This window comes from Lates calcarifer, linkage group LG7_2 (assembly GCF_001640805.2).
Source record: "Lates calcarifer isolate ASB-BC8 linkage group LG7_2, TLL_Latcal_v3, whole genome shotgun sequence".
Classification (NCBI taxonomy): Eukaryota; Metazoa; Chordata; class Actinopteri; family Centropomidae; genus Lates; species Lates calcarifer.
Window position 1 is genome coordinate 9,242,598 of NC_066854.1, and position 215,597 is coordinate 9,458,194.

The following is a 215,597-nucleotide window of genomic DNA, read 5'->3' on the forward strand; positions in this document are numbered from 1 at the left end:
GCGTCGGGTGACTTGCATGTAATGGTTGGAGATTGGTTTGTGTCACCTGGAGTGAATGTATGTTAAATTTGAGGTGCTTAGAGACACCTTGGATACCTGTTTAATCAAGACCCTTTGGATTTGTGGTTAATCCTTCCCTGAGAGACACATTCAAAGAATCCTGGGATTTTATCAGGCTAAGCCACCATGTTTTTTTTGTTGGAAAATCTGCTTGTCCTTCCTTCAGGCTCATATTTGAAGACTTATTTTTCTCCTTCCTTGAATGATTAAAACATACAGTGTTTGGTGGGTGTGAGACCAGGAAAGAAACAACAAACCTTGCTGCTAAAATCTAAACCTCTCCCATTTAGCAGTTTCGGCAAATTGCCTCATCAAACGGCAAATAAGATCTTTGCCCCTGGCATCTGAATACCCCACTGAGATTTTTTTTATTTTCTTTTTTTTTTTGGAGGGAAGGGAGTAAAACGCATGCCACATCAGCCCTGCTCCAAATTCCTCCAGATGTGCATGTTCATCTTCGGGAGAAGTGCTTTCCTCACAGGGCTTCAAAAGCAGGAGTTATTTTTTTGAGAGAAAGAGAGAGAGAGACAGGGAGACTGAAATACTCCATGGGTAATTACAGAAAGGTCAGGAGCCATGTTAAGCTTGTTTTCACATCAGCATGTTCGGCTCAGCGTGCGCAGACAGCATTCAAAATCAGGCATGGGGCTGTTTGGGGGTTTGTGGTGATTCATGCGTTGTGAGTAAATAACGTTTGATCAGCGGGTAGATTAGGTGAACTGGAAGAGGGCAGGGCTGTTACAAAATTTTAAGTGTTATCTGACATCCTGCCAAACTTTTCATTTTTTTATGTTTTATAACAGACAGGAACAAGGTGCCAAAATTATTACTTAAGCCAACTGAGATGTAGGCTAATGAGTAAATGATAAGGTATGATATCACTGACTGTAATCATGCTTGACATAATAGTTCTACTGTACAAAGCAACACTGAGACAAGTGTGTGAGCTGAAAGTGAAGTCTTTATTTTATTTGTCAAAAATGGAATCAAATAGTCGCGTCTTTCCAATCCCTTTGTAACACGTTTTTTTAATTATGCAGCAAAGTTCTTGCAGATGTGTCATGTATAGAAAAAGATGGGTCAAGTGCAGACTGGAAGTCGATACAGCTATTGGCAGAGGCAGCAGCGCCGCTCCCGATGTATCGACCGGTGATGCTGTACGGGGGATTCAGCAGAATGTTTGACTGTAAATCCATACGCATCTATCCACAAACTCCATTCGACCCACCCCCACCCCCACTCCAACCCACTCCGTCTTTCACCATCAACACAACATTACAGCTCTACCTGCTCAACATCAGCTGAGTATCTGGTGAGGCAGGGCTGACCAGTGAACATGTATGTTTGTGGTCTTAATCAGTTTTTTCCTTTTTTTTGTTATTGTTATTGTTTGTTGCTGTACTAAAAATAGAACTTCCAGTTCTCACAGCCTGACAAAAGTCTGACACCAGTGTTAGTCACTTGCCTTAAAGGAGAACAATTTAATTATAGCTTTGAAACACGGTCTGCATTACTGCTGTTTCCTGTAGCCATAATGTGCTTTTTTTTAAAAAAGGGAAAAAACACAGTTAAAATAGCCAGTTTTATCTTGCACATTTGGGAAATATATCTTTACTAAGGTTGTCGAATCAGTGAATTGCACACTTTGGAATCAGCCTATATTCATTCTACTACTACTGCTGATAATACTGACATCAGAACCAGGCGTACCGATGTGGGGTTTAGGAATTTGAAGGCTGCTGGCATTAGAAATATTTTTGATGCATTAAAAATTAAGATGAGTTTCTTATTTCTGAAATGTTTTATTTTTTTTAACATTCTGGTGTTCCTGGTCAACAACTCTTGGGCTTTACTGTGTTTTGTTCTTAATTACAGCTGAATATATTAGTGTAACAAGGCCATTTTCTGTTTCTGTTGCACGGTTACGGATGTTCCTTTGATGCACCGCCCCCAAGCTAGTCCTGCTCGCTGCGCGTTGTAGTCACCCCGCCCCCGCCCCGCTACGTCAGGTGGTGAGTATGTGGCTGAGACAGGTGTGTAACAAAAACGCCAGTTATCTCTCGAGAAAAGTAGAAAAAAGGAGTAAAATAATTTTTGTGTAACATTTTCCAGACGTGAAATGGCTGAAGTTTGCACTATTGCCAAAGAGGGAAAACTTCGAAACTACCGAGTAGCTGCTGCCGAGTAGCATCGCCTGCTTCCGTCTGGACGCTGGATATTGTGTCTTTCCAAGGAGGAGGTAGGACGCAAATCACATGACATTTAACCGAGTTAAAGTATAGTTTATTTGTACTTACATTTTCTGAGAGCTCAGGTTACTTTTTTATAGGCCTAAGACTAACAGAAAGGCAGATATTTTAAAGTAGACTAGTTAGTAAACTAGACTAACTAGACTTTTGTTGGCCAGCTGTTGGACTTTTTCCGTCATCAAGAAGTGCAACCCGTTTCTGTTTGCTAGCTCCAGTATTCTCTGCTCTGGTGTCTGAGTTCTGTCTACAGCGAACTGTATATATAACCATATATTGCAGGAACGTGCACAACTAAAGCGTAAGCTACCGACGTTATGGCAGGTTAACATCATAGATATATACACATAGATTACAGCATTGGTTGTTGTCATATTGGTTGGGGAGGGGTGTGTGTCTGTGGAGGCAGGAGGAATTTGTAACCGAGTTTCAAGCGTTTTGGTTAGTTACAGATACCAGGCATGTATTTATAGTACAGGATGTTTGGCTAAATTAAAAATGCAGGTTTTCATACCAAAATACTACTTTATGTACATAGTAATGGTAACAGTTAGTTTTTAAATAAACGCTGATTTACATGTTAAGTTACATATAAAAAAAAATCTAAAACTATTTCCTTCTTGAATGGAGTGAAGTAGAATCTAGTTAAGCTGCAGATTGTTGTGCTGTTGAAGTGTTTTACATTACGGAGAGACATTTCTGTTGTTTGACCTACTCATATTAATTTGAATGTGGTGGACACAATAATAGGAACACCTGTCAACATAATGCAATATAATTTACCAGGACCACAAACTACAGCCTCCAGAATGATTACACATTTGACTCAATACTAGAACACTCTATAACACAGTTTCAGCAAAAACTGAATATTATAGCCTTTATTGCAGGACTGCTGTATTACACTCCATTAGTTTAAGCTATTTGTTCCTACAACTGGCAATTCAATATGTTTTTAATTCTACATGTATTTAGGTATTTACTACTTGAGTATTTGTCCGGCCATATTCTAGGTTTTCCTCTCATCTTGTTTCCTGCTGTTGATAAGTCAGTGGTTGTGTATGTTTTGTGTGGGCTGGAGGCCCTACTGCTCTTTACAGAGTCTTCTACTACTGGTTTTCTTTATTGAACCTTGTGAATCTAGTGGCATACATTTGCTAAAGAAAGATTACATGTTTCATGTTACATGAGCATTTAGCTGCATGTCCAAGTAAAAATTGTGTGTGTGTGAATGTGAAGCCACTGCTGACCGTCACTTTTACGGCTTAAAATGAGTATGTTGTCCATGAGTACGTTCATAGCAGGTCAAAACATAACTAATTAGTAGTTTTGAACCGGGACATCAGTGTTTTGGATCAAGTAGCTTGTGAAAAACAGGTTGTGACCAATTGAGAAGGCTATGCATGTTAACTTAATGTGTCCGTGTGTAAAGAACTCTGATCTTGGCCAAAAAGAAGTTGATCAGGAAATCTCTCACTCTTGGTGTTTGGTCCTTGTCTCCTCAAAATACAGAATAGCTATAATTATCTTATTTGCTGCATGCCTTTGAATCCGCCACATTTGACTTGATTTACTGTATGTCCGCCCTACTGTATCAGTGTGCTATGATAAATTGGTGTATATATATTTTTCCTCACATCTTGTTCAGTGTATTGCAAAGAATCTCATTCTCTTACTGTGAATGAATCTGCTTGGACAGCAGCATGGGAAATGTGTTAATGGATATGTTGCTTTCCTGACATATTCTCTTTTGTTGTTTCAAAATAAGAAAGGAGGTGAAAAAAAGTACAGTTATAATTCTGGACAACTTAACGTCCAGAGAGAGCCAACTGTGTTTCAACCTCATATTTATCTTGTGATGTGTGAAGTAAGAGTTGTAAACACAAGTGAAAAATCTGAGAGAATACGAAACCACCTCTGATAAAGACTACGCTACAAGGAAGAAGCTGATTTCTGTTCTTTCATTCTTAATTGTTTTTAAAGCGCTGCCATCTCTCATGCTCAGTCAGCCAAAAGCATATTGTCTGTCTCTCAAAAAATGTATTTTTTTAAATATATCTGCCTACATAAACATTTACATATAAAAGCCTGGCCTAAATCTTGTTTGAGGGACCTTGCTTTCTGTTATTCAGCAAATGCTATGCCTGCTTTCGAAGCCTTTTAAGCATCTGGCAAGCCTCTATTTTACCCATGTCTCTCTCTCTCTCTCTCTCTCTCTCTCTCTCTCTCTGTCTCTGTCTCTCTCACTCTCTCACTCTCACTGTGTTGCTCTGCAGTACGGTTTTGACGATTGAGCTTATAACACGTCCCACAACTAGGTCAAAAATCATCCCCAAAATATTCACACTAAAACACACGATTTGGTGACGAGGTGAGACAAACAACGATTCTTTTAAGTGATTGCGTGCGGGTCCTGTGTTTTAAGATGCCACAATTAATGCCACCGTGGCTTGTTACCATGGCAGCCAGTTCATCTCTGCTGAATCAGTGTCTTACTTTTTTTTCCCTCCTTCTACTTGGAGCAGATATTCAGCAAGAGTCAGTGAGCAGCCCTGATCTCACGGTAATTGGCAGGAAATCATATGAAAAGAAGTGCTCCTTAGTTCCATAAGCCATTTATGATAAATGGGAGCTAGAGAGCCAGAGACAAGCGGGTAACACAAGTAGATGCTTGTCTGTATTTGATAGCTCGTCATAGAAAATGCCCACAATGCACCAAGAGAGACTGCTGTTAGGGTTAATTTTGCAGACTGACTTACAATTATAAATATGTAAGTATGGACTTATAATGAACGTCGGAGACGAATTGAAGAAGGATTAAGGGTTTTACTTTTACATTGTTTGTTACAAGCAATCACGAGTGAGGAGTGCAAGGGTCAAAATCACACTGTTCAGAGTTAAAACATGAAAAATGCTGTGGTTCATCCCCCACGTTTTTATCAAGGCCCAAATCGTTGGCGAGTTTATGACCTGTCAGCAGCCAGCGTCTATGCACTGTGAGTGTTTTCCTTGTAAAGCTCACAGATTTGGAGAGGTGATCTGTGATCCCTGACAAGATCCTGTCCAACATGATATTTTGTTTCCTGTCTGAGGATTTTGATGGTCCTGACAGCCTCAGTGCTCGGGTCGAGCGTTCTCTGAAGAATTGCATATGAATGATTACATCTCCAACGTTGATGTATGAAGTCATGACCTGAGGGTTGTAGGACTACTTTTTTTTGGTGATATATCAATTTTGAAGTAATTGTTTAAAAATAAATGAAGAGATTTTATGAGTAAGAAAAAAATGTCTTTGATAAAAGTGAAGATGGTTAACAACTTACACCAATACTTTGACACACTGAAGTGTTCATTTCCAATTTAATTTGTCAAATGTTAATTTCTAGCCATTTCATAGGCAGTTGAGTAAAATTGTTAATAAATATTTAATTTTGTAACATGGACAGTGCAGAAGGACAGTAAAGCAGAGTAGCACCTCAGGTGGAACCTTTGGCATCGGAGCTGTGTTGCCTCAGGGAGAAACTTCTGCCCACACCTCAGATGTAATCTGGAAGACGAACAGAGTGCTCTGTGTTGTCATTGCTGCTGAACTCTATCTGTATCTGGCAGGTTAGTAAAAACTGATAATACCTACCTTTTGAAAAAACAAGTTTCATTTGTACGCCACTTTTGTAAGAGTTTGTCTATTATATTTTATCGTTAATTTGGAAGTGTTTCCAAGTTTGGAAACTCAGGCTGCAGGTTTACACTGCAGGTGGGCCAGCTGCTGCACCACAGTGATGGGGGTTTTGCATATCCGAATGTTGTCTTGCAGGACTGTCACTAGGTTTCTTTACTTTGCACAGTCATTATTTAGGCTACTTCATGATTCATAGTTGCAGAGAAACAGTTACATGATTTAGATTTAGTGCCTTGGGTACAATCTGAAGAGTATGAAGCTTGTTTACATGACATCTAATTGATTTATGAGTGTAAGAATATGAATGTTGTGAATTTAGAGTTGGTTAGGACACATAACAAATGGGTGCAAGCCCTGAGCCGCTGGTCCCCAGTTTGGTCCCCCAGTTCTAATTATTTGTGCTTCAATTTTAGAACAAGTGCCTTTGATTTCAAACTTGTTTGAAAAAACAGAGTTGCACATTAGTTTATTTTCATTCATTTTTTGTAGTTTAAAGGTGAAGATGTTACTATTTGAGGTGTAGCCAATTTGTTTTGCACTTAAAATGTTTTGTATTTCTCTGAGTGACATTCAGGTCAATTTTAAGCTCTCAAGTCCAGTCTAGTTTTACACAAGTAAATGTAGCTGAGTTGAGTATTGCTGAAAGTACTTGTTCTCATTTCTGTTGAACTTTGCCTATATCTTGTAGGAGTTAAATTTTTGTTGCTGTGTGATCCCTCCTGTGACCCATAACACCACAACTAAAACAGAGGAGTGAAAGGCTGGAGTAACCTTTAAAAGCAACTCAATTAATCACATGTATGATCAGAGTAGGAATAGCCAACACATTTGACCCATTGTTCATGCTTTGAAAATATATCTCCGGTAGCAGTTAACATTTAAAGTTAATTATAATCTGATATATGCATATTATGAAAATTAGGGTTAAATAGTAGGGAATTGGCTGAATTGAAAACACAATAAGAAAAAAGTGAAGGACGTTTACTTTCATTTTTCACTTCACACAAATCCAAGTGTTTTATTTGATTAAGATGTGAACATTTAAAACTTTTTAAGACTGTGGAAAGAATTAGGTAATAATTTATATTTAAGAGTGGCTATAGCCCCTAGTTGAGGACTCTTTGGGCCTCAGATTAATTTGTGGCTCAATTATTAGAACTTGTTAAATTGGAGTTATACTTCTGTATGTAGTATGTTTCTTTGTTTCATGTGGACTTATTCTGAACTCGACTTGTTGTCTTGGCTACATCCCTGCTTGTGCCTCAGGTGTGATACTTACTCATACGATCATAGCAATTGAAAGGATTTGAGTTAAAATAGATACCAAATTACATTCTGGGTGAATGACTGCTCCATACTTTAGATGCAGCTCACTCGTGTGTCATACTTCCTGTTTTTTGGGGCCCTGTGTCATTTCGTGACAACTCTGTCCACCCATCCTCCTTCTTCCCTCCAAGATCAGAGCCCTCGTTTTGAGAGGCTTGACAGATCTGGGCCCCTGGTGAGTGATCAGAGCTCTTCGATCAGGCTTGATCGAAGGTGGTAGGTGGTAATTTAGCCTTGGGGGTCTTAAGTAATTACTCCTAAAATAATACAAAGGTCTATGAGAGTTTTCTAGTAACTAACTTTAGTTTGAATTCCTATCATGGCAGTTATTTCTTCATTTACTCTTATAACTATTAGCTGTACCTCCTACAGGCTTAAACGGAGCTTTAGTGTATGAACATCCAATTAAACCTCATCAAACAACATCATTCTGCAAAATCAATCGGCTTTTAACAAGTCGGGTTGAATGTAAATACCAAAATGCAATAAAAGACCTGTAAATAAATGCTGTTAACTCTAGCCCTGGACATGCCACCCAGGGTTTTGTTGTTTTATGATATGCATAATAATACCAATCCTGCTCACAGAAACATATGTACGCACACTGTGGATCACTGGGACAGTTTAATGGTCTCTCCAGCTCATGACAATATACGGCAACCCTTCCCTCCCTCCCTCCTTCCCTCTTTCTTTCATGATGGCATTTATGTGACCAGTTTAGAGCCTGAAGCCTGTAATGGAGTTGTAATCACTGGGTCTGGGAAATGACAGCTACATATGTATCTGTCATATGTAGTCTCAACTTTTTTTTTTTTACTGCATACTGCTTTGTGAGTGTATTACTGTGCGGCACTGTTGCTGTGTTCCCAAGACGAAATGGAAAGATTGAATTCTTTCATCTTGTCACTCTTCCACAGGGAAAGATTAGACGGCCAGTTGGTTTAAAGCAGAATTTTAAATGGGCCTCTTTGAATGGAAGATGGGAAATACTCATACAAATGCGTGGTGCATTTATGTTTTATTTATTTCTATATATATGATATTCAAACAAGCCCGTTTTTTTGTTTTAGAGGGAAACAACTCACCCACTCATTTCCATTTGTATCTATTGTAACTTTAATTTGTGCTCTGTAGTGCCAACAAATACATCACTGATGCATGCAATGGTTTTCATTTTGCCATTTATGCCACAAACGTGGTATTATTAAAGTGGTAAATCTCAATCAGAGCTCATTGTGTTTACTTAGCCTCCAGGTATGTAGTATGTAAAGCCTTGGATCTTTTTAGGTTTCAGCAATCTCATGAAATTAGGAGCTTTACTCAGAAGGCATTCAGTCATTTCCTCTTGGTCATCTAGTATATGACAGTAGAAAAGCAGGTTGTTCCCTGTTTGAATGGTTTCTGGGCTTATATCCAAGGTTTTTAATCCTCATTTCATTGTGCACTCAGTCTACCACAACTAATGCGGGCGTGCTGTGCTGTGGCCACTCTTTCAGTTTTCATGTGAACTGTGTGGTACAGCTAGTTAGGCAGCTGAAGCCTTGTTGTAGACACCATATACCTGCTATTTGATATATGTAAACTGTAGATTATTTTAATCCACTTACAATATTAGTTTAAAAAAACAAAAAACATTTCAGATTCAGATAGATGTATGTTTTATTTTACTACATAGTTGATAATATATGATGATTTTCTTTTTATAGCAAGCTGATTCTTCATTATTTCACATGAATGAGCACTGAAAGAAATGGTGAATAGGACAAAAAAAATGCTGGACTAGCACCCTTAACAAAGAAACAAGAAGAAAGACAACAAAGGGCTACTGAGTGGTTTCAGGCAAAGAAAGGAAAAATATTAGAATAAATAGAAACCACCAGCAATTGAATCTCCAAAAGACTAGGCCATCGTGACAAATTACACAGACATAAAAACTCAACCAGAGACACAAAACCTGGAGACAAACTGCAGGACAATTAGGTGAACAAAAATACTTCAGATAAAAAATGTATCTTTAAAAGGTTTTCTGTTATCTTTTATAACAATTACAGAAAGAATTCAGTTCCAGACACCAGGTCTGAACAGCGAGCGCATCAACACTTGTCATAATATTCCATGTAATCTTGTCCTTGGAAGGCTGCAGTGTCCTTAGTGATATAGATATTTAATGAATGTGATTAAGGAGAAGTTACAAGGTAGGAGAAAAATATTGACATTCCAGACACCACCCATGGCTATATCACAATAATTGGCAGAATAAATGAATATGTCTGAATAATCAAGTGGAAAGGTTATTCTCAAAAAATACTGTGGCATGCTGCTGAATACCAGATTGGCACCATAAATAAAGATACTGAATGGAACTCTGTATTCCATAGTAATTATAGTTCTTATAATTTGTTTTCTGAAGTTCAAGTTGAACACAAGTGAGAAAGGGTTAGGTAATATTTCACTGTTATGTCAAAGGCCTTACCTAATGTGGCCATGTGATTCAGTACCATGGACAGTGACATGAAACCTTAATTCAGAACGTGGACAGTAACACACTATCCTTGATGCGGGAGGATGAGATGTGTCAATCCTTCAGAGACATTTGCAACACACAGTTTTTGAATCAGAACCATGGACAGCTGCAAAGCAATATTCAGCTTCAGGACCATGAATTCTGACATAATCCAAACAAAACTGAGTACAGAGACAGAGAGTTCTCCCTTCAGCACTATGGACAGTTACAAAAATCTTTTACATGAGAATTCAGAACAGTGGACACTGACATGTAATTCTCAAACCCATGCAGTGAAATCATATCTTTCAGTCAGCACCATAGACAACACCAGCTCTTGAAGCTGAACCAGGCCCAGTGACAACAATCCCTGATTCAGCACTGCTGAAAGTGACACACAGTCTTTGATGCAGACATGCAATCTTTGATCCAGAACCAGGCATAGTGTCATAGCTGACTGAGTTGGGGTTGACTGTGATGTTGCTGTGTTATTCTCGGGGATTGTGTCTCAGGAAGTGTCGAGTTTTCATCCGATTTCTTTGACAGAAATACTGTATTTTCTGTGGAAAAACTTCAGTAACTTCCTTTGCAATGAACACTACAGACTGACGTCAGGATCAACACTGTATATTGTTTATAAGGTAACTGTGGGTTTAATGTCTTATTAATTTGAAATTCATAAACATTGACAATGAGACATTTGATGCAGCACCATGGACAGTTGCACACAATTCTTGCATTGTTTTTGGTCACATCTTGGATTCATTTTGCATCTCTCCTGGTACGCGTTTGGTTGAATTCAATTAAACCCCCCATAGTGAAAGAATAAGAGCCACCAAGAGACCCGAGCTGCTGATGAGAGATATGCTTCATTTAGCTGTATTCAAAAACACCCACATTTCCTCTGTGGGAACGCAGAGTATCAGAAAGACTGATAGCAGTGAGGACATTCAGAAGGGATTTGATCCCCAGCCAGACAAGTTCAACTACTGATACAAAGCCTCCTTTGAATTCTTGAAAGAGAGTAATTGAAAAATTCTACTTTTTCTTTGTTGTTTATACCGTGCATTTAAGCAGGCAAGTAAGACTAAAGCTAAGATTAAGTGAACTTTCTCATTAACTGTGATGCCTGGGGAGTAGCTGTAGTACTTCCTAATTGAGACAGTCTGAGAGTGGGGGAGAATATATTGAGAGGGGCCTGCTGGGGTTTGATTCCAGGCAAGTAAAGCCGCATCTGGGGGCGAGTTTCCTAAGTAAAGTATTACAGCGCCAGGAGATTCTGCACACAGGACTGAGGGTTGGAAAGAGTGCTAAAATGATCTCATGAAATTAAAGTACTGTCTGTAGAAAGCTTTACCAAGATGGGATTAAGGGGAATTTAGGGATGTAAACATCTACTTAGATAAATTCAGTATTTACTGAGAGCCTGTCATATGTTTATGCAGGACTCATAGTGCCAGCTATGATGCTTAAAAGTTAAATTACTGACTTCAATACACATAAAGTAGTGGGAGTAAATGTGGTGATCCTACCCTTGAGCTCTACAGTGACCTTGTAGCACAATGTGGGATTAACAACATGTGAATGTGGTCCTCCATTGTTTTGTGCATCCACTCAACTAGGCCCCATGCTGTGCAAAGCCTGTCCTTCAGCTACAGACAGCAGAGCACAGCAGGATAACACAGACAACAAAGGCAAAATCCAGACAATTATCAATTTATGAATTTATTATACACCACAGGTTGAAATTATAGCTGCCTTGCAAAAAGGCTAAAATGATCAGCCAAAGATTAAATCCTTGAACTCCCACAATGTACCACTATTTCTATTTTTCCTTCCCTGATAATCCAAATAAAGGATGCAGAGAGAATTTAATAATTACACTGAATAATAATTTCCAGTCACTTTTCTTCATTGCATTTAAATCTGCTAACAGTTATCGCTAGTCAGTTTAATTACACCTACATCCTTATTCCCCACCACCCTCTATTAAGCTCCAAATGACAGAACTCAAAGATTCACAGATAAAGTAGGTCTTAAAATCCCTCAGCCAAAAGCCACAGTGACCTTGGGATTTCAGTAATGGTAATTTAATTTAAAATCAGTGTCTAATTGAGGCGTCACTCTAGGCGGGTGTTCATGGCTTACTTTAACGCCTCGAAGTGTCCCCGAGTGTGTGAATAATGTAAGTTCATCAGTAAATCTTTTTGTTCTCTCCGAGTGATCCACTGCCAAACCCCAAAGTTTGACATAGGCTAAAAAGCCCAAAAATTCTGATCTGAATCTTTTCCTACAGCTGCACAAGTTCTTCATCTTTAACCATTTGAAGAAAATCTGAGCAACAACTACAGTAATATGCCACAGAACTTTTCTTCATGTTCCTTATTATATAAAGATGCTGAATTCTCTGTGGCAAAGGATTAGACATGCCTGCCTTGCACCATCCATGCAAATCCTAACAGGAGACTGTAGATCAGAGCGCAGGCAATACAAATAATTAATACTCAGGGGCACTGGAGTTCTGGTGCTGAAGGAATGCTGAAATAAAAAAAAAAGGAAAAAATGATGAGGGCAAAGGAGATGGAGGGAGCGCAGACTAAAGCTGGGTTTGACACCTGTCAAATTATTGACTTTGAGTACGTGTTTGATCCGTGCACACGGCTGCACGCCTGCATGGGTGTTTGTGTGTGTGAGCGTGTGACTTTCCAAGCGCATCTCCTTGCGCTCCTCGGACATAAATCAATGCGACGAGCTGTAGTGTTCACCTTGAGGCTGATGCAGAGCTGTGCAGAGGCAGCGCATTACAGGTGAGGTGTCAATCAGCAGGAAGCATCAGCTCCAACCTCAGGTGTCATGTGGACAAGAAGACTTTTAAACATGATAGACAACACCCCGCTTCACACACACACTCAGATGTCTTCATGCAGCAAACTCCTCCTGCTTTTGTCGTATTTGTTTTCTTTTGTTTGTGCCCTTTACTCTCGTTATTGCTGTGATTGCACAGTATTGCCTTATGTTGCTCTGCTCTGTGGTATAGCCACACCGCAGGCGCCTTTGTTGGTGTCACCCCTCTGATGACCTAATGTGGGCAGTGTGAGAGCAGTCAGCTGTATCTATATGGTGCTGTCCGTAGCTACAGAACTGTGAACATGTTGTGTCACTGCTCCGATTCCCATTGCTTTGAGTTAACACTATGAGAGATTATTAAGTAGTATTCATTAGACACCCTTTAATTCTAAAGAATGTTTATACCTGTAGCTTTCCAAATACTCCTGGTTTTTAAAAACCATTATTTTGTATGTGATCAGTTTCCCTCCTGTTTTGATCTTGCCAGGCTCTGCAGCTGTGCAGGTAAAAATACAAAAATGAATAAATAAATTAAATCAATGCAAAGCAATGCAACAAGGAAGTGCATAAACCTATTAGCTGGTGATTTCAGGTTTGACAAACATTGTACCATGGACTATTATATTTTATGGACCTTGTTTTCATTTGGTCCAGATTCACTGCATTACTCGGGAATAGTTGATTAATTGATGGGCTGAAACTGTATATTTAATCAGTGTTGTGTATTAAGAGTAATGTGTTTCATGAGCATGTCTGTGTTTTACATTCAGATTTGTAGACATGTTTGTAGATAACAATTAAAGAACGTATGGCCATTAAATGGGTACTTCAGCAATTTAATAGTGTTCTCATTAACGTGGGGGATTTGTGAGAGACAGATTTTAAAATATATAGAATTTCCATCTCTGGTATGGGTTAACTTCAGCAAACACTTGATCCTTACATTTCCCATATTCAACTCTGCCAATTATCTGCTCACTTCTTTAAAACCCCATCTCAAGTCCTTGTGATGAGTAAATCAAATGTCATGTAAAATCAGAGGAATGCCCCATGCTTGCTCATGGTGGGATTTGTTGGGTCTCTCTCTGTAAATACCTATTTTAAAGAGTATGATCTAGACCTGCTCTATATGAAAAGTGCCTTGAGATCACTGTTGTTGTGATATGGCACTATATAAATAAAATTGAATTTGAATTGAATTTAATTTAATTTATCAAAACTGTGGAAGCAAGCAGCTGTAGTAATTTGAATATTTGAGTGGACTGGATAACTACCTGCAAAGGGTAATCATTATTTCATGAATAAAGTAAAATAACACTGCATCAATGGGATGTAAATATTTTACTTTGAAAACCCTCAGAATCTTTCCATAGGCACTTTCAAGTGGTTTGATTTAAAAAAAAAAACTTGATTTTATTCTATTTATCTATTTCTTTTCGGGCTTAGAAAATTAGATAGAGAATTGTCCAGTGTTCAAAAACTATTTTCAAGTTACTCAGCGTTGGAATTAAAAATTTTAAACATTTTAATTCAACTTAAGCTTGACCGTGCAGCAGCTGTGTGGTAAAAGCTTGTAGGAGTAAAGACGTACTTAAGTATAGAATATCTCAGCTGCTGCAGTAAGAGAGGAGTATGTTTTCTAAAACAGACCGTTGAATCACACAGAAGCTGCAGTTACAGCCTGCTGATGGGAATTTCTGATGTTCAACGTTGAGAAGAAACACAGCGTAAACACACCACTTCAGAGCCCAAAAGGCATGAATTTAACATGTTACCCAGCGCTACACAGACATGCATCATGATTCCACTCTCTCATCTGTCTTCAGTCTTTCAGTGAAGACCTGTACACTGCTAGAGCGATAAATCATCACGACGGTGGGTGAAATGTCAACTTAAATGGCATTTCACCTTTGACCTGTTGTCGGTGGGAAGTGCATATGGGTACGTGAATGAAGATGGATTGTGCGCTGGGCGCAATGATGTTATTGTCAGGTAGCAGCTAAATGGAGAAAGATGTCCATGAGAAAGATGTCCAAAATAAAGGACTGAAGCTGTGGATTAGAGTGATTCAAGTGTTCATAATTAAATATTTAAGAAGTACAAGGGATTATATCATCTGCAGTGTTAATATGTATGCAGATGCCTAACCGAATGGCTAAGTTTAATAAGCGTCCATAGAGCTATAATGTGTGATCACAGTTTGGATTACACAGAATCATGTTTCCAGTGAAAATGGTAATTAGAGGGAATGTGATATAGCAATTTTATAACAAATCTTTAAATAAAAATGATCATGGGAGAAAGAAAAACAAATAAATATTAGTGTCAGTATACTGCAATAATTTGCCCATTTAACTCATGCTCTATAGATCTATAAAATGAAGTAATGACACTTTGGGGCTCAGTTTGAGTAATCCAATTGCATTGATTTCAGCACTACTTTCTTCTGGTCGTCTTTCAGTACCACTGCACTAATCACTCATTTGTAAAAGATTTCATTTTGAAAGTAATCGCACTAGACTTAAGCATAATGGATGATGGATGGTAAAAAAAAAAAAAAAAATCAATGGCAGCACAGAGGAGCAGAGTGTGATGACAACATGAGGGGCCTATAAAAGGACCTTTTAATAGGGACTGTACCAACAGTCTTAGCGCTGATGCAGGAGTACAAGTAAGCTACACGTCGGTGCACGCGCACACATACACGTGGGTGTACGTTCATAATCGTGATTTATTCATGAACTTTTACAGTGGTAGAAATGCTCCATTTTCTAATACATCTATTATTTAAAGATTGGACCCTGTGGACATAGCTCAACAGATTGTGGTGTAAAAAATGAATGCAAAACCAAACTGGAAGCATGCATATGAATGTGCATGGGATCTCCTTTGTGTGTGTATGTGTGAATGTGTGCGTCCTGTTTCCTGTTTCTTACAAACCAGTGCTTGCAAACTTTAGGCTTTTTGGCTTCTCTATAATAGATGACAATCACAACAGTTGCCTTGAAACTCACCTGTTCCTCTGAGATAGAGTTACTGTAGGGCTCCTCCAACATTGAACAGAATGTGTTTTGGAGGAAACTTTCTTGCAGCACAATTTCTGTTCACTTAGAGATCTCTTGGAGATTTGAAGCCGTATAAGATTGTAAAAACAATTTTGTACACATACCTAAATATATAAGTGCAGGAACGAGGACTGCTTCTCTGTCTCTCAGAGAGGTGAAGAGAAAACTCCTTTTTCATATTTAATATACATGGAAATACGTACTGCGCATCCAGCATGCATGTAGGGTGGGAAATATGGTAACCAGTATCTGGTAATAAGGCCTCACAAGATGAGAATACTGATGCCAACAAAAGCACACAAGCTCCTGGATGTTTCAGTCTCAAGCAGCCCAACTTACCAAAACAGAAAAAATAGAATAAAGAGAATATCTATGGGTGTCTAGAACATTTCTTCTTCTTCTCTATGCTATTTTCAATTTCAAGCTGCTCTAGTGAAATTTTGCATACTGGCAGCTCTAGGAAGAGGTAAGTGCTTGAAAAATGGACTTTGAAATCCAAAAACTCAATATGACATTCATTGTGACATCAGTTACCAGCACAAAGAGACTTTCCTCACCAGAAAAACAACAGCACCAGTTATTTGCTCAGATGGTTGAAATGACCTCTATTTGTGTTTTCCTGAGAAGTGACTTCTTTTGAGCTGTGCAAATGATTGTCTGTCAAAGCTGGAAGTCGCCTGATGTTATTGTGATGTAAAACCTCAGGGTGGATGCCTGAGCGCTCAAAGAGTCTGACTTTGACATCAGAGACTGCTGCTTCCTAACAACAGTCGACAGTGACCCCATGTACACTTAGCACACTGCATCAGATTTATATCAGATGTTTTAAAAGTATTAATGCATCCAAAAAGCATATGAAATGGATCGAAATCTGATTGCTGAGTTGCATTTAGCCAGATATTGCAAAGGTGTAAATGCATCCCTCTCTCTAGGATACATACATAATCTTTATTTCTCCCAAGTGTGACTGTGTCAGTAAGTGGTCTGTGGCAACAGCCACTCGCATAGTGCATTTTGTTTTTACCAAAGTGGGCATTATCTGATTTTGTCCTCTTCTTTTAATAGTTTTAATGGCACCCAACTGGACACCCATTTTTATCATTTATTATCACTATGTCTTGGATCTTTAAGATCTTTATAAATCTTATACATTTTATTTTTGGAAATTCTCTAAGTTGCATTCAGATACTCTCCTGGTAACAGCTAATAGAAATTAGCTGTCATTCTCCCAAAACAGAAGTCATTTTTCTGGTGTTTTTGGCAAGTGAACCCTCCTGAAGTCCAGCCCCCTGAATGTAGACTGGCCAATTACAGCTTAGCGTCGTCCAGCTCCTACCAGGGTCCAACAGTTAAACAACTGTGGTAAACCCTCAAGCAGTACTGGATTTTGAGCTAGTCATAGTTAGACATTGTGCCTTGTGTGCAGAAATACTTTACACCCAGAGGTTTGAAGGAGATATATGTTTACTTCCCCTTTCCAAAACTAAAATCATATCAAGCACATCATTCGCTAACAAGCACTTCTATGCTATGCAAGTGACTGAAGGTATACTGAATGTATACATGTGCTGCTTTTGCTTTTTAATGATTTGAAGACTGAATCCTTAATTTCATAGTTCTCTATCTTGCTTGCCAGGAGATTTGGTGGTTCTCCTTTACATTGTGATCTGTAGACTTTTGTACCTTTTGTCTTTTTAACATTTTTTTGCTGCTGAGTCAGTGTGACATCCAAGACATATCCCTCAGACCCATACTGTAGACGGTCAGTTGCCAGTTTCAGGTGCATCACCAACACCATTTGGACTGAAATCAGGCATACCCTGATTTGCTTTTTGCTTGGTAACACCAAAATGGGGTGCAATCGGATTAGTGATGTTGCCAGTGCAGACTAATTTATTAGACTTTAACTGGATACAGGGCACTTGAAATAATGAGTGAAAATGGGACCATTTAAAACAGAACCACTGGTTTCCTTTAACCATAACTGCAATCGTTTCACAGCCTTAATGGTTTGAGTTGCATAAGACAATCCTTATTCACAGAGTTGGAAAATAAGAAGAAACTCATGAATCAGTTTTTCAAAAGTCACGTTGGTCATCATGCCGTTTTTTGTCCTTAAGGTTTATAAGGCAAAAGATGTAGACTCAGAACATTTCAGAGCTTTTTAGGAGTGTGATTTCCCTTCTTAAATTTTCATCCGTCACTTTCTGTATGCAACAGAAATTTCCTGCTAGAGCTCATAGCCGACCTTTTTCATTTGGTCAAATAGGGTGAAACATAGCCGGGGTTACTTAAGGTTTGGGCTGACGAGACAGGATTTATTTTTTCTTTTTACTGAAAAATCCATTCTTGTGCAGCTTTCAGTGTAATTGAAATCCTTTTTTAAGTTAAATCATTCAGTGTTTTAGATTCAGGACTGTAGATTTTTTGCAACTAGGCCGAGCCAATTAAAGGATGTAATAGCCAGGGAGGAAATTCAGCCATTAATTTCTGTCTGTTCTTAAAAGTCCTCACGATTTGGCATGTAAGACTTTCTGTGTGTGTGTGTGTGTGTGTGTGTGTGTGTGTGTGTGTGTGTGTAAGTGTGTAAGTGTAAGTGTAAGGGGGGTGGAGGTGTAGAGGGTGGGGGTTGCCATCTATTCACTGTAATCTAGATCTAAAAGTGTGTCCAAGAGTTTGTTTTTTTTTTTTCCCACTTTCCATCTCTATTAGAGGTGAGAGCCTTCCAGGGAGCAGGTCGCCGAAGGAGGCACCTCATTAACCTTTGTGACACTCATTACAATGTGTGACTCCCCATGTCACCAGACAGTGAGGGGATTCTAGGGGAAGTCTCACAAGCGCACAGACACACACAGCACACACTCAATTATCTGTCTGTCTCCATTTGTCTGTTTCACTTGTGATGCCTTAGAATTTCACATTCCTCTGTGCCTTCTTTAGCCTCACTTTTTCTGTTTCCAGTGTATGCACTTACATGGATAGTGTACGCAATCATCTCAAATGAGGTTGTGTTCCATGATAAGAGAACTGCCACAGTTCATTGTGCTCTCACTATGATTCATGTAGGTCATGAACCATTGTCCTAGAAAATTCTTTTATCTCCCAAATAGTAAGGCAGAAAGGCAAAACAGATTGTCAGCGTTCAGTTCATGCTTTTGAAATTTTTTTTAGCCTATTTCCTGCAGGGCTGTGAAAAAGCTTAATTAGTCTCAGGTCTTGGGATCATGAAGCTGAAACAAAAACACATGTTAAGGTTTCTTTTTCCTCCCATTCACGGGACACAGAGGTTAGTCTGATTTTAACTGTAGTAGTAGTAAGTAGTAGTAGTAACTCAAACCGACCAAAAAGGCAGATATAATCTTGTTTTTTTGAATTACTTATAAGCCTCGTAGCTGCATTTTCTGTGAACTAAAAGGTGTGGGATTCATTTTTCGCTTAATCTTAATACAGAGAATTACAATAATCAAGATATTCTCAAAGAATGTATGACCCTCACAAGATTAGTGTGAGAGATGTGACTTAGTTTGAGACAGCATGATTGGCAACTTGTCTTTTCAAATGAAAAGTCCCTGTAACAGTCATTCAAAAAAAATTAAATATATACCTAATGTAATAACAACCCAGTAATAACATTAACAATATCATTAACTGCACATATGAATATTGGAGACATGTTTCTTGCTCTAAGTAGGTGTAGAACAACGGCTTTCTGTGATTTATTTTCATTTAGCAGCAGAGAATTGTGGGTCGCCCAGCACTTGATTTCTGAGAGACTAGATATTAGAAAGGCACGCTGGAGTGTTATCTGTATCTATATATGTGAATGTTATACTTTGAGATAATATATACAAGTGGAAGCATGTATACAAAACAAATGGAGACCAAGGATGGAGCCTTGGGGAGTACCACAGGTCAGAGAGGCCAGCAAAGATGAGGCAACACTAATGATTACGGAGAACGTTATGTTGGACAAGTATGATTTAAACCAGTCCAAGGCTGCATTTCTTACACCAGCCCATTTCTCTGAGCAGATCCATCAAAAGTGCATGATAAGCAGTATTACACCCTGAGCTAAATTTAAAAAAATTAAACAATCAACAGCGGTTGACCACTGGTTACTTTGATAGAGCTGTTTCAGTGCTATGAAGTTAAAGAAAACCTGGTATAAATTTCTAAAATATATACTGGCTACTCATAAAAGAGATCAAATATGAGGAAAAACTCAAAAAGGTTTCAAATCAAAGGGGTTAAAGGCGAGGTTTCTTGCAAAGTGGGTGGATTACTGCATGTTTGAGGCAAGAGGGAACACAGCCATTAGAAACAGAGATGTTTACAATGGTAAAAATAGTGGGGCCAACAGTAAATATGATAAAGACAACTTTTTTTTTTAGTTGTTGCTTACAAAATAAATGTCAAATGAAATCTTTTGATCCAGCTGTACCACTGAAATCCGAGCTTGGTAGCAAGCCTATTGAAGGCTGTGGGCAGCCCACTGCTGGTTCCTGAGAAATGTAAGCAGAGTTTCACTGAATAATATTGCAAACATGTCTTATGTGTGGACATCTTAGCCTTTAAATCATCAGTCTACCTTGTATACAGCTCAAGAATAGAAATGTAACATTGCTTAAAACTGCTGGGGGTAAACACACTTGTTGTAAATCCTCTCATAATCCCATGTGTAATTTGGAAACTCTTGCAAGCTAATTTGTGGGATATAGAAATAGTGCTGAGGAAATGAGCCCTACACTACAGTCTTGTTAGAGACGTCAATCAAAATGTCACATCCCTAAGTGCAGGTGGAACCATCAATATTTCACACTACATGCACAGGAAGAGTGGAGAGAGGAAATATTCAGGGTTTTTTTTTTTTTTTTCCAGCACGTTTCTTTGAAGCTTACTCGTTGAGATCTTTTTGTTGTGTGTGTCATCTCTTCAGAGCATCTTGTGGTTAGATGGTTAGATGGGGCAGAACAGTGGGGAATAGGCCTAAATGTAATAGAAAAGTAGAATAGAGGAAGTAATGTAATGGCTCAGAGCCAGAACCATTTGACAGTTGTATTATTCAAATTAAAATAGCAGGAGGCTACTCTAAAAAATCCCACATGCGGGGGCCCTGACATTTGAACTCATCCAACTTTGAGCTTAATGAATGTCTGTGCTGCCATTATTTTTGTTGTTATTGTTGTTGTTGTTGTTACAGTGAAGGACAGAGAGATGCAAGATGGCATGAAAAATGAGCAGGGACAGGTTGAAACTTGGATTTTACTTAATGCTTGCAAACAATCGGAGCTTAACTGGAGTTCAGGGAAGGGTAAAGTACTTGAGTGTGACCAGTCTGAATGAGTCTGAAACATTTTACATAGTCGATGACAAATATGGAGCTTTAACAGCAAGGGCAGGAGAGACAGACAGTGTTCTCAATCTGGCCTAAATGTCTTTAAATTATTTCCTCCCTGCTTAAAACATGTTATGGTACTGATAAGAATTCAGAGGGACTCATACAAGGGACAGCAGGTCAGGTAAAATAAATTCAGACCTTTTACATGCAACAAGCTTGACATTTCCTCCTTGTTAATATTCCTTTGAGATGAACTCCCGCCCCTTGCACGTCCAGCGCTCTCCTTTCTATATCTTTGGAAAGCTTTCGTTTGAAGAGGCTCCACTCTATAATAATGCCCCCCTTGGAGAAAAGCAGCTTCTGAGTGAAGGGGCATTTTACTCCGGTAATTCATTACGACCTGTTTGATCAAGCCATGGAGGGCAAATATTCCATGACTTTACCCAACGGTGAAGAACAGTTTTAAGAGTAGCTTTTTCAAATCTCCACCAGTTCAAAAGGCAGTGTGGGAGGATTTTTTAATCAGGGAGCGTGTACACGGGGAACATATTAACATAACATAAGTTGTAATTAAGACTAAAAATGCAGTGAGAACCCTACTGGAGCATTGTATCTGCTTTTTTGTTAATTTGAATGTGTTTCATAATTTCCTTTTGGCTTCTTAATGTATGCACATCACATCACATGATAAAACATTTATCTACTGTATGTGTGCTCTAAATCAACACAGTGGACAGCTTTATTTTGGCAATTATATTTATTTTTTCATACACTGACGATGGAAAACAGGGAGGGTGGCAGTGTGTTGATACAACAATGAAAGCTTTTTGTGCAGGTCAATCTGAGGCCATTTGTGAAGCTGTGAAATAAATCACAGAGGCGGGAGATCATTACGTTGTTGCACTCAACTCACGGGGCCAAATGTTTGGCTTGAGATTAAATTTGACTCTAGTGAGACATTTCCAAAGAAACCCCCTCAAGATAAGTAACAAGAGAGGTAGAGAACAATGGATCACTTCTTTGACACATAGTGTACATCCCAGCCAATCAGAATCGCTGCTGTATGTTTGTGTGTGTGGGCTTGCGTGGCTGTACAGTACAGTACTGCATACTGTACAAATGTAGGTGGATTTCACATTGTATACACCCATGTGCATACGCATTGTGTGTGTGTGTGTGTGTGTGTGTGTGTGTGTGTGTGTGTGTGTGTGTACGAGCTACTATATTTAGAGTGTTTATTTTGTCTGCGAGCATCTGTCAGAAGCTCTGAAGGAGCATCGCAGCTGAAGCCTGCCTGTTCCCTGCTTTGCTGGCCACTCTGTTGACCACATGTGCACACTCAAAAACACACACACAGGCCGCTTCCCTTTCTCTTATTCCTCTATCACCCCCAGTCCTTCCTTTCCCCCTCTCTCCCCCTTTTGTTTTAGCATAAAGCCTTCATGTGTCTAATTTTTTTTCTCGGCATGCGGGCTCCATGTGTCAGGCTGATGTGGAGTCAGCTCGAGCTGGGAACCGCGGGACCGTGAGCCTCTTTTCCCTTCACATTTGTTCCAGTACCCATCATTGCCGCTGCCTCTGGCTCTACCCTGGCTGATCGGCAACGCACTGCGGCCAGGGCCACCTTACCTAACCTCACACCAACCGCTCCTCTCTAGCCTAGCTGTGCTATACGGCACAGTGGCAGAGTCCAACACAGCTCACTGCACTTCCAGGTAATTTGCCTGTGTGGGCTGTTAAGTGTGTGTGCATTATGCAATGTATTATCATATTGCTGTGCGAGGTAATGTTTCATAAAGTGCAGAGGAGCATGATATCCTGTGCACCTACCCTTGCAGCATCAAATAGGTGCTTGCATGTGTTTGTGTCTGACTCTGTGTTTGCGCATACAGGAGAGAAAACAGTGTAGTCTCTGGTGCTTTGCTGCAGGAGCAAAGGTCAATAATTCACCCAAGTATTACAGAATATCATAAATTGTTTGGTTTTCAGAGAATCAGACACGTCTGTGTGGTGTTGTTTTTACACCTTTCTGCTGCGTGATTCTTATTGTGTTGAATGAGAGGTTAGAGGAAAAAAACGGTATGTATATTTACCTTGTCTATGCATGAAAGCACACGTGTAGGCGAGACAGAGATGTAGTGAGCTGTTGTTTCATCTGCCAATATTGTGTTTATTCTGTGTGTCATAGCCAGAGGGAAAAATTAATAAATAAATAAATGAAAATAAGCAAACTTTCTGTACGCCGTGTATTTATCTCACTGCATTGGAAAGCCAGTGTAAGTCTTGGCGAAGGTTTGATCTATTTGCTGGGACTGCATTCAAGCTGAATGTATGAGACTCCAGCTGAGCGTGATAATTCCCTAGATGCTCCCTGTGAACTGGGCCCACACAGATCTGCCATCATAATAACGACCAACTGAAGGATGGAAGTGATTGAATTTCCAATTTTTTTTTTCCATCCCTAGTACGTATGTCTGTCTGCCCGCCAGGAGAATCAGGCCTCCTCGCTTCACTACACAGGGGATACAATCGCTCAATGATTGCGTGATGCATTCCTCTGTGCAGAGCGATGGATGATGCATACCGCTTGGACAACTCTCAAAGAGATAACTGTGCGGGGAGATAAAGGTAAAGTAGTGGTTAAATCTCCAGCTTCTCAAACCACATGCCGCCCTGCTGGCCTCATATCAAAACCAATCTTCCTTTGTTTGTCTTCTACACTCTGTGTCCCTCTCGGCTTTCTGCTACACTCAAGAAAAAATGATCACGCTCCATAAAGAAACGTGTAATAAAACTGTCAGTTTTGTGCATTATTAAAGCGTATCATTGCTTTTGCCTGCTTTTTGGCAGCTTGGAGCGATTTGAGTACACAGGTCAATAGTTAAAACATGCCATAGAGTCTGAGTTCGATTAGATGATGGTCAGTCATGCTAAATGGCGTGCTTTAGCCAGTGTGGCGCGCAACCAAGGGCAGGGCTATTTCAAGGGGAGCCAATAGATTCTGTTGTGACAGACAAGTTGATGTCTGAAACGTAACAGCAACCACTTCAGTCAGTAAACTGAGACACTGTCTCCCAGTGCAGTCAGATGGAACGACATCGAATCTGCTGTAGATTTATCCATCCCTGTGCACAGTGGGGTTCGGCTGATATTGGCTTTTGATGGACGATATTGATATTTTTAGACTGAAGATGCTGGAAGATGATATTCAGTATCATAAAATCTGAGCATTCTTGCCAAAAAGCTACATTGCTGAATGTAATACAGGAGGAGAGGGGGGAAATACACACTGAAACAGAGCAGGTTTGCCAGAAGTAGTAAATCTCAGTGCAGCAGAGGATCAGGCAAACCGCTGTGAAATGTCTCTGTTGTGCACGAGCACTAAGTTTTTGCTGTACTTTCTGCTTCATGCGAGATGTACAATACAATTTTTACGCATCATACTCAAAGACACTTTACTTTGCTGATTACTGGCCTGCTGAGCGTCCTTTTGTAGTCCACTTTTTTGTTCTTATTAAGACCAAAAACCCTACATGGATTCAGTATTTCCCCAGAGAACCTTTTCTCGGCAGAGGGCAAAAGGCTGAAAGAGCCTTTAGAACATTATGTGACAACAAAACTCACCACTAAAATCCATATTAATGAAAGTCTTTCGGGGTCAGCAGCTCATAAAGGCAAGGTGACCAGCAATCACCTATTCAGTGATAAGTGGAAATCTGGCAGACATTAGGCCTTTAAATAGAGAATTCTCTCACAGAAACACCACTGAAAAAATTTGAGCGTAGAAAAATAATTTACACTTCAATGACCTTCAATAATAAATGACAAAGAATATGAACCTGATGAAAAGAGAAATTTGTGTCAGTCCACATCAGTCCACATACAATGGTGGCAGTGGACTGGCGCTGAGGTGCCATCATTAGGTCTGACCACATCAGTCTGTGAAGGTTTTTCTTTTGCTGGACATGTGAATAGAAATGAGCAGAATAAAGTATTTTTGTAATGATGGTGAATTGGACTAAAACACATAACAAGAATAGTTTCAGTCTTCACAAGAAACCTTTATGTTGCCTTAGAAGAACCAGGATATAAAAATAAGAGGGCTAGTGCCAGAAAAGGTAGAAATGACTAACTCAGCGTAGGCACAAATATTAGGCAATTGTGCTAACTAAAACCCCAAGCAAGGCAAATAATGAGGCTGATAAAGTGGCCTAACAATCCAATAATAATCCCTTTAGACTCAAATTAAGAGTTATTTGTGTTAATCTGAAACATCTGTACGTGGATTATTGTTCCTTCACTGTACCTCTTCAAGAAAATTCAACAGCAAGAATTCAACTACAAAGGGTGAGCAGAATCTTTGTGAAATTTTCTGGAGAGCAAAAAGTAAAAATGGAGAAGCTTGGTTACCTAGAGGCAATTTCTCACACATGTTCAAGAATAGAACCTAATGAGCTGCCTGACCCTGAGTAGGCTCTACCTCTGATGGTAGCGGTTATGCCTCTCTACCTGGAGGTTAGAGAGAAGAATCCACATAGTACAGTTAGCACTCACCTCGGTCTTGATTCCACATTTTCAGTGAGTTCACAGCAATGCATAGTTGCAGTGCTTCAAGGAGGTGGATGAAAGTAAAAAATGAGAATGGCTGTTGCCTGGAGAAAGTGTTAAGAACATAGAAACACAGTCTATGAAGTGTTATTTTTATGTATTTTTTCAGCCAAATAAAGTTTGTGAAAGAGAGTTTCATGCAAAAGATACCATTAATGCTCCCAGTTTTGAAATATATATATTCAAAATGAGTGTATGTCAAAGCAAATATGACACCCATAAACTGTTTTGTGAAATACTCTTTGGGTCAGTGATCAAAAATAACCTCCCAGTAACATTGTATTCCACACAGATCATCTGTGCTTTTTCTTATATCTTGTATTCTATGCTGCATTTTGACATTCCCTGCAGGCTATGGTGGCCTTGTTCGTTTTTTGACTGTGATCCACAGACTCACATTTTGAGCTGTGCCGCTGCCCACAGGAGCTCTATGCCAAACCACTGGGCCAATGACCATTGCCTGGGCACACGTCCAACAAGGCATCCCAGAGAAATAAGCAGTCTCCATAGTCGCTGTGTTGGAGCAGAATGTAAGGACACAGCTACATTATTTTCCAGACACTCATTGGGAATGCAGATTTAATTTCTACTGATTTAATTTTGTATTGAGAGGGGAGTGATTTGAAAAAAGACAAACACAAAATATAATATCCAATAAGCCCCCTTCAGGCATGTCTGTTTCAAGTCCCCATGAGTAATAAAGATGGTAAGATGGTTGATGCCCAGATATTGTAACCAGCCTTTTAGCTTAAACACATCTTCATTATACGATGTAGAAACAGCCTGGGCTCTGGAAAAAACGGATTATGTGTTGTTGTGTTTACAAATCATGTAATAACTAATTTCCTCCAACTCGGTTGAAGTTGGTTGGGCAGTATAATAATAGTAATTTGGACATTAAAGAGATAACACCAAATGAGATCAAAACAGAACAAAGAACAATGGTCACCAGCCGCACTCGGAGTGTGGACATTCTGCTTCCCATTCAGCCTTTCAAATTTTGGGCTAATTTATACAGTTATCACAATGCAGAGATATTTCAATGAATGGGTGAAAACCTTCCAATTTTCACCAGCAGCTTGCACTGCTAGCAGCTAGCACTGCTGGTGATGATAGATGAAATGTGACAGTATCATGATTCATCGTCTTGGTATCTTGGATACCTGTACCAAATTTCATGGCAATCCGACCTATAGTTGTTGAGATATTTCAGTCTGGATCAGAGTGGTGGACGGACTGACTGGCAGATTGACATTTCCTTCCCTAGTACGAACTAAAAATACAAAGAGCTCTATATCTGTCATCTTTCTTTCTACTAAGGCTACTTTAATACATTGGTTGTTACTTTTTCGGAGAGCATATATTTTGCATTTCAAGGCGTCCTTCTCATGGTGCGAAAAAATTTTAGAGAGCAGTTTGTTGTGTCTGAGTCTCTCTCTGTGCAAAAATCAATCAGTACACCTCCACAGCTGTAGTCACTTTAGGAATAAGAGTAGCAGTGCTTGAAAGGGTTTGTAGTTGAGTTAAGAGCAATGGTTTTTCTGCCCCATCTGGCCTCCACAACTGTGGTTAACGGGTGCTATCAGGAGCAAAGAAACAGAAACAGTGTTTTAGAACCTTCCCAAAAAGGACATTTGTTTATGGGCCAATAGGATTTTAAAAAAGAGTCCAATCTTAAACCTCCTCTTTAGCCATTCCCCAGTACTGCCAGGGACTGGACTTAGTAATTGAAATGAAGTGCCAGACAGAATGAGTCATAGACTGTCAATTAGATAAACTGTCAAAGCATTTGCTCAGTGGGTTCCCAGTCTACACTTATTATCAAATCACCTCAGGTTTGCGTGGTGTCATTTTCCACACAAATCATCTTGACAGAGCAGATAATTGAGATAACTAGGATTAGTATTCATACAGCACTTTGCCACCATGGTATAAGACTATAGTACATATTAACACCTACAGTATGCAGATAATTACTGACAGGTCCTTCAGAGGAGATTCAGTGTGCACTGACACCATGGACACACACCTTTCAGTCCATCTGTCTGTCTGAGTGCCTGTCTGGTCTAGTTACAAATCACTGCAGCGCTTAAAACTGTAGGGTCAACAGTATCCCGTGGAAGACAAGGACATAGATTATGACAGAGATTTGGCAACAGCTGCCCTCTTGGATTAACAAAAATAAAAAAAATAGATTCATGGGCCATTATCCAACAAACACCAAGCTACTATTTTTTCCAGATAATGGGTGCTTCTTTTCACTTTTTGCCAGTTATTTTTAGCATTGTTAAATCTGAGTCGGCAGCAAGTTTCTCAGACATAACTTACTGTGAATCAATCTGACGCTGATTTCTAAAAATGAAGGAATTTTCTGCAGCATATGCAGGTTGTGGCAGCTGTTGAGAAAAAAGGTAGACTGAGCTGTAAATGTTTAGTCTGTTGATGCTGTGCAGCTTAACTCTTTATGAGTGTGTCATCAGGATAGCAGTAATCGTTCACTGTATAGGTGATATAATGTCCTTGGGGTGGTTTTCCTGCATAACGCCTAAGCATCTCGATGATAATCTTTTTTTGTATGCATTCACTACCTGTTTAAAATTCAGTTTCACTGGCAAATATAGAAGGTGAAACACTGTATTAAAGGTCTTTCAACGTTTGCGTCCTGACACACATGTCCTTTGTGCATCATTGCCTCTCTTAAATCCAAATTCAGATTTTTTTTACCCCCTCCTCTGCTGGATAAAACCACCGGTTCCATCTCGTTTCTTTATTTGGTATCATATTAATTTCAGCAAGACCTGCAAATCCACTCTGCCATTGCATAATTCATGGAGCCCCTCTGACAAAATTCCCTTTCATGTGGGCAATGCGCCCTGAACGAAAATCCTTGGAAACCCGGATAAGCCCAAATGGCTTATACCTGATGGCAATGCACAGCTGTGCTCAGGTAAACTGTCATTCCGTCTCGCAAAATAAGGTCAGGAGTGAACAGTGTGCTACTTGATGTCATGAGCTACTAGAGAGCAAGTGACACTCAAAAGGTTTTTTGCCAAAAAAAAGAGAGGGGGTTGTTAACTGTTAACTCATAAAATTATTTTTCTCAGGAGCACCTTTTCTTTTAGGCAGAGATTGGTGATATGATGTTGCTTCTAAGCTGAATAAGATACTTTTACGTTGTAATATTTCCGATTTAAATCTCTTGAGATGTATGAAATGAAACTCTTGTGGTGAACTGCTTCACTAGTGAGCAGAATTTTATCTGATGGATTGAGTGGATCCCTGCCAGAGAAGTCATTTAAGTTATCCGTTGTGGCAGTATTATTAACCACACGCTGGGTTAGAAAAAAAATTAATAAAAGGGAAATCAAGGACTGTTGTTATTAAAATGACAGCCAAGGCATTAGATAAAAATGCTTTTGTAAAATTCATTTTTATACTAAATTTATACATTTATATTTTTACATTGTTTTTAATCTAGTTCCAAATGTTTCTCAGAACTCCTTGGCATCATAATCATGAAGTATGCATCCACATAAGGAAGCTCTATAATTAGCGTTAGTGTGAGCTGTTCTGTATCATCTGTGATGATAGAATGCAGATGTACAGTAATGTATGCAGTTAACCTCAGTATGTCTCATGTTACTACATTTGCCAGAGATTTCAGTAGCATTTTCCAAATATGGCTGGCTGGTGATATGCAGGGCAGAAATTGCTGCAGGTTATTTGTCTTTGTGAAGCAGCAATGTCAAAGTGAAAGTTTTTCTAGTCAGGTAAAAAAAAAAAAAAAAAAGTAGTTCTATTTAAATTGAAATTCTACATTTCCAGTCAGGTGTGAGTTCTGGTAAATTAGATTCATTTATTGTGAAGTGAATGATTAAACCCTGTCACTGCTGTGGGTCTTAAGTGGATGTGCTGCATTATCAGGTATTGTCCCTCATAACATACTTTAAACTGTCATGTTTGCAATCCATAAAGGAGCTATTTATAAGTTTTTGCTCTCACTCCACTCCCAACGTTAGCATAAACAACTGATTACTTACCAGTCAGAGAAAGCTTTGCAAGTTCAGCATCAAACTTCATTCCTTTACTCACCTAGAGCTGTGTCGAGGAGTAGAAAGCAGCGGCAATGTTTTGTCTCTAGTTCTGTCACTTTTTTCCTTTTACTGAAGTTAGCAGCTAGCACTGGCTAGTCCCGGCCTGTCTCTTCACTCTCCGATAGTGAATCACTACACATCCAGACTACCTTGGAGAAGTAGCACTGCTCAGAGGGTGTATTATAATCATGTTTAATGTAAACGCAGTGATGGCTGAAGCTCTGGTAAAAAAAAAAGCCCCTTTTAAAGTGTATTGTGCCTTGCTTTACTTGATATTCTGATTGGTTGGCTTGTAGATGTGTATCGTGTTTATCAGGAACATAGTAGCAGTTTTCGTTCCTTCTCAAACAACTCTCTGACTTAACTATGGCGCATTCTTTCTTAAGTTTCTTACGTAGCCAAACATAATAGCAACTGTTGAGTGAAGCTGTTTATCATTTCTTTTCATTACCAAGGTTTATTCAGCTGGGGGAAAAAAAACTAATAAACTGATACAAGCCCTTAATATTGTGTTATACCTCTAAGTGTTCAACTCTCTCCTAATAATTGAAATACTGCATCTGTGTTAAGGCTATATTGTTAGTGTGTGTTTACATGGCTGTTACGGGGCATACAGGTTTGACCAAACTGCTGCCACCAACAGCCACGTGTCTCATTAGCTGGAAATACTAGCAGTCAGCCCTTTTCCACTCACCCTCTGATCTGATGCCTGGGACAATTACATGCCTCCCTCACTTTCCCCTCTTTTGCACTCTCACTTTATGTCTCTTGCTCTTTACATCCCTCTCCCCTAGCGTCAGCTATTTCAGCACAACCTCTGATTTGGGCCAGAATGTTTCCTGCCAAATAGCCAATCCCAAAGTGCTGTCTGCTGGATTAATACCTGAGCTCGCTAATTTATAATTGCTCTATTGTGGCATCTGTGTACTGAGCGGATGCTGATAGGTTGGCTTTCTCTCTGTGTCTATCTCTCTCTCAGTGTCTAATCATGATGCCCTTCTCTCCACACCTTCAGACTTTCTTTTTCTATCTTTTTTTCCCCCTGAAGAAACAATAAATAACTCACTGTAGATTCACTGCAGCACCTACCAAGACAAAGATAAGAGAGCAGCAGCAGAGTTTGATCAGGCTTTCATTTCTTTCTCAAAGTCTGTCTTAGCAACACATATCTGTAGTTTACTTATTTCTGTAATAGGACTTGAGGGAGGATGACTTTTTCTTTGAGCAGCGGCTGAAAAAAATCAAATAAATCTGCTCAAGTCCCATCAGAATGCAGGGCATCTATAAAAGGCATTTATCTCATGGGGCAGGCAAAATTCAAAGTTAAATTAGGGAATATGACATTTATTTGAAGAAGAAAACGGCAGGAATTTGTATTCTGCTTCATTGCCATTCCCACCACTCTCTAACAACAAGTCTTAAGTGATTCAGTATTAATAAAAGGCATTTAAATGGAATTGGGGTGAACCAGTGTGGCTGTTCTCTTATGACAAGGTACATGAAGGGGCAGAGTGGCACTAAAGCTGAGACTCTTAACCTGTTGGAGTCTGGATTATTTATTCATGAGGCACTAGGTTAAAAAAAACTCAATTTTATTCATTTTATGTGGTGATTCCATTTTTAATTAATGTTAATGATGGACAAAAATGGCAGATGGCGTTATGAATTCAAATTTAGGGCAATAAAAGTTTAAGCTATAGGTATATATTGTTCTTAAGATCTTATGTGATTTACATATCGCCAAATAGACCAAAGAGATGCTGAACCCATTTGCCATGTAGTTTTTTTTGATTTTTTTTTATTTTTTCTGCACAGGGTGTTTATTTGCTTCAAAGAACTGCATGTGCTGTACAGCGCTTTAGGTTGTTTATGCTCTGAAACTCGAAGGCTGAGTAAATCCTACAGAAATGTTCCAGAGGACATAAAACGGAACAATAAACACATCACAGACACAGCTGTTTACACACACAGCAACATATGGAAGTGACATATAGAGGCGCATAATGTCAGGGACCAACACTAGAGAGTGGTCTGAGAAACCAGTGTGGTTATCACAGCCACCATAGTCAATAAAAGTGCCTATATATATAACTTCAAAGCTGCATTTATAACAACTGTATCATAAAAGATGACACTCATGTTGCGTTTCATGTGAGAAGCCAAGACTTTGCATGTGCAGCACGCTCATGGTGCTGCAGCAGTTGCGATTATGCTCTGAAAAAAACTTTGCTTGGTTATGAATTAAGGATGCAAATGCAAACATGGCCACACTGGTGGACAAGGCCCTGAGCAGCTGCCCTCTTCTCCTACACCTAATGCTGAGAGGAATCAGTGCTGTGTCAGCACAACAAAGGAGAGGATGGGAAGTAAGCAGATCACATGTTGCAGTGTCACATGGTGGCAGGGCCTGTTGCAGAGTGCTGTTAATGTTGGATGACAAAAGCAGCTTAGTGATATTAAAACCTTGAGAATATAAAAGAGGCCAGTGGCAAAGATTTTTTTGTTAAAAATGCACTGCAGAGGGAGTCACGAATTCAGGCTCAGCAAAATAGAAACCCTTTTTCGAACAAGCTGTGAGAGGACTCGAGAGCCTCCAAGGATGACTCAAATTGCTACCAAGTGTTTTTCTTTCACCTCCGCCTACACAAGCCACATAAGGAAGGAAATAATCGCCCAAAGTGTATGTAATTTACTTTCATCACGCATAAAAGTGTCCATAACCCCAGATTTAGGACAATATTTCTGACATTTCAGAGTTATCTCTTGACTCAGGCTTGCTTGGAGCTTGCTCAGACGGGATATTTAATAATGTCAGGCCAAGTTTAAACTTGCTACACCTTTATTTACCTTCAAGTGCTAAAATAATTTTTGAAGACTATAGTGAATAGTATACACGTGATGCAGTAGAGTTGAAAGGGTGGCACAGATGAGTCATAGTAAAATAGATACTGTATGACTTCTGAACTTGCCTCAGAATCATCACATTTTTAATTTTTCTTCAGTTTTAGTCATAGTTGTCTGCACACGCATGCACAAGTTACAAACAGGAAGTGCTAAAAGCTAATTTGGCATACTTTTAATGGTGCCAGTTTGCCAAAATGTAAACAAATATAGGCTAAAACAATGGAGCTTGTTGTCACAATATTATGAGGCTGGGTCCACAATGTCAGCCTTTGAAAAAACCCTGTTATAAGTAACAGTCAAATAGATAAAATCTTGTAAAGGGATTTTCAGGATTCAGTACAAAGCTCTTAAAATTAAATCTACACCTATTCTATGCTAGTCCTTGCAGGTGCCCCAAAATGACAACCCCAAAGGTGTAATGGTTTCCCACCATTGAAGGGGACTTAAACGTAGCTGCATTTGGAATTAAAATTACTTGGGACTTCTGTGTTTTTGACTACAACCCTGCTCATTATCTGACTTTTGAATAAAGAAGTCCTTTAAACTCAGAAATATTCAAACTCTTATTTCCCACCTCCTCTTGAAAAGTGTGAAGTTGCGGGCCAACGATGACTGCTGCGATTTAGCAGTGTCGTGGCACACACCTGCAGGCAGTAGCACTTGCTCCTTCTATCACACCCCCTTTGTCTCTCTCACAGACACATACCTCATGCAAACAATATTGCTGCCAGTGCAGAAAGCAGTTCCTTTTGTTCAAATTACAAAGAGACAGAGATAAAAGAAGAAAAAAAACTCCCACACACAACTCTGCTCTTATAATAAACAAACCAAGAGGCTAGTGTGAGTACTCGCGTTCACTTTTGGTGTCCTTTTCCTTTCAATTTCCCTCACACTGTTTCATTATCATCTCTGTGACAAAATTAGAATAAAAATCTCCTTTTGTGAAAATCAATGACTTTAAAATATCAAAGCAAAGAGTTAGAGTTAGACGTAATATTTACTTTTCCTAACTTCGTACAGCTGTTAAATGTGGGAGTTTGGGTCATTTTTCTATAAATTCAACAAGTGGATAAACTTGAAATTTTGGCACATTGGATTTTCTAGGTATGATTCATGCTTACAGGAGTCTCCTAATATTAAAAAGCAGGACAAATACAGGAAAGCACAATTCTCATCATCAATGGCAAAAATCCTTCAAAAGAATGTGCTGTATCCCTCACGGTCACAGGAACAAGATGTCACAGTGTTTGATGAATAATACAAGTATTGGGTCATCAAAAAGAAAGCAACAGTGTTTCAATTAGGAAAAACTAACTAAGCCTCAGTTGTAGACAGTCAGTGCCAATAAACTCGGCCTTCAGTCACTTAAGAGCACTCAATATGTTGTAGGGGAGAACAGACGTACTGCTTTGAAGGCTACAAGACAAACATAAACAGGGGACACTTTTCTCCAGGGTTTTCTTATTGCAACAGACAAGAAAATGCAGCTGTTTTAAAATGAAAATATCCACAGTGCTATGATAGCATCTCTAGGTTTCTTAGGGGGAGTTGTTCTTCTGTATTCAAGTCAAAGGTTTTAAGATAAAGGATGTCATATGCTGTACAGATTGTAAAAACCATTGAGAAATCTGTGCTTTTGAGCTGAAAAGAACCAAGGCTCTTTTTGAATGGCCCATCTCGAAGTCGTCAGTTTCACCAAACTCAACCCCAACTTGCAACTTTACATGCCCATAGAGAAACAACAAAAACTACAACTGCTACAACTGTGGGTGGTTGCAGATGATGGCATTAAATACACCTATGTATTACGAAACAAAGTACTTGTAGATCATAATGGCATCCATTATTATTGTGGTCACAAAATCAAAGAAGCTTGAATTTTTATACTTCAGCTTTTCCTCACCTCTAAGGCCATATTGAGACCAATATTAGCAATACACCAAACACCTGTAGCACTTAATTTATTTCAGTGAGACTGCTATGTTGGTACAGCGCTGAGAAAGTATGAAATAGATAGGGTTGACCCTGGTTTAACTTTTGCCACAATGCAATACACCGTTGTCTGACAATGCACTGCATTGGGCAATGGAATACAAGTTCCTGTTAGTTCACTTGAATGCACTGGTAACCTTTGGATTATTGAACTTGGGATAATTGAACTGAGAGACAATTTGTTAATGGTAAGCCTGATTCAATACCTTTGTTTTTATCAACCTGTATTTATGTACATTATCAAGTTGTGCCTAAAAAAAGTAAAGCAGAAATTAGAAATAATGCAAAACCTTTTCTACTTGGCTGAGGTGGAAAAGGTTAATGGTGCAGGACTGCATAATTAGTGCCATCTTCTGTTTATTGTGAATAACCAGCTTCTAATGTTTTCCTAACAGTCTTTCTTTTGCAAATTTTCTGAAAATTCAGTTAAAATTAGCATTACATATAGTGGGAAACTTGACTTTGCTATAATGAATTGTTCTGTTCTTGCGCCTGATAAACCTTCCAACTCATGGTTGTCTTCCTCAGTGCGGCCTTCCTGGATCATATTTCGTCATTTAATCTGTACTTGAAGCAACACACACACCAATGCAGCCCCTTTTGTTTTTATGCAGTGCTATTTTCAGTCTGAACTCCAGTTACTAGATACCAGAGAGTACATTTTGCTTCTTAGATTCCATCATTCAGCCACTTCAGAGAATACAATAAATTAAATGAATGTGATTATTATGGCATTTGTGCTCTGGGCAACCATAGAAATTAGTTTTGACAAATTTGATTTTGGCTTTATGATGCTTTTATTCCTTAATCACAGTTCTGGCTCGGCGATGAGGGGATATTTCTTGATTGAGGTTCAATGAAGCATATGAGGCCAAGTGTGCACACATGCAGATAATATTCCAGGCGAAGAGTCCTTCCTCATAGAGACGTCTAACAGCTATTGACAGGGGCAGACCAGTCAAACTTAGGGGCCAGCCATCTGAAACATGCTGAAAAGGTCAGTGGTTTGATACATAAACACCAATAGGAGGCTCTCAGCTGGAGCTAGAGAGCCTGGAGGTTTGGAGTGTAGGGCTGCTGATGTGCACTTGAAGTGAAGCATTTAACCCGCAGGTGCCGTGCCAGAGTTGACCCTGCCCTTAGATGTCCATGTGGACTTGAATATATTTAGAGGATTTGCATCTCTGCATGGGAGTGTGAGCTTACTTGTGGTGTCAATGAATTCCAGGTAGAAGAACCCCTCAGGAGCTTGCTCACAGTTTTCAGAGTTTAAGCAATAATTACCCTTTCCAGATCAAACAATACTGTGTATTACCGGGCTCACCCTGCAACCTGCTGAATACAAATATGTACCATACTGTATGCAGCATAATCTAGGATGAGCCGTCTATTCAGGTCATTACTGCATAATCCTTATTAGATAAATGTAATCTTTATTTAACCAGGACACATGATTGAGAATACATGTATTTGCTAAGACAGCTTTGGCGTGCCGTTGCAGAGAGGAGGGAAGGACAAACACAGTCTCCCCTCTGGGAGCTGCCCAGTACAACCACAGTCTTGCACTGAGCAGCTCCACTGGTGTAGCTCCGGGGTTGTGCATTCTCAAGCAGTGCTTGTTTACTACACCAACACCCCCCACCCCCACCCCCCGCATTGAATCCAGATTCTCCCTGCTGGTCAAAAGCAAGTGCCTGCAGGTCAGGACTCTGCACGTATCAGCTCTACCTGGAAGGGACTTACTTGTTGATCTTTGTCCTGATTTATAAATCTAGATGTAACTGCTGCTTGCCAGAAAGTAATGGATTATAAAGGAGGGAAATAGAATTGAACCTGCAACTGCAGATCACACAAACATAAGGATGCATAATGTACGCATACCTTCACATTAACACAGAGGTGATAAATGGGTGGAACGCCCACGGGGAGCCTGTTGAAGCAAATTAGCTTTATACATAAGTCTATCAGCAGTCAACACTAATATGCAGCCGTACAATTGGATCATTGGTGCAATTATCTCAGCAACTGTCAGCTGTGTTTTGTGTTCAGAGCAGTCACTTTGCTCCAGACTGAAAGGCTGTGTGTCTCAATTAAGATGCACAAAACATGCAAGGTAATGGTACCACCAGCTGCATGGCATCACACAGCTTCCAGTGGGTGAATATTACCTTTAATGAATTCCCACTTTGCTTCCAATATCAACTATCCTTTTGAAGAAAATATCTTCTTGTAAAATGAGAGTAAAAGAAAAAAAATGATATTAGTTTTGAGTGATATTAGATAGCATACCTCCTGACTGACAATAATAACACCTTCCTCTATATTTTGTAGATACTGAAAAATGATTGTCAGTCCCAGAATTATTATGGTGCATAGACTTTTGGTTTTATTTATGGTCACAGAGATTCCTACTTTTTCTTTTTATGCTGGCAAAACACATTGCAGATGAACAACATTTTTCACACATTAAAATGAAGGTGGTAGAAAGAACAAAGATAATTTCAGTGTTTCTCGTGTATGCTGTGAAGACAGATGAGGAGAGTGGAATTACAGCCTGTTGTTCACTTCAAAACCAAGAGAGATCAGCTAAGGATACTCAGTACACACAGCACAAAAACAAAAAAATGTTTCAAGAATGAAACAAAACGAGTCTGGAGCCATGTTAGAAGCTCTGTGAGGCTGTACTGCAGTGCTTTGAGCCAAATGCTAACAACAGCATGCTAACATGCTCACAGTGACAATGTTTACATGTAGTCAGGGTTTGAACTTCTCTCTCAAGATGTCTTTTTTTATTCTTTGCAAATACTCTTTCTGGCACCTTTGTTGTGCACAACCAAGTGCTACACTGTGACTGTCCTCCAGGAGAACCTGTCTGTTATTTCCATATTTAAAAGGACAGTTCAGGAATTCTTCTGTAGTGTTTGGATCCGTTTCAAGTTATTTCACAAATGTTTTTCTTTCTTTCTGTCTTTATTTTATTCTTCTTTTATTTTTTAATAACCCTAACCCAAATGAGCTAATAAGTTCCCTCAAGTGTAGGCTTACTACACTGTGGGCCATAGAAAATGGGGGGAAGAGAAAACCCCATAAACAAGTTCCCACAATAGCTCATCTGGTATTAAGTGAGTACAGAGCTGGGGAACATCTTTTTCAGGTTCCCAATTTAGTCTATATAGAGCTTGGGAACATAGGATCCAGGGAAAGCGCATACAGTATGTAGAACTAGGGAATACAGGACCCTGGAAACGTAGGACCCTTTGTCATGTTCCCATTATGGGCCATATAAATATGAGGAACATAGGACCCAGGGAACATAGGAATGCATCCATCTAATAGTTTTTGAGGCATTTCATTGGAAACCAATATTATCAACACCATGTACATTCAAATGATTATTGAATTCATGAACCAAGATGATGTTTCCTTTAAACTATGAAAACTAATTAGTAAAAGATTGAAAGCTGAAACTGAAACAGTAAATCAAGACCTACCCTCCTTCCTTATGTTTCTTTGTTTTGACTCCTCTCCACAGAGGACCTTGTATCACCAAAATCTCAAGTCTAAGCTTTGACATGCAAAACCTCCCATCTCTGAACTTGTTGACAGTAATTAGTAATGGATGCTCTTTTGTGTTTGCCTCTGTAATCTTCACTATTCAAGTCTTCATTTCATCCCTGTTCCACGGGCGAGATGAGCATCAGCATGCCTGCTGTGCCACAGCAGGGTTTCCACTGATGAGAAGGTCCTTGCCAATCGATTACCCAGCTTTTACTCTAAGGCTTAACCGCCAGAGGCACCCAGCTATCACCACTGCCATTACCAAACTTTTTAATTGTGATTTTTCTCTTAGTTTTACCCTTAACTAGCTACAAAATCCCCCCCAGCCCCTCACCCAAAAAAATGTCCACTTCAAATATTTCCTACATCTCATGGCTGGCAGTTACATTTAATCCCTTTCCCCCTGCTTTTCTTAGATATGTTGGCAGTAAAAATTAAGGTTGATGATTAGCCTTTTCAGTTTGTTTTGATTTTGGCAAACTGGTTGATTCAACATTGATCAATCTGCTGAGGCAGACATCAACATCAGTGAGTCATTCAATTAATCACAAAAGTAAAAGTGCCATCTGCAATTCATGAAATCTAAAAACAAGGCTATGAAGCATCAAAACTAAAAAAAAAAAAAAAAAAAAACCCACAAAAGTAGGATCACCAGGAAAACCAGTGTGTGTTTTGACTGGAAAAATGTTGTCTTTGTGAAAGCTGCTGTCATAGCTGAGAATTGGTAATGGCTCCTGGGGTGAAAGAAGTAAATAAATAAATAAGCACTAAAGCAAAAGTTTGAGATGAAAAACATTTATGTTTGTTGGATAATATCCCCTGGATTTCTCCTTTTCTGACTGTTTTTGTTAATTTAAGAAGGCAGCTGTTGCCAAATCTCTTATCACCCTGCTATATTTCAGGACACCCCCTGGATATTGTTGACCCTACAGTTTTAAAGCACTGCAGCATTTTTAACTCTCCTCTTTTATTGCAGTATTTTCAAGTGTTTCTCTCCAGTATTACCCCAATATATATTCACTGAAAGAAATATTTGTGCTTGTGTCGGCTCTGCCTTATCCTAACCCAGTGAATGCCTTTCCATGTCATCCAGAGCTCAGTTAGATTTAATTCCCCTCATCTAATCAGGGACTGATGTACACCTGAGATTCAAGGTGAATGCAATTAACTGTAATTAATTAGGTGGTAGGATAGGAAAATCAACAGTAGTTTAGGTCCTGAAGATTAAATTGAAGGTCACTGGATTAAAAACAGTCTCTATCCACACACTAAAATCTATTCATAACTGAATCAAGTATAGGTTTAACTGAGATTCACCTTTCATGAAACAGTAAGGGTGACTTAGTGTTCCTCTTGTCTCTTTCTGCATGCTTTAGTGTGTGCCAAAATGACTCAGAAACCACATAAGTGGAATGTCCTTGATTCCAAGGTTCTTGTGTACAGCTTTCCTTTTTGTATGCCTACATACACTCCCACTCCTTATCTTGACTTTCAAACCACCAACTGCAGTCAGGGGGTGCATGCGGTTCCACATTAGCACATTGTCCTCCTTTGATGTCTACCCTCCAGTGAGCCCCCCAGTCATGAAATTTGTTACGTCGAAGAAGTGAGTCCTTCTGTTCCTCAGTGAGGGATCAGCTAAAGTTCGCAATGAGTGACCCTGACAAAAAGGGAGTGTTGGTTTGGGGAAACTTAACGTAATCTTAAAAAGTGTTAGTGTTTAGTGTTTTAAATTGTTTACATCCACACTACATAGATTGTAGTCTTCTTCATCGCTTTTATGGGTGCATTACTATGTTTCTTTGTGCTTTACCACTGCCGGCTGGTCATCAGTGGAATAGCAAGAAATAATGGCAGGGTCAGTATATGTGTTTAGAGAAAGATTGCAATTTGGGTTACATGTTAGTGAACCTTTTGTCATTATTGTTACAAAACTAAATACAGGGTTAAGGTTAGCAAATGATTGTGATCATTGTGTTGGCATTAACTGTTAAAACCAGTAAATGAACAGAAGTCGCCTGTGTAAAATCCAGTGTTTTGTTGAACTGATGAAAGAAAAGCTTTAGAAGTAGATTTTTCCTCAAGGCCTGTCTCTAAGATGGGGCCTAAAAATGATGTACCATCGCAGGTTTGCCTTAATGGTGCTATATGAAAAGTTTTAGCTATTAGCTACTGTTACAGAGCCAATGTTAGCATAAACAACTATTTACTTACAAAGAGCTTCAGCTTCCATTTGAAAGACGAGGTTGGAAAATGCTCTCTGGTACTACTTCTTCATTTTCTCTTGTTGGACTGAGGTCAGACTGGACACTACACTGACTCACTATCACAAAGCAGACTGGTGAGATGGAACAGGCCAGGGCTAGCTGGTTAGTATGCTAACTTCAGTAGAAGAAAAGACGTGACAGAAGCAATGCTGACATTGCTGGCGACAGCTCTTGGCAAATAAAGAGTTGTATATCTGTGAGTCTGATCATGATCATCACATGATACCAATTTGACAGCGCCAAGGTTGAAGAAGTAGCCTGTCAAAAGGGAAGAGAGCTGTATGTATACAAGTATGCTGTGGCGTGGGCCTTTAACACGTGTGCTATCCAAACTGTCAGTCATGAATCACGAACACCTACAACCCCTACAGCAATCTGTTCAGCTCACACCTCATGGCAGTTCTTGAAGTCTGACCTTGATCTGTGCCTCTTGAAATAACTTTATCATTTACAGTTACAGTTACAGCTAGCTATCATGCAACTTCAAAAAAAAAAAGAAGAATGAAATGGATAGTGGAAACTCAAATGAAATTCTGACTGTGAATTCTCTGTAGCTTCATATTGTTCTCTCGCTTTTGAAATTGTGTTAACATGACAACCCAGTCTCAGCAGTGCAGCTCAATCAAAAGAGCGTAAAAGTGAGAAAAAGACAAAAAGTAAGCCAGGATAGAGAGAGAGAGAAAATGGAAAGAGTCACAGAGATAAAGTGGAAAAGGAAAAAAGAGAGAGAGGGGGGTGGGGAGATGCTAGAGAGTGGCAAGAAAACTGCAGTCCCACTCCGGGGACTGTTTGGAGTCTGAAGTAGCTCAGTCTCTTTGAACACGAGCCAACAGGAATCTGTGCAGCAAAAGTGATTCCTTTTTAAAATGAAGGGGAGATTCCTTCTCACCTTTTTGTCTCAACCTTGTGCACTTGTGGTTTAAATGTTCTTTAAAAGCCTTTTTCTGAGAGCAGAGTGATCTCTTAAAACACCATTTAACTTGGATTAATTGTAACAGTGTCTCAGCAGTGTCACTGGGGACTGCTGAGCCACTTTGAAGCTTTTAAAACCACTGTAATCATAAACACCTGTATGCTGGCAAGGTATCTTTTTTTAAAGCCTTTACAAATATGCCTCTTTTTTTGACAATAAATTAACCATAGAGGCAGCCACCTTCAGATGCAACAGTGGGATGGAAATAAAACTTTTTTACTGATGATATGACAACTGGGAATACACCAGAATGACAGTGATCCTCCTTTGAAAAACATATAAATCAGATTTATCTGTGCTGTCGTCAAAACCAACAGAAAAATGTGCCTTCACAGGCACATTTCTGCCCTTTATGCCAGTAAAATCTCTGCAGGAATCCAAATATATTAGAAAACAGGGCAGTGGTTGCAGCCTATAAATAGAGCAGTATGGGGCTTTGTGTTATAGCGTCTTCTTTTGATTTGACACTAGCTGTGGAAGCTGTTTGATGTGAGCGGAGACGCTGTCTGTATCCTCACAAATTAGGACACATATATTTGCAGGAATGGATGTGTCATTACGCCACAATGGCTCTGTTTGATTTGATCAGATTTAATTAGATGTGACGTGTATTTGCCATACTCTGTATGTCTTTGCCTTGTGCAAGAACATGTCACAGTTAACTGCTATTAAATATGCAAACCTGTCTTTTTTTGGCATTTAGTGCTGTAGAAACCATTGGAAGAATGATTACTGTCTAGATTTGTGGTAAAGCAAGATGAATGAATTTAATGGCTTAATTAATCACATGATCAATCAAGTATGTTGCTCGGCAAAACTGATTACTGTTAAATCTGGATGGCAAAACAGAATAGGTAATGCTCTTTCCTCGTAGTGTGTGGTCATCAGAAAGAATCAGCCAGAGAGACTGGTCTGTCTCATTGTATTCTTACCAGTCTAGAAGAAAATTCAACATCAAACATGATTCCTTTACTCGACAAGAGCTGTCTTCAGCAGTGGAAAGCAACACCAGCATTAACCCTTGTTTTGCTTCTGTTTCTGTCACTTCTTTTCTTCTACTGAAGTTATCATCTCATAATATCACTTTGAAATAAGTGAGATGTCACCTTCAGCCCTAAGAGATTGTGATGGTATTCACAATTTCTTTATATTTCATAGACTGAACAATTTAGATGATTAATTGAAAAAATAACCAAACACCACAATTAAGAATTATTCGATAAATTAATATTTGTTTTTCACATCACACTTGTGTAAGCTGCATACACGACCATGATTGGCTTTTCAGCTAGCTGTGTCACAAAATCTTTTCATATGTACACGTTGATGAAAGTCAAAACAGTTGTCCACAAGTGTGATGGAGTTTGTTAATAAGCACTAAACACAAAGTACAGATGTGGCTGATAGGAATGTCATTCATTTTGCAGATATTTGCAGACATAAGCCGAGGAAGCTATGAACCCTGTTAAAGACAGGTGATAACAGCTCACAGTTACCGTTTGATAGTAAGGCCACATGCTTAAGTTTCTCAGGTGCACAGCAGTCACAAATAGATACTGTCAGAGCAAGTTTGAGAATTGCTGATATATCACAGCCCTCAGCACAGTCTGAGTGGACTGAACCTGAGTCGACCAAAAGCACTAAAATCAGACTATGCAGTGAAAGCTACTTGACTTATGGCTTTGACTTAGGCCTCATCTGCAGCAAGAACTCAAAATGTGTTGAATGTGGCTGTGGTACCAAGTGATCTCTAGACAAAACACCAAAGATATCGTATACATCTAGTGATGTGAGTTAAATGAAAAACAAAATCACTGCAGATGTTATATATGTAATTTTTGAACAGGCTGAAATAAATGCATTTAACCACATGGCATACACACCTTTGTCTACATCTGTCTTAACTGGAGGTGTATAATGTCTCATACAGAGGATGGGATCTTAAAGAAATATATATAAACTGCAGACATGCCTGTAGTTTTTCCCTTTTCTGTAATTTAACCTAAAATAAGGTGTAAAAAAATCTGTCTTTTTTGTGTGTGGGTAGACAATATCATGGCAACAACCCTGGAAGAGTCAGTGAGGGTGGAAGAGGATAAAGGTGAAGAGGGACAGAATGGACATTGATTAGAGATTGATTATCTATTGTGCTCTTATGCAAATGTGTCTTGTCAACAGCAGTGCTTCTGTATTGGACAGGATTTCTGTCAGCTGTAGCTGTTTGTCAGCAGTCATTGTACTTTCCTCATTAGCCTTCTTTCTTTCACTTATTATTTTGTTGCTGTAGCTTTGATGCGGTATCACAAGTCAACATGACTACAAGCAAGTCATTCTGCCCAAGGATTACCAATGTAAGCTGTCACGCTCAGCTACACCGCAGATGTGCTTTTGCTTTGCTAAACCTTTTATAATTGCATTTTTTATTTATGGAATTTCTGACTATTACTGAATAGTAAATGGATCATGGTTGTAGCTCAGTATATACCCTGTGTATGCATGCAGTTTTTTGAAATGATCAACTGGGAAGCAGAGAAATTACATGTTCTGAATCTGCTCTGCTTGTGTGATTTATCTTGTGGAGGAAATGAGGCATACCTTGGCCGTGTATCCTCTATGTGCCTAGATTTGTAATAATCTAAGATTGGTTTTCCTTTCTTCAAAGACCTGATCAGTGAACCAGACAGCTGGACGTAATGACCATAATGCATTTGGTCTGACAATAGTCTATAAACAGCACTCCAAATAGTAATCCAGAGGTATAGAGCCTTAAAAACACTGTCACTTTTCATCCATTTGAAGTAGCAAAGGAACAGTTGGGGCGCAAATGGCTGAGCCCGCAGATTAGAAACACTAAATTTGGATTTTAGAATCATTTTACTCTGTGCTAATTAGTTCTACTGTTGGGCGTCTGGGAAGCAGTTGTCTGCAGAAATAATGTGAAAAATGTAGGAAATGACTTCCAACAATAGCACAAGATGAAAAGTTAAGGTATCACCAAAGTTATTACAGTTCATCAGGAGTGTAGGTTTGGTTTCAGAAATGGGCGACACATGATGTTAAAAAAAAAAAAAAAAGCTTTATATAAAACAAATCATGATTGGTTGAAAGGTTATTGTTAACCTTAAATACATATGCAACCCTGGTGTATATCTTTACTCCAAAGAAGCAATTTCCATTACTGGAACTCAACGACCCATAACTGAACTTGTCCTGAACTTGTTGTACTTGTTGCTTTAAGTGCACAGTAGCAGCTGAGGGCTTTACAATAACAGAACAGTGTTAAGAAATTTTAGTTGGCAAGTCAACCTGAAACAACAAAAGTGAGGAGGGTATTCAGAGTAATCTATTCAAAAGGTGTTGAGATATTTTAGTCTGGATCTGGTGGACCAGCTGGCCTACTGATAAAATGGTCAGCTGTCCACTGAAGCCCTTCCATTATCATCTAGCCATGCAATGCTACATTTTATACTTATGATTCTTGTGTGCCTCCTGTGCTTCTAGTATGTTTGTCAAGTGTTTTTTCAGTGTCAAGCAAAGGCTTGGTTGTGGACACTTTTATTTTGTTGGGTCAAAACTCTGTTATCATCCTGAATGGTTACCAGGCTCCTCTTCTCTGAAAAGATCAGTAATTTTACTTGAGATGACAAACACCTCTTCGATCCTCTACTCTTGCATAATTACTACTTTTTGGATCCATCAAGCCAAGAGTTTCGATTTCTCTAACAGTAGTATCTTTGAGCTCTCTCTTTTTTTCTTGTGTGAGAGTTCTCAGTCAGTTTTGTTTGTGTCTGCCTGTGCAGATTGAGTTTACCATGAAAGCCTCACTGTTCACAGGTAATGACAGGCTTCTTGGAGAGTTAATGTGCCAATAATGGGTATTTTAAGAAATTATTTCTACAGCCAAATCAATTAGCACCTCAGTCTGCAATTCAATGCAGCTTTTAGCCAATTTCAGCTTATTGTCCCTACCACATAAATCTGCTATCATAATCAAGAAAAGTTGACCTTAGCCCAACCTTAAAGAAGCTAATTGTATATGACCTGAACAATCAAATCAAACAAAGATTGACTAGTTTACTCAGAAACGGGTGGAACTAACCAAGGTGCGGTATGTAAGTGCACAGTTGTTCTATTCACCTTTGGCCATAACTTCAGAAGCCACTCTTGTTAGCTTATTTCTTTCCCCACTGGTTACAAATGGAAGCTTATGTGTATGTGTTCAAATGGTGTGGTTGGTGTAGCCCACTACAGGTGTAGCCCCAACGTAGCCCACCACAATGACCTTTCATTCAACATCCAACAATACCAGTGAGACTACTATTTTTACTATAGAGTCTACCACTGTTAATCTAAGAGCTTGTTAACAGCAGTGTGCCCTGCAGGTCAGCTTGATGAGCAAATATTAGTGAGGTATTCAAGAGTGCACCATGTCACAGTCAGATATAATGAGCAACACTGCCCGCAGAGCTTTGTCTCTCTGTCATGGCATGCAGATATATTTAGCATATTAATAACTTATGGATAACAGACACGGTTAGCATGTTAATAGGATGCTGTTAATATTTATCTGTGAGCTTAAAGGAGTTGCTTTATATACGCAAGCAGATTTTTTTTTTTTTTTTTTTAGCATGGAGTGAAACTAGCTCATGAGTCAGTCAAGTGCACATACATTGATGTTTAGCAGGCTTCAAGTTGTCCACAAGGGGAAGCAGTTTGACCATTGTCACACATGCCAGCCAGTGAAACCAGAACTTGCAGGTTCTTTTCTAGAAGTAATTAAATCTCTTACAGAAACACACTCACATGTGTAACCATGCTAATAACAAAAATCCCAGCCTTGGATCAGAGCCTTTCACAATAGTTTTTTGAGTGGGTTGCATCATATGTCTAGACAAGGATGGTAGTTTTTTGATAAACAGTCTAATATTATTGTTTATTCAATATTTTTTGTGTTTTTTACAGCCAAGCACAACATTTCACGAACATTTCCCATAAGCCCTTGACCAATGTGGGTTAAATATTGAGGCTTGACAAAAGAGACAAGTCCATGGGCAGGTTAGGGACCACAGAGACTTCAGGCATTGGTATAATGACTGCAGAACAGAGAGGCATTTTTAGACTGCAGAGTACAGCTAAAAACCTGAGCTGGAAAAATAACTGTAGAGTGTCAATTTGGATCAAGTTAAAGTACCTGCACTGCCATGGCAGTAAATTTTCAACCAACCAGCTGGAGTTTTTGTATGCTAACAGATTAAAGGGAGTTTAAGTTAAAAATACAAATGTCCTCTGTACTTCTTATAGTGGATGCCAAGTGGTCTTCAAATATTGAAAGCAAATCCCAGGTAACACTGTTTTTCAGAAAGACCAATGAAAGAAAATGCTAAATGAGACATTGCACTGTGTTACAGAACCTAAAGCAACACACTTCAGCTCTCTGTAATAGCAGAAATTTAGACTTCTTAGAGTAAAGCTGGTGGTTTTCTTACCAAGCACAGGTTGGGCTGGAACTGCAGGTCTAAAATTCATGGCACTGAATGAGAATTAGTTGTACCTTGTTTCCATTGCTTCACATTAATGATCCTGTGTCCTTGTCATGCTAACATAACTTCAGCTTATACTAATTGATTTTTGATTCAGTCAGGTAAGAGAAATAGCTGTAGTATTTATTCTTAGACTAAAAAAAATCTTTGCTTGATATTAAATGTCATGGTGGTCATGAGCTGCATTCCTTGAAGGTTGAATTACAAAAGAAATCAAAAGCACAATGACCATTTGTATTACAGCAGAAGGATTTGCACATGCCTTTCATAGATCCTTTTATCTTTATTTTTTTTTATTTAAAAGTGAAAGACTTCATGAGAATATAGATCCAGTAGACACTAACTGACCTCAGCCTTGATTGGAGTTTCAGTAACAATAAAATAATAAGAAAAATGTTGTAAATAAATAATTATATTAATAAATAATTTGGAAAATGTTTTTAAAATGACTCAAAAATGGAATTCATTACTTACAATGCTGGCCTGAGGCAGTGCTACAAGGTTGGCATGCATCCACTTCTAAGTGGCCAAAGGAAGCCACAGTTTGGCACTTTATAGTAACTGAAGTGTTCCACTGGAGTACTCATCTGCTGCATTCTGACGGTGGTCAAGGTGATGTTTCACTCGAGTGTTGTGGCTTTTCAGCAGGTGTGTCATGTTCCTAGCCGTCACATGATCTAGTCTTGGAATTCACTGTCACCGCCACATTCATTATTTTTTTCTTTCCTGCTGCCAAAACGATAATGAGTATTATTTCTCCTGAGGCTTTGCACATAAGACACGAGAGATAAAATGTTACTCAACCTTACCCCTTTTCTTTAGCTTACACCAATGTTCATTCTCATTTTCTATCAGACTATATATTTTTCTGATGTATTGTAATCATTTTAGGTGTGCATAAGTCAGTCAGTCAGTTGTTTTCCTGTGAGTAGTTAGATAGCTGCATGCACCATGTATGAATGAATTTTGTATTTTTTATAGTGATAGCATAAACATACATATAGAACATTCAAAGTCCCCCTCCATTCAAAAAATGTGCTTAGCATATTGTTATTATTGTTTGACACTGAATAGAGTGATTGTTTGACACTAGAAGTCTGTTTTCATTTTCATCTGCTAGAGGTGCAAAGTGCATCTGTGCTTACTTGAAGTCTCCAGTCCAGCTATACACTGAAGATGGACTTTTCAGTGAAGTGGGAGACATCTTGTGCCCATGTAAATGTACTAAATTAATGGGGTGAAGAGGCTCTTACTTGGGGTCCACTTCATAATGTTGTGTCAGGTTTTCACAGCCAGTCGTGAAATCTGAACAGAAAAACCCTGAGGATGCATTTTTAACTGTTGATCAAATCCCCTTAAGTAACTGGCAGAGTTACAACAAACTAATAAGATATCAATCCCTCTTGAAAAGATTAAAATATATATTACCCTTTGTATCACTATTGTGTTACAAGTTTGGTTTTGTCCTTTCCATTGTTTGCTAAAACACAGACATAAAGTTCTACAGTATCATAACTCAGAAACTATAGCCACCCTCAATGGCAGGGTGAATTGTTTAGATAATAGAGGTAAGACCACAAGAGCATCTGAGGGGGTATGACGATACCAACATTTCGACAGCTCAATCACTCAAAAAAAATTAACATTTCTCAGACAGCACAAATTGAAACATCAGGTGTGCGGCCTCCTGCGAAAACAAAGAAACCAGCTACAGCATCGCTGGAGCAATGTCATTTGTTTATACAGAGACTCTCAGCAAGCTAAAGGTCATGTGTTTTTGAATCAACATTATAAAACGGATTTATGGGCTCGGGTGAAGTTATCCACAGCGAACCATGGTTTTTCACATCAGCAGAATACACTGGAGTTAGTTCCTACTGACAATAAAAGCCTGTGCAAGTCACTTATAGGGCAAGCTAAGCAAACACCATCAGTTTCTATTTATAATTTTTTTGTTTGTTTGTTTGTTTGTCCTGGCTACCATGACATTTATATTAATGTTACATGCAGCACCACATTTACTCTTTCTGGATCTCAGGATGTGTATTGCATGTCAGTGGTTTTTCCTGCCGCGTTTGTACACTGACTGCATGTCGTATTCTAAGGTTAAACACTGTGTTGGATCAGTCTCCTTGCAGTCTCCTCTCACTGTTCTTAAGACAAAATATAAATGGAAAATACTGCAAAACCATGAGTCTTAACAATGCCATGATTGTCATAGAGTGTGTCCATGCATCCATATTGATTATTTCATTTATTTACTTATCTCTGATAGGTTGGGTTACTTATCTCTGATAGGTTGTGATAGATTTTTCCCCCCCACTTTACTGGTGACAAAAATGTTGGAGACCATGGGGAAGCTGCAATTGTCAATGTCCTTTTAATATTAGTTTTTCAAAGGTGCTTTGTGTATGTTTTTGAAATTGCTACAAGGCTAATGTTAGCATTAATAGCTGTTTATTTATCAGTCTAGTGAAATGTTCCAAGTTCAGCATCAAACTATGTTAATTTACTTGCCAAGTAAATATAAGCTGTCTCCAGTCGATGTTACCTCTTTTTGCTCTTATTTCTGTCAGTTCTTTTCTTCCACTGAAAGCGTGCTAACCAGCTAGCCCCAACCCATTCCATGTCATAATACCACTTTGTAATAGTGAGTCACTGTAGCATCCTCAGTCCAACATGAGAGGATGAAGAGGTAGCACTGCCCAGAGGGTGTATGGCAAACTCTTGTCTTGTAAATGCAACTATGGCTGAAGTTAGCATCACATATATTTTCTTTGGCAGCTCTATAATTTGATAAATTGACAAAATGGTGAACAAAGTTACAATTGAGTTAATTAAGTTAATTTTCAGGATGAAGATACTCCTGAAGTTTTCCGTTTGTCTCTACTAGATTTTGAAAGAAGACTGAAAAAATTGCATCCAAGTCCAGAGTCCTGTGAAACAGAAATCTTTTTTTGACAAGTTCAGTTTATACACACTTGCAGTTTACCACCCTAAGGGCTGGATAAGCAGGCCCACAAGGTCAGCAGTTCAAATCCCTGGAGCAGTTGTAAAAAAAATCTGCAGAAAGAGAAAGTGAGTTAGTGAGTGAGTAATTCTCACCTCCCCAGTGGTCTCACTAAGTGCTTTCTGTCAGCGCTTAAGCCCCAAATGTTTTGAGATTAGCCCCGAACAGCTTTTGATCAGGGAGTTTAAATAAGTTTTACATGATTCTCACAATTTCACCTCTCACTGTCCCTGTCCCTTTATGCCTATGGAGCTTCGCACTGCGCAAAATTGCTGGTAAAGTTAGAATCAGCAGCCTAGTTATGGCAGCTTTATAATCAGCTTTGAGTGCGTCAGAGAACATATCATGGCTCTAATGGTTTATGTGTCAGCATGTGTGTGTTGTAGAGTCATCTTTTGCTATATCTGAGGGAAGATGATCTATGTAATTTTAATCAGACGCTGCAGGAAGCGAGATGAAGTCAGTTATCAGTAGCTTAGCACAGTAGAAGCAGTGGGAAACAAAAAGCCTCAGTCATCAGAAGTGGAAAAATGTTACTTCAAACTCATTTACTCATGTCTTCTGTCTTTATGTAAAACAGGTTATTAGTGATAATCAGTGGTAAGGAAAAACAATATTATACAGTGCTATTTTGGCCCTATGGAGAAATCATTAGCCCTTAATATTCCTAATAAACCAGTAGTTGTGACATTTATTGGCTATGCTTTTAGTCACATAGCCTCAAACCTCTTTAAACCAGTTAGGAATTGAGTTAATTCTGGTCTGTAGCCACATTTATAATCAAATTTACAAGATTAAAATCCTGTGATAGTATAGTCTGAAGTCACTGACAGCCATGTAGTCCTAAACACACTGCACAATACACATCATGTTATACAGCCTCAAATTCAAAGTTTATTTAAATGTCCAATATACAATAATCAGATTTTCTGTAGCGTGGATGTGGACATCAGCTGTTTCAGGTGTTGATGAAATTAGACAAACTTGGACTGTGCTAATGCTAGCCAGTAGATGGTGATTTTTGGATTGAAAGGCACCTTAGCACTTCAGCCTGAATGAAGCTCCTTGATGACTAAGAGGACAGTAGATAAATCTGTTGCTCAGTAGGAAGCAGTAACTCAGATTAGGACCAAGAAAAGATCATTAATTTCAAGATTAAAAATGTTAATCTTGACAAGAACATCATCTAAACTCACCAGTATTAGAATATTTATAGTATGTATATCACTCCATATAACATTACCGGCATGTGTGCAGTATAATGTGAAACCCATTTCATATGTACTCATTAGTTCTTTCAGTCTCACAGGCACTCCTGGACATTATATTGAATCTGCACATTAAGCATATGTTAGGGCTGAGCAAAGTATAATTTCAGACATGAAATATCGATCCTTATCTGTTTTTGGACGTTTGATGACTTATAGTGTCATTTCTGTCAGTAAGAGCGGGAGAACATCCATCAATATTTTGTGCATGCATTTTTTTATGAAGGAGGGCAGGGCAGGACCAAGATTATTCAAAGTCATGAAACATTCATGTCATATGCTTATTTTTTTTATAAGATTCATTACTATGTGGAGTACATGACATTTGCTCATGAGCTTTTTGACTTCATTTTGACAGCAAAACATTGAAGACAAATGTCACGTATAATCTGTATAATGGCATACGCCTTAAAGCTCACATACGAGTGATGCTGTGCAATTTAAATGGTGTTCTATTTTACATGTCAAATGTACATGAATGTAGAAGTTAGTTACTTTGGAGGACAAATGAAGGTTAAAGAAGAAGCAGGACTATCTTTCTATTTTCTTACCAGCAGTGGAATGTTACTTCAAAGACAAGATTATTATTTTTCGCTTGCTTGCAGCTATATTCTGTTTGTTACATCCCCAAAAGGACATTCCCGTCACTGAATTATATAACAAATCTTTGTTGTCATCGTCATCATCATCATGGCAGGCCGCCACTGCCCCAGAGAAAACTTTGAAACCTCTGAAATTTAGTCAGACATATTCTGGGTTAGAGCTCCACAAATAGATCTTTTTTTTGCATGGGCTGGAGGAGAGAGCTATGGGCAAATTGCTTAGGTTAATGACTTTGTGAATTATTCATGTTCAGGTCTAAGTGAAATGGGGGAGTCTGAGTAATCTGGCCGACAGTGGTAGTCACGGTACATTTTTTGCACTCGCAACTGAAAAACTCCGCTACCTGATGTGAAATGGAAACCTAGGTAATATTGCAGTTTTCTTCTCCTTTTTGTTATATGGCACTTCCCTTTTAGACATTTTCATGTTGTTGTTTTTTCAGTATTGAGTCCAAAAGGGATTTAATATGGCTTTTGACCCTGACTACAAAGTGATCTAACTTAATCACAAATATAAAGTACAAAATTGGTTCTTTAGTGTTCATTGCTAGTGATTATACACATCTAAATCATCACTGATGCTGGAAATTGGTTAGACATCACATAATTAGCTAAATGGAAATTTCCTGTATGTGGTCAGTGGGTTTGAAATTATTGTAGGATAAATACACCTGTATCCCCTCAGCTGCTGAAGGTGCATCTACTAACTATGGACTTTGTTGGAGTACAAACAAGCTGTATTTTATATTTGTAATTAATATAGATTAATTTGTAGAGATCTGAACATCAAAGGGTCTTATGCTTCTGATCAGTGTCAACCTATGTTAACTTTTGTTTTGCTTCTATTTCTATCACTTCCTTCTGCTGAAGTTAGTTGTTTGAGAATCATAACTGACACGTGTTAAAGGCCCACACCACTGCATATTTGTTTACAGTTCTCTTCCCTGTGACAGGCTTCTGTTTTAATTGTGGAGCTGTTAGTGTATGTGCCACTTAAGAACAATATAAAACGGCGAATGCTGAAATGGTATGGGTCTTAAAGGTGCTATATATATATAAGTTTTTCTGTAATCACATAGCCTATTTTAGCATAGCAACAGCTGCTTACTTAACAGTCTAGATTGTTGCAAGTTCAGCATCAAACTTCATTGTTTTACTCACCAAGAGCTGTCTCCAGCAGTGGAAGACAATGTCAGTGTTGACTCTTGTGTTGCTTCTATTTCTGTCACTTGCCCTGGTCTGTCCCATCTCATGCCACCACTTTGTGATCATGAGACCACTGTAGCATCCAGTCTGCCCTCAGTCCAACATAAATGAATGAAGAAGTGGCGCTGCCCAGAGAGTGTATTCTAACCTCTTGTCCTCTAAACAGAATGATGGCTGAAGCTCTTGGTAACTAAAGAGCAGTTCATTCTAACGTTTGTACATATAGCACCTTTAAAGCTAACTATATCAGCTGCTATATGTTGGTCATATAAAAATAGTTCCCACTTCTATATAATTAGAAGTGTTAAATAACATCCAGTTTATAATCCACTCAGACTTTGAGTGGTGCAGATGAAGGGGTACTTGAGCTCAGCTGACAGGGTTGTGAGGGTACGTCAGACATAAAAGCTCAGGAACCACCACTATAAAGCATCGTTACACTGTGTAACTTCAAAAATGAGCCAGACGGTGTTGGTTCTCAGTGAAATTTTTGGTTTCATCTGACTGACTGTGAAGTGGCTTTAATAGCTCATTTTCAGTGGAGTTCCCCTTTTCTTAGAATGCCTTGTTTGATGAGAACAAGAGGAGTTGATTTCCTGAAATATGAGTATAATTAGTTTTGTAGGGGTTTTTGGTTGCTGCTGAATTTCAGTTGAATATAAAGCAGGATTCCTACTGTATTTATTCATCATACACAATGGTACCAACACTGAAATTAAAGTTTCTGTTAGAACTGCTTTACTAGCTGATTTTTATCCAAAAATAAAACAGGCAAGTGCATAAATTGCATCACTTGATGATTTTTTCTTTTGAACCTTCCAAAGATCAAACATATATATCCCATTACTTGTAGATTTACCTCAACAGGAGGATTTTGCATCATTTTTGAGTGCATCCCCCCACTCCCAAAACCAACCACCCACACTCCACACACACTCACACTTGATCATCCGCTCTGGCACAAATCACCTTTTCCTAAGAGATTGCCTCCTCCCTTGTGCAGTTTTAACTTCAATGGGGTTAGAAACACAATTACCTCATCTTCCCTTGAAATATAATCTGGGACTGTAAAGAAAAATGAAGAGAGAGAGGGAGGTAGAGAGACAGAGATGGTGGTGGCGGTGGTGGTTGGTGGTGGAGGGGAGCAAGCAGAAATGAGGGCAGGTGTAAGGGAGATAAGGAACGTTAGCTGTGCTCATAAGATGATGATTCAGAAAAGGAACGGTGGGGAACAGAGTTCAAATGGGCTGAGCTTTCAAACAGCGCCTTAATCATTCCCACCGTGTATAGCCTCTTATGGTTTGCCAAAACCTCTGCAGGAGGAAAGGATGATTCCTGCATATAAAACTGGGGAATAGAGATCAGAATGGAGTTATATCACTGCAGGAAGACATCATGCAGACCTCACTATACAACATGTAGAAACACTTAACAGTACAAATATGCCATGCAGTACTGTGTGCAGGTGCAGTCTGAACATATTGTCAACAAAAGAATCATTTGGCATTACAGATGCAAAGACGTGAATAAAAACATGATGTCAGCTATTAGAGGGAATTAAAAAACCTGTCCAAAAGCCACTGATGCCTCCCTCTCTCTCAAAACTGCAGTGCTTTTAAAGCTTTAATTGCATAATGCTGTAAAAGGTTTAGCAAATATGTCAGTTTCATAATAAATGTCAAAGAATGAAAATAAAAAAGAAAGTAAAGGGGAAAAAACATGTACAGGACTACACACTGTACTCACTGTCCTGTGTGATTCATGCCACAGATCAAACACACATACAAAAGGGACAGGTATGATAGGCGGTTATTTAAATATATTCCACGCTTATTTTAACATCAATACATCATTCCTATCAGTGGCTGCTTACCTGCGACTGAGTCATTCTTTTCAGTTCACCAACTGCATTGTTCCAGCTCACATTAGCTGGTCCAATTTGGCTTCTTATCAAGGACAGTTCTCTTTCTTCCTCCCTATACAAATAGCACAACCAGGGATGGGGAGGGGATGCAGAGCAACATTTGCAATTGTCTGCACTGGGAGTTATGTTTTGGAGTAACAAAATACTGTTTAGATTTTGTATGTTTACTGCTGTAAAAAAGCCCTGTTTCTGGGAAATGAGTCTTATTTTTTGAAAAATAATCTTGTTAAGCCTGATTTGCATTAGAAAAATAACCTCATTTTAAGAAAATGTATCTAACCTTTTCTTAATAAGCTAGACTTAACCAGAAACAAGCTACAACAATGGCTTGCATAATGCATAATCAAAGAAACCAGTTTTTGTTTCAGTCAGACTACTTGCACAACTTAATAATCTTATGAAATGACACCAACTAAAGCTTGTTCATGTGTTTTTATTCATTGTCAGTGAGTGTGAGTGCTCAGCAGTCATTATGTTAGAGAACAAAGGCTGCTGCTTCGCACGTCACATTATTACTATTAAGAGGATGGGAATATACAAATGACTGTGCTGAGCAAAACTGCATGCCTCACAAATGTGTGACAAAAACAGAAAAATAGTTGAAGATGACACTTGAGTGACGACAGAGCAAGGTGGTCTTGTTCTCAGTGGTGGTCTCAGTGTTGTGAAATACTTTGAATGAAGTAGCTATGTTGCAGTTTTTTTTTTTCGTGTTTTAATGATAGGAATCCTCTCTATAATGTTGTCAGACACTTTTATTAAGGATCTGAGCTGTCAGTGGTAAAAACAAGCTCTTTAGATTTTTGGAATTCCATGTTTCCATGAAAAGTAAGGACCAAGTCAGAAATCCAGAGTTATTCTTTAAGTTAAATGAGTGTGAACGCTCTGAACCTGCTTGTCTTTGACATTAGCTACACACATCCCAGCTCGCATTACTGACAGAGCTGAAGTGTGTTCAGGTTCACTGCCAGAAAATCAGTCTATGTGGGAAAGACTGTCTTCACAAGAAAAATGACATACATACTCATCTTTAAGCCATTTTACTGACAAATGAATTTTTGAAATTGTCACCAAAACACATTAGATGAAGTAATGTAGGCACTCAGATTTGAAATGTATACTTTGTATCTCTAGAGAGAACTTGTGCATTTTCTCCATCACTACAGTTTTCGAGTGAGCACTGGTGGCCATATTTGGGACTAAAGTTTTATACGCATCTTGGGCTTCAACTTGTTCAATTTTAGGAAGCTGCTGTTTTGAACAAACACTGCTGCTGTTTCCATGAATGTAAAACAGATTACTCATGTACTGAAGGTTTTTGTTTTTTTCCTTGGCAACCGTTGCCCTTTAGGAGATGAGAGATGTTTCCCACCGCTTTTAGAAAGTGGATGTACTGTACTTTCTCTATTTCTATAGAGAGCAGCAAGACAGGCATTTGAAGCATATTTTTCCTTTATTAATTGACCAGAGCCATGTTCCTATGCTCTTTTGAGAGATGGTGTTTACAGAGAAGTAGCAGAAACATAAAAAAAGGCTGATTCACCTCAGCCTGTAGTAGTAGAAAGTTGAAACTAATATAATTCTGACCTACAAGCTGAAAAAACGATAGCTCCATGTCCAAAGTTAAGCGGTGAAAATGTTCTCTGCTTCGTGTTTGGTATCTCCTCTACAGCTCAGGCTCTCTCGACAGCATCTTCTCCCAAGCTGCGAAAGTTTTATTTTTTCTTTCCAAGCACAGTTCTTATCTGCCAAGGGACCTTCACCCAGTTTTGTACAGACGTAGACTGCTCAACCCAGTTTACTTTACACGTTTAACTGGCTGCCCTGATTTCATATAACCTGGAGATATTAAATTGCAGCTTAGTGCCTGAGGACGGCACGCTTGAAAACAACACTAGTGTTTGCTTCTTAAAGAGTGCTAAGTGGATTAAAACCAACATATGGACTTACTTTACGTCCCTCACATGGATCAGATACTTGGCTAAGAGCATAATAAATGAACAGCAGGGACGGGGAAAGCTGCAAACCGTGTCCCACTCGACACACTCTAGAACACAAGATCAAGGCTCGCTCAATTAGGAATAATTTTCCATGGAGATTTATGCTAATCCAGTGCCATTGCTGCATTACGAGCTAGACTGCTGTACATATATAATACATGTTTGTCTATAGGAGAGACCATCTTCAAAGCATCATGTGTGTGACAGGCGACATGTTGCAGTCCCCCTCCACTGACGTCTACCAGTCGGTCTCTCTCTCGACACTGTTTCAAAATGACTCACACAGCTGGAGACTAAAAATAGCCCATAAGTCTCCTTCCTTGGCTTGCAATCTCTCCCTCTTATCTCTTTACCCCCTCTCTGCTTCTGTTTCTGTTTCTCTATCTGTTCTCCTCTTTTCATTTGTCTTGCACTGTTCCTGCTCTCCCTCTTTCTCTCTCTGTCTCTGCATTTTCCACACAAATACCCCAAACTGGTGAATTAGAGTATGAATCATCAGTGTCCTCTGGAAAAAGCAAAAAATAACACAGGAGGGAGGGAGGAGGGAAAAAAGGGAAAGGATGATGTAGCACAGCTGGGAAATGATGAACTCGGAATATAGGTCATAGCGAGATGATGTTATCAAAGCTTAAATCAGACAAAGGGAAATGATATGGCTTCGTTCCATGTTTATTATTATGCAGACGTAACCTACTTTGCCAGCCGACTGTGCCATGATATGATGCTGTTATTTTTATTATCAATTTAAAAAAATTCAAATCAATCCAAATGAAAATTGTTCTGCCAAAATTGCACTCCACACTACAAAATACACTCAGTCACTTTGCTTTACTCTCATTCACTTGCATAGATTCTCACCTGAGAGCTGCTCAGTACAACCCTGGGCTTGTACTGACAGTCACTGAGCTGGTCCACTGGAGGGTTAAGTTCTAAACTCAAAAGCACCTTGAAAGTAGCTGATGACAGGGGGCAGAGACCATGCTCAAGACTTTGTGTCAACACACCAGATTGTTAGTGTAACTGTCTGACAACATTATGGAGAGGATTCCTACAGAGACAGACCTTTTTATTAAAGAATAAGATCCTTTTTGTTTAACCTGAAACATCACTATATATTCCCACCAGACTCCACTGACAAAAACACTCATTTTAATTTGTAGAACATGGGAGCTGCTGGAATACCGCTGCCTTGATCGGTTAGTTTGTTTGTGTTATTTTGTGGTACTTTTATTTATGTAAAGGACCTGAATACTATCTCTACTGCTGAAAGTCACACAATAACACAAAAAAACTAAAATATCAAGGCAGTGATGCTCCTTTTCTCTGTGAGATAAAATGTGTGAGTCTGGTGGCAATATCCTGGAGTTTACACACCTGTTGAATGTGTACCATACACGTATTTTAAGGGTAACAATGAGAACCAAGAGGGGATTAATTGTGCCTTATGGAACTATCTTAACAAGATTAATGACAGAATCGCTTATTTGTTTGGAATCTCAAAAATTTTATGCTTATCTGACAATAACATCTGTTGTCTTTGTGTTATATTACCTTTGTCTGTCAGGGGCAGTTTGGTAATCCTAGAATTTGTACTATAATTTAGTAACTTTGTTTGACATATGATCAATAATATCTGGCTATAGTGTTGTTGTGAAATGGCAGAGAGGTGATTTGGAACCAGCATGATTGCTACTTGTCCACTAACCATGTCAATAATTTATTACTGGAAACTGACCTTGGATCTGCCATAAATGATCCAGTCATATGTCTGCTGGCATCTCGTGAGGCATCCTCTGTTGTCGCTCACAGTTTCTTTTAAACTTGGATATCCTACATGGAATATCCTAATTATCCTGTTACCTGTATAAATACACTGTAAATAGGACACATATTGTGTCCTGTAGCTTATTTAATAGATAGTGGTCCAGAGTCAGAGACCATTGGAGTGAACTTGTTAACCTATGGATGTGCTGTGAATCACAGCACAGACCTTCGGGCAGCCTCGCTGCAATACACATACATAAAAAAGTCAATTTTTGGCACTCCGCAGTTCAAAAATCTATTTTGAAAATGGCGTTTGTTGTCAGTGCCCTTGAGCTGTTTTCCCTTCATTTTCTGGTATTTTTTGAGGGAAAATTCTGCGATAACATAATTTCAAAACCATAAAGTTATTTAGTTATACAGTCTTATCAACACTTATAACACTTATACTGCATGTGGTTTACAAAATGATTAACTATATGTCATATTAGCATTAATATTCATGAAGGATGTATAGTTTTCTATATTTTACTTTGATCATATACAAATCACAGATATAATGTAGAAATGAAAGTAAAGAACCAATAGTTACAGTGACAAGCTTTACAACATTTTTCCCTTACATTGAAAATGTAAAAATTGTAACAGAAATGTGATAAAGACTACAGAAATACCTTTTCCAACTTCTGTTGAACATTCCCCATCTCAGTATCCATAAGGTGTACCCTAATTCAGGGTCTCTGCAACAAGCCTTCCTTTAGCACCGTGCCTGCACAGCACTGTGCTGTACATGCTGTACCTGTTTCAGTATTGCCTACAGGTGGGTTAAGATCTGCCATGTATTCATTTAGCAGTATACCAGCTATATAATGTTCAGAATCCATCCAGCAGCCCCACCAACTCCTAGCAAGGAACATTTTTTTCATTAGTAAAAATCAACAGCTCCGTCCTAATAGACTTTCATCTGTGAATCCAAGTACTCTGCATTCTCAAAAACATTAGCAAGTGGTGCTTGGCAAGAAGAGCGAGTGGGAATACCATTTAGTGAACCTTGTTTACTTTCATGGGTTTGATACTAGCAGTGTTAATTTTGAGAGCTTATAGCTGCTAATAACAGGCACAGCTCCATATGACTCAGTGCTGGCACCTGTACCGCTTGTGTGGTAACACAGAAACTGCACCATGATATTAAACCCACCCGCTCTGCTGTGTATAGGAGCAGTTTGTCTGTCAATTGAAGCAGTTTGTAATCACTAATTACTTACAGAGTAACTTCACGCCCTGTTTTAGCTTGAACCCACCCCTTTCACATATTCAGAAAAGGCACTTGACTCAGTCTTACTCTCCGCTCCTCTGTCTCTAATGTGATCAAACTGACACGTTTCAGCCATTTTCACTTATTTTCAAATATTTGCCAAGATATAACATTTGATAGTCATCAAGAAATTATATGTATGTATGTTTTTAATGTCCACACAGGCCAGGAACAACTCACAATGTTTCATTTGTGCAACATGAGATAAGATTGCTGTTTCGAACCTGGGACTTTGTTTCCACTGTTTTTGGATGTAAATGACAAAAATCTATGGAATTGGTGCAGTATTGACCAAGAATGGTGTACCCAGCCACCAGGGACAGCTGCTGCAAGGTAATGGAAGTAGCTATTGTCCACTTCAGGTCCTTCATTTTGAAACTGACAGGCTCAGATTGTTATCATAAATGTTTGATTTACCAGACTCCACTGACAAAATCAGTAATTTTACTGAGCAGAACACAGGAGCTGCTGGAATATCACTACCTCAGCCAGTTTGTTTGTCTTATTGTGTGGTACTTTTAGATCTGAATACTTGTTCCACCACTGAAAGTCACACCTCAGTCCCTAGTACATACATTATTGGGGGTGTGGGTTGAACATGATCTTGCCCCATAATTTTGGAGAGCAATGTTTCAGTTTATCTTGTAGATATATCACACAGTGGATGCAGTTTGGAGAATAGATTTGCACTAAAAAGGGAAAAAAAAGTCATGTTGAAATAATCACCACAAAAAATGATCAGTAAATAGTAAATTAGATGTATTGTCACTTCATTACACTAACACTGAAAGCAAATGTTGTTGACTCTGCTTTGGATTCATCAATATTCTTGCAGTTTTCTGGGGTCAGGTCTGTGTTTGAGAGGGCTCCCTCTAAAATGTAATTAGCCATAGAAGTGTCAGGCACAGAATGCAAAGAAAGTTTGCTGAGGTAGCTGCACAGAATCAGTTCAAAGACTGAAAATAACAGTTTTCTGGAAACAAAAAGTACCCAAACTGAGCATTACATTTCTTTTCATTATTTGACGCTATGTAGTGACATAGGAAATTTTCTTCATATGACTCATCTCTCTTTTCCTGCAGTGGTCTGTTACTTGTTGAAGTTGTTTGTTTCTTACCGTACCCAAGCTTTTCCTTTTTGTGTCTCCTAGTATATTGTGATACAGCTTTTCACTTCATCAGATTTATTATTTTTCCTCAGGCAGAGGTGAATTGCAACCATGTAAAATGTTTTACTATCTACTTACTTACTATATTTCAGCATCACTGAATTTTCTTTTCTTTCCTGAGCTTGTTAATAGCTCCACCCTTGAAAAATTTCTACCACAGTGTGCATTAGGCTCTCCTTCACTCACAAAATACGATTAGTAGGCAGTCCCAGTCGCTGACTGCGTAATTACAGTAGCTGCTGCTTTAGTAAGTCAGACATTAATTTCACACAGATTGCAAGTGCACATTGCATGAAAGGCACTGCGAAATATCCACTGCACCTTTCATGTATTGTATGTAAACCTGGTCCTGAGTGATGTTATTATCACAGTATGGTGATAATTGTTATTATTTATCTCACGTTTGTATGTGAAGAGAGTCTATAAATGTGAGGCTTTCATTGTTATTCACCATTATCAAACTAATGAGTATAAAGGTCATGCTGATAACATGGGGAGATAACTTTGTGTCTGTTTTATGACTGTTTTAAGGTTGGTGTACTCTTTTGCTGATGACTCTGAGACCAGTTCAAGTTTTTGCTTTGAACACCACTTAGACTGCCTAAACAGAGCTCCCTTCAAAGTTATACACAGGAATAAGAGAGAGTAAGAATGCTCACTAACTAGCTCCCTTGTTGCTGCAACAGTTGGAGTAGCAATCAATAAAGCATGGACAGCCCTGCTCTGGGAATTTTCAGCATGGTTGGAGTACATCTTTGACCAATCAGATGGCTTGGATGACAGTACCTGTTGCGTAAATTATCGAAAGGCCCAGGGACAGCCGAGTCCGCCACCATATGTTCAATCGATAGATGGATGTGTGTGGTAGATTTGTGTGGGAATTCTCGCAGACTGCACCTCATATCTAAACCCTGACTGCCTCACAGGATACAGCGTCTGTTCTTCGCCGAGGTACAGACTCCGAGCCACTTCCTATCCATTTTTGATTGCTGCTGTGCCTGTCAGTCATGAGGTTTAGAGGGAAACCATCACGGGCATGTTATCCATCCCAAAGACAGTTTGACTTGACAGACTCACTGTGAAAGCCTGCAGGAGCAGCTCAGCTCACCGAAGCAGTGGAATCATCAGGGTATGTCAGGTGAAGGTAAAGACTAAGAGAGTTACATTGCCAGAATGGTCTTGAGGGAAATTTCATCACATGTCTTTTGTGAAATTAACTTCCACCAGTTTTTAGCCACGCTAGCAGCATGGCTCTGGAGTTGGTCCAGACTGAAATATTTAATAACTAACAGATGGATCCAAAGTTCAAAAAGTGTGCACAGACATTTATGGTGCACATAGGATGAATCCTAAGGACTTCAGTCAGTGCCCTTTGCACGAGCTGCATTTTGACCATTTGACTATTGAATATTGGCTTTTAGTAAAGTGTCTCAACAACTATTGGCTGAATTGCCATTAAATTAGGTACATACATTAATGGTGCCCAGATGCTGAAGCCCAATGACTATGGTGATCCAGTGACTTCTCATGTAGTGCCACTGGCAAGTCAAAGCCTTCACTTACATTGTGACTTACTGATGACTGTGGTGATCCCCCATCTTTCCATCATAGGACATTTGTGTGGACATTCGTGGCTCCCAGATGATGTGTCCTGATTGACTTTGGTGATTTCCTCACTTTTAGCCCAACTATGAGATTCACATTTGTGTTTAAGAGTGAACTGTCTGAATAACTATTGCGAGGATTGTGATGAAATTTGGTGCAGAAATTCATGTTCTCCTCAAGATTAATTATAACTTTGGTGACCCCTCAACTTTTATATAATAGTTGTAAAACTGTTAACATTCCCATCAGCCTCTGCTGCACATTGTGTTTAGTGCAAATGGTAAGCATGTTAACAGGCTAAACGGGCTATGATTTTATTTATTTATTTTTACTAAGCAACTCAGCTGTTTTGAATGTTGATCACCAGCAGTTTGAACTGTAAACCAGATGCATTGTCATCATTGATTTTCCCTTAATTTACCCACAATTACATTCAGACTGTGGCTGTGTCCACTGACACTAAGAGCATGTTTTTCACAAAAGAATTCATTCATGCTTTACCAACATTTGAAGTAACAGCCAATAACGTGTGCATCTGTCAAAGCAAGAGCATGATTTTTGTTTTTTTCTTTTTACCAGGCAGGAGCAGGTTCATTTTAAATGTCATGGACATGTATCAGTGTCTTAAGGGTAATAGAAGCTTGGGAAAGCATGGGATGAAGCACACACCAACCAGACAGCATGCACAGTACACTTAAAATCTGTCTATCACCGCCCACACACACACACACACACACACACACACACACAGAGTGTTGCTGTGTTACCATTTCTCATTCCTTTTATATCTCACTGTTCTCTCTTTTCAGCTTCCAAGAGCAGGGTGCGGGGAGTCATTTGCTAATTGGTTTTGCAGAGGAAACGTATTCGCTCACCTCTTTCTCCTCAATACCCCAGGGCTCTCTTCCTCTTAGATGATTCCCCTTTCTCTTGCTCCTGCCAACTCAGCCGAGCGTTCACCAGGGCTTGTTATTCTTCTGCGCAGGGTAAAGCTGTGGAGCTGCAGGGGCTTCAAAAACACTTCTCCCAGACCAGGAATCCATAAAATGTTTAAGGGAGGGACTCTGTTGCTTTACACTTTTCTTACACAGACAGTAAATTGTATGACTTCGACCAACTTCTTCCACAGAAGGGTTCAATAAATAAATGTAATGTCACAGTCGTTTAGAATATTGGGGCAGAAAAACTCCACATCAGCAGTATTTCACAGAGGATTACTGCAAGTGCTTTTTTCTGAAATCCTCCCCATGTTTGGTTTTCTAATTAATTAGTTCAGGAGGTCTTGCAGCAGGCATGAGCATGTGCAGTGGGAACACAGAAGTAGAATACTCTCAAATCCACTGAATCACCCCCAGTGAGAACTGAGTTTATATTTGTACATGGCACTACATGATCCAGTTTTCTGATTTTTATTAGATTTTATTTCAAGAGGAAGAATATAAGAAAAGCAGACTTTTGCGCTCCAAATTAAGGAAAACCAATTATATCGGTACAGATTTTGGATTCTATTTTGAGAGTGCTGTCACAAAAACCCGTGGGGTCATAGGTCTTGGTGGCATAGTGTTAATGACACTTTCCATATACTGAAATTGCAAAATTGCAGCCAGGGACATTTGTTGTTCATTGTCCTCCATGTTTGCTATCTCTTTTTGCAGTTGACTGTCAATAAAAAGGCAAAAATGCCAGAAAAAATTGCTAGGTCATGCATAGCACTACTCATGGTGAATCCAAGCACACCTGGTATGTTCATTCATAGCGGTGCATTGCATTAGACTATGAGGGATGGATAAGAATGGAATACAAATCCACTATTATCCCCTCATTCTGTTACAGTATTCATCTTGCACATTTTAAACTAGTAGTGACGCATAAAGAAAACCTCTCTCCAAATGATGAAGAAAGTTCAGGTCGCTGTCCTTCATGTAGGAATATATTATTGCTGTCTGAGAGGTTCAGAGAAGCAACATCCTTACACGCTGCACATAATGACTATATCTACACCCAAAGACTTCATTTAGACTTTATGTTGTAGGTGTAAATGCTTTTAACAAGTATTAAAGAACGAGAGCTTGTGAAGATGATTAAACATTTGTTTAGGTTGCAGTCTATAAAGAATCTGTGTTTCTCTGTGACTCTCTTGGGCATACTGGGGCTTAATATTAGAGTTATAACATTATAAAAAGTGATGATGATGGTAGGAGAGCAGTTGACTGAAAATGTACATTTATTGTACATCACACGGACTCATGTGGCTGTATGGACGTGTAAAATATCAGACGAGCAGTAAGTGTGATTTAATGCAAACTGATGAATGCATGTACTACTCTCACATTGACAGTGGTCTTATTATAGCAGGTAAAGGATTGCCAAAGCAGCCAAGTAAAGATACATCTTTAGCTTTCTCACAAAAGTTTAAAAGTATGACATTCTCTCAGCTTACACAACCTTTTAATTTAACTGTGTTAACATGCTGTCTTCTGTGGATATGTCTTGAGCCTCAGCAAGCTGTTTTCCCCTCTTTCATCATGTAAGAAATGAAACAAACCACAGATGGGCACATCTGCTCAGGGGTATTTAGGAGCTTGCGAAAAAAAAAGTGTGAAAAAAAACAGTGCGAAAAGTCATGAAAACTTCAAAAACATCCCTCCTTTGCATGAGGGGATTGAGGTGCATTAAGGATGAGAAAATGCCTGAAAAATGTTTGTTCTCTCTTCAGATACCCTTTAGTCAAGCCTCAAGCATTTCTTAGAGTCAGAAGTTGTACATTTAGATACAAGCTCTCATGTATTAATGAGAGAGATTGTGGGTCAATTAGCAAACCGAGTGACCAGCCATTCATTGACATAAATAAGATAATTAGCTTGCCTGAAAGTCAGTCAATCAATTAGCAAGCCAATTATTTCTTCATGCTGCAGTCCTGAACTTTGTTGTACTTGGAAACTTTTTGCATGTTTTTATACCCTGAAAATGTGTATAATTAAGTTATAAACTTCACAAAGTGCATGCATGTTTATCGTCTTATCATGTGATTACTTCGTACAAGAGGGACATGACAGTTAAACATCATAATGTTTCCAGCTTTCTGTGGAGGAGCACTCACTTGCTGTTTGTCTTTGAACTGAAGAGACTCCATACCTGACATCATAGTTTTATTTCAGCAAATACAGAGCTTCAGTGGTGATGGGACACTCAAAACATGCATTTTTCTTAAATAATTATGGTAAGTGTGGGTTTAAACCTACTGAAAATGTTGTTGCTTTTATTAGGAATTTAAAAAAGCAGGAAAGAGTAGACACACTCGCTGTCACCTTCTTGACAAGTTCACAGATAAACTCTCAAGTTTCACCCATGTGACTGCCACTGTCTGGTTGGTCCCTGGGTGACAGAGACGAAGTCGTGTCCTCAGGGTTATGTGTGCATCTTAGAGCAGAGTTGAAACTCCATAGGCAGTGTTTTGTCTGCTGTCATGCTGAGCTTTATTTACACCCTAAGCTCCTTTGACTTTTGGGACTTCTCTGCTGTCTCACTACTCATCACATCTCTCTAATACTGAGAGAAGCTATGCAAGCAAATTCTTACTATATTCTAAAATATATGCATCCAACCTGGGCCTGCAAATAAAAGGCAGGCTTGTACTAACCACTGCATCCAAGTTCAGAGTCTAGTGCCTATGCCATGATACCAACACTGAATACCCAGGACAGAGCCTATAGGTCATATGGAAGGCTTACTACCTATGAATATCAGGTCTGGTTGACTGTGACCTTCAAGAAAAAACAGCAATCATAGTGATTGCCCTTTACCACCATACCAACCTTTTGATGGGCAAACAATTGAAATGGCCCACTGAGACGCTGCCTTGATCAATGTCCTTGTACGGTTGCTAAGCGGAGACCAGGGAAGAGCCACTTTCCCTCAAAACCCCCCCTGAAAAGGGGTTGAGGGGTAGGCTAATGCAGGCCAGTTGACCTCTGATAGGTGGTGGGAATATATAGAATATAAAGTGTTTCTAGCTCTCCCCAAAGGGCTTTACTCACAAGCAGGGTGAGGAGCATGATAATTGTTTAAATATCTGGATAACTATACATACATTTATACATAGGAGAAGTTACAGAAATTGATATGTAACAAATGAAAGAAGAGAGTTTGAGAGAGAAGCTCAAACCATTCTTTCCACACACACACCACTGCGTGAAGTGGGTGTAAATGCCGGATAGTCGGCCTTGGACGGTCCCAAAAATTCTGACAGGTTTCAGACAGTGTTTGACTATCTAACAACCACTTCTGATTAAGTAAACTGGCGCCTGAATGAATCCTGCTTTCACATAGATATTAAAGTAACTTGAGAGGGACTTGGTTGATGCGTTTGAAAGGTCCTTTCAAACTTGTGACTTTATCAGCTAACTCATTGACCTCACCCTGACCCACTCGGAGTTATATCTTCTTCAGATGCTCTAGCATTTCTCATCAGCCCCTGACATTGAGGCCTTAACCACTTGCTGCGTGGCAACTTGCAGACCATGCCACAGCAAAAAACTTCCAGACCAAGATGCTAATGATGGTTGTGCTGTTTTGCCACGCTTGCCAAACCCCTTGAAGCTGCCAGCATGGTAATGCAGAATGTCTCTGCAGCAACTCTGACAACCAATGTGAAGTCAGCTCACAGCAACAATGGAAGCTTCTTTCCAGCAGCGTAGCTATCACCACTGTCAGTTGAAGACAAGATCCCATTACCTCCCTCATCTCTCTCTTTATTCTCTCTCTTTTCTTCGGAAGGGGGTAAGCAAAGATAGACGTGAACAGATGGTCCAGCCTCACCAGAACGGTGGCCAGTCTTCAGCTAGCTGTCTTCCAGACGGACCTCACACAGAGTTCAGCTTGAGCAAAGTGACCTCAGCGTTGCTTTCGCTGGCTGATCTCAGAGCTAAGCCGTAGTGTGATCAAACCCCAAGCAGAGGAAGGCGTGCCTGGTGGGAATCCGCTTCAGAGCATGAGAAACACTTTGAATGGATAAATTTATCTTAGGTTGTTTTTAAACCCATGTCATTTAGGCCAGTTGAATGAGACTCTGGTTTTTGTTTGTCTCTCTTGCGATTTGTCGGGGCCAATTTGAATAAAGCAGTCATAGTGAGGTTCAGACCAAAAAGAAACACACTGAGGCCCTTCAGAGGAAGTGGTCTCTGTCCTACCACAGATCAATTCTGATGTGGTTTGTTTGTGGTGGGAATGTGATCTAACCTCAATCTGACCCAACTACAAGGTGTTCTCTGCAAGTTTGAGCTTAAACAGCTCCCATAGTCAGGTTTGCTTTGCATACTGGGATGTGGATGAGTGAACTCAACAGTCAGAGGCTGGTTGGAGAATGAGTTGAGGTCTGACTTTGACTAGCAATGAAAAAGACTGCCAGGATAACCAAGCCAAGGGGAAAATGTTGTTAACATAGTTAAAAGCGCCACGATTTAAAGATGCTCTTTAAATTTGCTCTTTAAATTTGCTGAATAAAAGTAGATGCAATGGTTAGGGCACGCTCCATTTATTTAGAAGCACTACTGATGGATTCATCCAGGATTGGCTGGCTTAGGGTGTGTTCTGCAAATTTACAGTGTGTACCCAGAAGAATGAGAGGTTAAACCAGCAGAGGCCTTTAGATGGTAACTTCAAAAGAGATCAAACATTTGCTGATAGTTGAGCAGTCTATAAGAATGTGAATGTATTTAAGAATATGAATGTATTTGAGATATAACTTTGATATTAATTATTCAGGATTAGTTATTATGGTTTGTTGAAACTCTGCAAATCAAGCTATTTCATCGGCTATGCTGAACAGAGACATTTTGGTTGTAAAGTGCCAAAAGCTGTACATTTAAAATGTATTTTCCCCCTTTTTAAATATTTGATGATATTCTATAAATGTTACATAGCAGTTAGTGTCACTCTGCACACATTTGTGTAACAGCTCTGTAGCTGAGAGGTTGGCCTTTTTCCTCATACTTACATACTGAGTGACTCGGTGGAATAGACACGTCTGTGTCTGCACCTAAGTTAGTGAATCTCAATAGCATCAGCATCTGAAGAGGCGCGTTATTTTTTTCTTGGTGATAGATGATAGTTGTTATGTCGGCTAAAATGATTAAAACATGATGTTTTAATCACATGAATATAACATGGTAAGCATACTTAAAGTTCTATTCAGTGTTTCACTTGAGCAGAGCTCGGTAACACCTTTGATTACCAGCGTTGTCAAAATGCATGTGCCAGTTACCAGACATGGCAGCCCAGATGTCGCACTGTCTATACAATGAAAACAACCCAGTACACTGCTGTGTAGACGATGGGAGCAGCTGTGCATTTAATTTATTGCATTATCTCAGGATCAAAATTTAATTGCCTCACTATCTTAAGATAACAAATGGTTTTTCCACGCCTAGTGCACCTGTGAGTGTATATAAAGTTTAAGGTTGAACTCTCAAAAGCGGAGATCATAATTGAGTAGTATGTGCATTTAATTGGGGTACTAAAGGCAGAAATTACAAGCATCGTCAGTACTTATTCTAATCTACATATTCTATATATGTTAATAATAAAGCTTGTACAGGATATTTTAGAAATAACAGTAGAGTGGGTTTCAATTCAGTTTTCAATGAAATTGCATAACATAAACTTACTCTCACTTACTTGACTTATTTTTTTGAATGATTATGAAAGCTCATAGTTCAGGGGGGCTGATACTGCAACAGAAATGATTAATTAAATCCACCAGTACGTCCATCATTTTATTTTGACACTCAGATCTCTTGTGAGGCTTAGTATCTCACTCTTTTGATGTGGTAGTGACCAAACAGATTGATGATTTTGTGTTGGAGGGAAGAATAACTTTCCTGTCTCTAAGACAGTCCCAGTGTTAGTGTTACAGGGTTAGTACTGTGGGTAAACAGATTGATTGGAGTAACCCAAGCTGTTTCTCCCTCCTTATGTGTGTCCTGGGGCCCCTACCAACTGCTGCCTGACTCATTATTTAATAAAAAACTGTTTTCACCACACTTACCGTCTCAGCCTGCGTCTCTGCCACAAAGCAAAAGGCGAGCAGAACAGGCTAATGTCATATCATGGGATGGCATATAAAGATGTTGTATGAATACAATGCCACTTTTAAGGACATTTCGTGTGGCATGTGTATGCCTGTGTCATTAAGCACCATCTAGTCCCTACAGACTTCCATTGTGAATAGATGGCATACCACCAGAATTTAACGACAGCACAGTGGGGCTTCATGATTATGGCCAAAAGTGTAGACGTCAGACTTTTTTTTGTGTGGGTGGGTTAATAATAACACACTTGCAGGAGAGGCCTAGGGCTAGCTTCCCTGTCATCAGCAACAGAGCCACCATCGCCAGATTGTGTGTTGTTAAAAAAACACTGATATTTTGGTCTGACTTTTAGACTTTTGGTGTCGTCATCTGTCCATCTATGATTTTACAGAAACTTATGACGCTTGTAGGAGCTTTTATTACACTTAACATAATGAGCTGCCAGCCTGTCTCCTCTGCTCCTGAGGCAAGGAGAGAACTGCGACCAGTAAATGAATGCGACTCTCGCACTGAACTGAAATTAAATGAGCTGCACATAGATTAGATAAATATTTTTTTCATTGTTAAAATTTTTTGTCTTTGTCTTGAAGTGTGATTACATTGATAATTTCAGTCTTTGGAGGCTGGATCGATACTTGCTGTACTTGTTGACTTGCTGTGAAATGTTGCTGTTTTGGAGATGATGCTGGACAAGGATCTTGGCTTTCATGCATTCATCCTGCTGCAGTTTGTGGTGTTTGTTTTTTCTGGTGGTTGAACAAGTTGGTTGTGTTGTGTTGCAGTGCTAAACACAAGCCTCATGCACTCTCTGCAAATGATTTATTCTTGGTTAACGTCACTCACGCTGAATCTGAAAAACGTATGTCAGTTGACAACGACAGTTCTGGAATGAGAATATGATGTTCTCATATCACTCTGTGTCCTTAACAACTCTGTGTGAACATGGTGTAAATGTATATATGTTATAACTGCTCATCTTTAAAAGCCCAAACTGAAAATATCCCAAATTTAAAACAAAACAAAGTGAAACAACTGCAACCTGGTGGCACTTAAATAATCACATGCAAATTAACTCAGTAAATGTAGAGGTGTATTTGGATTTATTTTTATAATAATATCTAGAACATTCAGAACTGGGATCTTTGCTGTTTGTGAGTGGATTCTCTGATGGAGCCTGATGAAGCTCATTTTCTCCTACTACTCAGTAGTTCTATCAGTAGTTATATCAGAAATCTATTCAACACCAACAACTGTCCAGAACTCATTTTTTCTCCTTCTCCCCAGCTGTGGCTGGTGATTACTTTAATTTGTGCACTGTGATATGAAAAAGTGAAATATGCCAAATTTTGTTCTGAACATACTCTGTGATCAAAAACACTGCAAAAGTCACCACTGTGCCCAAATTTAACACAAACTACATGTTTATGTACTTATTTGCAACTACATCACTGCATCAGTAAAGTCAAGATGTTATTGTGTCTCTCTGTATGACCCTGTGTCTGCCTCTCTGAGGTGGGGTTGTTTTTTACTGTTGGTGTCTGAGCGTCAGTGGCTGGTTCAGTGTGGAGATGTCACTGATTGTGTTTCCACCGAATGTGAGTATGCAACACAAAGAAAATGCAGCAGGGAACAGCCATATTACGTTGGATATCATCATCATTAACAAGACTAAAGAGTCTGTAGCAATGAAAACAAATGTACTCACGTTGAGAAAAACCTGGTCAGTAGTCCATGTTAAGTTCATGTTCCTGTATGTGGCCTCCTCCTGTTCCAGCTCATATTCACAGTTCTTTACTTTAAAATGAAGAAAAACTGAAAGTTGGCAGTCATCAATAACTTTTTAGCACCGAGGAAAGCTTTCACCTCCATATTGTGCTGCACTCCTGCTAATTTAAGACTGGTTTTTATTCATAGTTCATCTCCTAAAATTAGACCAACTGAATTGTCAGTGCAGGGTGCGTGTGCAGGGTGCGTGTGCAGCGACGTTGGCTGGATGTTAGTTTAGGAGGCACTTTATTTAATATGCAGCACAGTTTTCAATGAGCAGAGCACGTCAACATCACAGACGATCATGTTCATTTAATTGTGGGAATATAAATTCATGGTTGCGATTAATATTCAATTTATAGCACAGCCTGTTGAAACAACACATTAAGGTGAGATGATCAGATGATTATGATCATAATGAGGTTAGGATTAGGGGTTAGGGTCTCTAACCAGCTGATGTGAAGCTGCGCTATGTAATTTTTTATGTATTCATGAAAAAAGGCTAAACTGAAAACAGTTTGCCATTTGTGTTAGCCTGTTAGCTTTTTAATCTATAGAAAACAAGTTGACATGCCATGATCGCTTGGGGATATTTTTTTTATTATTTTTTTATTTATTTAGTAATGGAAAAACGTATTGGAAAATAGTCAAAGTATTGTTTAAGGGTAAACATGCATGTGGTGCAACACAACAGTTTGCATTGTCCACCACCTTCCAGTACTTTGCACCAGATAAAATCCACCCGTTATTTTCATGATTCTCATTGTTTGAGGCACAAAAGCAACTTTTCATGTTGATCTACATGATGAGCTCTCAGTCATTGTTGTTTGTTTTCTGCGCTCCTCCTGCACAAACATCTCACTGATGGCGTTGCTATAGCAGTGTCAGAATTGGCTAAATTTTAATAATCCTATAGCTTTTTATGATACGTCTGTCCGTACTTACGTTTGTACAAACATATATCTCAGTAACACCTTGACTTCAAAATTGGTGCAAACATTTACCTGGACTCAGAGCTGAACTACTTAGACTCCAGTGGTCAAAGGTCAAGTTCGCTGTGACCTCACAAATATGTTTTTGGCCATAACTCAAGAATTTACACATGTTTAATTACAACTGGACTGGTTGGTGGAGGCATACAACCATGAGGTGGTAATTCTGGCATCATATAGAGGCTTTGTGATTTTTCTACAATCCATATAGAGTAGCCAAAAAGGGTCCTTGAGTGATTGTTGTTGAAGTTCCATAATTCCATAAGTGATGCAAATTCTCTGTGTTCCCTAATCCAGCTTTAACTCTCCAGTTGGACCCCAGTCAGGCATTGCCTGTATTAAGGTGGTGGAGAAACTCCAGCTTGTAGGATGAATAAACAAACTGTTCTTTCTCTTTGTTTGGTAAAAGCATTCAGCACTATGGAAATGAACATGTCAGGACTCTTGACCTCAGCTTGGCCTTAAACTTAACTCAGAGGAGTTTTCTCTGCATGTACGCACATGTGCTCAAACCTCTGTGGACTATATCTACACATAATCGCACACACACAGCCACTCTCTTCCAGCCAATTTAACTCACACAAAGCTGAATTAACTAGTAATCCCTGTTTTCTCCCTGGGGCTGTCTTCACTTTACACTTGTCTCAGTGAATTATTGGAGGCACTGCCTTCTCTTTCCAGGGCTCCATTTACATCAGAGTGCTGAAAACATTGCCCATTCAGCCTCTGCTGACATATTTGTATTTTTACCTTATTTGAAGCTTCAATAGACGTAAATTATCTTCACTCCCCTTCTCCAAAACCAAATGGTTTGATGCAACATGTTAAGGATACATTAGATGTAGATGTAGTAATTTTGCAACCATGGCAACAAAGATAAGTGGGTATGCTTGAAGGTAAGGAGAATATGGCTGATTTCTGCTTGAAAATAGGTTTCTAAATTGTCCTCTTCCATTACAGGGAATAAGAGAGGGGACCTTTCTCCTAGAGTAATTGTAACCTAAGAAATGTAACATAATAGGATAAATGTAGAACGAGTCCTTCACTCAGCTGTCATATGCATGAAGGATGCAAGGACAGACAGGCTTGTTATCAATCTGTGTCATCTTCTCATACATTATGTCAAGTTTTCTCTCAGTTCAGTGGCTCTCCAGTCAATCAGTGGGCGAGGGAGCATGAGCCGTGCCCGGAGGCTGTGCTGTATCTGTGCATCCACACACTTTAGACTGCACGAGCCACAGCTCGCCTGCTGTCACTGCCGACAAATAGTTTACAACTGCATCTCCATCTTGGGGGTTTGGATTTTTTTCTTCTGCGATCCTGTTATTAATCACAACCTCATGCTGAATATGCTAAAGCAATGTAAGCAATTTGTAGATTAAGTTAAAAATGAATGTAGCCATCTACTTTAGCTTTGCATGTAAAAGCCCTGTAATGCATTGTGCTTAGTCTGAGCTTTTGTGCAGCAAGTATGCAAAATGGTAGGAACCTACAGGGAACTTTGAGGTTTCAGGGCAGTGCTAATTGTGGCTTTTAGGTTTTGTCTTCTTATTTACAGGCTCACTGAAATGTCAGTTTTATTTCAGTTATTTCAGAATTTAGTTGCCTAAAATGCATTTGCTGTAGTAAAATAATACTCCAGTCTTTTAGTAAACTTTCCATTTCCTTTTAGAGAGTTTGTCTTTTGCTTTAATTTAGTTGCTTTGAATAAAATACTTTTATATCTGAGTGGATGACATGACTGCAACGTGTGGGCAGAAAGCGTTTGACATGTTACTGAAGTCTTGAAATGCATCTGCATCAGTGACAGCATGGCCTCACCCTGCTTTGAACTATTTGCTGACTCATGTTAAGTAGGTTCAGAAAAACACTCAAATTGCTCAGCATAAAAAAAACAATTTACTTATACTATAAGAAAAGTACTGTGAATTATTGCACTACATTTAAACAATTCATACTGGCAAATTGATGCATAACATAAAAAGAAAACATTTCAGATACTTAGAGAAGTGATGGAGCAAATTAATCCTATGATCTCAGTAGTTATATAATCTTGGCACTGTTTTCATAAAAGTTAGAACTGATCTCCTCAGATTTTTAATTATCACTGATTAGTCTGTTGTCATTGTTTTCTTTCTTTTTTCCCTTCTTAAATCAGTGAAAACATCACTTGCCTTTAAGAGCTTGTTTCACATATGGAAAAAAATTTGAAAAATGATCCTGGGGAAAAAAAAAGTCTTGCTTGCTTTTCAGGGCTTTCTGTATATTTACCTTACACTGAAGCTTAACAACTAAAATCACAAGGTAAGACATTATTTTTTAATTGTTGTCCATGCAGTCCACCATGTGACAAGTGAAAACACTTCCTGCACTATATCACAACTGATGTAACCACATCAGGCTCTTAACAGTTGTCTCTCCACGTCTGAGGGGACTGTAATGACTGTAGCTCCGCCGATGAAGCCCGTGCTAGTAGAATGTAATTAGAGTGAACACAGATCTCATTCGCGGTGGCAAGGGTTGACCACTTTGCACGACTGATCAGATTTTCCGGACTGTTGGAAACCCTCGCCTCGCGCAGACAAATCTCATTGGTTTGTTTTCAGTGCGGGGCGTTTGCGGTGACAGTGCTGTCACATTAGGACAAACCTTTTGGGTTTAAAAAGGAAACAGTAGCTGAAACCACTTTTTTTGTTTATGGAGCATTTGCATTTAAATGTAAAATGTTTTGACATATACAAATAAAAGCGCACAATATAAATTAAGATTAACAACTATGAAAGTGGCTTTTCGTGTTAGGTCAGTGTCTGTGAATGACTGCTGGACATGTTTTTTTTCTTCCTCTGCTCAATGAAAAATATTCATGACTGCTGACAAGTCCCTGTGTGTGGGCTCTGCTTCTCACAGTTTTCACCATGGAAACCACAGATGGCAGAATTAGAATGACAATGGCTGATATTATAATCCAAATGGTCCTTGTTGTTGTGGATAGGAAAGCATGATGATGATGTGCACTCCTGCATGATGATGTTGCCTGCTCCGATGAAACCCATATGAACCACTTGACTCCATGCCCTGGTTGAATTCCCACCTTAATTTGCCTTTTCTTTTCTTTTTTTTTTATAACCACCCCCACCCCCCACCCCCCCAACAATCCTTCACAAGCAGTCTATTCCCACCTCAGGAGCAGCTGCAGCAGAGGCAGTTAACATTTCAAGAAGTGAGTTTGTGATTAAAATGTCACCCGGTCAAACCTGGTTTGCAAAATCCAGCTGAGGGTTAGTAAAGGAGACATACTGTGCCCCTCCGCTCAACAGTTACTGTCAAGGTTCGGACCCATAGCGCAAGACTGTAGCTCTACTATATGAATCTGTAACAATGTGTAACACTCCCTTCCCACACAACTGCTCCCACCGGGTTATTGCTGTCACTCTAAATACTGGAAAACCCAAGGGAATCATGAGCATGTGTGATTCAGTTAGGATCACACACACAATAGATGTTTTTTGCATCTCTGTTGTGAATTAAATTCAAAATTACGACATTACTTACATAAACTAAGATTGTGTTATTGCAATGAAAAATGTTTTTAGATATGGAGTACTTTACGTGAGGACAAATTCAGGACATCCCAATACAAGTAAGAGTTCTTAATTCTGAATCCTATGTATGTAAAAGTACAAAAGTAATGTAAAATCTTAAAAAATCTTAATATGAGAAGTAACCAGTAGCTGAAACTGTCAAGTAAATGTAGTGGTGTGAAAGGTACAATATATAGTATATGTATATTTTCTAATTGCTACATATAGGTTGGTTCCTTTTTATGACATAGCTGTTGTGAAAATTCATAAAGTCCAACTCTACAGTTGTACCCCCAAAATGCACCTTCCAGATATTCAAAAGTCAGGTCATAAATACAATGTTCTCCAGACTGTACTGTGCGTTTGATCTTGCTCATCAACTATTAAATAAAAGTCAGCGTTGAGGTGAATTTGCTGAAGACAAGTCAAGATTTTTTTCTGTTTCCCAAGTACAAATGTCCGCTATAAAAGTGACTTTTGAAAAGTTCTTCTGAACTTGTAACTGGTCATCCATGACTTCTGAGGGATAAATACTGTATGAGGTGACAGATGGGCCAAACTACTAATCTAATCCTGTGGGGATATAATGGCTATAAAAAAAATTTAAAGATTTGATGGACTTGACAGGGGAAGATGGTTTCTTTGATGCACAAGAGGTAGCAGTAGTTGGTTGTATTTGGGGGTGTACAGCTAGATGTGGCAAAGATTGAGCTGTTGTCAAACTACAGACATGACCAAGTTTTTTATACCAGATTCAAAGGTCAGATAGAAATTTTAGCTACAAACAATACCTCTAGAGGTTGGTTTGGTGACGTTATGAGATGCTGGGATCATTGTTAAGATGTGTAGTATTAAACCAAGCAGCTAGAGGTTTTAGGGCAAAATCAGGCTGCTTCTGAAAGGAGGTTCAACCTGGCTCATAGTTGGATCTTCCAGGAGGACAATGAGGACCTTCAAAGCCACACAAACATAATTTATTGACCATAAAGTCAGGCTGTTGCAATGGACATCCCAGTTTCCTTACCTAGACCTCATGCGAGAGTCGAGAGCTCTGGAGAATCTGTAGAGATCCTTTGCAGGGTGATCTCTCACCTTGCCAAACTCAAGGAGCCTCAGCACTGTTGTTTTTGGCATTTGTCCTCCCAAACTCAATGGTGTCACACCAAACTACATTTGTGCTGCATTTGATACTTAAGATCGGATCGTCAAAAAGCTCACTTTTCCTCATATTTTCTGTCCACACTCCAAAGGGAGAGCAACATATTCAGACTGCATCCCTTTCATAAACATCTCTTTATGCAGGTGAAAATGTTGATCCAAGATTGAAGGCTAGGGTGCAAATGTATTCACCTGAGTCTTGCTTTCACAGTCCAGCTGTGTTGACAGAAAACCTCTGACCAGCACGACTTGTTCATTCTGTAGCCCTTTTCCAGTGTCTTGACCTGCCATGCTGTGTTGTGCCATGCTGGGAGAAACACATTAACAGGTTGTGGAAATGTACTGAGAGAAAAGTGCAGATTGTAATTCTTGAAAACACAAAATTCTATGACTTGAAGCTTTGACAGTATTAGGATTTTCTCTAGCCAGTTCCTTGACCACTGTGATTATCTGGCTTCACAGTGTCGACCTCTGGACTTGATTCATTTATTTACTGTATTTGCACATGCTCATTCATAATTCTTACACAGTTTCAACTGAAGACACCATTTACAGTTAGAGTGTGCTTTCAACAATCTGTATTCATTATTTTCCAACGACATATTTATGAACAAGAGCAATGTGTAAAACCTGATACATGAAACGTTTTTAACATTTAACAAGTTGGAAAAATAACTATATATGTTAAAATTTGGCTTTATAGATGGCATTAGCAATTGCAGCGATTAGCAGTATTAGTAGTAGCATCCTGGATTTGCCAAATTATCAATGTATTTTAAGTGAAAATATCTGAAAAAATTGAAAAATGAATTATTGCAAAGTTATTAACTAAATTTAAAATATATGTGTGTATGGGTGAGAGAGGGCAGAGCCTCTGTCACTACTTTTGACATGACCTTTTCCAGTATGTTTCCTTTGAAAGTCTGTTGTATTGTTGCATAATCTGTAAGTGCACCAGCCATTATTAGGCCTGTCATTTCTGATCATACAGTAGTAATGTATCAGTTTCAGTTTTGCTCAATATAGAAGGATGTCTTCTGACTTCTTGACTTGTGATGTGACCAGTCACCTCAGTGCTGGGCTGTGATTTTCCAGAACCAAAAGTATATGGGAGAGGGCACTGTCAGCCTTTCTTTTTTTTTTTTTTTTTTTTTTTTTTTTTTTTTTTTTTTTTTTAGTGATGTTCAAGCCCCATCTCAAAAGTTCCTGAAGCCTCAGAAAGAAAAACTTTTCCCCTGGAACTTAGTTCAGACCCTGCTGTACTAGCATGGAAAGCAAAACACAGGGAAGGGGAAGTGTGTCCCTCTAAAGGTCCCTGAAGTTCCTGCACTGAATCATACACTTTTTGGCTACCATTTGTAAGAGTCGGGCCACCTCAGATGGTCTAGCTCTGAAAACTGTGGTTGATCGTAGAGACTTTTTTGGGCCTGATGTACTTCAGCGGAGTGTTAGAGATGGCTCAGTAATGTTGAGTTAAATACAACATATTTTGCAGTAAGATATTGCATTATTTACAATGCCAAAATGTAATCTACCAAAGGATTGAGAAAACGATCAGTAGGTCTGTACTGGCATCAGATTACAGGCACCCTCTCAAATGATTCAACTGTCTTTATCATTTTAAATATTAAATAGGAGGTGTCCCTTGTTTTGTGTCCCTCGTGGCTGTGAAGTTGTTCAGTGTTGTAACAGGTAAACGTGGGAAAGGGCACAGCTTGCCATCGAGCACCCACTCCAGCTTGAATAGATTTAAACAAAGGATTTAAACAGCCAGTGCTATCTTCAAGCCACCTCAAGGTTGTGCCACATACCCTGTCAGTGCCACATACTGGTTCTTTACACAACATGACCCACTGCGCCACTGCTGCATAATACATCACCTCCTTGACACCAAATGGCAGAGACACCATTGCGGCTTACATCTTCCGACTTGTGAAAGACACGTCTTTGAAGCTCCACTGCGTGTTAACTCCACAGAGTGTCAGGAGCATTGCGACCTGACATTGCCTCTGGGAAAAAAAAAAGAATATAGGACTTTGAATGCACAGCAGCACTTGGAGAGCCATACTGTCTGTCTAAAGATAAATTTGCTGCTGGGATGGAGCGAGGGGAGAAAAAAAAGGCTGGGTTTATCTCAAACGTAGTGTTGTACGGTATGACAGGTAAATAATGATTCGTTGTTATCAGGACGAGGCCAAAAAAGGCCCCTGTTTTCTCCCAACCTGACAATTTAGTGTCCTTGTCATGTGCTACAAAGACTAGAGTTACAAAATCAGGCCGCTCTCATTTCTGTGACTGCTGTCACTAGGGAGCAAATAGGATGCCTTTCCTACAGCGTGAAACAGGCACAAGGGGGAACATATGATACTGCATGATAAAGTATAAGTGTTTCCTGTCAGTTTAAAATCTTTTAATGTGATAGACTAATTTACCAAAAATACTCTCGAAAGGTGAAGTAAGTAGTATGCGTGATCAAGATTAGATTATTTGTATTTAAACGTCTCGCACTCATCAGCCACTGCCTGCCAAGTTAACTGCTTCTGTCGTCTCAGTCTCAGTGAAATGCTTGACTAGACTTGACAGCAATTATGTGCTCATTTGACAAAAACTTTTAATCAAATGTGCTATTGATTTGAGGTCAGCCTTAAATTAGGGGCAGGATTAAACAAAGAGAGTTTGGTTCCAGAGCCATAGACTTCAAATTGCAATCAGGCTGCTTTTTCGGTGCTTTAACACACACACTCACACACAGACACATAAAGAAACATTTGCAGCATATGCACCTTTATGATCGATAATAAAATTGTTATTTTTGTGTCTCACAGTCTAGGCTGAATTGTGAGAGAACATGTAATTAAACTGCGGCTGAATCTTGTCCAATATTCAGCAGTAAAAGCTCTGACTAAATGACAGAACAAAAGAAGATAGAGACTGTATCACACAAAACATTGTCATTAAGGCTTCTAAGTGTCGTTCCCTTTAGTGACAGATTAATACCATTCTCCCCCCCCCAAAAAAAAAAAAAAGTGGCAGCAAATTAAATGTTCAAACAAAAAGAATAGAATGAAATCAGTGACATAACATCAATGCCTTCCCAGCAGCCGTTTGGCATACCTCAGTGTGTTACTTCTATAAATGGATGCTCCCAGCTAAGTGTGCTGTGTACTGCTATCTCAAAGTGTATTTACAGTGTCAAAGAATGTTTGAACTGTAATAAATAAGGCACCTTAGTTCTCGGCTCTTTTTCACTAGTTTGCTCTTCTTTAGTTGAAACGATAACTGAGAATTAACATTTCCAAAAAAGTATGTAGTATTGGAGGAAAAAATTCAATTAAGAGTTTTAAATGAATTCACAAAAGTGGAAGAAAAAGTTGCATAAGATAGAACTGGTCCCTTTAATGTGGGATCAGATCAAAAACAACATTGTGTTACAGCAATGCAAGAGGCTTGCTGTCACATGGAAAGAAATGTGTTGTTTGAATATGATCTTAAAGAGGAGCTTTACTGATTTTACACATCAGAGTCTGTTTATGGGTCTTGAGGAGCACTACCTCTACTACTACCACTGCTACTGCTACTACTACTACTAGTCCATGTGTGTAAACGTACTTAGGCCCAAAGACTACAAGTTTGAAACGTTTGGTGTTTGAAAGAAGTGAGTTTACCAGACCTCTGTATCCTGCTCCTCATCCTCAGTTAGCATCAGAATCTCTGATTGAATTACTGATGGTCATGGATAATACTGGATTTTGATTAGAAAGAAGAATGCATGGATTCTGACAATGTTATAGGATTGCAATGCTGCTCTTAAAGACCAAGTCACACCAAGATTGAAAAGGGTGAAAATGTTTGTTTGTTGAGTGGAGTCTCTTGCTAAGGGTAAAGTAAATCTACTCAAATCATTTGTGTTGAGTTTGACTTTGGTGAATTTTGACACACAAATTATTGTTGTTGGTCAGTAGCAAACCTTCTTGACAGCTAGCTTATTTATTATTTATTTTGTGGGATGTATTGTGTTTATTTGACTTGACCTTTATTATACCAGGATGATCTCTGTCTTTGAGTTCTGACTAAAATGGCAGCACATTAAGTTGGTGTGTATCCTATTTTGAAGCAAATGTAGAGTTGCCTGTAAAACACAGATAGCTCAGGACAGGCTGTACATAGTTTGCTCACTGGATGTGACTTGAAGTCAAGTTTCAAGTGACAATAGACTTGATCCTCGTCTCAACAGCGTTGACAACTCTTCTTGCGCCTCATTCAGTCCTGTTTTTCCTGCAGTCAAAACCAGACTCACCAAAAACTATGAGTCTGACGAGGGAGAACAACAGCGCTAATCTGAACAGATTTCCTGTCCGCTGTGTCGGAACTCAGTACTGTTTGGCGTGTATGCTTCAAATACAGTGGATTTCAATAGCAGTCAGGCAACAAGGCGACAGACCGACTATTAAGCTCTCGCACGCACACACACACACACACACACACACACACACACAGAAAATCAATTACCTGCTGTTGCCTAAAACAGAGCTTGAGTAAGCAGAAGTGTAAAAATGTAAAGGTAATTAGCAAAAGGCGTTAAGTCGATCTGGGGCCTGGTGAGAGTGTTTGTGTGTGCATTTGTGCGTATAGTATTTGTGTGGCTGTGTGTGAGTGTATGTGCATTAGCTATGGCAAACCACAGCCAAGGGTACCATTGTCTCTTACATTCTCTGCCCCTAGCAAATGTTATTGCCTGCCCCCTGCAGCTATACAGCAAGGAGGACCTATAGAATAGCCATTAAGGGAGCAGAAAAGCTTCCTGTGTTAATTACATGGCCAAAATTATGTGGACACCAAAGGAAAAGGGGACGAGAACATTCACTCTTGGTAGGCATTAATATGATGCTATAACAGCCTCCATTCTTCTTGGAAGACGTTCCACAAAATGTTGGTGCCTGGCTGCAGGGATTTGCTTTCACTCATCCCCAGGAGCGTCATGTTTTAGAAACACTTTTTTGTTGTTGTCCACAATTTTCTTGTTCCCAAACATGGCACTGAAATGCAAATGTTATGTAATCTCCTCAGAGGATGGAAACACACTAATTGGCACTTTTTGTCAGTTTATTGGAAACTCAGCTCTATCGTGGCACAGAAACGTACATTGTGTCTGTGGCATACACTGCATGGCCAAAAGTATGTGGACACTAGGATATATTTATGTGATTGAGTGATTGCTGGACATGTCATTCTAAAACCTTGGGCATTAGGTGGTGTCTATAGGAAGTCGTCTAGTTTCAGGCTTTCAGTCATATTTTGAAACCTGGTTGCTGGGATTTGGTTCCTGCCAGCCACAAGAGCATTAGTGAGGTTAGCCATTGATGTTAGTTGACAAGGCATGACTCACAGTTGTTTTGCAATTTTCCCTTTTTTTTGTGCCCAAACATGGCACTGACATGCAGAAAACACAAAATGATTCACCATTTTTGAAACAGGAACAAAGCTGCATCCTCCAGATTTGAGCAAAATAATGCCTCTATGATGGCAGTGGTGTAAAGTAACAGTTCCACCAAATAGACTTTTTTTCTTTCTACATCTCACATGGTTTAATTTAAAAAAATGATCAAATATTACAAAAATCAAAGGGCAGAGAAAACGTCCAAAAACTGAAAACAGATCAGAACTCGTCCCTGTGTATAATAAAACTGTATATGGGCTAGTTCAAACTATCTCCACCTCCAGCAGCTACAACACTGACATACATCACATATAATAATATATCAGACAAAGCACTTTTTCTTTAATACTTAACTAAATTTTTGCTGCTAATACGTTTACTTAGGCATTGGTACACTATTAACGGAGGACTTTTACTTAAGTAAAGGATCTGAATACTCCTTCCCCCACTGTGTGATGGGGCATGGAACGGGCCTTGTCAACCATTTATGATATACGGTCTAGACGTGTGGACTTGGACAAACGAAACCAGCTTATTCATGAAAGTGACTAGGAAACCCCCAATCTAGTGTGGTTATGGAGGAGTTACAGTAACACTACATAATCAAATGTATGTGGATACCTGAACATTCCACATTTAAGTAATTGCTGACTGTCATTGCAAAACTTTGAGCATTAATCTGTCACCGTAACAGCAACTGTTTGGTATTTTTTTCAACCCAAAAATGGTACTATAATCTATCTATCTATCTATCGCTCTGCTCATATACTATATTCTTGTTATCCGTTTGTCTGCCTGTCCGTCTCTCTCAGTCTTTTCCTCTCACTCTCAGCGCTCAAGGTGAGTTCAGCCCTTCACAGCCCAGTGGGCTGGTAACATTCCCCCATTAGGATGGTTAGCTATGCACATGCATTCTAACACACACACTCACACACACACATCCTCACACATGTATACACACACTCACAACGGCATAGAAGAAAAGGGAAGGCGAGGCAAGCGCCAGGCAGAATGCAGGCAGGCCAGCCAAGGTTTTCCGGTACACGGGTCTCATCCCGCCACATGTCACCCTCAATTGTGGTTAACGCCGCCGTGATCAGAGGCTCCCCGACACTCCTCTGTTGCTTCAGCACCCAAAGGCGAAGGAGGGGCAGGGAGCTAGGAGTGGAAGAGAAGGAATGTGGTGGATAGTGCAAGGGGAAAAAAAAAAAAAAAACAGGAGGAAGGAGAGGAAAAGGACAGAGGAGAATGTGGGGTCAGAGGCGAGCTACATTGAAGGAGAGTAGGCAACAGGAGGAGAAAATGAGGAGCGGAACAAAAAGTGGCGTCGGCTGGAGAGGGGAGGGGGAGGAGTGACGGAGGCGACAAGAAGGCTGCGGGTGAATAAGGAAGGAGGCGGGAGAGTGTGTGGTGTGTGGGGGTTGAGTTGAAAAAGAGGAGGAAAAAGGGAAGGTGAAAAGAGATTGGCGGAGGAGTGTGTGTGTGTGTGTGAGAGAGAGAGAGAGAGAGAGAGAGAGAGAGGAGGGGTGTGTTTGACAGAGCGGAGATGCGTTGAAGGGAACATCAGCGCTGGTGCCCAATCCGCTGTTATTTCTGCTCCACTCTCCTGTCATTAGCCAGCATCACTGCTGCGGCAATTATCTTCACAACAGTGTGTGTGCGTGTTTGTGTTATGTGTGTGCGTACGTGTGTGTGTGTGTGTGTGTGTGTAAATTAATTAGGAGGGAGAAAATGAGGGATGGAGGGAAGGAGAAGAGGGAAGAGCGATCATTCTCCTCATCAAGCAGTGACAAAATACCAACACACACACACAGCCCCTGTGGAGATGGTGTGTGTGTGTGTGTACTGTATATGTTCAGATCAGTCAAGCTGCTAATTATTTGATAAGTCCGTTTACTACATGTTTCTCTTTTTTGTGGGAGTGTGTGTGTGTGTGTCTCTCTCTACAGCTCCATGCCTCATGCTGGAATCAGTCACGCAATCATATGTGTGAGTAGGTGTGTTTCGCACTTCGTATGTGACTTTTTGTGACTCAATCTGAATGTGTGTGTGTGAGTGTGTGTTGTCAGACCCAGTCAAGAAGTCTCCCTCAGTCTGTACTCATTCCTCTTACTGTTTCTGTAAGTATGTAGTAAGTGTGTAGCCACTCCTTCCCTCCCCCCTGATTTTTCTCTTCCTACATGTGATAACTCCCCATCAGCGTAGGTGTGTGTTTAGGTAATGCTAGACTAAGCCGAGCAGTTTTGTTGCCCCAGCGTATCCTGGTGATTCACCTTTTCTCCTCCAGGTTTTCACCTGGTCACTGGAGCGATGCTCTGATACGACCTGACACCTGTCTGCTTGGATGGCCAGCAACAGGCCTCACACATACACACACACACACACACACACACCCCTACACATACACATACACACTATGCATCCATGCATAAACACACATTCACGCCAGAGCCCTGAATTGCACACAGACAGATGAAGGTGAATTCACGCTCTTGCACAAGCTTGAAGATAAAGGTAGATAAATGTACACACATAAGAACATATGCGTGCGCACATACACACAAATGAAAGACACACGTTCCTTTGCTTCCCCTCTCATCCATAACTTCACAACACGCACAAAATCCTGACATTATTGCGCTCACAGTGCCTCGAAAGCTGACAAAACCCTCCTGTGTTCTGTAAAAGAGCCGCACCGTGATGTGTGTAAATATGTCAGAGTTTATCTAGCGCTGTTTTCATAAGGCAACAAGGCACAGTGATTCACAGCCAGCCGACTGCATTCATGCAACGCCGCTCTGCGTGCTGTAAAAAAAGTGTTTGAATTGTATATATGCAGATATCTCTGCCAAGCCAAACTGAGGAGTTGTCTTGCTGAACTTTATGGTGTTTTAAATACTTTGAGTCACAAATATTCACAACCACCAAATATGTTTTCACCTTTTGCTATTAAATAAACTGATAAGGCGGCAAAAGCTTTGATTCCATATGTTTTCATTTAGGCAGTTAATTGTGTTCAGTTACAAGAGGGAGAACGGTGAGAACAACTTAAAGTTTTCTATGAGTCTGCAGACAGTGGTGTGAGTAGCTCCATAGCGAACGTTAGAACAGCTGTTTGCTCAAAGAAATGGTGCAAGTTCAGCATCAAACTCCATTTCTGAACTGTGATGTGAGAAACCAGCAACCAATGTTCACTCTTGTTTTGTGTCTATTTCTTCTTCATGTTGGTGATAATGTTCGCTTGAGCCATCGTTGCATTTACAGTTTCATTCATTGACTTCCTAACTATTACCGAGTAACTACAAACCTAAGAGGTTAGAATACACATGAATGCTACAGTGACTCACTATCACCTCTTGAATCACCAAGTGGTATTACAAAACCAGCTGGTTAGCATGCTAACTTCAGTAGATATCTATGCTACACATTACATTGAGGTCTTTGACATAACGTCAAAACTGTTATTTATTCACAATCTGTTGATAGTTGTAGTTCATTTTTGAACATATAGCACCTTTAAGCTAAATGCTAATGTCATTATGTCAATGCAAATATACTGATGTTTAGCAGGTTTAATGTTTACCGTGTTCACCACCTTTGTTTAGAATGCTAGCATGCTGACATTCCCTAATTAGCACTAAAAACAAAGGGCAGCTGAGGTGAGGAATTACATAAATTTTCAGGTTGTTGAATTATTTCACTAAAAGACAAAAAATTCTACTTCATAGTGGTGCTACAGGAGAAGTCAGGGAATGAAAAAAGTCAGTAGGATTCATCCTCTGATAATGATAAATATTTCTACAAAATTTCCCAGCAGTTGCTTAAGTAAATGTTGAGATATCTCCGTTTCAAAGCAGACCAAGACCAACATTGCCATCCCTAGAGCTATACCGCTAGCATGGGTAACCAAATTTGTTACTGACTGAAGTGTTTCCTGCAACCTTATTGGCTTGTGTCTTTCACTTTCTTTCTTTCAAGAGTCAATACAGTGAGAAGAAATGCAAGTGAGCAATAAAAACAAGTGCAGGATGTGTAACTGCACTCATCTTTTTTTACTGCACTATCCTCTCAAGCTGGCTTTATTATCATCACTGAGGACAATAGCAGCAAGTATAGTCACAACCAGGTAATGAGTCATTGCTGTGATACTTTAAATAGCACTGTCAAAGTGAATTTGTTGGCGTTAGACAATTCAGAATGTAGGCCATGTCAATATGACTCTGTGTTCTCAGCTTTTATCATTTTCACAGGCTCTGTCAGATAAATTGTGGTATTTTTTTTTAAAAAAAAAAGGTGGATGAAATAAAAACGCCTTACGTAAAATAAGTGACTGAAATGATATTTTTTCTAGTGTGATCTCTCTTGCACCCAGCGTCTATCTGAAGTCATTCCACACAGCTGAAGTTCCTCTTCAAAGCATGTGGGTGTTTGGGAATGTGTTGGAAGGCCAGGCTGCAGAGCACAGGCTACACATTTGATGACTGCATCATTACAAAGTCTGTATGTGCGCGTTTGTTGGCATATTATAATCTGTAACAACCTAATGTTCTATTTTATGATTGAACTGCTTCATGAAGGGGTATAAATCAGCAAGTCATCAAAGATTCAGGACACAAGGCTTCATGTGAATGCATGACTGCAAAAGTTATGGTACAAATTCTATCTCCTTAGCAAAGTTGGAGTGAAACTATTTGTCATTAACTACACTCACATTCTCAGACTTTCACATCAGTGGATAAATGCTGTTTATGCCATTCACACTACCAAATGTGAATGATGTCTGTAGAGCATTAACAAAGCAGAACCTTGTCTCCTACAAAGTATGTTTACAAGTACATTTTAGAGAAAACATTTTTGCTGTTTGGATTAAGTTCACGCATTAACTTGCGTGATTTCCATCTGTACTGATGCAAGTTGGGCCAATGTCAAACAAGATGTCTGCTGCGGATGCAGATGTTGAATCCGCTATTGCTATTGGTACAGTGCTTGCAGATGTTTTTCTGTTGCTGTACCACATCATGTTTTGTTGCTCTGATTGGTTATAGGTCTGTCCCAATGATTGTATGTTAAGATGAGGCGACCTTAGCTGTCAGTCATGCTGTCACACTTGGCTTGTAACTGTTGATAACGTCCCTTGGTAATCAAAAATGAACTGAGCATTTGTTGTATTCTTTTCAATCTAAACTGTTTAGACAGTGGGTCAAATCCTTGAATCCTCTAAAAGTGATGTTTGAAGTAAGAAGCACATATTGTAACACATTTGACACTGAAGGTTTTCCCTCACATCTCTCGCAAGGCGCATTTGCATTTGTACATTAATGTTATTTTCAGGAGTCAGAGTTGCAAGACAGTAGTGTGAAAGAGCTGATAACAGTCTACCAACTTGTCAATGGATTTGTCACATCCACAAAGAAGTTAAGCATCAGCAACTCACATTCATTTTCTGATATGACAGTAGTATTAGATTGTTGTTCAAAGCTTTAATTATGTTGTTTTTTATGATATTATAGGCTTTGTCATGTTTATTTTTATAGCATTATTAGCATTTGTTTTGCTATTTCTGTGCACTACACCTCTATAGCAGTAGTTTGCTGGATGCAGTCATTGAAGGAAAGTGCTGCTCCACCCCCCTTATGTCCAGTCTCCATGTATTAACATAGGATTTTCCTTATTTGGGTTGGAGTAACAGTGTAACAGCAGATGTCTTAGTCTATCCCCAGTGAATTATTTTCTCTCATATTCACTGAATTGCCACATGATGACTCCAATTGTATGATTCAAAGATCTGGCAGTGGTTTCAGTGGTTAGAGGCAGTTTGAACACACAAGGCATCAAACACTGTGAATAGACTCGCTAATCTGTGGTCTGGGCGCCGTTTGCCCAGCAATTCGCATGCACCCGTAAGCAAAGGAGCTCTGACAGTGTGATAGCTCACAAACCATCCTGCCACCAGTGCAGACAACAATGAATTCAGGGAGGCAGCCCCAAAGATAAATTCAGTTGATAATGTGGTTAATGAGCAGATAGGAAGACACCCAAAATGAGGGCTTGACAAGGCTGGATCCAGGCTATTGCAACAACACAGCAAGAATATAACAAGTTATGCCTCCTAACATGAGTATGTCTGCGCTCTTCCTTTATCCTGAACTAAGTTTTACCTTCCATTCTTGGAGTGTTTGCTTTAGCATGCCCAGGGTGCCACATCAGGGGCCAAAAAAGTAATACTTCATTATTTTACCATCTCCCGCGGATATAACAACTGTGGATGTACTACTTTTAACAACAGGGGCTCCATGGCAACAAGGTACTAATGATGCACTGTTGCTCTATCCCCTGATTCACATTGTTTGGGTTGTCATTGTGGGCTCCTTTCAGCTTGGGAGAGTGTGAGGAATGATGAGGCACTCATCAGTCACACAGGAAACACAAGCACCAGGCTACAAAGTTCCTATCTAGGGCTTTTTTAAAAAAAAACATTTTTCAAATAATAAGCTGTAACAGTGCAGGGCGCAAGTGCAATGTTTTCTGTCTTCTGTGTTGGAGTCACTATACTTTAAAGTATTGTGAGTTCTGTTGTCGGTGGGTAGACTCCCCATCATAAAAGGCCCGTAAGCAACCCTCTGAAACTCTGGCCACTCTGGTGTCAAAGGTGGACTGGCCTATCTGGAGTTGCAGTCAACCTGTCCACCAAGGGTGAGTCCAACATCACCCCGAAATGTCCCCTGATGTTTAGAAGTGCTGATGTAGACTCGAAGCCGCCCCACTCAGGTGTCTGTCAGTGAGCAGGGGGGGGGGGGGGTCGCAAGCTCCTCACATCTAATGAGTCCACCTTTCTCGACCCGCCCTGCCATCTTTACTCTCATTCATTCCAACTTTCACGCTGAGCTGACAGCGACTGGCTGCCTTTGGAGTGCAAACTGCAGATGAGTTGACCTAACACAGAGACCAAAAATGTAAAAATGAGGCTGGAAAATGAAGTCACAACTGTCCCTTGTGGGCGAATGTGATCAAATGTCACAAATTAAATGATGTGGTTGCACTGGAACTGACAGAGCAATGTACATGTAGCATGTCAACATATACCGCCATAATGTTTTAACATACAGTAACTGGCATTCTCCTGTATTATCCTGCCTTCAGGTGTTGTTGTAAATATCAGACTTGTGAGTTGAATTCACATGAAAGTTGTGGGCAGTGGGGTAAATGTACAGCATATTGGGATTTTGTGTGCATACCCATCATCAGCATTAACAGCTGTTTACTTCGAGCTGTCTCTAGTGATGGAAAGCAATGGCAATTTAAACTTTTGTTTTGCCTCTCTTCCTATCACTTTTCTGATGAAGTTAGCATGCTAACCAGCTAGCCCCGGATCTGTCTTGTCTCATAATGCCATTTTGAGGCGATAGTGAGTCACTGTAGGATCCAGTCTGTCCTCAGTTCAACATGAAAGGATGTAGATGCAGTGCAACCCAATGGGTGTACTCAAACGTCTTGTCTTGTAAATGTAACGACTGCTGAAGATCTTGGCAAGTAAATTGCTGTTAATGTCAACTTCGGCAATGTGGCAACAGCAAAAACTGACCAATAGCACCTTTAGTATTTAACAATTAAACAGTGAGTAAAAAGAGTTTGTCACAAACCTTTAATTATTAGTTTAGCTTTTGATTAGATCGATTTTGTAGTGTATATGGAGTGCTTATTATTGTACACTGATTAAGTGTGCAGTAGCTAATTATGACTTGAGATGTACTTGAAAGTACTTGAAATGAGTTATGAATTACATAATACATTGAGGGCCCATGGAGGTCCATTCACTCCAACTGTATTTATCTCAGTACCTGTAAATAATACTGACTCCATTCAAATATCTGAATGCTCAGTAATACACATGGATCAACTGTCCATAAGTGTGTCACAGTTCAAGGTATTGTGAGTTATGTAATTCATTCCAGTCTGTGGATGCCCATTAAATAATATAGTATTTATAACTCCTCACTCATATACTGTACAAACCTCATTCATATTCGAAAATCCACAGCACTGAACACTGATGAACATTAAATATGCTCATTGTAACATATACAGTTTGAATAATATTTATAATGTATTAAAGCCAAACCCTGAATTGTTCAAAGTAGTTTTCTAATGATTATAAAGTCAACCAAAAATAAAACCAATCAGCATCAGTGTGCACAGTGATCACATACATTTTCTTCAGGAGATGAAGAAAGGTTTTAGCCTTAACTCACACCAACAACTGCTTTTGTACCAAACCTGTGACTGGCTGCCAGTCCCTGTTGACTGATCCCACTCATTAAGTATCTCACTCAGACATGCAGTGATGTTTTGAAAGTGGCTGCTGCCAGGGCTAATCAGAGGCATGAAGGAGGAGGTTAGCAAATTTCAATGCCAGCATCCAAAAATATTGGAAATGTTTCTTGTTACTTAAGTTTCTAATGCCAGAACGGCTGAAAAGAATTCTCTATCTTTTAACCCAACAGCAAATGTACCATCTCCTACAACTTCTTTTTCTTTGCCAGATATTTAGAATATAAAAAGACATTTCTATTCACTGCTCATGGTCACTGGCAAAACGACTTTACTTCAGAGAAAATCATTTCATATGATGTCACATTTTTATATCATGCATTTTAAAAACAACCTTGAATGTGTGAAATAACTCTGAACATTGTGTCTTTTTATTTTTGGCATGTTTTTTGAGTTAAAGTTAGAGTTAGTTAGAGTATCACAAAGTAATACCAATGAAATTCCTCTAATTTTTGCTTTGTTTCTGGCAAATACTGGATACTTTTATCTCTCCGGGCCTCAAAAAAGAATTCAAATGAAATATCTAAGAAGAAGTAAAGTAGATACTGCCTCTTTTTAAGTGGTCACAGGCCTAAAAGTTACAAGGTTTTGTATATTGATGAGGAATAACAGACATTTCTTTGCATACTTTTACTGTCAGAGCTGGCTCTGGCGCCTGTGTGTGGCGCATGCATAGGTTGAGTTTACACCGGCCCTAAGAGCACAATCAGGTGCTCATAATTCTTACAATCCCCAAATCCTAACACATCAATCAATCCATCATTCTAACAGAATCCGTTCCTGATAGCAATCTGACCCCAATCTGGTGCCAGATCTGCAGAGGATTGCAGTTTCCCTTCTCCATTCCACTGGCCTCCATGGTGCCAGGCAGGATCAATCAAGCCCTGCTGAGGCATTTGAGAGGAAGTGAAGTTGTGCTTGACCCTGTAGGTTTGCCTGCCAGACGATGATAGTAAGCAGAGCGGACAGGTTCAGCCTGCCTCCACTCTCCTGACGACCAACCTGGACTAGACTGGACAGCCAGGGGAATAGAGATGAGCAGTGGGATGACGGCTGTATGTGAGTGTGTGTGTGGAGATATGTATGCAAGTGCGCTCTCTGGTGAGAGTATGCACTTGTATTTGCATGTGTGCATGTATTTTGTTGGTGAAGTGGCTGCCATATGTGTGAGAGGGGTTATGAACTTGAGTGATGCAGTGGGGGCTGTGGCTCAGAGAGATAGTGTCTACTTGTGTCTGTGTGAGTGTGAGTGTGAGTGTGTGGCAGTACCTGTCAGTGTGCTACAGTATCTCACATATTTTTAAGTTTTTAGAGCCATACCACCACAAAATACTAAAGCCTATGAATTCAAAACTCCACAAGGAAAACATCATTTTAAGGATTTAAACTTAAAGCCACTGAAAAACAAAACACTCCAGTTGTTTTGCTTTTTGTTATGAACATCCTCGAGTTGATTTGATTGATTTGCTCATTAAATAGATATTATAGACAGATTATGAAGGCAGACTGCTGTTCTTTGATATCGAAAAATAAATGCTATTAACCCGGGTTACACTAGAACTACCAAGAGACAGAAAATACCTTTAGATGAGCCAACATCTATGCTGCATTATTTGCAGGAAAAAAGAAAAATTCTTTGACAGCAATGCAGTGTAGATGTCTGTTGAATGCGAGAGACGTTTGTTAGGATCAAAATATTTTTTTTCTCTTTCTGAAAAACTGAGAGATATCAGCCATATTTGTCATATATCATATCTCATATATGTCGTGAAGACTTAGAGGGAATTAAATATAAGGTAGTAAGTGTATTTTTTGGTGAAATGGAACAGGAGCTCAGGGAGAGGAAGTGAGGACTCCCACAAATCCTATCAATAAAAAACGGGACTAGACTCACAACAGGAAGGGACAGAGCAGACTGTTCTTACTGAGGAGACTCAGTGTGTGCGACAGGCTCCTGCAGGTTATCTATCAGCGTGTAGTAGCCGGTGCTCTGTTGTTCACAGCGATGGCATCAAGTCTTGGAGGTGGTGATCGGGCTGGAACTGGACAGTGTGGAGGGAAGGGTGCAGATGAATTAGTGTGTTGTGGCTCCAAACATTTTTTGTGAGGTCACAGTGGAGGTTTGTGTCAGACGTAATGAAATTCACTGAAGGTAGAAGATGTGTAGAGGAGCAAATCTAAATGTGTAAAAGAACACATGGAAACCATAATTAGAATTGATAAATAAATATAGTTTTTATATTTGTGTTACACAAATAGTAAACCCACATGGAAACAGCACACAATGATACCAAATATAAATACATGACTTCTGGCAGGTGTTCTAAAGAAAAATCCAAACACTGCTGCATTTAATACACTGCACTGTACATGATTCTTAAACAAAAGAAACACAACAGAAACATAGTATAAATGCTACCTACACTGATCTAAGTTGAGATACTCCTTCCAACAAATTAATCTTGTTTTAGTTCAATTGAATAAACACTGTCTTAGATCATGTTATAAAGGATATATATATATATAATATATATATACACACACATACATATAGATAGGTAGATTTCATTTTCTGATTCACGCCTCTCATAACTGAAGAAGCCTATCCTCATCAGTATATAATGTCCAGGGATAAGACGCAATACCTCTGAGAATAAAATTCAATATTGATTAAATTATATGTTGGATGGTACTTTGTTCAACCGTCTACTCATAGACACAGCATGTGCTGTACTTCACATGGTTTTAGCTACAAATTACGAGGACAATTCCAAGAAAGGCCTTTGCAATTTGGCAGTAATCATAAGGGAAATGGAGAAAATGTTACCATTGCGGCTTGTTACATTTGAGTTTTTAATAAAATAAAAAGGACATGATGACAACTAGGACATGATGCAGTAAGAAAGAGAAAAATAGCTCACAGAAAGACATCAATATCCATCTAAGAGACAAATAAAAATTCTTAATTGGGACACTCTAAGTTTATGAGGAAAGTCTTCAACAATAACAGCAAAATAAACCCTTACCCATTTTACATAGCACATATATGTTACATTTAGATTGTGTTAAAGATTAAAACTTTTTTGCCTCCTCACATTTCAGACTATGAGGTGTCAACAGTTCCACCAGCTCCCCTCAAACTTCCCAAAGGATTTAATTTCAGTAGCTGTTGTTTTTATTTCCCTTCTTTCTTCTCCCATTAATCACCTCAGCACCCATTAGGTTTATCTGATGACCCTGGACCGTGGAAGGGCCTAGCCCTTAGGTTGGAAACCACAGAACTGTATATAAAGAAGTTAACACCAGCTCTACTGACCGGCTACACATTGTATCAATATTAACAATCCAATAATGTCATACAGTATATAATGACAACAGTCATATTACATACTGTGTCTTCTTCTCATTATGACAAACCTGCATAAATAAAAAAAAAAGTACTTAACCTTTTTCCTCCTCTAACCTCCTGGTACATTGTGTACATCTTCATACACATAATCACTTTGCTTCTCTCACACAGTGGTAGTTCAAATGACACAACGTGCTGCCTCTGTTATAATAGGGAAATAACAGACACTGCACAAGCAGGTGGAAACTGCCATCCAGAACAAACAGAGCATTGATTTCCAGTCATTGTTCCTGTACACAGCCACCGTTTGCTGTGGGAGGGAGAGTGGTGGGTGGAAAGGGAGGGTCTCCGTGGAATTACATTATTGAAAAGCAGTAATTGGCTAGGTATTATAGAATTTGTCCCTTTCATCTCCAGCGAGTCGTCGATGCGATACACTGAGTGAGATATGAGTTTAATCTCAGGCTTTATTGTGGTTGGATTGATGAAACTAATTAAAGAAGATGAGGCTTGATGGTCATGTGCTGTCACAATACACCCAGCAACATAACCTCATGTTTCTGCACTTTGATTTCTGTTTTTTAAATCCCTAAAATCCCAAAATGCCCTCTTCCTCTCACTCTAGAACTATGACATTAGCTGTTAAAGTTTATAGGCGAGGGGCCCATAAAACCGGCTGCACCTGTGCGCTAAGCCAGCTCAGCCAGGGGCCCCTTTGTAGTGAAGTTTATTGGAGAGAGGCCGTAAAGAGTTGCCATCCAAAATGAGATACCCACCACTTTAAAAATATTGACACCTCATCCTTACAAAATGATTGCTGACATGAAAGCTCAGGATGTAGTGCCATCCAGCATGTGAGTGTGTGTGTGTGAGAGAGACAGATTACAAGCCCTGACTGTAGCCAACATCACAGTGCAAATTAGCATTAATAACACTATTTGATTCCAAATAAAAGGAGCAAACAAATGCGTACAAGCACACCTGGCTTCACAAATTCAGTCAACAGATGGGTAAGCTGCAGGCCAGTTATTGTGGAGGAAAAAAATGCTAATGAGCATTCACTGTAGGGCACAATCACAGAAAAACAGGGGGAATGGGCTCATATTTTTGGCCAGCGTTTTGTCCAAGGTGACAGTGACAGCCAGAAATGGGGCGGCAGTAAGCGGGACACAACAATGTTTGAGTCTTGCCGTTTGCCTGTTGGCCAGCTCCTGGCTGGTCCGCCGCTCTCGTCTGCCATGAATAAAACTCCTGGCTAACATGTGCAAATATGGAAAATCTCCACTTGTAGCCTGTTCCTTTTGAGGGCCAATTAAGCAACCAAATGCCATAACATGATCTTAATCCTGGACTTGCAGTCTGGTGAAAAATTTCATGGCCAGTTTACTGCCACTCATCTTTTTTGATGGGGTAAAGCAAGGACAGCGCATTCCTGTACCAGAAAAAGAAAGGAGCAGGGGAAAGTTAAGACCTGTGCAATTTCATGCAAATAAGGAAACGGCAATTTGCAAAATGTCATTCAGCATTTTGGAATTTTTGGGGTGGTTGCAGTATACTGTTCCAATAGGAGAGTCAAATAGCCTTGATAACAAGAACAGAGGAAGCAGAGGCAAATAAGTATTTCGGTACTTTCTCAGGTCCAGGCCTTGTAGAAGCACACATGTCCCTGAGAGCCAAAAGAGAAATATGCACTCAGCATGTTGCCCACATTTGCTTCAGGAAAAAGGGCCTATCAAATGGCATATTTAACGGCTTCCATTCAGTGTGACATTTTTTAGTCGCAGCCTTTTTCTGCAGCTCTCTCTCCCTCCCTGTGGTCACCTCTGCATTTGAGCCCTTTTTTGTGTTGCATTAATGGAACGGGACTGACATATACACATTGTACTTCTCTAAAAGTGTTGGGTTTTGGGAGGGTGGAGGGAGGGGGGTTGACCTTTTAAATGCGTGAAAATACTTGCCAGATGGAAATTAAAACGTGTGTGTGTGAGTGTGCATGTGCAGTGTGTGTGAAAAGCCTACATTTATCTTACAGCTACTGTTATACTTTCACTATCACGCCCTGATTTTTGGCTTTGGCTTTTTTGTTCATTTTTAAATAGAAGCTATAGCAATACAGTCATACATAAGGCATTATATGCTCTGTATTCAGATCTCCTTTAGTATATCAACAGTATAGAATAATGTATCAAAGATCATCAGCCTTTTCCTTTAAATTAAGGTGTTCTGAAGGAGGGACTGTAAAGGGGATTCATTTTATTTATTGTTTTTCCTTCTTTCTCATCCTAGATTTAGATTTTTTTTTTTCCCCTCATCCTTACACAGTTACACAATACATTGCTACATTGCACAGCATTGCAGTTTGCTTTTGTTTGTTTAAAATATTAATAATGCTGGAGAGAGATTTGTTTAGTTCTTTTAATATGATAAAATCCATTAAAATTTAAGACCCATCCTCCCTCCCCACCCCAATAATTTTCATACAGTCCCTAAGCTTTTATGGATAGAGAGAAACATATCTTTTGTACTGATGAGTCAACAAGGAATTTTAACATGCTAACATGCTACTGTAAATGAACCTGAAATTCATTTAAAATGAGAAACACATTACATTAATCCCACATTTATGTCAATCTGGCATTTAGGAAAGATACCATTATTAACAAGTGCCACCTGAGAAATAATTTAAAGCACTGAATTAAAACAAATTATGGTACTGTTTAAGATTATACTAAATCACTTAAATGCATGGTTGAGAGAATGATGATGCATCTGCAAAGTGCAACCCCACTGGACATACTGTAGTGCATTTAAACTGAAATAACTCTGGTAATGATGACGTGTCTTATGGGCCCAGTGCTATGCAGACAACGCTGTTGTGCATTCAGAAGGAGTGAGCAGGTAGTCTTGACCTTAGATGATTTGGGGAAAAAGGCGTATCAGCTCAGCAGAGCCGATTTCAGGTTGGATTGGCAGTGTTATGGCAGGGTGATAATGCTGCTGGATCAGACTCACTCACTCTGAGGATGCTGGTGCTCTCTGTGTTAATTAGGCCTCTCTCTGCTGCTCTGTGTCTGACAGCAGCATTCAGCAGCAAGGTCTGTAAATCTGAAAACAACTCTCTGTCTCCTCCTGTCATCCCCACACATCACTCTCTTCCTCACTGCTTTGTTCTCTACATTTGATTGCTTTCTTTTATTACAGTGATTACCAACCAGGGGTACTTGCACACATGGGTGTATTTCGAAGTTGCCAGGGGATACGTGGAAGAGTAGCTCAGCTAAATTGAAAACATAGAAGTAAACACCTGAACACTGCATGTTGTGATTGAAAGTGGAATTGAAAATGAAAATGAAATCTTGTTAGCAAGCTAGTAGTAAAGTCTAAAAGGGTAGCTAGAAGTATTGCAAATGGCAGACAGATTAGTGAGCTAAAAGTCATCAATAAACAGGTCAGCTAAAAGAAATGGATAAACATTTGGGATATCTAAGTAATGACTTAACAGTTGAAACAGTTTGCCAAACAGATCAGCTAAATAGTTGAAATAGTTAGCATTGAATGCATTGTTCAAATGGTTGAAAATGTAGTAGTTAGTTAAATGGTTGGGTTAGATAGATCAGTTTAAGGGATACATTTAAATAGCTAAGGTTTAAATAGCTAAGTAATGGATAAACAGTTACAGTACGGCAGATGGTTGAAATAGATAAATGGAGAGCTAGCTAAAAACAATTGATGAACAAATGGGATAGCTAAGTAATGGATAAGCAGTTGAAATATTTCACTAAAAGGAACACATAGGCTAAAAAGCTGAAATATAAAGGTATTGGATAAATGGTTGAAAATGTTAGCTAACAGTAAGGGGTACATTTTTCAAATAGCTTGCCAAAAGTAGCTAAATTGATGGATTAGATAGCTAACAGTAATTTTATGGGATACATTTAAAAAGCTAAGGTTTAAATAGATAATAAAAAGTATGTATTGTTTAAATGGTTGAAACAAACAAAAGTAAAATAACATCCAGTTTGTAATCAAATTCAAATTAAGACATTTGGAACATGGCAGGTGGTGTCTTCTGTGGGGGTACATTAGACAAAAAAGGGAGTGAATAACTGCTCTGTTTATACTACCTTGCTGTTGACATTTTAGACTGTTGACATTTTCATGTAGAGATTATATAGAGATATATTGAGACTCTACAGCCTTCCAGTCCTCACTGCACACTTCTGGCCATCTTTGTCTTTTCACGCTCTCTTACAGGTGAAGTATTATTGATGACTTGGGAACATTTCACCCTTTTCTTTACATCTCCTCTTCCTATTGTGATTGAAACCAGATTAAATTGAGGAGATCCATATGAGATCATAGCTTTCACTTGGATTTACGTTTGTCAGTGTCTTTCACCGAAGGCGTAAAGGCTCCCTTTAGGATACTCAGGATTTAGCACCTTGGTTTTCATTTGCTACCTTCTTGGCCGGGTCTTACCTTGAAAAAGAGATTGTCTTCCTCTCTACGGCACTGGTTGAATAAATGGCTTAACTGACTTCTAACTCTGTCGCTTTCACACCCTTTCATTTTTCTGTCTCTATCTCTGCCGCACTTTCTCTCCGTCAGCAGAAAGTGATGCGGGTATCAAATTGCAGAGCAATAACATTCTTATAGCACTTTGGTCAGACTCGCAGTTATTAGAAAATCAGGAAAGCAGAATCCTCAAGCTCATGGAAGCTGTGCACTCACTACAGAGCTTTCCTAGCTTACACACATACTGTGGACATACGTCATACACAGCAGTCTTAAATACATACTCCCAGATGCCACACATGTGCTTGTAAATGCATATACAAGAGAGAGACACAAAACAAATTGGATGAATAATGAATCGATGATAATAAAAATTCAGCTCTATTTGCAAGTAGACCCCGCCAGGACCTCTGACTGGCTGCTTCTGAATTATAAATGTCTGAGTGACAGATGAATACTGGGAGGAGATTAATGTCTGTCACTATTCTTGTGTGTCTGACACAGGCACGCACAGCCATGCATAAATATGATTTCCAAACTTCCTCGCCATAATCTCTAAAAGTGCAGCTTAAATACGAGCATACAGCACAGATACAGTTGCTTTAATTTAACCGAGACTACACACCATGTCCGCAAATGCACACACACACAGACGGACCCACACGTACTAGTGTCAACAGCAGGTTTCAGTGACTCTTTGAACCTCACAAGGTATTCACTGTTGTGGTGGAGAATAATGACTGACTGGTTGGAGCCTGATCTGCGTCAGACAGAGTAGGAGATTCTGAACTGTGCTGCAGGCAATTACTTTGTTTTAGAGGAAAAGAGGGAGGGAGGGGAAGAGAGAGAGAGAGAGAGAGAGAGAGAGAGCGCCATAGAGCCATAGAGGGAGTGCAGCAGGGGGAGAGGCAGAAGCAGAAGAGGGAGGGATTTGCAAGGCTGGGGGAAGGGCTGCTGTGAGTTAACAGTGACACCTGGTGGTAAAGCACATTACTGTGTATAGAAGCCTATTCACTAAAGAAAATGGAAGAGAATTTTTCTGTTCTCACTCCCTCACTCCTGTCTGTCTGGCATACTGTAGTCAACCCCCCCCCTTTTGTTCTTCTTATTCTGTATTCCATCACTGGCGGCAGAGAAGTCCATGTTCTGAATTCGCCCACGGACTCATTGACTATATTGATTTCTAACCTCTAAGCCTTTAACCTTAAAGGTGCTACATGGAGTGTTTGATGGATCAATATCTCACTCTCTCATTAATTACAACCTACATCTTATTAACAGATTTTAGACAAAACTGACCCAACACAGGGAGGTTATCGAAGACTGATTTACAATGGTTTTGTTTATGCTAAATAATTACATTATTATGGCTGTTAAGCCCAGTGTTGTAACTTAGAGAGTACTGTATGGGTCTCTGAAATTTGTTTAGCAATAATAACTAATTTCAGTAAAAACTCAATCACTTTGACATTTCAGGGTTTATATTTGATTGGGTCTTATCAGGACCTGGCACACTGGTATGGAGTTGAGAGGAAGTATTAGTGTCTGCCAAAAGAAGCCTCTGGGAACCTCCAAAGTTTTAAAATTTACATGTTGTGTATTTTTACTAACATTAGCCACTGCGAATCAGAGCCTACCTAAGAAATAAGCTGCATTTTGTTCAGAGTTAAGCTAACGTTAAGCTAGCTGTTGATGGTCAGTAACTTTTAACTGCCGATTGACTGCGTGTTACATCACAATTTCTTGTTTTGAATTTCTACATGTTAGAAAAATATGAATATATAATGATTAAATAATTACATTTTTAAAGTAGCCTGTCCAACACTGGTGAAGACATATCAAGTACCTTTCTTTGCAAATCCTGAACCTAACCCCCAACCTCATGAAGGATGGAGGTGTGAATTTCCTGGAAAACAGTCTACACTCTTAAGCCCTTTTCATACATGGTAATGGTTTTCCATCATTCATACATATACATAAAAGTTTCTTATAGTTCATTCAAACATAACAGGACTTTTTTATAGGAAAAAAGCCACAATACTCATTCTATACAGTTTTTGGCACCTGGTAGATGAGACATTAATTACAGATGAAGCCTTAATTAATAACTGTTAAGAGGGTAAGGGATTCTTCTCACAGTGAATCCCTCCTAATTCATTTCTCTCATGAGTTTCATAATTTTTAGAAAGCAAATTCTGCTACCAGTTCTATAAAGTCTAAAGCTGGTTGAGCAAGAATAACACAACACTGAGGCTTCTTTTATTGTAACTGAAAAGGTGTTGTGACTGTATTATTTTTTGTCCATAGAAGGTGATAACAAAGTGATAATCTGTGATATGAACTTGTTATGCAGAGTCAGTCACACCTTTAATGTTTATCTCTACGTATTTAGCATTTTGCTGCTGTAGCTTTTACATTTAATCTGACAGAATTCAACAAAGACTTGAAAGTATTTCTGAAAGATTGCTAGGTCCAACCCCATAAGATTGCCCTTGCAACTTTTATGTAAGAGTTCCTTTAGCACGCATTCGGACAAGTAAATTACCATCGCATTTTTGTAACAATGTGCATGTCTAAAAGGGGCTTTAAATTTGTAAACCATAACTATTGAGGCGTGTACTTTTGTTGCATTCCTGTAAAAAAAAAAACTAATTCAAAGGATAAAGGTGAAAAGAAAGTGTCATAACATGGTATTTCAGCTGGAAGCTAAAACAAAAGACAGAAACTGAATAACTAAAGACTGCTTCATGATTGAAGGATGGTGCAATTTGTTGAAATCACCAGTGGCTCATTTACATTATATTTAATAGTTTTCTATGCTAAATGTAGTTTCTAAGCTTTGATAGGAATAACAAGCAACATTTCTTACTCCATATATGTCTCAGCTGCTCAAACAGAAAGGAAGTTTGGCTACAGCTCCCAAAATTTGTTACATTAAATAAATTATCCCTCCAGGCCAGCAGACCTCAAGATGGACTACAGTCTTAAGATTTTAAGACAGAATACAAGATTAATTTTCTGCTGTGCATTAATGATACTGCCAACTCCTACTGTAAGAATGTCTTTTAGTCTCTAAATACTCTTGTAAATGCTTTCAATCATTGATGAACTACCTTAGATTTGATATAGACATACAGCTGCAGCTTATACTTTCCCTTATTTTTCTTGCCGGAAACTTGATAATGATGAGTCCCCTTTGTAAGATAGATCCTGCATTATATTCATAGTTAAACACACCTGCCCAACCCAAGTGTAGTTTTGTTCAGCTGGCCATTCAGCCTCTCCACTGGAGGTGTCTGGAGTTAATTGCCATGTTAAAGGGCACCCACACAGAGGTTGTTAAAAGACAAGAGTGCATTTCTCATTCACTTTCCTCGCCTGGATTTACCCAAATAGTCGGCCTTGAGGATTTGAAGTTACAGTCCACCACCCACAAGCTTGCATCTCCAATCTTATACCGTTCCAAGAATTTGAAACAGTCGTGCCTGATGCATTTTGTCAGACATTTACCGGCTCCGACGCTGGACACGCCACTTTTAAGACAAATATTCAGAGAATGTATTCAATTACTAAATCACCTTGGTCTGGTTGCCAGGCAACATTAGTGCAAGAACCGCTGCTTCCATTTTCTTTCAGCCTCTCTGGTGATTTGTCTTGTGTTGTTTATGTACATTAGTCTGAGAGAAAAGGAGGGGGGGTAGAAGAAAAAACATGTTAGAATGGATTTACAATGGGACAGACATGATGGCAAAGACACAAACACTGCTCTGCTGTAATGCATGCAGCCGCCCACATAACAGCACACACACAGACACACTTTGACTTGAGATTTTCGATTTTGTGTGCTGTTGTTCTGTTTTTTTTTTTTTGTTGTTTTTTTTTCTTCCTCCACTTCTCCTACTTGTTAATTACGTTCACGGTGTCCTTGGCTTCCCTGTTGAGCACTTTGTGATGTTCTGCAAAATGTTCCTCATGAATAAATTCGACATTGTCTCTCTTACACACAGAGAAATTCAGTATACGTGATGGAGTGTAGACACAAGCTGTTTTACGGTAAATGTTATTGTCAAATGCATTTGGACACAGATGGAAGAGAGGTATCTGTTTCCTACCATTGATCTGTTTTCCACCAGTGAATGTGTGTGTTCACGCGCGCGCACACAAGTAAACAACATTTAACTCACATTTATAATCAGTTCATACATAATAAATCGTGTTCCTCCTCGTGCAGATATTCAAAGGCGTGTACTTCAGTGTATGCGTGTGTGCATAAAATGCGTAGGTGGTTCTGTGTATGTGTGCGCACGTGTGAAGGAGACGGACACACTCTATCATCCTCAGCTTCATCTGTCACCACAGGACAGCCGACAAACACACACGTAGAGACGCCCATCCAAAGGTTAACGAGCACACAGCGCTATGTGTGTTTTGCTACGTGTGTGTGGCGGCGGCGTGTGATGTATGTGTTGTTTCCCGTGCCAGGCTCCATCACGTTTCTGTCACGCTTGAAGTGGTAAACGAGTGAATTGTTGTTATCCCAGACACATGGGAATTTGTCTTTCCTTTCAGATTCAGAATAACTTTATTTGCCAAGAAGAAATAAATGGGCCGGGGTTTGTCTTGGGGACACTGATGCAGCAACATTTCGACAGATAAGATTACAGTGACAGTTTGTGTTGTTACACATGGTAGCAGACTATCTTAACACATGGTTCTGAGATCACATTTTTGACAGCTTGGATGTATTGTGTGTTTATTTTAACTCTGGTTTGTCTTGGTCTCAAGCCCTTTTGGAACTTATCCCTTGTCTCCATGTGGTCTACTTTTGTTTGTGTCTTCAAAGGCAATACAGTTTTTATAACAAATTTTTGGAATTCTATATCAAAATTGAAGAATACAAAGAGATCTCTAGTTAAAGCTTTGTAAATAAAGCACTGTATACTCTGAGTTTGCACTGCTATGTACTGTTTCCAGGAAACAGCCATAGCCAGCTGTAGATGATTTGTTCTGTGGATTGTCCACAACAACAATGACTCTTTTTCTGGAGAGAATTGTTGCTGTATAATTTTCTATTTCTATAATTTTCTGACACAAACTATACTAAAACCTCCATTGTAAAACAGTGAAATTGGTGAAACTTTAGAGATTAATGTCTATAATGTCCAGATGCAGTCTATAACAGATTGAATCTAACTTATCTAAATGTCCAGATACCATAGGGGAGAAGTGAGAACATTTACATTTTTATTTATTTATTGGTAATTTGGAAGAAGCAGCTCTTTAAATTTATTGAAGGGGAAGAAAGTTCCCCTCTGCAAAGCAATTAAGTCCTAATGGACACCAATACAACAACTTAATTTTTTAGATCTAAACCCAAAGACGATGCCAGTGGCAGACTGACAATAAAAATGTACAGACAGCTTTGATGGTGCAGGTCTCGTCAACAGCATGGTTACTTTGTTCCCAGTGATTTCACTGAAGAGACTGTGGATCTGTATGCAGCATCTTACCTGGTGCTGGGAAGAAAAGCATGTGGGTTCAAGCTTGGTTTATACTTCTGCATGGGATCTACTGCAGCCTACACAAGTGGCCCACACCATTGTGAGCATTCATACCTGTACGCTGATGTGTCTGCGTTGCTCTGTATTAGCTGGGTTTCTGTGCCACTGTGTTGAGTTTCTTCATGTACTTCAAACAGTGGAAGATCATGTTGGAGTTAGAGCTGACAAATGTTGAGCAACAGTTATTTTTACAGAAATTATTGCAACACAGAAAGGAGAGCAGACGTCAGAGGAGATGGTGTGTACTATCAACTGAACTGATTTAGGCTTCTCTGAGCCAACTAAGCATAGTGTAGTATAAATCAGGCATTAAGATCATAATGCCTCCAGAGTTTGGAGACACACTGATATTCAAGGAGCTACACCCTACATTTATTTGGTTAGTGTGTCTGGGAGCAGATGTTTCAAGCCAAAAGTGCGAGAGTTGGCAACAATGTCATAATGAAGGAGATGGCATCAGTCACATCCTGTTGGAGCTTAGCTCTGGTGCACTCTAACCCAATTTAACCTGTAATTACAATCTGAGGAGCAGTTCAAAGCAGTTGGAAAATATGCTTTCTTTCTTAGAGTTAGATAAGATTCATGTCTGTAAGGTTGAATGTGATGCTACCACCAGGATAAGATGTGGAAATAATGCTGAGGCTTAGGAATCCTTATTAATTTTCCCACATGGATACATTTGCTGCAAAAGTCCTGTGCTCAAAGAAATCCGGCTGCTGTGTTGAGTTCTTAAAATCAAAGCACACAACAGCATCCATGAACTTCGACAATCATTTTTGTCTTTGTTTGTAAAAATTACAGCCCATAAGGTCAGCTGCATTATACAGTACGGCCCCCATTGACGGAGGAGCATACAGTTCAATTAGAAAAAGGTTATAGCCGAGCCGGAGATTCTCTAACAGCATAATTATTAGAGAGGGGGACAAATGTCAGAGCCCTCATTAAGTCCCTTTGGTGCCAGTGTGTCCAGTGTATAAAGCCAAATGACCTCCCTTCTAAGTAGGAGGGCACTGATGTCATCCCCTCTATGGCAGCACTTAACCTATTCATAGCCATAAAATTTGACTGAGGTCAACAAGTGTGAAGAGCATTTCCACAGCAGTGATGGGAGGACTAGACATTACATACAGTGCAAGAAGGCTTCAGTTGTACACCTTCTCTTATTGATGAGTGAGCTCAGCAGTTTGCCTCAAACCTTTGATCTTCAGCATGAACATCAGTCTTAGTACTTCTACACCGTAAAATATGTCCTGTTGTTTCAACTTAAACATGTGACTGTCCTGTAAAAAAAAAAAATTAATTATGACACAGGACCTTCCATGTTTGAACCCAGTGGTTATTGTTGTTTCTTTAACACGCAATTTTAGCCAAAACCATGATGTTTTCCTAAACACAACCTGGTAGTTTTTATGCCTAAACCTAAACAAACAGATGTTTAACCATGTGTTTATTATTGTTATCATGATGAAGCTCCAGAATAATTGCTGTTGGCACGCTTCTATGATTGGCACAGTCCTGTGGGTCGTATCTAAGGGGTAGGAACATACGACCCATATGGTTGTTTGGATTGGAGGACTTGTTGGACTGAAAGGGCTGCCGTTAAATCATAGGGGAAGTCCAAAAGTACAAATGATTCTTCTAACACCACCGAATGTGAATTCACTACTAACCCTCATCATGCTTCTTATGAAAAGAAACAACCATGTCTTATGTATTAAGGACACAGCAAGTTTCCGTCACACCTGTTTTCCTCACACAGTGCATGCTGGGAAGTCCTCTAATACACTAGTTTTGTTTCATGAAAATTGTATTTAATAAGTAGACTGAATTGTCAGTTAAAAATGAACCAAACTTATATTAAATACCTTTAAACTAAAATATGTTTTTGTGATGCTTAAATAGATACAAATAGTAGCTTTGAATTCCACCCCTAATCTCTACAGGGATTCAATTTAGGAGCATGTTCACATTTTTGCTAAAAAAAATAAAAAAGGCTTCTACACACGTCGCCCCCATTGTTGTGTATGTGTTTTGTTTGCGATGGTCTGCCTTTGGACCTCAAACTGCGACAAGTGCAGCCAGTGTGTGGGAGGCCTACTGCATCTGCTCTAAGGTAAAATAAATATGTTGGAGTTGAAGTCTGTCTAGTGATTTCAAAAGGTTACAAAGCTTTGAAACAGTTAACTAGCGCTAAAGGTTGTAAATTACTACTTGCCAACAATTTAGCTGCGTAATGCACAGCTTAAACTGTGTCCCTGATCCAACAATCCTGTGCTGAGTGAAGCAGAATGTGCAGTACAAGCACCTTAATTTTCTGGTAAATGTACTAAAAGGCAGTTGTTAACAGCAGGTGGTCTGCTGATGAGTACTTTAGCAATGGAAAGATAAATTAATATAATTGTGAATTAGTGAATGACAGCAATTTGTCCACCAGGTCACTTTAGAATCAAATATGAGCGTGTTTCCTGGTCAAAAGATTAAAAGATTAATTGACTTTAGGTTTTTGACTCTGCAGTGCTCACAATCTACACGATTATCTAGCTAACGGATCAAACCTATCACTGGTTGTGTAGCACTGTCGAAAAGTGAATTTTCTTTTTGCTGCTCTCTCTGTGCACTGTGTGTGTGTGTGTGTGTGTGTGTGTGTGTGTCCTCTACACCTACACAGAGGTGTCCTTAAACAAGGCAGGGAACAAAAGCAGCTTTTCTTAGCTGGCAGAAGATGTAAGCTAAATATATACTGCAGTGTTTTTCTCACCAGCAGTAATGACTGAAGAGCTGAACTCTGCTCAGTGCTTAATGCTGTTTTTAGAGCTGGATTTGAGTGTTTTGAGTTGCCACTAGAAAGTCCCTCTCTGCCTCAAACTGTTGGAAGACTTTCAAGTGTTTTTCATATGTTTTGTTTAGACTGATGAGTTATGAATGAGGTGTGTGGATTGAGATTTGAAATTCATGTTTTTTTGATCACTGTTCTCCACTCAAGATATGCTTTTTTGTCAGATGACAATGTTTTGTAGGAGATGTTACTGTGGTTTTGAGTGTTACATAACATTGTGTTTGGATTTAATAGTTGACACTGCTGCATACTTTGCCTGCATTTCTGTATCGTGTGTCTTGACTGGTGCCTGATCTGAGCTGACATGCAAAAATAAGATTTTTTTCCTCACACCATTTGGTGAATTGTTTAGTTTTTTTTATCCATACAGTAAAGAAAATCTAAATTCAGTCCTTTCTTTTCTGTCCTCTACTGTGATTTGTCTAGTGTAGCAGCTCTTTATTGCATTATTATTATTACACTTTAAAAATTTCACTATATATATATGAGTTAACAGCTCTCTGCAAGACCATTTGTGAGGGAAGACCTTCTACTTTATAACACCACTGTACAATTGAAAGTGGACTGATTGTTTCTGTAGTTGAACAAGTCCCACATGGTGATATATCTTCTGTCACATTTGCCAAGGTAATCTTTCATTCAAATTATATCAGTCCTTCAGTATTTGGACCAAGAAGCTTGTAAAAAAAAAATGTCTTTAGTATCAGGATGGACTCGGTATTGGCAGATACCCAATACTAAAAAACTTGGGACATCCCTATAAATTAAGATATTAAACATGGGAAACATTATAGCTGCTAAACATTGTAAACATACTGTATTAGCATGATGACATTAGCATTATCACCACTGTACCACTCAAGTACAACCTCACACAGTACATACAAAGAAAGCTTTCAGCTGCATTTTCCAGGCATTGTCCATCTCACACATCTGATGAGACAGATACAGTCCAGTTGTTTCAGATGGCCATGTGATGGCTTGCATTTTCCTGGCGCTGTACACCCGAAAAACACAATCCAAAGTTTATTTTTATGCTCCAAGTCTATTTTCCTGCATTTTTCATAGACAGTGATTGTGTGTTGGGCTCTGAGAGCTTCCAAAACACAGGTGAGCTACAAGCGTAGGTCAGTACTGTGCTTGCATTCGTCCTGTGTAGACATACACAGAGCTTCTAACATGGCTGTACACTCGATTTTTGATTATCTCCACCTCTGAGTTTTAGGAAGACTGTTTTCATGCAGTATCTTCACTGCAGGTTTGTAGTTTCCCCAAACAGCAACAATAATAAGCAACAATCAATGAGACTTAAGTCCTTATGTAACTTTCCCACGGGATGCAGCAGATGACGCCTCCCATTCGTCAGGTCTCGCCTGCATCACGTCCCTCAGGAGCCACCTGGTTAAAGTCTAATATTAGTTCAAGTGCAGTTTCTTTTTTCATGTCAATTCAAACTTGTGAGCGCTAGTAAGAAATCCTGCCTCAAACCTCTTCTCACTGTCGGAAAAGAAATATGCTCCAGCACCAGGTTCTGATCCTGGAGATGGATTGTAGTTCCTCATAGGTTCGGATTTGCGGAGGCTAAAGTATATTGAATTTGTAGCCAACAATACAGCTTGGGAAAATCTGCTTTTGCATGGCAATCAATATAGATAGGCCTTGCATTTCCAGTCAATAGCACAAGAAAGAGAGTGGTAGAAAATTAAAAAAAAAGAGAGAGACTGAGTCAAGATCACTGTGCTGTTCCATTTGTGAGACCAGGCTTCTAATTTCACTATGTTTTGCTTGGTGGATTAAATATTCTATTATAGAAACCTTTTTTTTTAAAGCTGCCCCGATCGAATTGCTCAAGGAGAAAGAGAGAAAATGGGGAGATAGCGAGCGAGCCAGAAGGAGGGAGGGTGAGAGAGGAGAAATGTTTCAAAAAGATGAAAAAAATTAATTCCTGGGGTTTATTCAACTCATATCACTCCATCCTATCTGGGCTTATACTTGGGCTTCAGAAAGAAAGTAGAGGGAGTGAGAGGAGGCAGACAAAGGACAAGGATAAAGATGGGATCAGATGGAGGTGAGAAGGGAGGGAGGGAGGAAGGAGGGCAGGCAGCAAGCGGCTGAATTGGGGGAAGCTTATCGGCGTGACGCACACACCCGGGCCGCCATCCTCTACCTCTTCTCATGTCTCAGAGATGAAAGCTCATATAGGCCAACGGCTGTGCAGAGGTCAGCGACCCCGTCTCAGCCGCGCTCGTCCATTGCATCATCCAAACCCCCTGTCGGGCTTGATGCTCTTCAGGTTCTGAGCTGTTTTTCTCTAGAATCCACCCAAGCAGGCAATCAGATTCCTGTAAAGCTGATGTTATAATTTCATCGCTGTCTGGTTTTGAAAATGAGGGAGGCATAGTTTGAAGAAGTCACGTACAAACACAACATTCAATTTTACTCTCATTAGAGAGCAAGGAAGTAATCTGTGTCAAGTCTTGTGGGTGAAATTTTAAATCGCAGAAGCAATTCCACCTTAGTAGTTGATTCCATTGGTACTGACATCTCAAAACCTTTTTTTAGGAATTGGAAGACAGAAAATGTGCCATATTTTATTGATACTCATGCATTGTTGACATGTTTAGATTCATTATGTATTGTGTAGTTTGCTCCCAGGTCATGAAATATTTTCAGTACGTAGAAGAATGTCAGCTGTGAAATACTGTGAAAATTGAAAATTTGAAAAAATAAGGTCAGTACATTTGAGCTCAAGCCAAAAGCTAAGCTCTGAGGATAGCACTAACAAGGACCATCAATATAACTTGGTGAGAAACAGTCAGAAGAAGAAGGTTAGTCAAAAAAGTCCCTGAATTTCTGTCTGATCCATCAGATGAGCTGGGTTCTCTTTTGACTTTTCTTAATTTGCTCATGACCTCAGATATCATAGATTGGGTGTTGACAAAATATGTACCTGTCCAAAAGATTATTTTAAAAAAGAACAGATTTTCAAAAATGCTTGAAGTGAGCAATGATAAGCATCGCTGTCCCTGCGGCGCATCAAGTGACAGCTGTGACACTCTTTTCACCAGAATTATTAGGTTAAATCATTATTTTCTGCATGGTCGTTTAATCTCTCACAGTGTGTCAACTTTAAAGGAGTAGTTAGATGAGAAGATTGATACCACATTCATGTGTCTCCTGGCTAAATATAAGGCTAAAACCAGCAGGAAGTTAACACAGTTTAGTATATCTGGAAACAGGGATGCAGCTAGCATGGTTCTGTCTGAAGATAACAAAATCTACCTACCAGCACTCATAAAGCTTACTTTGTCCAAAGGTAACAAAATCTGCCATCCAGTTATACTTAAGCTCTTAAATTTATGGTAAACTAAGCTAACTGGCTGCTGGTGGAGAGCAGTATCAATATACTTGTCTAACGTTGAGCAAGAAAGCTAATAATCATATTTCCCAAAACGTCAAACCATTCCTTTAATCTCTCTAGCCCTACAGATCTGATGCGTGCTAGTCATTACAAATTCATGCTGTGCAGGCAAACCTTGTTGAAACCCACTGCATTTTAAATTCTAGAACAGATTCCAAAGTTTCCAAAGATATCAAATATGTTGTTGAATTTAGTGAACATGTGCACAAGGTACAATAAATCTACAGCTTTCATGAGTAGAAACTTAATTTTGTCACACCCTCTATCCTAGTAGAGACTTTCAAACCCCTTAACCCCATTTGTAACCCTCTTTTATGAAATGTAATTTCAAGACAGAATAATCTTTGTAATATCACGTGACTTAAGTTTTCAGATTCACAGTGGGTTCTCTCTGAACCCATTCCAGTACCAAATAATATCTACAGCCTTTTCTATGGGGTGTTACTGCCACAGAGACAAAAGCGTAAACAGCTCAACTTATTGTTCCAGAAGTTGCATGATTATTAATTTTAATGGCTTTAGTATTTGTTTAGTATTGGTATCTCAGCAGGAGGTGTTATAGTTAGCACCACATTACAGTCAAACTCATAAACATGGTTGTGTTTACAGGCACAACATCACATCTGAAGGCAGAACACATGCTTCCCGTGCCCCCCGGCTCATAGTTTCTGCAGCTTCCCATGATCAAAGACCACAATGAGGATGGCAGGAATGGAGACAGGGAGGAAGGGATGGAGGGAGATGACAGATGGAGAGATGGGTGTGAGCTTGAATTAAGCACATGATTAGACTTTTTAAATGTGGGTGGTGGATGCATGAGAGAATATTTTTAGCTACTACTGAAGCAAGAGTATTGAGTACAATTAGTATTCTCACCAATGTGCTAGCCAAAGTATAGTCACAACAAGGAGAGGGGCTGCATAAGCATACGCATATAACTGAGGGATGCCACAGTTGCCACAGCCATGTTTTTCATGCCTTGTTAAAGGGCAACATGACAGTGGCTATGGTAAAAAAGAACATGTCCAGTTTCCTGCTATTATTATTATTATTATCGGATGAACTGATCCAAGTTCTCAGAGGAATGAATCGCGTTGACTTTGATGATGATCACTTAAAGGTTCTATAAGTTTTTGCTACATAGTCGACGTTAGCATTAACAGCTGTTGACTTATCAACATAGAAGAACTGTTGCGTTCTCAGCATCAGACTTCTCTCCTTTACTAACTGAAAGCTGTCTCCAGTGGTGGGAAGCAACACCAGTGTTAAATCTTGTTAAGTCTTCTTCTACTGAAGTTAGCATGCTAACCAGTTAGCCTTGGCCTATCTCGTAACACCATTTTATGATAGTGAGCCATTATTCAGTCTGCCCTCAGTCCAATGTGAGAAGATTATAGTTAAGTAAACAGCTGTTAATGCAAATGTTGGCTATCTAACTTTTAATCTATCACCATTAATCATATAATCATCAAATACCTGCAAAATTAATGAGATTTCCACCAGATTGCTTGAATGGTTATTTTTGCCCATTGTCACAATAGAGAGGCAGATAATGAGGTAGTCAGTTTCCTGGCTGAAGTTGTTAGTCCTGAAGTAGCCAATTTCCTATTGATGCTGTTTTGATTTTCTATTCACAATGAATGAATGGTCCCCAATCAATTAGTAGACTTAAAGTAATGAAATAATCGAAATTCCTTTTCCAGGTCAAAAAAAATAAAAGCACTGCCACAGCAGTAGGCAGCTGTCAGTGTTTTTTTTTTTTCTTTTTTACTGGCTGACCAGCATAACAAAATGTGCCTTATCACCACTGCACTGAGACACTCAAGGGATGTTGGGCAATAGAAATGCGTTGTGCGACCGCTCGTTTTCTGCAATATAAATAGAAATCATCCTCATAGGAAGGGTTGGGGAGGTGAGCTCTATTGTATCTTGCTAAGAGAGAAAGTGTTCTGTCTCAGTGGACTGACTGCTGTTTGATTCCACCACATAAAACCGACTTAGCGTGCAGGACAATAGCAAAAGTGTCAAGACAGCCCATACGCTGCCAGCCAGAGACTTGCCAATGAACGACCTGTATTTTACCCTTAAAAAGCAATTATAGGAGTTTGATGTACCTTGGTGACTAATTTCTCTCCCTTATAGGCACTGAAAGGCCTGGGGGGGGGTTGGCACAATCATGCCACTGTACAATGAGATGGAAAAGAGAGAGAACTCATTGGGGGATGGAGAGAAGGGGAAAGAGGAGGATGTGGGGAGGAGAAACAAGGGGCCTGGACATACTGAGCATTAATATTTTCTATCCTCAGCCTCCATTTGTGTCTCTCACCCCATTTTTCTCAAAACCAAAAAACACCAGGGACATGTGAGCAAGACAGAAGTAGAAGGGGGGGTGGGTACATGCATGTATGCCTCCTATGGTGAACCATTATGTCTACATTAGATGCTGTCTAATGGTCTTCTTACCAAGCTGAACCATTGAAAAGACATTCTGAATAACAGGCACCTTCTTTTCAAGGTTGTTCTCTTTTCACATGGGAAACATTTTAACTCTCTGAAAGGCACAGGTTATTCAGCAAGGCAGGAACATTAGCTGAGTGAATGTAGCATCCTCTGAATAACACCGCTGAAACATGATTTCCACTGTATAAATCATTCCAGCAGCTTCCTGTGAGCACTGGTGGAAAGACAGCAAGTGCAGAGAAAATGGGTCCAGGTACAGGTCAGATACATCATGGGGGGTTCTGCCACAGCTAACCCTGCAGACTGTTGTATTGTACTTTATTACAGTGACAGCATGACAAGGAGGTGTATAGGTGTGAGGAGAATAGACACATCAGGGACATGAAGTGTTTTAGCCTCCAGCTCATGGTCCTTTTTTTTTTTTTTTTTTTTTTTTTTTTACAAAATGTATTTTCAAAAGACTGATAATGGGAAACAAGTTAATAGGAGTGCTGGTGAGTGGGAGCCTTGTGGTAGCTCAACTAGACCCTCATCCTGTAAAATCACAAATTAAACCTTCGTCACAGAGCAGGGAATTCATATTTGACCCAAAGCAACATGCTAAAAAATGCTAACATGCTGAAAGCTGCTTCAGTCATACAGAGAGGTTTATCCATGTCATTCAATGCCTTATAGTTGCTATAATCATTATGTTTATAATAATAATGGATCACATTACTGCTTGTATATGAGAGGGATCGTTCATAGTGACAAACCCAGAGAACTGTCACCAACTCTGCAGCTCCCTTCAGCTCCATGGAGCTTTATAGCACCTTTCAGTTCATCATATTGGTTTTACACCCTGCAACTTTACTGTTTCGTTTCACTCTCACAGTTTTCAGAGTTGTCCTCAAAAGCAGCAGGCACCTGTTTTCAGCAAGGATGCTTTGGTAAAACCACTGCATGCTACCTTCCCAGCAAACAGACAGAAGTCGTGGGACATTTCACAGCTAAAAAGCTGATATTGATATTGATATTGGACTTAAATTCATCAAGTGGACATGCTCACCGTCTTTACAACTTGTTTTCACAGGCTTCTGAGTGGGAAAAAATCAGTTATATCAGGTTAAAATGTTTTACTAAACAGTGGCCACTGTGGCCACACATGACATTAAAATAATGCTTAATGTTAAACTCTTCAGCAGTCAGCTAAAATACCAAGGTATTAGCACAAGTTGAGAAGAGTAAGTTTGCTTTTGTTAACATATGCAAACATTAGCCACCATATGCTACTGGTCACACCAGACCAAGCAAGACTGCAGCAGCAAAAACCCTCAGAGTATTGAATTGAACGTCAGTACGTTTTGTTGCTTATGAATCCAACTTTGTACATGTAAGTTCAACCATATGTTATTTCTTAGTTAATGTCACTTAAACAAACACCAGGTCAGATAACCACTAACTGCTGCTGTATGGCTTTAAAACCTGAGAAATAATATAGAATTCTAATTAAAGAAAATAGGGCTGTTATCACATATAAAACTGTTTTTCAAAGATGAATTACGTGAGAACATTTGGCAAATTAATCTTGACTGTATTGCACACCATTGAAACTTATAATTTCTCCTCCTCCTCATTTCTAGTCTCGCCCTTGGTCAATTCCCCAAATATGTTTTCTCACAGAGCTACAGTCGGCTGCTATTATAATGAGTCCAATTCCCACAGAAAGGTAAAATTGGTTCACTTTAGGTCCATGCTGAAGGGCAAGAAAACAAATGAAAGAAGGTTCATTTACATGAAGGCCAGGTCAGGTGAGTAAATGAATTGATCCCATTAGATGGTTAAGATGTTAAGCCCTTGGCCTAATGGAAATCTTAATTATCACTAATTGCCCCAAAGGAGGGCCTGCACAGGTTGTGACAAGTAGAATTAACAAGCAGCAGCAGAATCCAATGTGGGAAAGGACAAAAAACACACACCCTCACACAGAACAGTCAGGAACAGAGGCTTTTTGTTCTGACCTCCAGAGGGTTAATTTGCTTCAGGCTGCAGGAGAGACATCATTGCAAGGTTAGAGGTGTCCATTGGTCTCCCAAGTTCAGAGTGCAGAGAACTCTAGAATAATTTAAAATCCAGATGCACTTCGCCAATTTTTCCTCACTGTGGCATTTAGCCAGTGCCTCTCCCCTCCGAACCCTTAACTGTATGCATCGGGGAAGGATTTAAAATAGCTATAACTAAGCTGATAATTCATATGTAACATTTTTTTGTCCTTGACTAGCTTTGTAATTGTGCATCAGCATGAATTTCAGGCCTATTCGGGAAATGTACTAATTAATTGGAAATGGCATAAAGTAAACAACATCACACAGAGGGAAAAAAGAGGGAGAGGATAGGGAAAAAATATTGAGGCTGGCTTCAGTTCTTTGCCAGACGGTTAAAAGGTTCAAAAGCAGACACATTACTCAGTGAATAAAAGAAAGTCCCCTCAAAAGCACAAGCAAATGTTTGTGTAGGTAGATGTACAAAATGCCTGCAAACAATCATACATTGTTTATTGGCAGGACATTATATCCAGCAGCTGCACTATTGTGAGTAATTAACATAAAAACCTTAATTTAAAAAAAACATAGCTCAATTAATGATCCAGTGTACATATTTTGTAGAACTGCGAATCTGCAACAGATTATGTTCTCCTCTGGGCATTAAATAGCTAAATAAATACACCCTGGCATCTGTCAATCATTTGAAGGATCCTGAAACAGCTTTAAAGGGTTATGACTGCCTCCGCTAATACTCGATTTAAAAATGTCAGTGGCATGAAAACTGGGGGGAACGGGGACGTGCGGGCAAAAGGATTGTAGCATATGATGATGTGCTAAATTCTGTAAACCACAGAAATGACACTGCTCAGTCAAATGTTTTTTAGCTGTGACAGTAAGCTGGGATTTGGACAGAAAACCTGAAAAAAAATGTGATGAATAGAGGCGGGATCTGTGGGTTCATGTGAGGAAACTAAAGTCAGTCAGATTACAGAAAATTAAAACTGCTTTTCTTTTTGTTCAGAAAATAAACCAGATGCATTTACTGTAGCTTCGCTTGTTATCAAAGATGACCTTCATGAGCTGTTTTGAAGTCTAATAATAGGTTTTTTTTAATTTACCATATATCTGCTAATAAAGTGGCAGCACACTTTTACTGAATCCTGATTGGTGCACAGTACTTTTCAAATTCTGCCTTTAAACCACTACGACGAGCAAAAATGACACAGTACAGACAGAAATAAGTGAAACTGTTCTAACTGTAGCAGAAAATATTGTACTCATGTAGGACCACACTGCTCATTGTGAGAAGCTATTTATGGGGGCATTTAGCAGCTATTTCTTCTACATTCCAGCGTAGTTAAGCAATATCTCAACTAGGCACAGCCTCTTAATGTTGATACAAATCATCAGTTGAGGAGCCCCTGAACCTTTTTTCGCTGCATAGCTGCACACAATGCAACACAGGAAACATGGTGGACTGTGATTTTTTGGTTTCAGTTTTAGAGACAGAGGAAATGGAAAAGAAGGGCAGAGGCGGGGCTGATGTTAGGGCAGCGCAATATCCGCCTTTTGTCCTAACCTGTGTGTCTTACCACTCTGGTGCTAAATGCTTGCGAGATTGGCTAACCTCCTCTTAAATTAAAGTAGACTCTGGTACATTTCCTGCATCAGTGTCCACTATGATCATCATTTATAGCTCTTTTAGACCACAGAGTTCCAGAAACTTTGGAATTAGAGGGGAAAGAAAACTCTTGTGCGCTTCTGTTTGTTTTTCTACCACATCTGAAGAACCATTAAGACTGAGAAATGATAGTGGTGATTGAAATGTAATTTTCACACAGGTAGAGTCTGTTGTTCTTTGTATGAACTGTGGCATGCCTCGGCTGGCACAATGAAACTGTGCTTAAAAAGTTTTTATTTTGTGTGTTCAGTCACCATGTTGTCTGATTGCTGCTCACTCTCTCCTGTTCTATTGCTAGATTTCTCAACCACCACTCCCTCTCTCTCTCTCTCTCTCTCTCTCTTTCTTTTTAACTAGTAAGAAAGCAACAGCATAGCCTACTTTGGTTTTAATTTCACTAAACAGCAAAAAATGTTCACCTCATTTACTGATATTGATGCTAGTGGCATCCGTACTCCTAATGTGTTAAAGAGACAATACACAACTAGAATAGCTTTTTTACCAATCTGCACGGTTCAGCCTGTACTACCCCAGAGATTTTGGCACCTGGAGCTAAATTTATTCATCACTTGGAAGTGGCAAAGGTGACTCGACTTGGATGTGAAAGTTAAAGTTGAAGATATGCAGAAGTAGACTGATTGAATCATAAGGTGACATAATGTAACACAATGTGGTGTTAGTAAAATCTGAAAATGTCAGGTCATGCTAACATGAAGTCAGTTTATGCTGATGTATTTCAGCTTATGCTAACAAAAACACACAAGACTGGCATCTGTGGCCCTTTAAGAAAGAGTGTCCTCACTGTTGAAGGATGAAATCAGTTTGTTTTTGTCCCAGAATTGAGCTCAATTGTGAGCCCAACAATGAAATAAAACCTCTTTTGTGAGTAAAAGGCCACTCAAACAGTGTTACTCACCAAAGTCCCAGCTCTGCCAGTGAAGAATGTCTAGATTTAATTTGACGTCATATCTTGCTTTGCTGCAGCTCTCTGTCCTTTCTAACTGCGTCTCAGCTGAAGACATTCACCTCCATTTCTGGGACAAGACTGATGTTGGGCTGTTGCCCTGCTAATAAAACTTCTATTGCTTCTGGGAAGGGAAATTTAACTGAGGAATCATGTTCATTAGCACAAACAGGGAGACGAGCTGTTTGTGAAATAAATGCAGCTGATTAGACGGCAAAGAAAAATGAGAAGACGGAGACAGGACAAAGTGAAAGAGGAGGGGAGAAATGGATGGAGGGGAGTGAAGTAGAGTGAATCGAGAAAGATAACCGTATCAAAACTGAGTGAGAGGAAGAAACACAAATAGAGGGAGACAAATAAATGGCAAGAGAACTAATGCAGCATAAAAAGCCAATTTCCTAAACCTCTGAAACCCCCTCCTGGGTGGAAACAATTATTGTGTACGGGGAGACAGTTCTGATTAAACAAGCGAACGCCTTGACAGTGGAGATAAACTTTAGAGAGGATGGGCTGACAGAGAGTCGTGTTCGCTGCAGAATATGATAGCTAATTCGCCGTCGCTGATCAACGCCTGCAGTGAGAGGCGCAACATGGTAAATGACAGTTCCGAGGCAGATGCACCAAAACACAACCCACACTCACAAAGAAAAACATCTACACACAACCGCGGGTTGCAGCTCAAAGAAGTCAAGACTGAACTTTACATGACTTTCCCTCTTATCGAGGATCACTCTGATTGCCAGTTTCTCAAAGAAATAAAAATTACGTTAATTGTATTTATTTGAGAGTTATGAAAGGCAGCATGGAATATCTTACACAAAACTAATTTCAAGAATAGAATGAGTCTTTAAATGAAATTACACTGGATGGTTTCAGAGTGCTGCGCATTTGCTGAATAGCATCATCAGATTGGAAAACAAGGGACAGATATGACAGAGTTTCAGAAATTGTCAGCTGAATTAATGAATTAAAAGTGAATAAATCCTTGTGAGACCAAGAGGAAAATGGTCAACAACAAACTGCGACGTCAAACTGACAGCAGGGGGCCACTTTGGCATCTGCTGAAAGCCGTGGATTGTCATTAAATAAATAATGTCTGGCTGGATTGCTTTACTCTTTGAAAAACGCTTCTGTGAAATTGGTATGCTTCTCCAAGGGAATCATAAGCAGATAATAATTGCCACAAAACCGTGCAGGAGTTTCAAATGGCAACGGGTTCTTTTTCCACGAAAAATTAGTCATTCGCTGTTTGAGTTCAGCCAGTTCAACGTGACCCAGAATACTCTTTACCCCCCAAAGCTCACACTTCTTTTACAACTCACCTTTTCTCTGACTTCAATGAATAATCTACCTATTTTGGATGTCTGCAGAGTTAGTAGACAGTGCAAAGAGTTCATTTCCTAAATGGAAATCAATATGGGGGAAAGAAACTTTATTACATAGGATCTTGAAATCTCTGTTTTTCAAAGATTCTGGCACCTGTTATCCTAACAAGTACTGTAAGTTCTTTGATCAGGACTAGACATTTGTATGCGTTGCATATATATATATATATATATATACACACACACACACACACTAAATGATGTATAAGTCAAGTATTTTTTCTCTTTAGTTCGTTTAGTTTTTCTTTAGCAGCTAAATGCTCCTCTGTGTTCACCATTTGGCTAGGTGCTAACTTTGTCTGTCAGATATTTTTGTACTGGGCAGATGGCATACAGTGGACTTTGAGAGACTTCACTGAAAACGGCTGCTGTTACAGCTAAAAATGTCACAAAGGAGAGCCAGTAAATAATTTTCTGTGGGTTAGTCATTATGAGCGACCCCTTTTTACATTACAGCTTGTCATTTTGTCCACAGTTAAAATATTTCTTACATCAGTTTTGGATCCAATTTTGACACATTTCTGCATTTTAACGTTCCAAAAAATCCTGGAAAAAAAATCTTTTAAGGACCAGATGTGTACGATTTACTGGCATCTAGTGGTGAGGCTATAGATTGCAACCAACTGAATACCTTTCACAACTCCCTTTCCAAGCATATAGGAGAATCTTTGGTGGCCTTCACATTATATAAAGACTCTCTAGAGTCAGTGCTTGGTCTTTCTGTTTTGGGCTACCACAGAAATGGCAGGGCTCCATGACTCAGGAGGCTCATTCTAAGCTCAAGGAAACAACAATTCTTAGCTACAGTTGATTATACACCAATGAAAACATAATTATGAATCTAATTCCATTTCTGCCAATAGATCCTAATAAGTCCTACACACTGGTCCTTTAATGCTAACCACATGCTTTATCAGTAGGCATAAATACAAGATTATGTGATCTTGATGTATCAATGATATCAATGATAGTATGATAGTATGAGTATGCAGTCTCAGTTTACCTTATTTATACTGAATCTTGTTATGCATTCAAAAAATCCTTAATGTATTTCCAAAATGAAGATAAACTGATGTAAGAAACATTGCTGTGTATCACAGTTGTCAGTAATACATCTTAATGAGACCCATGATCCTGTACTTTGAGGAACATTATCAGCAACACTATTACATGTAGCCTGAAGCAGGGTGGTGACACCAGTTGCTATGATACACATCCTTTTTTCTTCCCTCTATCAAAGCTGGTCTTGCACTTTCTCTTTGGTCTTTCCTGGTCCCTCGCATTCTATAGATAGATTTCAGTCTCTTGTTTTGGTCCTGTTCCAGATATTCCTCTTGTTTCCAGTGTAGCCTATTCACCCTCCTTGTTTACAGATTTAAAATGACAAGATAAGTGTGGAGGATGGGGAAGAGGCAAGCAGATGCTGGCATTTCAGTTCTGTAAATGGCAGTTTATGAGGAACAACAGAGGAAGGGGGCAACCATTTCTGGAGCAGGATCGTAGCCTTTGGCTCTGAACTCATTACCACTCAAATCAAAAGATTGTGTAGAAGGAGTGCACTGCTGTCACTAAAATCTCCACCCCACTCTCCTTATAAAACAGAACTTTTCTTTCCGCCACGTCATTTGCCCCCCAACCACACCACCACCACCTTCCTCCCCTTCCCTTTCCCTCCTCTGAAGATGACAGGCAGCCAGACTTCACACGGCCGCTGCAAACTGGGTCAATAACAAACAGACTGAGAAGAGTGAGAGGAGAAAGAGGGGAGCGAGCAGCTCGTTGCTGCTCTAGTTTTAAGACGTGAATAATAAGACGTAACAAAAGGGTAATCTATCATATGTCGTTTGTTTTAATGGTTGCTCTCTGTCTCTTGCAGTGTGTGGGTGGACACACATTAGGGCTAGACTGAAAATATGGTCTTTAGCTTCTGCAGTCATGCCGTGGCTCCCTCTGCTGTCTGTTAAGGCAATGTCACATCACATTGTTAGTAATTGGCAGCAATGCATTAAACAAAATTAGCATGTGTATTTGGATGTTCTAAGACAGAGTAACACTCAAAATAACCGGAAGCCATAGATGTAGCTTTGGTTTCGGAGTGGGGGGGTCACTGTCTCCAGGTGTTCCTGAATACTATGTACATTCCTGTATAATTAGTGCACTAACTCTATAATCATATTTAGTTTATTTGACAGAAACCATTTGAAGTGAGGTATTTGTACCTCTAGGGATGTTTCTGCAGTTTGTTGTGATTCTGATTTGTTTTAAAAATAAAAATATATATACTGTATTTCCAGATACTGAGGCAGATATAATACCTAAACACTACGTGTTCCAATTGCCATGTTGTTGTTTGAAAACTCCAGGGTTTGCATTTTAGACTGGATGGGCAGAAACTGAAACTTTTGGAAGTCATAGCACATCCTTGTCTGATTGGTCATGTGTCCTACCCCGTTACCCGTTTCAGCCTCAATTACCAGAGGTGAATGCAACATGGATAACGACTTAGAAGCATTGTTAGTGTCTTTGCTAGTGGCTGATTGTGCAGCTAAATTCTGTGAAATTTTGTTGGTAGTACTTTCTGTGACTAAGCAACCACCAGAGTAGTCAATCAACTTCCTATTTACACTGGCACGTACATTCCTAGCCAGAGCTAAAACTGTTGTCTGGGTGGAGATTGTTTTAAGGTACAGTAACTTTACTGCACTGTATCTGTTGAGCCTGGTTCCACACTATAATGTTTATTGCAACAGAAGTTATTTTCCTTTTTCTAGTGAAACTCCCATAATTCCATCCTCTAGATCCCCCAAAGCAGCAGTTTGTGAATATGTGACGGCGGTGTGTTCAAGCTAAAATGTTGGTGTCAAGTTGCTCTTTAACTTCACTTGCAGTGAGCTCTCTGCAGCACTTGAAGGCGACTCAGATAAGCCGTAACGCGTTGTTCAGCTGGACAGTAAGAGAACACTATTAGAATAGAACATGCTGCTGTGGATGAGAGAACTTCCTGTTCTCTATCTTGTGGCCTATCTGCAGCTTCAAGTCTCCTGACACATTTCTACCAACCCTAAATAATTCCATTTCAAGAACTTTTTAATTTCTACTCCATTTCAAACACTGGCTCCTTCTCTTTTCTGTTCAAAGCCAGAATCCAGCTCTTTACTGTGCTGCATTAATTCAGCTCCTAGCACTGCAAGTCACTGAGTGTATAACCGTTGAATCAGTCACATTTTGGTGCACCTGCAAATCCCTATTGTGCTTTTTTGTCTTTAAAAATTAAAACAACAAAAGGTCAAACCTGCATGAGAGAGCAGGTTATGTCGTCCTAATAAATGCAGAAGACGCCCACGCGGTTTAATGAATGTCCCGAGCCAAAGTGCTGCCTCACAAATCTGTCATTTTAGAAGTGCGAGTGAAGAGGTTGTGTGGGAGTCTTTTGATGTTTACTGTTGTCTGCCTTGACTCTCTGTACTCAAATACCAGCCAAAAAATTCAATTCCAGGTGCACATAAGATTTCAGCTTTCAGAGTCTGCTTCACTGCAGCCCAGTGACTCTGCACTGACTATTGCTGCTATAGAGAAAAAAGGACCAAAAAAGCTATTCTGTTCCTGGAGAGAACTTGAGAACTTGAAAGATCTTCAGAGAGGTTGGTGGGAGATAAAGTGGCGATTTTTCTCTTTCATAAAGAGCTCGCAGCAAGGTCAAGCATCAACAATAGCTTCTACTTCATCCAAGGACCAGTCTCCCATGACCTTTGACTTGCATTAGCCTCTTGTGTTTTCACCACATGGATGGCAGGTGTTCAACAGGGCCACGATGACGTCTGGTTCCAGTTGTTCAATCTTCTTTGCCTTCGCATTTTCCCTGAAACGAAAGTCGCTTGGTTTTTAACTGCAAATGGATTTCAGGTCACTTCATCCACCTGCAGCTGTCTGCAGATATAAACTCAAAATGTAACACGTAGCTCATGGGATGTCACCTCAGTGTGATGAGTTGTCACAACAAAGCAAAGATTTTCTGTCAGTGCTGCTGTTTTCCCTTATTTTTTAAATCATGCCAAATTATTTTGGTTCCATCATTGTCCAGCAAACCTCATTGATTTCTGAAACATGTTTGTTTTTTGATTTCTCGGAAGAGGACGTTTGATTTCCCACCTACTTTTTACTTCTTACTGTTCGCTCCTGCCACAAGAGACTGACGTTCCCTCCTCTTTTTTTTGTGTCATAAACATCCTTTGTGCCATAAATCAATTTTTTTATAAATCAGGGACTGTAATTCAGTGTGTGCTGGCAGCATCAAAACTCTGTTTCTTTTTAGCATCATAACTCAGTTGAATCAGAACACCTTATAGGAGTTTATTCATCCTATAAGAAAAACAAGGTGTTCATTTGAGATGAGTATCGCTTCACCTTTGAAGGTGGACAAGATTAGGTGGTGCAGGAAGAAGTAGCTTTCACAGTCTGTACAGGAAATCACAGAAATATTTGCATCCCGTCAGATTAAAATTCCAATTGCATCTCTTCAGCTTGTACTCAGTCTCCAGACTGTTATAATTCTGTTCTTCTATAATGTTCGGTAACTTCTTAAAATGACATATATCCATGATAATCAAGGCAGTGTTTAGGGTATTCTTAAACTTCCATATTACTGTATTATGTTTAATATTTTTTTAATCAATTCTCATGAGAAGCATACCATTTTATTGGTTTGCTGACCATAAATGGGCCGCACTGTGAAGATAAGGAAATTCATAACATGAATCAATAGTCAAAATACACATCGGAGAGGAAAAACAGAGATACAAGACAATAATTTCCGGCATTGATTTGTCAGATATTAAGAAAGTCTGGTCTTAAGATGTAGGGCTTAAACAGAAGATAAAGGGATTCTATTAAACCCTGAAACACTATTTTTATGTGTTTTTTAAAAAATCCCTTACACATACAGACAAATATAACAAGTCAAGAATAGTTGTAAGAGAGTGAAAACAGTAAAGTAGCCTGGAGTTCAAAGGAGTTAAAGCCAGCATACATATATAATCAGAAAATGTGTACGTTTCACTGCCATAATAAGAACTCAGTGTGTTTCTGAGAATTCAGCTGTGCTGTTATCCAGCAGGACAGACTATTACAATATTAATCCATAACCACAGGGACTTGTCTCGCAGTCCCGACTGACTCCGGACTCTGCAGCCAAGCTCGGCCATTAAACACTGTTCCAGACCGCTGCTCACAAGTCTGCTCACGTTGAGCCCAACAGCAGATTGCCCTGCCTGCTCTAACGCAGCACCACTATTGGCTCATGGCACATTGGGTATGGCTGAGGCATCATCGGCTTCCTGAAAACATTAAGGTCTTTTCGACCGCTCAGACGGCCCGCTATAGACCCCTTTGTGCCTGGAAGAAAGAGAATGGGGAAGGGTTTAAAAAAAGGGAGGAAGAGGAGGGGAAGAGACTGACACATCGATGGAGGAAGAACTGGTGCTCACATAATACTCACTGATAGACATATAGTGTGAGCCAGAGAGCTGTTTTTGGTGGACTTTGGGATTCATATGCACCAGGCGTCTCAGGTTTTATTCACACCCAGGAACAGAAAATCACATCTTTAACCTCTTATGACCCAGAACAAATAGTTTTTTGAAACAGAGAATAGATGCGATCTAGGTTGCATTAGGCTAAAAATCAACTTGTCTTTTCCTGTACACACGCAAGCCCCAGAATAAGATCTTGTTCCTGCTGTGACCTAAAATCCTATTTCATTGCTGCACAGCTCTGGCAACAACTTAATCTTTTCTAAACTCAGATGTATTGGGACTCTATTCAACAGAGACACAGCACTCCAGAACTGATGGCTTGTGATTTAAGTGTTGAATCGTGACCGGTTTCAAAATAAAGCTACAAAACAACTCTGTATGCCCACAGATTGCTGATACTCTTTGTTTCAAAGTTAACATTGATATTTATGGCTTTAAACTTTTGCCTTTAAATCTATGAAGAGAGAGATTCGTTTTTTTTTTTTAATGTTCATGACTCTGAATTACCTGGAAGAGTTGTCAGGTTGCTTGGCAGGGCAGAAGAAATGTACCTTCCTTGCTATTAGCCCGTCCTGCCAAAACCCAGACGTGCTGGCTCTGAGCTGTTAGATATTACCTCCAACTCATCCATCACCAGCGTAGTTGAAACACGTTTAACCAGATTTTTCACCGAGAACAAATAGAGGATAATAAATTTCCCTGTTTTTCTTCTGCTCTCAGCCCATTAACTTCATGCAGAGCTCAATATGAGAGTCTCTGTTTTTCTAATTTTGTGAGCACAGTTAATCAAAAATGCTTATTATCTCAGGTAGCATTTCTCAGACTAAACAAAGCACTCTGAAACATCTCTGTCCTTTTTGTGTAAAAGTAATTTCCTATTTCTATTCAATCACGCACATCTAAAAGCCTTTTTTATTCCTATTTCATAATTAGCTGCTGGAACCAGTGTTGAAAGTGTTGCTCTAAAATAATTATGTAATTCTAAATCACAGCAGATAGAGACACTATTGATAATTTGCATGAGTGAATTGGCAGCATAAGGCTGGTTGGGGATTTGCTTACAATGCTGCCCTTGTTTCACCCCATTTAGAATATGAGCAGTGTTAATGAAACTAAAAGTGTGACTGTGGCTCAGCAGTGGAGCAACTACTATTATAAAGAGGCTGTGAGTGTCATGATTCCCATTTTAATTTTCACTTTTCAACATTTTAATCGACTGAAGCTCGGAAGTGGTTAAGCAGGAAAGAACTGGATGTGCTTTCTTATTTTCAAAGGCAGCATGAGCATGGAAGTGTTCAGTACATGTATGAATGACTCTTTTACATCTTTAACAAATCCAAATTTCTTGCATATATGCATAGTTTGTCATCAATAATATCTTGCTGTGGAAAATAAAGTTTTATCTGATTCTGATTCTGATTTTTGGTCAGGCCAATTTCATAGCTTTTAGCAGTGGAGCTCCCAGGAGAGTTTCAGTGGTGACTGAAAACACTATTGTCAGTCGAGCATTGATATACGATATATTACTGACACTATGTTACTGGTTAAAAAAAATCCTCAGCTGGGCTGAGGTATGATCACATTATTCTGAAAACTTTTACATGTTGTGAAATGCACTTATTAGCGTTGTTGCAGAGAGTCTGTATGCTTCATATGAAGATCCTGCCAACTTAGCTCAGCATAAAGACTGGAAACATGGGGAAGTTGCTAGCCTGGCTCTGACCAAAGGTAACAGCATCCACCTGCCGGTACCTTAGTTTAACATTTTAGTATGGTGACATTTTCTGATCAGCATTGCGAATGTAGTCTGTTTTGCAGGCATGTGGTGCTAAGTCAAAGCACTGGACAAATTATGTCATGGCAAGCCATCCAATAGCTGATGATACATTTCAGTCTGGACCAAAGTGTTGGACTAGACCAACAGACTATGAATCAGTGACTGTGAATCCTGAACTGAATTAAATTATTTAAATATGTCTCTTTGTAACTTCAACCTCAGCATGATCAGATTTAAAAAATGCTTGGTTTGATACACACACTGCAACTGCCATATTGTTAAAGCCTCAAATCTCCAGACCAGCTTTGAAAATCATGGTGGGAGAAAATAGGCAACACTCACTCACCCATGCACACCATGAGAGAGTGGCATGAGAAAAGCACTTAACCCCAACAGCTCTAGTAGAGTAGGATTTGGAGTTAGTGCAGGTGAGTATCTATAAAGCTGTGACTCACTGGCACTTGCCTCCTCAGGCTGGTCACCAAAATAAAAATCTGCACAACTTCCCTGATTACAAGTGGAAATTGGGACAGAGGTTTGTTTTTTCCTTTACTGGTTTAAACCAGTTGCGGGTTTCGGCTTTGTCTAGGTGTTTTTAGCTTGTGAACTAATTTCAATATCACAAAATGATGTGTGAATTGTTTTCTGATTTATAGCAATTAGAAGACCATTACAGTAATATAAATGTGTGTGTGTACGATGGTCTCAGAGTCTCTAAAACTCTTAAATAGAGGATAAAGTGATATACATAACATCCATTTTTTAGACTTTGCTCTTATCTTTGCTTTTCTTGTGAAATATTGGATAATTTTACCTCATTAGGCCTCAAATAGTTATTTAATTGAAACCATCTGAGAAGTTTACAGGGGTGTAAGTGCTAATGCATCATAGACATCTGAAACATCACAAGGGGGGTCACAAGCATCAAACACAGATATCAGATGCAATAACATGAAATCTTTTCGATATTATTGTTTCACATAATGCATAGTGAGTTCTATTATACATATATGTATAAAAGAGGTTAGAAATGTATGTAGTCACTGAATAATTTCTCACATTGAGAGAAACAGAGACAAAAAACAAGCTCTTTGATTCGGAGATGTACTAAGACCAGCACTGCGAGCCCCAAGAGGCCTGGCTCTTTGATACTTTCTCTGAGGTTGAGTAAACAAAGATTTATTGAAAGAGCATAATTCACATCCCACACATTATACACACACACAGATTCACACAGAGAAAGACTTGGCAAATGTCGTGCTCTCCTCGACTGTAGCAAAAAAGAAATAAGTTCTGCGACGGGCACCTGGTGGAAGGATTATTCTGATTCTCCGTCCGTCCGTCTCCATTTCCTCCAAACATTTCTTTACCACCTGGCGTCGATCCAAATGGCTCAGTGACGCCGCTGAGGTGTCCGTGGCTCTGCCCGAGGGAAAATATCTATTATCCCCCCTCCTTGTTTTTCTTGCCTGGCGGAGGAATAACCGCTCAACGATTCAGGGCTTTCACCTCTACTCTGATAAAGGTTATCTTGGCAATTTAGTGCTGGCGATATCGCATTATGGAGAGAGTTATGAGGCGGAAATCAAATTTTGCTTCCAGTGACTCTGAGGAGAGGGAGGATGAAAGGTGTATGGGACTGCACAGTAATGATATGGTAGAAATTGTGTGTGTTTGTGCATGCGAGGACGTGTGAGAGTGTGTATGTGGGAGCGCGTCAGCGTCTGTTTGCATGTCTGCTATTTTATACAGTCTCCCAGGGACGTTAAACCTGCAATTTCACTATAGTGGAAAGTGCTTTTTACAAAATTGCTTCATCCCATCGCAGGTCCATATTGTATATGAAAGTTAGCTCAATAGATAGTTCCAGCCAAGCAACTTGATGGACATTTTGAATCTTGCTAATATGTTTCTGCTAATATGAACTGCTAGCTGGCCTTTGCAGGTTGCTATATGCCAACTGTTGTGGCAGCTAGAGAGCTTGTTAGTTTTCTTTTCCTGAATGCTTTATCTTGGATATACAAACAATAATGCAGAGGTTTTCAAACCTTAAGAGTTTTCCGACTGTGAGTGAGCCATTAGGTATCAGATGCAATTTGCATCAAAAACTGCGCTGTTTTCAAAGTCATAACTTCAAATCTGGTCAAATCTGAACACACAGACACGATACACATTTTTGGATTGGATGTGACTTATACTCTCTGGGGATATCATTATCTGCAATATCCATTATGAATAAACATTGGCAAATCTGCTTAAAACGCATGGAATAAAGACGCTCCTTATAACTCAGAACTTATCTCTAAGTTTAAAGGTATAAAAGCTTGCCAGTTTTTGCTATTGCTACATAGTCAACATTAGTTTAAGCAACTGTTTACTTACCAGTGAAGAAGAAACACTACAAGTTCAACAACAAACTTCATTCCTTTACTCACCAAGAGCGATAATGAGCGCGATAATGTTAATGTCTGCCCAGAGAGCATCCTCTAACCTCATCTTTTGAATATAGTGGCCGAAAGCTCTTGGTAAGAAAACAGCTGTTAATGCTAATATTGACTATATGGCGAAAGCAAACGTACATATAGCACCTTTAAGTTTTCTTCTGCATCAAATATTCATAGACACAATACAAACAGAAACTAGTAACAGCTAATTTGCCACACTTTTAATGGTGCCAATTTGCCAGAATGAAAATAAATTTACTGTCTTGTAAAATACCCAATATTATACTTCATCCTCAAACACTGGCATTGGAATGGGGGTTACACTGTCAGACTTTTAATGCCCCTGTCTAAATGGATCAAGAAAGCAACATTAATTTACTCAACCACTGTACCACCTGCTGCCCGTGCAATACTGCAGGATGAAAAAAAAAAATGAACTCCATTTCGATATACTTCTCTGAAACTGCAGCATGAAAGCCCACACTGTACAGATAGCATTCACCAAGTGAAGCTGATAACTCAGTGTGTGGAGTGACACCTCCTTCCCTTGTAAAAGAACAGGAAATTAGAGAAACACATTACTATCAGGGCAACCGAGAGAACCTACAAAGCACACCATCACTTCACACCTCCTGCATTTGTCAGATGCATTATCATATTATTATATTCACAGTTTACCCTACTCCCTGGAGAGCACAGAAAATATGCCGTTGCAAGGCTCATTCTGCCAAAAAGGTTGCCATGACAATGATATTTCACTCTTTTTTCCCTTTAGTTTCAGTATATTTGACTGCACTCCTTCATGTGTAGTTATTAATATTACTATTGTAACATTTTTGCCAAAGGAAATAATTTAATCTGCTGCTGTAAATTTTCTGCAACTGTCTTTCAGTTTATAAAACAGATTTATAGAGAAAGCATGCAGCCTTTTGCAACTCTGAGGTAGTTGCTGGAAACTTGGATTCCCACAGCAAACTGGTTGTGTGATGGTGTTCCTCTTACTCTTGGGGACACAAATATATTTTTAGCAAAGCTGGGCAGCATTTTTATATCATGCTGAACTCACACAGTCTGAAGTACTTTGAGGACATCATGTAAAAGGGATGTAGGACAAAACTGGTTCCACTGTCTCATGGTCTTAAAACATATTCAGGTCACACAAATGAATGAATTTCTTTATTGTGTGTTGTCAAGAGATGACCCCTTTTTGATGTTCATCTTATTATACTTTCTCCTTGTACTTCAAAGTGCTGCAACATTCAGAAAACAAATTGAAACTCCAGTGCAAGTACTCCAGTGATTTGTCAGAATATCCTTATTTTTAGTCCTTAATTTGGGTCATATTCCAGTGTCATGAAATTAATTTGTGTGTGGTAACTGTACACTTTAACAGTTTACATGCAGTTTGTGAAATGCAACTAAATTATTTAAATGAAAAGAAAAATACACCACCTACATATCAGCTCTAAGTAATCAACAATGAAATGTGTCTGAAGGTGCAATAACATGCTCAAGACTTCTGCTAACTGGTAATATTTCACAATTAGCAGCTGGTTGCTTTTAGCTACAGTAGTAACAGTTGTACTTGGTGTTTAATTAGAAAATGTTGGCATGGTAACACATGAAACAAACTGCATAGTAAACATTATACCTGCTAAACAGCAGCATTTTGCATTGCCACTGTGTCACTGTTAGCAAGTTGACGTTTTGAGCATTTAGCTCAAAGCACTGCTGAGGCTAAGTGTATCCTCACAGAGCTGCTAGCATAGCTGTAGACCCTTAGTCTTGTTAAAATGTAAGAAAACTACATGTTGTTGACCTCATGATCCACCTCATATGTAATAGTCACACACACATCAGCTTCCCAGACACTCCAAATGTCAGCACACACACGTTTCAGGTGTCGGTGAAAGAAAAAAAACAAGCTTCGTCTCTCAGCGAGTTCACTTCTTCGCCTTTAACCCACTAGTCCAGCAGCTCTTATTGTGATAGATGACTTGAAGTAGTGAGACACACACATATATACAAAGACTCATTTAATATATCACAACAGTGACCCCAGCTGGACAGCCAAAAACCTGAGATATGTTGAAGTCTGGCTTCCTGACGCTCCCCTGCACCTCCCACAGCGGTCACACCTCTATCCCTTTTCATCACTTCACCAAGAGAGAGAGAAAAAAAGCTTAAGTTAAACCCCATCCAGAGGCTTTTAGCTCTGGCCCTACACCACAGAATCGCTGGATGAGGGATTGGATAGAGTATTTCAATGTCTGGACTGTCTGTGGCTGGTTTTATTCTCACTCTGGCACTTAGTTTGCTCTTTCCTCCAGTACAGCAGGTCCTGTTGAGTTTGTTCCCATTTCAGTCATTCATAAGAATAATATCCTAAGTCCTGAGATGTGTTGGGCAAAGATTTAAGCTTTTTCTTGCCCTACATCATCGCTATTCACACATATTTTCATACAAGCAATAAATAAACTACATAGTCACTGACCTGGTGCTGGCACTCACACGGTGAATGCAGCTGCGTCAGTTGAACGCCCTTGAAGTTTCCACACCCTCTTTGCTCATGCTAATCAGTGACATTCCTTAGAGCGTGGAAGCCTCCTTTCAAAGCAGAATACATTTTTATACACTGCAGTTTTTCCTGAAGAATGATATGGCTAGAAAAAAAGATGTGAGGAATGTATTTTTTGAGACTGGGAGTACCTTAGCTGACCTCCCGTCCACAGCAGCTTAATGAGCTCAATCCATATCACTGTCAACAGCACAAGAGGTGAGCACTGGGCAGTGCAGAGGTCAGAGCGACCAAATAATCGATGGGAGAGAAATGAGGCATGTACGCTAATCAATATGTGTGTGCTGTTTGTTTTATTTAAAAGTACAACAGTACTGTTCCAAACAGGAACAGTATGCTCCATTATCCTCCCAGAATATGAAACTGCAGGACACATAAGACGTCTGCAAGCCAGAGTTGCCTTTGCTTAACTTACTGTAATGATGCTGTGCTGATGCTACATGTATATTACAGTGTTCTTACAGGAAATAAACAAAACACCAACAACCAACTTGTATGTATGTTGTGCCATGTCAATAGGAAGAATAAGAAATTATCAGAAGAAAGTATTTATATCAAAATGCAAAACAGTTGCAGACAGCCAGGAATAGTATCCACGGGGTAACAAGCTAATAGCTAACAAGTGCTATGTCTACTGTGACTCGGGTACATGAAAGAATCATAGATCTGAAGCTGCAGGGTAGTCTTGTCTGTATTCTGCTGTATGTTTGGCGTGTGTGGAGTTTAGTTTGGTAGCATATAAAAGCCAAGTGGGTGAGGGAAGGTGAAAGTTTTTGTCAGTGTCTGACTTTAAAGTGCAGCAGAGAATATTTATTTCCTGGAGGCAGTACATATCAGTGTAAACCTGATACATGTCGAACTCAGAAAAAGCACCAGCCGGAAAGATTTGTTCATTCATTTTTGGACAGCACTAACGAAAACACACCCACATTATAACTGCTCTATGCTCTATAATCTGCTCTATAATCAACACTTAATAGAGATGCTACCATGATATTTAGATGAATGAATATAGCTGTCATACAGTGTAGTAGCTGTATTATGTGTAGCAGGTTTTTATCCCTCTTTTTTTTTCTTCATCAGTCAGTTACACTTTCTGTTGTTGCTTCCTGAGGTCACTCCTCACTGAGTGGCTGTATTTTTACCTCTTTGTCATGAGTCCCATAAATATATCATAAATATAAAAAAAATAAATAAATAAATAAAATGAAGATTCAGCCCCCTATCCGCACTTCAGTCATTTTTCTACTGTCCCTAACCAGATTGAAGAGGTATTACTGGGTATTTGTGGCAGGGAAAATACACCAGTCCTGGACTGCTCTCTAAAAAATAAGTAAATGTTCATCTTAAAAGTCGTTTAATATAGTTTATGATATTGAAATGAAATTTTCCAGCAGATGGAGAGAGTTTTATTTAATAATGAGACAATATTGAAATGTACCAGAGCCAAATTAAATACATTTCCACATATTGGAAATGTTTTTAATTTAAATATAAAAGGCAGCATATTAAATTACTTTTCAAGATGGAACATTTCTGCAGTGTTTTCAGTCAGTCAATAGCCAGGTTCTCACCACCCAGACAAAAGAACGGCTAGCCCAGCCTCACTCAGTACCCATAGCACGACTCGTAGCACCAACAGCAACTATTCTGTGATTCCCTTTTCTCCTCTCCAATTCTGCCCCAACCGGGCATGCTATAAGCATCCACTGAGACGCTTCAGCATAGCCTCTGTGTACTTGCATGTATTCTCTGTATTGTAATGAAAAGGAGAGGCGGCAGAGAAGTCAACAAAGAGTCAGTAGTCAAAGCTGTGAACTCCATGGGGTCATGCTATTCATATTAGCATACAGAGTGGAATACAGAACAAAAACTAATGTATATGGGGAATGTTGTGTCTATGTACAGAAGTGGGAAGTTGTTGTGGAGAGGGACTATTTCACACTTTATTGATTATGTGCTCAAAGTTACAAGTGGTATTTATTCGCTAAAGTAAACTGGCTATGTTGTCAAATGTGACAGTCCCATTTCCGTAGATTTTAATTCAGACATGTGAAGTAATAACAGAGAAAATTCCAATTCATGTTATGTGGGTCATTTCTCCAGAGTCGGCTAAAACACCCTCTTGAACCAAGTCAGTCAGACATTGTTCTGTGGCTGCAGACAACAGTCGTTTTTAAAATCAACCAGTCAGCTCTGACTTTAAACTCAAGCACTTCCAGACAATCAATAGCAGAAGAAATGTTGAATTAAGAGTCCAGAAAAAGCAGAAAGTTAAAAGCCAAACACAAGTAGTTACAGAAGTTGTTAATCAACTTACACCATCTTGCAGCCCTTCTTCACTACAGCATTTAATATACCAGAAGAATCACATAGAGAAGAATCACATGTGCTAAAAGATAACTTTCCCCTTTTGGACTCTATGGTACAACTGCCTTTTCAGAAGCTGACAAAGTCAAAGCAGCAAGTTTGTGTAGCTGCTGCTGTTTTATCATGATAGAGATTCAACATCATACAACCGACGCCTGAACATTTAAGCAGCTTTGCCCACACTTGCTTATTATGAAGCAAGTGTGGGCAAAGCTGCACGCTTTTCTGGCATAATCAAATCTACTGATAGCAGTGATTATAGCACATTCAAATAAACTTGTGTGCTTGTGTGACTGGGCCCTAACTGTAAGCAGGGAATCATTTGTCCCCACCAGTTCCCCTATCCATTTTTCCTGATAGAAGCTGTCTTCTCTTTGATGCTTTTCTGACTTTATTTTAAGTTAATTCACCGTATACTAACACCAGTTATCCAATTATTGCTTTGCAACCGAAGGGCACAGCAGGTCTGTCAAGCGTGTTATGGGCATAGGGCTGTAGTAAAAGCTACGCTCTGCATTTTAAGAGTTTGGAGGGTGGTGTCTTTGTTTGTCTTTCTGTGACCAAAAACACAAGAGGAATGGATTAAATAGTCTGTTTATCTGTCCTAATTTAACCTGGAAATGCTATCATGTTTAGCTAACTAGCAAATTACACACTGTAGTAGGTTACTTCCAAATACACGGATCACATCATCAACCAACTACATAATTTTCTAGGGCTACAGATTACTGTTAAAAAAAAGGTCCTGTTCATGGCACATAGACTGTATGGTATTTCCCCACTGTGTGGAAGACAGTCCTGTATGCTATCAGAGGTTAGGTTAACATTAGCAGGTCCGCCCTGCTCTTTGAGGAGGTTACACTCCAGCATCCACAGCCAAACACATTATCTGTGATAGATAGTCATGTTTCCTAAACACATCAGTTAGTGCCCTCTTCTAACATTACAAGTGAAAACATAATACTTGAAGATGCGAACTAGGGTGTGAGCTAAGCAACAAGTCTTTCAGCACAATATCAATGTATGTAGCCATAAGCACATGTTTAAGAACATGGAGCTAACATTAGCTTAATTAGCTAGCAAGCTACAGCTGATAAAAGCTGCCAGTTTTGTCATCCCAGCCAACAAAACAGACGGTAGCTAGCTAGAAATGAGAAACCTGTTTTAATCAACCTCTGTCTGAAATCAAAGACTCACTGTTACAGATTTTGAGTTGTAAATCGAGTGTTTTTACCATAAGCTATATAGATGCCATGTGAGAATAGAAAGTGAGACAGTGGCATGTTTAGCAAAAAATCATTACACTCACTGATTGATAAAGAAACACAAAGTAAATGAATGACTTTGTTACATCTGTATCACACATTTCTGAATAAATGTAGTAGTACAGTGCTAAACCTGGCAGCTGTAATGGCCCACTCATCAGGATCATATCACAGCAATACAGCAGCTTGAGCTCCATCTCAGTGTGTGTGCCAGAGAGGAGAGGCGATGGACTTTGAGACTCTGTCCTTTTACAAGGCTATTTCAAACAGTTTGCAGTGTCTGCTTGACAATCCAGACACAGTTCATCTCCCGCAGCAGCAGGGGTTTTGGGTTTCATTTCAATTTTCTCTTTTTTTTATGTGCAGGGCATTCTGACGGGCTCAGCAGGGAGTGAGATTCACTGTTCAGGTATTCTGAGAGTAGAAAAGAAAGACCATTGCTTGTTGTGCAGGACAAAAACTTTTGGAATTGCTGTAACTCAGCCATCATTACATACTCAATTTTCAAACCTTGCTGGCTCCACAGTAAATGGACATTAATCATGCTTGATTCAGCAGCCTGAGAGATGGCTGGGCGAGTGTATGATGGATGTTAAGGCCTCCAACACTACTGGAATGCAAGCTAAATTCAACTAAGTGGTCTTTTATTGTCAAGGTGCATCAGCAGATTTTCTGGGGACAAGATAGGTGAAACAATGTTATTGCCTGTCACCGTGTTATTAATTTTGAGGGTACTAGAGAGTGCTACAAATATTTTTATCTTCACTTTTCTTGTGCTTGAGTACCATAATCACACTCTCAGTATTTATCTAGTGAATACAAATGGTAAAGGTGGTTTAATTTAATAGTTTTGAGTTATTTCTAACTACTGAGCGGAGCAGTGTTACAGCTTATAAAGGGCCTTAGTGTTAGACTTCCACGCTTGATTGCACCAACTCCCTTAAGGAAACAGTTCTGATTGAAGGTGCAAGGTGTGCCCTAAGTAAGGAGGGAAATGAGGGTTGTCTGTCCACTTGAGTGCTCATTTCCCAGCAAAAAACAAACTAACTCAGGTGTTTACATAATCAGCAAGGTGTTAGTGTGAGTGTGAAATAAGAGGAAAATTAGTTATCAGCCTACATCTTCGCCCTTCACTCATACTTATGCATGGCTGCGCAGCTCATCAGCAAAAGTGTGTCTATTGAGGATACTTTCCAAATTTGTTGCCGTTGCATCATAGCACCGCAGATGTGAAAACTAGGTAAATGGAACTTGTTTACTCAGAAATCCACAAGAGTCTGGGGAGGAAATTGCTGAGACGAGAAGGAAGTGAATGTTGGTGAGACAAAAACAAAAGGGAACATCATGTGCTCTTGCAGATAATACTCTTTATTCTTGTCTTTTGTTCAGGGGTAACAGTGGGGCTTCCCACATTAAAACTGCATGTTATTGTGGTACTGTCAAATGCTTTAAATTAAGATGTCATGTCATCATTGTACAAGATGGAAATTTTAAAGCAGCACTAGAGGCCCCTATATTGCCATGATGGTCTTTATCCAGACAGAAGCAGATAGAAAGTGGCTGTGTGCATAAATCCAGCATGAATTTCCCTCGGGAACACTGAGGTTAAAGGTTGTGCCGATATAGTTAACTTTATTCTGATGCTGTGCTGATAGAAATGAAACAATGTGTGTCCTGAACCAAGAAGGGGCAGGTGTATTGCTATCATTCAGTTTGAAATAGGGAAAATAACAGCCAATGATGTTCTGCAACTTTAAAGCTGCAATAACTTTTTTGGCCACTTGGGGGAGCAGAAACACAGTATAAAGACAACAATGACATACTATGTATCACTTTGTAAACTGTTACAGTGAACTAGTTAGAAAACAGTTTGATTTGGTGTTGTGTTTATGGTCACCTGGTGATTGTTAGTCCAATATCCACTCTCTCTTTTTTCTTCAGTTAAATATCTGGCTCTTTAGCCGCTAAATACTCCACTGTGTTTACCAGCTAACTGCTAACTTTTCTGTGTGTCTTCTGAGCTGAGCAGGCAGTGTACAGAGCAGTGTAAGAGCTTTTTCCCTGAAAACAGCTGCCTGCTGTGACAAGAACAATATGAGAGTTACTACATGTGCCTTCTTTCACATTGTTTTTATAGAATATTTATTATAGCTGTTTTAACAAGGTTTTACTTTAATATTTATTGTTGCCAAACTGAATTGTAATCCTGATCCTGAGCCAATCCTTAAACCCCAGCCCTGTGAGATGACAGCCCATATTTTAATCAGCCTTTTTGTGTATTTTTCTGTATGTGTAAGCTTACTTTTTTATCTACTTCCTTTAAATACAAGAATTGGAAACCTGTCCCTGGCCACAGCTGCAATCAGTTGATACTAAGTGGTGCAGATGTACTTGGCAATCAGCTTTAAAGACCTGCACATCCACTGGTGCTTCTGTTATTATGTCTGATCAGTTGAGTTCTGCTTATGCTTACATTATCGTTTACCACTTAAGTGAGTGTAGTTACAGTAGAGTTGCAGGGCTCTGCTGAAACTGCATTTGCTAAAGTGGTAAATTATCCTCTGTTCACTGTGGAGGATTCAGATTCCACCTCTGTTCTTCTCTTGCTTGATCTCAATACAGCTGCTGATACTAGATATCACTGCATACTCCTAAACCAATTGGGAAACCAATTTGGTGTCTGTGGCCTGGCTCTCGCATGGTTTAAGTCATACTTGTGTGAACAATAATACTACACCAGTTTTGATGATGTGAAATATGGAGTGCCACAGAGCTCTGTTCATGGCCCCTTGCCTTTCTCCTATGTTTATCTCTTGGCTCTGCTGATGATACTCAGTTCTCCAATATCCTCCAGTAAAAGCTAATGCCTTTTATCAAACTATCAAATTAGAGGCCTACTTGTCCACTGTGAAAAGCTGGATGTTTAAAAAAAATCCTGTTTTTATATTAAGATAAAACTGAGATGCCAATCATTGGCCCAGCCCGACGGAGACGCCAGTTTTAACAAGTTAACTGTAACACTCGTCAACTGTGTGATTTCTCAGAGTATGACAGCCAAGAGCCTCGGTTTTGCGTTTGATCCTACACTCTCTTTTGATCAACACTTCTTTCACCTGCGTAACAGCTAAAATTCTCTTTTCTGTAGACCTAATTCATGCCTTTGCATAATCGAGACTGGATATAATGCTGTGTTTTCTGGCATGACACATGCTCCATTCAAACATCTTTCAATGGTTCAGAATGCCACAGTTAGCATTTTATCTAAATCTAACTAACAAAATCCATGGGCATGTCCCGTCATATCTGTCTGATCTCCTTAAAGCTTATATACCACCCCATGCTTTTCACTCTCACAATACAGGGCTCAGAGTTAAAAAGAAGTCCACAGGCTGCAGGCCTTTACCTATTGTGTCCTCTTCCTCTGGAACAACCTCCCTGCTGACAATAAACAGTCTGACTCCATTGAAGCATTCAAATCCAGACTTAGACTCATCTTTATGCCTTAACTTTAAGTTAGTAGCTTATTCTTTGCTTAATAGAGGCCTTGTATGTGTGACCTCCCAATGGAAGGTCAGTCTCAATAAATCCATTAAATCTAGTACATTCAGTATAGTTCATCTTGTCCTGCCAACAAAATTACTGTAAACCCTCTGATAGGCACTGCATCTTTCTAACCCTCTACTTGTTTAATTCCTCACGATGTGAGTCTCCAGGCTCTGCCCCCCACCCCACCCCCACCCCCTTTTCTCTCTCCTCCCTGTCCTCTCTTCACTCTGGCTCTCTGTGCTGGACCCTCATTCATCCTGGGACCTCTCCCCCTCTCTTGGCTGCCAGTGCTTCATTCCAAATGTTTTGGATCTGGATCTGTGTTTGTGTAGTCCGTCCTCTTTCCAGGTCTCTATTGACAGCACCTGCGAGTAACTCAGTATCCACCCAGATCATATTCTTCTGCATTGATGTTCACAATCTGTAATGGTCATCCTTATTGTCCATTGTACTGATTGTACTGTAAATCTACTTTGTTGCTTTATCTGTACACACAATATCAATTGCATGTCCAACCTGGAAGAGAGACCTCTCCTCTGTTGCTCTGTGTTTGACCAGTAAGCAGCTTTGTTGGCGAGTTTTACCTTGTCCAATTTATGGATCTAAGGTTTACAGATTGTTAAGCCCCTTGAGGCAAATTTGTGACATTGTGCTATATCAACAAAATTTGACTTGACAACAAGTCGAGAACAACATAATTATCTGTACCTAACCACCTGCATTTTGTGGAATGGTTTAGTCTGATGGAGAAGGTTAAATAAAACTGGATGAAGCAACACAGCTAATAAACTACGTTAGCCTCCTTTGTGTTGGCGTTCCGTCCACTCAAAGGTCAGAGCTGTCAATACAGCTTGGTCCACGGTGCGTCCAAGTTACCAACACTGAACTCATTTGCGCAGATTAAGAATGATAAGACTGTAGGCTACACCGTCGTAACAGGTGCAACATGAATAAGTAGAAGTTTAAAGAAAAGTCAGTGGGTGAAAATGCCTGTGTGGGAGAATCATGAGTGTGTAGGACCTTTAAAATGAACTCACATAAGTTTGTTGAAACTTTGACAAGCTGAAATACCATTGAATGAATGACTGCGGAGAACTTAACTATAAAAATAACTTGATTTCTTACATTTCTGTCTCTACATTTGACAACCCTGAAACAAAACAATTGTCAGTGACATGCTCTTGCTGTAAGCTTGTAACATTTCCATTATTTCAACAACATGAACAAGAATAAAAAGCTTTAAAGGTAAATCAACAACAGACAAGAAGACAGGAGAAACAAAGGAAGACAAATTGTTTAAAGAAAGAGGGAAGTCTTGAAAGCTTCCTGACCTGGATCCAAGTTAATTTGCCAAGGCATACTCTGAGTTGATTAAAGTGACCTCTCTAAGTGGTGTAGCACTCACAACTTCATAATTATTCTGTCCAGAATTGATCAAACACTATAGGGTGAGAGATATGTCACAGCTCACATTGTTTTCAGTGAAGCTCTGGAGAAGGTCTCTGTTTCATTGCGGGGGAGCGCTGTGTTTGACTTTTAAGATGATGAGTGAGAGCATTCTGACTTTTCCGACATGCTGATGTTTCATGTTCCCTCACTGGCAGAGCCTCAGATAATCAGAATAATTATGAGAATAATTAAGAAACTTTTCCAGCTGGTTGACAGAGACATTTAAGCTGATCTCATAGCTTTTGATTTGACACTTTTCCCCTCATGCAGTGTTCTGTTATCCTCTATTGATTGTAAGCTGCAGTTTTAAGAATAGTCCACAGGGGGGTGCTGCTCCACAATTATTCAACAGATGGGCTAATTAGTTGTATCAGTTCCTGTGGATTTCTTTTGCTGTAGATCTATAGCAAATTAGCAACAAGCCTCAGATGGTTCAGAATGGACAAAGTGTCCACGGAAGCTCAGTATGATTAACACACTGCACCGTAAATCAAAGGCAAGTCAATATGCATGTGTGAAACTACTCTTGTCTCCTTTGACAGTACATTTCTCATTGATCGAAGTTATCTGATGCTACAGTCCTTGTGCTTAAACCACTCCGTTTCTTTTGAATTTATTTTGGGTGCTGTTTTTAAATTGTATATTCCCATACCTTAATTAAACTTCTATGAAATATGGAAATGAAGCAAAGGAGGCAAATCATTTTCTACAAAATGCTAAAAATAAGAAATACAACAGGGTTAACTTTTTTTCATCATGTGTGGCCAAAGTAAAGAAAAAAATCTATAATTGTAATTAAAATAGCTGTGGTTGTATTGAGGTACTTGTACTTTACTGTGGTATGTCCAGTTTATGTTTATACTCCACTACATTTCAGGGGGAAATACTGGAGTGTAATGGTCTGTTTGCGCTAAGTGGAAGTATTAAGATCCTTTACTTAAGTTACAGTAGCAATACTACAGTGTAAAAATAGTCCAATACAAAAAACCAAAACAAAATACTATACTACAAGAAAAACCCTTCAGAGTAAAAGTACAGATGTATCACTGGTAAAATATACACAAAATATAAAGTAAAAGTGCTCATTATGCAAAATAGCCATTTCATAATTATTGTTATTGAATTATTATTATTGATAAATTTACATGGAAGAAGCATTTTAATATGCTTTACTTTAAGTGTTACTGAGTACTTTTACCTATAAAAAAGCAACATATATTTCAAGGTAATCACATACTTTGTGTATAAAATAGTAATCTGTAATGTAAGTAGCTGTCGGATAATGTAGTGGAGTAAAAACTAGTATTTCCCCCTGAAATGTAGTGGAGCAGAAGTGTAGTAACACGAAATGGAAATAAAAAGTAATATAAAAAACTGGATTACTGATACCTATATAATGTACTTTGATACTTTCCACCCAGATACAGATGTACTACCAAGGATATTGTAGTTAGATTTAAAATGACTTTTTTCTAAAGAAACTTTCAGTATGTTATTTTGTATTGTTTTATCCATGAATTAAGATGAATACAATATTTCAAAAGTCTCATCAACTGTATTAATATTAAATGTAATTGTTTAAATTGGTCATTGGTGACCACCTGCTAAATTAAGACTTTTATTTGCAGCCTATGTGAAACTTGAACTGTCCCCCAAACTACCCCACCAGCATGACCTGCTGTAAGAGATAAATTTCAGGGCAGTGATATGTAAAGTCTTACTTTAAAAATGGGTCACCGCTGATAAGAAACCCAAGACGTTTGGAGGGCAGCACTCACCCACATTCCCACAGCGACTGACCGGCGGAGCTTGGCCGCTGCAGTATAATTGATCAGACTGGGTGTGAATGGCTGCTCTCTAACAGCCAATGGCTGAGCACCGGATGCGAGATATCCGCTGCAACAACAAGCGCTCTGTTCCCCCCACCCTCCACCCCTCTCTTCAGCTTGACGCCATTTACAGCCCAAATCCCGACCTCCTCTCCGGAAAGAGCAGAAAAAAAGAAAAAAACACTCACACACGAGAAAAAGTACTCGCAACCCCTCAGAGCCCGTGCGGATAAAACACAACGAATTAAAACTACTTCGGAGCTGGAGTTTCGTCCCTCGCTTCTGTCTTTTTTCCTCCTCCTCTTCTCCTTGTTGCAAGAAAAGTGGAGTCAAGCTAAGTTTACTTTCCGGCGCTGACTTGACTGAAGTTGTCGTCTGTTTTAATGCCTCGTGGTCTTGCGCAAAACACGGGATTTACATCTTAGCGCTGCTTTTTAACGAAAATGCGCTCCGCTTGGAAACTTTCTCAATGGATTTTACTGACGGCTTTCCCGACTGAGCTGCTGATCTAGGGAATAAACGCTCTCAAATTGGATTTATTTCACCTAAACAGGGGCTGAAGCGTCGGAAGCACGGTAAGTGTCGCCTTCTGTATACTCCAAACTGTTGTGAAGAGTCGTTTTTTAAACAATGTGTATTTCTTGGTATAAGTTGTGTAATTACCACGCTAAAAAGTCTTTTTTCGTACTTTTTGCTAGCATTTATAGCCTCTTTTAACTCCCCCCGTTTACTTTAGCCTACTATAGACCACACATACAGTATAATGTTATGGTTTTAATAGAAAGGGCCTACTTTTGACAGCTATTTTTAGCATAAAAGTGCAATTTTCCACTAATGAAGACAGGTGTTTTCACTCTGTGTAACAGTAAGCCTGTGCCTTTCCCTGGGCTGGGTCTAATGTCTAATTTAATTGTTTATCACACTGTTAGTGCCTGTTTTTTTGTTTTTAGGAAGTAGTCAAGTCCAAGTTGACACATGTGTTTACTCATATGTGCATTCACATACCATGCCCCCCCACCCCACCCCCAAACACACACACACACAGTTTATCTACTAGGCTTTCATGACTCTTTTTTGCCACTACTCGTGTATTTGTGATCTAAATCTGCCACACACAGTGGAAAACACTAACTTATCAGTTGTGTATCAGCAACAATATGAGTCATTGGATTTCTATATTTAACTCAACGTACTGTGTGGAGTTTTGGCTGCAGCCTTTTAATTTGTCGAGTGTTTGCATGCAGAATCTTGGTATTTTCATATCTTGAACCTGTTATGTTTTGGAGCTGATGCCATCAAGTTTGCACCAGTTTACTTCCATCAGCCCTCGCGCTTCACCCACCCACTGTGGCCAACATGGCTTGCACACAGGCCTGTAAGGAGATGAGGGCTGTACATGCCCCCCCTCCCTAATAGCTTAAAATTTGAGTGTGCCTTTCAAGCTCTTCATTTGGAGCAGAAAAGCTGATAAATCCTAAAGAACCCTCATGCATGTTCACAGAGAGCTCTCCCACCACCACCCTCGAGCGCATCTCTCACACTTTACACAGGCCCTTTCATGCTCCGCACTTTTTATCTTGTCACTCATCTTCTTTTCAGGAGTGTCACAATGTAAATGTGTTAGAATGGGGAAGGTTGCCGCAGGCCATTTGTCATGCAACAAACAAAGGCCCTTCCTGTATTGTCATTGAAAGGGAGGGAAAGGGGGGGCTCATACCTCCCCACCCCTCCACGAAAGAAGGCATTTGAAAGCTAATTAGCGCAAGGAAGGAGAATTAAGGCCACTACTGTCAGTTTCTTTACTTTGGTGTGATATGTTGGTGAAAACAAGGCTGTGCATTTGAATATGTTAGATTAATGCAGAGTGACAGTGCAATATGCTAATCCTCACTCTCTCCATACAATGACACAGTGAGATAATAACTGATTCAGGGCCTTGAGCTCCTATAGACTGAGGGTCAGAATTGTTACTCACGGTTAGAAACTTAAATAATGTACACATGGTGTTGAATCCTTACACCAGAAGCCTGTCCAGTAATTAACAAAAAGACTCGCTCTCTCCCATTTTGCCATATAGTTCACTCTTGTGTGTGCTTTAACATTCATCATCTGTTATCTCTTTGACCTATATCAGTCTTAAATAACGTACCCTGCTTCCATTGACCCTCAATAAACCTTGCAGAAAAAAGCTAAACTTTGAACGCTAGCATACACAGCCCCTGAGAAACAAGATATTTAATGGAGGACGTTGTAAATTAAATACATATTTGCTTTCATTTGACAGACAGTTGCATTAGAAGTAGAAGCATGTGTCCACTAAGGCTGCAGCTAAGGATTATGTTCATTATCTGCTCATTATTTTCTTGATTAACCTTTTGTCTGTAGCCTGTCAGAAAGGCGGTCGTCATAAGTTCTCACAGGCCAAGGCAACGTCTTTACATGTCTTGTGCTCTCAGACCAACAGTCCAAAATCCAATAATGTTCAGTTTACTGTTATGTAGGACAGAAAAAAAGCATGAAAAGCAAATTCTTTAATGTTTCGTCAGAAACATCACTAAAATTATTATTTTATTATGAAGATGGTTGCCACTTAACTTTGCTCCAATCTGATTGTTTTTGGCCCATGGCACAGAATGGCAGAAAATAAATGATAAAAACACAGTTTAACCAAAGCCCAAATTGATATATCCCATTGACTATCAGCCTGAAACCTAAAAATATAAATTTAGAATCGAAAAACAAAATAGGATATATTCATTCAACGTGTATTTTCTCAAAATTTTGAGGTATTTTAGGGTATTTACAGAGTTTTGTACAGATGGTGGAGAGAGAGCAGGAAATGAAGGAGAGAGTGAGTCCCCGCCTAGACTTGACCTAGTTCACGGTTGCCATCTTAAGCTGCGAAGGCACCCCGCAGATTGATTTTCTGTCCATTGACTGATGGACGTTTGTAGCTCTTTGGTCCAAGCCAGTGTCGTCGTTTGTTTTCCGTAGTGTGGTTAGTTGTTGTTGTGTTGTACTGTATGTGTGGGCAAACAGGAAATTCGCACTGACAACTGGCGGAGAAGCATCTAAATTCAATAAAGCGATCAGTTGTTAAATATCAAGTTAGGATGTGGCACTTTGAACAGCTTCGAGCAAACACCTTTAGTTTGAAGCATTGCGGCTTGCGACCCACCACCCCTCACTACCAGCCTCAGACATTACATCAACTATGTAATCAAACACACCCATCTCTGTCCCCAACTGTGTGATGTGTGTCAGGCCTTATTTCCATAGTGGTGCTTGTACAGGTATCAGTTAATATTTGCATGTCATCATTTGCATGTCTTGGCACACACACACACAGATATAAACTGTCTGTTTCTTTTACAGGACTTCAGATGTGTCCCATGCCAGCTAGAGTGGCCCTTCACTCCCGAGATGGATACCAGAAGTCAGAACGACAGCGATGGGGGAGGAGGACACCACGGGTGGTCGCCGTCATCAACCGGCTCGCCGGGCGCGCCGCATGACGAAGGGAGACCACAACCGTGGACTCCACAAAGCCACGACTCTCCACCAGATTCTGGGCTCAACAACGGGCAGCCGCCACACACTCTAACAGTGCTATCTCTGGATCAGATTAGGATAACTGGGAGTAGCAATGAGTACACAGAAGGGCCCACAGTTGCCCAAAGGTCTCCGGCCTCTCAGCAAAGGCAGCAGAAAAAGGACTTGGTGTCATCACCTGGTTCAAGGACAAGTGGGCAGCAGGAGACTCAGGAGGAGAGGCCTAATAATCTCCGCAACTTGCATTCATTGACTCAGCATGGGAACACAGATCCTTCCAGGGAGGGCGTGTTGTGGTCCTCCAGTGTAGAGGACTCCCAGAGTAGCATCAGGACCAGCGTAGGGAGCACTTCTTCAGGCCAGAGGCTCCTCAGCAGCCCTACAGCCGGTGACCAGATCATCAGAACCCAGCCAAAACGCGCAGAGCTGAACTCAGAAGAGCTGAACTCAGAAGAGCTGAAACCCTTGAACGATGAGTCCAGGCCGGTGGTGGCCGTGCCGGGCAGCAGGGCCGGCCACAAAAACCTCAGCAAACACGCCAACAAGTGCGAGAGCTGCGGTCGCTGCCAGTGCCAGGACTGCAGCCGCCCGCGGGCGCTCCCGTCCTGCTGGATGTGCGGCCAGCGCTGCATGTGCTCGGCGCAGAGTGCGGTGGAGTACGGCTCGTGCGTGTGCTGCATTAAGGGGCTCTTCTACCACTGCTCCAGCGATGATGAAGACACGTGCGCCGACAAGCCCTTCTCATGCACGCAGTCGCACTGCTGTGTGCGCTGGACCACCGTGTCGCTCCTCTCCCTGTTCTTCCCCTGCCTCCTCTGCTACCTCCCTGCTAAAGGATGCGTCGCCGCGTGCCAGTGCTGCTATGACCGAGTCACACGACCCGGCTGTCGTTGCAAGAACACAAAACCAATCCACTGTGAGGATGTTGGCAAGCAAACATAGACGAGGCGGTCGCATGTGTTGAAACGCAGAAGGATGGAAAGGCTCCATGTTGACTGAACTGCTCGGTGTTTTGGCCCTGTAGCTCTGTAGTGGGAAGGTTTGAGTAAGAAGCTAATGATGCTGTTGTGTTTGAGTTTGTGTGTTTTCCATCATCCACGCCTGCCAGGCCTGCACTGGAGATGCATTTACTCACCCTAGCGTTATGAGTTTCACTTGAAAGGTAAACCAAAATAAGCGCTCCATGTGTTTAAAGGTATGAAGACATATCCAACTACTGTTTTTGTCCTGAAAAATCATTTCTTCACTCGCCCTGATAGTGCTAAGATATGGTGTTGTTGCAATGAGAGTCCAAATTGATAGCCTTTTTTTAACATTTAATACAACTTATATGCTAAGAACAGAGTCCTGTTACTAACTGTATGTAAAGTAGTAAATGCAAAGGGTATGTACATTAGAAAATGAGTTTGACAGATGTTTTATTTTTGTACATATAATAATACTTCAACTGTGAAAGGTTTTCTGCCATACCAGAGGCACCTTGATAAATTCACATTTATATGAATCAGCAAACTTCATTCATACAATGTTTTTACATTCACTGGAATGTATGTCAATCATTTTTATGTAATTTACAAAGGAAAAATCTTATCCCTTCTACTTGTAAATTGTACAGTGACCTTTTATGAAAAAAATATTTTCTAATTCCAACATTGCTTAGTGTAAAGTCAAAAATATATATTTATTTGAAGGTTTATTATTTTATAATGAAAAATATTTATTTTGAGAAAGCATCGTTAAATGTGTCACCTCTTTCGGGGCTCTTCTGTAGTCGCTGCAGATTGGAGGTGACCTGTAGGAGTGTCAACGCTGGATGAATAGTTCACTATGAATTAGAAAACAAATATATTAACGTTTGAAATTAAACAACCTTGAAGTCTGATGGATTATTCCTCTTGTTTTTTGTCTCTTTTAATGATCATCAAGTCAACTAAACATGTAGGAGTGCCACGCTGTGTGTTTTGTTTTGTTTCCAGATAGTTTAAGGCAGACTTAGACACCTGCGTTTTTTAATTGAACCTCTGCACGAACATCCTGAGCAGAGCTATCATCAGCCCTGCCCTGCCATTTCGTCTCTGCGGCGGAATCGTTCCGTGATGTTTACAGAGATCAAATGAGGGGGAAACGGCGGACACGTTAATGTTCACCTTGGACCCTCTTTAACAGAAACATCTGGGTCTGGGGGAAAAAAAAAAGTACACGTATAGGAATGTGCTCATGTGCGCTCCAGAAAATGATTTACCTCACCTCCAAAAATTTGCTTCTATCACCTCTTTTTCATCTTATAAATCAAGCACTCCACCTGTGTTTTTTGCAAAATATGCATTCATGTAAGCCTGCTATTACACTCTGGCTTGGCTTCAAGTTCATTTCATACACGTTCCTCAGGATCCTGCAGATACTAGGCCCTTTTTTTCCATGCCTTTTTTTTTTTTTTTATCAAGGGTTCAGGAATTCCTTGGTTTTGAATGTCCCTGCAGGCGAAACATAAGCCTGAAACATAAGCCCCTGACACTTGTTGACAGCATACGGACGTGTTTGCGGCACAGTATGCATTCAGGGCTGTGATTGACATGGCGAGGCCCAACCTGCGCTCACTTGTTTGTTATTCATCTTCCCCAGCCTTTGACTGACGTTGGTGGGGGGGGGGGGGGCTTGCTTTATATAATTATCAACTTTCACCTATTTTTACAGCAGTGAGGAGAGGAGATGGAAACATAACGGGCAGCCGAATCCCATTAGAGACAGAAAAGGGGAGAGCTGATCTTGTGTTTAGTCTTTATCTTTTCCAGTCGTGGGCCTCCTCTGTCCCCCTGCATTGTCTCAGCTGTGAATGAAGAGGGAAAGGGCGGGTGGGGGGGTGGGGGGGGTTGTTAGGAAGAGGGGACCGCAAAGGGTTAAAAGCATCACTTTGAATGACAAAGACCTAACAGTTTACCCCTGTATTCAGCCCGGCATGCATTCATCCTGTTCTCAATAGTCGGGGGGTTATTTTGGCTCCCCAACGCTCCTCTCAGCTACCTGCTCCTACTTGGTATTCCCATAGGGAGATGGTTGTCTTGTTGGGGGGTGGGGGAGGCCAATCAGATGGATGTGTTGAAGAAAAAAAATAGTCCTGTCTGTTGGACTATGCAGTTTAAAGGAAAAAGGAGGTGTATTTTCACTTGTGCTAATGAGGAAGAAGTAGTACAATACAAAGTATGTGTGAGTGAAATGTTCGAAAAGCATATGGACCCTCACATCGGGTCATTTCAGTTCCTCTGTGCTTTTTTTATTTATTTAGTTGGTCTGAAAGGGTTTAAAGGCAATGAGCTATAAGTAAGAATTAGTGCTGAAAATAATTCTAAAACTAAAAACAAGCAATTCTGACTGAAAAAGTAAGAGTTGGTGCATAAAAGGATAAAAAACAAGAAACACAAGAGCGCGGAGAGATTGTTTATCTGCCCGGCAGTCCCAGTGATTTGGCAGCAGGAGGAGGAGGAGGAGGAGGAGGAGGAGGAGGGGATGTGAATTGGGGAAAAAAAAGGCCCCAGAACGGCTCTCTTTGTTGGTTTTAGCCGCCGTGGCCCCTGCGGTTCATGGCGGCTGTGGGGCAGAGCGGCCTATTCACCCTGCTCACCAAGGCAGAACGCGGCACAGGAAGACAGGAAGGAAGCAAGGCTATTCTTCATGGATGCATTGTCTGTCTGTCTGACGGCCAGGCTTAAGCAATCAAACAGCAGTGTGTGTGTGGTGTGTGTGGTGGTGTGGTGTGTGAGAGAGGGAATAGGTGGTGAGAGAAAACTGATATAAAGATTCTATTTGGGGCAAAAACATATTTGCATGTTTCCTTCTGCTGCAACCTTCATGTCAAGGTGAAAGTTGAGATATCTTAGAAGAGGAAATAGGTCACTGCTGCAGAAATATCACACAGAAAGGCAAAACATACAGTTAAATAAAAATTCTAAAAACAAAGATATTTATATATTTACATATACACTTTAGTATATGTAAGTAAAAATACTCACTGTGAATGTGGTTACACAGATTCACTCAAGTTTAAGTCCATGTCTTGAATCTTTGTGTGTAGATTTTGTGACTCAGAAATAGGAAAAGTTACAAAAAACAGTATAACCAGGATTATTAACTAATGAATTTACAAACAGGACACAAGTAAATGATTATTTAAATAATTATTATATTTAAAAAATGTGTCCCACACATAGAAATATGGTTTATGTGCATTCAGTGTCTGAGCATTTACACTGTCACTACCCAATCTGTATTGGAAACCAGATTTATTCCATGCATGTTCAGACTAACCTGAACCCTAACCATCATACATGCCCAGAACAACCTGGGTTTCCAGCATGGATCTTCCAGTGTCTGAGCAGTGAGGATCATTTACACTGTCACTGCGTGATCCATACCGGAAACCAGATTTGTTCTACGCATTTTCAAACTGTGGCTACTTCCTGGCGCAGCTGCCCCTACCCTTAACCATCATACATGCATAGAACAAATTGGGTTTCCAGTGTAGATCAGGCAGCCGGCATACACACTGTGATTTGACTGATCTTAGCGCAATAATAAAAACTGAATAAACTGTGCAAGGAAAGGAAAGGAAGGGACGTGCCATTTCTCTAAAAACACATTTCGTTTCCTCGCATCTCCTCAGGTCTACAGTGGGAGGGGCTACCACTCAGCTTGTAAATTTGTGGCTCTGTCTTCAATGACGCACTGAAAACATTTTTAGACTAACAATCAATTTTTTTTTTTTTTTGTGGTAAATCATCTTCCTGTGAGCATCTGGACTTTGTCCCTGCGGTTCAGCTGTGACAACGGCTTAAACTCAGACTTTCTTTGAGTTACACAACGTTCACTAAACAGAGAAGTGTTTTAAAGTAGTGTCACAAGAGATAAACCTTCTCATGGACTGCATTAAGATCAAGTTTTATTTTTTGTTTTCTGATCAAGTATCTATACTGGTCTTAGTTCATACTGGTCCAAGCTTGTTTCAGAAAAGTCAGTTTAACATGGCTGGAAAGAGGCTGTGGTGATAAACCGTAGGTGTAAAAGAAAAAAAAAATCACCACGCCTTTCTCTTCTCTACCAGTGAAAGCATTTTCTCAGAAGCTGAACTTTTCTCTCTTGTTTTCCGATGTGGGCGGCTGAGAGAGGCACACATCTTAGAGCTCAAAGCTGAGGCGCATCCCCCCACCTGACTGTGGTTTTACTTTCCATTGAGCTTGTCCTCTGCTACTGTCGCACTTCACCATGCATACAGTCGAATTACATGAAGACAACAGCAGAGTTTTATTCAAGAAAGTGATATAAGTGATACACGGCTGGCAAATTCTCCGCCTGATCGTCTTTTTACCTTGCAAAGCGCTGAATCCCAAGCACTTAAACGTCCAGATTTTCCTCTTTTTATATTACAACTTCTGCCCTTTTTGAAGTTTCGTATTTACTTTTTATAGTCGAGCTTGGAGACACGTTCACCTCCGCAGCTTTGGGAAAGAGCACAGCTCTGCGAGGTGAATTACGGGGCACGCCTGCACTTAAAAATCGAAATCTTATGCAACGCAGTTTTACCTCGGTGACAGCTGAACTACTGTTATGCCTTGAGGAGGAAGATTACAGCAAATACAGGTAGCAAGAGAGACACCAGAGAGTGTATCTGTCATAAAAGTTTAGTGGGTGTGAAGAAGATGGAGGGAGTGTGTGCAGTGTGAAGGCCTGCAGACAGGTCTTTGTAGAATTTCAAAAACTGGACCTGTGTGCATGCATGCATGTGTATTCTTGCACACGTGTGTGTTTCTGTCAGCATAATCGAGTCTTTTGCCCAGACAATAAAGCCCGACTGGAGGCCTAAGTCTAATAGCAGCACTTAACTTCAATCCACCACAGGAAGTTGGCTCATCTGCACGCGTACACACACACACACACACACAAAGTTGGTCCGTTGCTGACAGCCAGTGGATATTTGTTGGCGACACCGTGGCTGCAAGGCTCTTTACAGCTTAGCGGCCAATTGTTGTTCACCCAGATACACACACGCACACACACACTAAGAGCTTAGAGCTTCAGTTGTTATCCTGAAAGGCAATCCTGATCCCTCTGCTACACAGTAGGACAGACACACATAAAAAGAGGAATTAGTGCGGTCTGACAGCTCACTATACCACATCACATTTAGTGTGTGGATGTGTGCGATGGTGGCAATTATGTGTGCGTGGGCTTGTGTGTGTTTTGGGAGGGTGCATACATACACATGTGGATGCATGTGTATAATCAGTCGCAGACTTTGAATTATATAGTTTACGTTGTTACATTGAAAAGAATAGCAGAAATTTAGCGTTCATATATACCTTCAGCCACACACTGTTTGCAGACATAACTGGAAAAAATGAGGTCAGTTACATCACAAGGGGACCAGATATACTGAGAAATACTGAGATGTAATCTGTGAAAAGTGGTTTGTGCTCTCATATTTTTTCCTGTAGATATTACATGCCTGCATAGAAAATGAAATGATTGATTGCTACTGTCAAATTACATTAGAAGTGTAAGCATCCATAGCTGCAGAATGTTTTAATGCTATGAAGTTATGTGTTGAATGTATGTACAGCCCGGTGCAAAAGTAATTATATGCTTGAATTATAGGGATAGATTTAGAGAACAAGGTATTTCTTAGCTAAGATGTTTCACCACAGTCATCTCCCTCTTTCTAAACCAGGATTTTAAGGATTAAACAAAGTTCACTGTGGTGATATCTAGCACCATGTAAACAATGTGTGTTTAAAACCTTCGCAAAACAACTATCACACATGCAATGTACATTACTGGAACACTTCTTCATGACATTCCCATATCCTTAAAGGTACTGAGTTAAATCTTATTACACTGTTACCCTCTGTCACTTACCGGCTGAATACCTTAAATATAAAAACGTAATGATTGTGCAATAAAAAGTGTTAATTAGTTTGACTGATTACATCTATTTTGCAACAAATAACTCACTGAAAACATTAAAGCTGCAGTAACTTTGGGGCAAATACAACACTGACTATTATCACATTGCGAAGTTGATATGGCAAAGAAATGCCTATTTGCACATGTAAGAGACATGGAGCAATATTAGCATTCATATTAGCATAGCTTCTGGCCACCTGTTGAATTGAAATCCAGTACACCATCCTTTTGTTCTGGTCTTCATTGACTCCTAAGGGAAATATCTGGTTCCTGATCAGCTAAATGCTCCACATAGTTGCTAGCTTTGTCTATTTGCTGTTTGAGCAAGCAACATACAGTGGGATTATCAGAGCTTATTTGCCAAAACCAACCAAAAACATTAAAGCTGCGGGACATACACCTCAAAACAATTAGCTGGAAGATGCTAAAAGGCTATGAAAAATAGAGTGGAACTGCTGAATTAATTTCATCAGTTGTTAATATGAAAACATGCATAAGTGCAGCTTTAAATTTTTCTGTTTAATTCAGTGGTTCTAAATATGATTCTGAGATGGGGTTTGAGAACTAGTGGTTAAATTGTATTTTGAAGGATTTCACATGCTGTTTTTTATACATGCTAGAAACATCTGTCAGTACAATAGGTAAACAGAAATTTTGACCCTCTTCAGAAGCAACATACAGTGGGCTCTAGGCAAATATATTTCCATCGTTGAGTTCAGGGTTTGTTTGTTTTTTTGCCACAATTTGCAAGCCACCGTCTCCTTTTTCAGGAGCAGGGACATCACGTAACCCCGTACTTGAATAGTATCATTGAGACCTGGATCGAATTATTCAAATTACATCGCATGGAAGGAGGGTGAGGGCATTTGCAAGTCAAATCTACATAGACATAACTGGTACTATGAAAAAATACAAAATAGCAGACTACAACACACACACAAACTTTAAATCTAAGCTGTGGAGGAAGTTGGAACACCTGTTCACGTCCTTCCTCCTAACTGGTACTGGCCATTGTGTTTGTGTGCGCATGTTAAGAGACACCAGTGTAGAGCTCAGAGGAATTCTAGTGTGATATTACTATATATGTCTCCATTGTCGTCCTCTCGTTGTAAGCTGGAGATTGGGGTGAGGGGAGAGAGTGAGATCATGTGGAACAAAGCTGTGAGAGAAAAAGATATGATCAACCTGTGTGCCATTCAGCTCCATTAAAAGCAGATTTCCCCTCTCTATGGCTCAAACCTAACAATGCATTGGGTATGTCTTAAGAGGTTAAAAGACTGTAACTAAGACGGGCTGCAGTAAACTGAAATGTACCATTACGTGTGAAATACACTTGAGACTTCCAGGCATGTATTTAATTAGATTTTGCCTTGTGTAAAGTCTGAGAAGGGCACTGACACTCATGGAGCATCATACCTTCTTAAAATGGCTTTCTTTTGACAGCAAAGTATATTGGAAAGACAGTTGGCCCGTACAGCTTTAGAAAACAATGCTATTGTGCTCATATTTTTATTTGAGTCTAGATATTAATGCTACTCACTGTAGCAGTGGACTGTATTTCCCCGGAGCCTTGTCTAAAATCTACTTGTTTTCCCCATGAACAATACCTGCAGGAACCTGAGATTTTTTGCACTAAGCGCAGTCATATGCATATACTGAAACAAAGTCCTTTTCCAAACTTAGAAATGCTAAACACTTAAAGTGGGACTATGTAATTCTTCAAAGGAGAAATAATACATTCTTCCTCTTAAACATTTATAGTTGAAATCCTAAGTAATAACACACATCCTTCGTCAATTCAGTGCATTTAGTAGTTTTAGCATACAGCTTTACTTGGTCTGGTATGACCAGTAGCTCATGGTGGTCGCTCTTGGATAATGCTTGCAAACTTGAGAAAGATATTTGTGTGAAACTCATATCACTGAGCTGTTGTGCAAGTGCTATTGTCTCAGCATTTACTGTTAAGATGTGTATTTACTGTTCCTGAACAACAGTAGCAGTTTTTCAGCTGCAGTGGATTCTTCTTTTTCTGCTAGAATAGCACCTTAGAGTTCAAGTGTGTAGGAAAGTATTTTTAGAATAAACTAAGCCATGTCTGAAGTCCATTGAGAGTGGATGGCATTACAAGTATACATCCAGCAACAGTGCTCTAACCTACCCAGACAACATGGCTGCACGTGACAGATTTTTTTTCTCTGCCAATGCAACAAGTAATACCCACAGATAAGCTCTATAAAAATGGTCATAGCTCCCATATAATGAGTCAAACTGGTAAAAATGGGTTATAATAGATATGGTTAAAAAAAAAAAAAGCAGATCATACGAATTTGCATCGTTAGGCATTGTGTTTTTAGCCACGCTAAAAGCATCATTTTAGGGATGACAATGTTGGTCCACGATTTTGATTCGGACTGACATATCTTATCAAAAATACTACTTTTCAAATGTTAGCATGCTAACATGCTAAATTAAGATTGTGAACATGTTAGATATTTTATGCTTAATATCAACATGTTAGTATTGTCAGACATTACACACACGTTAGCATGCTGTAAATTAGCATTTAGTTCAAAGGACCACATTGCCTGAGTACAATCTCACAAACATAACTGCAGCCTCACACTGTGTCTACACAGTAAGAAGGTGTAGCATGAGCAGCATGTTAGCAGAGCAGCAGCAGGAGCTCTGGTGCTCAGGTGTGTCGACTCAAGAGGTGTTAAGGCACAGTATGTGTTTTGGTAGCACTCAGAGCCCAGTATACAATCAGGAAAAGAGACTTGAAGTATAAAAATATACTTCAGGTCGCATATGTATAACATGAGTAAAATACCTGTGTAGACAGCTGGCTTAAATATGAGCATGTGTTCTGTAGACATGCATGAGTCTGAAAAATGCTGCTAAAAAGCTTTAAGGCAGGCCGTTAATCTTGACTCCACACTAAAAATGGTTGATACTTTCGTAATGGAGGAGAGACCTCTGATTGTAATGTTGTAGTATGTTCAGAGTGTAGGTGAACTCAAACCACTTACTGCCCTAAAGTGCGCTGTGGCTTCATTTGGCTGATTTTTGACAATTCCAAATGACTCATTGTTGAGCAGTGTGTTAACCACACGTTATGAAGGAAATGGGGGGGTGTTTTACGTAGACCTCAAACAACCTCTGTCCTATTTTAGACCAGCTATATGTTATAGTTCACTTCTCATTAAAATCTGAGGCAAACCTCTGTTCTCCATGCTCTCTGTGCTGGAGGAAATTGATCTCTTGAGTCTGTCAGACAGCTATGAGAGCGCTGCGAGCCACGGGGTCTTGTTACCATTCACAGGTGCGGTGCGCTGACAAGCTGACGATGACAGCCGAGCCAAGCCAAGGTGTGTGTGAGCACGCGTGTGCGTGCGTTCATTATGCGCACATGGGAGCACATATGTGTGTGTGCGCTTCCACCAGCCTGAAGACAGAAATTTGTCAATGGCTGTGGAGATTGTGGGCATACCTGAGATTCCTTCAGATTCCAAACAGCCAATGACAAGACAGGAGGGAGAGAGAGGCATATAAGAGAGAGAGAGGCTTTCTGCCAAAAGCTATCCACTCTGCAACGAGCACAGGTGCAATATTTCACAAGATAAAGGCTCCTCTGTTTAGAGAAACATGCTGCTTTAGAGCCATGATATATAGAGAATATTTAGAGGCAGCTGGGGACGTGCAGCTCTGGGATGCCAATGTGGGAAAAAAGACTAAATTATCATGAATATCACTGAGGTTACAGAGCTGAAAAAGCATCGCTGAATAATCACACCTAGTTACACTGTCTTAAATCATAGCAGTATGTCAGAAATTCGCCTTGTCACAGGGTGAATTATGTGGCTTATTTAGGAGGCACTATCAAAAGAAATCTGGAGAATGTGACAGGCTTATACAAGAGTCAGTATAATTCTTGGGCTGATACTTGTTTCATAACATTATTTGATGTCAAACTGAAATTAGAATTTGTCTGTGCAAAGAAATCAATATGTATGTCCTTGGTTTTGACTTGCGTACTTTTTTGGCCAAAACTGTAACTATGGGAAGAAGAAATTTAAGTTTTATTTATTTTACTTATTTTCCTACACTAGTGTTCTCCAGTCACAGACAATATCAGTGCTGGTACTTTGATGTGATATCTGTGTGGGTGGGAAACTACAATACTTGTAATATCACACAGGCAGTTAACCAGCTGGAGGGGTAATGTTGTCCGTTGTTGCATAGTCTGACCTGTGATATGAATTCCTCCATATGTTCATCCATAATTCCATCTGTTATTCTGTGTTGTTATTCCATGTCTTTACTCTGTGTTGTAATGGGGTAAATACGTGAGCTCTCTGAGGTTACGGGACTGAGTTTTTAATGTCTGGTCATTTGTCATTACCACTAGACCCGAGAGAGACTGATGGCTAACATAAGCTTGACCCTGCTTCTTTGTGTAATGTTGAACAAACATGTCACTGAGCGTGTGGGAGCTGCTAGTGACTCATCTACTGGAAATCAGTGCTAACATTAGAAGCTTGGGCTAGTTAGCCTGGCTTGCTAGCGTCCACTTTTGACTCAAATACAAACTTACTTTCAAAACATTTCAAAATGCTAAATGTTATAAATGGACAGACATCTAAATACAATACATAACCAGAGCTACTGTATGTGGGTTTGCTGAAGGCTTTACAGAGCTGTGACATGCTCCGGTGTGTAGCAGAGGCTCACGACAAGTCTCTTCATAGCACCGGCCTTCAGATATCAGCAGAGATGTTATAAAGGAGGAGACAAACCAAAGAGTCGTGAACAGAATAGTCCGTCTTGCTAAAGATGGTGATTGTATGACGCATGTCTCGCCATTTCCCCCCAGAAGGGCCAATCGTCTGCCAAACTCAGAAACACATCAAGCCAGTTGTGTTGGTGCACTGATGCAACATGCGCATGCTGACTGGCAAGACCTGCCCAGAAGGACTTTGTCAACTGCTCCTATATGGAATGCTCACCCAGTGGCTTAGCTACTAATATGGCTGGTGTTATTTATTTATTTATTCAAATATGCACAATAGCTTCAGTATCATTCCAGTTTATTTCAGTATTTTTAATGTGTGATAGCCACTAAAAATCTAAATTAAGTATTGCGGAATGCTGCAGCGAGTCTAACATATGTAAGGTCAGTATTAAACAAGTCAAAAGTGATGTACCAATTGCAAAATGTAAGTATGTGTTTATATAACTTACCTTATGTTCCATCTCTGATTCGCTGGAGGCCACTAGACAGAGATTGCCTCATTGCTAGGACCCCGAAGTCAGAGAAAACAAGCCGCACACTTAACATGTCATTTCACTGCGAGGCGTCTTAAGAAGCAGCGCTGCAACTGGCCCGGAGCCAAAGGCAACAGAATTCCTTCAGCTTGGAATGCCTGCTTGATTAATATAGAAAACAGAGTCTCGCTTGAGCTCATTTGGTGTAGAAGTGTGGCACTTTCCTGCTAGTTAAGTTGCCTATCAAAATAACGAGGCATGTCTGCCGTGACGGGGGGAAGGGCTGACCATTTAAGGCCGGGGGGCAACTACAATCAGCTTTTTTAGGTTTTTGAAGATCTAAGAATCAGAACACAGGATGGAGGTGTTTTTTCTGCACAAACCTCTCATGAAACAAAACAGTAAGAGCAATACACTTCCTGTGATGTCTCAACCCTGCACACTAAATCGACTTTGTGTCATATAAAGGTTAAAGAAAAGTCAAAATCAATGCTAAAGTCTCCAAGGTCTCATGAACTCACCGCCATTAACATTGATTTTCCTCCACGCACGCTGACACCGGCACTGGATGAATAACACACATGGGAGTGCTTGTCCTTTAGGAATTTTGTGTGTATCCAGGTCAAGTGTGTGCGCATGTATGTGTTTGTGTTTGTGTATGTGTTTGCCCAAAGAGGAAGTTCCTGTGGTGAGACGGGCCTAAGCTGAACACACACACATACACACACACCACTGGAAAAGCTCTGGAAAACAACTTCCTGTGGTCACCTGCGCTCAATGACCTTGAAGAAAGAGACCCTTACAAACCAAAACTCACTGTCTCTCTCTCACATACGCACACTGTACTACCCAGGCTGTCGACATGGTTGTAGCCAGGCCTTGGCTGTGGCACACAGGCAAAGAAGGATGAATGGAGCCCTCAGAAAAACCGTCAGCGCAACGGGCAAGAGAGGGAGGGAAGGCTGCGAAAAATGATTCAGCCCAGCAATCCTTTAAATCCATCGACTTCTTCAAACAAGCATTTATTTTTCACTTCTTAAAACTATAAAAAATATCCCAGAGTTTGGTGACATAATTTCCCTCCCTCTGTAATTGACAATGGAAGTAATTCATGAAACGGAACAGTAACTGCAATCCATTGACTAAAATCTGCATGACATTACTACACACAGTCCTTTGCAGAGTCAGATTACATAAGTTTCTCTTTTTGGCGCAGGGGACAGCCAATGAAATCACCATGCCTACTTGAGTTTTGCTTATTTAACACTGTCGGGTGGACTATTAGGTGTCCATGCCTGTGGGCAGGTTCAGTGGCTGCATTCAGGACAGAAAACCGGAGAGGTTGTGTGATGAAGCTTGTCTTTTACAGGAGGGGGAGTCAGGACATTTTCACATTCCTAGAGAAAATACTACGTGATTGGAAGCTTAAGACTTAGCATCAGTTAATCAGCTTACAGTGTAGTTGAAGTTAGAATGAACCGACTTATAGATTTATTCTGTATCAACTGTTTCCAAAGTGTTTTGTCTGACATAGCTTATAGCTGTATTGGATGAGTTTGTGGACCCTTCATTAACACCACCAAATGTGTACAACTGATTTTAAAATGTTAGTGTTTATAATGTTAGTTACCACTATTACTTATAATTAAAGTGGATATTGTTTTTTTGTTTTTTTCATGTATTCCATACATGTTTAGTTGAGTTTAATCAAGTTGGAGACACAGAAGCTGTTTCAACCATGTGTCCATTATATTACATTTAGCTATCAACTTTTATCTGTTATTTTTAACAGTTTATCCATTCCTTTTAGCTTTTCCAAATCTATCCATTATATGAATGTGTTTTTTTCTTAAATATCATCAGGCCAGTGTTATACTCTCCGCACATGCAAGTACGCAAGGGTACTTGCGACCCATGAGGGTCCACGTGACGTAGATTTTGCCATCTGAGGTTCTGTGCAGATGCCTTGTCCACGCAGGGTCTGCGTACCAATTGTGCATGCCTCCTCCAAGCAAACTTCGCAGCTGTCCATGTGTGCATCAGTAAAGGAGTATGATTGAGGAGACTTTAGAGACACAGCTTTGCATCTTTCCAGCCCTAGCACTAGGACAGTTTGGACTGGTAGTTTTCCGTTTGATTCTAGAAGAGGTAATGCTGCCAGGCCCCAAATTTAACTTTACTCACAAATCTCATTTGGGGCAGAGGTTGAGTGGGTCACCCAGTAATCAGGAAGTCAGTGGTTTCGATCCGCAGCTCCTCTGGTCCACGTGCCAAAGTATCCTTGGGCAAGATGCTGAACCCCAAATTGCCCCCAATGGCCTGCCATTGGTGTGTGCGTGTGTGTTAGGGCACTCTATATATGCATAGAACAAGTGCTGTATGAATGTGTGTGTCAATGGGTGAATGTAAACTGTGGTGTAGAGTGCTTTGAGTGGCTGACGTGACTAGAAAAGTGCTGTATGAATACTGTCCATTTACCATTTCAATAGGCTTTTATGTCATTTCAAGTACATGGTGCAATGGATGAGTGGAAATGCTATTCTAAACTGACATATAAACACAAAGTGCTCCTATAATTAGAGGAACAATACTTGCTATACTACTCTGTAATAGATTTGACATTCCCAGACTCACAGTACGTCTGTAAGCAGCACTTCTAACCATACGTGTGTGTGTGTGGGTGGGTTGGTTGGTCGATGTGGGCTTGTCACTGTAACGCAGTGTAGGTGGTTATAATAGGTGACGTAAGTAGATGACAAGAGGAGAGATGGGTGGGCATAATACAGCTTGGTTTATGCTTTAAACTAAGTACCCACCCAACCATGTCAAAGGGCAAAAAAGTTCATCTTTACTGTTACCATCATCATGTGCCATTCAGATAAAGAATCAACATAATACAGGAATTATCAGTTTCGAGTTTCAGTTTCAGCAACACAGCATAATTTTGAAAGATTTAAAAACGCACTTCCTCTGAGCCCCTGAGCCCATCTCTCACCTTCAAGTTTTTTCTTTTTCTAAGTTTCTTTCATAAAAGCAGTCAAACACTATTTGTTTTGCAATCTTTCGAGAGAGTAGTGCAGTCATTTCCCAGCCAGAGTCCAAAGAGACAAATAAGGACAGCCTTTTGCTGGTCTTAAAAACAAACAACAAGCACAAAGGACTGCAAGGTTTACAAGAAAAGTCATCAGACCTTTTTGAGTTATGACAGACCTGTACGACTTGACTAATTGTACGAAGGGTCGGGGTCAGGATTCTGCAACTTAAGGGAACATCATCATTTTCCATTGAGCAGTAGTTGCCAGGACAAAAGAGTTTCTCTACCTGAAACCAATTTTTTTATTTGGAAAACTTGATGACGTAATCACAGTTACCTTGAGTTAGATTTAAGACTAAACATTAAACAGAAACTGTTACAAACTGTGAGGAAGTAGTCTGAAAGATGAGGATGTTTAAGAGGGATGAGCATATCACGGCCTTTGCCGCACTGATTTTGACCATTATTTTTTTCAATTTGCCACTCGCTAGTACTTTTAACTTTATGGAAGTGCAATGCAGAAATGATGGAGTGCACCTTTAATCTCATCTTAGAGTATGAGAAAATGTTTTTCAGTAAAGCATTTTCAATTATCTGTCAAATATCTGTATCGGTATCAGCTTTAAAAATCCAGTGTCACTTGAGTTATACTATGAACACGTAAACCAATAAAACTGCCGACACTTCTCAAAGTAGTCACAGTAGTCAAAGTAGTAAAGTACCATGTGAAGTTTTTGACCTCTAGTTGTGCTATGGCACAATGTTTTGATGATATATATAGGTGATGCGATAAACATTCTTGCCGATTATTTAACACCATCCCACCGATTGACAGGTGGTGGTCATGTTCCAAGAAAAGTAGCAACGCAGGAAAGAAGTTAGTTTGCAAAATACTGATGCAAATTCTTTAATTATTAAAAGTATATACTTTGTCAGTGCTTTTCAAAGAAGAAAATGCATCCAATACATTTATTAGGCCAGAAGAATCCACACATTGTGCATTCAGCGTTTGTGCCATTATCTGTTTTTGAACTCTTTGGATAGGATACCACACTAATATCTGAGTGACACGCTGACTTGAATTGCATATCAAGATGTGTATTTAAGTGCAATGGCAAATGCATTTGATAGCAATATAAAGAGCTACAACCAGTATTGTGGCATGGCCTTCAGAATATTACCTTTGTACAGTGGCCTTTAGCCAAGGAATCATTTCATGTCCTATTCTTTATTGCCGGAGAAATACTGTCTATAATCTTATTTTTGTTGGCCTCTCCATAATCCTCTCTGTGCCAAAGAGGAAGTTACTTATCAAGGATCTGGTCTACCTGTGCCAAGCTAAGCTTCACGTTACTGCCTCTTTAACCAACCCAATATCCTGCGAGTGTGCGGACGTGTGTGTTTTCCATGTGTTTCTTGGAAGGAGGTGGGCTACAGCTCCCTCATGTTTAGACTCAAACAGACACACACGCTGGCATAGACACACTCCAGCACATATTCCCTGAACTGCACACACACACACACACACACACACACACAAACAGACTGCTGCTCTTTGAGGCCGTGGAGTGAGCGCAGCAAATGATCGCCGTAAAGTTTGCTGTTGCTATCGACAAAGCAGCCTCTGTTCTTCATGTGCCCCCCCATACCCAACTCCCTGCCCTCCCCCCTTCTCCTCCCACATATTTCATGCTATATATCCCTCTCTCGCCTCTCTGTTCCCCCCACCTCTCTCTTTTCTGTCTCTCTGTCAACCCCCTCCATCCTCTTTTTCTCTCTCTCTCCTCCCAGCCTCCCCCCTTTTCTCCCTCCACTCTCGTCCTCTTAATTCAGCTCACTTCTCTCCCTGCATTTCGGATGTAGGGCAGGAAAAAGGAAACAGCGCCAAGCTCTGTTTGACAGGGGGAGAGCAGGGGCTGAGACTGCGGCAAAGGGACCATTTTGAAGTGTGCGTGCGTGTGCGCTCGCGTGTGTGACGCTGCACAGTGAGCAGGGTGAGGTGTCGAGAGAGGAGGAGGAGGGATGGGACCCGCACAGACAAATATAAGGAAGATCTGTTGTACAGATCAGTGTGGGCTTTCCAGACATCTGCAGGGTGTAATTTGTGCAGGTGATGCTGCCAGATTGTTGTTAGGGATTTCAAACATAACAAAATTATACAGTTTTAACCTTTTACAGTCTGTCAGTTGTAAAAATGTTTCTATACTTTATAAAATATAAGTTGTGAAACATGGTCTTTACGTAAAGATATTAACCTCTTAGCAGCCGCCTGGCTGCCGGTGGGTTAAGGTAAGGGTGGGGTTAAAGGGTTAAAAATTATGCTTATCTTTTGCAGTGCACTGGGTCTATAAATGAGTGAGTTTAAATACACATTAGTATCCTGGGTCTTAATTAGATTCTTGAAGTAGCCCTGCTAAGTTTTTGCGCATGTAAACATTAAATCCTGATTTCATCAACTTGAATAAGCCCTAATCCCGGTTTTAATAAACCTGGATTTTGCACGAGGACAACTCTGATTGAAACTGGTGTACTCAAGGCATGTAAAAAGCAGACTTTCTGTTATGCGGGCAGACGCTTTCTCATTTCAAGAAACACACTTAAAACAAAAATATGATGATAAACCACCAGATAATCTGGTAAGTGAAGAAAAATATACCTCCATCTATAGGTGTGGGCAGATCAATAAGAAGTAAAGTATTGATATTACTGATACTAGATCTTGTTTTGAGTAGCAACACTAGCATCAATTTCTACAAGTTCTACAGACCATGGCATCCTTTTCAATGTTTTTTAAATGTGTGCCACAGATAAGTTGCATCCTATTAAACCCAGTCTCAGCAGCCATTTAAAGGTATTCTGTAGCTTAGTATCACAGTTTGCGCATCTGTTTTGATTAAGATTGTGTGCCTTTAACTATTGGCCCGCCCTTCTATTTATCTGTTATTTTGTGGTCTAATTTCTGCCCATAATGCATAATGAGGTATTATCACAGTGCAGCAGCAATGGAGTTTGCAGCAGATTTTCTTTTTTGTTATCAGGAACATAAATGCTAAATGTCAGCCTTTGATGTCAGTCTCACAGAACCAAAGAGAAGAAGCTTTTTTAATTATTATTATAGGCTTGCTTTTTTTTACACCAACGTTCAAAGATTATACAAAAGAGAAATCCATTGTAGAAGAGAGAGGGAGGTTGACTCCACATTCATGTCAAAATACTGCAATCAAATGAAGAAAACAGGGCTTGTGCTTGAAATTATATAACTGATAAACATTAACATTTAGTTTCTCCAGCAGCCACAGATAGGTCTGAAATAAAATACTGTGTCTACCTACACTTATTACACACAAATGAGCTTGATTCAGTTTAATTCTGCAGGAGATGTTGTAGGCGGGAGTTCACTTACTTTAGTAGAAGAACACAAGGTAGGTGGGCTGAAATACATGCTGTAACACATGAACGCACAGCAAACTTAAAGCTGAACTAGTCAATATTTTTATATTAACGATGATGGTTGCTGATTAATAAACATTAGCAGAGAGTTTAGCAGCTTAATGGTGGTGACCAAAACCAGAGCTAAAAGAAGAGTGACTATTGGACTTAAAATAATTAGGTTGTCAGACACATGGCTTCAAATGAATGTCTTGTTAAATGCTCTGTTTCTGCTGGATGTGTAAATAGGCAGTTGATTGCTAGCACTTTCACCATATCAAACTGTAGAGCTGTGATAATATGTTACCGTTGTGTTCTTCTGAGTAGCCTGTAGTGACATTTGGTTAGTGAGTGCACTAAACCAGCAAAAAAGGAGGGAAGTGAAGGAGATAAAGACCGAGGGTGAAGTCATCTGGCTGCGTGGATTAATTGATGGATCTGGGGGAAAAATAGGGGATGAGCAGGGGGAGATTGTAGGTCAGAATGTAAAGTTGGAATTAATTAGGGCCCATTCGCAGGGTAAATGAATGGCTCATTGTTATCACGGACAGACAGCGAGGAGGAACAGTCTGGCCTTTGTGCTCTAAGTTCACCTCTCCGTCCCCCTCTTTCCCTCTCTTTCTCACTGAGTGCATACATGGATGATAATGCTTCAGCATGCAACATAAAGAAGACAATATTTACATCAAAAAACAAGATATCATGAAGGTAGCAGAAGATATCCATAGTTCACTCCAATACTGCATAATAAAAAATATTTTTTTGAAAATGTTTAAGCTCAGCAAAAATAATATAACCTACAAAAATACTTAAATATAATATATATATTTTTCAGCCTGACAATTAATATTTACATCCCAAATGATTTTCATTGATAACACATATGCACATGATTCATTTGTCCAGTAATGTATATGTGTTGTAGTGAAACCGAGGGCTCTGTTTGAACTCAGCAGAGGGGAGAATGGGACAGGCAGGTGGCTCTTATCTCTGGCGGACCACAGCACGGGGACACTCGCTGCATTGTATTCTCTCTCTCACTCTCTCGCTCACATACACACACACACACACACACACACACACACACTCACAAACACACTCGAGCACGGGCCGGCTGGCTCGGTACCAACCATCTGCTGTGGAGGACAGGAGCCTTCCACTCTTCAGCTGGTGATATATGGTGTCTGGCTGCTACTTGCCACCTCACCCTGCAGTCACAAGTTCAACACTTCATCATATAGAGCCAGAAGTGGGTCAAACTCCAGCACTAATCGCTTTGAATGCTTCGAGTGTTTGAGTGCACAACTTTGTCTGCCCGCTAAGAACTACTGGAGTTTGCCTTTCATGTTGGAACTGAATTTGAATCGATTTGGAAAGAAAATCAGTGTTTTAAATGCTGAGACTTATGATGGTTTGTAACGCTTTCCTTTAAGTCTCTGGCTTTCGAAAGCAGCGGGTATTAATTCAGTAGTGTCTTTGACTTGGTTTTTAGCCATGCCAGTGTCATGGATCTATATGGATCAATGCGGGTCTGTCAGTCCACCACCTTGGTGCAGACTGAAATCCTTTAACAATTATTAAATGGCTTCAGTTTTGTATAGATGATTAACCCTACTGACTTTAGCGATCTACTGATATTTTCTTTAGTGCCAGCGTTGGGTTGAAATTTTTTATTTTTAGCGAAATAGCCGGATGACTGTCAGATAGATCGGCCATGAAATTTGGAACAAGGATCAATGCAAATAACTTTTCTCTAGCATCATCAAGTCAATTTTTCAATTTGCCCATACTTTGGTTTATAACCAAGTATCACAGTCCCATCAGCCTCAGCTGTGGTCTGATTAGTGGTAAACAGTAAATGTTAGCATGCTAATATGCTAAATTAAGATGTCGGACATGGTAAACATTATACCCGTTAAACATCAGCATGTTAGCGTTGTCACTGTAAGAGTTTTGGACGCATTAGCATTAGCTTTTAGTATAGCCTCAAAAAACTACTAGCATGGCTCTTGTTGTTAGCTTGGATTCAAATTGAAAACAGCCATGTGTTAAAGCAACAGAATTCCATCCAGGAAGTCCAGTTGGAATAAACATTAATTAATTTCAGATGCCAAAACACTGCTCAACACTTACTTACTTACACATACTCCGCTAGGACTGTACAACTCTTCAAGGTTATCACGGTGGTGACACAATGATCGGAGGGTAAAACACAGAAATAGAAGTTTCACACTATGAAATCATCTACCAAGAATGTGTGCTTGTACATATTTGATTGCCAGTGCAGTTCTTTGTTGACCTTACGTTGTTTTGCCAGAGCCCCCTCCATTAGCACCCCTGCTCAAGCCAGTCTAAATACAGGTCTACCCTCCCTGTACTACTGCAGCATGGCTTCATGTCAAGAGGAAACACTCGCCTTAACATTATCATCCTGACAAATTTGAGAGATTTACTCTGATGCAACCAGGTCCAGCATTATTTTGTCTTGGCCTTAAAAGATGGTTCCTATTGACTCCAATCCCGCATTCAATCTCAGCCGTTTGCTAGGGAATCAGAGAGCATTTGCCAGTAAGTGCTGTTTATTCCTTTCAACTAATGGGGATCTATGCATCAGGCAGAATGTCAGACAACCTCTCCTCCCCACTGACATCTTGATAAGTGGAAAATTGGGCCTGGAAATGGAGCTGGAGAAGGTTTACGGAGTCTCTCCACCCTGCGTAATTGCAGCCTCGAAGCTGGCCGTAATTAATCTTTGAGAAAACTTGTCAAATTATTAATAGGGCCCTTAAGTGATGGCCCTGAAAGGAGGCCACTGTTCAGAGATGAAGGAGTGGGAGCAACAGTTTTTGGAGGGTTACTGTTTACTGTGAAAATATGAAGAGGTCGCTCTCCAGGAGTTCCAAGACTCCACATGTCAAGGCTCTCCACACATGAAGGAGTTAAAGGGAATGTAGGTCTCTCTGGAAACCAGAGAGCTTAGGCTTGAAACTTAAAATGTCATCAGGTATAAAGTGAGCTGCTCAGGAGTCACCGAACGGAAGCCGTTTTTGTCGACACACCAAGCAATCTGTGGTTTTAGAAGAGAGATGTTCAGGTTCAGACTTACATAAGGATTCATAAAAAACTCTATTCTCCAACACATAGGCTACACTCTTCGCCCTCCCTGCCTCTCTCCCCACCCCCTGCTGCTAGTGAACACAACAACCATTGTTTTTACCCACTGGCCACCTCACACCATCCCATTTACACGTTTGCATCTTTGCAAGCTTCTATGGCTGTGCGTGAGAGAGATTACTCTATTCACACCTACTGAATATGTCAGTTTGTGAACGCTCATATCAATTAGATTATTAATAGGAATTTGCCTAAGGAAAACAGGATGAAGAGGCTGCACACCAGCAGCTCTGATGTTAAAGATAACATCACCAAGATAATACAACTCACAGTGACATTATGCAAACATACTGATTTTGAGATGATTTCAAGGTTCACTACTACTAACTATCACTAAACACACAACTGAGACTGATGGAATTTGATCATTATAAAAAAAAAAGAAACCTCTTTGGATGAAAAGGAAGGCTCACGAGATTAATAATAGATCCTGCAGGGAACACGAGTGACAAATGTCACGGCAAACTGTCGAATAGCTGTAAAGGCATTTCCCTAAAAAACAAAAATCTGAGACTCACAGCAGTGTTAGAAATAGGATCACAAGTTGTAGATTCATCTCTGAATCATGATTGATCATGATCGTGATTTTTTGATCAATCAATATAGTTATATTCATTTTTGTGCTAGAAGAAATCACTGTGATCACAGATCAGTAAGTATCTTGACATGAAAATAAATGAAAAAAATAAAACATAAATCACTAAAAAAAAAAATAAAAATAAAAGAATCAATAAATAATGAATCACTGACAAATGACTAGCACTGGTATGCTCGTTTTATCGATGGTGATACGTGCCTTGCTGCCTCATTGACTCCACACTGGATCCTATCATTATAAATCTGAAGTGCTCTTGTGTTTAGAGTTCATTTTAGTTTTAACATGAAATATCAGAGAGGAACTGCACTGGACTGGCTTCCTGTTAGTAGAACTGATTGTGTTTTTGTCAGAATAACTGAAGAGCTGACACTACTCTCTGCCACAGTTACTGATAAATATACTCTGTAGTCAATTCCATCTCACTCTCTATTGTTGTTAGCCTGAAACTAATTATATGCTTGAGCACAGTTGACTACTTCAGTTTCACAAGAAACAAAATGAAAGCATAACATTCAATGAGGGAAACCAAGTGCAAGCTGAAATTAAGAAATCAGATCAAATATTATGTGATGCCCAAGGTCACAGTCCTTATTATCAAATTTCCAGACACGAGACTCTAGCTGTTCCGCAACTTCACACTGCTGTGTGTTTTCATGGTTAAACTGTCGATGAGGAATAGGTAGTGGTGTACTGATCATTTTCCTTTGTATGTTTCTCTTTGATCTCCTGAAGGTGTCACCACTTTGTCCACAATCGCCGAGACGCCGTCCACAATGAGAGAGACATTGTCCACGGCTCACAAAGACACAGTCAAAAGTCGCAGTGACAGAGTTCCCCGATTTGACGACATCGTCCACTAGCAGAGAGACATCATCCACAATCACAGAGAGTCTTCGTACAATGAAGTAGTTGTTTGGGACCAGGACAGAGGCCTCCAGGTAATTCACAAACAGCACCTGTCCAACACAGAGCACTGGCATTAAACAGTTTATGTCACAAAAAATGACTGTTACTGTTGGAAAGATAATGACCAGTTATGCCTTGTTAGTATTAGTTTTTTTTTGATTAATGTTGTGTTTGGAAAAACCTGTTTTTAAACAAATGTTCCGTGTGTTTCAGCTGAATTGACAGAAACAACAGGATCTGCCAAAGGCGAAGGTAAGAAAATATTTTTATTTCTATAAAAAAACAGATCAGTAAAATATTTCTGAAACTTCATATCAACAAACTACTTATTCAGTTATCAAAATATAAATAGGAAAGAGAGAAACACAAGCAATAACATCAGAAAAGTGTAATAATAGAAGTAATGTAATTATAATATCAGAAGATCAGTAAAGTATCTGTAATTTAGAAGTAATGTAATATAAAAGTAATATGTAATGGTCAAAGTAATCTAATATCAGAAGTCTGACTTCCTGTAGGTTTGAGGCCATGACATCAGGAGACTTTTTTGTACATCTGGGCATGTTACATATGTGGTCCAATGGCATGGGGGTTTTGAAATTTTCTGGGGGGTGTTATAGAGTTATTTTGCAGCGCCCATGCACAAGACCCCTAAAATACATACATTTTCGACAGGTCTGACACATGTGCAAACCTTTGTGAGTTTTTGAGCATGTTTAGGCCCTCAAAAAGGCGATTTACTTGCTACAGGAATAACAATAATAATCCGAGCAGTTCCGACAGGGCTTTCACACACTTTTTGCTTGGGCCCTAAAAATGCGTCTCTCTGTTTTTGCAACAGATAAAACTGTATTTGGCAGTCGGCATTTGTGATTCAAGGCTATTTCTGTAGCCTGCAAGACTCAACGTGGACATTTATTCTTTGAAAAGTTTCAACGTAATACGTAGCATTTTCCCTTTTTCTAAGTCTACCCAGAGTTGACTGCTACCTAATGCCCTCTTGTAGAAATATCTTCATCCTCCCGGATGCTGTTGTCCTGTCAGTGTCGTGTGACTTCCGCTGATTAATGAGCGGCTGTGTCGCTGGTGTATTATTCCTCAACTGGCAGACCAGGTGACATCCACAGTAGAATGTCAATATTTGCTGACATTGAGCTTGTACCAGTGTGTGCACGTGCGTATATTATAAGTGCTGCTCCGGACACACAGTGCTGCATAGGAACAAGGGGTAAATGGTGCAGAAGTCAAACAAAGCTTATTGTTGGTCAGTCTGGTCAGACAGGTCTTTGAGAAAGATGTGACACTAGGTGTTGGTATTTTGTTAGCAATATTAGCTGCTAAAAATCTATGTTAAGTGACATGTATACACCAACAAATATCTTTTTTAAAGACCTGCTGCTGTTGCTAGCTGCTAGCTGCTATGACCTACAAGCTAGTGGTTAGATACAGTTTTAAATAATGGGCAGTAGTAGCCAGTAGCTTTAAATTACATGTGATTCGCTAAATGTATGTATATGCTTTTGAGCTCAAGATGGGTCATCAAATATAATATGGAGCTTTTAAAATCCTAGAAAACTTATTTTAACGCATTTAATATATGACCAGAGATGACAATTAACACGAGAACACACAGTTAGAGCTTCTTTTTTTTTTTTTTTTAAAGCTATGTCATTGTGTCTTTAAAGACATGACTCAGGTCCTTTTTTAGGAACTTTTTGAGTCTACTTTGGTACCAAAGGGTGCGGTTTGCTGCACAGGATAGTACAAGTAAAGTTTAGACAATTCCAGGAAAGAAGTGAAGTAAACTTTCTTTTCCACAAGAATTGTGCCAAGGCAGGACGACCCACCCACGAAGAATTACCCCACACACTCATTATACAATGTTAGATTAAAGACTTTACTTCTCATCTCAGTGACAAATTCTTTGTTCTTTTAAAGAGGTAACCTTTAGGCTACATTTGAGGTGGTGTGTAATCTTCCCAGGTCTCACATCTGTGGGAAATGCCCTAAAAATCCCAGTGTATGTGAATGTGTATTGTGAGGGGTGTGTTTTGTACGTGCAGTCTTGTGAAATGTCACAGTTCCACGCTTGACATCCGACAACAGACAGGTATGTGTCCTGGAAGCCATTCCAAACCCATTCTTCCTGTATGCACGAAAGACGGCCCAAGGCCCTGCTGTTTGTAGTGACTCCTGAATGAAGGAGGCGTGTGTGTACATGTGAATGCCAAAAGCGGAACACACAGCTTTTCTGTTCTTCCTCAACACTGTGTTTCATGCCCACTTGAAAGCCACGCTGCCTTGTGCCAAAGAGATTACATATTTCCTCACCTAGTGCCACGGGGTTAAGAAGCTTTGCTGTTGTGTGGGTTACTGCTGTAGCGAGTGAATGGAGGGTTTGGTATATAAAAACACATATAACAAAAGGCTGTTAAAAATGGTTTAAGAAGCTGTTTTGAAGATTCTGTAAACAGGGTCTATCAAAGTCTGCAGGCACTGATAAAAAATCTAATCTAAACTCAAGGTGCTCTTACTGCACTACCCTTTTGTGAAGCTTTCAACCACATCTCCCCGTTATACTCAGGTCATGTAATGACAACAGCTATGTTTTGCTTTTATTTTGAAATCCTCTCAATTTACCTTTTTTCTTTGCAGTGCGTGACAGTAATCAGCTCTTGGTTGTCGATCAAATGCGTACAATACTTACCACCTGAGAATCTCTGAGGTTGCAAAGAGGTGTAGCAGTCCACATTAGCTCTCCGCTTTCCTAAATAGCATTTAAGTAACATTTGTTAACATACTCTGTACGACAGAAAAATCAATACATTATCTGTGGATCAGACATATAGAATCAGTCTTTGCGAGAGGAGTTAAATAAATACTAGAAAAAATTTGATTTGACACCTTGTCTTTCATCCTAGTTTAGGAGTTTCAGAGCATGATAGTTTAATTACAAAACCGTAGAATTAACACTTGAGAGTCTTGTTTGTGGTTTGATAAGGCTGATGCACTGACACTTGGTAAACATCTGTATACGATTGGATCAGTTTAGCAGTTTCCTGTATTTATATGTGTTTGTTTCCATCACGTTTTTATCTGAAGCTTTGTCAGATACACTGCAGATCGCAAATATTTTCTTTCCACGATATCATTTCGCATGGCCGCTGGTTGCCCGGGCAACAGTTCCAGCAGGTAACCCTGTAAAACCGTGACTTGTCGCTTTTACCTTTTGGCTTATATACAGATTACAAAACACGATAATGTGTTTATAAAGTCAAATTTAGAGGTGCCGGTACTTGTAGTTTTGAAGTTTTCAGAGAGCTAGGTTAGCTGTTTCCCCCTGCCCCCAGGCTTTATGCTAAGCTAATTGGCTCTGGCTGCTAGCTCCATAGTTAACAGACAGATATGACAGTGGTATGTCATCCAACTCTTGATAAGAAAGCGAATACATGTATTTTATTGCAAAAGGTTGAATGATTCTTTCAGTGTTAGGTGTAAATGTGCACAATGACATGTACAAAATAAAACAGAAGAAAGGACCTGCACGCCAAAAATAATCAGACAGTTCTGACGTGCTTGTAGATGAAGTGTTTTCATTGATCAGTACGTTGTGTTGTTTGGCAGAGTCAAGTTGTCGGCTATCAGTACTGACACCCACAGACGTTAAAGCTAATGAGTGAGCATGGTGAAGTAGACACACACACCAACACCAGTTGGTTTTAAGCATGCACACACACACACACACTCAGCAGTAGCCAGGCAGCCGAGGCCTTCAGATATGCTGTTGACAGAGATTGTCAGCGCAGCTCACCGGCCGCTTTTCTCTCTCTGCGTGTGACAAAGTTTACTTTGGGCTCGAGACGAGGCCCCGACCAGGCTCCACCTGGTCAGAGCGAGGGCGAGAGACTTTCAGATACAGAGACGGAGAGCAAGAAAGGATGAGGAGAATGAGTTCAGAGGGAGGAGAGGGCCTCATAAAGGGAAACATTTGCAAACCGGAAGGGAGTTATGTAAATGGGTTAGTCATTAAGGCCTTCTAAAAGAGAGGAGGCCAGATTGGGGCCAGGGGCAGGCGGGCAGGCAAGTAGGGAACATAAACCCATTATGTGAATAGGCTTCTCTGTTGAACGTAAGCTACTCTTTCTTTTCCTCTTTTTAACGTTCAGATTTTGTTTTCTGTATACAGTCTTTACTGAAAGACTTCCTCCAGCGGACACTGATTGTTATTCACAGTGTGCTCCTGTGTTACTACATCAGCGCTGCTGGCCCTCACAGATAATTCAAAAAGCCTATGCAGAAGAGATGTTTTTAAATGATAATTCACATCAGTTCTGAGATGAATCACGTATTTGACACCATTTGAACTGACAACAATGTCGTGGAAAATTGACTGAGTTGACGCATCTCTTCCACACATACAAATTAGTTTTCTCTGCTTTCTTGCTACAAAGAAAGAGATCCAAATTTCAAAAGAAAAGACAAAGTATTATTAAATAACCCAAAGCAATGCCTGTTTTTCTCCTTTACTGCAAATATACTTAAGCCATATTAGCAAAATTTAAAACAATAAGACATTCCTCTGGCACATAGATGAGCACTGTAATGGTGTGGAATACATCAGCAGTGTAGTTATGTAAGCAGCAATAGCCACCATGGCTTTAAAAGGATGGATGAAAGTAACACAAACGTAAAGTAGCTGGTCTAGTGGAAATCAGTGTTAATGTTAGCGAGAAAAGTAATTTGTTCACACAAACTGAGAAACATCACAGCATCTCAGAAGGAAAAACAGGATAAAAGAAACAGACTGGTCTTGAAAGTAGCGTTAAATCACCACAACAAAAAATGTCTTTATGACATTTTAATCTGCTGTTGTAGAGCCAGTTCTGGCAGCTGTAGCTCACACGGCTGTTGTCAGCAACACAAAAAAAGAGGAAGAGAGAGACAGAGGGAGAACAACATCCTGTGTCTAATGTGACACCTATCAAAACCCGGTGTATAATTTACACAGGAAGGGAAGAGCAACACCTGAGCCCTGTCTGTCAAGAGGCAAGAGACAGCTTGTAGCTTCAAGGATTTCACGGTGTACGGGCAGATGAGGCTCTTCTCCCAGTACGGACAGTACTCTGGTCTAGTCTCGGCCTTGAGTAAGGTCATCGGTCCAGATTTCTGCACTGGACTTAGGGTAATTTTTCAAATGTCCTTTTTGCTGATGCAGGACAGTGTTGTTTATGGGCTAAAAATGATAAAACTATGTCACATTAATGAAACTGCCGTAAGATGTCACTGTTATCAGTTACTCCACGTTTCAGAGGGTAATGGGGTGAATTGGATCTGGATCCCCGATCCTCTTTTTTCTTTTAAAGAGTGGAGGTTGCAGGAGCATTAAGTTCACAGAAACCTCTGCTACTCCCGCTGCAAGACACTTAACCTGTAACTGCTCCACTGACGCTATACCTCAACATAGACTCTGCGGTTTTACTTACAAGTTTACATATAGGTGAAGGGAATGCGTGTGTAGCCAGTGCCACCGTGTGGTGAAAAAGGATATTACATGAAAATGATCTTGGCGATGGGAATAGTCACTACAATCCGAATGTCTTAATGCTGATTACTGGGCTCTGAAAAAGCGAATTGTGCTTGAATCGGGAGCTTTATAAGGCAGGTTCAAACATATCTGTAGAAAACAGAATAAAAGAATGAATGCAAGAGGGTAATGCTAATGGCACTGCAGGTAAAGGGAGGCACAAGTGTTTGAGATAAAAGATCATCTTCCATTTATTAATAGTTTTCTAAATAAATGAATTTTAACTTTTAGCCTACTGAATTTAAATGGTAGTATCAATGGTAAACGGTAGAATATTAGCATTAAATACTACTTGAGTATTGTCTCAGGACTTGATTGAGAGTATGGAGTTTCACAGAATGGCATACACATACATTAGATTTCTTCCTTTCTTTTTTGGAAGACTTTTTTGATCACAGTCCATTTTGTTCATTTGACTCTGTGCCAGAGTTTCAATATTCCCACACTGCTCTTCTTTCTAGGTATTTACACGGTTGTAATTTTGTAGCTAAATGATCATTATTCATATCCCAGACCACCAATTAACGGTCAGCCATAAAATACTAAGTATGAATTCATTTGAGAGAGGTCTCGTTTCAGTGCAATTCAAAATTATTGACCCAACAACTTGTAACGTCAGAAAAGCCAGGGGAAATTATATTGGGCATGAAATCCCTGTGGAGAAACCAGGGGCCATTTCTATCTCGGCAAGTAATTACATTTGTGTTAGGCACGGTATCATTCAGTTTAAGGTATCGTGTAGCCTTCATTAATCCAGTGACAAGTTAACTATAATGTTATCTTCAGTGAGTACTTTATGTCCTAGATGGGGCAGTGTGGTTTGTCTTGGTCTTACGGTTCAGTTGTTGTTTGTAAGTTAACTTTTGGTCTTAGGCTTTCATTTTTACATATTATGTATATTTAAAAAAAAATAATTATAATGAACAGTGATAATAACAAGTCTTTACTTAGAAACTTTAGGTGAATAAATTAGGGTACATATATATTTAAAAACCTGCTGGTTTTTCTGCCTCCTGACCAGTGGTGTTGTCTTCACACGTCAAACCAAAGCTTTTGGACATTAACACGGGCGGCAGCGTAAGGAGAGAGGGGCTGGTTAATAGCCTGAGGCACTGGGGTGTGAGGACACATTGATCTAGCAGAGAGCAAAAAGCTCTCCCAGAGCAGCGCTAAAGAGCCTCTGGCTTATATTTATCAAGCCTCTCCGAGTGGTACCGCTGAACTCGGATCAGTGGTTAGGTCATACCGCCATTTAAACTTCAATAAAACTACAGGAGTAAAATGGGTCACAAATCACCACTGTAGCATAGCTGACTTAAAGAGAAACTGAACCATAAAAATAAGATATCAGATCATCAATGAAACAGGAGCCATTTAATAAAACGACAAGAGAGGTGTTAAATCAATATTTTAGAATACTTTGACTTTTAGATTTTATAGATAATAAAGATGTCTGCTCATCAAAGCCATACGAGCCATTCAACATTTATAGTCCTCCGTCCCCATAATCAAATAATATTAATGCTGCCTCCCTCGTGCATACAGTTGGGGAGTCCCATCACTTCAAAACCCATGAAAGTTAAATTGATCATAAAGGATTTCCGATGAAGAAAGTGAATTCTTACATTTTAGCTGAAAAAAAAAAAAACAAGGATCTTTTTGGTGAGCGATGACCTATGGGTGTCTTAAAGCATTGTCATAATTGATCGATTGATTGATTTTTTATTTAACTGTGAAGTTAACAGTAACCCAAAGACATAAAAAAGACATACTTAAATTGGAGTGAGGGCTTGACAAGAGTTTTGACACTTGAACCCCTATAAGTAGTGTGTTGCAAGCAGTATTTGGCTCCATCTAGTGGATTTAATGAATACAAACTGCAGCAGTGCAGTGACAAGTCACCACACTTTTAATCTTGCTGCAAATGCAGATGATATGAGAAATAAATGAATTTATAGTACAGGTCACGGGATGTACTACATAGTGGGGGAAGAAAAGAAATGGAAAACGTTACCAGCGTATCTTTATTCTAGAGTGTAAAAAGATGTTGATTATACAGAGACTATAACACTTGTAGGAGCTTTTATTCTTTCAGGTTAAAACCATCCTCTTCCTGTGTGATTTTTAGGAGCAACACGACCTTACTGCCACAGGCGTTAAATTAAGGTCTGTTCTCTTTGTTCTCTTTTCTCTGCCGTAGAGCTTTAAACAGCATGGTGTCTGTGGACTGGGCTCCTACAGTTAACCTTTATTATCAGAAAGGTAAACCCATGTCAGATGCATCGCGTCTATGAGAGGAGAGGCTGAAATCCACAGATGATCAACAAAGACACACAGATGGCGCTCAGGCCTTTATCCCACCAAGTGGTCGATAAAGGACAGACCAGCATTGCCACTGTGGGTGAACTTTGCCCAAAGTGGAATAAGTCTAGTAATAAATGTGCCCAAGTGCCATAAAGATGATGGGCACGGGGCATATTTGGACATCAGGACATTTGTTACTTCAAGTAGTTATTATATTTTCAAGGTCATTTTGTCTGTATTGAACCGTGAAGTGAAGGCCGAGGGAGATAATACAAGAGAAAATGGACAGTGAAGCTGGTTGAAGGGCAGTTTCACAGTGAGAGCATGGCAGTGATGGTAGGGAGTGAGCCTGATGATTGACTGGATGACAGACATAAATATACCACTACACCTTTAGAACTAATAATATGAACTATTTTTTGTTTGAGCTCATGGTTCATGGCTGCTGAAAAAGGGCAAACCGCATGATTTTTTTCTTTTGTAGTGTCATTTTGATAATCCTAGTTTTAACTTTTGATACTTTACATAATACACTCTCCCAGTTTACAACCTGCCAACCTGTATAATTTTTTTGGCATAATTCAGACTCCAAGCATGGTTTTAAAAAAAAAAAAAAGAAAAGAAAAGAAAAACAGAACCCGACGTCAGACTTAACTGGCAGGTTTTTGAACTTTATTGGCATTTTGGCAAGACATCATCTGTCAATTAAATTCCAGTTACAATTTACAATAAATGCATAACAAGTGTTTTAGAAGATGTTACAAGTATTATTCTGGACAAAAAATTTACTTGGCTGCCGTCTCATTTTTTTTTCTTCATTTATTTACAAACAAAGAAATGTATTTGTACTAGATTAATCCTAATATTAACCCACTCATTCGAGTGGATAAATCATGCAGCAGAGCTTAAATTCATTGAAAGATCTTGATATTGCTGAAAGAGGCTTTTAAGTGGGATATGACCAGAGTCAAAAAAAAGAAAAGAAAGCTTAAAAAAAGTTTGAAAGTTTAGCAATACTCAAGCTGTCACAGTTTAGGCTAAAAGCGATGAAACGAGACACACAATAACAATATTATCATTTTTGAAAAATAAAAAGTGCAAAAGGCAAATTATCCATTTGGGATGATTAAGAATTCCAGTTGAAAAACTTGGATGGCTAAGATAACTTTTTAAAGGTTCTACCCCCGCATCAAGTTAAGCAGATTCATAAATCATACTGTACAGAAGTTCTTCAAAGTGCAAATATTATGAATTGGCATAAGCTGGTATATACATTTCATTTTCTGGATGACAAAAAATAATAATCAAAACCAGGTTTCTGTTTCTTTGTCCAGTCAGGCTCCATTTTCATGACGCACGCTACTCATGCTCCATTCACGCTGGACAGTATCCCCTGACTTCATCGCTGTTGTACACACACACACACGTCACAGAAATGGCAACATCTGCTGATATTGTTCTCAGTTTATCACATAATAAAGGTAATTTCGTCCACACGGAAGCCACCCTCCCATCAGGAGCTACATCACCAAAAGCTTCTCGCTCGGTCAAAAGAAAAAGGAAGAAATTTTCAAATCTAATCTTATCATAAAAACCAAAATCCCAGAGAGAGATCCACGTGCTGGTTTTCTCTAACTCATGCAGAACATGCAGAACCAGTCACAGTCTTACTGATTTTATTGCATTGCATTTTCCTCTGATTTACTGGTAATTGAAATAATCTTGTTGGCGAGTGTGCACAGTACACACACACACTTCTTACTTGTCCAGTCAGCACTTCAGCTTTATCTAAAAATTAAAGAACACTTTGCTCTGGACCAAACCTGATATCATAAGTGGATCTCAATCTCTGATGACTAAACTATTCAACTACATCTATTCCATTACCACAGGACTCTACATCCACAAGAATATTATTGTAGGTCATGACAAGTAACTAAATTGCATAAGACTCTTAGACTCCAAAGAGTTTTTACTCAAGCCTGGCACGTTAACAGTTACTGCACTGCACTGTATGTAAAAATGCTTATTCCACTTCCACAGCAGCGAAGCAGGAGGCGCGTACGACGCCGTCCTCCTGCCTTTGAGCCACTTTCCACTGATCCTGCTGGAGCAGCCCGCGTGGCCTAAAAAACACTGATTTATCCAAGGAGCTTTCACTGATTAGCCGTGGTCCTCGGGTAGCTTACAGAGACTGTTTTGCGATCGGTGTGGAGAAGAAAAAGCCGGTGTTTATGACGCTTTACAGGGGACCGGGGAGATCGGTTGCGATGAACCCCCCACCCCGAGAAGATGATAAATTATTACGTTTTGGTTTTCATGTTTTGGAAACTTTCTTTTCATTTTGCTTTGATTCAGACAGAGAGAACGCCAACCAGTGCAGAGATAAATATAGCCCTCCTTTTCTAAAAATGTCACGATGGAATAGAACTGCGTCTGCATAGGTCAGGTCAGCGTGACAGTTATCATTAGAAAGCAAAGACATTTCTGCAGATCTGTTTGTGCATATTTCAGGTTAGTTAGTTCAGGTTTACAAACTCTTTTTTTTTTTTTTTAACAGATGTGCATTTAACTACCAGTCTAAGATTTCAGTTTTTCGCCTCAAACATTTGCTTAATGACTCATAGATTAAAGAGCAAAATTGTGCCATTTCCTGTTTCAGCGAGCTCATCCAAAGTCCGAAGGTCAGGGCTTAATGTCTCAAAAACTTGGACATTGTGAAAGAGTTTCCACAAATTCCAGTGTGTTTTCTGCCCTGTGGTACTGGGTCACTTTTCCTTTCTGGCTTCTACTTTTCTTTTTTTTCCCCAGGTGTAGAGAGGCTGAGGTGTTAGGATCCTAATTATAAAACTGTCAAGTAAGATTTAATTTGGCGTAAAAACGCTACATCACAGTTAAAGTAAGACTTATTGAAAACACCCTGAAATTAAACAATGTGGAATGGTAAAACAAAACTAGCACTTTAAACTGCTGAAGGTGTATTGTAATGTGCAGAGGGTGAATTCCTTACTCGGTCGACGAACGAGGCAAAGTTGGAGGGAAAATCTGAATATCAAAGGCTCAGAATGGGTTCACAACTCCTACGCATTTTCTATTTTAATGTGTAAATGTCACTTTATAGACACTGAGGTTTTCTCATTCAAATATGAGCTGATGACATGGTTGTCACTGTGAAAACACAGAGAAAGTAATATTATCAAATGACAAATGCATTAAGACGTTGTTTCATTGTGCTTTCATTTAGTGATTTTGGATTATCTGTCCTTATGCCAAGTGTTGGCTAAGGTCAGTCACGCTCCTGCACATGCACTGGGCTCGGCATTTCTCACAACTGCATTTAAAGCTTTGAATCAAAGGAAAATGAAACACAAAAACAAAGCCAGGGAGGAGACGTTAAGATGTATTTGTCGGCTCGGTTCGGAGGTGTTGCGACCGCAGAGTAAGTCGCGTTATGCTTTTAATGAGACTGGTAACACTTTCTCCCTACTTTCTTTTCCTTCATTCCTTCCCCCGTCTCCTCTGTTCGCTGCAACGCTCCTCAGTCAGGTCATTCGAGGGGGAGGGAAGGAACTTCACATTGAAAAGGAATGGTGATAGTGTGGAAACCTGTGGGGGTATGAAATCAAGTCATGAGGTCAAGCTGCAGTACAGTCATTTATGTCTTTCATGTTTTCTGTAAAGACGTGACCATACCTTTAATAGAGGAAGAAGAGGCGTGTTCTATGAGAAGTGGCCATGTTCTCTGACATGTTGCGAACTTTTAGATAGTTGACAAAACCTCTGAAGAACAGCAGGAGACCTGTGGAGGGAGGATAACGAATACATTTACTCGCTTCACCACAGAAACTTCCACTATAGGGTGTGTTTGAACTGACAGTCAGGAAAATAGTACAATTTACCATATAACAATAAACTCACCAAGCAGCAGGAAGATCCACCAGAGCCAGTACTGACCATTGAAGTAGCCGGTGAAGTAGTCGGAAAACTGGACACAGAAACGGATGTTTAGCACTTTCAGCATGTCTTACATAGAATACAATCGGAGGAAAGTATTTAGAAAAGTCTACTCTGCAATGAGTAGGACTTTAATAAGTCTTGCATGTACTCTGTTTGTTTGATTGTAAGATGACCATTATTATAAGATGGCCACCATTTTTCCAACGTGTGTTGGTGGAAAAGACTAGACTCGCAACAGTGCTCATTCTTGGCTGCGTTAATAACTCGATGGGAGTGTTACACAAGCTGTCAGGAACTTGAGTGGGTTAAACTGGGCTTCTTAAGAATTGTAGGGGCAAAATAGTTCAAGACCATAAACAGGCCAGAAAAACTTGTCAGTATAGCAACAATAAAAGGTACTTGTAGACAGTGAGCCGTTGTTGTTGCTGCTTCATTTGTTTTAGTGTAAACAGGAGAGGGAGGATGGCTGCTTCTCTCACGGCTCTTTGCCACTGCATTTGGAGTTTGTGACGGTTCAACTCTTTGGACTTTCTGCTCACAGAATCAAAACAAAGAACACGGATGCAGCGACTGCTCACTGTGTGACAGCACCTTACGAATGACCTGTAATGCTGCACTGTTCTGTAGTTGACTTGGATATTTGAGCGTCACTGTGCAGAATGATATGTGCGTTTGAGGCTGTTTAACTGCTGAAGGAGGAACGTTTCTCTGTGCTCACAAGAAAATATGCGGACGGACGAGCTGATTTTGCCACGTTACAGCTAGTTTGGAAACCGCCAGCCATGACCACGTACGCAACTTACAGATGTGTGATGTGGAACCTCCAGTGAACATATGCAGAGAGAGGAGACCTGACTTGTGTTACGTCGTGTGTAGTTAAACGTTTAAACCGTAGATTTTGGATTTTTCTGAAGTGAGAGGATGTTTTTAAAGCGTTTTAGTTTTGTATTATTCAGTAATAGTCAGTAACATTTAGTTTTAACTGGGCCAAAAATGTTGCCCAGATATAAGTACATACCCTGACAATGAGAATCCACTTGATGAGGGACAGACCAAAGCCACAGATAGCACCGTAGCGTCCTGCGATGGTGTTGGTCAAACAGAAGGACAAACAGAATCCGATCCAGTTGAACAGAAAGGCCACTAGAGGGACAAACATAAAGACATTTAGTTTTATAACAATAACACCACAGAAAAGGAAAAGTCCTTCATTTAGTTGTTCCTGCGTGGTAGAATTCCGTTCAAACGTTTTTGCCTTAATTTATTTTGAAATTGGCTGTGGAAAATTTCAAAGTTAAAGTAGTGGAAATGTAGATGGAGTTTGATGAGGAAAACCTAATGCAAAAGCAAACATTAGATGATAATCATCTTAATGCTGGCCTTACAACCACACATCAATAATTTGTTACCTCTTGTTTATAACAGCGAGATGATCATAAAGTACAGAGTTTAATCGATCAACTTGATATTGAAACACAATGTTTTATGATGATAGATTCAGACATCACAGTTGTTTGTCGTGGCCCGTGCTCATTGACCTCAGCTCAGTTATTCAAGTCTGACAAATGAGGAAACAATTATTTGAATTGCTCAAGCGTGTCATAATCTTGGTCAAACAAACACTGGCTCCAGGCAGTTCACGTATGACAGACTTACTGAAAAAGGCCAGCATGAAGATTCCATCGTTTCCAACTCGCAGCTGATCAGCGTCACTGAAATCATCTCTGGGTGGGAATTCGTCATCCTAACGTGACACGTAAACAAACCACAGCAGATAAACATATAATACTGGTTAGAAAATATACCACAACAGACACACTCACGAGACAAATGTTCGACCTCCCTCACCTTGACAGGGCGTTGTCTCTTGGCATCTTAATAAACACTCATTCAGTTCTAAAAATAACTCCTGTGACGCCAACAATAGCGGCTGTTGAAGAACTCAAATCCATATAACTAGTCAACAATTAAATGTAGGTTATCATGTCTGAGACGTCCGGGACTGAAACACTATGACTTCAGCAAATTTATAAATAAATGTACAATCTGATATATGTAAATGTATATATATCAGATTGTGATATAATAGAGAAATATTTGACATGTAGGAACAAAAATAGGTGTGCTTTGTTTATGTTGTAAGGGTGTAGCACTTTAGACGTAAACACTTTCTTTATGACACAGTTTGAGGTAAAATGCGTCAGTGGAAGTATGTCCATAAATAGGGAGGATATTTTATTTACTGATTTATTTTTGGATTCCAAAATGGAGGAAGAGTACGTGTACGAGTGCGTCTCCTTACCCGTGGCATCACCTCCACAGCGGAGGCAGCCATGGCAGCTGCTTTGGCCTTCTCCGCTTCGTCATATGTGGGCAGGGAGGTGGCGACACTGTAGGGCGGCGGCACTGGGAAGTCGCCTCGGAAACTAGTCTCTGTTGGAGGAACAGAGAGGGAAGAAGACTTGGTTACAAAGGAAAGAATGGGAACCACATTCTGTATCAAGCTAAGGAGCTGCCAGTAATGTGGTAATGCTGTCATGGAAATCAACATGACTCATGAGTAAAGTCACTCCAGAAGTTGCCACAAAATGGCAAAGAGATGTAATCCTGTTGCTGCTGTAGGAAGCATGCATCCACACTCTGGAGAGATAAAGTTGCAGCTCAGAAAATTCACATTTAGAGGAAGAATGTAATCCTGTGAGTGAGTACCAGGTGCAGCGGCAGTTGCTCCCAGGTCAATGGAGGCGTACGGAGGTGGGGGTGCCTCTGCTTCCCCTTGTGTCCTTGATCCCGACGCCTCCCCCGCTGACGAGGCAGTGGCCGCGCAGGCCTGGGCCTGGCCCTGGTCCTGGCCCTGGTCCTGGCTGGACGTACCAGCCTGGGCTGTGGCAGAAGTGCACGGCTGCCGGTCACCGGCGGACGCCTCCGAAGAGTCGTCCTCATTGTGCAACTATCGAGGGGGAATTGGCACAAAGAGATCAGCTGATCAGTCAGCCAAAAAGCATGGCTGCTCGAGGGGCTGCCCACACTGTTCCATATTTAATAATAACTAGTACTTTCCTCTACGCAGAATAGGTCTTTCTGAAGTCGAGAAAAGCGCACGTGAAGAAATACACACCTCGCTTTTTGTGAGCTCACACATGAGATTGTGTACTAATCACTGCCGCTTGACTAAAACAACCAACAGAGAGTAAAAGAGAAGAGCAGAAGTAGTAAACTCTGTATTCATTAGCTACAATTTGGGGGATTTTGGCTAAATATTTTGTAGTTTGACGTCATTACCGTTTACTTATAGGAGCAGCAACATCAGATAGTTATGTAACAAAATGAGCTTTGTGCAATCTGTTTTTGTTTATCAGCTTTTTGTGGATCAGTATGTAAGCCAGATGAGTGAGTTTCATTGGCAGTTGCAGGGAGATATTTATCTTGTTTCATCAGTTGTTTAAACAGGTATAATGAAACAAAAGAGCAAACAACTTTAGCCTGTTTTTTAACATCACTATCGTTCCCGTCATCCTCAGTTAACGACAGTTGAGTAGTTTTTGGAGTTTTGTGTTCTGTTTGGAAATGCTCAAAATCCTAGAATGTGTTTATGAATGTGCTGAGATTTAATCAGTCAGCAAATGACGACGTAAACCAGTCATTTATCATAAACCATCCTCAATGCACTTGATAATCAAAATTCAATTATAAAGCTCTATTCATTCAGGCTCAGTTTGTCTTAGAATATGCTTTTTAAGTTACACTCCTCAAGATTTTCATATAATCAGAGCCAGCTTTCGATACCATGTATAGTCAGCATTCTATCTGCAATAACCATTCGGTGTCCGTACAGTCAGTCATTACCTTTATATATAGTATTTTGGATTGGTAGCGGCAGGGTCTGCCATTCCTGCACTGGTTTTAGATTGCCTATCTAAACATGAGAGACCCATGTGTGTAATCCTGTGCAATTTTATCTCATGCATTACAGCTTCACTGTTTACTATTCATTCACCTACAGTCACGTTAGGATCTGTGCTAAAATACAGCTCATGCAAATACAACATTGTGGATGACAAACTCTATGCGCTGGAATGAAATTACTGGTGGTATATGCCGGCTGTGCAGGGTAAGAGCAGTACCATTTGACCTCGACAGAATGTTTGACACTGTACGCACAGAGAAGGGAACCTACACCAGTATGTCAACAGAGGAAGGTCTCCGGAAAAGCGATACACATGTAATCCGTTAATGAGAGTCCGTGTTACAGCTGAGAGAGTCATCTACAGACTTAAGTACATTAATTTTCCTCGGACCAAGGAGCCAAACGCCCTCTGAAATTACAGAGGGGCGATGAGAATGTGATGGTTACAGAATGGCTGGCGGGAAATCTGGGTGGGCAAAGTTAGGGAGCGATCTTGTCTCTGTTACTTTTAACAAGGTGCCCTTGAGAAAGCTAACTCGAGCGTTAACAGCTCCCGGCCACAGCAATTTGTTGTTCAATCTTGTCTTTGTACAGCGACAATAAGGTGAATATTAACCTTGACAAAATGTGACTTATTTGTTTAATCCTATAATATCAGGTCAATGTTTTATTTACCCGTACAATGCTACATTACCCAGCATTATCAGATAACTAACACAGACTAAGCTCAAGTGGTTCAAAACAAAGTTCTGAACAACGTAAGTAAAAAGATAGAACATCATAACCTGTCTGCTTTTAACATTTTAGTCCAGTAGCTTCATTAAGTTTGCATTTTGCAAGATAAGCACAGTAGCTGAAAAGGTTGATGCGGTGGCGTCCAAATGCTGAGGGCAAATTTAGTTTCGGTTTTAAACTCGCTTCGGTTTTGGCTACAAGTAGGTCGAAGCCTGGTATTTTTCGAGGTATTTCTGAGTTCCAACGATCAGCGTCGTAATTCTGTGTTTAAGAGGGAAATTCACAAATTCAAACATTTTCCATGAAGTAATGGCAATTTTTTGCTGTGGTGCGAAACCACTACAAACAGGGGAAACACCCTGTGTGATAACACATGACTAATAACAGAAGAGCTCTATTAACTATTGGGCATTTTTAAAGACATATAGTCATAATAAAAAGGAAACTTGCTCATCACCGTGCAGATAAGCTTTTCCAAAAAAAATCTTGGGAACTCAAACCACCTCGTAAACCTCCACCAGCGCAGGGTCGATGTACAAGGCAGAGAGTGAATGAGCGCCTGACGACTGGCTCAGAATCAAGGACAAAGCAGAATGCACCCCCGCGCACAGGGGATTACATAAGATCTTAACAACATAGCCAAAAGCCTCCTTGTGTGTCCAAATATACCCGAAAGTCAGGCAGGCCTGCTCAGAGCAGCAGAGCCCCATACTTGAAGAAATCTGAGCGGTATTTAGAAAAGAAACTGTGAGACCGAGGGCAAACTGTGTGGGTGTAATGAGATGACGATGGGGCTGCCTGCACACCACAACATCTGATAACTTTTATCAGTTTGGCCCGAGTGTGTTGAGCCGTGCAGTATCTCAATAATCCTCGAGATTCCACAGTTCAAGTTGATTATCGTGCATCGCATTAATCTTATTTCAACCAAAACGGGATTATTGTCGAAATCTCTCCCCTTTGTTCAAGGTTGAAAAGTTAGAACACAACACCCGATTTACTTTGGCTCGTTCTGAATCCTGTGGGATTAACACTCACATACCCAGAACCACAGGCATCCGAGCACAAAGCCGATTTTATCCCAAAGCGGTCGTAACTATTTCCAAAATTTCTCAGCTGCTGTTGTTACTGTACACGGAAGAAATAACCTCCGCATGTTTAGGCAAGTTAACCCAAACATTCTCCAATTTATGAGCTGGCTGTTTTCTTTACCTACATTGTTTTGAATAGATGTGGGAACACAGATGTTAGTGCCATTGAATTTCTTTCTTCTGCCTGGAAATAAAGCAAGTCGTACTTTGAAAAGTTATTTATTAAGGTATCAGTTACATAGTTATTAGTGGCGGTCCCTTAACAGAACTCTTACTGGCCCTTTGGACTTTAATGCTTAACCTGGGTGTTAGCTAAATTTAGTAATTACAATAATGTTCCATTAGCTTGTTTATTCATTCCCCTTTAAATATTAACTTAAATTTAGGTTTGTTTGCGTTACGCGTGTGTTAACAGCCATGTAACTCACCGCGGGTTTTACAGTCAGCAAATAAATACACATAAGAGAGGGTTTAATAAGTGTGTAATACCGTTTATGCGGGTGTTAACTTTCAGGGCCTACGGGACTGATCTTAGCTAACTTAGCTTAGCCGATGCGGAAGTGTCTGATGGAAGACTAGCTGTCAAAACAAAACAATTTGGAAGAAGGGAAAAAATAAGGGTAAAATGTAACACAAGTAACCATAAACCGCTTTTTACTTTCGAGTCCGTGTAATAAAAGTCCCTCTTTTGATAGTAATATCTTCGGTGCCTTCATTCAGGCAAGGCCTTGTTTCCTGTGTCAGACAGGCCGAGCTATCAAACGGTGTTTTGATCTCCCCTGTCCTCACACTCACCACTTGATATCGGCTTGCTGGGTCCATCCCGACGAGATTCAGCTGGCAAGGAAGCCAGCCGAGAAAACGAGAGGAAAATCTAACTTGGGTTTGCTCCGAACTTTGCGTTACAGGCAGGAGACACTCCTCTCAAACAACGCTGGATAACAGGATACAAGCCGATGAAAGAAATGGCTGCAAACCACAGTGTAACTGCTTACAGAAAAATACCGTTGTGGGCAAAACGTTCACTTACATAGTCGAGCTACAACTAAAATGTAATACTTCCGGTTAAATTTTTCAAAATAAAAATTGTATAAACTGTGCATCAAACGTTTGAGTAACATTAAGACTATATTATTGACTAACTACAAGCGAATTAGTAATAGCTTTTGAACTTCAGGGGTCTTTTCTAACAACAACAGCAATAATAATAGTAACGATCCATTATTATTATTATTACTATTATATCACATTAAGGCTGACATCACGTCGGTAAATTGGTAAAAGGATATCAAAAGCTGCCACTTAATGAAGGTGGGCTATTAAGTGTAGTGTAGCCTGTTATTTACTGCTATTATTATTTTGATTTTATTATGCTAAAACATTTTGCAGCTGTCAGCGTATGTTTTATTTTGAAGGCGGAATCACTTTTTGTCCGATTTCGGTCTGGCTCTGGTTAACTTAATGGCGGGGGTTGAACACGGGTTTCCACGGATTGAGGAAACGTGATGACGCAAATACACAAAAATGATAAATAACTGAAACCAGTAGGTGGAGCCACAGCCAGTTTATATCAGTGAACCAGCAGCAGCGGACTTCCTGCTGCTTCACATCATGAAATGAACGTTACGTGTCTCAGTTTGAAGTTAATTTCGTATTTTCATAGTCTCTTTTTCTTTAAATGATAATTATGAAAGACAGCAGCACAAAAGGGAGATCTATTAGACTTCCAACCCGTGACCCAACCGGTGTAGTAAATCTGGCGTCGTATGAAAGACACATGACCTTTGAACAACGTTATCAACAGACTTTTATTTTGTAACATCAGCCGAGGAGCAGATTGCATCACTGTCTTAGATGTTTACAGTATGTGAAAGACTAAATACAACACAAATTTAATCCAGAGCTTTCTAGATGTTTTCTAGATTTAGATGTAGTGTATATATTTTTCATAACTTTGATACCTAAGATCCTCTATTGTTTCTGTATTGCCCCTCGGTGACCCCTCCTTCAGTTTACCAAGAGGTCTGTCCTTCTGCACGTGTAACACCCGTAGAAACAAGCAGCTCTTTACAAACAGCCCTCTCCCGCAGAGAATAACCTCAGATGGATTTCACGGTCTTCGCTCTTGGCTGCGAGCATTGCCCGGGATTCCACTTTGCAATATTTGGCCAACATTAACAGCTCGCTGTCAAAAATAAATAATATTGGCCTATTTCACAGGATGTGCTGAGATAGTTGCCCATGTGTGTGTTCAAGTTTGAAAGTTTTATCTCAAACTGCAGACAGATTCCATCCTATACCACATATGTGTTATGTTATGTTTACGCTGTCATGCGTTCTGGCCTCAGGGCTAATCCTGGGTCAGCACTGCAGTGCATAATAGGCTCTTGGTACCTTTATGCATGTAAGCACTGGAGTTTCAAGGATAAAGCAGAAAGAGGTAGAGAGACCAATACAGAAAGCAACGGAGAACCAGAGGGTATCTGTAGTTTCCCTTTAGAATAATAGCTGTTCAATACATGCAAGACATTTTGAAGGGAAATATTCCCATGATGCATTGCTAATAGGATTTTGTAGTTGCAAAGCTGTTTGGTACAATTTTTCCCAAACATCATTTTTAACCCAACTAACTCGCTCTACTGCATTTCTAACAAGATGCTGATAAATGTTCCCTCTGCAAACTCCAAAAACTTAGTGCGGCCACTTGTCCAAAGAACTCCAGCGGCGTTTCTCTGCTCCTATCTGCCCGCTCCATCGCTGTAATACACTCACCATTCCTCCAATTTGCTAAAAGCTGGCTAAAGCCACCCTAAACAGAGTGAACAATGAATGCACGGCGAGGTATCGATAAAAGGCTCTTCTTGAATTAAATATTAATCCCATTCACTAAGAAGGGGATTACTGTAGTACATGTATCAGTTAAGCAGCTCATATTGAGAAGGAGAGGAAAGGAGAGGGTAGAAAAATGTGAAAAAGACACGAGATGCGATGCAAAAGAAGTAGTCACAATATCTCGCATCACTGCATCTAAAAGCGTTTTGCCCTTTGCAAGGCAGCGGGCATTAGCGGCATTAAGGATTCATGTGCGGTGGTGATATATGAGTTCCTGCCTGCACCTTTCTACAGCAGCAGACCTGCAGGAGAGTAAAGGGGACTTGAAGTCGTTTGCCCAGCCGCTGTTACTACCCCACTTTTAGAGCCTATAATAGTACTTTAGAGCATCCATCACTGGCACACATGCACACCACACAATCAGGATGTTGTTACTTGGCAACGTCATTTCAAGGTAAATAGGTGCTATAAAAAGGTGTTATATAAAGAAACAGTGGGTGTCTCTGTCAGATGCTGCAGCTTTTCAGCGAGGCAGACTCATTCTTATGCTGTGAAAGCTTTGCCATTTGACTGGGGGTGAGTGTTTTGTTAGAGGCTGATGGAATCGGTGTATTACAGGAGAAGACATCTGTTGGTCTCTCAAGGATACAAGCTGCAATGTAATTGCCTGGCCGCGGTGCATTTTAGGTGAATTTACATTTTATGTGTGGAAATGCAGGGAAAATTGCATCATAGGAAGGATATGTAATAGACCTCGATATATTTCCAAATTGTTAAATATACAGTCTGACACAAAAAAACACAGTAATTCAATCTGAAGAGCATAAACCAGGAAATAATTTATATAAGGGACTGTAGGAAAATTATTAAAGTATAGGTAGCTTGTAGGGCCAACATATTTGTCTGTAGAACTACAGACCGCAGTGGATTTTTATAGAAAATAAGCGATTAACATTATATCTATCGACAGTTATTCCCAGCTTTACCAAAAGAATCAAATACTAAATCTGTCATATAGAGATATTTTTGCAAAGAGGTTACAAAAGGTAAACAACTGTGTCAGCAAATATTTGGTTCTTTGATAACAGGTCAAAGATACAAGGCAAGTTAACTACAACTCCCAAGGTGCAGTTTAGCAAGAAATCCAATCACTGATCTGAAAACGTGCAAAGCTAACGGCGGCCGAAGCTAAATATTACAATCTCGAGAGAAATGACAATAAAACCTGCATCTTTAATGAGGTTACTTACTCACAGCGTACCGGCTTCTTCTCCTCAGCAACAGGCTCATGGGTATTGTAGTGTTTAGACCCATCTGTTCTGCCAAAATGACAAAACAGGATTTCTCAGAAACAAAGATGAGATCGTTTAAACAGACGGGAATTGTGCGATCGGTCCATTAACCAGGACGGTCCCGTGTTTTGAATGCGAATACAGAAAAACATGCAACTTACTCCCACTTCACAACTCTTGGATGTGAGAATATTTACCATTTTCTTATGTTTGATTTAAAGTTGACGATTGCTAAGGGGGAGGGTCCATACAAAATATTTCTAACTGTGAAGAAGGCCTTTCTGGAGGCTCAGCTGCACCTAAGTAATTTTCATACAGTCCCTAAGTGAATGTTAGTTATCCCAAACAGCAAATGTAGGCTACGCTATACAATATATATTTCATTTTAGAGCAGAGAAATACGGTACGTCGTGTTGTATGGATTCTTTGGATTGTTAAAACGTGAGCTGAAGCTTTTCTCTTTTTCTTTTTGAAAGTCCCAACTCTCAGTTTGACAAATCTTCTCTAAAGCACAGGAAAATGTCACAACACAACTGCGTATGCGTGAGCTGTCCTGGAATGAACTGTGCAATGTGGTGCTAATTTGAGGGGAAAGCTCCACATAAACTCAGTATTCATTCATCATTAATTTAGAACTGGAAACTTTTTTCCCCCTCACATATATTGAATTGTGTGTTGGTCTGTAGATATAATTCACATTCTGCAAGTTCAGCTGAAAGTAAGTAATCCGAGTAAAAGTTTTGGTTATCGTAGCCTTTTACTGGAAATGAATCACGTGACATAGCTCTTTCCAGGAAACCTTATGGAAATTATTCAGAATTCATGGAAATCAACCGTAAAATGCATCATTACCAGTTACAGTGCCTTGCCTGTGTACTTTCTCCAGAAATATACCAGATTTTAAACGTTTAAAACAACGTTTGGGGAACTCTGTCTTACAACAAGAGATAGAGTAGCTCTTTAGACATGTAAATAAGTAAGTACTGGTTTGCACTGCTGCACTCCTGGTCCTGGACCATAACACGTATTGTGTGGAAGACTGGCGAGTTATGACTTTGAAGTTGTCAGACTTTCAAATGTATCAAATCAAATCATCACGTCTTTCAATGCATCACATGAGCAAATGTTACCAAAAAAGAGTATTGAATAAGAATTGAATGCGGTTTCTATTCAGCCCACCTCTTCAGATTGGATAAGAGGAATACAGCAGTAATTGAAAAGTGTAAACAAGCAGAAACTCTGTCCGTTAAATTGGCCTCTGTACAGCACAAACTACTAACGTGGAGTAATTAAACGTGTAATTACGTTGTCTGTGGCTCTACCGACACAGGCTAAATAAAATGTCTTTTATATATCAGTCGGTATGAGCTACAGGCAGCTGCTAATTAGCAAGAAATTGGAAAACGGAGAGCATTAATCACGCGAACATGTCTCTGTGTGTCTGCAGATGAGCGTGTGGGTGTGTGAATGTGTGTTGGAGGGAGGGGGGCATACAGTGCTCGTACGTACTGTATACTGTGCGTACTCAAATAGTCCAGCAGGGTGCAGAAAACACAAGGTTATACTTTGAGGTGTTAGGTTTTTATTTCACTATCTTGCGTGCGTGCCAGGTTTCCTTTAGAATCACATGAATTGTATGTTTCACTCACATTTGGGAAATCCTCATAGGCCAGTGCGTTTTGGCGTGGTCATTAAAATTGCATTTAACACGATCAGATTGATTGCTCAGACTGGAAAATATGCATTCAATTTGTCCGAACAACCAAACGTTTGTCAGGAAAAGCAATTTTTTGCTGTTTCTATTCTTTTATTCTGTATTTTTTATAAGATTCAGTAAAAGAGCAGGCTGACACTGTGTGTGAAGTGAGCGTAAATAAATTTGATTAGGTGTTTTTGACTCGTGGACAGCGACTGTAACAAAACCAGAATGACAAAACAGTTAACCTTTTTTGAGATATATGGCGACATTTAAAACAAAGATAGTTTTTGTGTCTACACTTACCCTCTCCCTGGCAGCCACAGCTCACTTTGTTCTGACCATACTGACCCCGGAAACGTAAGTTGATAATGTCAGAGCACAGGGAATGCGAATGCACATACCAAAAAAACACGTCCACGTAAACGAACAATTGCAACTTAAATTCTGACCCTGTAGTCTCATAATTTCATCCAGGGTGAAACATGTGGCATTATTTTGAAGTGAGATCTACCGTGAAATACTGATGAAGGTGCAGTGGGAGGATTTAAATTATTCCTCTGCTTTTGGCAGGGTTGAATATGAGAATGAATTACTTTTTTAAGATGGTCATTTTAGGCAGTGCGAGAAGTTGGTATAATGATTGAGTGCAAGCGGATGAAACCTAAGAAACTGTGGCAAAGTTAACTAATTATGTGTAATGTCAGAGAACTTCAGTTAGACTTGAATATTTGGAATAAATGAAGCCATCTGAGTCATAACGAATCAAGTCTTTTTCTACTTGAAGATCTGGATTTTGCCACTATCTAAACTGCAGGCTATCATGCAACATGTTTGATCGTATACCGTCTAATCTCCTACAAACCTACCACTATACCTCTACACGGTCAGTAACATAATGCGTGAGTACAGAAATTGCTTCTTTGGTTGAAGTTAGGGTTCAGTTTAGTCCACTTAAAAAACCTGCACCAACCCCTTTCAGACCTCGCTGTTCCTCACCTGGCCAGTAGTTGTCCTCAGTGTTTCTCCACCATTCACACATCTACATACCCGATCTTCATAGGTCAGTCATCCTCGTATTGTCTCAGCCGGTTCCAACTGCGTGCACGCTCGACATATCTGCCTGTCTTAGTCTCGCTTGGCTGTAAAATCAAAACAACGATAAAAGATGCTTAAATGCTACATACAGCCGAGTTACACTGCAGAGTCTGGTGGTAAAGCTCTGTGGGTTCATCAGTATGAATATGAGTGTTTTTACATTACATATGATTATTTCACCGTGTGTTAATATTAAAATATTGAGTGTAGCAGCTTTGAAGAGACTAACTAGTACAGCCCGTCATTACACAGACAGTAAATGTTTCCCTCTGCAGTAAAAACTGGTTAAATACAGTAGTCAGTTGTTTAACCTGTGTTGTGGGGTACGTATCAAAGTTTTTAATCACGCAAAACACACCAAATACAAACGTTATGATCTGACTGGGCCCGGTGACGATTAAAAAAAGCGTCTTTCTGATGATAAGTGGATACGCGTTTATCCTGCCAATAACAATTTGCCAGTTTATCACATTTACGTAAATCATTCCCGAAAGACTGCTGTGCAATACTCTCTGTTATTTTTACGAGATATGCATAATTTTCATCAGATGATGTGGTCTAGTAAATCAGATCAGCCTCATGCTGCTGTATTCTCCGAAGAGGCAGCGACAGGTGAATGATGAAACGTTCAATTAAACGTGACATTAATCACGTCAGAGCCGCTGATGTAAAGTTAAGACTTTCTTGGGTCTGACGAGACAAAACAGTGGTCAGTATTCTCTTTTACGTCTCTTCAAAAAGCTTGTTTTTTCTTAAGAATTTTGAGCAGATGTGAGTCAAGATATGAGTGAGTTGTTTCTGGGTCATACGTAATAGTACATGTTATTCTCTGTAGTATTGAACAGTTGGGCAATGGCCCTGTAAATGTTTAACGATTCAGGGATCTTCACTTTCTTCTTCAAGAGATGTTTATCGTCTGGGCTCTTCTTTCCTCAGTGAGCTGTCAAAATATTGTCTTGTAAAGTAAGCTTCTCCTTTCAGATGATTCCAGAAAGAATATTTTACAAAATAAAAGACAGATTTTAGCAAGAGACGAGAGACAAGGCGAGATCATTCCAGAGAGGGAATAGTGAGCGACAGGGTGTATTAAGATGAGGGAAAGAGAGCTAGCGAGACAGAGGGCAAGAACGGTAAAGAGAGAAGTAGGCTAACACACTGCTGGTGCTGTCGCATATCATTGAGTTCATAAAACAGAAAGGCATCATCAAAAAGCACATCGAAGAGTCAGCATATTCCCTCTAGTCTCCGAGACTGTCTTTTGATGCTGAAACAGACTTTCTTTCTCTCTCCATCCATCTCTTCTCCCTCCCACGCTCCCGATGAATTAAAAGAAAGTATGTCAGTTGGCAGGCAGGGAGGAGAGAAAAGAAAGAGAGGAGACATCAGAAAGAATTCATTCAGTGAGTTTCTCAACAAGCAACGCGGGCCTAATCTTCACCACCTCGCGAGCGTTCGGGGCTCTGTTATTTGGGTCAGCCGTTAGGGTTGAGAATCAACCTTGATCTGACCACTCAGCACTTTCAACTCGGGTCTGAAGTTCAGAGGTTTTGGGTTCGAGCCTCAGAGGCTGCAGAGTTTTGAAACCTAGCAGTCAAAGTAAACACTGAAAGGCTCAAATAAAGAGGGTTCAACTGTCTGAGAAGATGGCGTAGACTGGTAGAACACTGCCTTGTGTTCATGAGGTTGTGAGTTCAGGTTGAGGCAGTGAGTTTTTGAAGGTTGGTTGAACAAAGGAAAGACTGAAAAACTTTTTAAAAATGAACCCCTTTGTCTAACCAAGTGGCTTGGTCAGTTAGAAGATGGACTGGGAGGTAAGAGGTTGTGAGTTCAATTCTTGTGTGAGTCAGTACATTTTTGAGGTCCAACACACAAACTGAAGTCTGAAAAGCACTGTGAGAGATGTTTGCAATGTGAAGGATGCTTGGTAGTGTGATGGATTTGTTTATGGCTGAAAGGTCATAGTGGTCTGGGAGTGGCTGGTTCAAATCTACCCTGATACCAGTATCTGGAGCATGGGTTAGTGGAAGGGGGAGGAGAATGTATTGAAATAGACTTTTGGAACTTTAAACATTTTTTTTAGGTCTTCCACATGGAGCAACTATTGCTTAAAATATCCACATTCATCACATTCTCTGCATTTTTGTCAGTGCAGTTTTTCCTCTGATAACTTTACAGCTACACCTTAACCTCAATTTTGGGCCACGGTCCAAACCTGAATAAGACAATGGTTTTTGAAACAGTACAAAGATTATATCTGCAAAATGACTGAATATCAGCTGCTGGTAATCAAAGAATGGCTGGGGCTTGATGAGGAGCAGCCCTTTAAACAGGCTGTTGGTTCAGATCCAAACATCTGACGTCCACAGATGTTTCAATCCAAGAGAGCGGTTGCTGCACTGTCTCAGATTTAGTTTATTCTTTGTCTATACGGTGTTTGATTCCCTGAAATGAGGCTTTTAAAAGCTTTGCAGATACTGCAGGTGAGCATGGCAGAGGGCCATCAGCACCTGAGCTCATCCGCGCCCCCTGGTGGACACAGGCCCTGTATGTCAGTGCTCCTTCTGAAACTGTCTCAGAGCTGAGTTCAGAGTCTCTCTCTTTTCCCTGAGACAGTGATAATAGTACTAGGTCTTAATGTCCAAACATGGCTTCTCAGATAAGGTGTTTGTCAGGTTATAAAAACAGAATAATATCAAAGGCTGAAAACATGAAAACGTGGGCCGTGTACAGGTCTTCTTTTCTGGACCTGTTCATGTCAATGTCTGAACAAAATCAGAGATGGTGCTGCAGCAACCTTTTCTGATCTGATATGGAATGACCCCTCTGAAGTTCTTGGGTTTGAGTTGTGGCGGATTTTGATGAAGTCCAGGACCCTCTGTAAACTCCCAAAGGATCCAGGAAATAAGTGTTAAGGGTCTGATGAGCTAGCTGAACCTTTAGGTTCTGAGGATGTGGATTTGACTCAGTTGTGGGTCGTACAAGCAGAGATTTTTGAATCAAAGTCTGACAAAAGCCTCTGATCAACACGTCACCTTATAGCTCACACCAACACTGAAGTTCAGAGTTATCGGTTCCTCTGGTTTTGAGGTCTTGGCTCAGAGGCTGCAGAGTTTTGATGCCCAGCACTCAAAGTAAACACTGAAAGGCTCAAAGGAATGTGTCTCAGCTGTCTGACAAGATGGCGCAGACTGGTAGAACACTGACTCATGTTCAAGAGTTTGTTAGTTCAATGCTTGGTTGAGGCAGTGAGTTTTTGAAGGCTGGTGTGCAGATCACAGAGTGAAATGCTTGAAAAAAGAAGCTCAGGTGTCTAATCCTGTAGGTCAGTGGTTAAGGAGATGGACTGGGAATCAAGAGTTTGTGAGTTCAATTCTTGGTTGAGACAAAGAGTTTTTGAAGGCTGGTGTGCAAAAGAAAGGCTGAAATGCTTAAAGAAAGAGTCCTCCACTGTCTGACAAGATGGCGCAGACTGGTAGAACACTGACTCGTGTTCAAGAGTTCTTGAGTTCAATTCTTGGTTGAGGCAGTGAGTTTTTTAAGGCTGGTGTGCAGATCACAGAGTGAAATGCTTGAAAAAAGAACCTCAGGTGTCTAATCCTGTAGGTCAGTGGTTAAGGAGATGGACTGGGATTCAAGAGTTTGTGAGTTCAATTCTTGGTTGAGACAAAGAGTTTTTGAAGGCTGGTGTGCAAAAGAAAGGCTGAAATGCTTAAAGAAAGAGTCCTCCACTGTCTGACAAGATGGCGCAGACTGGTAGAACACTGACTCGTGTTCGTGAGTTCAATTGTTGGTTGAGGCAGTGAGTTTTTTAAGGCTGGTGTGCAGATCACAGAGTGAAATGCTTGAAAAAAGAACCTCAGGTGTCTCACCCTGTAGGTCAGTGGTTAAGGAGATGGACTGGGAAGCAAGAGTTCGTGAGTTCAATTGTTGGTTGAGACAAAGAGTTTTTCACTTTCAACAGCCAAAATGAAGATGTCAAATACGCCCGGAGCTCTGTTCACATCAGATGCACAGTGGTGCAGTGGGTTTGTCAGTGGCCGGGTGGTTGACTGGTCTGGTAGAGGCCGGTTGGAATCCTGTTCACTGTCAGCTGGATCTTTACTGTGGGTCATTCCCCTACTGTTTCTCCTCTTGCTTAATGCGTGGTGCAGGAGGAGAAGATGGCAGAAGCTGAAAGAAAAGCAAAGTGTTAGATAAAAGACCTCGACCATCTAACTGCTGTGAACTAACTTCATGACCTAAATATATTTTAAATCAATGATGAATGATTGTTTAGTCAAAAGTGCTGTTTTTCTTTCTTTATTGAAAGTCACCAGTAACCAGTGTCGTCGTGTGACGTCATAGGTCATGACCTTGTGGGCGGAGCTCAGAGACGCGGAGAAACACGTTGGAAGACATTTTAAAACCATTGTTGGTGAACGTTGCCTCGGTTTGTCAGTACTGAGAAAGTTATTAATTACCGATGAAGCCTGGATGCTAAAACAAATTTCGAAGCTGCATTTTTATCGAGCACGAATGAGGCTGGACGATGAATATATCTGCGGCGCGAAGGTAAGGATAAGTAACGAACTGGCTAGCGGTTAGCGTTAGCATAATCGAGACACGTGAAGACACAGGCGCTCTTGATTGTTTAAATTCCTGTTGCAGTCGTTTACAGCCAATTTAGCGACCTTGTGCATCCTGTAACTTTGTGTTCCATCCTGGTCACTGTAACTTCGTTTATGGTGGTTTATCATGTCGTTGTTATCGGTTTGTGGCTATTTGTTTGTATCATTTACATCTGTGCCTGGCTGCTATACACGTAGGTGTTAGCATTAGCCTTATGTTGTTATTTTCCTTTACACTCACTGCGGTTTCAAGAAATTATAGTTCAGTCAGTAGTTCTAGGAACTGAGCGGGTGGTAACAACATTTATAAAACGAAAGGCATCCAAAAATTAATAAAAAACAAAACAAGACGTCGGGGATTAAGCTACATAGATAAGTTATATTGCCTTTTTGGGCTACGATGTTGAAAGTATTATATCCGATTATGTCATGAATTAAGAAGTTTTGCCAGTATGAGCAAGTTATGATATGACAAGCTTTTTAGTAGTAAGTTTGTCTGTTTCCACTTCCATTTGCAACTCTGTGCAATTTACGTTGCAGACATTTTACTGGGTCTTTGTAATGTTGTGCGCCATCTTGGTCATTTTGCATCATATTGTAGTTCTGTATCTATTCCAGGTCACTTAATGTGTCTTTGAGGCCATTTTGTGTTTCAGTGTGGCAGTTAAGCATCACATTGCGATCGTTGTGTAGAATACAAGCTGGTAAAACTAGATTTTAATTTTATAAAAAAATGTGCTCCTCCACCACTTTTAAGCCTCAAGACTAGGTTTCAATGTGTGAGCTGAGTGATTGTCAAGGTGTTTATTTTTCAGTGTTGTATTCTACACCATTGAAGTTGTGGAGGCAAACTATTATTTATTAATTAGATTACTTGTTTTTCAAGTGTCGTACTTGTGTTTTCCAGGTTTACTGGTTCAGCTGCTGCAGCCTGGACACAAACAGCAGCTCCCACCTTACAAACCAAACAGGTACGTGTCGATGATCTGAGTTGTTCACGTTAGCAACAGTATTATTGTTTAAATCCCTGTTATTTAATGAGCTTTGTAGTGAATATAACAACAACTGATTAGTTATGTAAATTGCCAGAAAATAGTACACTCCTGATCAAAATGTTAAGATCAGTTGAAAAAATGCCAGAATTCACATTTTGCACTGTTGGATATTAAGAAGGTTGTAAGTGCTCTATAAAATGTATATAGTGGAGACAGTGCATCAAGCTTGTGACCCACTGACATCACCAAATGTTTGCTTTCTTGTTTTGTGATGCTTTTCTATAATTACTGTAATTTCCAGACTGTTGAGCGCACACGCTAAATTTGAATAGGAAAAAAAAATCACAGGTGGCTGCATTCTAACATGAGATATTTACACATTCACGCTGCCGTCTCACCATCGACTCAATGATGCATCATATGCATTTCTTTGTGTGTTTTCCATGACGAGGGTGTGCGCATTAAGTGCAAAATGAGTGATCTGAAATTAGCCACATCATTGTTTGAGCAGCAAAAAAGTAGCGGCTTATAGTCCAGAAATTATGGTAGTTTTAAAGATAAGTATAAAACAAAATAGAGATATAAACACTCAAAAGTTTAGATAGAACACAGTTCACAGCACTTAGATGGTAGAGCTCTTTTATTTCATCAACAGCTTCCTAACACTTTGCTTTTCTTTCATCCACTTCAGGTCTTCTCCTTCTGCACAGACAACAACACGCATTGATCACACAAACTCATCTGTAAGTCCAAATAGTTTTTTACATATTAGACTCCTGACTAGACTGACAGTGTGTGACACTTGACTGTTACATTGAGTGACTCCTGATTGTACTTGTTATTTCTGTTTTGGATTACTATTACTTCTGCATTGCTTCTATATGACAAAGTAGTTCTAAATTTGCATTTAACTTTTACTGTTGCAAACTACATCTAGTAACAGATTACTTTGACTTGCTTGTCACTTCTTATTTCAAACTGTGCAATATCAGTAGTTAATTCCAACTATCACTGTGTACACAGTCTTGTAGTTATAATGCTCTGTTCTATTGTTGTTGTTGTTGTTGTGACTGATAAAGGATTATGTGACTCAAATAAATAGGTCTAAAGAATATTTTGACACTGTGTTTAATAATGTATCAACGTGAATATTATTCACAAGAGGTTAGGGTGCAAAACCTCAATTTTAGATTTTGTTTGGCATTTCAAGGTCATTTTCAAGATATAAATTTAAAAATACACTGAAAATTTTTTCACGGCTTACTCGACTGTGACATTTTTAGCCTCAATTCACAGCTAAGCTAACAAATCCTTTTCCTCCTGTCGGCTCTCCGGTCATCTTTGACAAGCTGCTGCACAACGGCAATCCCCAAACTGGTATTTTCACCTGTACCATGCCAGGGATCTACTACTTTGCTTGTCCACTGCAAAAGAGGTAATGTGTGGGTGGCAGTGATAAAGAACAATGAGCCAGGCACGTACCATTACGATGCGTTCAAAAAGGGCTTGCTGGATCAGGCTTCAGGGAGTGCTGTACTTCCATTACGACACAGAGGCACTGTACACATACAGCTGACGTCAGACCAGGCTGCAGGACTTTATGCTGGTCAATATGTCCACTCAACGTTTTCTGGATACTTACTGTACGTGATGTAAGAACATATAAAGGTGATAGCAGTGACATACGATGGTAAATTTCACCATATTGATCAGAGAATGCAAAGGTACAATATAGGTCAAGTATAAAGGTTTACAGGTTGGTTGCTGTGGAGAGCAGAGGTCCAAAATACTACCAAATATGTCAGTTGTCATAAGCCTTGTATGTTTACATTGTGCATTTACTCTTATATCCATACATGTATAATATATCAGTGATCATGGCTTTAGTGGAATAATTCCTGAAACAATGAGGCTTTATGTAGCAGAGTCGTATTCACTTTTCGCTTTACAGTTATGAACTGTACACTGGGCACATATGATCATATTGGTTTAATTGTACAATGCATTTACTCGCAGTTATCGTAACATACATTTGGGTTACGTATTAGGGGTCATCATACAGTTATTAAGTTATTGGCGATCTTCTACGTTATTCGGAAAATGCAGCTTTAGACAACAGCATCCTTTGTCTCAAAGTCTTTTTGGATATTTTATCCAATTTCATCCTGTGTCCAGAACAGAAAAAAATATTAGGCTCACAATTTTTGGGATTGCTTTGTTTTTGTTGGAGTAAATGAGAGAATTCATTCCAAAATGCAGAACACATGTATTTTCTGTGGCAAAAAATAAGACAAGTATTCTAGAAAGCTCATACCCACATCAAAGTGTAATAATCAATGTGTCAGTTTTTATTGTCAGTGAAGGTGTTCAAAAATAGGGAAAATATATATTGGCTATACCACACACTATTTATGCATAATGACTTAAGGAAATGCTGAGCTTGGTATTCCAAGTCCCCCTACCTCTCCACAATATATGAGTTTCTCGGGGTACATGTGATGGAATTTTAATCTCTCTTTATAATGTATATATGGGTTCTAATCAGGAGATATATTGCACTGTTTATCGGGTGTGATGGTAATTTCTCGATTTTTACGTGTTTTTTTAAAGTAAGCTTTCAATGCACTTGCATATAAGACCCAAGTGCTTTATAAGGTAAAGAAATGGAGTTCGATATTTAACATTTTGTGAAAACGCACCTTTACTCGTTTCCTAAACTTTTTTGATGCTTAAAAAAGTGTCAGATTCGCAATTGGAGTAGAGCGTGTTCCTGTTAGCTGACGTGTGTCGTTATTGGTCACGAGCTTCTGGGAGGAGCTGTTCAGAGAGGCGAATCAGATATGAGCCACGCTCGAAGCGTCGCCTCCGTTTGCCAGTGGTGCGGGAGAACGTCACCACCGAGGTCCGGATGCTTAGAGTTATTGTCGAACACGGGTGAGATTGGACACCGAGCACACCTGCGGCGAGGCTAATGGTAACACCGTCGCGTCGCCGCAGGCGTGCTCGGCGTCCAGTGTCAGTAATAGTAAGCGTTAGCATTAGCCTTATTGTTTAAGGATGTTTTTGGCATCTTATTTGTTTGGGTTGAAGTGTAATCGTGTTTTCTTTTCTGTGGCTAAGGTGTCCCTGCCACGTCGTTGTCAACTGTTTAGTGCTCGCTTCACTAGCATACCTTAGCAGTTTACTGCTTCTTTGTAGTTTGTAGCTCCAGCTTGGTCATTTTAAATCAGTTTATGGTGGATTATCGTCGTCACGTTTCTTCTAGTTGCGGGTCTAGTCGTTTTCAGTGTGGCATTGTGATCGTTTTGCAATTTAGTTTTTTTGCCTCTTTGTCGTTTGTGTGGCACTATTTTATCCATAGTTATTCATTGATCCGTTCACCATTTGTTTGCGGTGAAGATGTCAGTAAGTTGAGTCAGTGTCGACTTAATTCTCTGACGAAGAGCGCACGTTAATTCTGTGGGTTTACGAGGAATTTAAAGAGACTCTAACGACACCGCAGCTGTCAACAAAGCCAGGGAGAGTGGTCACATGTTCTCTGGATTCTTAATCTGTAATATGAGCTGGAAGGATACGGAAAATATGTGATGATTTTTCAGATACTTGGATTACAGACAAGACGTGGGTCACATGTCTGAAAATGAGCTGTTACTCTCTGTGAATGATGATCTGCCTGGAACACTGTGGCTGTATATGTTTGAATTTAATGCTGTTATGTTGAGTATGAACTTCATGGTAACAGTATTTCAGCCTCAGTGGAAATGTGAACCTGGATGAAATAGAGAGATTCTATAAAGTGGTACACATTCGTATTTCCCATCAATAATACTGCATGTTTTGGTTTGATATAGTAGTAGTGTCATTTAATATAGTACTGTCATCCAGTAGTCTAGTGTAGTCAGTTCTGCTGTTGTAGTCGTCTAATAAAATAGTACTGTCATCTAGTCTGTTGTTGCCTAATATAATAGTAGTGTCGTGTAATAGTGTCATGTCCTCTACTGTCTTGCATCTCTCTGCCAGTGTGTTCCACAAAGCTTACTGTGCTTCATTATCAACTGTAAAGCTCTGACTCTCCTTTGTGTGCTGTACTACATTTACAACACCCTGTCGCATTATATTGTCTCTCAGGATAATAATACTTCCACCCACATTTAAAGGATTATTGAAATTGATAATATGTAACAGTAATGATGGTAATTTTTGCTGCTTGACTGTGAGGAAGAAAAATAACAAAATAAAAAGTTGAAAATGCAGTGCATAAAAAACACCATATATTGGTTCACATACGTCACCGTCTTCTACATATGTTTTTTTTTTTGGTGGGGGTCGGGGCTGACGGTTTTTAGACAACCCCTGGGTAAAACCTATCCACCTTTTGTAGTACAGGATAACTGGGATGGTACACGTGACGTCTCCAATTTACTGTGATAACCCAGTAACTTTGCTTAGTAATACAGGCCTCTGCTCTGTATTTAATATAATCATGACTTATTAATCCTGTCAGAAAAGAGTAGCAGTTATAATAATACATAAAAACTATAAGTAGTTGTGAGGTAATTTTCTGTGTGTGGACAGTAGTATAATTACAAACACTAGAAGTTAAAACCCTGCTGTCAAAAATGTACTTAAATGAAAGTTTTTAAAGTTCACACTATTGTACATGATTCCATGTGATTTCCCAAATAGTTATTAGGGTCCGAGCAACGAGTTGCAAGGAGCCTCTTGTTTTCGTTCGGTTTATTATTTTTCTTATTATTTTTTTTCCCCGCCGACAAAATGGCCTTTTTGAGGGCCTAAACATACATGAAAACTCCTGAAAATTTGCAGATGCGTCAGGCACGGCAAAAAATTTAATAATTTAGGGGTCTTGAGCATGGGCGTGGCAAAATGGCCTCGGTAGCGGCACCTACATTTTTAAACGGAACAGCCCCTCAAACCCGTTGCGCCTAAAAGTCTGAAAATCTGCACACATATGTAACATCCCATGACGGAACAAAAAGTCTCTTGGAGCCATATTCTAAACCCAACAGAAAGTATTTTTATTTTGACCGGAAGGTGAAAAAATTGTGTCATTTCGGCCATTTCCAGGGGTTGGGAATTTTTAAAACCCTTCTAGATGCATTTTCTGATTCACTTCAAAATTTGGAAATACATTATTAAGATATAGAAGATGTTAAATTGCCAAGTTTTTGAGTTTTCATTGAAGGGCGTGGCCGTGGTGGCCACTCAAAGTTCGATCATTCGCCACAGAACAGAAAGTTGCACTAAACTTGCTGTATTTTAGCCATACTTTGTCCAAACTGTACAGTATTGTTAATGGTCCCTATCTGCACACATCCATATGTCAATATTCATACAATTGTTGTAGCGCCACCTATTTATAGCAGGAAATGACATATTTCATAGTGTGATGTGCGGTTACAAGCAGGGTGACCCGGATTAATTTCAAATGTTGTCAGGACCTCCTTAAGGCCTTGAGGAAGACTAGCTGCGAAAATTGTGAGTTTTGGTCGAAGCGTGTGCCCGTTCTGGCCTGTCAAAGTTGGACTTGACAAACCTGAGATGGCAGGTGTTCTTTTGCAGTGATTCACTACTTTATCCAGCAGATGGAGCCATTGTAGTACTCTCTGATGGGTTTTTGGAAGGGGGTATCTGTGTGTGTGTGTGTTTGAGGGGGGAGGGGAGGAGGAGTTGATCAGCCTTAAAACTGTTGTTTGTTCTGATTTCACACGGGGTCGGCTGATATTTTTGTGTTTCACAGTGTACGGCGACAGGAAAAGTGCACTAGGTCCACCAGTGTCGAGGTGAACCAGCAGAATATAAGCCACTCAAGTTGACGACAAGTACATTGAAAAGTAAAAGCTGCTGGCCTTTACCTTTTCTTTGTCAAACCACCTGTTTGGCCAGCAGGCTACAGCTGGTTAGTGGCTTCGCCCTGACTTTAGGCAGATGAGCAATTCATTGTTCAAATCACTTCATTATAAGCCTTGTTTAATCACAAATTATTTATATATGCTCAAAACTAGAGCTGTTTGGCCACAGAAACACTGCTTGTGTTTGGAGGAAGAGGGGAGAGGCGTATCACCCGAAGAACAGCGTCTCCATAGTTAAACGCAGAGGTGGGAATATTATGTTGTGGGGACGCTTCGGTACATCTCGGAAGTGTGAACTGTTACGCCAGCGTATGCCCTGTGACCTGCGTTGACCCCGCGGTCGCCACTCCCGCGACGGCCCTTTCAACGCTGCTCGCAGCTGTAATTGTGATTGCTTCTCAAAGATGTGATGCTTGTTCTTGTCATATGTGACAGCCCATTTTCTGTGACACTTTGTGTTCTTGGTTAAAGTGTTGATGAACAGGTCACAATGTATTGATCATTGTGCTTTGTATGTTTCTCTCTTTATTTCCTCCAGGTGTCTCCACTTCACGTCCACGATCAGAGAATCTTTGTACAATGAAGGAATTGTTTAGACCAGGACAGAGGCCTCCAGGTAATTCACAAACAGCTTCATCACCTGTCCAACACAGAGCACTTATATGGTAAGACTGGTAATTTGCAGTACTATAACAGTATTTGAGTGTTTTCCATGCCTTAGTCTACTATGATGTTACGCGGCTCTGGTTCGATAAGAGTAGAGTAATTTCATTCTTTAATTTGATTTAAACGTAAAGAGAGAAACATATGAACAGCGGAAACGGGTGTAGGCGTTATTGACGACGCGCTATACGTTTTACGAGGTCGTTGAGGATTTGTATTCAGATTGCTTTTCATTGTAGGGGTATCCAGGGGGACTAGTTTTGGCAGACAGACGAGACCGGGCTCCCGCCGCCACGGAGAGGTATGGTTGTGTTAGCTAGCAACCAATGAAACACACCAAGTACGCAACAAGACAAATAATGTGCATAAAAAATGGTCGTAGAGTAGAAAGGTGTGAAAAGTGCTCCAAAAATAGCATAGTGTAGTAAGAATAGAATGCTATTTATTGTCACTATAGTAAAAGTACAATGAGATTGGAGAGGTCCTCTTTAACAGTGCAACTTTATATACAATGAGGTATAGGTGTGAATGTCAATATATGGCACAAGGCAGCATATCATAGTATAATAAGGTGTCAGAAATGTCAGCGTATCACTTTTGAGTCTGTTTTCAAATTAATGTCATAAAAGTGATCTTGTGATGTGAGAAATCACGTAACCCTAAGCTCTGGCTAATAATAGTCACTGTGATATAATAGTAAACACAGTGGCAAAGTCCTCTTTAGAAGTATTTATTTGAGTAATATAATACTTTATCAGTCACAACAAGAATAATAGATTATATATACAGGACCGTGTACACAGCGATAGATTGGATTTGAGTATTGATGTTGCACGTCAAAGTAATCTGTTAGTAGATGTAGGTAGAATCAGTAAAAGTAATAGTCAGGTGTCAAAAATTGCCAGTATAGTAAGAGAGAAAAATATGTAGTTAAACGTTCAAGTGTCGACGAGGAGTAGGCAGTAGTGTACTGATCATTTTGCGTTTTATGTTTTCTCCAGGTGTCTGCACTTTGTTCACGATTACAGAAAGTCTTTGTACAATGGCGAAGTTCTTTGAGAGCAGGATAGAGGCCTCCAGGTAATTCACCAACAGCTTTAAGTGATGTGTGTAACAGAGAGTACTGTCATTGTTTATGTTGTGTATTTTAGAAGTCGTAGTAATATAAAGTAGAAGTGAAAATGTCACGTTACGGCAAGGTGTCAAAAAGCGGTATAATTTTTGAGTGTATTTTCAAATTAATATCAGAAAAGTGATCTTGTAATGTAGACATGACAAATATTCTCTGCCAATAGAATGTCAAATTGAAATTGTAAACTTAATAATATTCACATGCATATAATATTTAACACAGGAGAAAACATATAAACAAGAGCAGAAAATAATAGGCTCCTCACCTAAAATGATCTCCAATGCTTTCAAATGCATCCAACAACAGAATGACACTCAGTCAATGATCAAATCCAGACACATTGAAGACGGTCTAAAGTTACATGTGACATTTTTTGAGAACTGCTTCACATGTGTGCTGCATGGAGTAGACCAAGTTCTGGCACTTGTAAACAGGTATTTTAGCCCAGGATGATTTGACAACCTTGCACAATTCCTTTGCAGTTGTTGGTTTTGTGTCAGAAACAGTATTTTTGATGTTACCGCAGAGGTTTTCTATGGGATTAAGGTGCGGGGATTGGGCTGGCTACTCCATAACCTTAATTTTGTTGGTCTGGGACCTAGATGCGGCTCGTTTACTGGTGAGTTTGGGGTTGTTGTGTTTTTGAAACACCCATTTGTTCTTTAGCATAAGGCCGCACGATCTCTTCAACTATTTTGATGTCAGCAAATAGATCCACGGTCTGCGATAAATAGGCCCGATACCACAGTAAGAGAAACAGCCGCACGTCACGATGCTCGCACCACCATGCTTCACGGTCTCCAGAGCGTACTGTGGCTTGAATTCAGTGTTGTGTGACAAACTTTCTGCTGCCCTTGTACCCAAAAAGAACAATCTCACTTTCATCAGTCCAGAAAATGTTTCTCCATTTCTGTGTAGGCAAGTCGATATGTTGTTTTGCAAATTGCATCCTCTTTAGCGCAGGTTATTTTTAACAGCGGAACTTTGCGGGGGCTTCTTGCCGATAGATTAGACTCACACAATTGTCACAGGTAACTTTAGACTGTATTACTGTAGTATGACATTCACTGATGGTTTTTGAGGCCTTACTGTACAGTGACATTTTTAGCCAGGGGTTTGGGTTTTTAGGCTTTTAGTGTCATTTAACCGGTAAGCTCACAAATCCGTTCTCTCCTGTCATCTTTGACAAACTCGTGCACAATGGCAATCAAGAGTACAATCCCCAAACTGGTATTTTCACCTGTACCATGCCAGGGTTCTACTACTTTGCTAACATGTTCACTGCAAAGGAGGTAATGTGTGGGTGGCACTGATGAAGAACAATGAGCCAGTGATGTACACTTACGATGCGTTCAAAAAGGGCTTGCTGGATCAGGCTTCAGGGAGTGCTGTACTGCCATTACGACAAGGAGACACTGTACACATACAGCTGGTGTCAGACCAGGCTGCAGGACTTTATGCTGGTCAATATGTCCACTCGACGTTTTCTGGATACTTACTGTACCTGATGTAAGAACATATAAAGGTGATAGCAGTGACATACGATGGTAAATTTCACCATATTGATCAGAGAATGCAAAGGTACAATATAGGTCAAGTTTAAAGGTTTACAGGTTGGTTGCTGTGGAGAGCAGAGGTCCAAATATTTCAGTTGTTGTAATCCTTGTATGTTTACATTGTGCATTTACTCTTATATCCATACATGTATAATATATCAGTGATCATGGCTTTAGTGGAATAATTCCTGAAACAATGAGGCTTTATGTCGCAGAATCGTATTCACTTTTCGCTTTACAGTTATGAACTGTACACTGGGCACATATGATCATATTGGTTTAATTGTACAATGCATTTACTCGCAGTTATCGTAACATACATTTGGGTTACGTATTAGGGGTCATCATACAGTTATTAAGTTATTGGCGATCTTCTACGTTATTCGGAAAATGCAGCTTTAGACAACAGCATCCTTTGTCTCAAAGTCTTTTTGGATACTTTATCCAATTTCATCCTGTGTTCAGAACAGGAAAAAATATTAGGCTCACAATTTTGCAAGAGAGCCATTGTTTGATACTTTTCTTTTGACCATTTGCTGTCAGAGATTTGTTTTGTTTGTAGTAAATATGAGTTGTTTGAGCGGTTTTCGTCAGCTTGTCAGTACTCTCTGTAATTTATTTGTTTGACTACTGATTACTTGGGATTGCTTTGTTTTTTGTTAGAGTAAATGAGTCACTGTCACTGTTTTTCAGTTTTTATTGTTAGTTAAGGTGTTCAAAATATAGGGAAAATATATATTGGCTATATCACACACTATTTATGCATAATGACTTAAGGAAATGCTGAGCTTGGCATTCCAAGTCCCCCTACCTCTCCACAATATATGAGTCCGTTGGGGTACATGTGATAGATTTTTAATCTCTCTTTATGTATATATGGGTTCTAACCTCGAGGATATATTGCACAGTTTATCATTAACCCTTGGGGGTCTGATGCTGCCAAGTGTTTTATAATTTAAAAAAATATGTCAGGACTCAAGTACTAATTTATTTGTTTGAGTAAATGAGAGAATTCATTCCAAAATGCAGAACACATGTATTTTCTGTGGCAAAAAATAAGACAAGTATTCAAGAAAGCTCATACCCACATCAAAGTGTAATAATCAATGTGTCAGTTTTTATTGTCAGTGAAGGTGTTCAAAAATAGAGAAAATATATATTGGCTATACCACACACTATTTATGCATAATGACTTAAGGAAATGCTGAGCTTGGTATTCCAAGTCTCCCGTGGTACACGTGATGGGTTTTTAATCTCTCTCTATAATGTTTATATGGGTTCTAACCACGAGATATATTGCACTGTTTATCTGGTATGATGCTCATTTCTCGATTTTTACGTCTTTTTGTTAACCTTCCAAAGTACTTGCGTATAAGACCCAAGTGTTTTATAATGTAATGAAATTGAGTTCGATATTTAACATTTTGTGAAAAAGCACCTTTACTCGTGTCGTAAACTGTTTAGATGCTTAAAATGGGTTTATTGGAGTCTCAGATTCGCAATAGCAGTAGAGCATCTTCCTGTTAGCTAACGTATGTCGTCATTGGTATGTCGTGGCTCGAGCTTCTGGGAGGAGCTGTTCAGAGAGGTGAATCAGATATGAGCCACGTTCGGATCATTACTTCCGTTTGCCAGTTGTGCGGGGGAACGTCGCCATCGAGGTCCGGATGCTTAAACTTTGTGTCTAACACGGATGTGATGCTAAAAGAAACTCTGGAGTTGTTTTTTGTTGAACACGGGTGAGACTGGACGCTGAGCACACCTGCGGCGAGGGGAGGCTAATGCTAACGCCCTCGCCGCAGGTGTGCTCAGCGTCCAGTCTCACTAATAGCAAGCGTTAACATTAGCCTTATCGTTTGAGGATGTTTTTTGGCGTCTTTTTTCTTTGTTTGGGTTGAAGTGTAATTGTGTTTCTGTGGCTCAGGCAACTGCTTATTAGTCTGTGCGTTTGCATCTCTGTACCATTACTAGAATGCCATTAGCATACCTTAGCAGTTTACTGCTTCTTTGTAGTTTGTAGCTCCAGCTTGGTCATTTTAAGTCAGTTTATGGTGGATTATCGTCGTCACGTTTCTTCTTGTTGCGGGTCTAGTGGTTTTCAGTGTGGCCTTGTGATCGTTTTGCAATTTAGTTTTTTTGCCTCTTTGTCGTTTGTGTGGCACTATTTTATTCATTGATCCGGTCACCATTTGTTTGTGGTGAAGTTGTCGGTAAGTTGAGTCAATTCTCAGAGGAAGAGCGCATGTTAATTCTGTGGGTTTACGAGGAATGTAAAGAGACTGTAACGACACCGCAGCTGTCAACAAAGCCAGGGAGAGTGGTCACACGTTCTGTGGAATTTTAATGTGTAATATGAGCTGCGACTCACTGTGAATGATGATTTGTGTGGAACACTCTGGCTGTATATGTTTGAATGTAATGCTGTTATGTTTAGTATGAACTTCATGTTAACAGTATTTCAGCCTCAGTGGAAATGTGAAGCTGGATGAAATAGAGAGATTTTATAAAGTGGTACACATTCATGTTTCCCATTATTAATACTGCATGTTTTGGTTTGATATAGTAGTAGTGTCATTTAATATAGTAGTCTAGTCTAGTCAGTTCTGCTGCTGTTGTCTAATAGTCTCACGTACTCTACTGTCTTGCATCTCTCTGCCAGTGTGTTCCACAAAGCTTACTGTGCTTTATTATCAACTGTAAAGCTCTGACTCACCTTTGTGTGCTGTACTACATTTACAACACCCTGTTGCATTATATTGTCTCTCAGGACCATAATAGTTACACCCCCATGTAAAGAATTATTGAAATTGATAATATGTAACAGTAATGATGGTAATTTTTGTTGCTTGACTGTGAGGAAGAAAAATAACAAAATAAAAAGTTGAAAATGCAGTGCATAAAAAACACCATATATTGGTTCACATACGTCACCATCTGCTACATATGTTCTTTTTTTGGTGGGGGTCGGGGCTGACGGTTTTTAGACAAACCCTGTCCTGCAGAGTTAGGCTCTCTTTGCTGTTGTGCTGGTATCTACGTATGGGGCTAGTACTTAGGTAGATAGCAGTTCAGAGATGTAGCTTTAATTACCCTGGGTAAAAGCTATCCACTGTTCATAGTACACCTGATGTCACGAAGTTACTCTGATAACTTAGTACTTTTGCTTAGTGGTACACGTGTCTGCTCTGTATTTATAATAGTAATTATAGCTGTTTAATCGTGTAAGAAAATAGTAGCGGTTATAGTAATACATAAGAATTGTTAATAGTTGTGAGGTAATTTTCTGTCTGAGGAGTGAAGTATAATTTAAAATACCATATGTTAAAACCGTGCTTTCAAAAACGTACATGATTCCATGTGATTGTCATATGTGACATTGTGTTTTCATGGTTAAAGTGTTGATGAACAGGTCACAGTGTATTGATCATTGTGCTTTGTATGTTTCTCTCTTTATGTCCTCCAGGTGTCTCCACTTCATGTCCACGATCAGAGAATCTTTGTACAATGAAGGAATTGTTTAGACCAGGACAGAGGCCTCCAGGTAATTCACAAAAAGCTTCATCACCTGTCCAACACAGAACACTGCCATTAAATTATATATCATGTTGGTTATCTGTCTCTCATTTTGTTTGCATTTGTAGACCAAATGTAGTTAAAATTTATCTTACGATGGAGAAACAAACATTTCCATCCAGTGCTTTTGTGTGAATATGAGGAGATTCTTCTGTGTAGAAAACAAGTGATGAATCCAGAACAAGAAGAATTTAGCGTCTTTTACTTGTGTCTCTATCTGTACAGTTTGAGCGTTGAAAACCCAGCAATGTTTTTACGTTGATGTGTTAAAAGTTACATGCTTATATGAATGTGTATTGTGTTTTTCTCCACAGAATTCAAAGTTCAAGCATTAAATGACAGAGAGAAGAGACAGAAATGAAGATGTTTCCAGAAGGTCAGTGTTTATTGTGATGCTGTCATTATCCCAGTTGCAGTTTGACAGAAATATAAAAGTGTAGAGTAGAAGAGAAAGCCTAAATTGAAAGTCTTTAAATTTCAAGTGTAAAAGTCATGCAGAAGAGATTGTGTCAAAATACATTTATTCAATAGGATGCTAGTTGTCAGTGTGCGGTTTCACTGGCTTTAGTGGATATGCTAAGAGAGAATATTATTTTGTCAGGATTTTCATGTGACTAAGTTGAAATGGCATTAGTGTGTTACACAGAATTTAAAAGTTTATATTTGTCAAAGTAGGTGTAAGAATTACTGGATTATTGTAATGTTTTGTTTTTGGGCCTGTCGTGCTTGCAGTTAAAGTCTACAAATGGTTGAGGATGCTAACAAGCTTTATGAGCATTCAGATGTGGTGGTTAACTACAAAATTCATTAGTGTAAGGGAATTTAGTTGTGTCTATATTTTTTTAATTTCTGTTGTTGATTTGTCTGTGTTTCATAATGCTGTACGTATAGGTCTGTGAAACGCTATCATGTAATGGCAGGGAGTCAAGAGTGCTTGGAGAGGTGTTCATGGAATTTGTAAATGAAAGGTGATTTTTAAGTGTCTGAGGTCATTGGTCGTAGTATTGTTATTTAATATCTGTGGTACATTGATTTTTATATTGAAGATAAATGAGACACTTATTTACTTGTGTTGTTGAGTACCTGCAGCATTTATGTCAGTGTAAAAGCCTCCCAAGAGAATGTGAAGCTTTGCCTGGAAGTGGAAAGTTCAAACATGGGACAATGTCTTTTCTCGAGCAGAGAGGTGCCGATGTACCGCTTGTTGTTTTGCAGTGACAACAGACAATCATGTAGTGTAACTTTCCAATTAATCAACCATTCTTATGTGAAGATAGGTGTTTTTTTGTTATGTGATGTGTTGGTGAAAAAGGACAAGAGCAGGAGTGAGTTTATCTAATCTGTGTTGTTTTCTTTCATCCAGTCCAGGTGCAGTAAAAGAACAGAAGGAATCCCTTTTGTAAATGAGACACAGTGAAATCAACAGTGCTGCGTTTTGGGGAATTCATTTATATGGTAAGAGTGGTAAGTAGGCGATGTCAAAGGACAAAACTTTTGACATGTTTCGTTTCAGTTGTGTTGTTGAATTGCCAGTAGTGTACTCATCATTTGTCTTTGTATGTTTCCTGCAGGTGTGTCTGTGATCACACAGAGTGTTTGAGAGGCGTGCATGTAATTCACATCAAGTGTGCAAGAGAGAGTACTGAGATTGCTTATGTTTAGTATTAATTGGATTAAAAGTAATAGTATAAGTTTTGTATGTGTTTTCAAATTGATATTACAAAAGTGATCTTGTAGAAATGTCAAATGTTGTCTAGTTAATAAAATTAAAGACAGTGTGTAAATATTGTCACAGTGTTTTGTTTAATCAATGTTATTTAGTATTATTTTTGTTTCATGTGTATTTGTTTGCGTTAGTCAAAGTATGTGAGTTTTTTTATATGTATGGTCTGTTGTTATTGTATTCTGCCTACTGTCTTGTTGCAAGTGTCTTATGTGATCTTCCCAACTGTTTTAATGTGTTGTTCCTGTCTTAATTGTGTTCCCTCTACTGTGTTGTTGGAAGTGTCTTATGTTCATGTGTTCTTCCCAAGTGTCTTAATGCGTTGTTCTTCTCAATTGTGTTCCCTCTACTGTGTTGTTGCAAGTGTCTTCTGTTCATGTGTTCTTCCCAACTGTTTTAATGCGTTGTTCCTCTCAAGTGTCTTAATTGTGTGCTTCCTAGTGTGTTATGTTCATGTGTTCTTCCCAACTGTTTTAATGCGTTGTTTCTCTCAAGTGTCTTAATTGTGTGCTTCCCAACTGTTTTAATGCGTTGTTCCTCTCAACTGTCTTAATTGTGTTCCCTCTACTGTCTTGTTGCAAGTGTGTTATGTTCATGTGATCTTCCCAACTGTTTTAATGCGTTGTTTCTCTCAAGTGTCTTAATTGTGTGCTCCCTAGTGTGTTATGTTCATGTGATCTTCCCAACTGTTTTAATGCGTTGTTCCTCTCAAGTGTCTTAATTGTGTTCCGTCTACTGTGTTGTTGGAAGTGTGTTATGTTCATGTGATCTTCCCAACTGTTTTAATGCGTTGTTCCTCTCAAGTGTCTTAATTGTGTGCTCCCTAGTGTGTTATGTTCATGTGATCTTCCCAACTGTTTTAATGCGTTGTTCCTCTCAAGTGTCTTAATTGTGTTCCCTCTACTGTCTTGTTGCAAGTGTGTTATGTTCATGTGATCTTCCCAACTGTTTTAATGCGTTGTTCCTCTCAAGTGTCTTAATTGTGTGCTTCCTAGTGTGTTATGTTCATGTGTTCTTCCCAACTGTTTTAATGTGTTGTTCATCTCAACTGTCTTAATTGTGTTCCCTCTACTGTCTTGTTGCAAGTGTGTTATGTTCATGTGATCTTCCCAACTGTTTTAATGCGTTGTTCCTCTCAAGTGTCTTAATTGTGTTCCCTCTACTGTCTTGTTGCAAGTGTGTTATGTTCATGTGATCTTCCCAACTGTTTTAATGCGTTGTTCCTCTCAAGTGTCTTAATTGTGTGCTCCCTAGTGTCTTATGTTCATGTGTTCTTCCCAACTGTTTTAATGTGTTGTTAATCTCAACTGTCTTAATTGTGTTCCCTCTACTGTCTTGTTGCAAGTGTGTTATGTTCATGTGATCTTCCCAACTGTTTTAATGTGTTGTTCCCCTCAAGTGTCTTAATTGTGTGCTCCCTAGTGTGTTATGTTCATGTGATCTTCCCAACTGTTTTAATGCGTTGTTCCTCTCAAGTGTCTTAATTGTGTGCTTCCTAGTGTGTTATGTTCATGTGTTCTTCCCAACTGTCTTAATTGTGTGCTTCCTAGTGTGTTATGTTCATGTGTTCTTCCCAACTGTTTTAATGCGTTGTTCCTCTCAAGTGTCTTAATTGTGTTCCCTCTACTGTCTTGTTGCAAGTGTGTTATGTTCATGTGATCTTCCCAACTGTTTTAATGCGTTGTTCCTCTCAAGTGTCTTAATTGTGTGTTTCCTAGTGTGTTATGTTCATGTGTTCTTCCCAACTGTTTTAATGTGTTGTTCATCTCAACTGTCTTAATTGTGTTCCCTCTACTGTCTTGTTGCAAGTGTGTTATGTTCATGTGATCTTCCCAACTGTTTTAATGCGTTGTTCCTCTCAAGTGTCTTAAT

The 215,597-nt window shown here is 39.7% G+C and overlaps 2 protein-coding genes and 2 long non-coding RNA genes across 4 annotated transcripts; 3 read left to right on the plus strand and 1 right to left on the minus strand.

Annotated features, from left to right (window-relative positions):
* Positions 1–2,014: 2,014 nt before the first annotated feature.
* Positions 2,015–206,039, plus strand: LOC127139150 (uncharacterized). Its single transcript, XR_007809139.1, has 8 exons — positions 2,015–2,072; positions 2,173–2,299; positions 168,934–169,139; positions 169,321–169,359; positions 199,118–199,181; positions 199,897–199,948; positions 205,617–205,694; positions 205,981–206,039. It is a non-coding gene; the product is annotated as an uncharacterized LOC127139150 (long non-coding RNA).
* On the plus strand, positions 142,276–147,629 carry spry2 (sprouty RTK signaling antagonist 2). Its single transcript, XM_018689214.2, has 2 exons — positions 142,276–142,770; positions 145,571–147,629. The coding sequence occupies exon 2, from the start codon at positions 145,619–145,621 to the stop codon at positions 146,687–146,689; it is 1,071 nt and encodes a 356-aa protein (XP_018544730.1). The 5' UTR covers positions 142,276–142,770; positions 145,571–145,618; the 3' UTR covers positions 146,690–147,629.
* ndfip2 (Nedd4 family interacting protein 2) lies at positions 177,646–187,706 on the minus strand. The gene is made up of 8 exons (XM_018689215.2): positions 187,481–187,706; positions 183,662–183,902; positions 183,255–183,385; positions 182,609–182,696; positions 181,971–182,095; positions 180,914–180,980; positions 180,689–180,794; positions 177,646–180,601 (listed from the first exon to the last, which is right to left on the minus strand). The coding sequence occupies exons 1-7, from the start codon at positions 187,505–187,507 to the stop codon at positions 180,691–180,693; spliced, it is 783 nt and encodes a 260-aa protein (XP_018544731.1). The 5' UTR covers positions 187,508–187,706; the 3' UTR covers positions 177,646–180,601; positions 180,689–180,690.
* Positions 206,040–210,042: 4,003 nt separating the features above from the next.
* LOC127139136 (uncharacterized) lies at positions 210,043–213,965 on the plus strand. The gene is made up of 5 exons (XR_007809093.1): positions 210,043–210,090; positions 211,893–211,970; positions 212,317–212,378; positions 213,366–213,457; positions 213,574–213,965. It is a non-coding gene; the product is annotated as an uncharacterized LOC127139136 (long non-coding RNA).
* Positions 213,966–215,597: the final 1,632 nt, after the last annotated feature.

Excerpts from the sequence above, each read along its gene's own strand:
- ndfip2 (XM_018689215.2), bottom strand. The coding sequence starts at position 187,507 with ATGGACCCAGCAAGCCGATATCAAGTG. Across the intron at positions 183,903-187,480 it reads CAGCAAGCCGATATCAAGTG|TTGCACAATGAGGACGACTC; the intron begins GTGAGTGTGAGG and ends CCCCCTCGATAG. Across the intron at positions 180,795-180,913 it reads GTGGATCTTCCTGCTGCTTG|GTCTCCTGCTGTTCTTCAGA; the intron begins GTGAGTTTATTG and ends CTCCCTCCACAG.
- spry2 (XM_018689214.2), top strand. The coding sequence starts at position 145,619 with ATGGATACCAGAAGTCAGAACGACAGCGATGGGGGAGGAGGACACCAC.